General features: G+C 42.7%; 2 protein-coding genes, 1 long non-coding RNA gene and 1 pseudogene across 15 annotated transcripts in view; 1 reads left to right on the forward strand and 3 right to left on the reverse strand.

The window, feature by feature from the left end:
• Positions 1–53,787: 53,787 nt before the first annotated feature.
• Positions 53,788–59,293, reverse strand: LOC309863854. Its single transcript, XR_014311294.1, has 2 exons — positions 59,155–59,293; positions 53,788–54,150 (listed from the first exon to the last, which is right to left on the reverse strand). It is a non-coding gene; the product is annotated as an uncharacterized lncRNA (long non-coding RNA).
• A 457-nt stretch (positions 59,294–59,750) lies between these two features.
• Positions 59,751–230,708, forward strand: TSPAN5 (tetraspanin 5). Of its 3 annotated transcripts, none has more exons than XM_082729115.1 (8): positions 59,751–59,879; positions 197,770–197,820; positions 216,751–216,897; positions 220,473–220,643; positions 223,347–223,472; positions 225,814–225,861; positions 225,958–226,074; positions 228,512–230,708. In XM_082729115.1, exons 1-8 carry the CDS (start codon positions 59,799–59,801, stop codon positions 228,575–228,577), a joined length of 807 nt encoding a protein of 268 aa, XP_082585241.1. In that variant the 5' UTR covers positions 59,751–59,798; the 3' UTR covers positions 228,578–230,708. The 3 variants fall into 3 exon arrangements, with proteins under 3 accessions (XP_082585241.1, XP_082585239.1, XP_082585240.1); XM_082729114.1 differs by lacking the exon at positions 59,751–59,879 and adding an exon at positions 139,868–140,004; XM_082729113.1 differs by having other exon boundaries at positions 225,814–226,074.
• On the reverse strand, positions 100,630–100,898 carry LOC309863892 (large ribosomal subunit protein eL43 pseudogene; annotated as a pseudogene). Its single transcript has one exon. The product of its transcript is annotated as a large ribosomal subunit protein eL43 pseudogene (transcript).
• Positions 230,709–247,814: 17,106 nt separating the features above from the next.
• Positions 247,815–288,358, reverse strand: part of RAP1GDS1 (Rap1 GTPase-GDP dissociation stimulator 1) — a 149,871-nt gene continuing 109,327 nt past the window's right edge. For 6 of the 10 annotated variants that reach the window (XM_082729104.1, XM_082729108.1, XM_082729111.1 and 3 more), the window contains 10 exons: positions 287,184–287,312; positions 275,376–275,501; positions 267,977–268,120; positions 267,389–267,520; positions 265,994–266,128; positions 265,163–265,288; positions 263,979–264,118; positions 258,531–258,657; positions 254,433–254,561; positions 247,815–249,740 (listed from right to left, as the gene is read on the reverse strand). In XM_082729104.1, the coding sequence (XP_082585230.1) occupies positions 249,613–249,740; positions 254,433–254,561; positions 258,531–258,657; positions 263,979–264,118; positions 265,163–265,288; positions 265,994–266,128; positions 267,389–267,520; positions 267,977–268,120; positions 275,376–275,501; positions 287,184–287,312 (1,316 nt within the window). In that variant the 3' untranslated portion in view covers positions 247,815–249,612. The remainder of the gene's footprint in view (positions 249,741–254,432; positions 254,562–258,530; positions 258,658–263,978; positions 264,119–265,162; positions 265,289–265,993; positions 266,129–267,388; positions 267,521–267,976; positions 268,121–275,375; positions 275,502–287,183; positions 287,313–288,358) is intronic. The other 4 variants (XM_082729106.1, XM_082729110.1, XM_082729109.1 and 1 more) reach the window with 1 other exon arrangement.

The following is a 288,358-nucleotide window of genomic DNA, read 5'->3' on the forward strand; positions in this document are numbered from 1 at the left end:
ATGGTGATATAAATCAGTTCAGACTGTTCAGAGAGCAATATGACACTATCTCATAAAGTTTTAAGATATTCATACCTCAGGATCCAACAATTCCAATTTAAAGAATATTCCCAAGAGAAATTTGCATGGGTGCCCAAGGAGACACATGTAAGGATGGTGAGTGTAGCATTATTTATAACAGTGAAACACTGGAAACAACTCATATGTAACATTAATTGGGTATACTTTGCATATAGGGTTTTGGTTTTTTTTTCCAGAATAGAGTACTGAGTGGACTGTATCTATACTTAGATATTGATGACTACATCTCCAACACACAATAATGGATAATAATGTTGCAGAATAATTCCTACAGTTGATTCCAATCGATATCATGTATTGTTTATGAATACATATCTCTGTAGTAAAACTAGAAAGACACAGATGGAAATGATGCACAGCAACCCATGATGCTGGTTGACTCCAGTGAAATAAGGAGCCAGATGGAATCAGAATGAAAAAGAGACTTCAACGTTCTCTAAAGATTTATTTCTTTTATTATTATTTTTTTTAAAAAAGATTTTATTTGACAGAGAGAGACACAATGAGAGAGGGAACACAAGCGGGGGAAGTGGGAGAGCGAGAAGCAGACTTCCTGCTGAGCAGTGAGCCCGATGTGGGGCTCGATCCCAGGACCCTGAGATCATGCACTGAGTCAAAGGCAGATGCTTAACGACTGAGCCAGGCGCCCCTCAAAAGCTTTATTTCTTTAAAAAAAAAAAAATGGATTCAAACATGAAAATATAGAAACACTTGCTGAATATTGGTCGTGGAAGTAAGGATATTCATTATTATTTTCTGTAATTTTCCATATGTTAAAATAGCTTATATTTGAAAATTAAATGGAAATAACCTACTTCTCTAATAGAAAGCTAGCCAGCCCATCTCCATGGTGATGACACCTCCTGGACGTCCTTCGTCCTCCGTGACAGACGAAACATAGCCTTCCCGTTGCTACTCTACTCCAGGCATCCATATGTATGACAAGTTTATGACATACTTCTTTGCAAGTCTGTGATTTTGTAACTTCAGAAAATCCTCTCTACCAGTTCGGGGAATTACCAGGCTCTGAGGGACCACTCATACCAACACGTCACAAGCAATGACTGCAAAGCTTGATTTCTCATATCTAAAAACTAGACTCCATTAGAAACTATTTGCTAATTTTCTGTTAGACTCCAGGAAGAAAAGGAAGCCAGTCCTACCTTAAAAAAGTAATTGATTTCCTTTTATTGGGATTAAGAACTACGCAGTTCTCTTCCTAGACTCCTTTTATGCCTGAGCTTTTAGCAAACTAGAGCTAATGTAATGATCAGTTGAATTTACCATCTTATTCTAGATCCTTATTCTAGATAATTACCTTTCCACTTCCCCATATAGTTTTCTCATTTTACTTCTGATTTATGTAACTTCTGTATTTGCATGTGTTTGTAAATGTTCTTAGAGCCATCTAAAAGAAAATACCTCTTAAAGTAATAAGAAAGTCAATTGATGGATAGATGGATGGACTGATTACGAGCCATAGATTATATTAATTTACCCAGAGAAGCATGACTGCCAAATAGACCAGTATATTTTGTCAGCTGCTCCATATATTTGCTGGTCAGGATGAAAGTCTACTCTAAGAAGAGTTTCTAGCAAGGTTTCTCAGTTGAGTGCAAAGTCAGTCTTTCCCACGATAGTTCCCACTATGTGGCTGCCAGATCACTTTGCCCAAAACGCAACTCTGGCCTTACTACATACTGTTGGAAACCTTCAGAAGTTCTCGATGGTCCTTAAAATTAAGTAGACATTTCTCAGGTGGGCATCTTATACAATGCCTACCCAAAAACCTCACTGCTATGTCTTCTGTTCCTAACATGTTCCCTCGGTCTCAGCCAAAGTGGAAAATCAATAGTTTTCAGGGGCACCTGAGTGGCTCAGTGGGTTAAGCCTCTGCCTTCAGCTTAGGTCATAATCTCAGGGTCCTGGGATTGAGCCCCACATCAGGCTCTCTGCTTCCCCGTCTCTGTCTCTGCCTGCCTCTCTGCCTGCTTGTGATCTCTGTCTGTCAAATAAATAAATAAAATGTTAAAGAAAGAAAATCAGTAGTTTTCTGAACACCTTCCACCTACCCATGTTCATTCTTTTTGAATATCGCTCCCTCCACCAATATCCTCCCCCACCATCGAATCTTGTTATACTGAGGCTCCTGGGTGGCTCTGTTGGTTGAGCATCTGATTCCTGATTTCAGTTCAGGTCTTGATCTCACAATTATGAGTTTGAACCCCGTGAGGGGCTCTGCACTGGCATGGAGACTACTTTAAAAAAAAAAAAAAAAAAAGAAGAAGAAAGAAAGAAAGAAAGCAAAGGGAAAAGAAAAAAAAAGAATTTTACTTATAATTGGATGTTCATTTCTGAGTCCTCTGGCTATAGTAATAGCAGATATTCATATGTTAACTTATTTGATGCTCATACAACATATATGTATAATCATGTATAATTAGCTTATTTTCTAGACCAGAAAAACTGAAGCATGAAGAAGTAAGTCACTTTGGGGAGCACCTGGGTGGCTCAGTTGTTAAGCCTCTGCCTTCTGCTCAGGTCATGATCCCAGGGTTCTGGGAACAAGCCCCGCATAGAGCTCCCTGCTTGGCAGGAGGCCTGCTTCTCGCTTTCCCACTCCCCCTACTTGTGTTCCCTCTCTCACTGTGTCCCTCTCTGTCAAATAAATAAATAAAATACTAAAAAAAAAAAAAATTGAAGTAAGTCACCTCGCCAAAGGCACATAACTAACGAGAGATGGAGCTGGGATTCAAACCTGGAATGGAGCTGGGATTCAGTCTGGCTCTGGAATTCATGTTCCCATTGATGAAATTCAGGGCAGAATGCCCCCAAATATGGCGCCTGGGCACATTGAGTATTTTAACCTGAGGGAACTTGTGAAATGGCAGTATAGGGAGGACTTTATTACCTTCTCCCCAAGCAGATCATAAGACCGTCATGTACCCACCTTATACCTGGAGGAAAGGAACATCCTTATCTCCGAAGACAGATTTAGGACAGAGGAATCTGAAGGAACATCCCAAACCTGGCACTCTTCCAGTGTTCTCTGCCTCAGGGAGTGTTACCATGATCTACCTCTCTTCTTATCTCACCAGACCTGTCTCCGTCTCGCTCTCAGTGCTCCAGCTCCGTATCTTCTTTCTGTTCCTCAAAGTCCTTCTCCATTCTTGCCTCAGTACCTTTGCACACACTTCTTCCCTCTGCCTGGGGTTCACCCAGGTAACCATTGCTCAGCTGCTTGATCAGGCTCAACTCAATTTCCTCAGGAAAGCCTCTCTGACCCGGTAGGCCAGATCATGGCCTCTGCCTTTGCTCTCAGAGTTCACTGTGTTTATCCTTCATAGCACAGTGCACTTAGCAGTCCGACGCTCTATGTCCCACATCACTACTGGCCCACGCGGCCCAGTCCCAGCGCAGCAGGGTCACTCTCAGAGACATGAACTCCAGGTGAGTAACTGAAAGCAATTCAATGTGTTACTAAAATCAGCCAGAAAATAGCAAAGGGATCCAGTTAATGGATCCAGTTAACACTCTGCTTGAGAACATCCATCTTGCCCTTCCTCTTGCTTTCAGTCTCACTTTGTATTAGAGCCCCAAGAACCTTCTCTTCCACCGCTGGCATGCGCGATGGGGTCATACCACTAGTTTTGAACTCTGGCTGTGCCACCTATGAACTCTGTAACCTTGTGCAGGTTACATAACTCTTTAGGCCTCAGCTTTCACATTTGTAAAGTGGAAGTACAGTCAGTACTTCTCCCAGTGTTTGGCAAGGTACACTGAACTGCTCCTAAAATATAATTTGGTAGTCAATAAAAGTTATAAAAAGCAATAGTTTAAACATTTTAATTTATATTTTAATAAATTATTTCTATCTACCTCTTTTCTTTTTCTTTTCTTTTCCTTTTTTTCCCCCACAAATCTCTTGTCCTTAATTCTAAAGTCTAGTTGCTCTTTCCTCCATTAATTAGATTTGGCACCATGACAGCTCAGGAACTCAGCTGACAAAGAAAGAATTCTTGTTGGCATGGGGCAGAGGAGGGAGTGAGATGGGAGAAGCTTAGAAGACAAAAGCAGAATTCTCTTTGATGGTTGAAAGAGTGAAGGAAATTATAAATATTGTAATTAACAACTTTCCCTTGATTTTCCATCCATCACACCTCTCTGTTTGATTATTATATAGCATCCCACATTAGGCTAGGCTCTGGGAGAGCAGAATCTGTGTGTCTCCCACTTGCCATTGTGTGCACAGTTCCTGGAACACAGCAGGTGCTCAGATGTCTGCGAAAGAATGCATGAGGGAGGTCATGATGATTAAGTAGAATCACGCTGATCAAGCACTTGATTCGATGCCTGGCTCATACTGGTTCTTGATATTCTTCCTCTGTTATTATTATTCCTCCTTTAACATCCATTTTCTTCTCTATGAGAAATTCTCCCTGTACCAGTCTTATCCCTAATCTATTTCCAAAGCTCATCCTCAGAGCGCCTTCTCAGGAAGCCTTCCCACAGGGAGGAGAGGGTCCCTCAGGTGCTCCCTCAGCATGCTGTGCTGCTCCCTAATAGAGGATTAGCCAGTGACATAACTCTCTCCTTACTGGATTGTAAACTCCCAGGGGGCAGTGACCACATCGCCTTTGACTTTCAATCTCCAGGACCTGGCATGCTGCTGGAAACAGAGCAGGTGCTCCAAAGACGTGACATGAACATTATTAAATCGCAGTTTCTCTTAGAGCTGATTCAACAAGGTTTCCATGAGTCCTTAATGAAACCTGGGAAACGCTCACAACAAAATGCTCACAACAATATATTATTTCACAACAATATATTATTTCAGTGATATTCGCACATGATCTCTTGGGGTTGCATTACTTCAGCATATGGCTAATATCATTCATTCAATGTTGAGTCTTTCTAGTTTCAGAATGAAAGATGATATATTCTGGTGTTCCTGTTCCCAAGTGTGGAAAATCGGGTCTCCCCTCTGCTCTGATGAACCCTTTTAACCTGGGTTTTGGGAGTTCAAATACGTGGAAACACAGAGTTGAAAGGCTTTTTCCTCCTCCAGTGAGTGGCCTAAACTACCCATAGCTAATGGTTGTTGAACGTATTTTCGAAGTGCTCCAGTGGTAATGACAGAGCCTAATCACCTGTGCAGCTGAGTTCTGCCTTAGGTCAGAGAAACTCTCTTGCTGCATTCTAATCCAATTTTGTCTGGTTTTCATCTCTATAGAGATGGAGAAAAGCCAGTGAGCCTCCTCCTCCAAATAAACCATCCTGTTCTTGAAGAAAGTTGTTAAATCAGTCTTTGCCTGCAATTTTCAAGGCAAAACCAGTTCAGTGTTTTAAATTTTTTTTTCTTGTAGGTCTTCTTTTCCAATGTTTTAATGGTTTCTATTGCTTCTCTTTGGAACTTTGCCAACTCCTCTACAGTTCTCCAGAAATTTAGAAACCAAAACTTGATTCGACACTAATAAGGGTCTGACCACTGTTAAATATAGAAAACAATTGTAGGTTCTCAGCCTTTGTATGTCCTAGCCTGTCAGTAGCTGTCGGGGCAGGAGAACGCCATTAATCCAGACATCATTAAAGCATCATTTGTGATATTCTAGAATAAGGTTGAACAGGGATTTACCACTTAAAAAAATATCTTTTGCTTTACAAGTAGTTTAGAGGGAAGCACAGGAAGATATTAAAATGCTCACAATATATTATTTCAAGCATTCATTAAGTGAAAAATAATCAACATCACACATTATAAGCTCTTTTTAACTCTTTACCAGGCCAGTTTACCTAAGGAACTTTTTAAGACATTGGTTTGGTAAAGCACATTGTATTTCTGTGAGTAGTTGCAGAGGATGCTGCGTTTTGACACTCAAGTGTATTTCTGTACCATGAACTTGTATCAGTTCAATTGCCTTCCAATTTTTCTTATAATAATATGTAAATAAATATGTAATATATAAACAAACATAATATATAAACAAAACAATGTCATGTTTATGAAATTTTTTAATTACTTATTTTTCTGATTCCCCCCCCCCTTTGTTTCTTTTTGATTGTTATTTATGAAAGATTGGTCCCAGAATAGACTTTCACACTCTCAGTTGCCCTGTTTTACCTGGACATATGAATCTAGTGTAAAAGGGTAGCTAGCATGCGCTGGGATCCCTTGGAAGACAAGGCTGGGTGTGAGAGAGTCCCCAGTGTACATTTTCATTGATCCCAACTGCTGCCCATCCCCTTGTGGCCTCTTTCAGCTCCCATGTAGGTAAGAAATGGGTTCAGAGACAACCAGCCTCTGTCTGTAAGATCACTAAATCTTGCAACTGATTTCTAAGTTTCTAACTCAATTTCTTTTGTTCTTCCAAAGACTACTCCCAAGGACGGCTCCCAATTACTTAATCCCCTCCTATTCTTTTAAAAACATTTCTAAATATCATATTGTGAAGCCTCTGTTTGGGTTCCTGAAATAATTTCTTGAGCGGTGTTTTCCCTTAAGCCACTTCGATTCTTTTGAGTTGAGATTCGCTTTTAGTTTCCCTAAGAGCAGGGTCCCACCCAAGGATTTGGGTGTGGTGTCCTTGCGGGAGGTTATCCCAGAGAGCAGGAGGGACAGAAAGGGAGGCTGGACAGGAAGGAGGCAGAGTCAGTAGAAGTGTGATGGTCGAGGTCCCCCTGCGGGCAGTGTTCATTCAGTTTCTGAGATTTAAGGACCTCTAAGGAGCATACAGAATTCCTCCTGGGATTGTCTCTGGAAGGACAGGAGGCCAGTGCATCTGTCCGGCAGCACAGAGCACAGACCCCTCACCTTATCAAGCCTTCCGTATCATGAATCGGTGTGATTTATTAGAGCCCTTGGAATAAGTGGGTCATTTGATGGGAATACATGCTCCCTGGTGGGGCTCCTCGTGAACCTCCACTGGAACCTGACATTTGGGTAGTAACTTTTAATCTCTTTGGAGTTGAAAAAAATTCAGTTTTGATATGAATCTACACCGCTTTGAGGGTACTTTCACCAACAATGCTGTGGAAATTAATCTCTTTTGCCTCCTCCCCCAGTGTTGGCATAAGAAGCAAGAATCAGACAGAAACCAAAGATGGTATTCAGGCAGACACTGGGTAGAGATCACAGGAGCCAGCTCCACCGAGCAGGTCAGTCTGAGAGCCAGGGGACTCACAGGGACTCCACCAGGTGACCTGGATGCGCTCCTGCTTCTGTGCAACTGGGGCACCGTATTTATTTGAGAAGGAACATTTTATTCCGGTCACATGATGAGAATATTTTTCATTAGAAAAGATGTTAGGTGTATTTGTATAATTAGAGCAAATTGACCACTCAGTACTAGTGGTTTAGAGCGCTGTGTGTAAAGAGGGCGGTCCGTGTCTCAACATATTCTTAGATGGTAATTTCTCAAATCTTCTTGGCCATGATCCACAATAAGGCAAACATTTTACATGATGACTCAGTAGACACATAATATAAATACATAACTGACACAAAATTTCTACAAGATATTAATTTTCAGTATATACTCTGATATTTTTTGTTCTGGTCCATTCTATTCTATTCTACTCTTCTACCCGATTCTACTTGTTCTATTCCATTTTTTTAAAATGCTAGTCTAGACTCACTAAGTTGTTTTTGTGACCTACCAGCAGATCCCAAACTGCAGTTGGAAAAATGCCGCTCTAGGGCACCATACATAGCTTTGCGCTCCGATTCCTCAACTGATTTGTTTCCTTTCGTGTCATAAATCAATGTACATATGATTTGTTTCCTACTATAACAGTGGGGTTGGTTTCCCATCCAGCCTTTTTCCTCCCACCATGTCTTTTTCCATTAGCCAAGAGTGTTACAATGTAAGATACGTTGTTTTGGACACATTGGAGCCATTTCTAAATTCTTTGGTATTTCATTCTAAAAAGGATAAGCTGCAAAACCTACTCAAGAGGGTCTTGGCTCAGGATGCTTTAGGTTGTAAGCAAAAGAAATCCTGCCTCAAGCTGTCTTCAATAATACAGCAATGTAGCGTCTCATCTTAGGAAGTTCAGAGCAAGGCTTGGTTGACTCCCTGGCCCACTGATGTCATGGAGGATGCTGGCTTTTCCATCTCTCAGATCTGCCTGTCTCCAGGCTTCATCTGCAGGCTGGTATCAAGATGGCATAGCTGTTCCAGACATCACATAGAGGAGCAACTGTATCCACATCCAACGCAGGGTGACTCTCTTCCTGTTCTTCTTTTCTAGAGAAGCTCCCAGGAGCTGTCTTGTCATTCCCCATTGGCTGTAATGTGGCGCATGCCTATCCTGAAGTCAATGACTGGCAAGGAAGATGCGAGAGCCCTTGAAATCCCTGAAGTTATCTTTGATTTTTCCTTTTGTCCTGTCTCCATATCTAATTTCTCACCAAGTCATGATAAGTCTACTTCTACACACATCCAGAATCAGACCACTTTCCCCTATCACCATTGCTACTACCCTGGTCCAGGCTGCCATCTTTCCTGCCTGGATATTGCATAGCCTCCAAATTGCTTTCCCTTCTCCCTCTCTTCATGCTCCTCTTCGTTCACTTCTCAACACAGGGTAACCTTGTCAAAACAGCAGGTTCTGTCAGGTCACTCCTCTGGCTGGAACTCCTCAGCAATCTAAGAATGCCTGTGAGGCTTTGCGCTCAGGGCCAGACATGGAGCAATGAATGAGACAGACATTCAGAAGGGGCTTACCTTCTGTGGGGACTAGGGATACAGGCGAGCCAGTGAAATCACAACATAGGTGGTATGGTGGATGGTAACAAGAGCTCAGGGAAAAAATAAAGTAGGTCGGGGCACCTGGGTGGCTCAGTGGGTTAAGCCTCTGCCTTCAGCTCAGGTCATGATCTCAGGGTCCTGGGATTGAGCCCCGCATCAGTCTCTCTGCTCGGCAGGGAGCCTGCTTCCTCCTCTCTCTCTCTCTCTCTCTCTCTCTGCTTGCCTCTCTGCCTACTTGTGATTTCTCTCTTTCAAAAAAATAAATAAAATCTTAAAAAAAAAAAATGAAGTAGGTCACTGACATCCTGAGGTTTGTAATCTAATATACTTGAAAGTCATGGTACAGAGCAGGCCCCAGGTACGTGACAGCTACATTAGCTATTTTTGCATTTGAAGCTGACAAAAACCTAGTTCATAGCAAATTAAGCAAATCAAGACAAATGCAAAAGCAGGCCTAGCTTCAGGCATGGCTGGTATCCAGAAGCTCAAACAACATCCCCAGCGGCCAGTCCCTCTCTCCCTTTCCACCAAGATTTTCCCCATATTGGCTTCATTCTCTGGTACGTTGTCACCAAGTGAGAGCCATGATGGGCACCATGGCTCCAACTAACTTCCTACTATGGTAGTAACCTCGTGGAAAGAGTCTATCACAGAATTTCTAGCCATATTTCAAACTACATTTTGAGAAACATGGTAACGTGGACTTCAATAAATTATTAATCTGGGCCCCTGGGTGGCTCAGTGGGTTAAGCATCTTCCTTCAGCTCCAGGCGTGATCCCAGGGTCTTGGGATGGAGCTTTACATCGGGCTTCCTGCTCTGTGGGAAGCCGGCTTCTCCCTCTCCCATGCCCCCTGCTTATGTTCCCTCTCTTGCTGTGTCTCTCTTTGTCAAATAAATGAATAAAATCTTTTAAAAAAATTATCCTTCTCTGTCATTTCCCTCACATATGACACACAATTATCTTTTTTCTCAAGTAAGACTCTTTCTGAAGAGCCCTGGGGTTGAGAGGGGTAGGGGACTTGTGTATGTGTGTCCTGACTTCTTCTAAGCTTTTGGTTTAGGAGAAAACATGCAAGGGTAGGTCTCAAAAGGGGAAGAAACTGATAAGGTGACATTTAAGGCAACATGTAACATGTGTGGAAGGTGCTGGCATCACCAGGTAGATAAGCAGCACATTTGGGCACCAGCAGGGGATGTTGGTATCTTCCCCTCCATTTGCTAGGTTTCTCTTTTTCTTAATTTTGTTTTACTCAAAAAATATTTGTTGAGGGGCCCCTGGGTGGCTCAGTTGGTTGAGCATCTGCCTTTGGTTCAGGTCATGATCTCAGGGTCTGGGATTGAGCCCTGTGTCAGGATCAGTGAAGATTCTGTTTCTCCCTCTCCCTCTGCTCCTCCCCCAACTCATGCTCTCTGTCTCTCAAATAAATTTTTTTAAAAAGGTCTTAAAAAAATTTTTGTCGAGCTCATATTACATGCCAGGCAGTGTGCTAGATGTGGGGCAAGGCACAACCTCTGCCTCGAAGAAAAAAATAGTGTTCTTAGCTGACAAGCAGCTGCAGAAAGAGCATTCTAATGGGAGACACCTGGAGTAGAAATGCTGGGCATGGCTGGGGGTAGGCGAAGAGAGCCATAGACTGGCTGGAGCCCATGGACTGTAGAAAAGGGGCGTATGAGAGAATAGGTTGGACAGAAGGATGGGACCATATCACCTGTTTGGGAGTTGGGACTTATTTGGCACAGATCCTGCCAGAAACCATCCATTGCCCTACTGTGCCATCCTGGTCACTGCCAGGGTGAAGCTGAGCTAGGAGGCCGAGCAGACACTGCAGAGGCTCCTCAAGGACATCTTCAAGGGCAGCCAGTATACTGTCTGCAAGGCAGTGATTTCCTTGGAATTTAAGAGGAATGCATATCGTGAAATGCCTGAACCAACGTTTTGAGCCTACTTTGGAGATAAATGACTATCTGGTCATCTGGATTTGGAAGCAGTCAATGAACAGGAACAGCATGGAAGGTGTGTGCTCTGACCAGGATAAGAAAGCTCATCAATCAGACGTTCACGGCTTGGACGGCACAGGGATCTTTGCTGGCGTTATCTGTGCCCGAATGGAAAATCTACTAACTTATTTATGGTAGACTTTATCAAAACAAATGTTTTTCACAATGAAAAGACAAAATAAAAACAACTACCCAGCTTCCTTGTCTTTAAGATAATAAGGAATTGCATCCATTTTATTAATGAAGACACTAAGGTTCAGAGATGTTAAATGACTTTTCCAAGGTCACACAGCTTCCGTGGACATGAAGCAGCTCTCATAGCCACATCTCTAATACAGTTCTGTTCTAAAAGGAAGCATCAGTGTGAATTACAATGAGATTTTCAAAACCTAGTTGACTAACAAACTTCATAAATAATGGCAACTGTAAATATTTTAGTATTTCTTTTAATATATTTGCACTCAGCTCAGGGAATAATAATCTAAACAGAGTTGCTATTTAGATTTCATTCATTCATAACCACCCATTACACAGAGAGCACAGAGCTAGAATTCTTCAATGAAGAATAGACAGTAGATGCTTCCTCTTCAGGTTGTATGCACATTAATAATATAATCTTACAATGAGTTCTGTGGCCCATCAAGGTAATAAAAACCTATCCATTTTGACATTGAGCTGTCCATGATCCAATACAGAGCAATTTTCTTATTAAGACAATTTTTAAAGCAGTTTTAGGTTCATAGCAGAATTAAGGAGAAGGTACAGAAATCTCCCATATACCTTCCTGTCCCTACACATGCATAACTTCTGTTATCAACATTCCCCACCAGAACAGTACATTTGTTACAGCTGATGAACCTACATTGATACATCTCGTGATCATCCAAGGTCCGTGGTTTGTGTTAGGCTTCACTCTTGGTGTGGTACGTTCTATGGGTTTGGACAAATGTACAGTGATGTGTACCCAGCATTGTGGTATCGCTTTGAGTCATTTCACTGCCCTAAAAATCCTCTGTGCTCCACCGATTCGTCCCTCTCCACTCCCAGCTCCTGGCAACCAAAGATCTTTTTACTGTTTCCATAGTTCATCTCTTCCAGAAAGTCATATAGTAAGAATGATATAGTACGTAGCTGACTTAAAGTAAGTCAGTGACTTATAGTAAGAAACACATATTTGGTATTCCTCCAGTTTCTGGCACAGACATCTTAAAACCCTTGGAATTTTCTAAGTGAAGGAAAGCTACAAATGTGTTTTTTGTTATGTTAATGAGGTGGATTTTGGCCATCACCTAAGGATGGGGACTGTTTGCCAGGGGAGCCAACTCTGTGATTAGAGAGTTGGAACTTTAAGTCCCACTCCCCACAGGAGGGGAGATCGAGTTCAATCCCCAATGGCCAATGATTTAATCAATTATGCCTAGGAAGGAAACATCCGTAAAAGCCCAGAAAGCTGGGTTTCTGGTTGAGCTTCCAGGTTGGTGAACGTGTGGAGGTGCTGGTTGGGGAACGTGTGGAGGTGCTGGTTGGGGAACGTGTGGAGGTGCTGGTTGGGGAACGTGTGGAGGTGCTGGTTGGGGAACGTGTGGAGGTGCTGGTTGGGGAACGTGTGGAGGTGCTGGTTGGGGAACGTGTGGAGGTGCTGGGAGAGTGGCAAACTCTGAGGGCGTGAAAACTTCAAGCCCCCTTTCCCAGATCTTGCCCAATGCATCTTTTCTGTCTAGAAGTTCCCAACTTATATCCTTTTATAATAAACCAGTCATCTAGGAAGGAAAATGTTTATCTGAGTTCTGTGAGCTGCTCTTGCCAATTGAACAGATCCCAGGAAGGGAGTGTTGGAAGCTCTCATCCAGCCAGAGGCCAAAAGCACAGGGGACAAGCTAGACTTGCAGATGGCATCTGAAATGTGTGTGTGTGGCAAGGAGAGCAGCTTGCAGGACTGAGCCCTTACCCTGTGGGACCAGACGCCATCTTTAGAGAGATAGTGTCAGAACTGAGCTGAATCGTAAGACACCCAGCTGGTATTGGGGAATTGCTTGGTGGTGTGGAGAACGCCCCACACCCCCACATTGGAATTGGTACCAGAACCTGAAGTAGCCTTTTCAGATTGGCTTCTTTCACTTAGTAGCATGCACTTAAGTTTCCTTCCTGTCTTTTCATGGCTTGATAGTTTTCTTTCTTATTAGCATTGAATAATATTCCATTGTCTGAATGTACCACAATGTATTTATCCATTTGTCTACTGAAGGACATCTTTGTGGCTTTCAAGTTTGGGCAATTAGGAAGACGACTGCTCTAAGCATCTGGGTGCAGGACCGAGTTTTCAGTTCCTTTGAGTGATTACTAAGGAGCGCAGTTGCTGCATCACGTGGTGAGAACACGTGTGGTTGTGGAAGAAACTGCAGCTGTCTCCCAAGGTGACATTGAATATGAGGGAAACCAACTTACTTGATGTAGCTGTATCCCTGATGGATTAGTGGCTGAAAGATACACTTAGGAATCTGAGGGGTAAGGCTCCCAGCTTCATCACTTTCCAGCCATTGTAGCTGTGGGCAAATTACTGAACCTCCTCATTTCTTCTCGTATAAACAGGTCATGAGAATGGACGTCTTATAGCAGTTTGAGAGTATCACATAAAACAACACAGATAAAGCCCTCCCCAGTGTGTGGTCTCGTCGCTAGCCCTTAATGACTACATGGTTTCTTCTCCTCCCCCTGTAACCCATGAGGTTCAGGTCACCTCTCTCTGTTATGATAGTTCATCTCTATTATCTTCCCATTGCAGTCAATTACAATATGACTAGACTTGACCTTCTGATTCTTTAGGATACATTTTTAACTTATTTTATAGAATAATGGTGAACTTAATCTAAACCGCTTGCCTTTTACTTTATGAGTAGCTGCATGGCACATAAGCTATAACTTAAGGCAACATAGAACCTCATATTAGACACTCATTATATATAGTATTCTTTTAAGAGAATTAATGATCCAGTCCTCCAACTTGAAGAAATTTCTACATTATCAAAATAAAACCATCAAGTAAACACATACCATCCTGACAGTTTATAGATTCCTGCTTCGATCACCTATCCCAGAACGTACCAGAACTCAGATTTTTAGGTTTCTGTTTCTGAATACAATATTCTTCAAAGTGAGGTTACTCGATCGTTTCGCATGAGGAACATACTACATACACAAGTTAATCTCACATGCAGAATGGTTTCCCTGCAGGAACCACCAGAAATGTTCGAGAAAAGGTAACAAAACTTTCCTAATTGTAACAGACCCTCGGAACCAGCGACGCTGGTGGGACAGAAAGGGGAGGCGAAGAAAGAAACAGAACTTAAGAGAATTGGTCCAAACCTCGGCCAAAGGAATTAGGAAACTGGAGACTTGATGGTACGAGCAAGATTTGCCTTTGTTTATTTCTCAAATAAAATAAAGGAAACCCTGAACAGTGGGAAATTTCCTTCTACCTCCCCAAAGGGAAGCAGAAGGGGCTTAAGGAAGGCTCTCACCAGCTTTACAAATAAGAAACTGAAACACTTACAGCCAATTTTACTGCCAGCAAAATGCAGGCTCTTTCTAAATGTAGCTAATGATGGGCACATCAAACTAGGACAATTTAATTTTAATTCCGGGACACACACATCAAAGGCTTGGTTTTCCTCGCCCTGCTTTTCCGTTACTGCCATAAATGATGTAAATAGTACACTTTCTTCTTTGGAAAGAATAACGGGAGTGGTTTGTTTTTTCATCTTCTGTTTGTGTTGATACACTTGACCAGGGAGAAATCTGCCAAATGTATAATAATACGTAAACAATCCCACAAGCACCCAGAGGCTGCAAATTCCTTGAGGATCATGGCAGTTCTAGCACTATTTTCATCTCCTTCAGTCTCTGGCTTGGGCACAGGACAAGGTATCAGTGGAAGCTGGCATTCAGAGGAGAATTAGGTAGGGGTTTCCTAGAGGCCTGGGCCAGTCCTGGTCCTGATGGTCACAGACGGTTGTGTCCACCAGATGAAGCAGCCAAATTAAGAGGTAGAGTCAGAGGAAGACCCCTCCCACCTCCATACTTACACCTCACCTGCAAATTGCAGACAGAAGGTGGTAACTGATCCGTCAAGGAAATCCTTTGCTGACTGATGGCACCCTTGTTATGATAATATTCTCCATAGTATTAAGCATTTAAACTGGTTTCTGTTGACTTTTTTCGCCTTGGTCCAATAAGTGGTTAGCTGAGGCTCCTGGGGTCATCATGGTGGCAGATGGACGCATCCCGTATCCCTCACCCCTCAAAACATCCACCTCAGGGCTCTTTTCTCCCCTTCCACCCTTTCCTCTTCTTCTTTTTCCTTCTCCTTCCCCTCCTTGTCCTGCTCCTTTATCAAATTTAGCATTACCACTCACTGTTTTTCACCTAAGAAGCGACTTCATAGTTGTACATCGTCATAATACTCGGACTTCAGGGCGGTGTCGACAGACCAGTAGATGAATGTCAGAACAACTGGGAGAAATCAGTCATTTGATATGGCTTTATAACAACCTCTGGTGGCAAGAAGAATAAATTATGCCATAATATGACTAGCTAGAATTTTTGAGCACCTACTATATGCCAGAGAGGCAATGTGGTAAGTATTCTGTATATATTATCTTATATAGTTCTTGCAACAATCTGATGAAGTAGGTATTTTTATTATTTCCATGTCACAAACGGGGAAACTGTAACTTGGCAAGACAGGTGAGGTCAGTTGCCCAGTGTTGTGCAGCTAGTAAGTGATGAAGCCAGGTTTGAACCCAAGAATTTTGATTCTTGAACTTATACTCTTAGTTACTAGGCTATTCTGCATTATATCTTGGGGGGGGGGCACCATTCTTATTTTATTCCTCTGAAGTTTCAATATTTTGTGTTTAATTTTTTGAAGTACCCTCTTGTGGTTGTCTAGGAGTCTATAAAGTTGTCTCAAAGTCTCTTAATTATGAAAAATGTTTCTTTGAGGATGCAATTCTAAGGATCTTTTTAACAAATTTCTTTCACTTAACTATCTTATTTAACTAAATCTTTAGACTTTAATACTCTGCTTCAGCTTCTAAATGTCTGTAAACCGTGATGATCATTAGGACAAAAGCAGGAAGAAAACTCATGATCTTAAAATGGTTTTCTTTGTAACATGTGATGAATCAGACTTGCAAAGTTCATAGCACAAAAGCTCCTGATGAACGTTGATTCTGTGGAAGCTGGCCATACCACCCTCTTTTTAAAACAAAACTTTCTTTAGATGTTCTGTTTGTGGCAGATTTTTCTGGACTTAGACTAATTTTCTCCTTCCTTACTGATGTGTGGGTATGAGCTTTACTAGGTCATAAATTCCGTGACAGTTCCGCATCTATCACTGGGAGACCTTAAGCAAGTCATTTAATTCTTTGAGCCTGAGTGCTTTCACTTTTAGAATGAGGTGTGGTGTAATGAAGATTCCAGTGACTACTCCCTTCCCATGACCCTCAACCACCCCAGGGCAGTAATGGTGGCCTGTCTCTGTTAACCCTATCTTCACCCTGACCGACAAAGAAGATATGAATTATAATAAACTCTGAAGATTCTTGTAATTCTAAAGTAAGGGTTATACCTTTATGATATGTCTTAGAAAGATTTTTCTCATCTGGGGAGAGAGATTTTCTCTTCTGAAATGCATAGTTAATAGCATGTACTCTGACAAGAACTAGCATATGTAAGTAAGACCTCGAGTGAGAGGTTAGGAGTACTACTAAACAGCTCTACAACTTTCTCTCTCTTTTCTTTTTCTTTCATTCTTTTTTTTTATTTTTTCTTTCTTTCCTTTTTTCTTTCAATTATGATAATACACATAACACAAAGCGTACCGTGGTAACTATGTTTAAGTGTACTGCTCAGGGGCATTAAGTACTTTCACACTATTAGGCAGCTGTAACCACTGTCCATCCACAGAACTCTTTTTTTTTTTTTTTAAGATTTTATTTATTTATTTGACAGAGCGAGAGATGACAAGCAGGCAGAGAAGCAGGCAGAGAGAGAGGAGGAAGCAGGCTCCCTGCTGAGCAGAGAGCCCGAAGCGGGGCTCAATCCCAGGACCCTGAGATCATGACCCGAGCCGAAGGCAGTGGCTTAACCCACTGAGCCACCCAGGCGCCCCCATCCACAGAACTCTTTATCTTGCAAAACTGAAATCGTGTGGCCATTAAATAATAACTCCCTATTTATGCCCCAACTCCAGCTCCCCAGAACAACTGTCTAACTATTCTACCTACCTCACAGAAGTGGAAGCACATAGTATTTGTCTTTTTCTGACAGTGTTATTTCATGCAGCATAATTTTCTCAAAATGCATCTATGTTGTAGCATGTTTCCAAATTTCCTTCCTTCTTAAGGTTGAATAATATTACATTTAATTGTTTATCCACTCATCTGTCTATGGACACTTAGGTTTCTTCCCCCTTTTGGCTAGTCCAAATAATGATGCTATGAATATGGATGTCCAAATACCTCTTGAAGTCTGTGCTTTCAACTCTTTTGGATACATACCCAAAAGTGGAATTGTTGGATTATATCATAATTCTATTTATAGTATTTTAAGATACCATCATACTGTTTTCCAGACCAGCTGTACCATTTCACTTTCCCACCACCCAGCAGGGCACAAGGGTTCCAATTTCTCCACATCCTCACAAACATTTGTTATTTGCTCGGTGTTGTTGTTGTTGTTGTTTAAATAACTATTCTAGGGGCACTTGGGTAGCTCAGTTGTTAAGCATCTGCCTTCAGCTCAGGTCATGATCCCAGGGTCCTGGGATCAAGCCCCACATCAAGCTCCCTGCTCTGTGGGAAGCCTACTTCTCCCTCTTCCACCACCACCCCTGCATGTGTTTCCTCTCTTAGGGTGTCTTTCTCTGGCAAATAAATAAATAAAATCTTTAAATAAATAAATAATAATTATTCTATAGGTATATAACTGTGAACAAATATTTATTTAACACCTGTTTGACCATTCACTGTTTTAGGTGCCGGGATTACCACAAACAGACCCTCCTCTAATGGAGCTTCTAATTCTAGGGGAAAGAGCAGACAGAAATAAACAAATGAAATAAAATACTTGCACATCATGATAAAGGCTATGAAGGAAACAAGGAGATGAGGCAGATAATAACAGGACCTACTTTAAAAACTTTTTGTGAAGAAGTAACATTTAAATGAGATATGTAGGTGATAGCTTAGTGGGAGGGAAGAATATAGAAAAGAGCAAACGGACGGGGGCAAAGGATGTGTGAAGAACTTGAGTCTAGAAAGACCTTGGGGTGTTCAAGTTGTAGAGGGCATGACGGTGTGATTGGAGCAGTATAGCAAGAGGACAGGACTATGGTGAAAGGCAGGAACCTTGTCCAGGTCCTTAGGAGCCATTTTTCAGATCTGGGATTTTATTCACTGTTCAGTAGGAGACCCTTGAAGTTTTTGTTGTTGTTGTTTTGTTTTATTTTTTAAGATTTTATTTATTTATTTGACAGAGAGACACAGCAAGAGAAGGAACACAAGCAGGGGGAGTGGGAGAGGGAGAAGCAGGCTTCCTGCTGAGCAGGGCTGGATCCCAGGACCCTGGGATCATGACCTGAGCCAAACGCAGACGCTTAACGACTGAGCCACTCAGATGCCCCACCCTTGAGGTTTAATGCAGAAGTATGACATTCTCTGAACTTTGGAGTAAACACTGACTTCTAAGCCTCTGGTTACTGGATGTCTTCCCAAGAGCCTTTGTAGCCTCAGGGCTGTGAAGAAGATATTCTTGGGCTCCTGCCCAAGAAGATGCATGGTGGTTAAGAACTCATGTTCTGGGGCCAGGCATACTTGAATTCAAATCCCAGCTCTACCACCTACAAACAGTGTGACTTTGAGCAGGTTGCTTAAGCCCTCAGAGCCTTTGTTTTCTTCATCAAGAAAATGGGGATAATGGTACTTTTCTTATAAAACTGTTTGTTAGAATGAAAAAATGTATATGGATTCCTTACCGCAGTTCCTAGTACATATGAAATGCTAATAAACATTAGCTATTATAATTACTATAATCATATATTTATTCATTCAACAAGCTATATTTATTTATTTGTTTATTTATTATTTTTTTAAAAATAGCTAGTCCTCTGAAGGTCCTAGAAACCTTGCTTCTGAATCCCTTAGAGACTAATAGTATCTCTCTCCCTCTCTTTTTTAAAAAAAATTATTTAATTAATTTATTTGAGAGAGAGAGCACGAGCAGGGAAAGTGGTAGAGGGAGAAGGAGAAGCAGACTGCCCACTGAGCAGAGAGTCTGATGTGGGACTCCATCCCTGGGACATCATCCCAGGTCAGGATGATGACCTGAGAGGAAGGCAGATGCTTAACTGACTAAGCCACCCAGACACCCTCATTCAACAAACTTTAATGAGAGCCCAATATGCCCTTGGCTGTAAGATGAGACGACTGTTCTGGTTTTCAGAGAGCAGCAACAACTCAAATTTTCATGGTGCTAGCACTGTAGAGGATGCATTATAAAGGCACGAAGGAGGTGCACTCTACCAGGGCTGGAAATGGGAGGTTAGAGAAGGTTTCCAAAGCAAATGATAACTGAGTCAAGTATTAAAGGATGAGCTGAGGGGGATGGTGGTCGAGGCCATCTAGACAGAGAACACCACATGAGCAAAAGCATGGAGACAAGAAGCAGCAGGGAGGGCAAGAGGAAAATAAGTGGCAGTTCAGGGGATATTGCATGGTAAGTTTTGGGTTAGGGGCTGAGGGATCTTGTGTAACAGAAGAGGAACCTGGGGCATATTGTATAGGCGATGGTGAGCCAATGGAAGATTTCTAGAGTAGAAAGGTCTGTCCAGATTTGAGTTTTGTATAGTTCATTCTGTTGCATATACAGAAGATGAATGTAATTGGATGTAATTGGAAAAAGAACAAAGAAAGGAGAAGAGGTACCAGGCAACTGCAATAAACCAGGCAAGAAAGAGATCGTGCGCGTCTGAATTAGGACATTGAACATGAAGTGGAGAAGATGAGGCAGATTTAAAAAATAATATATTTAGGAGCCTAAACTGGCAGAATATGATGAGTTATTGGATGTGGAAATGGTAAGGGATGGAGATGAGTCCAGGATGACTGGAAGCTGTTAACTTGGGTGCTAAACAGATGTCAGACGCAGAAACTGGAGGAGAGCTTCCTGGGAATACCATGACGCACAGTTTTCAAGACAGAAGCCATCATCCCAGCAGCCTCCAGGAGGAATGCTCCAGCAGCTGAGTCCCCACAGCCAGGTCCTCTTCCGGCCAAAGGAACTGCTTCGGTTAAGGTCACAGCCCCTTGCCAGGGGCAACCCACATTCAAAGATTGGGGAGCACAAAAGCTCCCTTTTCTCAATTCACGAAAATTCTGAAGGGCCATTGCAGGCCCAGAGCTCCCTCAAGATTAGATGAACTTCTGTTGAATCCGTGTCACACTTGAGCTTCTCTCCGTGTCTAATCTTGTTCCCCCGCTGACTTCCAGGTTCCCTAGAGAACGCCCTAGGGAATTTCCTGCCCACAGACAGCTGTTTCAGTGTCTGTTTCTCAAAAGACCAGACCTTTGACAGAAGGACGATACTGTTTCAGATGAGTTGAGCTTGGTATGACTATAAAATCTCCAGATAGAGATATCTAGCAGGTTTTCAGTCAGCTAAGCCTGAAGATCCAGACAGAGCCATGGTGTAGTTATGGCAGCACATAGATGATACAACTCCTTGTGTACGATTTCCAAATTTAAAAAAAAAAAAAAAAAAAAAGATCCGAAACCCTAAAGTCTTTCAAAAATTAATTTAGTGCCAAAAGCTGACCTGATCTGTGCTCTTCTGACACCAAAACTCCCCTGAACATACATGAGAAGTGTTTATAACCCCTTTAAAAATCCTACTTTGTGTATTTCTGTGTCTTGCCACCGAGATATTCATGTGTTTGACTTCAAGGTGCAGTCCCAGACTCTACTGGGACCAGTATGTAATTTTCAGTATATGTTCCCTATTACCCGCCCCAAATCTGAAAAATTCTGGATTCTGAAGCCATTTGGCCTTCAGGGTTTCAGATTGAGGACTGCAAACTTCTAATCAGAAGCATGAAAGAGGGTAAGATCACCTAGGGAAAAAGTATACACCAAAAGCAAGCAACAGATGGGCCACTGTCGTCTTCGGTCTAGCCAAGGGAAGGGTGAGCAACAAAAGAGAGAGAAGAAACGCTCCTAAAATGTGGTTAATCAGGAGATGGCAGCGTGAGGGAGCGAGGAGGACAGAGGGCTTGAAGAAAGAGGAGAGCTTTCAGTGGACTCAAGTGCAACAGCCGTCTAAGGGCCAGGAACTAAACTCATCCCCCCGAGCTGGCAGTTGGTGACTGACCAAGGCAAGCACAATTTCAGGAGAGTGGCAGAGCAGGAGCTCAAACACAGTGGATTGTGGAATGAAAGGAAAGTGAGGAGAGAAAATTTACAGCTGCCACGTGGGAGAAAGCACTGGGTGTGTTTGTAGGAAGGCAGGGTGGAACAGAGAGGGAGGGAGAGGTTGAGAGATAATCAGATAAGATGGCGGAGGAGGCAGGAGCACCTCAGGTGGGGCCCGGGGCCCAGTGGAAAAGGGGAGGATGAAGGTTGATCTAGAACTGAAGGAGGGACTCCTTAACCTTCTAGGTTTCAGAAGAAAAAGAATGAGGAAGGGATTCGATGGGGACAAACCGTGGGTCCAAGCCCAAAGTTGAGGTTGGCCATCTCTGATGACTTCCATTTGTTATTGAAACAAACTAGATCATCTGCTGGAAGTAAAGGGATGCATATTGGGAGGGCTCTTGAGGAGAGAGGTGAAAGCTCAGTGTAGGGAGGGAATCCACCAGTAAGACCAGAAGAATGAGAAATTGGTGGTCTAGGGACGCCTGGGTGGCTCAGTTGGTTAAGCAGCTGCCTTCGGCTCAGGTCATGATCCCAGCGTCCTGGGATCGAGTCCCACATCGGGCTCCTTGCTCAGCAGGGAGCCTGCTTCTGCCTCTGCCTGCCATTCTGTCTGCCTGTGCTCACTCTCCCTCTCTCTCTCTCTGATAAATAAATAAAATCTTAAAAAAAAAAAAAAAGAAATTGGTGGTCTAAAGTTAGGGGACACATACTGGCATTCATTGACATTGACACAGTATGTGATTTTTCTCCCCCTAGCCTTCAGCTCTATGCTGAAGATGATGTGAATTAAACAACAAACTATCTATATAAATACTGGAAGTTGTCAAAGAATATTTAATTATAGTGATAAATGTGAAAGCTAGCTGTAGGAGATATGGTTGCTATCTTCCTCAGAGCCCTGTGCATTCATCTCCATACAGATCTCTGTTCCTGAAGGGCTGCTTCCTGTGGTCACATGAAACTTTCTGCCAGAGGCTTTCCTCTGACCAAGGAACATGCCAGAAGTCAGTGGTAGGGGAAAGATTGTCAATTCCTAGGGAAATTCTTACTCACTCCCAAAATTCCCAGCCCAGTTACTGACGGGAAGTGGATGGTTAAACACTTCAGCTTCCTCAGCCTTCCTTGGGGACAATTTTGAGATGTTTCTACAACTGTTTCCAAGAGTTCTCCAGCAAAACTCAGCTCCCTTGCTACTCAATGCCAGTTGGATTAATTATATACAATCTACTGACTTCCTTCCTGTGCTGACTTTTAAAAGGTCCCAGATTCTTTGGCATTCCTCCCATTAAGTGATAAGATCTATGTCATCTTCCCTTGAGGGCTTGTGACAGCCTTGACTAAAAGAATATGGCAGAATCGACACTATGGGATTTCCAAGGCTAGACCATAAAAGGCCTCAGCTTCTGTCTGGTTCTCTTGGACTCTCACTCTTGGGGAAGCCAGACACCAGGTAAGAAGTCTGACTACACTGAGGGAGCCATGCTGGAGAGTCTACGTGAGATGCTCCAGTCAACAGCCTTGACTGAGCTCCTCACAGACCCTCAGGATCAACTGCCAGCTCTGGGAATGGGCTATCCGGAACATCTAGACCATCACGTCCTTCAGATGCCTGCAGGCTCAGAGGGCATCTCAGAACTGAGCCCCGCCCCTGATGCACAAAATGGTGTGCAAAATAAAATGGTGGTTGTTCTATACCATTAAGGAGTAACTTGTTACACGGTAACTGGAACACTTCCCTTCCCTTTATCTCTTCCTCACTTCCTTACTGGTATTTCCTAGGGTCACTTTGTGCTCTTAAATCTGTATTTTAGAATGTATTCCTGAGGAACTCAGACCAAAAAAACCCATTTTACAAAAATTAACAATCATGACATAACCACAACCATGAAGAGAGCACTAGGGAGAAAAAGAAGAAATGTATAAAAATTTAACCAGGTTAAAAATCAATGAGGTTGATTTTTAATATTCTTTTGGTGTATTCTGTGGAGTTATAAAATATGTATGTATTTCGTTATCAGAAAAAAAACTTATATAAAACATGGGGAAATGAGTAATGTATTATTACTTTTTTCTTTTTTTTTTTTTAAGATTTCATTTATTTATTTGTCAGAGAGAGTTTGAAAGCACACATGCACGGGGAGTGGCAAGCACAGGGAGAGGGAGAAGCAGGCTCCCCACCAAGCAAGGAGCCCAATGCAGGACTCTACCCCAGAACCCTGGAATCATGACTTGAGATGAAGGCAGATGCTTAACCAATTGAGCCACCCAGACATTCCCTAAAGTTTTTTTTTCTATGAAAATTAAAATATAACAGTTTTCACAATTGAAGTAAAAGTATACTCTGAAGTGTTTATGGCTTAACCCATCCTTAGCTTGATGAGCCTACATACCTACCTTGGATGCAGTGAATCTTGAATCATGTGGCCCCCACTCATCAGGGGCACGCTATCTGGCCAACCCAAACCAATTCATAATCTAGCCAAAATTCAGCCATCTCCTCTCTAGAATCTGAGCAGGAAGTGAAGTGCCCATAGCAGTATGGTCAAAGGCCCAGCAGTGTCAAGAGCAGAGCTGGCCTGTGTCGGCCCAAGGCCACATTCAAGTTGAAGTTGTCTGGGAGAGCAGAAGCAGTGGGAAGGAGAGGGTTCTGTTGGGCTGTGCGGAGAACACGTCAGAGGCAAGGAGAAACAGTGAAGAAAACCTCTCTGTGTCTTTCTGTTCGTGCACACGTGCACACACACACATCGGGACAGAGACAGAAAGACGATTTTCCAGTTCCTATGAGGTTTGGCAATACTGCCTGTACTACCTTTCCCTAGGATTCTCTCCTATTGCTTCAAAATCCTCTTATATTTGACCCTGTTTGAGTGGTTTCTGTTCTCTGTAACCAGTAGACTCTGATCTGAGCAAGTTCATTTCCCAAGACCAAAAAGCTAAAGTAATACGAATGCAGATATTAACATTGTCTTAGTTTGGGTCACTTTAACACAAATACTACCAACAGGGTGGTTTCAACAACAAACTTGTGTTTCCAAAGTTCTCGAGGCTGTAAGGTCTAAGCTCAAGGTGCTAGTACATTTAGTGCTTGATGAAGGCCTTCTTCCTGGCTCACAGCTCTCTTCTCACAATGTGTTCCTATGGTGGAAGGAGCAAGAGCTGTCTGGGGTCTCCATAAGCTCGCTAGTCCCATTCATGAGGGCTCCACCTTTACAACCCAATCCTCCCCCAAAAGGCCCTACCTCCTAATACATCACATTGAGGGTTAGGATTTCCAGAAATGATTTTGGGGAGAGGACACAAACATTTACTCCCTAACAAATATTCACTCTAATTACCTAATAAGAAAGCATTATTCCTATTCCCACTTCATATTTGAGACGGCTGAGGCATAGGCGAAGTCCACAGTCCCATGGTGGGCAAATACAGGGCGGGGTTCCTGAATGGGCAGTCCAGAGCCCAGGCTCTTCACTTCTGTGCCATTCCATCCCGCATCCCTGAAACTCTGTGTTGGGGGCCTGGGGCTGTGGCTCTTTGCCGATGACTCATCATATGCTGACAAGGTCAAATATCAAGGTTCCCCGGGTGGTTCAGGGGTCGGAGACTGCCTTAGGATACTGACAAGTGTATGGTGCGCCGTGTGTGGAGATGGGCCCGTCACGCGTCCTCCCCACACCTCCAGCCCTCAGCTGCCCAGGATTTGATTGGCAAATGCAAAATTGTTCGAGAATATTGAGAAGAGGAAATACATACTGTAAAATGCCAAAGAGGAGAGAAAGGCAAGGAGAGCCAACGGTGGGGCACTATGGCAGTGTCACCAAGGGAAGCCTCGGGCGGGATCCGGTAAGTTAATGGCCCCGGTATAAGAGAGGTAGGAAGGAGGAACCAGTGCTTTTACTAATATGCTCTCATTTCATCCTGGCCACAACCTATGAAGTGAATACCCTTAAATTTATTATAGAGATGGGGAAAACGAGGCTCAGAAAGGATGAGTGATTCGGCGAAGGATATACAGTGAGTAACGGCAGAGCTAAGACTCTAAATCCTGTGCAGTTCCATGTCAGGATACGGTCTCTCCTGTCTGGTCTACTCTCAGTTTGATTTTACTTTACTTCTTAACTCTCAGATTAACAACGTATGAGCTAAGTAGCAAACCTGACCCTAACAGTAGTTTATTTTTACTATGAACCTCAAATTGTGCCGTAAAGTGACCAGGTGTCTTACTCCCTAATGTAAAAGTCTCACATGAGCTTCTTACATAGGCACACGTTTTCTGAACTGAGCTGCTACAAATTTTTCAGCTTGTAAATTGAGAGCCAAGGTTAACCGAATCAAATGTTAGCAGGTTTCCATACCCAACCAAGACTCACCTCACAGACAGACATAATAGGCAAGGAGGTCAATCAACTCGTATCTAATACTATCAATTCCATAAATCATTGGAATAGTTCATCTTTTTTTAGGGCATCCATAATACTTTCCCTGGTTGCTAATTTTTTTTTTTTTTTGCAAGTCACAGAAATAGAATCTCAAAAATATGTAACATGGAAGGGTGAGGATGGAAATTTCTCTGCAAGATTTATAATGAGGAGCTAGGTACTCCACATAAATAATGAGTCCAGAGTTTTTAGAGTGAAATGAGGTCAGTTATTTGTAAAAGATATGTCATTTCATACTTCAGCAGCTCTCTGAGACTTTAAAAATGCAGTGCACAGCCACGAGTTAATGCTTGTACAGGACCGTATATCTTTTAATCCAGCCTGAAAGTCAGCCCTGAAAGGCAGTGCATTTAACAGGGGACATCAGTGGCTCACGAACATTCAGGAAAAAAAGAGAACCTGCTGACATGAATGTTCAGGAAAAAGAGAGAATGCAAAAAGAGTCTTTATGACTTTTTTTTTTTTTGGCAAACAGTGACAATGAAAGGAAAAGACAGGCCTGAGGAACGTTAGGGGAGGGGAATCACCAGCTCCTCAGAATAGGGTTTCTCCACTTCTGTGACCCCAATCTGCTCAGATGGAAGAACTTCTGAGATTCTCCAGTATCCACAGCGGGCCCAAGTGACTTAAGTATGACTTTTAAGAGCTATGTTTTGGACCCTGTCCATCATGGTCCTCAGCTCTGAATCCCCAAGACCCTAAAGTTACCCAGCAGTTTTTTGGGAATGGGAATTACACGAAGTAAGTGTAGAATGTGAGAAAAGTATGTCTTAGCACCAGGGAGCCTTACACTGAAATCTCCACCACACCGCTGTCCAGCTCTGTGGTGATGGATGTGTCACCTGACCTTGCTTAGCCTCTGCGTCCTCATCCACAAAGCTCACCAGACAACGCTGCCCTCCTGCAGGGTTCCCTCCTCATCTCAAATCTTGACAGAATAGTTTCCCTGAAGAATTGTGAGGACTTGAACTCATGGCAAGGAGTTTTTGGAAGACCATAAGAGGGCTTGAGACATCAGCTCTTTTATTGTGAGAAGTCGATACATTCTTCAGGGTCATTGTTGGTTGCCACCCGATGGCCAGTGTCAGAGCCAAGACCAGAGCATTTGTACTGGATATGGAGCTTGGATGTCTCCTACTTCCCAAGGACGTTGCAATCTGCTGTTCACCACTAAGCTTTAGAAACCTTTTCACCACTGGGCTTTAGAACTTGGCCTTGCACCAAATGTGCCAAGCTCCATCCGGCTGCTCAAGGTGAGCTACTCAAGAGTTGCATCCTTTGACCCAGGGGATCAGGTACAGAGTCCAGCCCATCCAGGGGCCCAAGTATAAATTATCAGTTCCAAAATTTCCTCTGATGGAACTCAGAGTCCGTCCATCAATATAGCTGCTCTGTGTCAGGTGCTGGGCATGGGGTTGGGGAACAGCAAGGACAAAGTAGATGTGACCCTGTCCTCTTAAAGCCCATTATCTGATGGTTTGTGTTGGGGAGACTGGGGAGGAGGTTGGAGTTAGGGGCTACTGATAGATAGGCATTAAAGAGGCTGTTTAGGCACACAGACCTTGAGTCAGCCTGCTTGGGTTCAAAGGCCTCCATCTTCTGATCTGTAAACTGGAATGACCTGATTGAATTGTGGGAAGATTGAATGAGCTGATATATACACAACTCACTTAGAATAGGGCCTGGTATGTGGCAAATGTTGTGTAAATGATTGCAACAGTGTTGAGTCTTACCAAAGCCGATGACGGTGTGGTCTAAGGGATCAGGGAGCGGTCCAGGGAGTGTCGTTGCAGCTGTGATTTGAAGAATGAATAGAAGCAGGAGAAATGAATGGTTTCTGTCCAGGTAGCAGGACTGCCAAGGGGCGGCACTAAGGGGCAATAATGGAATCAGTTTGGTTGGTTGTTGTACCACAGTTTTCACATCCGAGAGACCACCAAGGAGCCAACACTGATGCAATCACATGAGGGTTTATTCAACAAGCTTAAGCTTGGGCCCAAGTATACCCAAAAGAGTGGAGTAGGGACTTGGACCCTTGAGCTTAGTTAAGGCAGGGGTATTTATGGGTTTCTGTTACTAAAGCGGGGTAGGGATTCCTATTACTAAAGCAGGGTGGGGGGGTCTCTGGAACTAAAGCAGTGTGGGACTTCTTAGAACTAAAGTAGAGGAAAGTTCAGCCCTTGGGCACAGGGGTCTGAGATGGCTGCCGGAGCTAAGATGGCTGTACTTATGCTAAGGCTAAACCTGAGGTGGGATGGCCTTGATTTTTCTCGGCATCCACATGGTGTTCTTGGGTAGGAACTGTGTTGCGAATTGAGTACTTTCTGTGTGCAGACACCATGCTAGACATTACACCTTCAGAGATGGCTGTGTGTTTATACCTCCCTCAAGGAGCTCAATGACTGGTAAGAAAGCAAGTGCGGTTGAGTACTTGCATGAACTGCATGACAGTAGCATGAGCTGCAGGCTGCAGGGGCACCAGGAAAGGAAGGATCACTCAGCGTGTGACTTAATAATGGTTTCACAGACGAGGGGATGTTGGTGGAGGAACTGGTTGTTACTACACAGGGAAGGCAGAGAAGGGCATTTATGCAGCCCAAGGGGTTGGGGAGGGCAAAGGCCCAGAGACAGGACATAGCAGATACACCTGAGCATTAGTGAGGAGTTGTGGGTGCCTGGGGCATGGGGTTCCAGGCGGTTGTGAGACAGGTACGGGGGTGTGGGAGAGATGAGGCCAGAGTGAAAAAAGGCTGGCTTGATCATGGAGGGCCTTGGAAGCCAGCCTGAGAGGTTTGGATTTTATCCTGGAAAGAGTTTAGAAAGAGCACTCTCTTAGCCATGTGGAGAGATGAATTGGAGGCTAGTGAGACAGGAAGCAGAGAAAGGAATCAGAAGGCTGTTGCCAAAGCTCAAGCAAGACAATGGAAGTTACTGAACCACGATAAGGGAATGCAGGGTGAAGAAGGGAATGAAAGTCAGAGCTATATGCTACAGGGTAGCATATAGGGTAACTGGGTAGATTAAGAGATTTCGCTACGTCCTGATGGGGTGACTGAGTGAATGGTAGATTACTCCACAGGGTAAAGCTGGTTCTCAGTGACCAGGGGTGGGCCAGACAGGTACAGACGAGAGAGAACATATACCTTCGAATGGGCACAGCTGTAGAGTGTGATAGTTGCTGATAGTTGCCGTATTGGCTATCTGTTGCTATGTAACACGTTACCCTAAAACTTGCTATCTCAAAGCAACAAATATATACATAACTTCTTTCCTTTCTCTCTATATATTCTGCAGGCCAGGAATCTAGGTATGGTTTAGCCGGGTCCTCTGGCTCAGGGTCCCTCACAAAACAAAAGTCAAGATGTCTGCTGTGTCTGTGATCTCATCTTAAGGCTCAGCGAGGGGAAGATCCCGATATGGCTGTTGGAAGGCCTTAGGTCCTTTTTGGCTGTTGGCTGGAGGCATCGATCCCTTGCCACAAGGGTCTCTCCTTGGGGCAGATCACAACATGGCAGCCAGCTTCCTTCCACAGCAAACAAAAAAGAAAGAGAACAAGATGCAAGTCAGTCTTTTTGTTCCCTAATCTCGGAGGTGCCGTCCTATCATTGTTGCTCTCTTGCCCGATTACACCTGAGCCACCAGGTCCAGCCCACACACAGGCAGGGGGTGTGGGGAGATTTTACAAGGGCTTGCCTACCGTGGCGGGGTGGGGGAAGGGCATTGGGTATCGTCTTAGAGACTGCACTATTATATTTGCCTTGTGCGAATAACCTCCCAGTATTGCCGGTGCCTGATTTATCAAGAAAAGTTGTAAAGCCCAACCTTGATGTGAAATCTTCCAATTTTTAAATACTAGCCATTTACTTACTTTTTAAAAAACTAGAATGCTATCAGTCAAGTAAAATGTCTCTCCCAAGCATGACCCATAGGACACCATTATGAAACCTCCTTTATTAGGAACCACAGAAGGAGCAGGATTGGAAAGGAAGGGAGCGTTTAGGATGTTTCCCATGTCCTTTTATTTGGGAAACCAACTCATTGATAAAAGGGTGGGTGCTCAAAAAAATACAAAATATTTTAAGAAATAAAATGGTGGAAGCTTGAGAAGTACAAATGCCAATCATTTGATCCAGATAACTATATTCATATAAATTCTACAGTCATACTGGTAAAAATGACTTGTTTTCACTAACAGTGAGCCTTTGATCTCTGATCTGACAGCTGCATGTCTATATAAAATGAGACACTTTGACATCCATGGCTCTGATCTCTATTGGACAGGTGGTTTCCCGCACACTAATGGAACAGAAAGACAATTGAGCATTATTAGATAGGAGAGAATGTCCTCACACACAGGAAAACAGCTTTTTCCTTTGAAAAAAACATGATAAAGAACAGAAAATGACTGACAGAATCAGAGCTTCCCAAATGTCAGAAGAGCTGTTTCAGCTACACTCTGGCCTCTGTGGGGGAAGATTAGGATAGTTTTTAGACAAATATTGAACCTACCTTAGATGTTGGCTGATTCAGGGAGGAATTTACTGGCAAGAGAAGGCTGCTCTTACAGCATGGCGAAAAGCTAAGTTGCAGCTGAGATGTTTTGTATTCAAACAAAGCAAATTCCATGGTTAAGCCTCATTTATATACACTCACTGATTAGTAAGTAAGCAGGGAAAAGTTCGTAAGTGCATTAGTAAGCAGGAAAATGTTAGTGTGAAACTTTCCTTGCTCCTTCATTTGGCAAATACTTAGGGAGAACACATAGGCTAGATGCTGAGGATACTGTGGGGAAGGTAGTGAAGGTCACTTTGCCCCAGTGTTTTATAGACTGGAGGACAAGACAGATGTTTATCTAATAATGAGAATAGACTCTGATGCATGTTGTGTCAGAGGAAGTTCAAGGGCTGTGGGATCCTCATCCCAAGGTGACCTAACTTGAGTCAGTGACATGGCGAAGACGAGTAACAATTTGCCAGTTGGTGGTTGGGGGGTGGGGGGTGAGACGTACCTTGGGCTGTTCATTATTTAAGTGGTAGTATAGGAATTATTTTTCACATATTTCATATGCAGCATTCAATTTTCCCTTCTATCCAAATTATTATAAAACATGGTGAGAAAAGTCAGCTCCCATTTGTAGTAGAAACATGAAGTAGAAAAGAAGAATTTCTTAGAATACTAATAATAGTGGGCTATTGAGCCCCAAATGCAAATCTGATGTTTTCATTTCACTTCTTCTGTCACAGAGAAGAAACTATCTAAAACCAGATGATGAGAGTAGACGGCTGGCGAGCCTGTGGAGGGCCCTCATACAAATTGCTGCTAGGGGGATGCAGAATGGCAGTTCTCTAGAAGGGGCAGTCACCATCTGACCTAGCAATTCCACCGTTAGGTATGTACACGAGGGAAACGAGAGAACACGGCCACACAAAACACTTGCACGTGAACGTTTACTCATAATATTCATAATGACTGAAAGCTCGAAATAACCCCAGTGTCTATTGATGGGTGAATGGACCAGCCCCTCTGGTCTATCTGTGCAATGGAATATTATTTGGCCATGAAAAAGAACGACATACAGACACAGGCTACAGTGTGCATGAACCTGGAAAACGCTACACTAGCGAAGTAAGCCAGACACAAAACATCATAGTATATTATTTCATTTATATGAAAAGTCTAGAATAGGTGAATCTACAGAGACTGAAAGTGGATAACGGTTGCTGAGGGCTGGAGGAGGAATAGGAAGAGAGGGGCTGGGGTCATAGGTCCCAGGGGCAAAGCTTCCTTCTGATGCATTGGACATGTTTTAAAATTGACTGTGGAGGGATGCTTGGGTGGCTCAGTGGGTTAAAGCCTCTGGCTTCAGCTCAGGTCATGATCCCACAGTCAAGCCCCACATCAGGCTCTCTGCTCAGCAGCGAGCCTGCTTCCCTTGCTCTCTCTGTGCCTGCCTCTCTGCCTGCTTGTGATCCCTGTCTGTCAAATAAATAAATAAAATCTTTAAAAATTAAAAAAAAAAACAACTAACTGTGGGGATGGTGGCCTATACCAGTTACTACACTAAAAACCACTGAATTATGGTCTTCAGATGGGTGACTTTTAATGTGTGTGAATTCCATCTCAATAAATTCATTACACAATAAAAGAAAAGCCAAAAGAGCACACGCCAGGCACCTTCCCCTTCGGGTTTTGGAGTCAGTCCACATGGGCACACACGGGGCTCACGGAGCTGATGCCCAGGACTGCTCTTCCCCTGTGAAGGTTCTTCTGTCGCTGCTTCTTTTCCTTCTATTCATTTTTCTTCTTCTTCCTCAATAAACACCAGGAAGACTCAAGTGTCATCCCCCCACTTCTTTTCAACTCTTTCTCCACTAGCCTCAGGTAACGTACGAAAAGTACAGTATCTTTAATTTGGTTTGGAATTGGATGCCTTACCCTTCTATACTATAACCCAATAACCTCATTTTCAATTTTTTACCACTGTTATTAACCATCGCCTCGTATTTACATTTCAGCCTTTTCCCCATGGCTTTAACCTTGCTATCTCTCCATTATTAATCTACAGGATTCAGCTCCATGGAATGGCTGGTAACTCATCAGCAAGCTATGATTACATTAGCTCTCCTCTCCAGAGGCCCGGAGAAAGGATTGAGGTCAGACATGACTGATCTGATGATCCCAACTGAGCCAGTGACAGCAAACATTTTAGATGTCAGAAAAGCTATCTGGTGAAAATTAATATTGGTGTTCATATGCAGACATGATCTAAGAGCGCTAAGTAAAAAAAAAAAGAAAAAGTAATTTACAAAACCGTAGAATTATTTAGACAGCTATCCTCTCGTCCTATTTAACACAATAGAATTAAAATTTTTACATCTGGCTTGTTCAACAGTCTTGGCAAGTAACAGCAAGTTAGAGAATCCAAATGTCATAAATGTTTGGTTTTTTAATGTATCCCATTTGTGGCCGCAGATTTACCTTTCGACTGATGTAATACGTAGCTTAATATTAAATTGTTTGCATTCTATAAACACACATGAGATTGGTGGTGGGCAGTCAGCCAAGAGTAAATGAGGAGTTCGTGGGAAAATCGACTTTCAAAATTTTGCTGGAGCTAATTTGCAAAGAGAATAACCCACATGTGGATTATTGAGGGTTAGCTGTGGAATCCCCAAAGAGCAAAACACTGGGTAACGATTCCTACGGAGAGAGATTTACTGCCGGTTTCTGGGTTTGGGGGATTTTACATATATTATCTCAAATTCCTACAATAAATTTATAGGGTAGATATTATTATCCACATTTTCTAGATGAGGAGACTGAGGCCAACAGAGCCAAGACTCCAAAGGCCTGGGCTCACTTACCTCACAACGTCGTCTCATTTCATGCATTCATTGATTCTGCCATCACGTTAGCACATAAAGAATGGCCTGGATTATGGCATTGGACCAGTGGAGGATAACTCACCAAATAATTCAAAGGAAGAATTTCAAAGATTTTTTTTTAATTTTAAAGATTTTATTTATTCATTTGACAGACAGAGATCACAAGTAGGCAGAGAGGCAGGCAGAGACAGAGGGGGAAGCAGGCTCCCTGCTGAGCAGAGAGCCTGATGCCAGGCTCAATCCCAGGACCCTGGGATCAGGATCTGAGCCAAAAGCAGAGGCTTAACCCACTGAGTCACACAGGTGCCCCAGTTGTGTATCTTGATTGTAAGTAGTCTTAATGGCAAAGCTCTAAAAGGAAGGATTACATAGCAGAGGCCACCATCTATATAAAAAACAACAATTTTCCCAAATCAAAGATCTCCAGTCAATAGGTGACAGCCTACCAGATGCTCTCGGTCAGACCTCTAAAACTTGCAGCTGTGACGGACGCCGTCTCGCTCTCTGCGCTCGCAGTGCTGCCTTAGATGTTCATCTAAAAAGAGTCAGTCTTCTTTGATTTGTAAAGTTCAAAGGAACTTTGTGAGACTGGAGTTTACTTACTTGCAAGTTGAATAATAGCATATAGGTAAAAGAATTTGGGGTTGACTCGTAAGCTGTGGTCCCCACCCAAATGGCAAATATTTGGGCCAAATCAGGAAAGCACAAGATGACAAAGTAGCAATGAAGGGAAGTGGACTGCGCAGGAATCTGGAAATGGACTTTGATGCCCTTTGGCTTTATTGTGTAATCAGCACTTTAAATCAAGCCAAGACAAATAGTAGCCAAAGAAGTAATATTTTATCTTTTGGTCTCAGGGGCCAGCTAGATAGCCACTCAACTCCTACAAAATACAACCTTCCAAGTGCATTTTTTTTTTTTTTTTAGTCTAGTTGACACACGATGTACATTGGTTTCAGGTGTACAACACAGTGATTCAGCTTCTCTGTGCTTTATGCTGTATTCATCACAAGTGTAGCTACCCTCTGCCACCACACAATGCTGTTACCGTGTTACTGACTGTATTTCCTATGAGGTGCCTTTTATTCCAGTGACGTATTCATTCCGCGAGAGGAAGCCTGTGTCTCCCACTCCCCTTCACCTATTTTCCCCAGCCCCTTAACCCCTCCCTTCTGGCAACTACCCATTTGTTCTCTGTATTGTGCTTTTCCTTGGTTGACTAGTTTGACTTGTTTTTTTTAGATCCTATGTAGGAGGGAAATCATTTGTCTTTCTCAGTCTGACTTACTTCACTTAGCATGATACTCTCCAGATCCACCCATGTGATCACAGATGGTTATCCAGGTGGACGCAGTCTAATCATGTGAGCCCAGAGAAGGAAAGGATCTTTGCCAGCCATGGTTGGAAAGCAATGTCCCCATGGGGCAACTGATGCAATGCTGGCCTTAACGATGGGGGATGGCCACAAGCCAGGGAATGTGAGCAGCCCCTACACTCTGGAAAAGGCAAGGAAACAAATTCTTCCCCAGAAGCTCCAGAAAGGAAAACAACTCTGCTGACACCTTGATTTTAGCCCAGTGGGACCCCTGTGGGTCTTCGGACCCACAGAACTGTGGAGATAACACATCTGTGCTGTTTAAAGCCACAAGTTAGTACTCATTTGTTGCAACAGTGGGAGAAAATGAATATGGGAAAGAACAAATCAAGGCAGTTAGGGAACCTGACTCCCTTGTCAGCAGATCCTTCCACCCTGTAGCTCCTTGGTTAAACCTGAAGCAGGACTTCGGGGTTAGGAAGAACATCTATGTAATCTCTAGCTTCTTAGACCAAAGTCAAAACCTCTTAAAGTCCTTGTTACCTCTCTTGGTTTATTGGATTGTTTCTTTGATTGTATACTCAGTGAAAAAATAGATTGCATGTTAATGTCTTTGAAATTTATTTCTTTGTCCCTTTCCTTTACCTGAGGATCTTTAGTGCAATTTAATTATTAATTAAAAGAGCACTCCTTTTATTATACAGAAATCTACCGACTAGCCAAGGGCTATTCTTACCTTAACACTGATGCATTTGGGACCAAAGAACACGAATCAAACAGAATTCAGTGGGCCCACAAACTAATATTATTATCATCATTAGGACAAATACTTAGCCACTTTCCAATTCATTACTGCTATTGCTAAAAACAAACTTTGTATACTTTCCATTATAAACTTGTTAAAATACTGTGGTCTGAGGGCCACATGAATATAAGATACAAAGTAATAGTTCAAATTATCTTTCAGTAGATAGATAGGACCTTATAGGACAGACCATTCTGGACTGAACAAAATCAAGTTCTCTGACTCCCTCAGTTAAATAAATCAGGTTGACATTATCTTGTCTTTGAAGAGCGTCACCTATCCTTTACAGTAGATATAAAAAAGAAAAGGCTTTCATAGCTTATTATTTCCGTGCACACTACCACGTGGAACTCTTCTAACGATTCTTCTCTCATTTGCCCACTCTCTCTCCATTTTATCACTGTCCACCATTGCCCTAGAAAGAGTGTCTAAACTTTATACACTGCTGCCAAAGTACAAATGGTCAAAAATTAAATATCTAAAGAACATACCTGTGCTGAAGCTTAGATCATTCATTTTGTACTGTGAACAGCAGGTTTACCATGAAGTAAATGAAACTTAAGCTCCAGGGCCTCTCTCATGGAGGGGCCCCTCCTGGACTGGCAGCTTCTAGGGCTCAGAAGAGGATTTGGACACCTTCACAAAGTTCTAGATGTTTGTGACCTTGGCCAAAGCAAAACACTTTCCTTGCAGTTGATTAAGCCATTCTCTTTCCACTTTGACTTTCCTTCTATCCCTCTGCTGTCGGGGGTGTTACTGTGGAAACCAGTTACGGGGATCTGGTTCAAGGAGGTTGAGTTGGGGCCACATTAGGTTCTGATTGAGTGGGACTTACTTGTGACCGCCGTTAGTCTCCTCCTTATGTAGTTAAGCTATTATTGACCGATCTAGTGTAGAAATGACTCCTGGGTGTTCGTCCTGCTCTTGAGCCAATTTATCAGCCTTCTTGACTTCAAAGACCAGGGTCAGAGCTCACTTCAGGATAAGACCATGTCCTGCAACACCTAGCCCTGGAAGTATGTGGGGAGTAGAAAGAAACAAGGTTTGCAGTGATCACAGTGAATTTTCTGTGGAAAATTCCTCTGGGCATCAGATGTGTAAAATCATAAGCAGAGGATTCAGCTACCGTCAATGCCTCATCAAGGCAGAAATTCTCTCGCGTCAGGGATATACTTGATGATACATCATATACAATTATAAACTCTGAATACATTTTTATGGAAATCATCTAAAATAGATTTTTGTAGAATTCCCATGTCTCTGGCTCACAGTCCTGTGACAGCAAATACATTTATGTGTGAAGTTACATGTTTTATGCATCCCATCTATCAATAATGAAACACAAATTTTGACCAACCATGCTAGAGGAAAACAACTAATTTTCTTTTCTCTCTGTAGAAAACCATGTTATAAAACTGGTGTGGTGTGAAGAGGTGATCAAAGAATACACAGCCAAAATGTGTAAGAAAATGAAGCATCATAAAGTGATGAGATAATTAAAAAAAATAAGAATGTTACATATTTCTGTATTTGGAGCATTTGCAGTTTTATCATCTAATATTTATCATTTGTTTTACTCTCTTTGTATTCTTTTTAAAATGCTAAATTTTATTCCTAATTTTGCACTTATAATTTTACTCTTAGAGAAGGTTAAGTAAACTTCAAGTCCCGCAAACCCTACATCCACTCCTGTACCCAGTTTTCATTGTTGATAACCCAAATTTGGCAATCTGTGGTGACCTTTCTTGTTCATTGAAAGGTCACCGGGAAAATAAGAGAAAGCAAGCTAACAAGACACTGTGATACCTCTGAGAGCGAGGTTTACATTCTGGGCACAAGCGTCAGGAAACATGAATGACCACCCAAGCCTTTTTCTCAAAGACTGTGTTAGTTCGGGTAGGCTGTCATAACAAAGTACCACAGGGTGGATGACTGAAACAGCAGAAATATACGGTTGCACGGTTCTGGAAGCTAGATGTCTGACATCGGTGTGTTGGCAAGGTAGCTCGTCCTGAGGGCTGTGAGGGGAAATCTGTCCCTTACCTCTCTCCTAGCTCCTGGTGGTCAGTTGCTTAACCCCAGTCTCTACCTCGTGTTCACATGGTATTCTTCCTGTGTGTGTGTCTTGATAACCCAATTTTCCCTTTTTATGAGGACACCAGTTATGCTGGATTAGGGCTGCCCTAATGACCTCATCTTAACTAATCACATCTATAAAACACACTCCTTCCAAATAAGATCACATTTTGAGGTAGCGGGGGTAAGGACTGTAACATGTTATTTTGGGGGGGACACAATTCGATCCATAACAGTGTCTTAATTTTTTTGGACTTTTCTTCATGATATAACAGTAACACTCAGCGCTGATGAGAATACAGTAAAGTGTTCATTCCTATTTGTTGCTATTGGGAATGTTAATTAGAACATTAGACACCTAAATCTAAGTTAATACCAGATTGTAAACTCTATAAGGTCAGGACCTTACCTGTCTTAGCCTTCACAGCAACTTCAGGTACAAAAATAGAGCTTAGCCCATAATGAGACTTCAACACATGTCTCCTTGTTTTATTATTATTTTTTAAGATTTTATTTATTTATTTGAGAGAGAGATAGTGAGAGAGAGCATGAAAGGGGAGAAGGTCGAGGGAAAAAGCAGACTCCCCATGGAGGTTGGGAGCCCGATGCAGGACTCCATCCTGGGCCTCTGGGATCATAACCTGAGCTGAAGGCATTTGCTTAACCAACTGAACCTTAAAACAAGGTACCCTGTCTCCTTGTTTTAAATGAACGCCTGATCTTGAAATGCCTACACTAAAGGGCGATAGTTTGGTGATGGTTCAAATTCCCAGACAGAAGTGTTGTAAATATCAGAATATTGACTAAATGGATGGAGAGAGGCTGCCCAGCCTGAAAATCTATCCAAAAGAAAAATTACGATCTTTCTTAAAATACTAAAATTTGTTGAATATGATGGAATTCAAACAACTGAGCAGAAACTATAATTATACTTAACTGCATAGAAAACATGTGTTTATTAGATACTCCATAAGCCCCAAACAAGGTTTGCGACTCCCTTCTCCAGCAGGGAATTGGTGAAAAACCTTACTCTAGCTAAATCTTTTTCACCTTTCAAATTTCATTTACAATTTCAAGTCTCATAGAAACCAAAGCAGGATTCTCTGTTGCACTGAGTTAGGTTTGGTCCTCCTGTCATTTACTCACAGATTTCAAAACTTTTTTTGGTTAGTGCTTATCACATTTGAACTTAAATAACGATTTGTGTTTCTGTTTCAGTCCTAGCTTCCCTACGCTTTTATGTGCTGTGAAAGCAGAGCTTTGTCTTTTGTACTAAGGTAACCTCTGATACTTGCTCACTACCGGGCATGTATTGCTGCCCAATAAATAAATAGCGAATCAACTAATTAATTAGTGAAAGAATGAGTGAGTGAATAAATGAATATTCATGAAATGTCACTAAGTGACCAGTCTCTAGTCTCGTCTGGATTCCTTTCCTTTAGGGGCGCCTGGGTGACTCAATGGGTTAAAGCCTCTGCCTTTGGCTCAGGTCATGGTCCCAGGATGGAATTGAGTCTTGCCTCAGACTCTCTGCTCAGTGGGGAGCCTGCTTCCTCCCCTCTCTGCCTCCTTGTGATCTCTGTCAAATAAATAAATAAAAAGATTTAGATTCCTTTACTTTAGGCATCCCCTGAATTTTGTTGATGCTCTTCAGCTTCTTCTTCTTCTTCTTTTTTTTTTTTTTAAGATTTTATTTATTTATTTGACAGAGAGAGATCACAAGTAGGCAGAGAGGCAGGCAGAGAGAGAGAGGAGGAAACAGGCTCCCCGCTGAGCAGAGAGCCCAACGCAGGACTCCATCCCAGGACCCTGAGACCATGACTCGAGCCGAAGGCAGCGGCTTAACCCACTGAGCCACCCAGGCGCCCTTCTTTTTCTTTTTTAAAATTTTTTAAGAAGGGGCGCCTGGGTGGCTCAGAGGGTTAAGCCTCTGCCTTCAGCTCAGGTCATGGTCCCAGGGTCCTGGGATCGAGCCCCGCATTGGGCTCTCTGCTCAGTAAGGCGCCTGCTTCTCCTTCTCTCTGCCTGCTACTCTGCCTATTTGTGATCTGTCAAATAAATAAATAAAATCTTCTTTAAAAAAAATGTTTTTAAAGAAGATTTTATTTATTTTTTTGACAGAGAGAGACAGAGACAGTGCAAGAGTGGCAGAGGGAGAAGCAGACTCTCCGCTGAGCAGGGAGCTCCATGCAGAACTTGACCAAAGGACCCCAGGATCATGACCTGAGCAGAAGACAGACACTTAACTGACTGAGCCACACAGGACCCCCCTTCAGCTACTTTTTCTATACCAGTATTTGTAGGAATGTCATTTTCTTTCATTGTGACCCTCATTTCTCAGCAGAAGCCTGTTTTTGCTTTGAGTTTGCCCAAAATAATAGTCTTTATCAATTTCATAACAAAGGAGACTTTGTTTTCCTCCGGTAAGCTCTGCAAAGACGCCTACTGCTGCTTATCTCTTATCAGAGGCACCTCCCTTTTATTTGCCTGACCCTGGAGTTTTCTGGTCCTTTACTCTGGGTTTTCTGGGTTCCTGAGTCAGCAGCCTCTCTGTCCTGACCACGTTGTAGGGATGGCAGTTAAATTCTTCTCCTTTTGTTGGACAGAGTAACTTACCGATTGGGGTCAGAGCTACAGAGAGATCCCCACTGGACAGAAATATGCATGTGGTGAAGCTTCCTTTGTAACATTAAGAATCATTTCTGGGGGTGTCCGGGTCACTTACTCAGTTAAGCGTCTGCCTTCGGCGCAGGTCATGATCCCAGGGCCCTGGGATTGAGCTACAAGTCAGGCTCAGCAGGGAGCCTGCTTCTCCCTCCCTCACTCGCCCTGCTCGTGTTCCCTCTCTCAGTCTCTTTCTGTGAAATAAATAAATAAAATCTTCCAAAAAAAAAAATTATTTCTGGCTGTCACAGGGAAGGCTGTTTTCTAATTTAACTATTTCAAGTCCACTATCTCTGCAAAGCATTTATATTATTTCTATTTAAAGACCATCATAAATAATCGTATCATTTATTTAAATAACAATTTTTTATCCATATTAGGATTATTATTATTTTTTAAGATTTTATTCATTTATTTGTCAGAGAGAGAGAGGAGCGAGAGCAAGCACAGGCAGACAGAGCGGCAGGCAAGAAGCAGAGGGAGGGACGCCTGGGTGGCTCAGTTGGTTAAGCAGCTGCCTTTGGCTCAGGTCATGATCCCAGCGTCCTGGGATCGAGTCCCACATCGGGCTCCTTGCTCTGCAGGGAGCCTGCTTCTCCCTCTGACTCTGCCTTCCACTCTGTCTGCCTGTGCTCGCTCCCGCTCACTCTCTCTCTGACAAATAAATAAAAAAAAAAAAAAAAAAAAAAAAAAAAGAAGCAGAGGGAGAAGCAGGCTCCCTGCCAAGCAAGGAGCCCGATGTGGAACTCGATCCCAGGACGCTGCGATCATGACCTGAGCCAAAGGCAGCCACTTAACCAACTGAGTCACCCAGGTGTCCCAGGATTATTTTTTAAGATAGTATGTAAGTGGAGGTGCTGGGTCACTCATTAAGTATGGACTTTTTGGGGGGGAATCGATACAAATTCAAAAAAATGTATAGCATCAGGATAAACAAAGACCCACCCTCCTTACTGAACTCTTCCTGACTGTATATTATGATTTTTATTTTTTTTAAAAGCTTTTATTTATCTATTTGAGAGCAAGCACAAGCAGGGGGACTTCAGCAGGGGAGGGAGAAGCAGACTTCCCTTGGAGCAGGGATTCCGCCACGGGACTTCATGCCAGGACTCTGGGCTCATGACCTGAGCTGAAGGCAAATGTTGAACCCACTGAGCCACCCAGGTACCCCTGTATATTATGATTCTTAAAGACAAATCTTTAATAATAGTATTGTTGAAAATTTGTAACAATTTATTGTGTTATTTCTTTGACTATTATCAAGAATCAACATGCTTGCATATGAGTTTACCAGCTGGATTTTCTCTTTTGGGTAATGATCTCTTTGATGAGTATTCTATTGACCCGTTATCACTGGGGCCCTATAGCTTTTCATATCAGTTTGTGTGAGCTCTGTTGCAGAAAATATGTTAACTTTGATATTTTATTGAAAACATTTTCCCATTTTAATATTTACCTCATGGCTTTTTATGCATAGAATTTTCATTTTTGTAGAATGAAATCTGCTAATCTCTTGCTTTATAATTTCTTCTGCTATTTCTAAGCTTAGGACATTTTCCCCCTTATAGTAATTTTATAAACAGATGTCTGTATTTTCTTTAAATGTTTCTATTATTGGAATTTTAAATATTTAATTTTTTAATCAAACTAGAGTTTATTTTGATGTGGAATGAAGTAAGAAATCAATTCAGTTTTTATTTTTCTAGACACTTGTCCCAATACCATTTATTAAATAATTCATCACTGCCCAGTAGTTTAATATTCTTTCTTATGGTGTAATGGTACTTATATGAAATAGGATCAATCTGTGAGTATTAAAACCAAAATTTCTGGGGTACCTTGGTGGCTCAGTCAGTTTAGTGCCCAACTCTTGATCTCAGCTTCGGTCTTGATCTCTGGGTCGTGAGTTCAAGCCCCATGTTAAGCCTACGTGAAAACAAAAACAAAAACAAAAACAAAAAAACCCTGAAAATTTTCTAGACAAAATATTCTCAAGCACGGGCTATATTTTGTTACCTTGCTATAAGGGCACCAGCATGGTGGCTGAAACAAGTATGCCAGTATGAAGATGGAGGGGTTCATTTTCATTAACAAGGTCATAAAAATATTATGTCTATATCAGTTGTTACAAAAGATGTATGTGGTGGAATGGTCCAATATCCTAGGTGTGCATTAAGCTTTTCTGGTATGTTTTAGGTGATTTTGTTTTAATAAAAACAAATCACTGATATTTTGATGGGAGTTATATTAAACTACTTATTTGGCTTCTGAAAATCTAAACTCTCCAAGTTTTTACCCAATTTTACCAGCTGCCTCCTCTCAGTGTTCTCTGCTGGATCTTCTTTTTTGTCCCAAACTCTAAATGTTGGTGACCCCTAGATGTATCTCTGTGTGCATCGTCTCCACAGATGTCCTCATCCTACCCGCCGGCTTTGCGGTCCACCTGTCTGCTGATGGCCCAAGACGTGTGCACGAGTCTCTGACTCATAACTACTGCCTGTTCAACATCTCCACATGGAGTGTGATAGACATGTCAAACTTAATATAGTCAAAACACAGCTCTTGATTTCAGTCCCCACCTCCTGCTTCTTGCCCTGTCTCCACCATCTCAGTAATTAACACTGTGATCCAACCAGTTGTTTTAGGGGCCAACCTTGAACCCTCTCTTTCTCTCACCCCCTTACCTCATTCATCAGCAAACCTTCTGTCATCTCCAAATAGATATGGAATCTACTTCTGATTCACCTGCCCCTACTGACCCCAGCAGAAGCCCATTTTTTTCCAGCCTGAATTATTGAAATAGTCATTAACTGCTCTTAGTATTTCCCCCTCATTTCTACCCTATGTATTCTCAGCACTGAGACCAGACAACACTTTCACAAGTAGGCAAAGAGGCAGACAGAGTGAGAGGAGGAAGCAGGCTCCCTGCAGAGCAGAGCAGGATTCCAGGACCCCAGGATCACAACCCGAGCCAAAGGCAGAGGCCTCAACCCACTGAACCACCCAGGCTCCCCCAGAAAACGCTTTTTTAAAAATGTAATTAAAGGGAGCCTGGGTGGCTCAGTGGGTTAAGTCTCTGCCTTTGGCTCAAGTCATGATCTTGGGGTCCTGGGATGAAGCCCGGAGTCCTGCTCTCTGCTCGGGGGGAACTTGCTCCCCCTCCCCTTTCTCTCTGCCTGCCTCTCTGCCTACCTGTGATCTTTGTCAAATAAATAAATAAAATCTTTTTAAAAAATCTAATTAAATCACATCCTCACCTGATAAAAATTTTCCAGTGGCTACCATCAGACTTAGGACAAAATCCAGAGCTTGTATGGCCCACAAGGCCCTAGATGATCTGTCCCATATTACGTCCGTCCTCATCCCCTACCAGTCTTCACTTTGCTTGCTCTGTTTCAACAACACCGACTTACTTACTGTTCCTGGTAGACATCACGCATGGCTTCATGTTTGGGTCCTTACATTTGCTATTTCCTCTACAGGAAACACTGTTCCTTCATGCCACCACATGGTTCTCCAACTACACTTCATTCAACTCTCTCCTTATATGTTACTTCCTCAAAGGTCTTTCCTGACCCCTCTATTCTAAACAACATTCTCCTCCTTTCATTCTGTCTCTTAGCCCTGTTTTATTTTTATTCAACACATATATTATTATCTGGCATTATGTTCTAGTAAGGCTTTATCTGCTGTGTCAGCTCCAGAAAAATCTAGACAGCATGTGGGCAGAGTCTTTGTTATTTACTCCCTGTACGGTTATTCCCAGGTCCTACAATTTTGCTAGGCAGATAGTAAATACTTGATAAATACTTGTTGAGGGTTTTGATTAAACCTATATTATTTGGAAAACATTTAGGAGTGCCTGGGTGGCTCAGTGGGTTTAGCATCTGCCTTTGGCTCAAGTCATGATCTCAGGGTTCTCAGATCCAAGCCCCATCTTAGGGTACCTGCTCAGCAGGGAGTCTGCTTCTCCCTCTGCCCCTCCCCCCTTGTGCTCTGCCCCCGTTCTCCGCTCCATAATCCCCTTGTACTCCCCCATCCCCATCCTGCTTGTGTTCCCCTTGCTTATGCTCTTGCTGTCTCTCAAATAAATACAATCTTTTACAAAAAGAACTACATGTAATTATGAATTTTAAAAGTTTCTGACTGGTTATTTCAATTATATTGGAGTGCTTTTGATTCCTGTTTATCTTACATTCCCTGTGTTTAATACATTTTTGGATTATTTCTTTGGGCTTACAGTTGTATAATGACTTCATCTCAAAATAAACAACATTTTATGTCTTCATTATTAATAATATAGTTTAATTTTGTATCATGTCTTATTGCATTGGTTATAACTTTCAGAAAAATATTAAATAATATTCCTTCTTTTGTACATATTAATGGAAATATCACTCATGTTTTAGTCTTAAATATGCTATTAGTTTTAATCTTATACTTGTTTTTATATTAAAAAAGTATTTTTCTTTTTTTTTTTTAAGATTTTATTTATTTATTTGACAGAGATCACAAGTAGGCAGAGAGGCAGGCAGAGAGAGGAGGAAGCAGGCTCCCCGCTGAGCAGAGAGCCCGATGCGGGTCTCGATTCCAGGACCTGAGCTGAAGGCAGAGGCTTTAACCCACTGAGCCACCCAGATGCCCCAAGAAAGTTTTTTTCTATCTCTAATTTTAAAATAATGCCATTAGGGATTGGTGTTGAATCTTATCAAATGCATTGTACATGGAAGCAATTAAACTTTTTGTGTATTTGATATAACGATTTCATTCATTATATTCATAGCTCTCCTATTATTTAATGTTTTCTACCCTCCGGACTTTGGCTTTTTCTATTACTGCAAAATGTAACTAAATATTTGTTTTGCAAAGTGGTAGGCATCTACATCTCTTGCTGTGTATGGCTGGATATTTTAACTCAGGGTTTTCTTGCTGCCCTTTCTTTTTTTTCCTATTTACCTGCCATTTCACTATTGCTGCCAACCCTTATTATTAAATGCTGTTACTTCTCTGCTTCAGAGTCTTGTCTCAAAAATATCTTGCCATCTTCTTAATGAGTAAAAAGGACCTGGTGGCAAATATCCAAAGAGGATATTTGGGTTAGCAGGACATTACCTTCCGTTACAGATAAAAGCCCGTGGAGCCTCCATTGGACATTGATTAATGGGAACCAACATGTGTTGAGAGCCTTTCTTGTGTTGGGCATCTCACTCACATGTCACATGAATCCTAGGAACTGGATATTAATATTCCCATTTTAGAGATTGGGAAACTAAAGCAGAGAAAGGTTAAATAATTTGAACCAGCTCAAACAGCTGTTGGGTAGCCGAGTTCAATTTAAATACAGGGCTTTCTCGTTCCAAAGACCACTCTGTCTATACAGCTACAAGGCACACAGGGCAGGGCTGGGAAGAGGCAACAGCTCGGTAAAGGGGATAAGATACAGCCATAGATAACCACAGCACAAGACAAGATTTAATGATTACGATGAAAGAAGGTCAGGCACAGGTTTTTCATTACGCCTCGGATTCAGTCGGAGAATTCTGGAGAGCCTCTAAGAAGGAGGTGGCATGGAGTGGGGACGGGTGTCTTGTAGAATGTGAGAGCCCTCGGGGCACAAAAGTAGCAAAGCCTAGGTCGCGTTTACAAAAGACAGAACAATGCTCTTTGCTGGGTGGATTGTGTTCATGTCGCTGTGTAATCCAAGATCAGGCTGGAAACTTCAGTTGGGTTTCTATTGTGGAACCTAAAAGATAGATGAAGTGTTTGGGTTTTTGTTGTTGTTGCTGTTTTTTTGAAAGGTAGGCCAAGGGGTTAGTTATTTAAACAAGGGGTTAGTGAAGTCAGATTAGTAGAGACCAAAGAGGGTCAAGTTGGGAGAATGAGACCCCTGTGGCTATAAACAACGTGGACAAGAAATAAAGGGATCCTGATTTGAAGCATGGCAGTAGGACTGGGGAGCTGGGACAGGGTTTAAGATCAGATACAGGGGTAGCTTTGTTAAGTTTGTGCAGATGGGTTGCTAGCTGGGCAGTGAGGGGCCGACTCAGATGCTTTTCAGTCACTGAGAGCCTGAGCCATTGGACAGACTTTGCCCCTTACAGATGGAGTGATAACTGGAGACAGGGTTGGCTGGTGGAAAAAGATGAGGAGACACCCAGATGGAAGGCGGTTGTTTCTACAGAGTTCGATTTGGAGTTATATGCCTAAAAATGATAACACGTTTTTCATGAGAACAGCCTTAGGAAAGGTTGGAGAGCTGAAGTGAAGCAGAGATTCCCAAACTACTTACACGTCAAAGTCACCTATGGATTGTCAAACACACACACAGGCATGCCCACACGCACGCACACACAAAACAAAGCTGGAATAGCTGAAAAAGCTCCATCCTCACGTCTGCTGACCCGGAATCCTCAGGCGTGAAGCCCAGTGGTTGCACAGGGCGATCCTGCTGGGCAGCCAGAGCGGAGAACCACTGGGGCAGGGGCAGAAGTTGGCCGCGAGAAGGGAGAAGGAAAATGCTGTCGCTCTCTTTCCTAATCTGGAAGAGAGATGCACTCTCAGGATTTCCCTTTAAATTTCCTCTTTCACATGGCTCAAGTGTGTCTTCATTTTGCAGAGTCTATCAATATCTAGTTAACATTTTGAGATCTTCTAAGATCACTTTAGCAGGCATTTATCCCTCTTCTTAAACGTGAAAGAATCCAAGGGTGTGAGGACTGAAGGGAAACTCTTGTTTTGTTTAGGGAGCTGCGGACTGTCTTCAGTAGGGGATATGCTGCAAAATGAAGTTCCGAATGAAATCCCAATGTGTAAACTGATAAAAGTAATAGCGTTTGGAGACAGCCGCAGCCTGGAACCCCCTTACTCTCCCACTTGCCCCCAGCAGGGACTTGGGAGAGTTCTTGCACATGGAGTAGCCACATAATTGAGCAAAGGTGGCAGTTGAGTTAGGGTAGAGCTCCTCTGTCATTATACAGTTTTCCCTCCTTTCCAGGGCCTCCCCGGCTAACACCTCCCTAAACCTCCCCCTCCCATTGCAACAGAGAAAAGCATGCAGGGAGTTAAAGTACTCGGAGCAGCTTTGGTACAAGGTTAAGTGAGGGAAGAATCGGCACCTCCCAGCTGCCCTGAATTATGTGGTTTATCTGGAGGGATCTCATTTATCCGAGCTGCTCTAGTTTCAGCAGTCTCTGGCGATTCAGAGTGGCCTGTGCAATCGTTATCTGGCTAACTCAGGGAGATAAAAAGCCTTGTTAGTTTTAAAGGGAAAGTTTCAGTGATTGAAATTTTATCAGCAGGGATAAGCGTGGACACACGTTTTTTTTCTTACACGTATCTGAGGAAAAGGACAGAGAACTAAGTAATTGTAATTGAAAAGGAGAATTGCCGAAGTGTCTTTTGTGTATTTTTGTGACTGGCAGAAGAGGCTGCCTTGGGGGCATTATTTGGCTTCTCATATACTTACTAATTATCCCAAAGCCATCTCCAGGCTGCCACCAGGCTCCTGGGGAAATGTTTGTCGCCAGGGAAGGAGCTACAACTTCTAAAGAGCTAAGATATAATTTTTTTAAAAAGATTTTATTTATTTATTTGACAGAGAGAGACACACAGAGAGAGGGAACACAAGCAGGAGGAGGGGGAGAGGGAGAAGCAGGCTTCCCGCTGAGCAGGGAGCTCAATGCAGGGCTTGATCCCAGGACCCTGGGATCATGACCTGAGCCAAAGGCAGCTGCTCAACGACCGAGTACCCAGGTGCTCTAAAGGGCAAAGATACATTTTTGACCAAAGGAGAGTTAACTCTGAATAGGAATTCCTGTATCTTTTAAAAAATATCCTCAGAAACTTGAAGCTTTCTTCCCAGACAATTGCGTCTAGGAGGTTTAACTGTCCTACTTGTATTCAGGCTATTTATTTGTACAAAGTGTCTTTGCTGAGTTGAGTTGCTAATATTTGGTTATATACTCATGCCTTTAGATGGGATCAGGAAAAGCCAGTCCATTTCTCCATTAGTATGCAGGAACATATTCAATCACAGATGATCGAATTTGTCTCTTGAAGGAAACTTGGAGCACGATTTTCCTTTTCGTAATGCTATGTGATTCTACAGGCTACGATGTAACTCATCACTTCTTGTTCAAGTCTCAGAAAAAGAGTGGTTGTTGTCTCTAAATCATCTCCCAGTTCCCTGCAAGAATATGCATATCTTTCATTTCTGGCATCATTGCAAAATTTTCTTTATCAATATTGTAAGGAAGGGCCTGGGCTTCGTGTCAGTGGGGGAGACTGTGCTCTAACTATATCCGTCTTTAATTTATGGTAAGTCAGCAGCAAAACTGACAGGATGGAATGTTGTCCCCAGCTGTGGGAACCTCACATAGATAACTACAGTTCACAGGCACCCTACTTTGTGTGGACCCCGGTCACAGGTGCTTATCTTAGTATCTAGCTGTAGCTCAGAGCCCACCTCACATGTATTCACATAGTAGTGCTAAAAAAATAAATTGGAAGTTCAATAAATGAATAATTCAGCTAACACATGCAGTTTTTAATATCTGAAAAATTCATGCTGTTTACATTCTTCTCCCTCAATCTCCCTCCTTCTTCCTTTGATTTATATCAGCAGCCAAAGCAGCTGTGGATGGAAATACATATGATTAATTTCCTGATCCCAGCCTTTGCTCCTCCTCCTCCCTCTCCCCTCTGCCTTTGGACACTCCTCATCCTCTCCAACTTCTGAGATCTCTGGGTTGGTGGCTGGTCATTCAGCCTTGTTGTGTTGAGAAGAAACGCCCTCAGCTTTGCATTTTGTCATGGAGGCTGTGGCTAAAGGTATATAATCATGAAGATGACAACATGCCTTGGATTTACAAAGACTTCTCTGTGTACAAAGGCCACTTACCTTCATTGTCCTTGAGGATGATGAGGCTTGAACCCATACATGGCAACACACGCCACCACTCTTCTCTCCCCAGGCCCCCACCTGGGAGACTCCAGGAACATTTTGAAGAAGGTACTGAACTCCGTATTTCCCAAAATGAAGGGCATCATCTGGGCACTTGTTAAAAATTCAGATTCCTGGACTCCAAATAGATCTCCTAAATACGATCATCTACGGAAATGGTCTGGACATCTGTGTCTAGATGAACAGCCCTAGATGATTCTTAACACCAGGCAAAGCTAGAGAACACTGCTGTAGAAAGACTTCTTTTGTTCTCAATGACTCCGTGCCAGCAGTCCCGAAAGTACCCAGTGACCAAGGTGCTGGGCGTTTCTATGGTGGCAGGTTTAAGGCTCCAGAGTTAGAGCAGTAGTGAGGTGCTGGAGTTTCCACTGGGCCTCCGTTCTTGGTCCTGGAATGGTGATCCAGATGGTGGTGAGTCCTGAGGGACTGATGAGTTAAGAAAAAGGGACAGGCGTCTCTTAGACCCTCTCTTGGGGTGTTCAGTCTGACCTCGGTTTGCAGTTTGGCTGTGTTCTTTCTCCCAGGGTGGTTGCTTGGTCCATTAGTGTAACAGTAAACACGGTTGTCCCTCTACTTCATGAAACATCTTCCCTGTTCCAGACAAGGTCCTGGAGAGAAGAAGGTGGAGATGGGCCAGCAGGAGCAGGTAGGAACTGAAGTTTGCAAGTGGTCTCTGGGGTTGTAAAGTCAGCAAGGTGCTAGAATTCAACATACAGTGCTCTGGCTAATCCTAATTAATCATACTGAGGGGCTGTAGTTCCTGTTCTGGACCTCAAACTTGAGTTTTCCATGGCGATATTAGGTGTTTGTAGGGCAAACTTGAACACAACATTTTAGATTTTCAAGAATCTTTTGCCTTTTGATTTTTAGAGGATAAACAATCATTGAATTGAAACAAAACAAAAGTTAGCTTTTAGTTATCTATCGTTGCTGTGTATTTTATGCCTAATAACTTAATTATGTCACTCCGAAATTGATGAGTTTGAAGAAACACAGAAAATTACATTGGCTATGGCTGTAAATCTAGGGATGTGAAGATGCTGGATTTATGTATGTTAATTTGATTCATATGCAAGTCAAAACATGCATATTTTTAATCAGCAGATGGTTTAATATGCTTTCCACACTTGCAAAAAATGAAAAGCACTGCAAGCTATTTTTTGCCTTGTCATTCATTCTGTCAACAGTATTTATTATGAACCTAGTGAATGTGGTACATTTGGGTACACAGCAGAGTTACAAACGCAGTATAAAATATGTCTCTTCTGTCGAAGAAGAGTGGATAAACTTGAACACAGATTTTTATTTTGTGCTTTGATGAGTACTTCTCTAAGATTGAATGTGTCATGTGAACTTTATGGCTCAAGTAAGATCTCCTACGTATTTGAATTTCAGAGCTGCTTTATAGCTATTTTTTGTTTGACCTTCCATGGCCATTTTTACTACAGTTATTAAGTCATTCATTTACTTATATAGGAAATAAGATTTCCTATATACACAGCCAGCATGTGTAGCCAGGCGACATACTGCAAAGGAGTCTATCTATTCCTGCCTTCAACAGGTCTATAGTCTAATAGAAAAGGTAGCTGATGGGAAGCCTGGTTGGCTCAGTTCTGACTCTGGATTTTGGCTCAGGTCAGGATCTCATGTTCGGGGGATGGAGCCCCGAATGGAGCGCTGAGCTCAGTGGGGAGTCTACTTGAGATTCTCTCTCTCTCCCTCTCCCTCTGCCCTTCCTCCCCACCCCATGTATGCATTCATGTGGCTGTCTTTCTCCCTTAAGAGAAAAAAAGGAAAAGAAAGGAAAGAGAAAAGAAAAATGTGAGAGAAGATAGTTGAACTATTGAAATGAAAATTCAGGTTGTCAGCTTAGAGGGTAGCTGTGCTCTCAACCACACATCCCCAACTCACCTCACGTGTGTTGGATTCTCACAGGAGGCTTGAGAAGGCCAGAGATCCCCTGGAAGGAAAAGATACAGGTGGCTTTGATTGTGCAGGAGAAAGGAACCCCAGCTTCCTGCGACTTCTTTCTGGAGAGTGCTGCTGCTCTCAAGTTTTCAAGTTTACTAGGGAAGCTCCTTGTTTAAAGGAATACTTCGGTAAATCGCTCGGTAAAATAGATACTTTTATATGCAATTGTCTCTTAATGTATTTTTCCACTTCTATTAGATTTCCTAAAATCACATATAACTCATGGACTTAGAATGCATATGCTGGACATTTAATTTTGATCATATTTAGACTGGTGAGAACAACTTATCCTTTCAATATTTTGAACTAGTCCTCAATTTATTTAAGTGTAGACTTTGTTGTTGTGGTAAAATATACACAACATAGAGTTTACCATTTTAACCATTTTTAAGTGTACAGTTTGGTGACATCAAGTATTCATACGTCTGTGCAACCATCTTCACTCTCCATTTCCAGAACTTTTCATCATCCCAAACAGAAGCTTTATCTGGTAAACAACAACTCCCTGCTTCCTTGTCCTGGTAACCTCTACTTCCTGTCTCCATGAGTTTGCCCAGTACTGAAATCATGAAATATATGCCCATTTGTGTCTGGCTTATTTCATGTAACATAATATTTTCGAGGTTCATCCATGTTGTAGCATGGACCAGAATGTTATTCCTTTTAAAGGCTGAATAATATTCCAATGAATACATAGGCCATATTGTTTATACTCTTATTTGCTGATGGACACATGGCTTATTTTTACCTTTTTCCTCTTGGGTTGCTATGAGCATTGGAATGCATGTATCTGTTTGGGTCCCTGCTTTCAATTCTTTTGGGTATATAGATAGCTAGCAGGAGAATTGCTGAATCATATGGTAATTCTGTCTTGAGGAACTGCCAAACTGTTTTCCACAGTGGCTGTTCCAAGTGGTCAAGTATGACTTTAAAAAGTTATTCATTCAGAGTCTTTACCTCATTCAAATAAATTATTCAGATATAGGACATTCAGTCTTGATTAACTTAACTAGTTTTTGTTCCTAGCAATTTTATCTTAGTGCTACTACTAAGTGCTACTACTACAGAAAAGAAAGAAAAAGAAAAGAAACAGTAGATCTGGAAGAGGCTTGTATTCATTGTCTGTACCATATGGAATTACGGCATTTAATCCACTCTGATCTGAGTTCTTTTTTTTTTTTTAAGATTTTATTTATTTATTTGATACAGAGGGAGAGAGGGGGAGAAAGAGAGGCAGAGGGGGAGAAGCAGACTCCCCACTGAGGAGGAAGCTCGATGTGGGGTTTGATCCCAGGACTCTGGGATCATGACCCAAGCTGAAGGCAGCCACTTACCTGACTGAGCCACCCAGGCGCCCTTTACCTGAGTTCTTACCTCTGTTTGTCTATTTCTTCCAGGTGTACTTTAGTCGCCATGTGCTTTAACAGGAGATGCACTCAATAAATATTTGTGGTTGAATCAATTGATCCTGCATAATAAAACCTAAATAGATATCTGATGAATATGCTAGTATCTGTTTCCTGTTTCTGAACATTACGTTCAATGTTCCACCCATTATAGATTCACTGTATAGGGAGGGGTGTCTCACAGAAGCAGAGTTTTTAGAAGTGAAGAAAAACCTGAATGGTGAAAGAGGCAATTACTGGATAGGCATGCCTCGCGTTAAATGGGGGCAGGTTTCATAAGGAGTTGAATTATGCTTAACTGCAAAGTAATTTGATCTGGTGATGGATGGAAGGGTGAGGTTGGTTTTGTGTGATGAGAATGGACTTTTGAGATCCTTTGGAGTTGGGAGTGACTTAGAAATGTAAGGGGACATGAAAACACGTTTGCCTTGTAAGAATGGAAACACAGACTGATGCCTGGTAGAAGAGGAAAACACTCAAGGGCTAGAGATATGGGGTGATGAGGTCAGAATCTTGACTGAAAAACCATAGCCTGGAAATTGAGACGGCCTCGCCTCTGTTCTGAGAGAGGATTTCTTGGCACTATTTTTGGGCACTGGAAATGGAAGATATAATAGGTTTCCGTTTTTTTCTCTGCAGAATGAGATTAATCATATAAAAATATTTGTTAATGAAGAAAATATATCAAAATATTGACAATAGTTTTCCTTGGAAATGTTGTCATGAGTGAGTCTTTAAAAATGTTTTCTAAATATTGTGTGATAAGAATGTTATTTTTGAAATCAGAAGTTGACGTTTTTCTCTGAAAAGTTCAGTTGTAAGAGGTCACAGAGTATTATTAAGACTTTTTTGGGGTCTAAGCCATAGATAGAAATGAGCACTGACTAATTTAATCAGAAAGAAAATTTCCTGGGAAGAAAGAAATTAGCTATGGGGGCAGAAGGAGGGTGGAAGAAGCAGGAAAATCCCAAGGGTCTGAAGGGCTTCCTGGGTTCATGTCCATGCATTCCAGGTGGTTTAGTGTCTCAAAATATAGCTTCCTCATACTTGCTCCCTCTGAAGGTGAAGGAAGGGCGTGGCACCTTGATTCACAGGCTTAAGCGACTCTTTCCAAAGCAGGAGGAAATTGAGGTGGTATTTGCAAAAGAAAGCAGAATCAAACTGATGCCTCTTCTGTCCTGTTTTACAAAAGAATCTAACTGTACAAGCAGTTATTAGTTGATTTTAAAAAGTGAAACAATTGTGTTCTACATATACTTATTTAATCACATTTTTGAGACAAATGTACTTTCTTTTCCCATCTTCCTGGGGCTCTGAAAGCTAATCTTCTTTAATGGTATGTGTGGGTATAGGGTGAGAGGGACGTGGGGCTGGTACTGTTCCTGGGGGTGCAATTGTTCACAGAAAAATATAACATCTTAATTTAATGTAACATTGTCAACCAAAGCAAGCACAACAGTTAATCCATTAAGTGTAATGACAATACGTTTTAATTTTCTATTACAGCTCATTAAAAAAAAAATTAAGTTGACCTCATTTCACAATGGATTTGAGGTGGGATGACCCATTGTCTAATCAAGGTTCTTTGATTTGCAACTGTGAGGAGCCCATTTCCACCAAGCTAAAGCCAAAATGGGATGAGATGGAAGGATTCTATCTAAAAAAAAATCTCATAAACCTCAAACACAATGTCCACTTGAAGAACTCCAGAAGTAGAAAAGCCTTTCGCAGGGTAGGAAGCCTTTCAGAGGACAAAATGCACAACCAATCACGTGGCCCACGCTATCCGAGACGGCTGTTTCTCTCAGCATTTAGGCTTCCTTCCTCTTTCTGCAGACACACAGAGAGAGAGAAGAGAAAGAGAGTTTGGCTTCCTCTCTCCAACTCTCCTAAAAACATCACCACCATTTCAGTCACATGAAGGGATCCTTTTGTTACTGAATCCCCTTGAAGGAGACAGACTCTCAGGCAAGCCAGGCTGGATCTACATGCTCCCAACCACTGTGAAGTCCAAACATGGCTGGAGGTGGGGATGTGCTTTGTGGTCGAGAAAGGCTGAGAGGAAGGTGTGCCCTGCGTTATTTAAGAGAGACGGGAACAGTTGGGGAAGAGAGGAGGGGGAGGGAAAAATAGAAAATGAGTGTTATGAGGGAAATATGGAAAGGCTGGAGATGATTTAGGAAGAGAAAATCCAAGGGCAGGAGAGCAGCTCAGAGGAGCGTGTTAAAGTCAGGGTACTCTCAGTTGCCTGAAACTGAAAACCCCTCTCACAGGGCCGTAACCAAGCAAGTCTCTCCTATGACAGGAAGTCCTGAGGTAGGCTTAAGTCAGCCATGCCACAATGTCATGAAGGCCTAGGTTCTCTTCAGTTTTTCTCACTCTGCTATCCTTGTACAGTCTTTACTGTTAGGCTATATGTGATCCCGGTGTTGTATCCAAACACAATTAAATCCAGGGCCAAAAAGACACCATCTCTTAGATGTGAGGGACCTCTCAGCAGATTCTCCTCCTGTCTCATTGGCCAGAATTGTGTCACAGCCCATTTCTGAACCAAACACTGGCAAGAGCCAAGTTTGGCTTAGAAGGTCAAGATACCCTTTGGAGCCTAGAGGGGTCCTGGTCTTTCTGGAGCATATGAATGTTGAAAGAGGGGGGACACTGGAACACTACTCAGGTTCTGAGAGGAAGGAGGCAATGGGTGAAGGGAGGTAACCCCTGCCCTCCCAGCAGCAGTGCTGGCTGCATAGAAGGGAAAGAAAGGACTAGAGGAGCAGAGAGACAGAGAGGAAAAAGAGAAAGAGGAGGGAGGCAGAAAGGTGGACAGAAGAGTAAAACAGACAAGCTCATTAAATCTGGTGTCTTAATCTGATAAAATGTTGTTGTCCTATCTTGCTGTTCAGCTATACAAGTATTAGAAGAACATGTTTTACTTGTTCTCACTGCCATTTGAAAGGCTGATGAACATTTTGGTAATTAAACTTATTATCCATTTTCAACTTCAACTTCAGAATTATAGAAGAGATGGCCATAGCAATCTCTGGGGAGAAAATTATTCTCTTTCTTTTCTTAAGATCAAAATTTATTGAGATGTGAAAAAGTTGTGATGAAACAAATACAATGATTACTTAGTTGTTTAGTCTTTATTTAGTTATTTATTTAAAGGTTTTATTTATTTATTTGTCAGATAGAGAGCAAGCGAGCGCACAAGCAGGGAGAATGGCAGGCAGAGGCAGAGAGAGAAGCAGGCTCCCCACTGAGCAAGGAGCCTGAAGTGGACTCCATCCCTGCACCCTTCCAAGAATCAGCCGATTCTGTGGGCTGAAGGCAGCGGCTTAAGCGACTGAACCACCCAGGCGTCCCTGTTTAGTCTTCATTTATAATCTTAACTTTGCAATTATAAAGGCAAAACATTAAGAAAAGTTAGAAACCAGAAACATGAAAGCAAAATCACACAACCACACAACACATGACAATCCCACAGCCACATCTGTTATTCGGTGAGAACTGACTCCCAATTTACTTCATCTAATTACATAAAATTTCATAAAGTCATTTATTTTTCAAAAACAGTTATACCATGTACATTGTACACATTTCAAAAACAAACAAAAGGGCTTATTAAAAAAATAAAGCAAGTCTCTTTCCCAATATATCTTTTGGTTTTCCAGTCTACTCTCCAATCCCATTCGTAACATCTATTAGCAGTTTCTGAGTTTCTTTTATTTTCTTCCATAGATAACCTACCCATTAACAAGGAAATATATGTATGTACAAATCTTCCAGTCTCCTTTTCCAACACGACTTTTTTTTTTTTAACAAAATGGTAGCCTACTGCGCATGCTGTTTTGCACCTTTCTTTCTTCATGTAACATTACTTTGAGATAATTCCATATACAGTGTCCTTGAAATCTAACATAATGTATTCACATTGCCACAAATTCTTTATAATCATCATCCCTAATGGTTGTAAAAGGTTTGAGTAAATGATTCATCCATTTGTTTAAAAAATATTTATCAAGCGCCTGCCACATTAGCAAGGCGCTAGTGATTCTAAGATTAAAAGGAGATGGGGCACACCCTTGAAGGAGTCACAGTGGAGTGGAGGAGACAGGCAAGGAAACAAGTAATTACAGGTAGTTTCCCAGTACAAAATGCAAGAATGTAGGAGGTGTTGAGGGAACAAAAGAAGGAACCTTGAAAATGCTGGATGGGTGAAACAGGTGAAGGGAATCAGAGCAACTTACCGGTGATGAGCACTGAATCATTCGTAGAGCTGTTGAATCACTTATTATACACCTGAAGCTAATATAACACTGTATGTTAACTATACTGGAGTTTTAAAAACATGTTGAGGATAAATAAGAGGAGTCAGCTCAGCTCGTAGACAAAGGGCATGGAGAGTGCTTCAGGCAGTGAAAGCAATGCCTCAGTGCACAGGCAGAGAAAAATGAGGCGGTATTGTGGTCCCCATCCAGGTGACTGCATGTATAGTTCCTGCTCCAGGATCTTTAAGCTGCAGCCAAATCTTCAATAAAAATAATGGTATGATGTACAAATTGCAGTATGTAACTTTTTCCACATTTTGGAGTATTTCTTTGGCTAGATTCCCAGAAGTGGGACTGCTGAGTCAAAATGTAGGCACACCCTGACCTGGGACACAGAGCCAAAATGCTTTCCCAATGGATGGTATCCTTTCAAAACGACACCTGCAATGACTGAGGAAGCCAGTGCCCCTTATCTTCATACCTTTATCATTAATTTGTTTTAATATCTATTTCTTTGGTTACTGGTCAGGTCAGTCGTATCCACATCACTTCCTTCTCTTGCTTTGTGTTGAGAAATACTTCTAGTTAGAGGTTTAACAAATACCGTTTTCTTCTGTTACCGTGTGTAATTCATCAATACCCCTAGAACTTACTTTTGACATAGGAAATTGGACTTCAACTAGACCCTCCCCAGCTCTCGCATAACTGATGAGTTATCTGAACTTTTCCTTCTCTGTTGATTTTTATTTTATTTTTTTTTTTTGACAGAGATCACCAGTAGATGGAGAGGCAGAGAGAGAGAGAGAAAAAAAAGCAGGCTCCCTGCTGAGCAGAGAGCCCCATGCAGGACTCGATCCCAGAACCCTGAGATCATGACCTGAGCCGAAGGCAGCGGCTTAACCCACTGAGCCACCCAGGCGCCCTGTTGATTTTTATTTCAAAGATAAATCCTGCTTAGAGATCAACTCAATCATTTGGATCTAACTGGATCTAATTTTCAGTCCTTTTCTGGATTGTGTCACCTTTGCTTAAGGCAGACCTTTCCTCTGACTTACCCAGGAATCTGTAGGGACTGTTCTTTTTATACATAGCAAGATTTGCAATATGGCAGGAATAGGTTTAGGTAAAGCTTGTATGTCCTTTCCTGATAGTAGGGAATGGCAGACCTTTTAAGCCTACTAGACTGGTGGTTAGTGTGCTGTGTGCTTTGGGCAGGTGGAGGCCACTTTTGGTGGTGGGGGGGAGTGGTTCTATCATCCGAAGGGCAGAAATCCTTGTTAGCCAGTATCATAGTTCTGTGGTACTGAATGGAGAGGATCTCCTGACGCTTCCGCCTCTGTGGGTCCCCAGGAACCAAATATATAGCTTCCATCCCTCTCAAGGCCAAGCGTATCTCAATGGGTGGTAGTTTATTGCAAGAAAAAGTAACTTCTCACCCCTCCAAAACTGGATTATAGGCTGTCAACTAGCTAGCTTATTTTTGAGAAAAGTGAGAGGTGGGTAACCAGAGAAACCCTATGCAAAAGGTTCTCAAACATAAGCATACGAAGTATCATCTGGGGAATTTAGGAAACACGCACATTTGTGTTGGGTTCCAGGTTACAGGGGTGGTGCTGGAAAGTTTTCCCGATCTCAACTCTTTCTGAAGCCTGGAAGCAAACAAACAAAAAAGCACCCCATAGACATTTACACAGAGTTCTGAGCTGTTCATTCTTCTACCATGAGATACTGGTACCCGCTCGCCAGCACCTCTGAAAATGCTTCGAGGAGGAGGTCGGATATGCAACCAATGGGCACACGTTCTCAGGTAGCGCTCTCAAAGAGTTTCCAGTCACTCGTTCTATCCTTACCCAGAGGTCACACCTTAATGGTTTATGATGTATAATACTAATTCCGATTTCCCAAAAGACCGCCTGGAACTTCTTCCGAATTGCTTCTTAGAGTTAGGAACCAGTCAAGGTCTTCGGCACTATTTCGTCTCGAGGGGCATTTGCTGTATGTTACTGCAACAGACCCTAGGGTGAGGATCGTATCGGGGCCGGGACTCCTTTGAGCCATCTCTCTTTCCTTGTCCGCATTTCTGGGATGCAGCTCATTTTTCCGGCAGATGGGGAGGTTGGGCTGGAGCCACACTTGGATTCCCGAGACGTTCCTTTGCAACCCTCCCAATGGTCTCCCCCCATTTCCCGTCTCTCTTTTCCTCCCTCTTCCCCAACACCCCACCTTCCCCCTTTGCTCCCAGCAAAGTCTACGACCCCTTTCCGCTCCAGCTCAGTGGCCGCGCGTCTTCTCCAGTAACTATCCCGTCGTGGAGGAGGGGGCGCGAGCGCGGTTACACCAGGAAGGGAGCTCGGCCGGGGCCGGGGGGCTCGCGGGATCCGCACTCACCCAGCCCTCTCTCCCCGGAGCGACCCTCTCCCCCGCGTCCCTCCCGATAGTGTCTGCCGCAGCGGGTGGTGGAGAGGGACCCACCGCTCCTCAATCCCGGTCACTCCGGCGGCGGCTCCCAATCCGCGTGCTCCCCGGGCGCCCTTCCTCTTCCCTTGCGACTGTCATCCTCCCCACCTACCCTGCTGCAGCGCTCGGGGGTCGGCGGCGCTCCGGGCGGGTCGGAGAAGGGGCGGGGAGAAAGGGAGCGGGAGGAGCGGAGAGCGGTGGCAGGAGGAGGCGGTGCGGCGACGTGGTACCGCGGCCGCCCGGGAGCGCCCGAGCTCGGGCGCGCGCGCGCGTCTCGCCGAGGCTCGGGCGGCGGGCGGAGCTGCGGGCGGAGCGAGCGGCGGGCGGAGCGAGGGGTGGGAGGGCGCGCGAGCCGGCGGGCGGGCGGGCGAGGGAGTAGCGTCTTCAGCAGCATCTGCGGCGGCCGCGTTTGCCCGAAGCTCAGAGGCCGACGGACGGACATATCGCCGGGCGGACGGACGCGGGCTCTCGCCTTGGGCTCGGGGCCAGCTTCGGCGAGGCTCGGGGCTTGCAGCGCGCGGCTTCTCCGCCGGCTCACGGCCACCCCGGCTCCGGCGGCCTCGACGCGCAGGGGGCTGAAGGTGCGGGAGCCGCTCTCCACCGGTCGGTCCCCGCGCGGCTCTCTGCCCCGGCCGCCGCGGCGCGGCCCGGAGCTGCGTCCCCGATCCCCTGCTTCCCTCCGGGCTACTCTGAGCAACGGTGCTCCCGGGCTCCAAACTCGGGCTGCCGGGGCAAGTGTCTTCATGAACCCAGAGGATGTCCGGGAAGCACTACAAGGGTCCTGAAGTCAGTTGTTGCATCAAATACTTCATATTTGGCTTCAATGTCATATTTTGGGTAAGTTGGAGCGCTTCTGGGGTTTCAACTATTGCGGCCGATCGATCCGCGACGATTTCCCCCCACGTTGCTTGCTGCTTTTACTTTTCGCAGCCCCTCGGGCGCTTGCCCGAGCTTGGAGAGGCATTTGCCTTCCGCCTTTCCAGCTTGCGCGTTGGAGAGAGAAACATTTAATCCTTTCTAGGAGTGGGAAGAGGTAAAAGAAAAACCGAGCCGGAAAGAGGGCACCCAGGCCTTGGGGTGGCTTTTTAAGGGGCGAATTGCAGGGATGCAGATGAAAGAAAGGGCTCGGCAGTTTGAGAAATGAGCAACCGCACGAATTAGATTTGCTCCCGGTGGGATATGGATGTTGGGCAGAGCGTGGTGTCATAATAGGGAAGGCTAATCGGGCAGAGCCGACCCTGAGGTCCACCTTCTAACAAGCATCTGATTGGACGAGGGCTTGGCTCCGTGTTGCCGCGGCTGGTCTGTGCCATGCTCAGCGTGTATCTTCTTGCACCATCTCGGGCTTTGTGTAGGATGCAGATGCGGTGGTATATGGTTCTGTAATGTACACGTAAATAACGCTTCCTGTGAGCTCTTTCCCTTCAGCTGGAAAGCGCTCCTTTTGCATAATGGACTGGTCAGTGGGCGTGTGGGGTGGAGGGTTTTATTTCCATGTATATATTATTGTCCGGATAATAACAAGTCACCATCAACATGTTTCAGTGTGTTCGTGCCTCACATCCTTTTTTTCTAAGGAGTGACACAGAGCCGGCCGTTTTGGGGGAAACCTTGGAGCAATGCAAGAGATTGTGTGAGACATGTTTTATTGGGGGTACGAGGGAGCGAATGCTTGAACGCAAGATTCAAACCACGCTCTGGCTTTGCTGGCACCACTGTGTGCTGGGCACCTATTGTAATTAGGCTGGGATGCCTACTCTTTTGTTTTGTTTGGATTTTTTCCCTTGATCTCACAAACGTGTTCAGCAACCAGACAAAGAGTTCACTAGGGCAAGGGGGGTTGACAGTGGGTCAAAGACTGTGTTATTCTTACCCACCCCTTCTCATCCCATCTCTTTCCTTAGTGGGCATTCCCCCCACCCCCGTACAAAGTAAAGATGGTGGCTGTCTGGGGGTGTTCTCCAAGTTGCTATTCAGTGTAGGTTCATGTATGAGATAAACAATCATCCAACCGTGGATCAGAAATAATGCACAGCAGCCGGAATACAGGGCGTGTTTATTTTGATTCTTCTTAATTTTAGTCATTTCCTGCAAATATATACATGTATGAGAATAGTTATCAACACAGCTCTTCATGTATTTTTTTTTCCTATGCACATTTACCAAGCTATTTAGAATTTTTTTTTCTATTTTCTGTACAAGTATCTTGCGTTGGTTTGCATGTTTTGCAAAAGGAAATGGAGAGGTTTGGAGACCACTTTCTGTGTCAGAATGTCATCTGTCCTCAAGACTCATAAAGAGAATGGGGGGGCAGAGAACACTAATAAATATTATATGTAGTAATTTACAGGCAGAGTTTTTGTTTGTTCATTTGCCTGTTTTTTTTTTTTTTTTTTTTGGTCAGAGATTGTACCTGATTCCTGTGAGCCGTCACCCCCTTCCTGCAATCAAACACTGCTACAGTGATAGGAAGAAGAAATTATTTTCTTTCTTTGCTTCTCTTTTTTTCCCCTTTGCTGGAAATGTTGAAAAGTCGTTGGTAGTCACATTTCTGAGGGAGGTATTTTGATTTTATTAGAACTTGAAACTTTGTGACTTCAAGAGTCAGGGACTGCTGAACTGGGACTGGACCTTGTTGAGGTGGTGAGTCTAGGCCTCTTGATTCTACTTGAACACTTGGAAAAGTTGCACATTTCAGCTACCAGGCAACAAAAAGCACCCAGGGGCTTTCTATGCAGTTTCATAGCAGGAGGTAGAAAAGAAATAAAGGGATTTGGGCCTGTTTCCCTGACAGTTTGGTATAATTTTGTATGGTGTACAGAGGAAAATTTAGTATTTTCTGTGGATTAGGTTGTGGCAAAACCATTAGAATTGCGGAGAGCATTAAAGAATTGTGGAATGCTTGCAGAGAGAGTTCTGGAATAGAGCTGCATCTTTTCTGAGTTTGAAGATCTTCATCTCTTGGGGGGGAGTTTTATGGGGAGCCTGGAAGGAGACCTAAGCTGTAGAACTACAAAAGCTGCCCCAGGCAGAATTGTTAAGTAGACGCCTTCGTTCCAAGGCTCTCTTCTTACTCTGCTTTCTACACACCTCCTTCCTTTCTATGCCTAATGCTTTCCTCCCTGATGCCCTCCACGCCGCCCCCCACCCCGCCCCAGCCAGTGCCTTTCCTATCCTGCTGTATGCTTCAAAATTAACCCATATTTGAATCTCCCAGTTTATCAGTACCATGGTTTTTAGTCAGAATCAGCAGGATGGTAACCCTGACATTCAATGAAAATAATTCAGACTAAGGTGTTAATGACTGAAGAGCTGGGGTCAGTAACTTGGCAAATGTTTCTGTACAGTTGCATGGCTTTGCCCAATAAAGAATCACATCCTGCCAGTTCCTGCCAGAAATAGATTTAATGCTACTCTTACACTGGTATGAAGAAGAGATTGATAACAGCATGGTTTCCTAATCTTTCATTGTCACATCGGTGAGATGCTAGAAGAAATTTGAAGTACATTGAGGACCCTTGGAGGTACACTTCTGGTAAAATAAAATTGAACATATGGTAGCACCAGCACTGCGAATTTGGTTCTCTTGCTGTTGAGTAATTTGACTCCTTACTAGTCAGTTAACCGCCCTTGGCCTCAGCTTCTCAGCATTTAAAATGAAGGAGTTGGATGAGTTGTAAGTTTCTTTCTAGTGCTGGCAGAGGAAGTGACTGTTGAGTTCCAATAGGCTAGGGAAGAATAATAACAAGAGATAGGCACTATATAAAATAAAAATAGCATATATTGGGACACTTGTTAAATTAGACTTTTTCTGTTACTGAGATTTGTCTGAAGATCAATTTTCTTCATATTTTTTTCCCCTCAAAGATCCTTTCATAGAACATGCACACGCGCGCGCGCGCGCACACACACACACACACACACACACACACACACACACATCTTTCCCTAATTTCTTCTTGGCTTATTCACTTGCTGGTATACTGTGCATTCTTCCCTGTCCCCACTGTGAATCTCAAATGTGGTCCTGTGAGTCATTAAATATATTTTTATTATTAGAGTACAGTTTTGTGTGTAAAATACGAATCCTTTTATATAACAGTTGTAACGATATTCTGAGTAACAAAGTCAACATCTTGTACAGATTCCTTTCTCATTAGTTATCACAGGGTGGTGGGGAAAATCTCATTTTCCCTATTTAATATTGGAAGAACTCAAGCCAGAAGGGAATTGATTTTATTGAGGGTGTTACCATATTTGGACATTTCTTGGAAAACCCTTAGGCTGCTTTGAGGTGGGCAAGGGGGGAGAAGGGGAGTTTTGTGTTCAGGTCACTTTTGGGTCCTGAATCCTCACATCCCATCACCCACCATTAGTAGATGTTTTGCTCTGGGCTCTTTGGGATTTTGGTACTAATTCTTGAGTGTTCAGAGGCCAGTAAGTTGATCTCATCCTGGTGTTGATCTGTTACTGTATAACAGTCAACCCCAACACTTAGTGGTTTAAAACAAAACCAGATTTGACCAGGCTTATCTGGGCAATTGCACTTGGGGTCTCTTGGGCATTTGTAGTGAGATGTGGCTAGAGCTGGAGCGATCAGGGGTAGGATGCCCAAGATGGCATCCTCACATGACTGGGAGTTGCTGCTTGCTTAGACCTCAGCCAGGCTTGTTGGTGGAGCCGCCTCCATGTGCCTTCTTCCTGTCTCTGAGACCGGTAGAAGCTTCCAGCCAGTTAAGGCTACACCCCAGAGCTGCCTCCGTGTCACTTTCCTCTGTTTTACTTATTAAAGCACACGTAGATCCTGCTCAGTTTTGAGCAGTGGTGAAGAAAGAAGTTCCACCTTTTGATGGACGGATGTCAAGGTCGTGTGAATGGCGGCCATTTCTACGTTCTGCTGCACTGAGCCATGATTTCTTGTTTATAAAGGAAGGATGACATCTAAAGGAATTGTAGTTTCAAGCATTCAGTGAGATAACATACTACCCAGTACAGTGTCTCAGTAATTAACCAATGGTGAATATCATTGTTGATACTGCCTCTAGGCTTTATACTTTCATCCTGTACTATAGAACTTCTAGAATACTTTAGCATCATTACTACCAGGTGGTGATAATATCCTTAAGATCTGCCAAGGAGATGAGGCAAGTGAATGCAGTAAATTTAATTTTTACTTATTAGAAAAAAGCCCCATGGATCACTGGAAACCTTGAATGACTTGGGAAAACCAAGAATGATTTGGGAAAACCCAACTTGTTTTTCTCTTCTCCTCCCAGAACAACAATTAGAACAACCTTGGATACTTGAGGCCAAATTTCTCTTTGATGTGCTTTCAAATATTACATTGTGTCTTTAAGTGGAGGTTTATCCTGGCTTCATAGCAGAATGTTGTATCTAATTTGTTTCCTCAGGGCTCAAATTCAGAGGGGAGAGAGATTTAGGGAACCTTGGGGGAGCATCAAGTAGGAAGTCTTATCTTATGATTCACTATAAATTCTAAGATGTTCTGGAATGACGATACATCAGCAGTTTATAAGTCATAATTTTTGTTTTAATTTGCTAGACATCTGTTAGCTTCGATGGCAACCATATGGGAGTCTAAATTGCCTTTTGAATTACAGGGAGATGGTAGGAAGAAAACTAAATATGGTTATGAAAGTGTCATATGGGAAAAGTATAAGAAAGGTGTAGAGACCTCAGTGGGGAAAATAATTGAATATTGGACTTGCTTAGTCTGGCTGCTCACACTTGGGTCAGTGAGAACAGACACTGAAGTATTTACATTTGATGATATGCTAGAGGACAGAAATGAAGCCCATGGGGGGGGGGGAGTTGGAAAACCAAATGATGTTCCATTCACCATCAAATTGCCAAGGTGAGCTCATTTAGATGGATCACTCTGTCTCAGTATGTCCACAATAATAGTTAGTCTCTGGCAAAAGGTGAAAGCAACCTGTATTTTAACAAAGCTTTCTAATTATGATTTTTTTCTTCTAAGCATGTCATAGCATCTTAAAGCATATTATGACATCTTCGTTACAGATGAAAAAATTGGAGCACAGAGATGTGGGGTGACTTTTGAGCTGTTGGAGAACATGTCAGGGTTCACTTTTGGAATATTTAATCTCCTCTAGTAACGATAGCCCTAGCTTCTCCTTTGAAACTTATTTTAGAAGATGCTTTTAATTTTAAAATAAAACATCAAGTAAGTCACTTACATCTGTTCATAATTGAAAAGTGATAAAGTTTTTGCATATGCCTCAATTAACACCACCCACTAGCACAAAGAGTTAGGATGAAAATGTTAAAGAATATGATTGTATAATAAACTATGTGTAGTCTATTGAAAATTCATAAATGAAAATTGGATTATTGAAGACAATTAAAGACAATGGAGTATTGAAGACACATGCTTTTTTCCATATGTAACACTGATGACTGTCTTCCATTTCTAACTTCTGAATCATTATACTTCACTTGATTATAAGAGCCTTGACTGCAGGGACTGTCTCTCCATCATTTTCATAAGCCCAGGGTCTAGCACACTGTCTGAAACACAGTAGGTGTTTAATAGATAGTGGTGGAATGAAGGAATTACGAAATCATTGGAAAGTATCTAGGCGTCATCTCCTCTAACTTCCTGTTCAGTTAAACATTTTCTCTGTGACGTTCTGCCAACCCGTTAAAGCCGGGATCTGTTTTTTGGACCACGTTTCATTTGTCCTTCAAGTAGATGTAATCTGTTTCCCTATAACTTCCATCCTCCTAATGTTGCCGATTTTTAATTTTTATTTTGAAACAGTCTCAAACACAGAAAAATTTCATGTGGTATAATTTGTTTTTATCCTGAATCACTTGAGACAAAATTGCCAGGATAATGGCTGTCACGCCAATACTTGAGTGTATATTTCCTGGAAACTAGGATATTGTCCTAGATGGCCACGGGTACAGCCTTCAAAGCCAGAAAATTACCACTGATCTGTTACCATCGTCTAACCCTTAGACCTCTTTCAAGTTTCCCAGTTGTTCCAATCATGTCTTGTAAAGCAAAGAACCCAGTAGAGAACACACATGAGGTACCTCCTTCAGTCCTTCCCTGTCAAGATCTGGATACATTTGAAGATTATAAACCAGTCGTTTTGTAAAACAGTCCTTGATTTTGGGTTTGTCTTCCGTTTTCTCCTCCTTAGATTCAGGCTGTGCATCTCTGGCAGGAAAACCACAGAAATGGAGCTACGTCTGTCGCATTGCATCCCATCAGATGGCACTGATTTCGGTTTGGCCTATGACTGACAATGGTCACTGGTTTAAAGTCTTGTTTGCCAAGCTGCTTCACCATAAAGTTAGTCTTTTTCCTTTTGTAATTTGTACATATTGGTGACAGGTTACTTTGAAACAATGTAAATATCAGTCCTCATCAAATTTTCAATCTGTTTATCAGTAAGAGCTTCCTGTTTCCTTGTTTTTTCTCAGTGTGTTTAAGTTAAGCTGTTGCTCTCCCTACTTGGATGTTGTAGTTGGTCCCAGGTTTGGCAGTCAGCGATGGTCTTTCTATGCTGCCTCCCATGCCCATTTACTCCCATCATTTTTTGAGTACTTCTTTACTTTCTGGAGGAACGAGATGTTCCAACCTCATCTTGTAAGGTACTGGTGTGATCTATTGTATCAGCCATTTCTCCAAGGAGCTCTGGTTCCTTTGAATGGCAAATGGTATTTAGAAGCCAAGATGTGGTTGCTAAGTGTGCTTGTAGCTGTGAGGGTATCACCAGCCCTGGGAATTCTCAGTGGACAGAACTGTGGAATATATATTTGTATATACATATATATGCATGTACATATATTACATATGCATTTCTATATTTATTTATATTTTGAAACCATGAGTTCAGTGATAACTCACATTCCTCTTTGATACCACAGGGTTTATTCTAAGTTTTTCTTTTTTTATATTTATAAATACCTTCTTCAACAGTGAATTCCTGGCTCCCATCTTTCTTCACAATTTACTTATTTGACAAATTCTTCTAATATGTAGCCAGTCTTCCACAGCTTCCCCTGTCCCTCATACGGTTTCCCTCCTTGTATGCTGATGTTGCAACATGGATACCATACCCTGCCCCCCAGTATGAGCACTCCTCACTCTGATCAGGCTCTGATACCCTGCTCTGGGCTTCCACATCCTTTGCCATACCCATCCTTGCACAAAGGCCAGTCTTGCTTGGTCTCCAGTAATGGCTTTAGGATAGAATTTTTCAGGAAGGAGAAGGGGAAGGCCCTAGGTGACAAAACAAGACTTACCTGCCTTCTCGGTAGCCCTTCATTATTTAAAAAAAGGGTATTTTGGGGGTGCCTGGGTGGCTCAGTCAGTTAAAGGCTGCCTTCAGCTCAGGTCATGATCCCAGGATCTTGGGATCGAGCCCCTCATTGGGCTCGGGGCTCACTGAGGAGCCTGCTTCTCCTCCTCCCCACTTGAGTGCTCTTGCTCACTATCTCTGTCTCTTCTCAAATTAAAAATAAAAATTTTTTTAAATTAACAAATATAAAAAAGGATATTATATCATTCCTAAAACTTCTGTTTTTCATCTTTGAAAGTTCTTAGTTCCTTCATGTATTCTTCCTGTATGATTTCCAGATTGTTCTTTGCCCTGGTCGTGATACTCTCTCTGCCTGTGGTCCCATTTAGACACACTTCCATTACTGTAGCAACCAGAACGGAACACATTCTTCACACACCCTTCCACCCATCCGAGAGCAGTGGGCTGTCACCCTTGAACTTCCTCTTCAGTCTCTAGACCATGCTGAACCTAGAGGTAGAAGACTCTGCTACTGCCTGGATTTGTGTTTGAGTAGGTTACTCTCGCAGATGATACTTCAGCTGCTTATCTAAAATATGGGGAAATAATTCCAACATCTCACAGAGTTGTTATCCAGTATTAATTGAGAGCATGCATGTGCTTCGGGAAAGGTAAATCTCTCAGTGCAAATAGGAGTTATTAACCTAAGCTAAAACCGCACAGGCTTTTCCTGGCAGCCAGAGAACATGGCTGGCTCAAAGTGAATTTCTAGTGAAATGAAACCTTCGCTTCTTTTTAGGTGAACTTCTCTTAAGCATGTCTCCCTAGGCTAAGTGCTCATCAGAAGCCCCAACCCTCCAGTTAATTATTTGAATTTAGATTTAGCACTATTTATTTATCCCATTTACATATCTTAGTCTGGCCCAGTGGTTTTTAAACTGTTGCTACCTGCAGCCCCAGGCTTCCTTGAGGTGTGACTGGGGCCTGATGAGAAGGATCCGTGACCTCTCTTCCCTCCTGAGGACTCAGCCATTAGGGTTGATATTTTGGGATATCAGGAAGGAATTGGCTTGAAAAAAGGGGTCTGCTGCTTAAGAAGAGGTCTGCTGCTCCAACAGACTATTGAAAACCACCGTTCTAGCCTTCAGGTATTTGTGTGTGTGTGTGTGTGTGTGTGTTTAAAAGATTTTATTTCTTTAATAGAGAGAGAGCATGCAAGTGGGATAAAGGCCAGAGGGAGAAGCAGACTTCGCACTGAGCAGGGAGTCTGACGCAGGGCTGGATCTGAGGACTCCAGGATCATGACCGGGAGCGGAAGGCAGACGTTCAACAGACTGAGCCACCCAGACGCCCTGACCTTCAGGTGTTTTTTGAATCTTGATGGTCAAGGCACGTTTTTACAAAATTATTCCTTGCATAGGTCCATCTCCTATGCGGGAATCTCTTCATGTCCAGAAGTCCCTCTCACTACTACCTAGAGACTTCTGTAAGATTTGTTGGTATTTCATCTCTTTATAGATGTTGTAGCATAATTTGTAAATTGTTAGGACTAAGTTTAGTCTACCCTCCAGGGGACCTGAGTCAGTAGGTCCTGGATGGGGCCCTGATATTGTGTGTATGTATGTGTGTGTGTGTGTGTTTTGTTGTTTGGGTTTTGTATTTTTAAATCTCTGCAGGTGATTCTGATGCCCCGCAGACTTTTGAGAAGCTCTGGTTTGTTGTTCTTGTCAGGAAGGGGCATCTCTTCTCATTGCTGTCTGGAGGGGACCCTTGGGGGAGCTGGGGGTGGGTAGTGTTGTGCTGTGACCGAAGAGTGAATGATTTCACCAACACATGAAGCTCGTGTTTGTTGCCGATGAGAAAAATATAATGTGGCCTATTTTATCCTTCATGGAATTTTTTATTAATCCAAAAATGCCAGTTTATTTTTAAATCTGAAAGTCCTGACAACAAAATGAGAAAATCTCTGCTAAATAGAACCTCTTGTGCTGCAATTAGTATGCTAAAAATTAGCATCGTATAGGGAGAGAAGCTAGTTATTTACTCGACAGGAACAATGAAGAAATAGACATTCTGTTCTTTTGCCCTTGCTGTCCCGCACCCTTCAGGGCAGGGGACTCAGTCTAACTGCAGGTGCCAGACAGTGATCTGTCCTTACCTGCAGAAATCAGCCTCCCTGCCCAAGGTGCTCTTCCTTCCAGCCTCCCTTTCCTGGGGCTTTCTCCTGTTTCCCCATCCTGAGTACCCTCATTTGGGGGTGGGGAATAGGGGAGTTGCTTTCTGTATCCCTATGGCATTTTCGCTGACTTCTCTGCAGTCACGCCGTGGCAGGGACATTTCTTCTCTCAGATCCAATGCGCAGCACTATCTGAGATTGCTGACAGTAAAGCAACACGGAATACCCAAACCTGATATTTGTCAGCCTACTCTAGAAAAAGAAAAGGTTGAATGTAGAATATTCAGTGTGCAATAATGAATTGTTCCATTATTTTCTTGATTTCTTCTGTTTCCATACCTTAAAAAAAAAAATGACATTATTGGATGGGACACCTGGGTGGCTCAGTTGGTTAGGCAACTGCCTTTGGCTCAGGTCATGATCCTGGAGTCCCAGGATTGAGTCCTTCATCGGGCTCCCTGCTCAGTGGAGTCTGCTTCTTCCGCTGACCTCTCCCCTCTCATGCTCTCTCTTTCTCTCATTCTCTCTCTCTTTCAGATAAATAAAGAAAATCTTAAAAATAACATTATTTGATGATGGCTGGGCTCCTCAAGTGGAAGTTTGGAAGAAATAGAATTTGGAAATAAAGTCTAAATAAAGTCTAAATTATTTCTCTGAAATGTTTTCCTGGGACATAGTTATCATGCCACTCCGGAAGGAAAGAAAGAAAGAAAGAAAGAAAGAGAGAGGAAGAAAGGAAGAAAGGAAGAAAGAAAGAGAAAGAAAGAAACAAAGGCAGGAAGGGGAAGGAGAGGAAAGGAAAGGAAAGGAAAAGAACCCAGAGTGGCATGCAAACTCTGTGATTATTAGCAAGGTATAATTTTTTAAAAAGATTTGTTTATTTATTTATTTTAGGGGGGGAGAGAGAAAGCGCGCAGCACGCGAGCACAAGTGGGAGGGGTGGGGCGGGGAGAGAGAGAATCTCAAGCAGACTCCTCGCCGAGTTGGGCTCTATCCCAGGACTCTGAGATCAGGACCTGGGCCAAAACTAAGGGTCGGACTCCTATCGAGCTACACCACCCAGGCGCCCTCCAAGGGATACTTTTTAAGTAATGTGATCAGCAACCTCAATAACAAGGTGGTATTTGGCAGTGGATGGCAAAACACTTCGGCTCCCCTCCCTGAAAAGACAAGATGATATTCTATACCTCTTCATCTACGATTTACTATTTAGAGAACAATTATAAGAGATAGGGCTCTTTTTACTTGTTGAAATTTTTTTTCTAAGTTATGCTTGGCACTAAGTCTTGAATTTCTAAAAATCTGGAGGGAACAGCTGGTGCTCTAATAAATATTCCGGCCAGCTATTTTAACGCTTTGTACTTCATTAAGTAGTCCTAATAAAAGGGGAATACTTGACTTAAGCATTTCTCAAAGTATAATGTTTTGCTTCCAACAGAAATTTCCCCCAGCTGTTAATATTTCCCCCCAAGTAGCCCTAAAACATAATTCTGCCAAGTAAGTAGTTCTAATCACTGTGGAAGCATCCAATGCCCCAAGTTTATTCTCCTGCTTTGAGGTGTAGTCAGTCCTGTGAAAAATGGCCCAGCCCTCTAACTGATGAAGACTCCACCAGTTAATTAAGAAATTTATGAAACGTCTTTATGTGTGTCCGTATCAGAGAGTGATGATGAAGAGGCATCCGGACGTGGGCGGTCCAGCGCTCGGGTGGGAAGTGGGCGGAAGAGTCTGGTGTTAAGGAGCTTGGACTTCAAGTGTGTCTGATTTCTAGCCAGCTGTCCTCCCAGGCTTGTGACCTCAGGTTATTTTAGAGACCTTGCAGGTCAAGGTCTTTCTCATCTGCGAAATGGCATTCTTTTCTTTTCTTTTCTTTTCTTTTCTTTTCTTTTCTTTTCTTTTCTTTTCTTTTCTTTTCTTTTCTTTCTTTCTTTCTTTCTTTCTTTCTTTCTTTCTTTCTTTCTTTCTTTCTTTTTCTTCCTTCCTTCCTTCCTTCCTTCCTTCCTTCCTTCCTTCCTTTCTATCTTAAGATTTTTTAATTTGTTAGAGAGAGAGAGAAAGCGAGGGAGCACAAGCAGGGAGAAGCCGGCTGCCTGATGAGCAGGGAGCCCAATACGGGGATCATGATCTGAGTCTAAGGCAGGCGCTTAGCTGACTGAGCCACCCGGGCAGCTAATGTTATTAATAGGAGTATAACATCTATCTTGGAGTCGTGAGGATTAGAAGAGTGAATGACTGCTTGGAATACTCATAGGTATTAGCAGTTATTCCTCTATTTTCCTCAATGCCCATATATATATATATATATATTTTTTTTTTTTGGTTGTTTTTTTTAACTTCTTTCAGAGCCATTAAAGTAATCTTACACGGTAATATACATTTTTTGTTCTCTGTAATGTTCTGCCTACATAAGTGCATTCTCAAAATAACTAAAGGGAAAAAAAGATCTAACAGTATTCGCAGTGTTCTTTTCATTGTAATGAATGGCATGTAATTCTTATCAGGGATGCAAGACCATGATTTTGCATCTATTGTTCGTTGTTAATTTCCCCCCTTTTCTTCATCCATTTAGATTCCCTTTTCATTTTCTTTGCAAAACCATACGGTCTCGTCTTCATGTTTTGTGCTGGGAAGGTGAGTTTCTGATGTTGAGCTCTGGTGTTAGGCCTACCACCTGCTGGAAATCAAAACATTTTATTAATGTCTGTTGAACCTGGATATTGTGGAAATACCTAGATGGCTGTAACTACATATTTTTCACATTTTTGGTATCAGAAGTCTGGCATATTTTGGTTATTATTTTACTCTGTATTTCAGACAAATTCTGTAGGTCATGAAGGTGTCCTTAGAATTAATGCAGAAGTAGAATTTTGGCCTGACCTACCTGATCATTGACTTAATAAATGGACCACCCATCCTGGTGAACGGGTGACCCTGTGGCTTCTCTGGAGCGGTGATGGGAGGTATTCTTTTGCTTCTTATGGTATCACCAGATAAGAAGACCCAGACTGTCTTAATTTCTAAGCATAATCTTCTTTTTAATTGGGCTCAACTCTGGGAGAAAAGGCCAGGGCATGCTAATTTAGTAGGTGCAAGGAGGCTTTTCACTCACTCTTATGTGGAAGGTGTACAGAAATCCCCCAGCCCGGGTGCCTGGGCTCAGTGGGTTAAGCCGCTGCCTTCGGCTCAGGTCATGATCTCAGGGTCCTGGGATCGAGTCCTGCATCGGGTTCTCTGCTCAGCAGGGAGCCTGCTTCCCTCTCTCTCTCTGCCTGCCTCTCAGTCTATGCCTGCCTCTCAGTCTACTTGTGATCTCTCTTTGTAAAATGAATAAATAAAATCTTAAAAAAAAAAAAAAAAAAAAAAGAAATCCCAAGCCCTTGAAGGGGGAGGAGGAAGGATGAAAGGGAGGGTGAGTAGAATTTTTACTGTAGTAAAAATTAGTAGTAAAAAAAAAAAAAAGGTAAAAAAGAATGATCTGTGCAGCATGACAGGATGGCACAGGAGCATGTTTAAGGTAACTTTAGCCTACCTACAACACGCTCAACACTACTGATTCAGATTCTTCGCACTGACCTCACAGTCCATGGATGGTTTGTGACTTCCCATTGGCAGTCACTGAAGTTATTTATCTCTTTTGTCATTCTGACCTGTGCTAGCTCATTTCTGGGAAGCCTGGAGGATGGCCACCTGGTAATCCAAACAGTGAACCCCAAAGTTCAGCCATTTGTAAGCTGCCCGCATGGTTTTGGACAAAGTCTTGTGTCACCTTAGAGCTTCTCAAGTTTTTGTGTTTTTTTCTTAAGATTTTTATTTATTTGGGAGAGAGAGCATGAGAGCGAGGGAGCATGAGAGGGGGACGGACAGAGGGAAGAGTAGACCTCCTGCTGAGCAGGAGGCCCAATGAGGGACTCAGTGTGGGACTCCAGGATCATGACTTGAGCTGAAGGCAGTCACTCAACCAACTGAGCCACCCAGGCGCCTGCAGTTTCTCAAATTTTAAGGTGTATTCAAGTCACATGGGAAATCTTGTTTCAAATGCAGATACTGGAGGCACCTAGGTGGTTCAGTCTGTTAAGCCTCTGGCTCTTGGTTTGGCTCAGGCCATGATCTCAGGGTTCTGAGATAGAGCCCCTGCACTCTGCATCTGGCTCTGTGCTCAGCCCTGAGTGTGCTTGTCTGCCTCCCTCCTCCGCCCCCTCTGCCTCTCCCATGCCACTCGCAGCAGGCAGGCCTAGACCTGCTTTCTCTCTCTCATGAATGAATGAATGAATGAATGCAGGGATGCATACGTGCATGTATGCAGATTCTGATTCAGTAGGCTTGAGAGAGGCCAAAGATCTGGCACTTGAACAAGCTCACAGGTGAGGTGGCTGTGGCTGGTCCACTGATCTCATTTTAAGCTGCAAGGATCTAGATAGACCATTGCAGACTGATTCTTTTCTTCTAAATTGGTTCCATTTTTAAACCTTAAATACATTTATTAAAAAAATGCTTGAAAAATATCACTATTCAAATGCACACAATGACAATAATATGGCTTATTAACTTCGGGGTAGCGATTGGTGCCTGCTGGCAGGCCTGAGTCAGAAGCTTATTTTCTTTTGTTACCGTGGAGGTTAACAAGTGTGCAAAGTGTTCGACATCCTGGCATCAAATGGAGACTTTCTCCTTGACTAGACCAGAGGATTAAAAGAGAGTTGAAAAGGAAATGACTTTCGTATTCAAGATGATTTAATGCAGTATTCTAAAATTGTCTCCTGTGGCACCCCGGGTCACCAGGGAATCTCACTTTGGGGAGCATTGCTTTTAAGTCATTCGAAGGAAGGCATGCATTTATAAGCTAAAACCGATTAGTGAGCTAGATGAATCTCTAGAAAACAGCTGGGGAGATGTGTGGAAAGTTTTGCCTACTCCAGGTTCTGTTTCCTGTCAGGGAATAAAGAGATGAACCCAGAAGCCCCTCTTCCCCCATCTCTGGAAAATTGCTACCTCTGGACCCAGTGAGTAGTTACATCTAAGGTAGAAAAAGGAAAATGCTTTGGGAAATTGGATCTCAGGCTAATAGGAAGTTAACCTTAAAAACTGAGGAGCTCTATCTCAGTGGGGACCTTCGGCAGCTCTGTCTCCTCTTCAAGTTACTATGGATTATGCTCAGTTTGGAATGAGTTCATTTACTTGATGCATTTTTAAGAAAAGGGCACTTTCTTTATACTTTTCCACTGTAAAAACAATACAGAAACCCTAATATACATTTTTTGAAGGAAAAGAAATTCACAGTCCCAGTAATACTTTCTTTTGATGCCATTATATTAAAAATGGAGAGACTCTTACTCAAATACTTTGAGAGCAATGAACAAACACCCCAAAACATACAAACAAACAAACAAAGCATTTTAGAGTTTCAGCTGTAGTTGGTTACAAGGATTTGAATTTAGCAAACCTCAGTTACTTTGTAAAGGAAAAAAAAAAGTGCTTTTCCATCAATAACTTTTAAGGATTTCTTCTGACTCTACCTGCATTTCCCCCCTCAGGATAACATTTAGAATAAGTGTTTCAACATACAGTACAAATATCTTGTGAATAAACATCAATTCCACAGAACTGAAAAGAAAAAAAAAATCAATAGATCTGCTTGAGGCATTAGAAAAACTCTCTACTTTTAAAGGAAAGAGTTATAGTGTTAAGTAATTGAAAAAACAAAACCCCCAAATCCTTAGCTCTTAGCTTTAACTGTTTTTGCAATGACCTTTATGTAGACAAATATATAGCTGCAAACTTTCTGGGCAGCAGTGTCATCGTTGGCACCCAGCTTATCCGAAGATGTACAGCAGCTGCCGGACAGCAGTCATGGGAGAAATGCTACCTGGTATTTTTTTTTTTTTTTTAATCTAGTAACTGGGGGCACCTGGGTGGCTCAGTCGTTAAGTGCCTGACTTCGGCTCAGGTCGTGATCCCAGGGTCCTGGGATCAAGCCCCGCATCGGGTTCCCTGCTTGGTGGGAAGCCTGCTTCTCCCTCTCCTACTCCCTCTGCTTGTGTTCCCTCTCTTGCTGTGTCTCTCTCTGTCAAATAAATAGATAAATAAAATCTTTAAAAAAAAAATCTAGTAACTGGAATCCTAGGGATAATTGTGTTTATTTGGTACCAGTTCTTTTAGCTTTCTCTATTGGTTTTGGAAAGAATAAATTGAATGAAGAGATGGCTAGATGATATAATTATGTGTGGCATTTTCATTTTTTTTCCTGAGTCTGCAAAATTTAATAATTCCTAATGTTCTTCCTGTATGCTTGGAGAGTTTTAAAGCTGCTCTCCAGTGAGAGTTTGAAACAGTTGCGTAAAAGTTTGAAAATCGTGTTTTATTCCTCTTTTTTTTAAGATACAGATCCGTGTTTCAAAAAGGAAAGGATGGTGTCCCCAAAAAGAGGATAGAAGCATTTTATTTTTGTAAAATACATGTATTCCATTTAATTGTTGATATATTTGGATTTTTAAAATATCAGTGTATAGCAATATACATCAGTATGTATCCTCGTGAATATAAATATTATCAATATATACCTTTCATGAATAATGAATATTGATCTATATCCTTGAATTTTCTTTTTGTAAATAAGTATATGCTTTCTTTGGAAAAGGAAAACTGATCTACAGGACCAAATGACCTCCAATTTTATTTATGATAAAAGACTAACGGTATAGTATAAATATGCAAACTAAGTGAAAAAAATTTTAAGGGAAAAATAAAAATCAGAGATCAGTTTTTGTCTTCTCTATGGGGTAAACAGAAAAAAAAGGTTGTGATTATATTTTTGGTTCTTAGATGAAGACTAGAAAATGAACTCTCTGAGCTATGAAATGACTCCATCTTCAGTGAAGGCACCAGCAGATCATTAATTATTGCTCAGAATCTTTCAAAATGCAGTTTTTTTAATAGTGAGCTTTCAGTTGAATATCCTCTTCTTTGCCCCCCTTCTCTCTGTGACTTTAATTTCAGAATTGAGGAGACAGGGTTTTTTGCATTCAGTGAAGGTGAGTGAAACTCTTTCTCACTCTTTAAAAAGGTTAACCTGCTGATGACAGCACAGAAGGTTGGGTTCTTTTCAGCGGGAATGGCTGCGGAAGTATTAAGTCGGTGTTCTTTGGTGGGTCTTTTCGCGCCCGGGTATCGGAACTATCCTTTTATTGGTCTTTTGCATCCTAATTATATCATCCGTGTTGAAAAGGACCTTAAAAATTATTGGGCCTCTAGTTTTTATCTTCCTTCCTCACCTTTTCCCTCCTCCTAATAGTAGAATCCTTTTTTTTAAATTCTTCTTCTCCAGCCAAGATATTCAGCCCCCAGGTTATAAAACAGGGAACCAGCTGTAGTCCCCAGAGCCTAGCGTCTCCGTCGGCTTGGCCAGCCTCCGCCAAGTTGCAGGAGGGGAGAGTGTGCAGAGGGGACAAGGAGAGTCCTTGAGGATTGTGCGTCTTGCTGAGGATGGTGGGGAAGGCATCTGTTAGAATTTATGAATTCACCTAGAATGAAGTCCGTGTTGGCTTGTGCTGTTCGTAGGCTATGCGCACACACAGTTGCCTGTTTCCAAGTGCTAGTGCTTTGACTCCATTTGGTTCCTCTAAACCATTTTGGTGTAGTCATTCTGATTAACATCAACCTTGTTTATGTTAAGTAAGTATTCAGGTTATTTATTATGTATTACTCTTGTGCTTTGGAATGAACAGACTCAAAAAGTTGGCTTCATATGGATTCCATATGTGGCTTTTAAGTAAGCAGAAACAAAGCCTTTCAATTAATTTGCACATAAAGTGGCATATTGAATAGATCAAGCTTGAGGGTATAGGTATTATTTGAAATTCTTTGTCATCTCTAATATTCTTCATTTTTCATTTAAATCGGCTCTTAGGTGTTTGAAGATTCTGTGGTGATAACCTTTATCTATGAATTCATAAAGGTCCTGTTTGGGTTTTCTTCGTACTGAATGCAGAGACCCATGGAATTTATTTTGTTTTGTACTCATAGCTCCAGATAGTCCCACATGATCTTTAGAAAATGGGACATTAGTGCTTTGTTTCTATAATTTAACTTTGTCCTCCCCCTCCCTATGCGAGTCAGAGAATACTGCTCTGTCTAGGGTAGTGGTGAGTGAGGCCGAGCTGGGTCATCCTAAACATGGACTCCACCACTCTGTACTGTTCCTTCTGGGCGAAAAGAGTGTCTACCTCTAGGATAAATGTAAAGGTGCACTGAGATGATGCACGCACCCAGGAGAGGGGCAAGCCCTCAGTGAAGGTTGGCTTTGTCATCGAGTGGGGAGTAGAGGACAACTCGGGACAGGTGCGGACTTTTGGTTCATTATCACCCGGGGTTGGTGGTACGCAGGAACTTCAACTGGCCCTGTTAGGGAAGTGCACTCTGGGCAATAGGACTTCTCACTCATGGCAAGGTTTTCTTTGCTTCTTGTTGTCCTTCAGCCCCTGGGGGAGATTGTACCTCCATGCTTTCCTTTGGCAACTGGCTCCTTCTGAGGGTTTCTAGCCAGGACAGCTGCTCCTTTCCTGTCTCTTCTGGACCCTAATTGCCTTTCCTGTTCAGCTGCAGCTGTCCAGCATGCCCACCTGGCATGACCTGCTCAGCCCTCTGTTTCTTAAATGCCAGCATTTCTCATGTCTTGCCTACAGAGTCATTTTGAGGCCACAGACCTACCTGTTTTTTTTTTTTTTTAATGGTAGTATGTGTAGAACATTACAGTTCAGTAAAATAACGTGTGTAGATGTTATAGGCATGTTAAAGGCATAAAATTTTTTATGCCTAGAAAAATGCCTAATGTATCGTAGCTATCCAATAATTATTAATTGAAATGAATTAAATCTAGGTTAATTTTCATTAGGAACAAAATAAGCCTCCATCAGGGCAGTCTGCAAAGATTTGTTATGTACAAGTAGGTGTGTTTATGAACCTGTTCATTAATGTATAACTTACTCTGATGGCAATTACAAGTTTTCTAATTGAATTTATATTTACATACTTATAAATTTTTGTTACAAATGGTGTTTATGGACTGTTGGACTTTAAGGAATCTGGCTTTTTATTTTATTTTATTTATTTATTTCAAATGATTTTATTTATTTGACAGAGAGAGATCACAAGTAGAGAGAGAGAGGAAGGAGCAGGCTCCCTGCCTAGCAGAGAGCCCGATGCGGGACTCGGTCCCAGGACCCTGAGATCATGACCCGAGCTGAAGGCAGAGGCTTAACCCACTGAGCCACTAGGCAGCCCCAAGGAATCTGGCTTTTTAAATTGTGTTTTTCACTGTATGGGATGTAAAAAGTCTAAGTCCGGCAAGAAGAAAGTTGCCTTTCTTCCCAAAGTTAGTGCCTTTCAGAGTGTGAACATTTGCCAAATGGGAGTTTAGTCTCTCTCTTTTTCACTTTCCGAACTATCTGTAAGTGACTTTTCTTCTTCCAGCTGTAGGGATGAAGATTCCTAGAATTGAAGTTTTGCCCAGATGAAGACCAGCTTCTGTTCTGTCCATTATTTATTTCTTGTGCATTTCTAAACATAGATTGGTTTCCAACGGTGGAAGAGGTGAAAGGAAGGAGGAAGAGAGGCGAAGGTGGTGTTGGGCCATGTCTGTGTGCTTGGGGGGGTTCCCAGACTGTGCTATTGGGCTAAGCCATTAAATTGTGTGTGTGTGTGTTTCAGAGTTTCTCTCCAGTGAGGAGTCTGCTGCTTTTGTAATCCATGCCATGAGTGTAGTGGGGGTTCCTGTGGAGATACTGGGGCCATGAAACCCATGAAGATCATCATCTACACTTAGGGACATGCCGAGGTTGTTGGGAGACACTCATCCACATGTTTCTTGTGCTTCTGCACATCTTGCTGGGGGTGGGGGTGTGTGTGTGTGCCAAGAATGCTCTTTATCCGGGGCATTTCTTCGAGTGCTGTTTGCAGCAAGCAGTCTTGAAGGATGAGGTAATGTCTCTCTCTGGGACAAAGAGCAGTCTCACTTACTGCTTGTGATAAAGCAGCGGGTTCCCGAAAGCACCGGTTCCTCAGCTGTGACGCAGAGCGACAACAGCACGTGCAGCTTCCATCTGGGCCCCTTGGTGCCACCCACTGTGGACTTTGGGATGAGGAGAACAGACACAGACCTCATGCTCATGATCTCTTCTGTGCGGTAACAGTCCTTTGTCTCTGACCCAGGTGTGTCGTGCTTCCAAGAGATAGTAGCTGGTTAATTGATTACCTTGTAAGTAGGGTAAAACCAAGTAAGGCCAGACACGGGTGTGTTGTGTAGTAGGTGAATAGTTACCAGTTAAATATATTCAGCTGTGTCCTGTTTAGAACCTAATTACGGGGGCCTCACCTACAAATAGTGTGGTTAGGAAGGTGGTGGTGATGTGCAGCTCCTCAGAACTTCTTCAAAGACCTGAGGAGGAGCTTCTTGCATACCTCATGTCTATGCCACTGGCCGGTGTGCCTCCAGGGAACCAAGGGGGACCAAGGCATCTTGGCCAAGAATTGTATCCTGAGTCAGGTAAGATGTAAAACTGACATAGGCAAGAGGTTGATCATGAGAGTACAGAGCAGCAGAAACCAGGAGTATGGGGTGGGGGAACACACAATGTTAGGATATTAGGAGGACATCTGTTCAGCAAGAAGGGAGACACGTGGGGAAGTCCAGGTCAAGGCCCCAGGCCAGAGCGAAGAAGGCTCAGGCAGAGCCCATTTCAGAAACATCCCGCCTCTGCTGAATTGGACTGGGGAAGAAAATTTCTGTTTGCTTGTGATATTTGCCGAATGAATTGTTTTTCAAGCAGTTAACCAACGTATTGGAAAGTAACCCCGAGATCAGCTCTACGCTGATTTAGACAGTTTAGAGTGTTTATAATTAGCAGTCATGCAGCTGATGAAAGGCAAGTAATGACTATTTGTTCAGAACAATGTTTTTTTTTTTCCCCTACGTAAAATATCTGTAAAAATGTATTTACTTGTTACCTGCAAAATAGATTTGCTGTTTACCGCATGGAAAGAATAGTATGTCTATTTGGTAATTAGGCCTGATATTAAGATTCTACATGGAGAAAGGACTCTCAAGGCTCAAAGAGGAGATAAGATATTGCAACCCCACTCCTGTTGTTTCCAGTGTGAATCTTACTGGCATTTAATCAACCAGATCCTAAGTATTTTCATTCTTATTTAATGATATGTGAAAAGTATTAACTGTCTGCAGCCATCAAAGTGAGATCCATGATGACTGCCAAAATCCAAGGATTCATGGATTAAGTAGAAAGTGCATGGATCAGGAAGTGGATTTAATGGGGAAGTATCTGTTGGAGTTCCCCCCTCACCCCCCACCTCCACCTTCCCTGAGGACTGCTGTGTATAGCTACACAGGTTGTGGACTGCACAACTCCTTGGGATGTGTGTGTTGTTCCCTGGAGCTGTGTGATGTAGAGTTTTGTTTGCATCGGGTAGTTGTCTAAAGGTTTAACTTGTGACATATAAAGTGGGTGATCCTTTTTTTTTTTTTTTTTTTAATTTTTTTTATTATTTATTTGACAGAGATCACAAGTAGGCAGAGAGGCAGGCAGAGAGAGAGAGAGAGAGAAGCAGGCTCCCAGCTGAGCAGAGAGCCCGATGCGGGACTCGATCCCAGGACCCTGAGATCATGACCTGAGCCGAAGGCAGCGGCTTAACCCACTGAGCCACCCAGGTGCCCCAAGTGGGTGATCCTTTTAAGTTGAACGGCTTCAGACATTTCTACTCGGTGTGATAAGTACCAACTGTGCCTTACAGACCTTGAAGAAGCTGGTGGTGATGATGTTGGTAGAGGGGGGGGATAGGGGTTTCTCATGGGGGATTGGGAGCTCCCTGCCAAGGAAGGGGTTCCTCAGTCTGACAAGGACTGCTCAGGTGCCTTGGGATCTTGCTGACAGGGCTAAAAAAAACCTCAGACCAGGGTCATCTCTTCAGCTAGGTTCACTGGCCCCAGGGAGACCAGAAGAGCTGCGGTTGCTGAACCTCTGTAACTGGACCCTTGAAACCAAGGAAACCATGTGTTTGCTTATGTTAATAAGTGAGTAAGCTTGATTACTCATGTTCAAAGTAATTAACCTTGTTTGTGAAGTGATAGTCTGCACTTACACTGGATTCAAGATTCAAAGGTATTTGTTATCACAGTGAAGAGGCCACCAACCAACTTTTTTTGGTTTGTTAATAGAGTTACTTTACTTTCTTTAAATGACATGTTTATAAACACACAGACACACACAGACACACACAGACACACTGTGTTTGCTAGTTTAAACACACAGATTAATAGAGATCCTTTTTTGTATGGAAGATTATTTTCTTGCACACTTCTGCAAGTAATTTTAGGGAATAAAAACCAAGTATTAACACAAACTTTTCACTGTTTAGATGCAGTTTCATAAGAAAGTCTTGGGAGTGGAACTCTCTCCACTGCATAAAGATACACGGCTGTTGCCTTCTTCAACAGCCTGGTTCTGTTCTGCCACTCGAGCTTGGGGACCTATGGCACAAGGAGAATGTCTCACATCCTTTTAGCTAGGTGGAGGTACCAACCCCAGATGTGCTCCTTAGTCCCAATGCAGGTGAGCTGGCAACCTCCAGGAAAGACTAGAGGATGTACCTGCCCCTCCCACAAGCCTTTCCCTAGGAGAGGTCACTATGTTTTCTATAAAGGGATTTTAAATCATGGAAGGTGGTGGGACCTGGCATCATCAGGTAAGGATTTGAATCCCGTGTGGATTATTCTCTAGGTTTGTTGTCCTGACTCCTTTAAAGCTTTTTGAGACCTTGTTTCCTCCTCAGTAAGGTGAGTATGTTGAGAAACAGCTCTCGGTAGAGGTCCCACATTTTTGTGCACATCTCGTAAGCTGAGACACTAACTGCCTTTGTTCTGGGTTATCTTTTTAAGGATGTTTGTGTAGTGAAAAGTGTTGGAAATTAAATGCACATGGGGGGGGAATAAATAATAATAATACCTGGCTTCCCTAAGTCCAGGGGCCCTCTCTTGTCCCGTTCACTGTGGGAGCCACCTTTATGTTGTCCTGTGGGAATTGCAGATGCTGTGGTCGTGGCTCCTGCTGTGAGTAATAAACCATCCTTTGTCTCTGACCCAGGAGTTTCAGGTCTCCTGCCAGCACCCAGGAAACTGTGGTAGGCTCCTTTCTTAGCTTTTAGGGAGGTAAAAATTGTGGACCCTGCCCTTTAGAGCAAGTCCTAACTTAATCGAGTATGCCTGTTTGCTCTGCCACTTCTTGTCACCAGCTGTCCTGCCTTGGTTCAGGTCCTTACTGTTTCCCATGCACAGTATTGCAGCCCCCTTTCCTTCCCCAACACTGTCCCCCACCCACATTCTACTGCAGGGAGATTTCTCAAGTGGTAGATCTGATTGTGTCACACTGCCCTGGTTTAAATACTTAATTGGCTCTTAATTAGGATCAAAGCCCAGCTCCATCGTAGGGACCTTGCATAGGTCTCCCCTCCCACATTCATATTTTGTTCTCCAGCCATACCTGCGTGGAGCAGAGGGGTAGATCTGCCTCACAATCATTAGGAACTATTTAGTGACGTGGTACGCTGGGTGGACAGGGGTCCCCCTGCTCCCATCCCCTGTGAGAATCAGGTCTTGGGGACGAGTGGATCCGGGGCTCCTTTCCTGATTGTAACTTTGCACTTACCGCTACTCTAAATGAGTAGCCATTTCTGTCCATCTTCCAAGGTGTGGCATCTAGCACAGGGAGTTTTAGAGAATAAAGAGGTTCTGAGTGTAAAGCACTTATCTCTGGGCCTGATTAGCTGCTTCTGGTGCTGCTGTAATTATTCCTTTTATAAGAGTTGGTACCAGAGGTACCTGGGTGGCTCAGTTGGTTAAGGTCCCACTCTTGATTTTGACTCAGGTCATGATCTCCGGGTGGTGGAATTGAGTCCCGTGAGGGCTCTGAGCTCAGTAGGGTGTCTCCTTGAGATTCTCTCTCTCTTTGCTCTTCTTGCTCAAGCTCAAATAATAAATCTTAAAAAAAAAAAAAAGTTGGTGCTAGAATTACAGGTTTTGGAAACTCAAACTTCCTCTGCCCCCACCCTAGTATCTGGGTGTACTCCATTTAGCTGTTTAATCCTTTAGCATATATTCTGCATAGATCTTTGGAAATATTTAAAACAATCATCAGAAATACACCAAAATCTATGATAATACTGAAAAGAAGGCGTTTAAATCTCTTTTTTTCAGGCCAGTTGGATAGTGTCTATAGAGGGGTGCTGTAGAGAGCTCTTAGCTAATGAGTATGGGCTTGGCTCTCAGGCTTTTTCAGTTTAAGTGGCTCTGGGCAATCTGTTTTTTTTTTTTTTTTTTTTTTTTTTTTTTTTTTTCTCTCTTTACCCCTGTTTAACACCCTGTTTTTTGGGACGCCTGGGTGGCTCAGTGGGTTGGGCTGCTGCCTTCGGCTCAGGTCATGATCTCAGGGTCCTGGGATCGAGTCCCGCATCTGCTGAGCAGAGAGCCTGCTTCCCTCTCTCTCTCTGCCTGCCTCTCCATCTACTTGTGATTTCTCTCTGTCAAATAAATAAATAAATAAAATCTTTAAAACAACAACAACAACAAAAAAACCACCCTGTTTTTCACCTGATGGTCTTTGATTCACAGCAAATTGTTTTCTAAAGGGTAAGTCAAAGGTGGGTTTAAATGGTTAAAATACAAGCTGGCTATTAAATTGTTGAGTTCTACCAGCTGTCAGATCCAATGGACTGTACTCTGTCTAGCTAGGTCTACCGTTGAACCATCTTAAGCAACAGAGAGAAGATGGGCAGTCGTCACGAACTCCCCTCACGCAGGGATGATGGTGTTGGCATCGCAGCTCCGTCGGGTGCTTGACCCTGTGGGCTTCTCTGGTGCTGATTCAATTGGGGGGCCATTTCCCGCTGGTTTGGGAGGGCCTTGTGAGGCGGGGCCTGAATAATGGGGTTTCATCCCAGGTCTTGACAGAGCCTGGCTCCCAGAAGGCATTCCATAAATTGTTTTGAATGCATGAATGACTAAATAAGAAAATGTGAGCGTACTTAGTTAACTGTAAACCACTAGCCAAATGGGAACCAATCCTCCCCGCCCTGTGCCTTCTCTGATGTGGAAAGATGTGGAAAGAAATGTGTGTGGGGGGTGTCTGGCAGCGGCAGTTTGGGGTGATGGAAAATGCTTACTTCTATACTTGGCTTTCTCTCTGCCTGTGCCCTATTATTCTCTTGCACCTCTCCTCTGAAGGGTTAGCAAGCCAGGCTGTGGAGGAAGTCCTAAGCCGCTTATCTCCGGACTTCTGGGCTCTGTTTTACTTCAGACCTAGAGGGCTTTCCAAAGAATGGGCACCTTTTTTTTGTCTTCTTTTGACTTTTCTCTCACCCCCTCCAGCTAGGGTTTATAATCTCTTTTATCATTTAATTCTCTCCACCTCTGTTTGGGGTCTTCCTTTGAAGAGCACGATCTTTGACATTCTTTGACGCCATTTTGCTCTCCAGGATCCTCTTTCCTCCCAGAGCCACACATTCCTCCTTTGTGTTTCCTGGATATTTTCTGGGACCACTTTCTGAGTGAGTTGGGGTATGGTCCATAAGGTCAGGGGATGGTAACTATATATTTTTGAAAATTGGGACCAGCATCTAATAAAGGATTTTTTCCCCCCACTTGTGGACTTCTTTATGTCAGACACTTTAACATATGCTTTATACCACATTTAGTGAATTGGTTTTATCTCAAAGAATTAAGTTATTCAAAGGAAAAAGTGCATATATATGCATGTCAGTTGATAGTATTTGAATATTTGAAATGGTAACTTCTAGAAAATCTGGGGTCATGGCATTCTTAGGTAGTGAAACTTGATAACACTATAATCCGACTGGATTGGCCCCAGTTTTCCTTTTTGCCTTATGTAGGACAGACAAAAGGTCCTTTGTACCTATCTCTTTATTTATATTTGTTTGTTTATTTTAAAGATTTATTTATTTGAGAGCAAGCAAGCAGCAGAGGGAGGGGGAGAAGCAGGCTCCCTGCTGAGCAGGGAGCCTGATGCAGGACTGCATCTTACCACTCCAGGATCATGACCTGAGCCAAAGGCAGAGGCTTAACTGGCTGAGCACCCAGGCGCCCCAGTACCTGTCTCTTTAGGGATAGCATAGTGGAGGGGATTTGTCACTCCCCACCTACACTTGAGCTTTTGTGACAAATCTTGATGCTTGAGTAGTGTTTGCCTGTGTGTGCTATCAGGGTCACTGAAAAAACTCAAAACCTTGTAAATGGGAGGGTTGGATAGAAACAGAAGTTGTTAGTAATTTTTACTGTGATGGAGCATTTTTACTTAAGTGGGCAGGAATTCTTGGCTTGACATGGAAAAGGCTGGACACTGATATATTTCATGAAAATGCAGTCCTTAGGAATAGTGGCATAGGGTGGCATAGCCATTGTAATCCAACTGATGCCTTTCAATTTATTGATCAGATTATCTCAAAGGGTGACTATTAATAATCTCTTTGTGTGTGTGTGTGTGTGTGTGTGTGTGAGAGAGAGAGAGAGAGAGAGAGAGAGACTGACTGAGAGAGTATATGAGGAGGTGGGAAGGGGCCAAGGGTCAGGAAGACTCCAGCAGACTCCAAGCTCAGCATGGAGCCTGAGGCAGGGCTCCATCTCAGGACTCTGAAATCATGACCTGAGCTGAAATCAAGAGTCCGACACCCAGCTAGCTGATCCACCCAGGCACCCCTACCAATAATATTTTTAAATTCTGTTCCTCAAAGTGAAGAAGTGGGATCTGATGTGATTTTCTAGATTTTTAATCCTAGAAAGGATTTGAGATTTGAATACCATCTCTATGGATGAAAGGCAAACTTGATTAATCACTCAGAACTCTAATGACTTCATCTTCAGTTGTATTATTGGGTGATACACCTGAATAGGTCATGACAAACATGGAGAGAATATTGAGTTGTTTAGGTGAGTCTGCCTTGTTTAGGTTGTTGAAGGATTCATTGATTTGTGGATGAGGGAAAACTGTGGCAAGGCAGTTTGAGCACTTGCATTGCATTTTAACATCACGTTGCGAGGGATTTTTGAGGCTGTCTGAATAGGATTACTAGGCAAGCTTAGGGCAACTTAGGGTTGTATAAGGAACTGGCTCTGCTGTCTTATGTTCAGCGAACATAACCAGAATTTTGGCAGCTTCTGACCCATCACCAGGGTCTTTGGATGTGAACCTCTCACTCTTTTGCATCTGCTCTCATTTGTCTGCACAACCGTTGCCCTGGTCGGAGCCTGCATCCTCCTGACTGCATTGGCTGCCTGCTGTCTCTGCCTCCTGCCTTCTTCCCTGTTGGTGCTCTACCCTGAGCCAGAGAGGTCTTGTCTCATGTCTGTCTGATCACGACACTCCATGCTGTGAGTGCCCTCCCTGGCTTCCTGCTGTCCTTGCTCTAGTCTAATACCCTCTGCATTGTCTCGTCTTCCTCCAGTGACCCCCCACCTTGCACCCGTATCCCCTACTTTTCCGCCTCTTCTTCCACTGCATCCCTCTGGCCTTTATTTTCTCCCTGGAACGCTTCCTGCTTCAGACCCTTTACATATGTTACTCCCAGAGCACATGGGGTTACCCGTACCCCACATCTGGTTAAGCATTGGAATTTTCTGTCCTACCACCCAGGACTACTTCTGACTACCTGTCATCATTACGTTAGGTCATTGTTGTTTATTTGGGTGATTATTTGATTGTCTGTATTGTGCACTCATCAGGCAGCTCTGGGGCTCTGCACTGACTGTGACCTTGATGATAGCGCCAGCCCCTGGGGGCAGGGCCTTTAGTGTGCTCCACAGGGCTTGGTTTTCCACAATAGTTTTGGTTTATGCTGGCAGTTTCTGTGTCGTGACTGACTAATAGGGTCCCCTTTCACTGGGAAAATTACTCATTTTGGATAATAGTGTACACCGTGATCCTTTTTAAAACCAGAGGATGGTGAATCACTCAGGTAGGTGGTTCAGTTTTCAGGCTTCTGGTGTAGGGTGGGAAGGGGTCATTGATTAAGTCTCATCCGGCTGAAGAGAATTGATACTCTTGAAACTCCGGCAGTGGTTTTTTTTTTTTTTTTTTTTTTTTTTTTAACATTTTGAAGAGTTTAAGAACACTCTCTTGGGCCCCTGGGATTTTAGAATATGCTGGTGGGAGGCTTTAAAGGTTGTTAAAGAAACCAAAAATAAACGCAGGTGGCCACGGGTAGGTACTTCTTCCAGTCAGAGGTTGACAGACTTTTAATTGGAAAGTGTTAGGGTATTTACACCCTGTTGGGCCAGCAGACACAGTCCTTGCTGTCCTCATTCTAGCACGAGCTGGTCTCCAATGGCAGTGTGTCTGTGAGGGAGCTGGTGGGAGCGCAGAGGTAATCTGGGCTGCGGTTTCCCTGCCCATCTATAGTCCCTCCAGGAAGTGACTTGGACAGTACCAAGTGATGTTTTGAGTTACAAAAAATCGAAAAGGCAGGCTGAGGCCCTGCTTTGGAAGGCCTGTTAGAGCTCAGGCCCCTGGAGACTCCGTTTGCTCTTCTCTGACTTGGCGCCTACATGCACCTGCCTCGGGGAAGCCTGTGAAGAACGGAACACAAATAACGCTTTGCAAGGCACTTTCAAACTGGTGGCCCCTGCAGGGGGAAAGCGCTTTTTGCGACACTAGGCTGAAGATGATTTTTATCAGATGGCATAGCCTGAGGTCTCAAAACCACACCCGGGAAAGCCCCTCCTAAGCCTGACTTCCACGCTGCGGTTGCACAGAGCCTTGAAGCAGTGGATTCCTTCACGCTGGCCCCGCGCGGTGGGGAAGCGGAGGGACACCGTGGAGGCCCTGGTGGTCCTGAGAGATGGCCCGAAAACAAAGCCAACAACAAACACCTAGACGTGAGTGACAGGTGTGCGTTTGCTGAGTGCGGGCGCTGTGGTTTCCCATAGCTGGACGCACGGGCCGAGTGTGGGGGGACCCATGCCCGGGGAAGCCGCACGAGTGTGGGATGTTCCGGAGGAGGCTGGTGACCGGCCCTGGGAGAGTCAGTGCTGCCTGCCTGGCTTTCCTGCCGGCTTTGGTTTGAAGGTTATGTGAAAGGGGTGCTCACGTTGCTTGCCAAGTCGGCTTAGGCCAGAGCAGTAGAATGTGGGAGCTGTGCGGGCCTCCTGCGGATTTTTGCCAGTCCGGGGATGCAGCAAGGCGTTTGTGAGGTTGCACTAATAGTCCGTGTCTATGAGAGGCGGTGTTCAGATTGGCTCATGAGAAAGGTGAAATGAGGTAATCACAGTTATGTGATTCCCCCCACCCCACCCCACGTTCTGGCATCTTGTGTTCTCTGCCTACCAGAAATATTCCAGCAGAACCGTGATAATGCCTTTCATCTGCTAAGCCGCCCAGATGGCGGTTTCTCAGCCAGCGAGCAAGAAGGGAGCGTTTGGGATTTTAGGAGTAAGTTCATTCTCTTCCTCTGGGTGACCCGGTGAACTCCGGTGCAGCTCATGTGCCGAGTGTCTAGTGTCAGTGGTACCCGGTCGGAAGTCCTTCGCTCTCCAGGGCCTTTAGAGAAAGCACCCCTCGTCCCTTATCTTAAAGGGAGGACGTCTTCCAGTTCGCAGTAATCAACGACTGCTTTGGTAGAACACTTAAAATGCTTCCTCAGGATACCTTCTGTGACATAAATGGACTCCAGGTTCCTTGAGGACAGAGGCTGTCCCTCCTGCCGGGCAGCACCCGAGCCAAGGGAAGCCTGGCCGTGCCTTTTCCCGCTGGCGCGTGGCCTTCCATCCTGGGCTGTGTTCATAGAGTTCTTCCCCTGGCTGCCAGGTCGTCCCTTTACTCATTCAGTCCAGGGATGTTGAGTGAGCACGCGGGCCTGGAACTGTAGTACAGGACCGCGTCAGATGATTCTTGGACTCCAGGAGTTCTCAGCCCAGGGGAGGAAAGACTTACAGAGAAATATGCTGAAGGGAAGTGGTGTGTAAGCCTGAGGCTGGAGTGGTCAGGGAATGTTCCCAGGAGGTGATGCTGCTGTGTATTTTGAAGGAGGTTCAGGGATTGGCTGAGCAGAAAACACTTGCTGTATTTTTTTTTATCCCAACAACAGGGGAAGAAAACCAACTTGCTAGGATGCAGAACTGAGCCTGTATTACACATTCCTCTCTCTAGCCCTGTGCATGCATAGCTACTGTGCTAGTTCTCCGGGGTCCCCCTCCTTTGTCTTCTGTTCCCCTTCACTCTGAGGGTGCTTACAGCCTACCCTGGGTGCAGCTCTCTTTGAACTCCCATGGTTGATATTCACAGATTACCATTTAGCCGAACTGTTTTGTTCTGGTCTAGATTTAAAACTCAGCAAGGGTGGGGACCACTCCTGCTCCATCCACATAAGCACAGTGATGATTGGTGCATACAGCAAGCATTTAGGGAGGGCTAGTGGAAGACTTGTATTTATTAATTTAATTGAATTGAAAAATATTTATTTATTTGACAGAGATAGAGACAGTGAGAGAGGGAACACAGGGAGAGGGAGAAGCAGGCTTCCTGCTGAGCAGGAGCCTGACATGGGGCTCTGTCCTAGGATACCAGGATCATGACCTGAGCGGAGGGCAGATGCTTAATGACAGAGCCACCCAGGCACCCCTTTAATTTTATTTTAAAGATTTTTATTGTTGAGAGAGAGCAAGCACGTGTGAGAGAGCACAGGTGTGTGAGCATGAGCAGAGGTAGAAGAAGCCCCCCACCCCTAAGCTGGGAACCCTGAGGCAGGCCTGGATCCCAGGACTGAGAGATCATGACCTGAGCCAAGGGTGGATACTTGACCAACTGAGCCACCACACACTGGAGGATTTTTATGTTATTACCTGCTCTGTAAGTGTGACAAGACAGTTCAGCTATGACTCAGGTGTAAACAGTGTTTTGTTTTACTTGTTTCGTGGTTTCCTTTTTAAGAAAGTGCAGATCTGGTCAGCAGCATATCCTCAACTTGGTGTTCATTCATTTATGTCATTCATTCACTCATTCATTCAGGCTCCACGAGTGGGAACAGTCCTCTTCCCCTGTACAGAGTTTATTTTTGAATACTGCATTTTTACTGCACTGGGGATTTATTCTTTTAAACTCTGTAATTGTTTTTGATAAATCTCTGTCTCTCGGATACTGGCTTAGAGCTAATTCTTTTCTATTAAGTACTTCTTAGAGTGGTTGACCATAAACCGTCAGAGAAATCACCACTTTTATGAATGACTTTTGAGATTTGGCAGCAACTTACATCGATAGTAATGGAATGTGCTTTGAGTGGAAAACTGTAAAGATAGACAGCATTTCACTTGAAACCAGGGGAGAGACGGGGATGTTTCTGACAGGGAAACATAACTTACCTGTGGTTTAGGTCGGTGTCTCAAGTAATGCACGGCTCAGCAGTACTGCCTGCCACGTAAAAATTAAAAAGAAACACTTACATGGGAGGCACTGTGTTAAGTGCTGTGTGCATGTATGAATTTCTTTAATCCTCCCAGTGACCACACGGGCTGTCTGCACTGCCCTTCTTCACCCGTTTGAGGAGGACAGTTTGAGGAGGACACTGAGGCACAGAGAAGCACGTGACTGCCCATGGGCGTGTCCCCCAAATAGTTCCTCCGGGACTGAAGATACTCTGATTACATATGGTATATACCTGGAAAATGGGGAAGTTCAGAAAGTAGTCACTCTTTTGACGGTTTAGGGTAATTACATTTATTGTTTCCGTTATAGATTGTGTATGTTTATGACTAACTTTTTCTGTTTTTTGAAATTGTGGAAAAAATATACATAACTACAGTTGGCTTGAACTCATTTATGGGGGCTTCCAAAACAGAATCACGTTTTTTTTTTTTTTTAAGATTTTTAAAAAGGTTTTGTCTATTTTTTTATCTTTTCTTTTTAATTTTAAATTTTTAAAAAAAAATTTTTAATTTTTAATTTTTTATAAACATATTTTTATCCTCAGGGGTACAGATCTGTGAATCGCCAGGTTTACACACTTCACAGCACTCACCAAAGCACATACCCTCCCCAATGTCCATAACCCCACCCCCTTGTCCCAACCCCCCTCCCCCCAGCAACCCTCAGTTTGTTTTGTGAGATTAAGAGTCACTTATGGTTTGTCTCCCTCCCAATCCCCAATAGCACGTTTTTAATAAACTAAGAGACTTCCAAAGCATTCCTGTTTCCAGAGGAAAGTGGTTTCAGTTAAAAATGATAAACTTTGGGGCACCGGGGTGGCTCAGCTGGTTAAGTGGCTGCCTTCAGCTCAGGTCATGATCCCAGGTTCTGGGATCGAGCCCCACATCAGGCTCCTTATTGAGCTGGGAGCCTGTTTCACCGCGGCTTGTCATCCCCCTTGCGTGTGCTTGCTTTCTCCCTCCCCCCAACCCTGTTAAATAAATAAATAAATAGTTAAAAAAAAAAGAGAGAGATAAACTTTGTCACTTCGCCAGTGATGCCAGTGAGAATGCCTTTGGAAAAATGTGAATGTGGTTTATACATAATAATGTGCTTTTTCTCTGAAGTCTTCTTAGAGCAGAACGTGTAACCTAGAGCTCCGTTTTGGTGTCCTAGCATGTTGGCTGTCCTGTTGTTGCTGTTGGTTTTTCAAAGCGGGGGCTTCAGATACTTGTGCTTTGAGGGCCCAGGCAGAAAGCAAGCCGTTGAGGGTTTAAGGTGGAATGTGGTAGGGAGTGGTAGGGAGTGAGGTAGGGGTCAGCCATGTGTCTGCCCTGTTTATGGGGAGCTGCTTTCCTCCAGCTGATGGCTGACCAGAGAATATGTGGCCTATGTGGCCAGATCTAGCCATTTTTCAGTTGGCACGGCACATTCTTCCAGTGAAAAATTTCCCAACTTCAGTACTTAAGAAGATTCATGTGGAACCCGTATTGGAGAGCATGGTCGGCCCCACATACAAAGGACAGTAGAGGCCTTGGAAGGAGCTCTGTATCCATCCTTGGACTCCCCTGCTGTGGCATTAAATAAATTCCTGCTTTCACGTGTCTGGTTGTACGGCACGCAGACGTATCCCTGAAAAAGTGGTCCATAAGCTCATTTTGTTTCTTTACTGTATTGTAAAACTAGCCTTGTACCTTACTATGGAATATCAAGGGCGTTCGGATGCAGCTCCTTTGTAGAGCCAGTAATCACTCAGTGTATTTGTTTTGTGTGTTTGTACTTCTGTGTTTAAAGTGGGGAATGCGGTTAGATACTGTATATTGGCGGAGTTAAAGGGTTCATGAGCTAGGCACGCTGCGGGTGACTCCGGTCCTTACGGTTGTGATGTTTGTTGTGATGAGATTTGACCCGTCAGGGGAGCTGTAGAAGCTTGGAAGAGTGTTTGGTCCCTAATACTGGTATTTGAATTCTAGGCATGTTGCCTGTATCTTCCAGTTTCCAAAAAATCTATGTCAATCTGTTTCTTTATAACCTAGTACTGCTGCTGGTTGGTTTTTCTTTTTTCTTTTTTTTCCTGGCCTTGTTTTATATTCAGTCCTTCTCTTTGGCTCACAACAGCAATCCGGTCCAAAGATTTACTTTTTCTATTTCCAACGCTATCATTATTTTTATGTAGAAAGTATGCTTTGAGTTACAGCAGTTCATGGGGCTCAAGCTTCTACTCTGTAGGGAGAGAAGAGATGTCATTTGCTACAGAGTTGATACAGACAAATGTCTTGCCACATGCTGTGTTTCCACTGTAATCCGGGGGTTTATTTGTGTGACACTTAAAGAAAAATGACCATATTTGGGCTGACTCTAAGCCAAGACGATATAGGCCCAAAGTTTTTCTTGGAGGAGTGGGGGAGCAATGGGGATAGAAATATTTGGGGAGAAATAGCCCTTATCTTCCTTACTGTATCCGTTGCATTTTCGTTTACAGATTATTTAATGCGTTACATTTACTCCTATAATTCCATTTCTTTTGGGTTTCCTGAGCCCTCTTTTTTCTTCTTCTTTTGAAACAATTTCAAACTTGCAGAAAGTTGTAAGAAGACCGGAAAAGAACGGTATCCCTTCACTGAGGACTCCCTGCGAGTTTCTCTAGTTATCCCAGTTACGTCCTTCTCATCTTTCTAGCCTCCTTCAATCTGGAAGAGCCGCTCATCCTTGACTTTCACGATGCTGGCGTTTCACAGGCCAGTTACAGAGAATATCCTTCCCTTTCTTAGAGGGTGTTGTGTCTGTCTCCTGCAGACCCCAGCTTGTGTTACTCTCTGTGAGGGGAGGTACGGTGTGCTTAGAGGACTTGGTGGCCCTCTCCTTTGGATTTTTACAACATTCCATTCATCCCTTCGTTTGAACATTTATGATCTTCAGTTAGTAAGTATGGTCTGGTTTCTGTATGTTAAGTGGGATACCTTTAAGAACAAAACATATTTTAAAAAATCCCTGCTTTCATACAGCTTATATTTTAGTGAGGGTAATAGACCACTAACAAGATAAATAAACAACCTAGCAAGTAGGTCAGGTTGTGATGGGTGCTAAAGACGACAGAATCAGGCAGGAGAGAGTGGGGCAGGTTTGGTGGTTCTGGGGGAGGGTGGCCAAGGAAGACTTCCCATGAGGGGGATTCTGGAACAAGACTCCCAAGAAAGGGAGGTAAAGGCCATGCTGCTATTCGTAGGAGGGCCATCCGAGTGGACGGAGCCTCGAGGGTGCAAAGGTCCTGCCTCAGACAGGCTGGGTGTGGGGGGAGGCAGCATGGTGGTTGGAGCCAAGGGAGAGTGGTAGGAAAGGTGAAGCAGGGGCTCCATCAGGGTTTGGGGCCACGAGGGTCATGAGAAGTCTTGAGAGACCTTTGAGCAGAGACTTGACATTTGCTGACTTAGGCTTGAGAAAGGAACCCCCTGTTATTTAGGGATGGGGATAGGAAGAATGCTAGAAGCAGGTAGACGGGTTCAGGGAATGGAATAAGCCCTCTGCATAGTCGTTTGTTCCGTACGGTGGTACGTGGAAGTAAGTTAGTGGTTCTCAAACTTCAGGATACATCAGACTTATGTGGGCCGTTGCCAAGTGATGCAGACTTTTTTACTTGGCAACTCGAATTCACTGGGTCTCACCTGTATTGTTCACAGGTACCTGCTGGGGAGCAGGGGGTGGTCAAGGGGCAGGTTGGGGGGGGTGGGTTTGTCCTTGAAGCACAGGTTGATACAATAACAAGTGAGTTTGGAATGAGTGAATAATTGGTTTATGGAAAGCCCTTTAGAAATACTTAGACATGAAGTGTTTTCTACTCTTCTTGCTTTATTTCTTATAAACATATTATTTCAACTTCCAAAAATTATGTGGTAGTATAAATTTTCTCTTATAACTAACTGATTTAATGCCTAGAGATCTCGCTAGGGAAGAACAGTTTTTTTAAAGAGAACTGTATTTTGTAAAATAAACATAATACTGACATGCTATTTTCCTGCCTCTAAACACGTGGTTTCAGAAGGAATGAATAAATGGTACTAATAGGATTCATTCTCAATGAAGCTATTAAGTGCATTCAAGAGGAAATTGGCTTCAAGGAGTAGGTTGGATGAAGCCATTAAAGATCTGAATGAGTATTTTAGATACAGATGGGTATTTTAGAGCTGGAATGGACTAGATCAAGCTTGACATTATATTGTACCAGAGGCGCATGGGACATATGTCAGAAGGAGTCCTGGAAACAGGGCTAAGTGTGAAGCATTAAGGGACTTGCCTCTTCTCCTTGGTGAATTAAGTTCAGTCTTGCATGGGTAATGTTGGGTTGAAGGTGACGATGAGTTGTGCCTTAAGTGTGATGTCGTGGACAAGAGCATGGACTTTGGAGCCTCACTAGTTTCAAATCCTGCTCTGAACTATCAGTGTAACTCATAGGGAAATCCTAGTACCCACTTCACGAGCCCATTGTGGGGGTTGAGGATTAATGATCACAAGGTATTTAGAATGGGGTCTGGCATATTGTAAGGATTCAGCAGTTACTGGCTTTTTCTCCCCTCCCTCTCCTATTTTTATTATTACTGTTACATTTCAGTGCTTTCAAACCATAATTTGCTTTCTGGATTACTATACATCTTCCATGGTTGTTGTTCTGGGATGAGTATAATTATTGGTCATGTCTAGAAATATGCCCATTTGTGCCTCTGTTTATACAAGGAGTTTAAAGTCTTAAGTATATGGTATTTGTCTTTTTTTATTTATGACCATTGCTTTTTGGAAGTCGGTTGCCATCTATGATATAACGTTAGGTTCCCCCAACTTCTCCTCCATAAAAGAGGGATGCTCATACTTGCTTCAGGAACATGTGGTGAGAATTAATGAATAAGCTAATGTTTGTGGCTCTACCCCATTAAGTACTAATTAGCATTAGTTACTGCTCTTAGAGTTTCTCCAAGTGCTGTGATCAGACTGATTCTTTGAACCAGGGGCTTCAAGAGAACTTTTTCTTATGTACTGTGGCAAGTAGCATCTGAGAACATTTGCTGTTTTATTACTCCCTATATCTAAAAATTTAATACCTCTGCAACAACAAAAAACTAAGGTAAATCAGATAATGTGTTACAGAACTTGGTAATAAAGTGTTACTTATTAAGTAAGTATTAAGGGAAGCTTTTTTTTTTCTGGGAGATCACTGTCTTTCATTTCTTACTTTCTCATCGTTACACAATGGTTACATCTGTACTTAGCAATAATGTTCTAAAAATTCCCACAGGTGTGTAAAGGCATAGTAGCCTTCAGGTACTATGAGGTAGATAGAGGCACTACTAGCATTGCAGTTTGAGGGGAAAAAGAAAAAGAATTGTATTTCAGTTCTGTCTCACTAGAGGTAAGATTTGGAGTTTCTGTACCTCAGGACCTTTGTCCTTAAAACTGGGATAACAATGCCTTTGGAATAACATTTGTTAAATACCAGGCACAAATACTAACATATGTGCCTGATTGTAGTGAGTACTCACAATGATTTTATTTTTTCAATAGCATTGAATTTGGTCATGTAACTGGAACCAATTTCATAGTTTTCATATAAAGCAAAAGAAGGTATCTTTTAGGGTCCTAGAGTCAATTGGATTTCTGCCTGACATACACTTACCTTAAAGATCTAATTTCCAAACTTACTCTGGGAGGACACTTCTTCCATCAATTGGCAAAATTAAATCATTCAGAGAATGGGAATATAGAACGAATATGGGACTGTGTGTGATATTCAAATAAAGTAATTCATTGTAATTCAATTTTGCTTTTCCTGATCTTGTATTAAAATTGTGGGTCCCCAAAGGAGTAGGCTGACCAAGAACGTGGGTCTGTACCCCAGGAGGGGGCTGGGCCTGGGTGAGCCTGGCCTTCTGTGCTCCACTAAAGGCAGTGTTGATTTAACCCCGAGTCTTTTGCTCACATAATTACAAAGTTAAAATTCAATTCCTTGCAGTGGAGGCCTGAAAGGATTAGCTACACTCTTGATTGATGTGTAAAGAGAGTTTTATAATCTCTGGAACTATGGCTTTTGAGGAACAAAATAATCTAAACTATAATTTTGAAATGGGGCAGAAGATATTATTATAGGTTTATTCTTAGGATTCTCCTCTTTTGATTTGCCTCTGTAATTAAATACCTACTTGTCGGCGGGGAGGGTGCATAGAGGAATGATTATTCCCTTGCTTTAATCGCTGTTGATTTCTTAGTGATACTTTGAAGTGGTGTCCAACTGTCTTCCTGGCTTTCAGACGCTTTGATGAAACAATAGGAACTTGTTAAGTACATAACCAGATTCTTTCCACACAGCTCCCTCCACGAGGTCTATTTTAAGTTAGTTAGGTTTGATGTCCAGACTGAAAAGCATTTATTCACCAAGGTCGAGGAGTTTAACTTCTTACAGATAAGACCGAGGAGCCTAAAAGTATTGCTCTGAACTACCTACCGTGTCTCCCTTCCAGAAAAGAAAAAAAGAAAACGTAGAAAGAAGTAAAGGGACGCTTATCTTCGTTAAGGTGTCAGAATTTAGACCCTTTCCAGATTTCTGTTTCTTATTATAATTTGCTAAGTCTCTTGTCTTGGCTCTCTCACCTTCCTCTTTCTTACCTTATCACTATCCCAAATAGTTGATTATTTTGGTACATTCTACGTATGGTGCTCCTTTTTGCAGACTCCATATCCTCTACTCTACTGTTCATATTTTGGGAGCTCCTGAAAGGTTCAGGCCAAGCTTCTCTTTCTCGGCACTTGGTACTCTCTCGAGTCGTGCCCGTGGCTGCTGAGTGTCAAGCCAGAGCCTCTGCCACCCGATGTTTCCACTCGAATGTTTTAAAGCACACGTCAAACCCACCAGTCCCATATGAGCTCTTGTTCTTTCACAGAAACTGGTTCCTACTATTTTAAAAGCACAATTCTTACATTTACCCCACCTGCTTAAAACTTTGCAGGGATCCCTCAAACCTTGCTGGTGGGAATGGAAATGGTACAGCCGCTGTGGAAGACACTTTGGAGGCCCCTCAAAAAATGATACCTAGAGTTACATACGACCCAGCAGTTCCACTCCTAGGTATATGCCCAAGAGAATCAAAAACAGATGTTCCTATAAAATGTGTCCAGGGATGTTCCATAGCAATGATATTCATGATAGAAATAAAATGTCCAAGTGATGACTGGGTAAATAAAATGATGTATAGATACAGTACAATGTATATACATGGCTGTTCTTCTATAGAGGAGTGAAGTACTGATACATTCTATAACAGGGATGAACCTTGAAAACATTATGTAAAGTAAAAGAAGCAAGGCACAAAGGGCCACATATTGTATATTCCATTTATATGATGTCCAACATAGGCTGATTCATAGCAGGTTAATGGTTGCCAGGGCTGGGGACAGAAGGGAGCAGGATTTCCATTTGATCTATGAGTCTTGTTTTAGAATTAGATCAGGGTGATCATTACACTCTGTTTTGAAGATACTAAAAAAAAAAAAAAAAAATCACTGAATTGTACAGTTTAACATGATGACTGTATTATTTCCTGAGGGCTGCTGTAACAAGGTCCTACAAAGTCTGTGAGGTAAAATGGGGAAACTCACTCATGGTTCTGGAGGCCACAAGTCTGAGATCAATGTGTGGGCAAAGTGGTTTCCCTCTGAGGACCTGGACGGAGAATCTGTTCCAGGCTTCTCCTAGCTTCTGGTGAATTGCTGGTGATCATAGACCGATCACTCCAGTTCTGCCGTCATCTTTACCGTGATGTTCTTCCTATGGACACGTGTCTCCAGAGTTCCCGTTTTTTATAAGGACATGGTCCTGTTGGATTAGGGCCCACCTTCATTATCATAACTAAGGACATCTGTTACAACCCTATTTACAAATGAGGTCACGTTTTGAGGTACTGTTTTTGACTTTAGATGAATTTTTCAGGGACAGAATTTGGTCCATAACAGTAACTTCTATGTTATGTGAATTTTACCTCAATTAGAAAAAACCCCAAACCAAAAAACCCTTAGGGAAATTTTGCTGTCAAGTAAGAGACTAAAGCCCTGAGAGTAATCTGGCCTTTGCCTCTCTCCTCAGCCTTTTCCTCTTCTCTTTCTCTGGGCCCTGGCCAGCTGCTGGCTTTCTTCTGTGCCAGCCATGCTCCCTCTGACCGCAGGGCCTGTGCCTGTGAGCTGCTTTTATTTTATTTTATTTTATTTTTCCTTTTTTGCCATCCCCTTCCTTCTGTTTCTTGGAAGCCTTTTCACCCTTCTGACCTCTGTTCCGATGTTACTTTCATGCGGGACTTGCAGTGTAAAGCCACCTCTTCTATACACTACCCTCCATTTGGTCATCTCTTGCTGTGTGACAGGGCACTCCGAAACTTGAAACTTCGTGGTGTTAAACGACAGCCATCTGTCACGCTCCTGGATTCTGTGGCTCAGGAATTCAGATACAGTGTAGACGATCTGTCTGTCCTCTGTGATGTCTGGAGCCTTGGCAGGGAAGATCTCCACTGCATCGGGCTGGAATCCCCTGGGAGTGTCGCCACTGCTGTGTCTGGTGCCTGGACTGGGATGATGCAAAGACCGGGATCCGCTGGCTCTGTTGACCAGAGCTCCTATCCGTGGTTCCTTGATGTGGCTGAGACGTCCTCACAGCAGGGCAGCCTCAGGATAGGCAGACTTGTTACAGGACAGTTTGGGGCTCCAAGAGTAGGTATTCTGGTGAATAAAAAGAAACAAGAAACTGAATGGCCTCTTACGACCTAGCTTTGACAGTCCACAGCATTGTTTCAACCCCACAGTCTAATGGTTGACGCTGCCACAGCCATCCAGATTCACACGGGGGTGGGGAGAACGTAGATCTCACCTCTCAGTGGGAGGAATACCAGAATTTGCGGCTGTGTTTAGAAACTACCACATACTTCTCAGTGGGTGCTTCTTCAGAGTGCTCCCCTGGAAATCGCTCCCTTGTGTTGTTACTGGATTCATTTCCACCTTTCCATCTAGATGATAAGCTTACTTTGCTTGCCGTGGTATTCCCAGCATCTGATACGGTGACTGGCACATACTAGGTGCTTGGTGAGATGAGGAGATGGAAGTTGACTGGGAAGAGTTAGAAAAGGCACAACAAAGAAAGGTATCCATTTATGTCCGAAACATCCTGAGCTTGTGCAGCTGATCCAAGCACGTGGCCACTACTACATAAGCTCAGGGGTCCGTAGCTGTATTATTGCATCCTCGTGATCTCCGTTGTTCGGCCATAAGTCTGGCTGCCTTGTGACTGTTGATGGCGGAGGAGACCTCTGAGAGCCGCTACCCATGAGAAAGCTCTCTTGACGCCCGCGGTAAAACATAGCAACATAAGTATAAGTGAAGCCAAATGTTTGCTGAGTCAATTCCCTGTGAGAGAATAAACGGAATTAAAAATTTAAGTCTTAAACAGACTAATACTAATAATGTGTGTGTGTGTGTGTGTTCGTGCCTCGTGGTGCCTGTTGGGTGAAGACAGGAAGGTAGTAAGGGATCTAGTTTGTTTGTTTATTTATTTATTTATTTATTTTTGTTGTTACATAAATTAACCCATTTATTATAGGCTAGCAATGTTTCAAATGGCGGCGCTTCTAGTGGTCTTTCAGCTCCTTCAGTCTTCTGATGGCAGACTTGACTGCGAAAGCAGAAGTGGTGTTGTAGGTCCAGGCGCCAGGGTTTTCATGCAGGAGCAACAATGCCAGATCCTCACAGCTCATCTTTTCATCTTGGTTTTGCCACAGAAGGAGCAAGTGTACTCGGCATGCTGGCTTATCTCCATCTTCTTCACCATCTTCGTGAGGGAGGCACGATAACGGGTCCTGTATTTGCCCACGATTTCGACCTTGGTGCGTTTAGCCATATTGCCTCAAACTAGGTCTGATCCCCGAGAGCGGGATCTGTTTATTTTTATCAGACTGACTTTATCTGAGCCGTGTGGGGCTGATCATATTTATTCAACATGCTTTGCAGAATTTAGAATGAGAGTCTCCTTCCCATCTCCTCGGCTCCTCATTTCTTTGAAAAATTTTGAGTAGGAGGCAGACACGCGTACAACCTTGCCGGGCACATGGTTCACTTGCTCCTTGGGCTCCGTGTAGCTACTTGACATTTGTGCTACAGACTTGACAGACGAGTGCCAATTTCCCCTCCTTGCCTGTACATTTGCAGGCCAGTCGTTTACACGGAACCTCTTAAAATGCAGAGGGATGAGAAGCAATATCCTCAAATGCTTTTTTTTTTTTTTAAGAATTTATTTATTTGTCAGAGAGAGAGAGAAAGAGAGAGACAGAGAGAGCGAGCACAAGCAGGCAGAGTGGCAGGCAGAGGCAGAAAGAGAGGCAGGCTCTCCACTGAGCAAGGAGCCAGATGTGGGACTCAGCCCCAGAACCCTGGGATGATGACCTGAGCCGGAGGTGGCGGCATAACTGACTGAGCCACCCAGGCACTCCTCAGATGCCATTTTATTTAGCTTTTGCTTCTACACACCCAAGACCCTGATGCAGTGTGGGAGCATGTTAAACACACTGGCCTTGGAGTCCCATGGACCCAGATTTTGAACTGCAACCCTGCCAGTTTTTATTGCTGTGATGGGAGGCAAGTTAGTTACCCTCCATGTGCCTCCTTTACTGAAGGTGGGGGAAGGGAGATGATAATTTAGGTGTTGGAGGAATTTAGTGAGATCAGATGTGTAAAGATCCTAGTGCAGTCTGGCACATAGTGAATGCTCAATCAGTGTTAGTTATTAGGACTATTATTATGCAAATGTCACTGCTTGGGGTTTACTTGGAATTTAAATATAGTAGTATCGGAATGGCTTTCACAGAGCGCTGGATCTTACTCTGATTTTGCTCTTAATTGGAAAGTAAGTTTATGCTGTTTCAAGTTCAGGATATTTGTAGGTTATTAGTGCAATTGTTCTTACCTTGTCTTTAATAGTGGTGACTTTGCTTTGAAAAGCGTCTATTAGGAAATAGACATTCAGAAGGAAAAATGGTTCAAAATCCTAGGACTTGAGAAAGTTCAATGTATTTCTCTGCCTTTTTCTGACCTCAACCATCGTTAAGGCTGTCAGAATAAGAGACGTGCTGATTTCAGGATGTCTGGTTTAACATTGTTGGCTTCCGCCCTTTCTGAACAAGGGTCAGCATGGCCGGGGCTTCTGTGAGGATGCCTCAGTTCAGAGGCTCTTGCTAGTTCCTGCTCCTGTGACCAGGGATGGTGGCAGATCCTGCCGTCTGTCGCAAAGCGGAGTTGGAGGAGGGAGGGTTTCGTAACAGATGGTTTCTTGGCTATCTGGGACCTGTCCAGCTCTAAGCTTGGAAAACGATGGGCCAGACCCTGGGCTGGCACGGATGTGGGCTCGATTGCCAGAACAGGAAGTGAGGTCCCAGGGTGATATCTTTGGGGCAGCTGCTGCTGCTTGGCTGGTGGGCTGGCCCTGGCAGCACTGGCTTCCCATGGTTTGGTGAGGCAAGTGTGTGTGGCACAGTAACAGCAATGAGGTAGGAAGTCTGGCCCGGAATCTGAGGTGGTAACCTGTTTGGAGCTGCCGGCCTGGTTTGGAAGGGGTGTGGGGCTTGTGCCACCTTTGCCAGGGATGGAAATGAGTGAATGTGAGAGCCAAAGACCGATGTGTCCTGCACTGGTCAGCCTGGCATTTCGGCTTGTGTGAGAGCAGTGAGCAGTGCTGTGTGGGAGGGCTTGGCTGTCCTCTTTGACATTAGCTTCCGAAGACTAGGAGCTTATCCCAGAATTTGCTAACCTCCTTGGATACCTTTTTGGAATAATTAAATCATTCTTGGCGGGTATGAGTATTTGGCCTACCTCTTACTAGCTGGGTGTCCTTGGGCAAATTATTACTCTCTCTGTGCTTAATTTTTCTTATCTGTAAAGGGGCCAGACTGGTTGATGTTACAGGTAGGAGATCTTTAAAGTCCAACTCTGATTAAATCATTTTATGTATCTTCATATGTATGCACAGTTTTTTGAGTCTTGTTGACGCACAATGTTACATTAGTTACGGGTGTACGACTTAGTGATTTGACAAGTTCATACATTATGCTAGATTCACCACAAGGGCCTCTGCCATCTGTCCCGCTACCTCGCTATTACAATATGTATCTTCATATATTTTGGTATTTGCTTCTTTGAGTAATGGGCCCCACAAATGTACTTCTTAAAGTGAGACATAAACCCTTTCTTTTGTGCTGCTTTTTTAAGATATGGTACTCTTCCATATCTAGTTTTTAAGAATTTGGAAATCAAAGTATGAATCATTTTATGGAGAGAGGGACCCAGATTTTGTTTTTTTTACAGCCTAGAAATGATCTCATCCCATTTATTGTTGGGACGGTGCTAGATGTAATTGCTGTTGGGGAGGTGATGTGTAGGACACATGGCATACAATTATAGAAGCATGTTTTTGCAATGGCAGTAGGGGCTATCTCGTCAACCCTTTAAGGCTGAGAGGAGCCTGAGACCCAGAAAGGTTTCACCACTTGCCTCAGACTGCAGCTAGACCACGTGAGGGCAGAAGCTGCTATCCATTGTGACCTCCCTCCTGCCTTTTGGGCATGGGGTCCAGCTGGTTTCTTTATTAGCATTTGTCAGAATGACCTGAGGTAAAGATCGCCTCACATTGCCTCTCCTCTGACCTTGGTAGGTTCTAAAATGCCAAGTCACCCATACTCAGAAGAATTCCTTCAAGGTAGAACAAACTCCCAGAGCTTGGGCTTCCTCTTCGGGATAGTCTGTGTAGACCTGCGTTGTTTCTCGGGAGCTGGCCTCAGGTCCTGGAAGTATTCTTCACGAAAGGCCTCTTCTCATCACCTCCCCACTGAGGGCTCTAATTTAAGAGAGAAGTGGAGGCACAGTTCCGAGGAGGGATGCAGATTCGATGGAATGCAAGAGAAGCATGAGCTGAGTGGGTTGGGTTAGTATGAACTAAGAAATCATTGTGAGGGAAAAGTACAACCAGAGAGCCTTACAAATCTACCTAGTGTTTGGATAAGGTTCTAATGCAGAGCTCTGGGAAATTGGTAACCTTCTCTAGACATTGTGTGTGTGTATTGTCTGAAGTGAGTTCCACATCTGTGTCTTACTTCCTTTTGGTTCTCATTCTACTTCTTACCGCACTGTAATTGTCAAAAATGCCCTATATGTTTCCTAGGACTCTTGCTGTCAGCCAAGTCTGGCCATTTCTGCCTTAATTCCATCACTTCTTCCTAATTGAAATAGATGCATTTGCCTTATTATCTTCACTCTAAGACATTAACTTTCCAAAACATGCTTAGAATTCTGGTGGATCAAAGGATCAATGTGTATATTTAATGTAGTGCTTTTCTTTTTCCTAAAAGCACTGTTAAGAAATCTCTGCATCTGGGGTGCCTAGGTGGCTCAGTGGGTTAAGCCTCTGCCTTGGGCTCAGGTCATGATCTCAGGGTCCTAGGATTGAGCCCTCCATCGGGCTCTCTGCTCAGTGGGGAGCCTGCTTCCCCCCCACCTCTCTCTCTGCCTGCCTCTCTGCCTGCTTGTGATCTCTGTCAAATAAATAAATAAAATCTTAAAAAAAAAAAAAATCTCTGCATCTGAGAATCTGGAAATAATGAATTAAATGCTGGACTTTCTTCTTCTTCTTTTTTTAAAAGATGATTATTTATTTACTTGACAGAGATCACAAGTAGGCAGAGAGGCAGGCAGAGAGAGAGAGGAAGAAGCAGGCTCCCTGCTGAGCAGAGAGCCTGATGGAGGGCTCCATCCCAGGACCCTGAGATCATGACCTGTGCCAGAGGCAGTGGCTTAACCCTCAGAGCCACCCAGGTGCCCCTAAATGCCGGATTTTCTTAGTGAAGAGAGAAGCTGAGGGGTTGTAAGCAAAGCTGTTAGAATGGAAGGGCCATGAAAACCAGAAAGGTGGGGGCATTTTGCTAAGCAAAGTGGAAAAGTACTGTATTCGGTTTAACCCCCTGGAGGTTTTCAGGCTTGGGTAAATTTTGCACAGGTGCAGGCTCTCAAGAATTTTCAGGAAAGCCTGACACTAGGCTCTCCTGGTCCCGAGGCATGAAAACATTGTAGCAGGGGTTATAGGTTCTGGTTTACAGGTGACAGGGGAGCTGAGACTTGGAGGGATATCTAAGGATGCAAATTGCATCCCATTTGCTGGGCCTCACAGGTCCTGTGTTGACAGGTTGTTCTGGGTCCAAGATCTAGATTGAGAGTGTCGCCAGCAGGAGTTTGTGACCACTGTCTCCCTCTTTAAAGCAGCTGGAATGACTTAGGGGTCTCACCAATTATCATCATCTTTGTTAAGCAGAACGTCTAATTAAATTTTCTTGTCCTCTGTTGTTGGCCAGCAGGGCATAGTGTGCGTGGTGTTGGGGATGCTGCTGGAGGAGTTGGCAGCAAGGCCATGGAGCGTGGGCCTTCCGTTAAGTCCCTTACTATCTGCACCCGCGCTTATATATTCCGTCCCAGAGACGAACTGGCAAGATTGAAAGAAGATGGCATTCATCATCCAAATTTAAATTTGTTTCTCATTAACAGATATTCTGCCTGTAGTGCACTGTGAATTAATATGTTTTATAAATCTTGTAACTGTCTCATGAAGAGCATAATTAGTCATAAGTGTTTGGGTGTTAGAAATGTTAATTTGTTCAATGTAGGTATTAAAATATCCTGTCAGTTCTTTATTAACGTAACTGGGAGTGTTAACATTGAGAGGGGCTCGAGCCTCTCTTGACCTCTGGAAGGCCCTGCTGAACTGTCTTTCCATGGGCTGTTCTGGGTCATGGGCTCACATCTAGGCCAATCCTCTGTGAGTGGGGCCATCAGTTGAGCTGGGAAACTCTGTCCCCTGGGTACTGAGAACAGCCTGAGGTCTTGTCCTTAGAAAGTGCTGTGGCTGTGATGGGCTTGTGATGGAATTGAAGACGGGACTGTCCGTCTGTTCTGTAAGACTGAAGAGTGCGGCCCACGGCAGAGCTCTGATTGAGTCCCGAGATCCGCAAGTCTTAGGCAGCTCAGCGCCTCGTTTCTCTGCCTCCACTCTTGTAAACCGCAGGCTACTTTTGAAAACCAAACACTCCTAGAACTCATTTGTGCTTTGAGATGTGCAGCCACTGCTAAAATGCTTTCTTAAAAATGAAATAATTGTGGGGTGCCTGGGTGGCTCAGTTAAGCGTCTGCCTTCAGCTCACATCATGATCCCAGTGTCCTGGGATCAAGCCCCATATCAGTCTCCCTGCTCCACAGGAACCCTGCTTCTCCCTTTCCAGCTCCTCCTGCTTGTGTTCCCTCTCTCACTATCTCTGTCATAAATAAATAAAATCTTAAAAAAAAAAGGAATAATTGTTGAGGCAGTTGGCAGTTGTTTTGGTAACATCTCAGAGCGAACAGGTCTATGAGAGGAACAGTTCCAGAAATACAGAGAGGAGGACGTGCTGCAAGGGGCCATTTAGTAGTGAGGTGAGGGCTGGACGTGATCATCGGTTGTGCTGAGGGAGGGGTAACATTGGAAAGTGCTATGAAGATGCAGCTTGAGTCATTGTTGGGGAATCTCTGTAATGAATAACTGGCCTTGAGTCCTGACCATGACAAGGCGTTTTGAATTCATAGACTTGCCTCTCCCACCTGACCCCTCCCCCGTTTCTCATTATCAGCCTGTCCTATTTATGCTGTAACTACCATCTAGAGAGATCGTACACAGGGCTGGGTTGCTTCTGTCTCTGGATTTGTTGCCTGGCCAGAGCTTTGATGTCTCTAGTAGGGACTAGAAAATTATATTGGAAAAGACTGGTGTGTTAACAGACTTGAGGTAAAGCAGTCTGGGACTCTGTCGCATTATGAAGGAAGGGAATTTGGACCTTGGTGTTTTGCAGAGACCACATTTGCATTATTAGAGAGCACAGGATTATGGGTAAGATGGTTGCAACCACTGAACTAACTTAGTGGGTTTGGATTCCTGTTCACTCAAAATCCCCTTCTGATGTGCTTGTTGAAACTAATATCCTGGATAGGTTTTATTATGATCATTTATGGTACAGTCAGAGTATCTGGAAATAAACAAGAGAGTAGAGCGTGGGCACCTTTTGTAAGCCTGTTGCTTTGTGGACAGATTGCTTATCAGAAACTGGGGCACTGCTGCACGTTTTTCTTCAGACTTCTTTCATATGTAGATTGACTTGGTATTTCAGTCTGCTATTTTGCCAGGATAAAGGCAGGTTAGTACTCCCTCCATAGGGCATCGGACATCTCACTCAGCTGTAGAATTTAGGAAAGTGCAGATGCTGGGCTTAGCCTGGAGCTGTTTGCCTTGGTCTCCAGCCCAGCGCCCATCACTGTCCTTTTGATGGTCACATTTCTTCCATCCTCCTGAGTTCCTTCAGTGAATGCACGCCGAGCTTGGTGATTGTCACCAAGCTGGGTATGAAATGGGAACAAAACAGCAATGATTCTTGACTCCTTGGTTTGGCCAGGAAATAAGTACATAAATAATGCAGGAAAAAGAAATGTCTGACTTGCGGTAGTGCTGCGGAGGCTGTGCGGGCAGGAGGGCAAGCCTCTCTGGAGAAGTGATGCTGCCACTCGAGCCGGAGGGATGGAGAAGGCTAGCTGAGTGAGGCGAGAGGGGCCGGACCGTTTCTGGCAGGGGGTTTGGGAGAGGTTGTGGGGGGGTCTTGGGGGGGAGGGACAGCCTGTTGGAAGGCCCTGAAGAGGGGTGGGGAGCGAGAGAGGAGTGTGCTCCTGGAGAGAGGGTGGAGGTCGTGTTGTCTCTTTCCCTCCGTGTTGTGCTTACCAGGTGACCTGCCTGTATTGCCCTTTGTGTATTAGTAGTGCTATTTTATTAAAAAGTTTTTAGAAAGATTTTATTTATTTAGAGCATGAGGGGGCAGAAGGACAGAGGGAGAGGGAGAGTCTCAAGCAGACTCTGTGCGGGTGACTCGAGTCAAAATTAAGAATTGGATGCTTAAGCGACTGTACCGTCCAGGTGACCCTGTGAACGCTATTTTAATTAAACTTCTGTTTTGAGGTAATTATAGATGCACTGTGGGTGTAAGAAATATACGGAGAGTTCCTGTGTACTGTTCATCCAGCTTCTTCCAATGGCAACATCTTGCAAAATTATAGCATGATCTCACAAGCAGGAAACTCATATTGATGCAGTCCACCAAGCTCATTCAGATTTCACCAGTATTGTGTGCATGTGTGTGTGTGTGTGTGTGTGGTATATTTCTCTGCAGTTTTATCATGTGCAGGTTCATGTATCTACCATAGTAGTCAAGGTAGAGGGCTGTTTCCTAACCACAAGGATCTCTTTCGCTGCCCTTAAAAAATTGAGATATTGACATATATTAGTCTCAGGTGTGCTATATGATTTGAGATATGTAGTGAAATGATCATCTCAGAAAACCTAGTTAACATCCGTCAGCACACATTTAAATGTCCCTTTAAAGGCAAAGGGGCCCTTGCCAGTTAACAACAGTGTCAGTGTTGAGGTCCTCTAAGCAAATTCTAGGGTGTCTGTTGGCTTTGTTTTCTGGGAGTTGTAATATGGATTTCACTCCAACATTACACAAACTGGAAGATTAGTTTAGCAAAAGAATGTAATTGAAGGATGCATCATTGTTCTTGTAAATCCCTTGATGCTTGGCCATTGTCTTCTAGTCTTTCATTTGGTGCTGTCAGTTGCTTGGAGTACTGGGCTGGAAGCCCTCACCTCCAGCCTGTCTCTGTAATGCTTGCTGCTTGCAGCTTTCTTGGTGTTTTTTGTTTTGTTTTGTTTTGTTTTGTTTTGTTTTTGTTACTGTTGTTGTCTTTCTTTCACTCATTTATTTAGTCCATGGAAGGGATATGGGATAGAGAATTCACTTAGCTTATTATTTGGAATAGAAAAATATCTCAGTTTGCAGAGAAGGAATTCTGGCTGATTTATTGACAGGTAGTGGTTTCTCTCCAGAATTAGGAAGCCCAGGAAGTATCAGATACAACTGCATTATTGATAATAGTGTCTTAGGTACTTTAAGTTTGGGACAGGGCCCTGTGTGAGGTTGTAAGGTAGTTTGAGCACAACAGCTGATGATTTAGGGATAAGAGAAGGCTGAGTTCACTGAAATGTAGCCACTCTCCAACCTCCAAGACCATGAAGATGGGTCAGCTTGGAAGAAGAACAAGTCTTTTTCTATTTATCATAAAGCAACTTAACAAGCCATAGCCATTTCTAGGATCTCCCTAAGGTGCCATAAGTGGCCATGCCTGAGAGAAGCCTCAGAGAGGTCTGGATCCTGCCTCCCTGCTCAGGAACACACTGCACTTACCTGGTGAGATGTGATCGGAAGCATGTTTGGCTGTCTTGACATCACACGGAGCCACCTCCCTTGTCTCTCCTGGTCACACGTTTTTATTTAAAAAAATTTTTTTTAAGATTTTATTTATTTATTTATTTGTCAGAGAGAGAGAGAAAGAGAGAGAGCGCGCGCGGGAGAACACAAGCAGGCAGAGCGGCAGGCAGAGAGAGAAGCAGGCTCCCCACTGAGCAAGGAACCCGATGCGGGACTCGATCCCAGGGACCCTGGGATCATGACTTGAGCCGAAGGCAGCGGCTTATTCAACTGAGCCACCCAGGCGTCCCTTATTTTAAATTTTTAATTCCAGTATAGTTAACATACAGTGTTACATTAGTTTCAGGTGTACAATGTAGCGATTCAACAATGGTATTCCTGAGTGCTTTTCATGGTAAGTGTACTCTTGCCCCCATCCCTCTGCCCACCTCCCCTCCGGTGACCATCAATTCCCTGTAGTTAAGAGTTTCTTTCTTGGTTTGTCTCCCCCACCACCCTCCCCAGATTTGTTCGTTTGTTTTGTTTCTTAAATTCCACATTTGAGTGAAATGATACCGGTATTTTCTTTCTCTGACTTACTTCACTTAGCATGATACCTTCTAGACCCACCCCTGTTGTTGCAGTGCCAAGAGCTCATTCTTTTTTTATGGCTAATATTCCTGTGTGTGTGTATGTATCGATCTATATAAAATCACCTTTTTTTTTTAATCTATTCATCTGTCAGTGGACACTTGGTTTGCTTCCATATCTTGGAATTAAATAATGCTGCAAGTAAACATAAGGCTGCATGTGTCTTTTCAAATTACTGTTTTTGTATTCTTTGGGTAAATACCCACTAGTGAAATTACTAGATCATATGCTAATTCTATTTAAAAAAATTTTTTTTTTAAAGAAACTCCATTCTGTTTGCCACAGTGGTTATTCCAGTTTGCATTCCCACCAATAGTGCATGAGGGTTCCTTTCTCCCCCAACATCTTTTCCAGCACTTGTTGTTTCTTGTGTGTTGATTTTAGCCACTCTGACAGGTATGACCTGTTACCATGTGGTTTTGATTTTGCATTTCTCTGATGAATGATATTGAGCATCTTTTCATGTGTCTGTTGTCCCTCTGTATGTTGTTTTTGGAGAAATGTCTGTTCATGTAGTCTGCCCATTTTTAATTGGATTCTTTGGATTTTTGGTGTTGAGTTGTCGATCTATATCTTGGATATTAACCCCTTATCGGATATGTCACTTGCAAGTATCATCTCCCATTGAGAAGATTGTCTTGTTCCCATTGAGTATGTTGTCTTTCTTTGTTGTTGATTATTTCCTTTCCTGGATGGAAGCTTTTTTTTTTTTTTTTTTTTTTTTTTGCATTTGTTACCCTTCAGAGACATTTCTAGAAAAATGTTGCTATGGCCAACGTGAGAGAAATTACTGCCTATGCTTTCTTTTAGGATTTTTATGGTTTTAGGTATTACATTTAGGTCCTAATCCATTTTGAATTTATCTTTGTGTTTGGTATAAGAAAGTGGTCCAGTTTCATTCTTTTTGACTATAGCTGTCTAGTTTTCCCAACACCATTTGTTGAAGACACTGTCTTTTTCTCATTGCCTACTCTTGCTTGCTTTGTTGAAGATTGACCATATATGGGTTTTTCTGGATTCTGTATTCTGTTCTGTTGGTTTGTGTCTATTGTGTGCTAGTATCCTACTCTTTTTGATCACTACAACTTTGTAGTGTATCTTGATATCTCAGATTGTGATATCTCCAGTTTTGTTCTTTTTCAGGATTGCTTTGACTATTCAAGGTCCTTTGTGGTTCCTCACAAATTTTAGGATTGTTGGTTTTTGTTCCGTGGAAAATGCTGTTGGTATTTTGATAGGGATTGCATTAAATTTGTGGATTGCTTTGGGTAATATGAACATTTTAACAATATTTGTTCTGCCAATCCATGAGCGTGGAATGTCCTTCCATTTTTTTGTGTCATCTTCACTTTCCTTTGTCTGTGTCTGATAGTTTTTAGAGTGCAGGTTTTTTACCTCCTTGGTTAAGTTTATTCCTAGGAATTTTACTTTTGGTACAATTGCATATGAGTTTGTTATTTTCTCTTTTTGCTGCTTCATTGTTAGTGTATGGAAATGTAGCAGATTTCTGTATACTGATTTTGTATCCTGTGACCTTCCTGAACTAATTTATGAGTTCTAGTGGTGTTTTGTAGGAGTCTTTAAGGGTTTTCTGTATATAGTATAATGCCCTCTGCAAATAGTGAAAATTTTACTTCTTTCCCAGTTTGGATGCCTTTTATTTCTTGTCTGATTACTGTGGCTTGGACTTCTACTACTATGTTGAATAAAAGTGGTGAGATTGGACAACCCTGGCTTATTCCCGATTTTAGAGGAAAAGCTCCCAATTTTTCCCTATTGAGTATGATGTTAGCTGTGGTTTTTCATATATGCCCTTTATTATGTTGATGTGTGTTCCCTCTAAACCTACTTTAAGGGTTTTTGTCATCAATGGATGTTGTATTTTGTCAAATGCCTTTTCTGCATCTGTTGAAATGATCATATGGTTTTAATCCTTTCTCTTGTTGATGTGATATGTCATGTTGATTTTGTGAATGTTGAACTGCTCTTGCATCCCAGGAATAAATCCCACTTAGTTGTGGTGGAAGATTTTTAAAAATGTATAGTTGGATCAAGTTTGCTATTTTTTTTTTAAGGATTTTTATTTATTTATGACAGAGCTATAGCGGGAGAGGGAACATAAGCACAGGGGAGCTGGAGAGGGAGAAGCAGGCTCCCTGCTGAGCAGGAAGCCCATATGGGGCTCCATCCCAGGACACTGGGATCATGACCTGAGCCGAAGCCAGACGCTTAACTGACTGGGCCACCCAGGTGCCCCAGGTTTGCTAATATTTTGTTGAGGATTTTTGTGTCTGGGTTCATCAGAAATATTAGCCCGTAGTTCTCTTTTTTTTGTAGCATGGCTGTCTGATATCAGGATAATCTGGCCTCACGGAATGAATTTGCAAGTTTTCCTTCTGTGTTTTGGAGTATTTTGAGAAGAATAGGTACTAACTATTCTTTAAATGTTTGGTACAACTCATCTGTGAAGCTGTTTGGCCCTGGACTTTGTTTGGAGTTTTTTCATTACTGATTCCATTTTATGGCTAATAATCAGTCTATTCCAATTTTCTATTTCCTCCTGATTCAGTTTTGGGAAATTGTTTCTAAGAACTCATCCATTTCTTCTAGGTTGTCCCGTTCTTTTGGCATATACTTTTTAAAATAACATTCCCCTACTGTCCTTTATATTTCTTTGGTGTCAGTTGTTATTTCTTCTCTCTCATTTCTGATTTTGTTTGAGTCCTTTTTTGGGTGAGTTGGCTTAAGGTTTATCATGGTTACCAGTTTTAATGGGCATGTTAATGTCTGTGCATATAAATCCTATTTGTAAGCCTTTGATATATTTAAAATATTTCTGCTTCATCCCCATGTGGAACTGGCATTTTAGCTTATCAGAAACAGTAGTATTCAGGTAGAACTCAAACCTAGTTTCATTCGGAGGCAGTATTTTTCACAAGTGTGTGCATTGCAGTTAAAATGTGAATCCTACTCATTCACAGAGGCTGTCTCAAATAACTTGCCACAGCATCTGTACTTTGATACTACATTTGCTCCTTGTTATTAGTAAGATTGAGCAGGTACGTTTGTCCCCAGTTTATAACAGAGGAAACTGTGGAAGGGGGAGGTTAAGTTGCTTGACCCAAACAAATTAAATATTTGAGTCAGGGCTAGAAAATGGGTTCTCTGTTTCTTGCTGGAATTAATCAGGCTAGATTGGTCTCCTGTGACAAGGACACCCGAGAACAGTGGTCCTAAGATCACAATTCAGAGGCCAGAGTAGTCCTGGCTAAGGGAGGTGTGGCCTTCTTCCTCCCCTGGCCAGGTGGGTCCCCTTGTCCCCATGTCTCAGCCAGTGCTGTAGGTGGCGGTCTCCTTAACAAGGTGGCCCTGAAGTTGACACATCCCTTCAAGTCCTATCAGTTCTAGTGCATGGAGCTCACCCAGCTTTGAGGGAGCCTGGGAATTATAGCCTCTACTTTGGCGGTGGGGGGGGGAATTATAGCCTCACTTGGCTGGTTACAAGTAGGGAGGCAAAGGAGCAATGGGAAGACGCCAGGGTATGGTCTACCACATTAGTCACTGTCCCTTCTTGGTGCAACATTAGGGGGTGTGGGAACACTGGATGAGTGGTTAGCTAATGAAGATGGATAGTGAAGGGCTACCACAGAACATTTTAGGATGTTTTTTTTACTGTGGCTCTAAATTAATCAGACCATGTTTATGTACGTATGCTTGAATGTGCTTCTTGGGTCCACTTCCTTTGCTCTCTGCTGGAGTGCTTTGCTGTCCATTTATGGATGGTCCCTGTAAGGCTATCTAGGTGAGTCCAGCTTGTGATGAAGGTCCATTTTCCAGCTAACTTTGAACTCCAAATGACAGGAAGTTGATTTACCTGTCATCAGGTTTTAGAAGAAAGATTTTTGCTACTAAAAGTGACTGAGTGGAGCTCAAGAAAGAGAGGACTGTGTAGGCCCTCTGTAGGGAGTTTCCTGTACAGTGGCTTGAAATTTCTATTGCTTTAAAATTCTGTTAGGTCATTTGTGTTGGATGTGGGGCCCTCCTGCTTGTTACTTGAGGGCAAGGTGCTCTTGAAGCCACAGAAATCAGTTAGCATCTGACTTACCCTTCTGCCCTGAACCCTTCAGCTCGGGATGGTTCTTCTGCTCACTCTCCCTTGGGCCCAGCTCTGTCTCCCCTTGCTTTTCCAGGGTGGGAACCTTCCTGCCCCATTAAGGTAGGGGACAAATTGGGCCTTGCCCATCCAGGAAGTTTGGAGCATTAGGAATCCTCTGAATGGAGAGGGGGTGATGATGAACAAGCTGCTAGAAGCTTGTCCTTTAAGGCGCCCATGAGTCCAGAGAAAATCTGAATAGAGTTGGTCTGTACCCAGATCCGGAGAGGATGGAGACTGGTTTGGGGGCCATGTTCATGAGGAGCTTCCTTCACTGCTTCATTCCTGTCCCTGAGCTGCATGGGCCGTTGGCTGTCACCAGTTTTGCTCAGAGAACAGGTTCCCTGCAAATACCTCCATGGACAAATACATCTCCTTGGAAAGACCAGCAAGAGGGACGCATCTAGTTTTTCCTCCATCCCAACCATCACCTCTGCTTTTGCTCTAACCCTCCCTGTTGTGCTCACTTGGCTTAGAATGCACTGGGTTGGGAGTTCCTCTACTCTGGTCCCACAGTGGACTGACACAGAGCTTTGAAATATCCAATGTTCAGATCCCACCCCAGAAATTTGAGTTAATTAGTCATGGGTAAGGCTTGGGCAGCAGTATCGTCTTTTTATTTCTTTCCCTCTCTTTTTGTATTATGTCTTAGTTGAATTTGTTGTTACAACTGGGTTGAAGATCCTGATTTTCAGTTGTTGTTGGTGATTATTTTGTTCTTTTGCGCTCCCCCCCCCACCACTTTTAACTTTTTCTCCAGGCCGTTGTCATTGTGATTTCCTAGTCTGATCCTAATTTGCTACCTAAAACCCTCTACATTGAGGTCTTAACACAAGGGAGAGATGTAAGCTTGGTCTATGATAAGAGATGCCTTGCTCAGTAAATAGAAATAAATAAAAATAAATAGAAGTAAATAGAAATAAATAGAATAGAAATGAACAGTAAATAAATAGAAATAAATACCATTTACTGATAACTGCAACTTTATCTGGGGGAGCAACAAAAGAATTTAAAGGGAGTGGTGGGAAAAGAAGAAACAGATATGTATTTTTGAGGGTGACTACTAAGGTTTTGGAGCTAGGGGGGAAAAGTCCTCAAAGGCAAATCACAGAGAAGTATCCGGGGGAGAGACTGATGAGGGAAGCACCGTGTGAATTTTTTTTTGTGTGTGTGGGTAAAAATAAGGCACTGCATTTATTTCCTCTAACAGTGGGAACTTATTTTATATACATACAGTTTTTATTCCCCCATCCCCACCCCCACGCCCCTCACCGCTCAGAGAGGAAGCATGCTGCCACTCAGTACTGGAGAGGGTGAAAATCCCAGCTTCTGGTTGGGGTCTGGAGCCTGGCTTCTTTTGTCACTCGCCAGTGTTGGGATCTGCACTGTCACAGGAGATTGGTCCTCTAGGTGGCAATTCCCTGGGGACAGGCACTGGGGGTAGGGGGAGCCTGTAGCTCTGTGTGGAGCTGCCCTGAGGGGCAGGTTGGGCACAGGAGGGACCCCATGTGGCTGCCTGCAGTGGAGACTACCTTTGTCCCCATCATCTCTGTAGGATCCCGGATGGGTCTGTGACAGCCTTAGAGTTCTGTGTCAGACATTGTATGTGTGTATGCGAGGGTGTCTGTTGCTTTTTAAAAATCAGAATCTTAAAAGGGGTTCAATGGACTCTAAAAGGCAGCAAAGGCTTCTTATCACAGGTAGGTTTGTGTACCAAGGTGGGGGGGGGGCGCTGCATAATGTAGCAGAGAATCCTTTGGGTTGAAATAGGGTTGTTTTTGGTCATTCATTCACTCTCCACCAGCTTATGTCTAGTATGTTATTCTATAATGAAGAAGGCTCCACAGTTATAACACAGTGTGTATAAACTTGAAGACATTACAATGTTTCTTAAACTATGCAATCTGATCACAGGCAAAAAGTATTTAAGGAGAATTGTAACAAAATGTATATGTAGACACCAGGACTAATAAAATACAAGTAAATGGTCAGAACCAAGAGAAAGGGGAAAGGATGATACCAAACCAGCTGGGCTATTGAAGTTGTTGCAAATGAACATCACAATTAAATCTGAGCTTCTTGGAAACCAAGATGAAAAGAGAAAAATGGCGAGTATTAGACTCCTTTCCTTTCCTTTCCTTTCCTTTCCTTTCCTTTCCTTTCCTTTCCTTTCCTTTCCTTTCTTAGAGTTCTTTAAAGAAAGCACATGACTTCAGTGGGTGAGGGGTTAATGTCTAAGATTTTATGGCCTGTCTCCATGTATGTGCCATCCTCTGCACTTTTTACCAAGCATATGGAAATGTTTTTCTTGCGACTGCTTTCTACTTCAACAGTTGTTTTTTAGGGAAAGTCTTTGTGTGGGATACTTAGCTAATGGAATCCCAGCATGTGGTTCTCTGAGCTTTCTCCCCCATCTTTCTGAGAACTTGGGTGTTTTAGTTGCCAGGAATTGTACTAGCCAGCAGTGCAGGATCACACCCAGAACGTGGGTAGTGAGGAAGGTGACAGTGTGCTTTCCTTGAGGACCTCCCTGCATCAGTGATGATCTTCTGCTATGGTAATTTGGGCTTCTGAGCGGAATTTCTGCTGGGATGGAGGGCTCTCTCACCTTGAAGAGCTGAGCCGAAGGAAGGTCCTTTGCTGTGGTCCGTCTGCACCTCGCCACTTTATGAAAATTTTTTTTCCTTAAACCTTGCGAAGCACATTCACTTCAGGACTATTCATAAATGCCTCATAAAGGTGAAAATCTATTTTTTAATTTGGATTGAGACTCCTAGTAAAGCCTCTTTAGACTCAAATTATATTTCCTTACCAAGCTTTCATTTTCTGTTCTTCTTCATTAAAAAATAGTCATAAAAATTGGGGAATAGAAAAGACTTTTTATTCAATTTCTCATTTCCTTTCATATGTGTTCAATGGTTGTATAAACTTTCCCACTTGAGCCATTGCTAATAATAGCCATTATGCTGTGTTTGAAAACTAAAAACAAGGATCCCAATACAGAAATACTTCAAAATAGATTTCCTGGATAATAGTGTTTGATCTGGAGGAAAAGATAGAGAGTGAGATGGGCAGTGGGAAATGTTTAAATGCTGGCATAGGTATATAGAGAATTCTTAAACACTGTATCTCCTTTACAGCATTATCCAGAAATCGTATGCTGTACAGATAGATGTTTCCTTATCTTCCCTGAGTAGCTTGTGAGGAGAGTCTAATGCTTTGGCAGGTTTTGTGGCCTAAGTGTTTGGTGTTCATCCTCTTTTCTTTACAAGTACAAATCTGAGCGTTGACCTTAGAGAATGGGGTATAGCTAGAATTGGACTTGATGTGTTGCTTTACATAATGAGGACTGTTTCAAGGGTGTGGGTAATCTGCACAAATCAAGCTTCTTTTGGCCCATTTGCGACTGCATCACATGAATATAGTTCAGTAGATTTTTCCTTTGATTCAGAGAGCCGATTTAGGACGTCCTGATGTAAAATATAGACTGTTGTGAGCATGATTTTCCATGCTCCTGATTGCCCAGAGCAGTTGAGATCGCTGTACCAAGAGATGCTGTTCAGTGAGCCCCGCGTCAGGTGACTGGAACACACTCTGCAGACTGCATTCCCCGGGGAGAGCTGCAGTTGCTTCTGATGAGGGCAGTTGCATGAAGTCCAGGCAGAAGAGGGGAACATACTCTACAGTGGCCCGTGGCTTTCCTGAGCAATCCTGGATAGACAGCCAAGCTCTAGTACCAAAAACCACACATAACTCAAAGTGGGTGAGCTTTAAATAGCCACGTGTATACCTCCAGTGTTAGACTGTTTGGAAGTTCTTACAAACTGACTCCTCCTACAGTTATGAAATATTCTGAGGGATGGACAGTTTGGGGCTGAACTAATTAAAGGCTGTGTAAATACAAGGCATTTTAAATTAGAATTATAAACGAACTGCAGTATCTGCATAATATTTTGCTTCAAAATTGTATGCTTGCTGTCCTGTGGGCATTCTTTGGGCTAAAGACTCAAGAGCTCTCCCGCCGGAGGGCACAGCAAGAGGCAGCTGCTGTGCATGGAAGGCGGTGGGGGACCAGAGGTCCGTTTTAGCTTTTCTCACCTGCTGTGGTTTAAGTTGGTGGCCTTGTCCACAGGTCAGTCCTGGCACCAACTGTGGAAGGGCGGTGCAGCATTCTTTTCATTGAATTAATTAGCATTCTCACAGTTGAACCTTAGCCAAGTGGTTCCTTCATAATTGGCATATTTCTTCCCTGACATGCTGATAACCCAGTTATTGCTTCAAGGTTATATTAAAATGGTTTATTTGACTCTTCCAAACCTTAGGATTTATGATGATGTCAGCAGACCACCAGACTTTCTGAAATAGTTCTTTGCTTTAACAACAACAACAACAACAACAACAAGAAAGAAAGAAAAGAAAAGAAAAAGAAAAAAAAAAGAAAAACAAAATAAAAAACCCAGAGAGAAGCACAAGTCATAACTAAGGGGGACAGAAAAGTTGAGAAATGCCAGCTCAATGTTTCTGCAATAAGCTGCCTAATATCTTTGAGCCTTGGTTTCCAAATTTGTACAAAAGGCATGAAACCTCGTTTTAAGGTTATATTAGAGATTAAGTGAAGAGTCCTGTGAAATGTACAGTTGATCCTTGAACGATATAGGGGTTGGGACACGAACCTCCCTCCCTCCACAGTCAGAAGTCTGCACATAATTTTGACTCCCCAAAAACTCAACTGCTAATAGCCTGCTGTTGACCAGAAGCCTTATTGATAACATAAATGGTTAATTAACAAATATATTGTATGTTATATGTGTTTTATATTGTATTATTATAATAAAGTAAGCTAAAGAAAATGTTATTTAGAAAAATCATAAGGAAAGTACTATACTGTACTTATCAGGGGGAAAATGCTTGTGTGAGTGGAGCCGTGCAGTTCAACCATATTGTTCAAGGGTCTGCTGTACCTAGAACAGAGTATGTGCTCAATAATTACTCTGCTTTCCGTTTCCTTTCTTCCGGATTTCAAGGATAGTTGCAAAACTTTTTTACACATTTGGGAACATCACTTTCTCTAGATATAAGTATCCTGGGCTGGTTCCAGTTTGTTCACATATCTTGAAAATTAGAACCTCAGACTGCATATGGCATTGTAGAACGAGTCCCATTCCTGCTTAGGTGATGGTAGGGAGATGACTTCATGGTTCCTATAGGCCTTATTCCTATTAATACATCCCATGTCGTGTTTGCTATTTTATGACAGTTCATTGCTAATTCATCTTAGTTCCTCAGTTCCAGAATGGCATGGTGTCAGAGATACGGTAACTCTGTCATTTTGATGAGGAGATGTTAAAACAGCTTTCAATGTAAGAAACTGCTTTGCACTGGGGTGCCTGGCTAGCTCAGTCATTAAGCGTCTGCCTTTGGCTCAGGTCATGATCCCAGCGTCCTGGGATCAAGCCCTGCATCGGGCTCCCTGCTCAGTGCGGAGTCTGCTTCTCCCTCTCCCACTCACCCTGCTTGTGTTCCCTTTCTTGCCATACCTCTTTCTGTCAAATAAGTTAAAAATCTGACTAGCATTACAAAGCAATCAATTTGTGGCAAAGAGTCTTCACAAAATTCAAGAATTGACTAAAATAATTACCTTTATTTGTTTGTTAGTTATCAAGACTAGAACATATATGAAGCTTGAGCAATTGGTGATGGAGAGAGTCCTTGTATGAACAGTGTTTTGACCTCTTTTCCTGGAATGATGCAGATGAGTTTCCCTGCGGCCGTGACACCCCTGACCTACAGAGCACCAGGACCTTACTGCAGGGCTGCATGATTAGAAGTACTAATACTCTCCTCTTTTCAACCCGCCTCACCCCGTTTTCATCCAGCTGCAAAAGTTAAGTTAGCCTCAGACTGGGTAAAGGAAATGGCAGGTGATGAGTGTCCTAGTTCACAATGACCAGATAATTCCAGAGATTTAAGAAAGGAGTTGTTTCTCAAGTGCCTATTAGGATTGGGCTGCCTTAGAGTCTGCGCGGGCACAGCAGTGATTAGAGGAGTTTTGTGGCTTCTCTAATTGCTCATGGCGGGTATGGGTCTCATGCTCTGGAGTAAGTCACAGGGAGGTAAGAAATCTTGAGGAGCTCATGTGGGTGGACACCAGTTCCCTTTTCCATGGCAAAGGAGAGTCGTGTCTGTCGCTTGGCACGGGGCCCATCCACCAAAGCAAGTTGGACTCCTTTGGTACATTAACTTTATGTTGTTTAATTGAAACATTTCTTATCCACTTGAAAGTGTGTGTTCCAGTAGAACTCTGAGATGGTTGCATAAGCCAGATGTGTTTGTCCGTTGCCTGGCTGAGACGGGAGCCCTCTGGAGAACTCTGATCATGAGAGAGGAGACAGAAAACAGAAAGCCCAGTGGTGCTGATGTCTCGAAGGCACTGATTTCGTCTGTCTGCCATGCCCTCTTGTGAGCTGGCTGATAGTGGTTTTAGGCACAAAATCTACTAACAGACTAATTTTGAGAGCAGCGTTGCCTTTATGTGTGAGTTTCTGAAATCTGGTCTTTGACAGAAGACTCGTGGCAAATGTCCTTTGTCAGCTTCTTGAAAGCATGTGATGTTAATGATAAGTCTGGGAGATTCTTCAGCTACGTCCCTGGTGGGGTGCCCAGTCTAAAGGAACCAGTCGTAAAACCACTAAAGATCTTCTTTGAGAGGAGATAGCCGCATGCCGCTTACCAGTGACCTACCTTGCCACCACCGAGTTGCCGTGACTCTGGGTTCTAGTGTAAAAAGAACATGAGAGTTTCTGAGAATTTGTGAGTTCAGACGTATAGAAGGAAACGAACTGAGAAACAACTTTGGGGGACAGAGAATATGACTCCAGGTCTAGCCTATGAACACAGTGAACTTCCTGTCCTAAAATGAAAAATAAATGTTCCCTGCATAACCTCCTATACCCACCTCTCATTCTGCACTTCATTGCCTTGCCATGTGTTGTACATGTTAGGGCCTTGTTTGGAGTAAGAGCAGTATTGCAGGATTGTCAAGACTGTGGGCTCTTTAACCTCTGTTTGAACATCTTCATGTACCGTTATGACGAGTCTTTGATGCAAAAGGTCCACTTAATCAGATTGCCTTCCTCATTCCTAAACGTGGAGCAACTAAACAGAGGGCTGGAAGTTTTGATTTGCAGGAGGTGACGAAGGAGAGGAGAGGACGGTGGTTCTGGAGACTGGCACGCTTTGGAAGAGAGATGGGCGGTTGTGTGGCTTCGCTTGAGCTTTGGAGCAGGCGGTGACAGGAAGGCTGTGAGCACCTAGGCGGCTGTGGTAATGGGGGTTGAGGGAGAGGTGTGTAAATGGAGCTTTGTCAGAAAGAAATTTTGAAATGGGCCAGGTGTTTCTGGTTTTCTCAATAGAAAAACAGGGAGGAAATTCTCAGATAACCACTTCTTAGACCACAGACCTTCTTTTTACCAGCTCAGTGGTGATAGTATCAGGCAAGCAGGAGATTGAAAAGACATCTGTAGGTCAGTTTCTAAACTCTACCATTAATTGCAGTGTCAAGTGGTACAGTCCTTTTGGAAAAACATTTAGTAGCTACCAAAGATAATGAAAACATACTCATAAAAACTTGCGTGTGTTTATAATAATAAACACAGTGTTACTCATAATAATTGAAGACTGGAAACAACCTTGGTGCCCATCACCCAGTGAATGGTGAAACCAGTTGTGGTATAATCTGTCCAGAGGAATACTGTAGGGAGTACTACTATAAGGGAACTTTTGCAGGGAGGGGGGATATTCTGTATCTTTATTGTGGGAGGATTCCATGTGTATATGGTTGTCAAAACACACTTAACTGTACAATCAAAGTGAGTATTTTAAGTAAATTGTATCTCAGAGTTCATTTTTTTAAAGTTCCCTTTAAAAAAAATAAAGACGTTGTGGCATTTCTTGGAAATATTACTACTAATTATGACCCTGTTTCTATAGGAAAGTGTAACTTTCCAAGTTTAAAAAACCAATTAAAAATAACTTTTCTACTGTAGTCTGTACAAAATTAGGGATTATCAGCACTTTAGTTTTGGTTCATTTTGATTCTTTTTAAACGGCACTTTGAATTGTGTGCTAATTTCAGAAGGCTTTGGGGGACTTTTTAAAGTATATGTTTTAACAGGATTTTCCTGTAGATCTTTGACAAAGTTAACTACTCTTAACTGTTTATGGACTAAACAGTGTAAATAACAGAACAGTGGTACTTTCTGGCACATTTTCCTCTTGTCTTGCCTTTTTTTGTTTGTTTGTTTTGTATCAACTCTTCAGGCCATTGCTCCCACCTTTGAATTTAGCAAAACAGATTACCATAGAGCTGAAATTAAGAAAAAACACCTATCACACAGGAGAAGCCTAGCAGAGTGAAGCTGCTGATTTCTAGTGAGCTGCTGTGAAGCAAAAAACCAGGGGCGCCGATTTTCCCCCTGGGGCTGACACAGATATTTGAGGTTTACCGAGTTACCAAAATGTGTGTTCCTTCCTGGCTTCCCAGGTTTCTGCACTGATGGGTGTTTACTTGGAGAGTCAGATATTTGAAGAACTCCTAGTTTAAGATCTCAGAATTTCATAGCTATTATCTTGTCAAGGTAAACCTAAATTTGATGAAACCCGAATTAAAGGGAATTAACTGAAGAAAATCAGTATCTTGTATATTTGTCGTGTCAAACCTGAATGGAAGGGGTCGTTCGCTTTCCAAGGGGGCTGGTCTCCTTTTCTTAGGTGGGGTGTTGGGGTCCAAGACCAAGTTCACCCGTGTTGTCAGAGTCTTTGTGACCTCTAGAGTTCCCCTCCTGTTCAGAGCCTTCGTCAGGGTCCCTCCTCTTCCTTCATGCTGGCAGCCTGGCTAACAGGAACCACTTCACCCTCGAGGGGCGTGGCTTAGGTCATGAGTAGAAATAGAACTAGACTTAGAGTTTGACTCCTGTTCAAGTCGTGCCGCTGGCCAGCACTGGGACCTCGGGCAGGCAGACTCCTCTCTTGGGCCTCTGTTTCCTCATCTGTAAAATAGGGTTATCCACAGTGTTCTACAGATAATTGGATGAGATGAAAGAAGTAGCGGCATCTGGCATTGTGCCTGGCACGTAGTCGGCACTTAGTAAACAGGAGTTTGTATCCTTGCTGGGCCGTTTCCTGGCGCTGGTCCATACCACATAGATTCTATGCCTGGCGGCACCTCGTACATTTTACGGAAAACTTTCGTGATGAGAATGAGGCCAGAGGAGTTTGTGACCATGTGCAAAGCTCCTTTTGAAATGGATGTGGTGCACCTTTCTTTCCTGGTCCGCTGTATGGGGTGTGGCTAGAGGTGCATGCAGCAGGCTGGGCTGCAGAGAATCCAGCTGCCGGCTGAGGCTCGTTACTTGGGATGGCCAGGCAGGGGAGAGGTGTGACCGAGAAAATGGGGCTCCATGTGCTATTGAAATTACTCAGGAGGTTCTTAAAGGAAAAAGAGGAGGAGGGGTGCCTGGGTGGCTCGGTGGGTTAAAGCCACTGCCTTCTGCTCAGGTCATCCCAAGTTCCTGGGATGGAGCCCCACATCGGACTCTCTGCTCAGCAGGGAGCCTGCTTCCCCCTCTATCTCTGCCTGCCTCTCTGCCTGCTTGTGATCTCTGTCTGTCAAATAAATAAATAAAATTAAAAAAAAAAAAAAGGAGTTGTGGGGGGAAAAAGCAACCGCTTTCTATGGCAACGTTTCCTTGATAGGCTTCTGGTGACACTGTAACACGAGATAGATACTTTGTTTCCAAGTTTTACACCTTGGTCAGAGAAAACACTCTTAACACAAGGTAATGAACGTTTTTGTGCCCTGGTAAAGTATTGGTTATTGGTAAAAACTTAATGACATCATCCGTCCTTCCGCTCTGAGCCTGATTCTGGTTGTCCGTATGTGGATGGCATTGCTAGTACCCAGTTGTGGGTCTAGGCAGTTGCAGAACGGAAGCAATTATCCAGCTGAGGTAAAGAAATCCTGCTAAGGAGGAAAGAAAGGCGCCCCTCACCCTCTTGTCAATTACTCCAAATTGGTGTTTATAGGGAATTAAATTCCCTGGTAATTGCCCTCTCTCGCTCGCCCTCCTTTGTCTGTTCAAGCCCTCATCAGACGGTTTCCCTGAAAGCCCTGGGAATATTTCCGGCTTCTTCTCCAAGTCCGGCTGTTAAACACCCACATTGCAGGGCTTCAGTGGTACTTCAGGCCAGGATTGGTTTTCGTTTGGCGGGAGGGGGCGATTAGTTAACCCATAAGAAATAGAAGACAAAAATACTCTTGCCTCCATTGGCTGACCAGGGTTTGCTGTGCAGGAATTCACAACACAATGGCCTACAGTTGTCTGGTATTAAAGATGATGTAGGTCTCGTTCATTTCCAGCATGGACCAGCCCAGGGTGGACATTCTTCCCCTGTGGAGAGCCTGGAGCGGGGAGGTGTTGCAGAGTGAGCCCAGCCTGAGGGGAGAGGGTGGGGGATGGAGTCTAGTCCAGAGCCACCACCCTTCAGCTGGATCATTTTCTAAACCTTGTACCTGTTGTGGGCCTCCCTGTTCTCATCTGTAGAATGTATTGGTAGCTCGTTTTCCAGCCAGTCTTATATGGGTTTTATCAAAAAACCGATGTGACATTTATAATGACACGTTGTCAGTGAAGCCACCTTAAAAAACAAAGCAGTCTACAAATACAAGATGTTGTTTTATTTTTAAAGATTTTATTTATTTATTTGAGAAAGAGGGCAGTGTCAGCGGGAGAAGCGAGCTCCCCGCTGAGCAGGGATCCTGGTGCGGGGCTCCATCCCAGGACTCTGGGTCATGACCTGAGCCAAAAACAGACTCTTAACTGACTGAGGCAGCCAGGCACCCCTTCAAGAGGTTATTAAATATAAACTTGGTGACCTTATTTCAGTGTTCACGTTAGAGAAACAACTTTGCAGTCTTCTGGGAGCACACAAATGATGGGAAAGCTTAAATTTCCCTTTTGTGGGGCTGTGTAAGGATAGATCCATATGTCACAGGGACAGCTTCTCTCTCTGAATATCCTTACGGAACTTTCTTTGGCTTTTTCTGTTGTGTCATCTTCATATTCTTGGCCCTTTGTTTTCAAGCATTGGGAATAATGGGAACAGGGAAGTTTTTATAAACCATGAGGGTAAGTGGAAGAACCTGTGGAAGAAGAGGTTCTTTAGCAACTAGGCAGCAGTAGTTTTAAAATCCCTTTTTTTCAGGGGCTCCTGGGTGGCTCAGTGGGTTAAAGCTGCTGCCTTCGGCTCAGGTCATGATCCCAGAGTCCTGGGATCGAGCCCCACATCGGGCTCTCTGCTCAGCAGGGAGCCTGCTTCTTCCTCTCTCTCTGCTTGCCTCTCTGCCTACTTGTGATCTCTGCCTGTCAAATAAATAAATAAAATCTTTAAAAAAAAATCCCTTTTTTTCAGAAGTGTGATGGACTTAGGAACAGAAAAGAGCTGTTAACTTAAAAAAAAAATGACGTTAACACCCAGTACTGCCCTTTCTTTGCTTAGTGAGACATATGGTAAAAACAGATTTCTGTGATCCTCTGTAGCCTCTGTTACTGGTCACCATATTCATGTGACATTGGCACAGTTGGCTCATTTAAAAGTCTGGGAGGCCTAATGCCTCTTTTATTTTGTCATCCTGCAGACCTTGATAAAATTAATTACTTTTTAACTTTCGGAGACACAACCACTTTTACGAAATGGGAAAATGAAAGGACTCTCAGAAGTGGGACACAGAGCATCCAGTCGGCAACATGGACCTCACGGGCCTGGGCTTGGTGGGAGGACAGGTGGCCTTGGGTCTCACTGAAGAACTCCACGGGACCAGGTGGGAAGCGTAGGGAATGCCTTCAGAGAAATGACCAAAGAGGCCAATTATTATTAGAAAACTTGGAAATGTCAGGCTTTGTGGACCTGGGTCCACCAGTCATGGTGTCTGTGGAGATGGCCAAAATGCCTTGCCCCTTACTGTGGTCTGAACGGGAGGAAATTGTTTCCAACTTGCTTGCCTCTCTGCAGCCCCTCCTAACCTCCTTTAGAATAGCGAAATACATGTTTATTCTTCATCCAGCCGAGCAAAAGGCAGACAGCGGAGGAAGAGACTCATAATTAGGCCTCTTTGGAAGGTGTGAGACAAATTGGCAGCATGGCTGCCTGGGAAAACACAATGGGTCTTTGTTTGCAACTGAGAACACTAGAAATCATGGTGTCCTGGTGCTCTAGGGTTCTGTAGCTCTGGGGAGCCTCGCCTGGCCTCTGCCAACCCAGCTTTCTAATTGGATTGCCGATACACACAAATGTTTCTTCATCTCTGTCTGTGACCTTCTAGAGCATCTCTTTGTTTTCGTTCCTGCGGTCCTTGGAATGGACTTTAACCACCCCTATGCCCCCACCCTCGGAGGCTTTCTTTCCTTTTCCTGAAGGGTGGCCGGGAAGCCGCCTTTGGCAGCGTGTGTGGTGGTGGCCCCATGTGGGGGCCATCCGAGGATATCTGCCAAAGGAGAAGGCCGCCCTCGCTCAGCCCCTCACCCTTGGCTTTTGGCCCCCTCTTCCTCCCAACTGCCAGGGCATTCAGTTCCCTGCTTTTGTCCAGGGGCTGGACAGCACCACCTCCTTGGCTCCCCTTTTCCATTTGGAAGCCAAAGTCCCTCCTCCAACTGGGGGACTGTGAGTTTCTTGTGCGTGCCGCTGGCTTGGTGGGAAGATCAGAATGGGGATTCTAACCGCTTGTGTGAGGAGTTGGCACCCGGGCATGTGCTGTGCCATTGTTGGTTCCCTGTCAGGGAACTCTGAAAACAAGTGTCTAGAATTCGACTCAGTGCTCCAGGACCCCCTTTCCATTCTCCATTGAGACTCTCTCAACAGAAGCTGCGTTTCGCTTGATTAACTGCAACCAACTCTCTTTGGACTTTTGTGTTTTGGAAACCACATTGCCAAAGGAGAATCATCAGGTCTGTTGTAAAAGCCCCCAATAAATTCCTCATAAGATAAAATGGAGAAGAAAGAATAGAAGGTTTTAATCTATCTCCTTGCCTATTAGTGAAATACTACTGGGTGACCTAGTTCATCTGCATATTAGATGTGTTAGACCTATCTGTGTGTCCCCTCCCTCCTCTTACTTTGTTACCTTGGCAACGATGCCCTGGCTCAGAAAATTGCAGGAGGCCTGTTGCAGCTCTGAGAAGGCAGTTAATGGGGAAATGTGGGATTTTTCCAGGGTCTTCGGTGATTAGTGGAAAAGAGGGAGCAAGGAGGAAAAATAAAAGAGATACACTCTTAAACATGGCGATTCACAGACCTGTACCCCTGGGGATAAAAATATATGTTTATAAAAAATAAAAAATTTAAAAAAAAATAGAGATACACTCTTCTCGTAATAGTTCAGAATAGTACCTTTTAAAATGAATCGGAAGTGGTTTTACCTCAATTTTAAAAGAAAATAGTGGTGGTACAGCCTCTTCTAACGTGAGACTGCCTTTAAAGAAGAACTTTCCTGGTCCATGTGGCTGCACTGGCATGGGCGGGGTCAGCTGCTGTTGGACTCTGGATTCCACACGTGCCGTCAGGGAGCCTTGATGCTCACTGCTTTAATATTAAGCACTGGCTCTTCCAGATTGTTTCGTGGTGTCTTATTTTGTCAGGCCAACATTTTCAGGAGACTGAGAAACAAGATTTAAAAATAGGATTTAGTCAGCGGCCAGAGAGCAAAACTGGCTCGTCTTCTAAACTGCATGTGTAGTCTGCATGTCGGGGAGCAGCACAGAGCCTTCCTTCTCGATCTTCTATAGTGTCTCCTCTCACATTTGAGATTGGTGTCCAGAGAAGTAAAATAAATCACCCGCGACACACACCTGGTTTGGGGCACTGTCTGGACTAAAGATAGATTTCTGGAGTCTAGATCTAGTGCTTTTTCAACATCTGTCCTGACCTAAAGAAATCACTTTTGCTCTGACCTCTCTCCAAGGAAGGGTCAGGTGAAGGAATTGTGAGAATGCTGTTCTCTTGAAGCTGGCCACCAGTCCATTTGCTTGGGAAATTGTGGGAGGAGGAGGCACTGTGACCTCAAATTTTAGATGTCTTCATGTCATTATTTGCTGTTACTCCAAGGAAGCAGACTGAATCTGGAACCTTGGGCGCTCTGAGAAGAAATTGTCCATGATGCTCCTTGACATGACTCTCTTGGTACCTCCATCTTTTCTGAAGTCAAGTTTATGATGCTTTGCAGTGGTGATATTCCTATGCCACAAGGAGGCAGATGTCCGTTAGGCTTTTCCTCTTGAAAACTTGGGACAGGTCCAAGTTAGCATGGGGCAACCATAGAATTTTTGAAAAGAGACTTTTACCAGGAGCCAGTTTTTTCAGTACGATACAGGATTCTTTCAGGCGGTGCCTTTGATCTGGAAAGCCCACAGGTAAAAGTAGAAATAGGGTCTGTCTTCTCGAGTACCTGTGTATTTGCTCCTCACTTGTAAATATGTTTTCTCACCTGTGGGTGATTTGTTCATTCAGTCATCTCAATGGTTCTTGAGCTTGTTTGGGTGCTTTTGCAGTACGACAGTGCTTGGGAAGCAAAGTTGAGTTTTACACATGATCTCTGGCTTCATTGATACTTGGGCCTATATACTTGTTCAGTAACTGGGAAATTTTAAATAAAGAGAGATGCACATTTTGACTGCTTATATTTAATGTTGAAGACTGAAGAACGTTTTCATAAGATGGCAGTAGTCCAGTGTCCTAATTAGTAAGGATAATTCAGGAGGTGCCCTGTGACAGGAGGTGCCCTGTGAGGTCTCACCACTCGTTTTCCTCAAGAAAAGCTCATGTGCCACAGGGTCTGCTGGGTCCCGTGGCCTTTGGCTCGGTGTGTGGGGGGGGTGCGTGTATTTTGGGATTGGAGGGTGGGGCTGGGGGCTGAGAGGGAGCTGGCTGACTGTGGCAGGTTCCAGAGTCTGTATGTGTGTATAAATACCACAAAGACCTATTGACTATTCAGTGGAAGTTGGTTGGGAATTGGGAAGTGGTGAAGCCATCGGTCCTGCAAGTACAGTTTACAGAACAACTGCCACGACCCAGGCTCCCTGTGGGGCGCCTTATACATGATCTCCCACTCACTCCCCTTAATGCCCGAGGGTGGGCTGCTGACGTATTTCCGTATCGCGGATGAGAACACTTCTGTTAGGAGGACCCGCACCACAGACAAGGTCATGTGGTTGTGTGAGGGAACGTAAACCCGGGACTCCCTGCTCTCTTCCTGCTCTTCCTACCAGCTCTTGCCTTCACACAGCGTGCTCTCCCTGAAAATTTGTCAGGACCGTGGGGCTAATTTTCTTCCTCCTTTTTAACCATACATGCCATCTCTGGAGACAAAATGAAGGAAGTTTTTATACTGGTGTATTAAGAATAAAAGTGGAAATCCTGGGACCAAATGGGTCAAATGAAGTTAGAAATGAAGGGAGTCACATACATACACTTGACTTCAAGGCACTTTGCCCACATTATTTCAGTTGACAAGTTGGATTTGGGTTAGGGCTGAGGGGATGATGGAGGAAGAGGGTGGGCAACTTCTGGATGAACACTGAGTTTTATGTTCTAGACATCAGCAGATCTGCTGCTCCTCTTTGTGGATACCAAAAACTGTGTTCACGCAGGGCATTCACAACTAATGGTGGTTATTTTCCATCTCTTGGGGGTACCATGCACACTTGCCTTCATTCCAGTTACTGGTGCTTTGATATATAGATCAAACCAACATAATCCCTGCCTTCTGGGAGCTTGCACTTCAATAAGGGGGTGCATTAATGACAATAAACAGTTGGCCCTTGAACAACATGGGAATTAGGGGCACTAGCCCCCATGCAGTGGAAAATTCATGTATAGCTGTTTACTCCCCCAAAGTTTAACTAATAGCCAAGAAGCCTGATAACATAAATAGCCAATTTACACGTATTTTGTAACACACATATATGTGTTATATACTATGTTATTACAATAAAGTTAGCTAGAGAAAAATGTTCAAATCATAAGGAAGAGAGACTGCATTTACAGTCCTGTGACTGTATTAGAAGAAAAAGAAATCTGCCACTAAGTGGACCCATGCAGTTCAAACCTGTGCTGTTCAAGGTTCAGCTGTAGTGGGATTAGTGCCGGCGAGGGATTGATAAAGAATATGGTGTGAATTCATCTTTGAATTTTAGTGATGTGGAAAATAAGCTAGTGGGAATATATTTTGGACTTGATTTTACAAGGAGCTTGAGGAACTTCTGAAGAAATTATTCTGCAGGATTGTCTGCCCCAAGACTTGTGATTTTAAGCTTAGTGTTGAGATCGCTGTGGGTTTCTTGTCGATGAGCCTTCTGGTCATGTGTGTGTGTGGCAAATCAATGTGTGGTGAATGCCGTCGTGCACTTATTATCTGAACTGAACGCAGATCTCTTCTGCGTGCTTTTCCGTTGCATTTTGTTACTGCATGTGTGGTGTGTGTCCACTTTTCCTTGCAGGTTTGCATGAATTCGGTCCCAGACGGCATCCCAGTCTGAATCAGATTACTAGTGGTAATCTCTCCTAAGTGACCTCAGTGTCTATTTGGTCTTGTGAAAAATAGTGTCATTTGGGGTGCCTGGGTGACCCAGTGGGTTAAAGCCTCTGCCTTAGGCTCAGGTCATGATCCCAGGGTCCTGGGTTCAAGCCCCGCATCGGGCTCTCTGCTCAGTGGGGAGCCTCCTTCTCCCTCTCTCTCTGCCTGCCTCTCTGCCTACTTGTGATCTTTGTCTGTCAAATAAATAAAATCTTAAAAAAAAAAAGAAAAGAAAAGAAAAATAGTGTCATTTGGTTTTATGCTGTGGGTCCCTTGGACAGAAATCACATTCATAGGCAAGACTATTGGCTGCACGTGTTCCTTGGAAATACTTCTAGTGCTCTTCTGAAAAAAAAAAAAAAAAAAAAAAAAATCAAAGTTGGTTGGAGCTGAAGGCAAAGGGAAAGAATTACCTTTTCCTTTTTAATGTGCTGTAAAGTATGTGCTAATGATGTAATTAATAGTATATTAGGATGTTAATGCAATAAATACAAAGTTAATCCATTTCGGATTTCATTGTAGCCTGTTGTCCTTGTTTGTGGAGTAATGTGATTGGGACTGAGTAATTAACACCCTACAGAGGGATTAGCCTCAAAGATTGAGATAAAGGCAAGAGGAGAGAAAAGGAGGAGCCTACAGGGCCGGAGTGCAGAAAGCTCTGAGCACGGATGTCCTCCGAGAAGGTGATGTTGCGCTTTCCCGACTGTGCTTACCGATGTCCCCATCTGCTAGTGATGATCACCTGGGTTATCTGGGTAAAACATGAGGAAGGACGGAGTTTTGAGGTGACCCCCCTTCTTCTCTGTACGTAGTTTGGGATGAGGAATGATGGTCCCGCCAAGCCAGCCGTGCTCTGTTGGGCTTTGCTGTGTCTTCAGAAAGGTTTTCCCATCTCTTTAATTACAAGTTTTTGTTATTTGGTTACTAAAATATCTTTTTCGTCCTCATTTGTTCTATACAAATCACAGAAAATGAGAGCCAAAGCAGGAGGAGTTCCTCAAAATGAGTGCTCATGTTTATAGGAGAGCATGGTGGGACTCTTCAGGGCCAACAGATTGTTCTAGTAAAAGTTTTCTTTCCCCTTTTTAATGGTTCTGGGGTTTCTAATGGTCAGCCTGTGTTGCCAGATTGAAGTCATTAACTTTGACCCCCACAGGAGGGATTTAAGAAGAGGCACAAGAAAGGAGAGAGTGGAGATGGAGGCGGAGTCCCTCGTTTTCCACAGAAATTACGGTTGGTGAAAACTCCAGGGACGAGGTGACATGCTTCCTCGCGGCCCCTGCTGGGGCAGCAGAGACGAAGGTCTTTCTGTACCTGTCTGCACGTGGCTGACGTCGTAAATCTTAAGTGACAGGGTTCTCATTTTCAGTGGAAAAGTAGGCTTCGTGTTATTAAAAATTCTGTGGTTTGGCTTTAAAAATCAAACAACTCCATTTGCTCAAAAGTGAATTAGACAGGATTTCTAGTTTTCTTTTAATTATTTGTGCCCTAGTGTTATTCATGGTTCACGCTGGCTTTCACGGTCATCATCTCCGTGATCCAGTGTCTGTCCTCCTCTCCTTGACTTTTCTCTGGGCAGCCTTCTCTAGGTTGCACTGCTCTGTCCAGCAAAGTTGAAGAAGCATGTATAGATGGGACTCCCAGTCTACCTGGAAGTCTGAGCAGGGGTAATTATACCCTCAAAAATCTTTCCAATTTGCCTCAGGGTAAAAGAGGTGAGGCAGACAGCTCAGCCTCACTAGAACTGAGCAGTTTGGGTCAGGAGATGTTCCCACAGACTGATGCATGGGGTCAGATGGGCTGGTCTCGGCAGCTGGCTTCATCAGCCCCTGGTCTGCACGAGCCGATCATAATGTGAGGTCACCACCTCCAATAGTTACTCAGACTTCTTGTGTAAAACCTTCATCTAAACATGTATGTTTACAGTTGTGATGGGCAAGAGCTTATTTTTCTTAGAGGAATAGGTTCTGTTTCACCTAGTATTTCTGTTTTCTCTAGGCAAATAGGTATGAGAGTTTTTTGTTTTTTGTTTTTTCCTAGATGAAACCAGGAGGGAATCACTAATGGGGGAAAAAAATGCTGTTGTGTAAAATGAAAATGTCACAGAGCAGATCTCTTAGCCAGTCATCATATATGCATATACATTCTCTTTTAGGATGATGTAAATATCCTTTTGGATCTAAAAGATTTTTTTAAAAACCCAATGTGGCATATAAATACAAGTGTGTGAAAAATTTCACATATACTCTCTCATAAAATTTCCCGTAATTGCAATGAAATAATTTTTTTAAAAAAATTTTTGTCTCTGTCCTTCAATTGTTTATGGAGATCTGACTTGAATAAACATAATCTGGGAGCTTTTGGTTTCCACAGATAAGCCCAGATGCCCTCTTGATGCTGCACGAGGTGGCTGGGGTTAGAGAAAGTCTTGAGAAGTGACATGGGTGATGGAGAGTGATAGCTGCATGAGGCAGCCTTGATGTCAGAGTGCATTCTCATAATGCAGTTTTCCTGTCTTTGTTGTTTTCTTACAGTTTTACTGGGAAAATGAATCACGATGTTCTTTCAAAGAAGCGTTAAAAAAAATAATCAAATTTCACAGAAAATGGAGCTCTGGCCTTTGGTTAAGCATTCATTGACTCTGCTTGTACTCTTGGGCTCCCTTGCTTTCTCTTAAAACAGAATCCTTTCTGCAGAGTTGCATGGGTCGTGCTGCTAAGTCTTTCTCTGGTGGTTCGCTGGTTTAGGGCTCCAGAGATTTCAGGGGGCTCCTGGCTCACGTGTGAAATGGGGCAAAGGTTTAGGGAGGTTGAGAGTTTTTTTCCTTCCTCCGACCAGCTGAGGTTGTGGTGGTTCTGCTCCGGGAAGAGCGACAAGCATGGGGGTGCCGGAGAATGCCAGGAGGAACTGGGGGCTTGGAAGGAGCAGGGCAGGTGGGGGCTCCCTCGGTACACAGGGTTTGTGGCAGCTGACCTTGCCCTCTCTGAGGACGCGGTGGTGGCGGCGGTTCCACGTGAGCAGCTCTGTGTGAAGGAAAGCTGCCCTCCGCCCCACTTCTTCACCCAGCACATCTCCCTCTGTCCTTGATGTTTGTAATCAGTGTGATGGGGTGTATGCAGGTGAAAGACAGACCCATCCTTCCTCTCTCTAGAAGCATTCAGCTGGCATGTCGTGGGGAAGTGTGCCTTGGGGCAGGGCCCTGCTCTGCTGAGAGGAAGAGACTCCTGGGATGGCCAGAGGAGGCCTCTGGAGGAGGAGCAGAAAGCTGTGCTGGCCCAGGAAGGAAGGAGGTGGCCCTGTCCCGGAGAGAGTGGGACCGGAGTGATTTGCTATTTCTTCCCTAGTCGAATGGGACAAAGGCAAGAACTGGAAGAATGTTCAGGTGTGGGCAGGTACGTTGTTTGTTCCCACTTTCAGATGCTGTGTGCTGGGAGGACCTTTCTCAATGCTCGTTTCTTCCTAGAGCTCAGAGGTCCTGTCTATTCTACGGAACTTCACATTCCTCTGTGGTGAATTTCCCAAGTCTCCAATTCAGAGGGCGTGATTTTTCTAAATAAAGGGCAGACTATTCTCAGCTTTCAGAAAGGGAAGGGACTGTGACTGTTTTGTTTGCATCCTGTCCCCCAAGCCCAGTACAGGGTTTGGCATATTATAAATGCTAATAAATACTGGTGGAAAGAAAGGAAAAATCTAGGGGTTATTGTGTGGGAAAGGGCTGGGAGGGAAATTCATCTCTTGAGTAGGTAAATCGAATTTATTTCTAGGATTATTTTCTTTTCAGGGGTAAGCGTTTAGAGGCATGGTGAGTGAACTTTTTCACAGTAGGTTGCCTCTTCAGCGATGATGGGGTTTTCAGCTCCTGTTTCAAGTTCATGCCCTAGCGGGGAAGGTCACTGATGCTTGGGACTGCCTCCTGACCACACAGCCTTGCATAATTGATTAATTCCGCATAGATGTTTGCATTTCTTTCCTAATATAAATTTCATTTTCTATTTAGCTCTCCAGAATTAGTAAGTGCCAGAAAACAGGATGTGTGTTGAATCTTACAACCTTGTGATCTGGGCAGCTCCTCTGGAAGGTGTAATTAATGATCTTGAATCTCTCTTGGCATTCTTAGTTCTCGAATTGGTAAACAGGTTTCTGAAAATAGCTAATATTTGTTGTTTACCATGCGCCAGGCACTGAACTGAGGACTTCATCTGGTTATTCCTTTGATTATCTTTTTATCCTAACAGACCCCCTAGGAATGAGCTCTGTGAGTATCTTCATTTCTAGCTGTGGGAACTGGTTCACAGAGAGGTGAAGTCACTCAGCATTGACACAGCCAGTAAATAGCACAGTTGGATGGGAGTCGGAACAGCTGGGCCCCGGAGCCAGTGCTCCCAAGGGCTGGGTGGCCTTGCTGCTTCCCTTTCTCTGGGGCCATCCTATTTTCCTTGGCGCCTCCTGACTTCTGTGCTCTGTTCTCCGGAGACTCTTGTCAGATGCAAACCGGTGTGAGTGGCCACAGGACCAGTCTGAAAGAAATGGACTCAAGTGCCATACCAACCTGGGTTAAAGACCCTGGCCAAGCCCATCATTTGCTTGATGATCAGTCCTGATCAACTCGGTGCGTTTGGAAGTCGATTCTGGAGTAATATGGTGAGGGAAAGGTGTGTATTTTACACCAGCAGACGTGCTTGGGTAGGAGAGGCCAGATGTTGAGACACGTGGAGTTTGAGTGGAAAATGAAGGATTCTGGTTGGCATGCCTGTTGGAAAATTTTAAGAGCAATAAACCTTTTAAATTCAGTACCTCATTGATTCTGGAGGAGAAGGGCCAGCCCTTCCGTACCGAGCGTGAGCATTGTGGCTGATGGGCAGGGCTGATGCTGCTGCCTTTCTGGTCATAGAAATAAGAGATAAATAAGGGGAATTGTTTTGTAATTCAGTTTTCAACTTTGGTTTTTATCTTAAAGTGGAGCATAACACCAGTTTTTAATCTCCATGAATATCAGGGTAGAGGACTAAATGAAAAGCAATAGCTAAGTTTATGCTGGAAGAAAATCTTTATCAGTCATGACTTCTTTTGAATCAAAAATGTCTAGGTAATCAAAGATAATCAAAATATTCAGATACTCTAATCTGGTGGGTGTGCAATTGTTTTTTCCTTTTCAAATTCTTAAAAATTATTTATTTATTTTTAAGATTTTATTTGTCTCAGAGAGAGAGAGAGCACACAAGCAGGAGGGAGCAGCAGGCCCCTCGCGGAGCAGGGAGCCCAATACGGGGCTCGATCCCAGGACCCTGGGATCATGACCTGAGCCGAAGGCAGAGGCTTAACCCACTGAGCCACCCAGGTATCCCCCCCCCCTTTTTTTTAAAGGCAAAAATATATGGATATTGTGGACTTGGCAGTATAACTTTAAGATTTGTGGTATTACAGAGAGATTTTGGAGTTAAGTAATTGGAAGCTATTAATTAATAAGATAGAAAAGTAAGTGTGTGCCCATAAACTGAGAGAGATTAAAAAAATACTGTTTAGCTTCTTACAAATCATGTGAAATCTAGAAGGTGAGAGACTACTCTAGGCCTCCAGAGAAAGGAAATCACTTTTTTTTCTTTTAAAGAAGTGGGGTGGGCATGACTTTGGATACACTACTCAGGATATTGTACTGTGGTTTCTAATGAAAGAGGGAAAAGTTCATAAAATATTGTGTGAGGTCCTGATTATTTAGAAAAGATTTTAGACCGTAGGGTCCCCCCTCCCCCCAGTAATTGAGATATGTAAAAGCTTGGGTAATATTTCCTGACCCTCCTTTTCATTCTGAAGAAAAGCAGCCCATGGCTGTGGCTGGTGGTCACCCAATCAGTAATCACAGATACCTGGCAGATAGAGGAGAGAATAAGTCCAAGGAGCTGGGGAACAGTGGTTGCTGGGAGGTTGCAGACTGTTGAGGTAATAAGGTATGTTGAAGAGCTTAGAGGGGAAAGATGAGCATTTCTGTTGTCTCATTGGAAAAGAAACTGACAGCATGGGCTTGCCCATCATAGATAAACTGTTCAAATCATCCCCCCAAATTCGGAGAACCTGTATATAACTGTGAGCACAAGAGAGAGGAGTATGTGTCTGTAGTGCTTGTCTGTGCTAATTTATATATCTTAAAGAAATTTTATGTTTTCCCCCAATTCTTGTGTGTGTGTGTATATATATATATATTATACTTCTATTTGTGCTGCTTTTTTTCCAATTTACCACTCCATAGTGAGCTTTCCTCTGTGTCACTAGATATTCTTTGAAAAGGAGACTTTTTTTTTTTTTTAAAGATTTTATTTGAAAAAGAGAGAGAGAGAGAGTGTGTGTGCATGGGGTGGGGGGTGCAGAGGGAGAAGTGGACTCCCTGCTGAGTGGGGAGCCCGATGCGGGACTCAATCTTGGGACTCCAAGATCATGTACTGAGCTGAAGGCAGTCGCTTAACTGTCTGAACTACCCAGATGCCCCGTGAAAAGGGGACTTGTAAGCTCTGCATCCTGTGGCTTTGGAGAGTGGATTTGTCCATTGCCACTTGGCGCTCAGTGTCCCAGTGTCTGCTGTTTGCCCCTCTCAGTTCCTCTCTGCCTCCAGCTCCCACTGGCTTCAGCCAGCTAACTCTTAGTCTTCTTTGTACTCTTGTTTTTTAGATGGATTTAAATAAAGCGGAAAGTGGGGGGGAATATGTTCCGTGGAGCGGTGGGTGTTATATGCAAACAATGAATCATGGAACACTCCATCAAAAACTAATGATGGACTGTATGGTGACTAACACAACAACAACAACAACAACATAATAATAAAAGATTGTTAATACTGGATTACAAGAAGTAGGCTTGGTCGGGCAGAACCATCTCTGACCTGTTTAGTATGGTTCTCATTTATTGTGTGTCTGTTGTGGGTCTGACCCCTTGTGAAGGACCCTTCATGCTCTTGCATAATACTCATACTTAACCCTGGCTTGGAGGTGGCTTTCTCATTTTAGGAAAGATGAAACCAAGGCTGTGAGAGTAAGGTACGAGGCAGAGCCAGGATGGGAAGCTGCGTCTATCTCTGCGTCCTTCGATCACACTACCGTTTCTTTTCATGGTGACTCACTAGGCCATTGCCACAGAAGTGGGGGGGAACTCTTGGTCAGGCACATGATGAACCAGCACAGCTTGTGCTAAGGACTACCGTATCCCTGTGAGACTGCAAATACAGATGGTCCCTGGATTCAGGATTGTTTATGATTTTCTGGCTTTACAATGGTACAAAAGCAGTACACATTCAGTTGAACCCATACTTCAGATTTTGAAGTTGGACCAGATACTGTCTCGTGAAGCTGGGCAGTGGCAGCTGCTATACCTCCCGGGCAGCCGTGCAATCCCAAGGATAAATAACATATAATTCCAGCCACTTTGTTTTTCACTTTCAGTACAGTATTCAGTAAATTACATGAGCTTGTCCACACTTTATAATGGAACAGGCTTTCTATTACATGATTTTGACAATGTATAGGCTGATGTAAGCAATCAGAGTATGTCTGATATAGCTAGGCTAAGCTACGATGTTTGGTAGGCTAAGTGTATTAAATACATTTTCAACGCAGGATATTTTCAACTTACAGTGGGTTTATTGAGATGTAACCCCATTGTAAGTTGAGGAAAACTCAGTCCACTCTAGGACCTAGTCTTAAAATCCATTAAGTCTCTGGCAGAATGCTCTCGAGATATCTGAGGAATAACTTCAAAATCTCAAGAGAATTCATCTTCTGTTCCATGGATGTATGTAAAGTAAATGCTCTGGATGGAGAACAGAAGATAGCTTTTAACAGAATTTCTGATCCGTAAAGGAGGAACCCTGCCAATCATTAATAGTTGGTAAGTTTACAACTCCAGTTCCATAGGTGCTAAACCTTTAGATATTTGAGAGCTTGGTGATTTTGGTGACAAGGGTTAATTTAAGGATTAATGAGTCAAGAGATCTAGAAAGTTAGAATTTCTCTTTGTACCAGTTTTTGTTCAACGAATACTTTCCCAGGCCACATGGAATTAATCGCTTTGTAGGAAATTCTTGGCCTTTCTTTAAATGATGAAATTGTGGCCAGTTTTGTAAATATAGTTTATTCTTGACTCTGTAAACCGTGGGTCAGATTAATTTTACAATGCCCTAAGGGAAGCGAGTTGATGAAGAGCTGGTTTCTCTGCTTTTTAGCAGTGTTAATGACCCACTTCCACCAGGAGATTCCAATGTTCTTGAGTTGTCTGAAGGCTTTAGTGTTCCTTGCCATGTAATTTTAAACTACACGTAGGCACATTTTTGGGATAATTTTTATTCCTATTTTGCTTAAAAGATAAATGAAATCAGACCTAAAATCTAGAACATCTTGTGCTGCTTATTCCAATTGTTTAGTCATTGGTGGGTGACAGGAGGAGAGGAACAGAACTCAACAGTTTGAGGATTCTTGCTTTCAAGTCAGAATAGTATTCGATGACTTTTTAAAAAAAGATTTTATTTATTAGAGCGCTCGAGCAAGCTGGGGGAGGAGCAGAGGCAGAGGGAGGGAATCTGAAACCAACTCCATGCCCCGAGTGGAGTCCAGCTCGGACGCTTGATCTCAGCCACCCTGAGATCATGACCTGAGCGGAAACCAAGAGTTGGGTGCTTAACCGACTGCGCCACCCAGGCGCCCCAGATGACTGTTTTTGTATGGTTTCAAAACATGATTCATTTATCTACTTTAAAGCAGAGTCAGTCTGACTGAAAAGTTGGTGTTTGATGACTTCGAGTTACAAAATGCCGTAGGCAATAGAGAGGAGGAATCGTTTAGAAGATATATTTGCTTGTGTGTGTGTGTTTGTATCACTAGGTCAAATGGTAGAAAAGAACTAAAATTCTGGGCCTCTGAGCCTGTTTACCCAATGTCTTCTGAAGAACCTCTTCAGACATTTCTAGAAATGATTTACTTGCTTTGGTAGACACGCACAAAGCATGAACAAAACCAAATAAAAATTGTTGAAATTAAGAAAAAAATGTGCTTTTCTGGTTGTGGTTCTGTGCAATAAGGAACTCTTGTCTACACCTGCAGCCATGGGTTCCATGGTCAGGTCTTCGGGTGCGAGAATGTGGCCACAGACAGGACGGCGGCCTCATGGAGGTGAACAGGCTGCCCCTGAGAATGTTGAGCCTTGTGCGCTGCGTGATGAACTCCTGGAACCTGTTCTGCTTTGGGTAAGGAGCGGTTTGCCAGGGTGGACATCTGAATCTTCATGGAGGGTGGTGGTCATATGGCCCAGATGTATGCAGTTAGGCTCTGAAGTCCAGGTGGCCTAGGACCAGAAATAACATGGATGAGGCTTCCAAGGAGAGCAACGATGTCCTCATCCAGTATGACTGGACCCTGCTCTGGTACCTGAGCCCCATCACTGCAAATCCCCAAAAGTTTGGAGGTCTTGGTGCCCATGCTTGCTACCAGAAATGCTACCCATCAGCCCATCGTGAGGATCAGGGTTTACCTTCATAATAAACCGTGGTCGTGGGGAAAAATTTTTTTTTTAAAAATGTGGTGATGGAGAAGGAAGTATGTGTTGCCAACAGCCCACAGCCCCTCCACCTTTGGAAAAATGGGTTTGTAGCATTTTTCTAGGGGCAGAGTGTATGTTACTTCAGTGCAGTCCTTGATGAAAACAACATATGGTTAGTTTTATGAGGACTTAGAGACAGATGGTGACCTATGGGCTAATTATGCAGTGGGCAAGATTCTTTAAACAAATCACTGTGATTGTGACATGGCTCTGTCTCAGGAGTTAGACAATCTGGACTGTTTATTGTCACATGAGGTAACATGTTCCAGGTGAATGGGGAAAAGGTCCTACACGAGGGAAGTATATGTACAGCTTCTTTTCCTCTCCGTATTCATTTTAGGAGCTACAGGCAAAAAAGGGAGGCAAGGGGCTCAAAGAGGCAGTACCACAAGCCGTGGCTTCTGTGACGGTGGCGTGACTTGGGGCGGCCAACCTTCTGGAGGGCTGTTTAGACATCACTATTTTTCTTTTCATTGCTTTGAGTAGACCTCTTTCTGAAGTCCTCCTTGCCCTCTGGAAATGTAACATCGAGAACATAAAGCTATTGAGATGAATGGGCCAGCCAGTTTCCACCTCAGAGCTTTCCCGCAAGGCTTTCAGTCCTCCTGGAACGCCCGGGATTCTGGTCACCCAGCTCATGAAGACTGCCTCCCTGCTCTTTCTCCCTGACTAGAGCTTCCTTCCCCACACTGACATAATTTTTACTCATCTGTTTTTTTTTATGATATTACATCTCCTTCCCCAGATGTAAACTTCACAAGGGCAGGGGCTTTGGTCGGTCCTCTGCTGTGACCTCAACCCCTGGAACAGTGTGGGCATGTGGCACTACTTAGATACTTGCCGAAGGAAATCACCTATGAGTTAAAACTCCTAGGCTTTGCTCTGTCTTGGTTGTATTCTGGTCAGCTGTCCAAATTGCTGCTGGGCTCCCAGTTCTCGTGTTTAGCCCACTGTGGTGTTGATGTCTTCTCTGTGTCCCCTGCTTCCCAGCAGACATCCGTAATGGCAGAAATCTTGGTGGTTCACCATTGTGCCCATAGTGCCTGGTGATGTTTGATGGTACTTGTTTATTAAATGTATAAACAAACTAATTCAACCAAGGGAAAGAGTCACTGCCCTGAGCTCTTTTCTTCATCTTTTCTTCAGACTGCTGTGCTTTGTAGTGGAGGGTTTCATACCCATTTTAGACACTCAACTGGGAGAGGCAGCCATGATTTAAATCCACATGTCTGACTTGTCTGACTTGAAGGCCTAGCTCTGATATATTGATAGTTCCTAACCTTTTTTTTCTTTTGAAAGACTTTTTGTTTATTTATTTGACAGAGAGAGAGAGAGTCAGAGAGGGAACACAAGCAGACAGAGGAAGAGGGAAAAGCAGGCTTCCCACCAAACAGGGAGCCCAATGCGGGGCTCCATCCCAGGTCTGGGATCATGACCTGAGCTGAAGGCAGATGTTGAATGACTGAGCCACCCGCGTGCCCTAGTTCCTAACCTTTTTAAGTACAAGGACCTCTTTTCTGTTGTCAAATTTCCCAAACCTCACACGATGTATTTTAATTTTTAAAAATTTCTTATCTTTAAAGATTTTATTTTACTTTATTTGGAGCCATGTTAGGTTTACGGTAAAATTGGGAGGCTGGAATGGAGATTTCGCACGTACCCCTGCTCTCACACACGCGTGACCTCCCCCATAGCAACATTACTCCCCAGAACGGCAGGGATGAACCTACACAGACACGTTATGATGCCCAGAATAGACAAGACACACTGGGTCTTGTCTATTCTGTGGGTTTGGACAAATGTAGAATGACACCTATCCATCATTATAGTGTCTATATTTTTGTTTATCTGATAGAATGGAATTTTATTATACAATATTTGGAAGTGTAATAGTACTTTTATTAATGTTTTAATCATACTGACATTATAAACTTGAAAAATAGTTGCTCCACTCTATAGGAAGCCTTGTGTGTGGCCGTTCTTGGTGCTCCTGGGAGCTTACTGGCCCTTTGGAGATACTGTCATTCCCCCCACCCCCACCCCCGGCAGCCCTGTGCCCACCTGTCACCACATCGACCCACCCGCTGCCTCCCCTCTGTCATAGCCACAGACTTCTGGGTGGGTCCATTTTTCCCATGCCCTTCAGGAATGTGATGTGTCCTCAGCTGTTGGCTCTCACTTTGTCCCTGTAGCCTGGGGCCAGCCCCTCTCTTCACTTCTAATTTGTTGCTTTCTCCTACATCTGTGGTTTGAAAGTCAGGTGATGTAGCCTGCTGGAATTCTCTGGACTGGGGAAAGTGGGCAGGTGGGCTCCGAGTGAGCTGCAGGAACTCCTACTACTGGGGTTCGGTCCATTGTGGTTGGCTGTAGGCCCCGGGAGGCCTGATTCTTGGTTCTTCTGAGGTACTGACAGCCGTCACCCAGGTACTTGCATGTACTAGCCAGTTTTGCTTGGATCTGTGGGAAGATGGTTATGGACTTAGAGGGGTAGAGAGGAGGAAATGCAGAGGCAGATGAAAATGCTTTGACCTGGGGAAGGGTGAACAGAGGGAAAGTCAGCATCATGTCCATGCTTCCTCAAGACCCTCTCCCTCTGTCCGTGTTCCTTCCTCCCTGGCTGTGTCCCGCCTTCCCTGGCTGTATTTTTCTTACTGTGTCCCTTTTCCCTCTGTGTCCCTTCCTCTGCTAAGCTACCCTGGCTCTCAGCTGGTTCAGACACTGTATTGTGTTTCTTCATCCATGTGTTTTTTCCTTCTGACCCTGGAAAGGGCGAGTTTTACATTTGGGATTTCTGTGTGCTTCTCCACAGGCAGATTAGGGGTACAAACAAGTTGCTCCAGCAGATTCTTGCCTGTCTTCAGTGGGGGAATTTTAGTTTTTGTTGTGCTGCTTTATCGCAGACCATAGCTAAAATTGCTTTCATGTGGGGGGGTCTCTGGACGGCAGCCCAGAGTAACCAAGTCCCACCTAGTGTATTTCCAGCCATTTGCCATTGTCTGTACCCCTTCTCCAGGATAAGGTTGAAAAGCCTCCACAGAAATGAGATGTTGCTTTTTTTTCTCCGCCTATCTATCAGTTTCCTCATCCATCTGCCCATATCTTTGTACCCTAATTTTTCCCAAACCAAAATTTAATGTATTTAAATATATACAATTTAATATATATTTAAAAACACATGGTTTAAGGAGTCATAATGCAAGGTAGAGGATATATAGATAGGCAGTGGCATTGGAATATCTAATAAACACTTAATATTTGTTATTAACATTATACTTTTTTGCCTTTTTTATTTCTAACAAGGAGAATGTGTGAAGGGAAAATAAGGGATAAAAGTAATGCTTTTATGAGGGAAAAATGAAATAAGATGAAGCCAGAGAGGGAGACAAACAATAAGAGACTCTTAATCTCAGAAAACAAACTGAGGGTTGTTGGGGGGTGAGGGTGGGAGGGATGGGGTGGCTGGGTGATGGACATTGGGGAGGGTGTGTGCTATGGGGAGTGCTCTGAATAGTGTAAGAGTGATGAATCACAGACCTGTATCCCTGAAACAAATAATACATTATATGTTTAAAAAAAAAAAAAAAGGTAATGCTTTTAAAACAGTGGTAGGCAGTTGAACTTCTAAAAGTGAGCTGCAGATGTTTTCTGAGCCTCCTATCAGCCAGTGCAAAAAGGGAAACACAGTCAGCTTTATGTTACCAAATACATACTATCGCTTAGAGAAGTCCTAGAACCTAGTGAAGTCCTTAAAGTAAATAAGAATTTTTAGGGCAGCTTTCTATAATGTTCCTCAGTGCTGGCTAGTGGAACAACCAAAAACCTCTCTGTAAGACCAGGGGCAGACATAGTTTTAAAGACCTATTCTATGCAAGGAGTAATGGAAGTGTTTGTTCCCAGTTTTTCAGTCTTACTCTTCTGCAGACACAGCTGTAATACTCAGGCAAGGGTGGAAGGTGGGGATGAGGGAGAAAAAATGTAGGTAGGAGGTGTGAGCTCTACCCAAGGCTGTCTCTGTCTCTGCTTTTGATACCTCTGTATTTCTTTTAGATCAGTCATTCATGCTCTTGTCTCTGTGTTTTCCAGTGCACCTTTGTTAACCCTGTCGTGGTAATTGAGGAAGATCTTCTGTCTTTCCAAGATATCTAATTTTGAGTGGCCCTAAAATATTTTCTTTGGTTTATACACTTGAGATTATTACTCCTCTGGAAAGTCTTTTGGGTTGCAAGTTAACAGTATCCTGGAATTGTATTGCTTCCTAATTTTGCCTTATCAGCTCTGAGATTTTGTAATCTTTTAAATTTTCAGTGAGTGGAAAATTAAATTAATATGAGTTACAGTTTGGGAATTCTGTACCAGATGATGAAACTAGATGAGTGTGTGGTCTTTACGTAGGCAGGCATTGTGTTACGTAAGGGTTTGGTATTTGGCCTGAAAAGTAGATGTTTGCCTTTTCATGGGCTGTCATAGATCTGGCATCTGCCTTTATTTTATTATTGGGAGTTTTCTACACATGTTGCTGCAATCTCTCAGCAAAGAGCACATTTTCTAGTCCTCTTGCTATTTATTTTCACCACTTAGAGAATGATACAAAGTGGGACACCTGGGCGGCTCAGTTAAGCATCCGCTTTCGGCTTCGGTCATGACCTCAGGGTGCTGGGATGGAGCCCCCATCAGGCTCCCTGCTCAGTGGGGAGTCTGCTTCTTCCTCTGCCTGCCGCTCCTACTGCTCTTGTTTGCTCTGACAAATAAATAAAATCTTAAAAAAAAAATATGAGTTGATAGTTGATTTAAAATCAACGAGATAAAAAAAATTGTTGCTTCTTGTTAAAAATGATTTAGCTCTTTTGACTGAAAAAGTTTGGTTCTCTGCCCCATGGTGTTCATTAATTTAGATGTCCCCATTGTCCTCTGTGCACGTCCCCATTGTACCACCTCTGTTTACTAAAAGAGCCAATTAACCTGCCCCACTAGACTGAGCGCTCTGAAGACAGGGCTCCCCGTGATTGGTGGAGTACCTGGCGTACTGTCCATACTCGAGTAAACTCCTGTGAGGAGAACAAGGTGCCCAGCAGTATAATGAATACCTTGCTGGTCCCAGTCAGTGGCCTGCCCGTAGTTACTCTGTCCTCTCAGATGAACATCTTAAGCCAAAATCAGGTTCTGCAAACCTCTTCCCTGTGTTGTTGAGATGGGGAGTTCCCCAAATCGAAAATCTCAGTCCTCTTTACGTCTTTTTGTCCCCTTTATGTTTCTCTTGTCATTCCCTCCACCCCCCCCCCGCCCCCCGCTTTTTTAAAATTCCCCCTCATCCGCATTCGTCTTGCCTCTTGGCTGGTTTCTCTTTTTTGGTTCCCTAACCTCTGTGGCATTTAAGCGAGCTTTGCTTTTGCTGACAGGAGTCCCCCTTGCGTTCTCAGCCCCTTTGCAGATGGTAGAGCGGGTGTTCCTGGAGGTTTGAGAGAGCAGCTGATTGGATTCCAGGGGACATCCTTGGTTCCTGGAGGACCTCAGCCGTGTAGGTTCAGCCGCGGATTGCGGGGAGCACAGTGCGTGCATGTCTGTGTCACGTTGGCCGGGTTCAGGAAGTGCAGATAGAAAGCCGGATTGCCGGGCTCCTGCCTTACACTGAGAATGGGACTGTTTCTATTTCAATTTCATGGCCTGGGATTCTGGTGTGGGAACAACCAGCGCACATCTCTTCCTGTAGCCAGGCAGGCCTGGAGAGCCAAATCATTGTCAGATGCTTAGTGGGCCCGTGTGGAATAAAAACAAAGAGAAGTTCAGTGTCAAATGGCACCAGGTTAAGTCCAAGGCGTCCATTTTTGCCATCAGGATGCTTGCCAGCGGGAACACCCGAAGGGCGCCGACGTAGGCTGCCTCCCTCCTGCCCCGCAGCAGGGCTGACCTTGCCAGGAGAGCCGGGGATGTTTGTTGCCTGCAGCTCCCTTCTCCCTGCTGCATTCCATGGCCAGCCCACCATGGCTTTCTTAAAATTGCAGCTTTTTTCTATTCTCAGGTCTCCCTAAGCCCCGTCTGACAGACATCCTTGCCCCTAGATGCAACCCTTTCAATTTTGTAAGTCTTAGAGCACTTTCTCTGGGATGCCTCTGCACATCTTGACTTGAAAAATTTATTGCTGATCACAGTATGATTTTCCCAATTTCAGAGCCCTACTGTTCGTTCACCCCACCCCACTGCCTCCCCACCCCAGAGCTCTTTTCTTCAGAAACCTTTTATGCTGCCTGACTCTTACTGATGGAAGTCTAAATTGCTCTGCCTAGTCTCCAAGGTCCTCTTCAAGGTCCTCTTTCTTCTGCCTAGTCTTCAAGGTCAGCCTGCCTGGGCTGTCCAGCCTCGCTTTCTACCTGTGTCGTCGAGTAAGCAGCCCAGAGCCGAAGCCCCAGTGTTAAGTCCTCTTTGGTCTCTGCTGGGTTTTACTGAGCCCTGAAATGGTGTGGTCTATCTTAAGGATGGTCGTCAGGGCCCCCAATAAGAGATGGGTTTTCATGTATTTATTGGGGCAGGATTGTGCGTGAGTGAGGTGACTTCTTGTAAGCTATCCCATGTGGAGCACAAGCACTTGCTTTACTTGAATTATTTCACTTGGTCTGCTTTGAAGTAGATACTGTTACTATTCCCATCTTAGAGATGAGGAGAGTAAAGTTCCAAGAGGTGAGTGTTTGTGCCCAAAGTCTCCGGTCTGTTGAAGGCTGCCTCCGGGTCTGCCCACCCCTAATTGGCTCTCAGCTTCCAGTGTTCTCTGCTACATTACACTGGATTCTCCACTCACCGCCAGAGTAGCCCAGCTCATTTCTGCATGTCTGTCCTTTCATCCCAGCCACGAGTGGCCTCCCTTTCCAGGCCCCTTTCAGATTATACCCCTTCTCCTCTCCTCTCTCCTTTTCCCCAGCAGCCCTCTCTGCTCATCAGTGTCCCTGAACTACCATGGTACTCAAGGATGTACCACAGTCAGACCCATCTGAAGTTATATTCAGGCTGTGCTGTGTGGCTTTGAACAAGTCAGTTAACCTCTCTGCTGGAAAAAATGGGCCTAATGATGATTACTGTCTCATGGTGTTTCTTGATGATTCCATAAAATAGCATGTGTGAAAGTTCTTTGTAGATGGTAGCATGTTCCTGTTTTCCTCAATAAACCAGCAACTTTCAGACTTATTTTTACTTGGACCCACAATAAGGAATGTACATGTTTGATCAGAAGTTCCAGAAGAACTTTCTCTTCTATTCTCCTGTCTCTCTGTGTGTTAAAAACAATGCTGATTTGGGGTGCCTGGGTGGCTGGGTGGGTTAAGCCTCTGCCTTTGGCTCAGGTCATTGTCTCAGGGTCCTGGGATTGAGGCCTGCATCGGGCTCTCTGCTCGGCAGGGAGCCTGGTTCCCCCCTTCTCTCTGTCTGCTTGTGATCTCTCTCTCTCTCTCTGTCAAATAAAAAAATCTTTAAAAACAAAACAAAACAACAATGCTGATTTGGAACGCCTGGATGGCTCAGTCAGTTAAGTGACTGCCTTCAGCTCAGGTCATGATCCCAGGATCCTGAGATCGAGTCCCACATTGGGCTCCCTGCTCCTTGGGGAGCCTGCCTCTTCCTCTCCTTCTGCCCCTCTGTTCCCCCCTTCTCCCCACTTGTGCTCTCTGCTTTCTCTTGTGCTCTCCCAAATGATAAATACATTTAAAATGTGCTGATTTTGACCCATTTAATTGATTTTGACTATCCACTATGAAAGGCTATACACAGTTTGGAAAAAAACCATTCAGCTCGGATAACAGTAAGCCCCGTGAGGGCAGAGAGGGTATTTCATCCTTCTACATCCTGCCTGGCCTAACAGGTTGCAAGAAATTCAAGTCAGTTCTGGTTGATGGATTTTCACATGGGGGCAGGAGGGGACGAGTGAAGCCAGCTCTATACTCATTTATCTAGTGCTCCTTTGCAAGCATTGGCCAGAGAGACCACCCCCTCCCCGCACCCCCAGCTTTGTCTCTGCCATGCTCAGGAGCCTGCACCCTCTTGAGGACCTCGTGCCGGGCTCCCCACACTTGGCCGCTTCGGCTGCCACACAGCTGTTTTCTGCGACAATCGGCCACAGTGTTTGATTCCTTCTCTCCCAGCCAAGGCACGTTTGCACGTTTGCACGTTTGTTGGCCTGGGGGCCGTGCTGTGTTGGATTTTGAATCTCCTGTCCCATGGGCTCTGCCTCTGCCCTGGGCCACGCACTCACCTGTTCCAAAGGCCAGCCTCTCTTTTGGGGTCGTGTTTTCCCTGCCGTGTTGGCCGTGACCGGTGTCCCAGCAGGGCTGGGTCTCTGCTGCCCGCCTGGCTCCCCGGCATCCAGGCTAACAGGGTAAAAGCCTCTTACAGCTCACATCCGGGTGCGGGAGGAAACAAGCCTGCCGCTTGTGGTGCCATAGCACCAATCTGTCACCCACTTCACTTGGCGCTGGCCCTCAGCTTCTCCACTGTATGGTATCTTTCTTTCCCATGGCTGCTCCAGCTGGGCACTGGCCTTGACGTTGGAATCACATGTTTTGGCTCTGGCCTTTGGCATTATTCTCAAGATTGTCAGCATACATCCCTACTGCCATCTTTTTTCTGATGCAGAGGTCTTTTCATTAATAGATTTTTTTTTCCCCTATGAGACTTGTTTAGGCAGATGCTTTTCCCCCTCAAGGTTTTATGTGCCAAGTCAAAGACTGATTTCCAGCGCCTTCCAGAAAAATGCTGGGCTTCACTTTGTTTTCAGCACAATCGGCACACACAATAACTCTTGTTCTGCTTCAGTTCTGCCCAGTGTCACTTGCTTCTCCCGATTCTCGAAAGGGTTTAGAATTATTAGGCTGGATTGGGAGCACTCATAATCGGGAGCCAGAGGAAGGGAGACTTTGCCCCACTGTGTCCCTAAAACAGACCTCGCAGCCAGCTGTTGCCCCACCTCTCCTCTCATTCCCATCCGAACACGTCCGCGATGCTCTACGCCTCTTTCTCTTCTCGCTACAGCCAGAGGACTTTCCCGTGTGTCTCCCATCGGCTTCTAAATTGCTCACTTGGCTTTTTGTCCACGTTTGTGTTACATGACCTCATGAGTTCACTTCTAGAGAGTCTCTGGCATGACCTGGCTCACAGAAGTGTTGGTTTTTTTGTGATGGGACCACTAAACTATAGCATCTGTTCCTGTCTGAGTTGGGCGCGCAGGTGAGGCGTGTCTTCTGGGCGGGTAGAAAAGGAGAAAACACAAGCAGCCAGGCTGACCGTTTGCTGCTGTGATTTACTCAGCAGAGATGGTGCTCGTGTGACTTTTCAAAAAGCCCCTGGGCTCTCCTCAGCTGCTTACCGTAAGGGCTGCAAAAAAGCAGGCCTCTTCAACTCCTGTCAGAAGTGTGTAACTTTCCTACCTTAAAGCACCTGAATGTAGCACAGAGCAGTGGGGTTCGAGGTATATTTGAATGTTGTCCCCTCAACAACAGTATGTAACTATTGTTCTTTTCAATAGCTCTGTTCCGAGAGGATCAGGGGAGTTTAGGAAAGGCACACATGGGGAAAAGTCCTCAACCAGTATTTGAAGTGTATACTGTGTATCTTTCTCCTCCTCCATCCTCGAAAGACCCCCAAAATGGGACAAAAAGTTGCCGACAAGTTCTCATGCAAAAGTATAAGAGCAAGAGAACTGATCTACATGGAGATTATATCAGGAAATGATCAGATAACTGTTTCTAAAATCCTATTAAAATGCTCGACAGTCATTAGAAACATGCAAATATGGAAGTATTTTTAAAATTTAATTGGCATGTGGGAATTGGTTGTTCCTGTGATTTTAATTTAAAAAAAAAAAAATCATTGCCCAAGGGGAGGAAAAACCCAAGAGTCCAAGGGAAAAATGCCCTTTATCTACTTATGCAAACAGTCCCTTGTTCCTAGCTGTCACGGAGGACATGACGAGCCATATTGTGCAGGGTCCAAGGTTCATGAGAAGCAGGTTTGCAAGTGGCAGGTAGTGGGAAAGTGATTTATGTTCCATGAAAATGCTTTCAGCGGTTGTGGCAGTCCCAGAGCATCTGACGCTTAAGGGAGCCATTGTCTTACCGTTGGGGGACACAAAGGCTTCAGTTACTGAAGGGTGTTGGTTGGGGATAGCCATACCCTGTCTCCCTTTCCAGGAAGGGCAGGAACATGTTTGTCTAGGGTTTTTAAAAGAAAACACTTCTGTGCTTTCTCATCTGGTTAGAGTGGAAATCAAAAATTAGGAACACAGTCAGTTTTAGTGTCCAGATCTCAGCAAAACGGTGGAAGTTCAGTCAGATGCCCCTTTGCAAAACATGTGAATGTTTTTTACTCTCCTTTAGTTGAGAAAAGAAATGAATGGCTGGCTTTTGAGGTTAGGTGTGAGAAGTAGTAATTAGTAATGGATAAAAGGACTCAGAGTGAGATTAACTGAGATGACCTATATTTAGCTTCTGCTTTTGTTTCATTCTGTTTGAATTTTTTCATTAATCTAAACTGCCAGCATTGCATTTCTCAGTATGGAGAACAGTGGTCAAGAGGCATTTGTGTGTTTCATAGGAAACCATTATTATTCTTATATGTGTGACTCTTAGAAAATAATAATGAAATTTTACATAGGAGGGGATAATTCTTTTCAAAGATTTTATTTTGGGGGGCAGAAATGAAGGATTTGATAGAAATGCTAGCATTTGCTTTCTCAAAAAGCAGTTAAGCCACTTTTTTTTTTTTTTTTTAAGATTTTATTCATTTACTTGACAGAGATAGCAAGTAGGCAGAGAGGCAGGCAGAGAGAGAGGCGGAAGCAGGCTCCTCCCTGCTGAGCTGAAAGCCTGATGCGGGGCTTGATCCCAGGACCCTGAGATCATGACCTGAGCCAAAGGCAGAGGCTTTCCACCCAGGCGCCCAAGACACTTTTTAAAAAGATTCTGTTTATTTGAGAGAACACATGGGGTGTAGGAGGGGTGTGGAGCAGACCCTGCACTGAGCAGAAGGCCAATGCTACCCGATCCCCAAACCATGAGATCATATAACTGAGCTGAAATCAAGAGTCGGTCCCTCAACCCACTGAGCCACCTAGGCACCTCCAGCTTCTAACACTTCTTGACTTTTTGGCTGTTTGAGAAGCCTGTTAGAAGGGAGGCAGTGATCGCAGAAGGAAACAAAAACAAGTGAAATTGTTGCCTGTTGCTTCAGTGTGGCGTGATAAGGGTCTTCCTTTTAATTTTGTCATAAACATTTTTGAGCATCTGCTTGGGGGCAAGAAGTACTTATTGGTCCTAAGCCTCAAAAAGCTGCTAGTTTGATACTAGTTTCCTCAGCCTCGACACCAGCAGAATCTTCTGAACGCCACCTCATTCTCTGTAACGGGGCTGTCCTGTGTCCTGGAAAGTGTTCGGCAGCTTCCCCGGCCTCTACCCCCTGGATGCCGGTGGAACTCTCCGTCCCCCTGTTGTGACCACCAGAAATGTCCCCTCACACCATCAGACGTCCTCTGGGGGAGAAGTGCAGTGAGCCCTGTTCAGAACCACTGGATTGACGTGCTGCAGCTTGAGGCAGAAGCTCAGCATCCTGTGCCATTATGGGGTCTAGTTTTTAAGTGTGTTTCTGGGTTTGGAGAAGCCATTTGAAAATGTCCTGAAGTGATGTTTCTCCTAGTCTTCTAAGGCTTGGAGGCCTGGGGAGGACTGTTGGCTGTGTCCAGGGGAATGTGCAGGTGTTGGGGTGTTTCTGTCCTCCCCGGCAGCATTTTACAGAGAAGACGGGGCCCTGGAACGTGAGGCTGATGAAGGGCAGGCCCCTTCCATCAGGGGGAGGACTGTTTGCTGGACGGTCCTGGTATTCCCTGTAGCAGTGGAATTGTTGAGACCTGGAAAGATGGAGGGGTTGATAAAACTGTTGTGACCTTTACTCTAGGCGGTACAGAGATCTCTGTAGATGAGCTTTGAAATGATGCCTAAACAGAAAGAGCTTTGTTTTGTCCCTTTTCTCCCTCATGCGTCTCCTCTTTTGTCTTCTCTTTCCTTCCTCTCGCCTCCGCTTGTTTTGAAGGAGCATTTGGGGCAAACCTGTTGCCCATCTGTACCATGACTTTGAGGAGTCAGAAAAAGATGCCTTTGGGTGTCTGGGTGGCTCAGTTGGTTGAGCATCTGCCTTCAGCTGGGTCCTGGGATCGAGCCCCGCATGGGGCTCCTAATTCAGCTTAGAGACTGCTTCTCCCTCTCCCTCTGCTGGCTATACTGTCTGCTTGTGCTCTCTCTCTGTCAAGAAGAAGCATATAAAATCTTTAAGAAAAAAGAAAAAGATTCCCTCCCCTATGGATTCATTGCAGTTATTTGCCAGAGAAATGCTGTAGTGTTTGTATCTAAAACTGCTGTGATCCTGAGCCCTGGAGCTCTGGGACGTGTGCAGTGCACAACATGGTGGCCCTGTTGGGGCAACTTCCTCTATTCCTGTGACATTGGCTGTCTCCTGAATGCTGCTCGTTCTTCCATTTTTGACTCTAGACCAGAACATTTTCTGGAGCATCATACCTGCATGTCCAACTGCCTTTTGGACATCTCTTCCTGGGAAACCCTCACGCATCCCAGTGTAACATGTGCATAATTGGATTACTGTTGTTTTCTCCAAACCTGCTTTTCATTGTATTTAGGAATCTTCTTAGACTCTGCTTTCTAGATACGGAAAGTCACAAGCCTCTGAGTCCTCCCCATGTAGTTCCTGAGTCCCGTGATTTACCCCCACTCCCCTCTTACTTCGGTGTTGGTCTTCTGTCATCTGGGGCCTGGGCCCCTTGCACGCATCTCTTAAGATGCCCCTTCTCTGCGCGCACGCTCCTGCACGCACCTTTTAACTAGAGCGCTCTTGTACAGTGGAAATCTGATGTTGTGCCCATCAGGGCTCTCGGATTCCTTCTTCTTTCTCTTTCCTGCCTCCACTGTGGCCTTTTTCCTAACCTTATCCTCTTCCCCCACTCCAAATCTCCCGGCATTGCCCTGTTCCAGACCCTGGAGATTCAGCAATGAATGAAACCAAGTCCTTGCCCTCCTGGAGCTTCCTCTCCAGAACATTCAGCTGTTTAAGCCTTTGCTCACTCCCTTCCTCTGGGATCCCCACCCATGGCTAATCTGCCTGGACCATGTCTGCTGGAATTTCAGTACTCAGGAACAGGGTCACGATCCCCAGTGGAGTTACCACTCTCCTTTTGATGTCCTCTTTGCATCCTGAACTTCAGTTCGAGCAGGGCCTGGACTTTCTAGGCTTTGTGCCTCGATACCATCAGTGGAGCCCAGCACATAGTAGTTACTTAATAAACATTTACTGAATGAAAGGTATGCAAGTGTGGACACTTTTTTGGATCATGTCTCTCGACTCTAGCTAATATTCCTCTCTTTCCTCATGTTCTTTCCTCTGCCAGTAATATCAACCCCTCCCCCACCATCCCTTTGAGCCACTCTGTTCTTATAAATGCTTGCTAATTCATTTCCTTGATTACCTTTTAACAGATCTAATAGCTTTCTTCACTATTTTGGTAGCATCTACTCAATTAATATTCGATTAATACTGAGTACCTCCTGTTAGCCAGGAGTTGTGCCAGGCTCTAGGGATGTGAAAATGGGGAGCGTTTTGTTCCTGCCTTGCTGGATACTTGGTCAGTGGACAGCTGCCCTCCCCGCTCCCCTGCAGGGTAAGGGGGCCCAGGCCCCACCTGTGTGGCTCTGCTGACTTCATGGTGCTTTACTTTATGTGGAAGGGAGAAAAAAAAGAGCCCGGGGTAGACACGCCTGCTTCTGAAAGCCGTGCATCAGGAGTGACATATACCATGCCTTTGACTTTCCGCTGATAAAGATAAGTCACAAGGCCACCCCAGATTGCAGGGGCAGTGACCCATGTGGTCTTGCTGGGTGCCCAGGAAGAAGCGTACTTCTGGGACATGGCTGGCAAGCCTAGCTGATATTCCTCACGATCATGGTTGCAAATTGTTTTATTTTTGGTCGCCTTACATATTAGTTCTCTTTGTTAAGAGTACCTTTCACCTAAAATGCTTATACCACGACTTATTCCCTCTTTTCATTTAAATCAGTCTCCTCTGAAAGTCTTCCAAGTCCTAAGGCTGCCCCATCTAGAAGAGCTCCCCTTCTCCATATTACACTGCTTTCCCCCCTTAAGCACCCCTGTGACTCCCACGTGGCTTCCATTTGTCCCCAGAGCTCGCCTTTGCATCTCTCTCTCCCCACTCCCAGCATGAGTGCCATGAGGACACGAGGTTGGTTTTGCTTACTGCTCTGTCTGCAGAGCCTAGAATAGTGCCTGGCACTTCAAGGATTATGAACTCCTTGAAGGCGAGGGTCTGTCTTTCATGTTTCAGTGAATATTTGGTGAGCAGGGCCTTTTGCTGCACAGGCCGGGGAGACATGGGCTCCTGCCTTCCTGGAGCAGACATTGACTCAGTACCTCTTTCAACGTCATTTATTCATTTAAATACATGTCTGTGGAGGGAAAAGTTCATTAACAACATACTTAGAAAATCTTCCTGTAGAATATACATTATTCAGTTTTAGGAGATCATGATAATTAATGTGAAAGATTTTGTAGACGATGAGAGAAACTCGGACAAAAATTTACCCTGCTTTGCTTCAGCCTTTGACAAAGTCTGCCTCTAAGTTACACTCTTCATTGCTAATAATACTGCCAGTTGGGGGGACACTGGAATAAAGAGGCATTTGTCACTAAATGGTAAGTTAGCAGCATGTCTTCTTATCTGGGTTGGAATATGTAGTCATTAAGTGCCATTTGGACTAAATCTGATTAGAATTTAGATTCTACTTGGAGACAAATGAAGTATGTTTCTGTTTAGAAAAATTGCTTTTTTTTCTACCTTAAGATGTTTTGGAGTAGGAAAAGATTAAAATTAATTTTAAGGGACTGCTTGTCTTTGAAGGACTTGGTTGCGTGCTGGTGGAAATTCTTCAGGGAGAGGACATCTCAGGGCGGGGGTGGGGAGTGGGGGGGACAAAAACAGCTCAGTATAGTACGCCAGCTCATTCTACATTGAGAAAAGAATAACCCCGACTGCTTGTTGGATTTTCATAGCCTCTAGCAGTTGGTTGGCTCAAGTTTCTACTTTCTACCAATTGTGAAAATTTAACCTTAATTTGAAGAGCAGCTGAATGTTCAGGTTCTGTCTGAAGATTCGGGGGTTAAAGAAGGTAGCTAAGGCTCGTCTGTAGGTACAGTTTTTGCAAATACAGAAAAGCATTTGGAAGCTTTTGGTACCAAACATGGTCCTTCTTATGTTTAAAGTATTTCTCACCAGTGATTATTAAAGTAATTCAAGTAAAATCAGTCTAATGATGGTAAAAAAAAAAAAAAGCTTAAAGTGTTCAAGAAAGTGGTGTGTATGTAATAATTTAGCATATATAAATGTCTGAACTCTCTTGCGAACTGCTACTCATCTATTCTTTATCATCCTGTTTTTACTCCCATTTATAAATTATTCTTCCTTTCTGGTTAAGGACAGGGATAAATAAGGACAGATATTACACCCCTCCCCACATTATAATGTCACACTTAGGCTGTTAATTATAGCAACATTCATCTTGACTATCTGGTCCTGTTTTGCCATTTGTGTATAATTCTGTTTAAGGTTATTCTTTTTTTTTTTTTTTAAGATTTTATTTTTATTTATATGACAGAGAGAGAGATCACAAGTAGGCAGAGAGGCAGGGAGAGAGAGAGAGAGAGGAGGAAGCAGGCTCCCCGCTGAGCAGAGAGCCCGATACGGGACTTGATCCCAGGACCCTGAGATCATGACCTGAGCCGAAGGCAGCGGCTTAACCCACTGAGCCACCCAGGCGCCCTGTTTAAGGTTATTCTTTATGATTTCCAGATTTGACCTACTGAGAAAGGAGATCCTAGCCTGGTAGAAATTGTACCAAAACAGTGAGGCCTTTTTGCTGTAGCCAGTGTAGGAGGGACATTGTCTTACTGTCTGCTGATGCTGTTGGAATTCTCGAAGGGCTTGCTTCCATCTGTGTGTTGCTGTATATTGTGTTCAGGAAAGGGAACATGAAAGCCAGAAAGAGACCAGGTTTAGAACGAAAAGGCTTGGGTTAGAATTCTGCTCTGCTGCTCTTGGAAGGAGTTGTTTCTCATTGTGGATTCTGTGTCATCTGTATCCAAGTGAGGACGTGTACAGGACCTGCCCCACAGGGTGCTGGGAGATTAAAGGAGAAAGCATAGGGAGGCCCAGCACAGGGTAGGTGGGGACTCTTGTCACTGCTTATGCCCTGCTGCTGAGGACAAGGATTGAAAGTTTTCATTTGTGTTTGAATGACAGCCTGAAAGCCCTAGCTCTTTCTCAGAGGCTGGCCTGTTTACAGCCCAATCCGTATGCCCACATTGGGTTTCCTGTTGACTCTGAGGCTCTGTATGTGTGTGAACAGGGATCAGCAACAGGGAAGGCTAAAGTGAAGCTAGGAAAAGCTAACACTAAATATCAGAATTCAGAAACTGCCTTCTGGAGTGTTTGGATGATGAAAACAAAAACAACAGAAAACCCCACCAAACCTTTAAAGACACTTTGAATCACTCCACATATGTTAATCAGGAGCCTGGGCAGAGGGAATGGTTGGGAACCCTCCCCCACCCTCCCCGCCCCACCAGTGCACAGGCCACTTACCCTCACTTCTCCGTGGCTTTTAAAGCTTTCCATTTAATCTCAGTTCGGCATTCAGTCTGGACTGACTTTGCCAGCAAGGAGATTGAGATCCAGGGGCAATGTAAAATAGGTTTTAATTGCTAATTTCATTGAAGATTACTTTTAAGCCTTTTTTTTTTTTTTAAAGCTTTTTAGTTTTCTATTCTTATGTTCCAGTCGAGTTTGAAATGCTTTCAATTTTTTCCATGTATAATATTCTACCAGCATGAAAGTTTAGAGAAAAAAATCTATTTTATTTTATTTTTTAGAGAAGGAGGGAGAGAAAACCTTAAGCAGGCTCCACACCCAGGGTAGAGCCCAACTTGGGGCTCAGTCTCACAACCCTAAGATCATGACCTGAGGTAAAATCAAAGTAGGGTACTGAACTGAATGAGCCACCTAGGTGCCCCCCCCATCCTTTTTTTTTTTTTTTTTTTTTTTTAAGATTTCTTATGCTCAGTTTTTTGAGACAAACACGCCTTTTATTTTTTGTTAGCCTTCTTTCAAACTGCTGTGTTTTAAAGCTGGTATTTGAGTTTTCAATAAAAGAGCCCCCAACCCGAAAGAAGATTTTCAGGTGGGTTCCTGTGTCCGGCTCAAGGGCCATAGCTGACTGAAAAGTTTGGTAAATAAAACTCTTACTTCTTCAGCCATGTGGGATGACTTCTACATTACAGTATAGCCTTCGACTTACATGACTATGGTGGGTCTCCTGGGAAGGGAAGTGACTCCTTTCAGCATTTATTAAATTAAATCTAATATTTTGGAGTGCCATGCAAACCTCATGTGAATATACTTCATTTTTTAAAAAACAAAATCATTCTGTTTAGGGGCACCTGGGTGGCTCAGCCAGTTGAGTGTCTGCCTTCCACTCAGGAGCCCATGGCGTCTGGCTCCCTGCTCAGTGGGGGGAGTCTGCTTCTCTCTTTCCCGCTACAGCTCCCCCCTGCTTATGTGCTCTCTCTCTTTTTTTGTCTCTCTCTCTCTCTCCAATAAAATCTTGAAAAACATAAAATCATTTTTTTTTTAGTAAAGAAATAAAGACAAGAATAAGCTTAAATAGAAAAATTTTAGTTTTCTCCATATATCACTGTTCACACCTCTTCATCTGTTTTTATGAAGTCATCAGAGGATCAGCTTAGACGGGAACTATGGGTCCTGATTGCCTGCTGAGAAAGATTCTGTTCTTATCTGCTGCGACTGACTCATAATTTCTGAAGAAATATCTCTAAAGTACTATAACTCTTCCTTTCCAATTAAAGTCTGTAATGGTATCTTCAGGGGCTGCATAGCAATGAGAAAATGTACTGTGGAAACTTCTCTTCCTCCCAGGTGAAAGCACATGTTCTAACACCCCCCCCCACCCCTTTTAATTGTAAGCTTAGATAGAAAAACGTAAAGATAGAAATCTGCTTCTGTAACTAACATAACATGTAATGGTGAACACTCTGGGATGAAATAGACTCACAGTGTCACAGAAGCTAGGAGTCCTGACTGCTGCAGGGAAGAGGGCAGGGGTTGCCAAAGAAGGCTTTTGTGGGAATGGGCACATTCCCGACTTATGGAAGCGTGACCAATGCCTTTAGAGCTGGGTTTTCCAAAATCGTGCCATGAAACCTATCCCTGGAGATATACCCCCTAAACACACACACACACACACACACACACACAGAACACACACACACACACTCCCACCCACCCACCCACCACCCGTAAGAGACTTCTGGTCAGAGAAATTTGGAAAATGATGTAAAATATTTTCTGCACTATGCACATTTGAGGACCATAGGAATTTCAGCCATATAGCAGCCTGTTTGACATTGGCCTTCCTAAATTGACCAGGAGATTGTGGCACAGAGCTAGCTCAACAGCCACCCCCACACTCCTGACTGACTGTTTTTTGTAAAAACTCCATGGAACCCGGCAGTCAACAGAAAACACTTTGGGGAGTTCTCCTAGGGGTTCTGAATTTACCCTGTACAAGAAGTAAGGTGATGCTGGCCAAATTTATTAGCATAAGAGGTACTTTTGCTACCCAAGAGGGGTGTAAACAAGAATGAGTTCATCTTAGACTTCTTTTTTTGAATATTAGTAGAATCTCTTGTATTAATTCAACTGAGAACATCAACCATCTGAGCATCGATGAAAACAAATTTTATTATTTGTTTAATGAAAACTCATTTTAACAATGGACAGAACTTTTGTCAACACATTTTTACCTCCTCTGTGGGTATATAAAAACATATCAACCTCAATGACAGTTATTAAAATATCTTTTTCTTTAGAGTTTTAGATTTGCAAAAAAAGTTGCAAAGATAGTACAGAGTTCCTTTTTATCACACACCCAGTTTCCCGTTCTTAACATCTTCTGTGTTGATACGGTACTTTTGTGCCAATTAATGAATTGATATCAATACATTGTTAACTCCAGTCCATACTTTATTCAGATATCTTTATTTTTCCCCAATGTTCTTTCCCTAATATCCTAATGTCTATTCCATGTTCTCATCCAGGATACTGCCTTATATTTAATCACAAAGATTTCTAGGTTTCTCTTGTCTGTGACATTTCTTAGACTTTATTTTTGATGACCGTGGTAGTTTGGAGGAGTAATATTCAAGTATTTAATACAAAGCTTCTCAGTTAGGATTTGCCTGATATTTTTCTCATGATATTAGGGTTACTGTTTTTTTGGGGAAGACCATGGAAGTAAAGTGCCATTTTCGTTATATCAAGGGTACCTACTCTTATTGATGTGACTTACACTGTTGATGTTGGGTGTGTCTGTCCACCCAGCTGGTGGAGGGTCTGTCTGGTTTCTCCACTGCAAAGTCACTGCCCGTCCTGCTTTTCCACACTGTGGTCTTTGGAAGGTGGTCACCATGCACAGCCCAAAGTTAAGGAACAGGGAGTTATGCCCCTTCTCCCATCAAGGGGAGAGTATATTATTTGGAATGCTCAGACATATTGCTAAGTGTGTAACTTTAAAAACTACTTGGATGGTAGACCAGTTATCGTCATATTCATTGTAGTTACCTACAGACTAGATCTGATGAACATTTTATTCTAAGTGAGAAAGAAAAGTAAGCTTCCCAAATTAAAGCCACCCGGCCTTGATCAGACTGTAGAATTTGTACCCCTGCCAGTGTTTGTTCTTAGTAGCATGCCAGGAGTTCCAGATGCTGCCCTCTCTTTTTTCTGTGTCAAGATTTAATCCTGTTTGTGCCCCCTGCCTTTTTTTTCCCCTGCTTCAGATGCAGTCATGTCCTTTCTGAGACCGCAGACATGTTTCTAACTGTTTAGGTTACTATTGGGTGTGTACCCTCTTTGGAAAAGTGCTATTATGATAAAACTGTTTTTAACATCTTTGTGTATTTTAAGGGCATTACTGTCAAAGACATTCTTTCCATGTCTGTTGATTGCTTTTGACTTTGTCACCCCCAACAAGAGTATATAATTAAAGATTTTCCATGTAGTCAGCTTTCAGGTTACTTAATAATTAATATTTGTGCACATTATAATACATTGTATGGTTGTAGGGATTGTCCTACTTTTTGGTTCTTTCAGAATATTGGTATAATTTTAAACAAATTTATTATCTAAATAGCCATTTGAGTTATTTTTTGTTTTCATTTTAAAAATTTTAATTCAGTTAAGTAACATAATGTATTACTGGCTTCAGAGGTATAGGTTGGTGATTTGTGTCTTATGTAACACCAAGTGCTCATTACATCAGTGGGCTTTTTTTTTTTTTTAAAGACTTTATTTATTTATTTATTTATTTATTCATTTATTTGAGAGAGAGAGCATGAGAGGGGAGGTCAGAGGGAGAAGGAGACTCCCCATGGAGCTGGGAGCCTGATGTGGGACTTGATCCTAGGATTCCGGGATCATGGCCTGAGCCGAAGGCAGTTGCTTAACCAGCTGAGCCACCCAGGTGCCCACATCACTGGCCTTCTTAATGCCCGTCACCCACTTAGCTCATCTCCCCACATTCCTCCCATCCAGCGATCCTCAGTTTGTTTGCCATGACTATGAGTCTGTGGTTTATATCAACTTGGTAAGAATTAGAAATTTCTTGCATGTATGTGTGTGTGTGTGTGTGTGTGTGTGTGTATTTGTATACATATAGATTTTAAAGGGTTAGAAATATTTTTAAAGATTTTATATATACATAAAAAGATGAAAAGATATATTTTCTTTATCTTTGGCGGAGAGAGATAATAATTGGACTTTAGGAGAAGATGTCCCTTAAGGCAGTGATTCACACTCCTTCAGCCCAGCAGTTTTATTGCTAAACATGAATAATGGCTTGTCCCTAGCCACAGAAGAAAAAAATGGGTTAATGGAAATAATTTTTCAGTTTCAAGTTTTTCTCCTGTCAACTTTTCAGAAGCTCTCGGTACCAGCTCCCACATGCCTGCTGGTGAGGATTAGCAGACATGAGTGAATGAGTGAGTAGCCCAAGACTGTTAACAGAAGAACTCCTACAACCGATTAGGTCAAAAACTATCTTGATATGATTGTGCTGGACACATACGTTTAGCCCGTGGTTTTACATGACATTCATATACTGCCCTTTCTGTCAGGAAAGTTGTCCCTGGCTCCTAGGAAGCATTTCCGAATTTCGTGTTATTCCTCAATGGACAGCATGGCTTCCAGGTGCTTCATCATCTGAGCAAGTCCAAAACCCACTGCACTGATGAATAAGAGGCAATTAGGGAGCCACTAGGAGCTTCCTGAGACAGGAAGGCATGGGTCATCCTAAAGTTGTGTAATAATTGCCTGTATATCCTTCTGCAGGAAGGATAGAATTGACTTTCCCACCCACAAATTTGGCAGGAAGTTTCTCTGCGTCTCAGGCCAAGGCTGTGTGTGAGGGTCATGAAGTCCCCAGTGGGCTGGGTTGTCGGTGGAGATACCCGTCCAGCGCTGGAGAGCTATTGCTGCTCGAGAGGGAGAGCAGAAGAGAGGGCTCAAGGAGGGAGGAGGGAGGGGAGGGTTTGTGCGCAGGTGCGGACTCGGGCACAAATGCCTGAAGTGATTCTCCAATGTTTTCACAGGAAGAAAAAAAAAATTAATAAGATTGCTTTTATCCTTAATAACATCCAACAGTGTGGTAGCTCTTTTTCCTTCAGAAGAGTAGGTGAGATTACTGAGAAGCTGTTGGTTTATTGTTTTGTCATCAAAATTGTGATGTTGCTGGTGGTGGCAGCAAGTCAAGCAAGGTACATGAAAGCAGTCTGACAATGGCATTTTAATTCTGTCTCTGTTCAAACAACTTCCCAAGTTTTAACTACTTGTTTTAAACCCATGTAGCGTAGTACTTGGGAAAAAATTTTTGAGGCGAGGTGTTATATGTTCATTCAGCCGGTTTGCTTCTGAACACCTACTAAGTGCCAGGTGCTGCCCTGGGGGAACATCGGTGGATAAGATGTACATGGTCTCCCCTCTCATGAAGCCTACATTCTAGTAAGGGAAACAGTTGAGAAACAACTACGGGTAGAATTAGAGAGAATTTCAGGATGTGGTGAGGTGAAGAGGGAGATGTTCAGGTGATGCAGTAAAGGCTAGCCAGGAGGGCAGAAAAGACTTCTGTGAGGGTGGGTCATCTGAAGTGAGCCCTGGGTGATGAGAACAGCCCACCTCTCACAGAGGAGAAGGAAGAAATTCAGTGAGCATGAAAGTTGAGGTGGGAAATGGCTTGGTGTGGTCAGAGGAGAAAGTAGGCTTGGATGACTGAAGGGAATGATTGGAAGTGAAATTGAAGAGGTGGTAGGAAGGAGAACGTGGAGACTCCTATGGGTCATGGAGCACGAGGTTTCTACAGGAAAGTTGCTCATGTGGTTGTATTTTCGCAAATTGAACATACCTGGTAACCAGTGTCCCGATTAAAGACAAAACAAAAACCTGAACCTCTCTAGTACCTTTGGGAAGCAGTGCTTTGGAGCTGCTGGAAGCTAGAGGTAACCCCCATTGTTAGTCCCTTGTGTATATGGCATAATCGCATTTTAGGGTCTTGCTTTGGGGAAGCTTGTGGTTTTTAGAGGCTGTGTCTTTTACAACCACCCAGCAACACACATGGTATTTTTCTCTGAGATTTCAAAATTTGTGTCTTCCCCCACCTCCAGTTCTCACCATGAACGTATATATGGGATTATTTAGTAAATAGGACACATATCTGTTTTCCAAAAATCTTTTCTTTAGGAAGCAATAGTTGTCCTTTTGGAGAATTCTTTGTCATAATATATATGGATCTGTCCTTTAGGTCCAAGCTGAAACTTCTGTTTTCATTTAGAATTTATGCCTGTTAATAGAGTTTGTATATTCTGTGGTAATGGAATATTTTAGGGTTTGTTGCCTCATTATAAGTCAGCTTCTCTTACAAAAAGCCTGCAGGGCCATTTAACCAAATTTAAGCTAGAAATAAATTTAAGCTAGAAATTAAAGATAATATAGTAATTTCAAATAGCTTTGTGTTCAAGATGAGATTTTAGAGTTATTATTCCACAGTGAATTTTAATGATTATTGTGTACAATGGCATTTATGAATGTGCAGTAACTGAACAAATATAATTAGTACATTAGATTATGGATTTGTAATGTGAAATGAGAACTTTTTAATAAGCTTTCTCCATAGTGGTTCATGCTGTGAACACACAAAGTATGACACTGAACTTCACTAAATCATAGCAGGGCTTTTGGAATCAGGCTCATGTTTCAAATTAAGATGAGTTTCAGATTTTCTAAAAACACAGCTAAAAAGTTGAGAGGCCATTACATAACCAGATATTTTATATCCTTTTGGGGTGTTGGGATGAGATGTTTCTTTTTATAATGTGTAGAAAACTTTACTTTTGAAGGGATCACGTATAAAATAGGACTGAACTTACACTTTGAGAAAAACTTGTTGATTGTAAGACCTTGTTACTTGTTAGCATTTAACACCTCACCAGAAATGCTTTTGACATTTTCTTGGGAGACTTTTGGAGAAGAACTAGCTGAAATCTGAAATTTGGTTTGGTGTGGTCTTCCCAAAACTGGTGGTTAGTCGTTTTGACCCTCTGATCTGCTGATCTCAAGAAACTTTCTGGAAACATACCCAAAATTATATAAATGGCGATTTCACCATTTAAAATTTCTTTCACTGACAGCACATGAATAACTTCCTAATGAAATGAATCCCCTCTTACAACATTTTGAAAGAGAAGCATATTATTTTCAATCTGTATCCGGTTATCTTTTTAAAAACTCGTTCTTTTCCCCATTACCAAGATAATACAATCTGGATGGACAATTTGGGAATGGTTAATGATTCTTTTCCTTCTAATTTTCTGTAATACCGCCACCTAGGGATAATAATTTTTAAACTGTCTAGTACTTAATGTATTGTTTTCACTTTCTGTAAGATGCATCTTAGTGTTTTAGCCTGGACTTTAATTCCCCCCCACTCTTGGAGATTTAGGTTGGTTCTAAAAGGCTATCCTACTGGTTTAGCTTTAATTTATTCCAATACATTTGGACAACAAATCAAATAATTTTGCATTAGTGATGTTATCTAGCAGTGTTTTGCTTACTGTTCCATTTTAAGATATTAGCTGACAAGAAAATTTTAAATATAAATACACATTAAATAAAATGTTGAAAATCTATGCCTTTTAAATAATGGCCAGTGTTTTGCTAACTGTGACACTGTTATAGTGGCATCGAGTAAAGTAACAGTAAGTGGGTCATTCATCATTTTCAGTCTTTCACCTTGTATGACAACCTAGTAAATTCCAGGTACTCCTTGGGAGGTGAATGTATTACTAGGAAAGGATGGAAAAGTAAGGAACCCAGACTTACTGTGGTAATCAATGCAGTCTGTGAAGCTGGGGTTTATTAACTCAGATACTTGAAAAGAGCTTCAACCACAGCTATATGCAGTGATCAGATCATATCATAAGGGATCTGTCCATTTCTTGACTTTTCTTTTTCTTGGGTTGACTTCATTCTCAGGGGATCCCCATATGGTTTTAAGATGTCCCCAAGCAGGACACCTGGGTGGCTCAGTTGGTTGAGCGACTGTCTTTGGCTTGAGTTACAATCCTGGAATCTGGGGATCGAGTCCCGCATCGGGCCCCCTGCTCGGCGGGAAGTCTGCTTCTCCGACTCACCTCTCTCCTCTCATGCTCTCTCTCTTTCATTCTCTCTCTCTCTCTCTCAAATAAATAAATAAAATATTTTTTTAAAAAAACAAAAAACCGATGACCCTCAGCAGTTCCTGCCCTCTTTTTAATTACTAGCAAATGAGAATTTCTCTTTTCAATTACCCAAGTAGCAGTCACGCTATTGGGTCTCGGATTTGCTTTGACCATCTGTTATTTCTACGGCAGTCATTGTGGTAGGTGGAAAGCCATGCTTACTGGGTTGGGTCACATCCCATCTACCTCACCATCCTGTCGCCCCAATGAAGATCAAGATGATGTAACTAGAAGAAGGGAAACAGACGCTGAACATGCAGAAAAACCCATGGATATCCACTATGAAGATCAATGAAGATTCAAGTCTAATTCTCATTATGCCTTTAGCTGGGCCATAGGATTTAGCATGTAACTGTGTATGGACTTCAGTTCCTACCATGGCTTCAATATATTAGTTTTGTTAACATGAGGGACCTGAGCCTAACACTTTTTTTCTTTAATATCCCTTTTAGCACTAGGTATGATCCTAAATCACTGACCCCTAAATACTTAACTGATTGGCCCTTTGTGAAGTGTCATAGAATTAAGTAGGAAATGTTGACCTCATAATTTTATTTTGTTTTTTTGGTATGTACTTATGAGAAAACACTTAACTACATAAGCAGGCTTTTATTTTAATTAATTAATTAATTAATTTTTTGCTATAAATATGTTGAATATTATAAAAGGTGATAGTTTAGGGCTGAGAATATTAACCTGGGTTTCATACACTAAGAGACCATGGAGGACTTTCTTGATGCCTGTGAACCCACTAGAATTCTAGCAGAATTGTGTGTGTGAGCCTATGTGCTCACATATTTATAAGTCTGTACACATGTTTCGTGAGAGGGGGCCCATCTTCCATGCTCAAAGGGAGATCCTGAACCCTTTCAGTTCCGAAGCACTGATGAGAATACCTTCTACTGACAAGAAACGGTTGCTGCCTTTATGAGGTGAAGCAACATCTTGTGTTCCAGAGAAGCAAAAGGAGGAGTGATGCCCCTTTGGAGAGACACAAAAGCATTTAGGCTTTACGATGAATTGGTAACTCAGGCTAACGAATTCAGTCTGGACAAGCATCAAACAAAATCTATTATGGATGAGTCGATAATAAAATGGGCTTCCACCGCGTTGCCCGTCGGTGGTTAATGACTGGAAATGTGCTGCCAGCTGATTTTGGCTCCGTGCTTTGAAGCAGGCACAGGCTCACCTCTTGCCATTTGGAAATAAAGGGCAAGTAATAAAATATGTTACTGGGCTCTCAGAAGCAATTTATGACAACAGTTTAATAAAAGTTTGGAAAGTATTCTTTCCCGAGCCGAGGGAGGGGAAGCCAGCAAGCCTTTAGGGAGGTTTAGTACGCAGCGAAGCCCCTTGGCATCTCTGTGCTACTTTACACCGGGAGCTCCCAGAGAAGAGCGGAGATGGAGAGTGAGCCTGAGGTTTCTTTCAGTCCCATCAGGGCTGCTGTTACACTTGCCCGTTCTGACCCTCCATCTCCCCGCCCCGCTTGTTCCAGTGAGTTCCAGCTTCAGCCCTTCAGCCTTCGCCTTGGGTGCTGCCTGGAGCTCTGGCTGCGTGAGCCTCAGATGCCCACGTTCTATGGCCACGTCACTGGCTTTCCTGTTTCGTTTTGGATTACCACATAAACCTCAGATATTGTGGGTTTGGTGAAAAGGATTTGTAGTCCCAGTCCCTGGTATTTAATTTAGGAAAAAAAGGGTTCTCTTAGGGAGTCAAATAGATGGGTTTAAAGGATCACCTCATGGAAATGGGTTGGATGGGTCAGTTTTCATGTCCCCCAACCCTTGAGGCCATTTGGTGGTAACACGGCTGCCTCTCTCCACCCCTGCCCTTGTGATTCCTGGTTTCGGGGCTTTCGTAGCCAGCATGCGCAGAGTTCTTGGCTCTTATTAGTGGCCTTAAAAGTGAGGTGTTTTTGACATCATGACCCAGTATATATACGTGTCCCAGTGCGTTTGTAGACGTAACTAGAAAGGTTTCACAAAGCAATATTTACCTTTACAACCTACACTGCAGAATTTGATCCTATATTTTCTGTTCCTTGGGGGGAAATGCTGCTGGTCTGCGCTCATTAAGTCAGTTTTCATGACCTGCTAATGGTTGGCTGCTTGCAGTGGGAAAGTCACCTCTCCCGGAAATACTGTGTCCTGGAAATAGTGTCTTTTGTACCAATGTGGCGAGGGATGGCTCAGGGTGCCCCAGAACGGCTGAGCCTTGTTATGTGACACAATGGAATGAAGCTGTGTTGGGTTAGTAGTACTGTGGTCTTTCAGAGGCAGAAGGACATGGCCATTACGAGCCAATGTTCCAGTTAGGGTGTCTGGTTCCTTCCTGACTCTGTGTTACCACGATTTGTCTCTGGTGCTGGGTGAGTTTCTTAACCTCTCTGAGTTAGTTTCTCCCCATTTTAAAATAGAGATCGTAAGACTACTTAGAATGTTGTGAGGGTTGAGTCCTATAAAGTATTTAGCATTAAGCACATAGTAACGTTTTAAGGAACATCATTGGCTGTTAATGTTACTATTGTAGCTTAATATTTCCATGTATCTCCAGTTGGATTGCATTTTCCTTCTGCCCTTGGAATAATTTATATTGAACCCATTAAGAGTATTGGCTTAAGTGTGGGGATGAACTCTATGTTCCAGACGTGGATTGTAAGTAATGTGGTTAAATGGACACATTATGTTGGCAGCCTTTTACACTTTGAATTAGTCAGGACTGATTTCAGTTACAAGTGACAGAAACCCCAATCAGGCTGGCTTAAGCAAAAACAGGAAATTATTGATTCACAAAATGGAAAAAGTCTACGGGTGTTGCGTGAGGCATTGGCCATATCCAGCTGCTCTGATGATATCAACAGTTGTCTGTCTCTTCATTTCTTGCTCTGCCTTTCCCTGTTGGCTTATTTTCAGGCAAGCTTGCTCCAAGCAGTGGCAGAAACAGCCACCAGCTGCTCTAGTTTCATGTCCCAGTAGCAGAAAGAGAAAAAGCCTCTTTGGTAGTTCGAACTTGGTCCTGCATCTGAGGAACATTGACTCTGATGGGTTCCTGACCCTCTGCCACCTCAGTTGCTGAGCCAAAGGAGGCAGGAGTCCCCTAGCCTGTGGGTTGAGCCCCACTCAGACCCCCCGAGGGGAGTAGGGGAAGTCCCTCCTTGGGGACATTGGTCGTAGCCAGTATCCACCATGCTGCTCCACCATTCCCTCTCAGAACGTAGGGCTTGCTACACAAGATACGGTCTTTGAATAATCCAACGTAAGGGTGTTAACACTTAGATACTTTAAATTCCAAACTGCATCTCACTTTCACTCTTACGGTATGGCTATGTTCAAAGATCTACCATACATTCTTTTCTGATCACTGCTAAGAAAAAGATTTTCAGTCACCCCATCTTTTTGTTGCCATTGAAAAGTACTTCTCTTGGGACATCTGAATAGCTCAGTCAATTAAGCATCCAGCTCTTGATTTCAGCTCAGGTCATGATCTCAGGGTTGTGAGGTCCAGTGCTGTGTCAGTCTCTGCACTCAGTGGGGAGTCTGCTTGTCCCTGTCCCTCTGCTCCCCACCCCTCATGTGCTGTGTCTTTCTCTCAATAAAACTTAAAAAAAAAAAAAAAAGTATTTCTTATTTTATGCCACCTTCTCTGATCTGCTTTCCCAAGCTTTTAGCACCTGTTGGTTTCATTCTAAACAATAAGATACAAAGATGGGACACCCCATCTCCCTTTCATTTTGCAATCTGGCCAGTCTGGAGGTCATAACTGCATTAGGCAGCAGTCTTCTTATCCTCTGCCTGTAAATGAGGGTCAGACTCCAGGAGCCTGGGTATCTTTATAGGACAGCCTAGGACTTTCTCTGTACATGTGCTTTTGCACGCACACACAGATGGGGAAAGAGACAGTGGGCACTCGGGGTTCAGTAGGGGCACCACATGTTGAATTGTGTCTGTCAGGGTGTTTAAGAGAATTGTGGGTCTGGAGCCAGCAGAGTTGAGGGCATACTCTGGAGCCTTTTGTCTGCAGTGTGTAAGATATTTTCAACCCACTAATTAGTAACAAGGTAAGCACTCCTTTTTTTTTTTTTTGTATTGAAATACACATAGGGTTTATCATCTTAACTAATTTTTAAGTACACAGTTCAGGGGTATTAAAGATATTTACATTCATGTGTAGTCATCAGTACCATCCACTCCCATGATTCATTTCATCTTGTAAAAGTGACACCCTGTCGTCATTAGACAACAACTTCCCCTTCTCCCCTCCCCGCAGCCCCCGGCCACCACCATTATACTTTCTGTCTTTATGATCCTGAGTATTTCAGGTACCTCATCTAAGTGGAGTCATACCATGTTTTTCTTTTTGTGACTAACTTCCTTTAGCACAGTGTTGTCAGGGTTCATCCATGTTGCAGCATGTGACAGAACTTTCCTTCCTTTTAAAGCTGCGTGATATTCCACGGTGTGAAATATACTGTATTTTGCTTATCCATTCAACATCATTGGACCCTTAGCTTGCATCCATGTTTTAGCTATTGTAAATAGTGCTTCGTTAAACACGAGTGGATAAATATCTCTTTGAGACTCAACTTTCAGTTCTTTTGAGTATATACCCAGAAGTGAAATTGCTGGGTCATATGGTGATCTTATTTTTAACTTTTTGAGGAACCTCCACACTGTTTTCACAGCAGCTGCACCATTTCACATTCCTAACAGCAGCACAGAAGCATTCCAATTTCTCCACATCCTGGCCAGTGCTTTCTTTCTGATTTTTCGATAGTAGACCTCCTAGTGGGTATGAGGTGCTATCTTATTGTAGTTTGATTTGCATTTCCCTAATGATTATTGATGCTGAGCATCTTTTATTGACCATTCATAGATCTTCTTTGGAGAAACCTGTATTTAAGCCCTTTGCCCATTTTTTGTACTCCTTTATTTTGAAGCCCAGTATTGTGCTCTTATATTTTACAGCTGTATAGGATGGATACGGCAAATGTGAGTTCTAGACAAAGGTATGGATTTAGTTCTTCCCAAAGTATGTATTATTTTGGGGGCAAATTGGGAAATTCCCTGAAGACAATTTAAAAACTCTTTAAAGTCTGTTCTTATCTGCAAATTCTTATCTGTATGTATACATTTGTTACATAAGTACATAAAATACCAGGCTAAGAACAGATGTGATTCACGTACATTATCTAACGGGAGCTTTGCATCCCCAGCAAGCACATCTACAAAGTGAGAATACTTGAGCACACAGAGCTGAAGCCCTATTGTCACACTCAGTTGGGACCGATAACCAGTTAACTTGATGAGTCAGCTAACATGAGGATACCTGAAAACTCACACATGCTTTAGACATTTAATTTCAAATGAAAACTTAATTTTTAAATAACATACCGATTAGCATTTTTTTTTCCTGGCTGTACATATGGAGACCCTGATAGTCTTTTTTTTTTTTTTATTATTATTTTTTTATTTTATAAGAGACGGGGTCTTGCTATGTTGCCCAGGCTGGAGTGCAGTGGCTATTCACAGGCGCGATCCCACTACTGATCAGCACGGGAGTTTTGACCTGCTCTGTTTCCGACCTGGGCCGGTTCACCCTTCCTTAGGCAACCTGGTGGTCCCCCGCTCCCGGGAGGTCACCATATTGATGCCGAACTTAGTGCGGACACCCAATCCGCATAGCGCACTACTCAAGCGATCCTCCTGCCTCAGCCTCCCGAGTAGCTGGGACTACAGGCACGCGCCACCGCGCCCGGCGACCCTGATAGTCTTCTGCCAGAGTTCTGTCACTTGTAAAATTTTGCGTACCGAAAATGTTTTGATGTTGGCCCAGGCCCTTTTCTTTGAGGAAGGAGCCTCTGACTGAAGTATCTTATTTAAACATCAGCCACAATTTATTGGCTGCAACCGACATTTACTTTTCTTTAAGGTGGATCTAGATGTGGAGTAATTTACTTGTGGAGTAATCTGTGTTCAGGATCTCTCCCACACCTAATTCAACAACAGGCTTTTTTCACTATTAGCCTTCACTGAGGCTTTACAAGGCTTTCAACTTTGTGTTTACAGAAATGGCCTCTTTTTTTGACATTCATATCTGATTGCTTTTACATGGTGCATAGATAGTATAAATGCAAAGTAAATGCAATTGGCACAAAAATGTTTGAAAGGAAATACGGCTCACCTGGCGCAAGCACACAGCTCCGTTGGTGGAAACAAATGTGAGCAGGTGTGTTGGCACAGTGACCGCCACAGGCTGACACTTAGGTGGGACTTGCTTCTAAGCTCTTTACATGCATCGACTCACGTAATCTCCATGGTACCCGATCAGGTAAGGTACTTTTATTTCTTTTTCCCAGACAAGGAGAATGATGCTCAGAGAGATTTGCCTAAGAGTAGCCTGCCAGCTGCCAGCATTCAGCCTTCTTAGGCTTCACTCATTGTATTTTGCAAAGGGAATGAGAGCATTTTACATGGAAGTAAATCACAAGCAGGGAGAGAGTGCAGCTGTGTAGAGCTGTCTAGTCCTTAAATGGAAACCCCATCTAACACATAAAAGACTTCTGAAAGCTTCTCCATAGGGCCCTGGAATTAGAATCTAGGTTTTTAGAGGTAGAAATGATCTCCATAACCTATCCTGACAGGATAACCAAGGCCCAGAAGGCTGAGGTGATTTGCTTTACAATAAGCACCCAACTAGTTAATGGCATATTCTTTATAAGATTTAGTTTCCTTGCTTATACCATTTCCTTCCAGGAGAAAATAATGCACCACCAGGATATAATGTTCCTGAACAGTATCCAGGAAATGAGATTCTCTTAGAGATTGCCAAGAGAGAGGGATGGTTGGTAGATGTGAACACCTCAGTGTTCTTGAATCCACATCTTTCTCAAGCCAGTACAAGACCTGGTCCAGAGATTCTTAGGGCTGGAAAGGGTCTAGTGATATGGCTTGATCCATCCAGAGAAGGAAGGAATGAGACCAGCTGAGCACATACAAGGTAGGTGATGATAGCCATACTATTTTACAGAGGAGGAAGCTGAGCTTCAGCGAGGTCAAGTAATTTATCCAAAATCACATACTCAGAAAGAAATAAAACCTGGGTGTGAACTTAGTCTTGCTGAAGCCCATAGTCTTTGTGCTACCTCATGCCACCACCCCACAGGATAGGCTGATTGTTCACTCTGCACAACTGGTTAATAAGAGGTGTTTTTTTGTTGTTGTTGTTGTTTTTTGTTTTTGTTTTTAAGATTTTATTTATCTGACAGAGAGAGATCACAAGTAGGCAGAGAGGCAGGCAGAGAGAGAGAGGGGGGAGAAGCAGGCTCCCTGCTGAGCAGAGAGCCCGATGTGAGGCTCGATCCCAGGACCCTGAGATCATGACCTGCCAAAGGCAGAGGCTTAACCCACTGAGCCACCCAGGTGCCCCTTTCCCCCTTTTCTAGGGGCTTAACAACCGTTTTTTTTGGTTTATTTGGCTAATTCCATCCTACAGCTAATCCTAAATGTCTCTTTAGTTTCAGTCTATATCCTTCTGCAGTCCTCAGCAACAGAAACTATTGATCATAGCATTTTGGATAATCTTGACATTTTGTGAATGAAACTGTATCTTGGATATTTTTAAGCCTACCCGAGGGGAGACAAGACAGACTGGGGGTGTTTCGAGCATCGGTAGAGTCTCAGGGTAGGAGGAATCTCTTTCAGCTTGCCATTATTTATGTTCAGACCAGCCGTGTGGCATCTTCAGCCTGTGCCGGATGCTTCTCAGCCCAGGGATAAGGGCTGCAAGACCTCGGGGACTCTCCATGTTTGTCAGCCCATTTCATCTTTGGCTGGGAGGTCACACTTACATATCATCTTTTTTTTTTTTTTAAAGATTTTTATTTAGTTATTTGACAGACAGAGATCATAAGTAGGCAGAGAGGCAGGCAGAGAGAGAGAGGAGGAAGCAGGCTCCCTGCTTGAGCAGAGAGCCCAATGCGGGGCTCGATCCCAGAGCCCTGGAGATCATGACCTGAGCCGAAGGCAGAGGCTTTAACCCACTGAGCCACCCAGACACCCCCTTATATATCATCTTTAACAAGATGAAGACTCTTAAAACATTACTTTTTAAGATTTTTCTTCCATTTCTGAAAACTAATTCATGTATATAATAGAAACTTGAATAACTGTAAAAAGCTCATGTAAGAATGTGAAAGTCTGTGTGTATTAGTTACCTATAGCTGTGTAACAAATTACCCCCCAAAGCTTAGCAGCTTAAAGCAACAAAGTTTTATTATCTCATGTGCTTTGAGAGTCTGGAATCTGAGAGTGGCCTAGCTTGGGTAGTCCTCTCATGACTCGTGAGGTCAGACTGTGAGTTGAGGCTGTAGTCATTTGGAAATACGGGGCCAGAGGGTCTGCTTTTAAACTTGATCATGTGGATGTTGGTAGGAGGTTTCAGTTCTTGCCATAGGAGCCTCTCCATAGGGCCCCTTACAAAATGCCATATTGGTCTGAGAACACTCACACTAGAGAGCTGTCAGGATAGAAGCTGGAAACTTTTTTAAGCTAGTCTGAGAAGTGGCATTCTGTCACTCCTGTTGAGTCCTTCTGGTCACATAGCCAGCCCCAGTATAATACTGTGGGAGGGGGCTGCACAAGCATGTGAATGCTGGGACGTGGGGGTCACTGAACTGTACGTTAGAATTTTGTTAGGATGAATTACATGAGTTTTTACCCAATATTCCTCCCCGCCACCCACTGAAGTTTATAAATACAAATACTGATACAAATACAAATACAAGATACAAAAGATCACCAGGAAAAAAAAAATTGAAGGGAACATAATATTCAGGGATGAATGCCCAGTAAACTGTTATCCCTTCTCCGACCCCAGAAGAACTTTGTGATCTTACTCCAAGTCTGTCATATCAACATGTTGCACGGTTTGGGGAAGAGGGGGGTGATGGCAAAAGAGTGGATGGAAATTGGATGTTCCTTGGTCTTGTTATTTGCAATGATGGGAACATGAGATGGGTTGAGGAGTTTAGGATTCAGTCCAGGCTGTAATTTAGGAGAAGGCCCATGGTTCCTGGACCCATTGACTCTGCTATTTCCAAGGCAGCATAAAGCAGAGGTTTAGAAGAGAGATTACAATTTTTACAAGTAGTTATTTGATGAGGAAGATATAAATACTTCAGTCATAAATGTATCAAAAGGGATTTAAAGTTTTTTTGGGGGGGGTAGAGAATTTTATTAATGCAAAAACAGTACACTGAAAATACAGGTACAGGAATGTACAGGAAATCCTGACATGCGGATTAAGCAATAATCTTCTACAGCTGCTTCTCAGCTATTAAGTCATACAGATAATATAAAAAACTCATGGGTGGGGCGCCTGGGTGGCTCAGTGGGTTAAGCCGCTGCCTTCGGCTCAGGTCATGATCTCAGGGTCCTGGGATCGAGTCCTGCATCGGGCTCTCTGCTCAGCAGGGAGCCTGCTTCCTTCTCTCTCTCTGCCTGCCTTTCAGTGTACTTGTAATTTCTCTCTGTCAAATAAATAAATAAAATCTTAAAAAAAAAAAAACTCATGGGTACATGGGAATACATTTATGAACAAGTAAGAGTTCTATATCACATGTGCAAAGCTTAAGGAAAAAAAAAAGCACATACCTGTATAGTATTTTGGTGAATAATGGTAATGGAAATGCAAAGTGTAATAATCAAATTTGAATGAATTCTTTTATCATACATACAGCCAAAAGAAATTTATCAGTAAAAACTGGCACAAAACAAACAACAAAATGGAATAAATTTGAATAAATTCCTGCAAAGGCAGTCATAAGACATGTTGATAAATGTTTCAACATGAACCGATACAAAGTATAACATAAAATACTATTTTTGAAGGAGTTCCTATGTCATGCGTTCAGTAAAAGCGAATATTTCATTGAATGGTAATTTGTGCATGCTGAGCAACAGGGGAGAAAAAACTGATTGTGATCCCGCAGTGGCTCGAAGCTGGTGTTTTCATGCTGGTTTGGAGCTCTAGGTTGCAGCGATCACAGGGAGGTGAACCTTAGATGTCAGGAATAGCCCACATTTGGCTTCTGGTCAGCTGAGTGGTCCTCGGTCCCCTCCCCATCTTGTGGGGGAGGGCTCTGGCAGACGAAAGCATGAATGCAGTGAGCTGGTGTGGCCTCTCAACCAGATGAGGTGCACGAATTTCTTCATCCCAAGCCAGATGGATTGGTGGTTACGTGTGGAGAGCAGTCAGTCCTCCTCCTTGGTTGGACTCAGAGAAGCGAAGTGTCCCAAGTCTTTGTTTTGAATAGGGAGCAACTACATAACCAACAGTTGACTCCAGAGCCCTTTCTGTGTCTTTCCTTTACGGCCTTGAGGTCTGTGATCTTGGGGAACAGTCGGTTTCCTCTGCTGGGTCCAGATGTGAAGAAACTGAGCCTTCCCATAAGCATGTTTCCCTCATTGCTGCTGCTGCTTTAGAAAAGATTGTGCCAAACAGAGACACGATTTCAGGGCATTGAGCTGAACCCCTTATCAGTGGCTACACAGTCCCCTTAGTCTTGCTGTCTGCTGGAATCCAGCCGACACAAGCTCAGTGCACAGGAGAAGGTAAGCCTAGACCTCTCTCCATGGCCAGCGGGGCCTCCAAGAAAATGGAGCGAAACCAGGACAGCAGACTGCAGAAGCCACAGCTAGGCTTGTTGCAGTCCTCCATGTGGGGTTCTTGCCACCTCCTAGGAGGGAGAGATAGAACTGGAGACCTGAACATTGACTTGTTGAGGAGCTCACTGGACAGGGGAGGGGGACAGCAAGGAGTTTGCGGGGAGCACAGAGTTTGGCTGCCAAAAGACTTTTGGTCAGCTGCATATCTCTTTATGCCTTGGCTTCCTCACCTGTGAAATGGGGGACCTGCCTAATGGGATTGTGGTGAGGGTTAAATTAGATAATATGTTTTTAGGTACTAGGACCATTTCTGGTACACAGTAAGGGTTTAGTAATTCTAGGTAAAATCTGAATGCTGCGTAGTCCCGTGTAAATCTAATCTCTCTAGTTTAATCTGTAAATGAAAAGACCCAATGGTCTCTAAAATCTTTGTTGATTCTAAGTACCCCCTCTCCAAGGAGCGCCCATCCCTTTCTTCCCAAGTCCAGGGCCCATCCTGTCTCCCTGTTCCCCGCTTCTATAGCCTGAGCACTGATGGAGTAGAGTCCCTCTGGCAGGGTGGAAACTGCTGCGGGTCCAGGAGGCTCTGGCCTCAGCCTGCTTCCAGGAGCTGTGTTGCCCCTGAGCCTGTTTCCACATTTGTTTGAAGGGAATGGCATTGTCTGCTGCACAGGGTGATGAGAATTCCTCCTAGACGGAAGGCACCTGTAGTTCCTGGCCCCAGCAGGTGACCAGAATGGAGTATCTCTGGTCACTGTCTCTCAGCATGTCGGGCGGGGTGGGAGTGGGGGGCTTTCATTCTCCAGCTCTTGAGCCCTGTCTGCCTGGGAACTGTCTTCTGCCTTGGTCCCAGTGGCCTTGTCGCCTCCGGGCAGCACTCATCCATCATGTTGCCTAATGAGTGAGGAGTTGGCTGGGTGAAGAGCCCTGGAGGGGGCCGTGCCTGAGGCCCGCGTAGCCTTTCAGCAATTCTGCCAGTCAGCCTCTGCACGTGAGGTATGACTCTCGCCTTGAGAAACTCATGATGTAGGGTAGAGGCTGAACAGACATTGGTCTGGCCTTCTGACCAAAGCTGGGTTTTGTGTTCCGAGAGTAGTAGGGTGGCTCTCTTCGCTGGAACATACTGAAAATCACAATAATCGTTCACTGTGATTCTTCTGAAGGTCACAGTAGTTCTTGTTCTCAAAGCCAGAGTGTTCTGAGTTATTACAGATCTAGGTTTTTCTGAAAGAGTGAGATCTCTCAACCAACCAAACAGGACACGTAGGTTTTGGATTGAACTGGTTGCTGAAGTCCTAAGTTCTGAGGAGGCGTGAAGTGGCAAGGATATTGCTGGCAGATGCGGCTTGGGGTTCTGGAGTTGGATGCCTGGGTGCCCACTCCGGGCCAGGTCACTTACGGCTTTTAAGCTCAGTTTCTATACTTGCAAAGGGATGGAGTAGTGGCGTTTACCTCTGAGGCTTGTTGCGAGACCTCCATGAAGTTCACTACAAGTAAAGTGCCTGACTGCACCGTGTCTGTTTTAAAGACTCAAATAAATGTCAGCCCTTGTTTTTTACTTAAAACAGGCATATCTATTCACTTTTTAAACTCACTGCTCATATCTGGCAATTCTTTACTCTTTAGAAGTAATCGTAATCGTTTTTTAAAAAAGATTTATTTATGAGAGAGAGAGAGTGTGAGTACGTGCGAGCGTGGTGGGCAGGGACAGAAGGAGAGAGTCTCAGGCAGCCCCTGCAGTTGGTGGGGAGGCCAATGCTGGGCTCAATCTCATGACCCTGAGATCTCGACCTGAGCGGTCACTTAAGTGACGGAGCCACCCAGGCGCCCTGTAATTGTAATCTTTTCCAAATTCTAAAGTAGGTTTGCAGGAGAAGTCTTTGATGTCTTTGGTCTCTGATTGCACCTGTCTTAGTTGAATGCAGAATAACTAAGTGGAGGTGGGCAGTTAAAAATATGAGCATCTTCCGGATCATGTCATCAGCCGCATTATGAGTGAGTGCTGGGATGTAAGGGCAGCACCTGCCTCCGTGTGTGTGTTCTCAGGGCACGGATGTGGACCTCATGGCGGCTACAGTGGTCAGGAGGCATCTGTGGTTTAGACCTTGAGGTCTGGAGGATGGTTTCCTGGTTTTGCATCCTGGGGCTTCACCACTATCAATTTGTATGACCTTGGGTGAGTCCCTTAACCCAGCTGTTTTCTCATCTGCCAAATGTGGGTAAACTGCATTTTCCTCTAGGGTCACTGAAGGCTGAATGAGATCAGTGAGAAGCAATTTGCAGTGTGGTCATACTCAGCTGGGAGCAGTCGCTACCGTGCTCCCATTCCCAGCAGGATGGTGGGACGTCTGGCGCTTGTCTGTGTACTTTGCCTGGTAGCTCACTGGGAGTAGGCATGGCTGGTAAAAATGCACAATGAGGAAAAGTCTGTTTCTCATTGAGCAGTGATTGGATTAGTCACCGATTTAATGCATGATCTCATTTATACACAGAACCTAAGAAAAGTTGAACTCCTAAAAGCAGAGAGTAGAATGGTGGTTGCCAGGGGCTAGGGGTATGAAGGCAATGAGGAGAAGGGGGAGATGTTGTTCAACGGGTACAAAGGTTCAGTTATGCAGGACGAATGAGTCCTGGGCATCAAATATACAACATGGTGACTTAATAATACCTTATGGCGTACTTGAAATTTGCTAAGAGTGGACCCAAAATCATCTCAATGCACCCACAACGCTAAGCCTGCAGCGTGATGGATATGTTAATTAGCTTGATTGTGGTAGTCATTTCAATGTATGGTATATTGACAACGTCATGCTGTACACATTAAGTATGTACAGTTTTTATCTGTTAATGATACCTCCATGAAGCTGGGAAAAATGCAGATTTCAGGGCTGCTGCACTATGACCTCTGAAGCGATTCAGAGAGCTTTGTAGAGTTCTCATGTGACAGCTCATCATGATGGGCTGACTTTGGGTTAAGTATGAAGTCTGATCATCCCAATCTGGCCTCTAGGTTTTTTTGCTGTTTGGTAGCACATACTTACGTAAACAAATGTTCTCTGTGTAAACATTTATGAAAGTCAAAATACCAAAACAGATTAAATATAGAACCAGGCTGGATGCCACATCAGTGTTTGCGTGGCAGCAAAAAACATCATCTGTTACATTTAATTATTGTGGTTAGTCTGAGTTTTGTTGGTTTGATCGTGTTGGTAGTTGATTTGTAAATGTCTTTGGGATCTCATACCGGTTTTCTGTTTGCGCATGATTAAAGACTATTTTAATAACTATATGTCAACATTCAGAGTCTGCAAGTATTTTATTTTAAAGAGGCTTCATGGATCCGTTGAGGAGCCCAGACTAGGTCGTTCTGTGTGTACAGAGAGGAATCCTGTGCTCAGCACACGTTTCTCCATCTAAAGTTGCACTTTTACCCTCCTGGTTCCTATGAGTGTTTGGTGGTTGGATCATTCTGGCTACACGGAGGAGCTTCTTTTGATTTTCGTGTGCTTTTAGCAGAAAGGGAGAGAATTTCTCTTTTTCATTACTCGCTAGTTTCTGTCTTCCACCTTCTGTTCATCAGATGTAGCCACTCGCAAGTTCTTATTTTTTTTTTTTCCTTTAAATTAGGCACACCATTGTTCTATCTTCCCGTTGTTTCTTTTTCATTTTTATATTACGAAGTGTACTTTTGGCATGTTCTCAGCCCCTCAGGGATAATATCTGAGCTATCTGAGCTTTCTCCAGGCTTGCTTTCTCTGGGAGCTCTGGGCTCTTCACAGATCACACCATTAGTCCTCACAGTGGCTCCTGGAGGTAAGTAGGATCAGACAGAGCATCTGGGTGTGGGAATGGGAGGGCTGGAGGGGGAGTGTCTGAGGAAAGCAGTGGGTTATTCCTTTTATGTTAGCATTTCTGCTTTAGGCAGACTTCAGCAAGTGCACCTATTTTCATTTTTTTCTTCAAAGCATTTTGCAAGTGATAACAGTCATTAACTTCATTGCCACAGAATGAAGTAAAAGGGATACTAATGTAGCTGTTGAGAAATAAGAACCTTCACTCAAATCTTTTTGGGATCATTAAGAAAGCAGTTTTAACTGTTGGTTCTGGTGTGATTTTTGCCTAGGACTTGGAGTGCCTTTAAATTGCTCTAATTTCTGAAACTTAGTGATCAAAAGAAACCCCTTGAATAACGAAGTTGTCTAGAGTCTCTTCAGTTTAGCTGTCTGAAGGTGCAAGATTAATATTCCTAAAGCTCAGCTCTGATCATTTCAGAATTTTGTTTTGTTTCTTTTTAAACATGAGCTTTGAAGTCAAAAGACCTGGCTTCATTTTATGGGCCAGTTATATAATCTGTCTGATTCTTACTTCCTCCTCTCTAGTGGAAATAATAATCCCCACTTCAAAGGGTGGTTGTTACAATTAAGTGAGATCATGTGTGGGATGCTAAGCACAGTAGGTGTCAATAAAACTAAAAATAAAAAAGTCAGAAGCTGAAAACTTGCAAGGACCTCTGTCTCTACCATATAAAATCCAGAATTTTAATTTTTTGTAAAATTGTGAGTAGACTGCACACCCAGCATGGCGCTTGAACTCACGATCCTGAGATCAAGAGTTGCAGGCTTTTACTGACTGAGCCAGCCAGATACTCCCATATCCAGATTCTTGGATACCTCCTTCTAGACGCTCCATGGCCTGGGTTAAAATAACCTAGTAACTGAGGTGTTCCTTTCCAGACAAATAGACAACTTAACTCTGTCTTTTCCATAAAATCAGTGGTTTTCAAGTGTTTTGACCAAGACCCTCAGTATGACATATGTTTTACTTTATTTTTTAAAGATTTTAATTATTTATCAGAGAGAGAGCATAAGCAGGGGGAGAAGCAGGCTCTCCGCTGAGCAGGAAGGCTGACGCAGGGCTGGGTCCCAGGACTCTTGATACCGTGATCTGAGAGGAAGGCTGACACTTAACCAACTGAGCCACCTCGGCACTGGGACATATATTTTACATACGAGATGAGTTTCATGAAGCAGTCCTTCATCATACCTCATCAAATACATTCTCTTATGTTTCACTGAAGAAGGAAATTCTGGTTTTGATCCATTAAACTGCTATCAGCAGGTTTTCAGATCTGGTTGAAAGACACGAATCTAGAAAGGCTCTTCCCCTCAATTTCTTGAAATTCTACACTTCCCTCGAGACCCATACCCTCCTGTGAAATCTTCCCTCATCTTGGCATCCTGTGACCTTCTCTGAACTAAGCATTTTTCTCAGTCTCATTGATGGCATTTACTGCAAATTGGCTTTTATGTTAACTATTGATTTATAACTTATTTCTGTGACTAGATGGCAAGTGCCATTGGGCTTGGTCCCTGTGGTCATTTATCAGCCTGTGCAGGTGGGGGAGGGGGTCGTTCCCCCCTTCCCCCTACTGAAGCCCTCTGAGGGGTTTGTTAAGAAATCATGTAGTGTCTTGGCTGCTTCACTACCCCTTACACTGACCTTTGAACGTCATAAAATCAGCACGTGTGGAGGGCTGATGTGGGGGGTGGGGAGCTTCTTGCCATGACTGCTGCCTAGATTGGCCATTTCATCCGTTGGGCTGTCTCAGATTCCTTGTGTATGTGGGAAAGAGTGCTATCAGGTTGGGGTTGTGATTCCAGCTTCTAAATAGAGAGTCCCCATTTCCCTTTTCCTGACATGACTGGATCTCAGAGCCTTCTTTCAGCTCCAGTGGTATGTGAGCCAAGACGAGCAACCGCCGCCTTCCTACCGAAGCGCAGCCTGGATCCGGAACCCTTGAGCCTTTGTGCCGTGGAACCCAGGATGATTTTAGCCCAGGAGACCTCGATTTTATCCTACCAGACAGTTGGAGATGGGCTTTCGTGTGTGTTTGCTGCTCTGTAGACCCTGTGTGTGAGGGGAATCGTATACGGTATTGCTCATGCAGAGCCTTTCTTCTGCAAGGAAAAAAAAATACTACATAGGCCAAGAGAGAATGTTGGTATCTTAACTAAACCTTCTCTCTCACACCTGGAGCCCAGTTTGGAGATCCTGACTAATGATGGGATTTAGAGACATGCAGGACCCATTGTATGTTTACACAAATTATTTACCCAAAAGTCGATCTCTTTAAAGGAACAGATTCAATTTAAGAAAGTTATTTCTTTCTCTTTTTTAAATCTTATTTTGGAAGCTTGACTGAAATAGTAAAGATACCAAAGAACTATCTTTGCAGTAATGTAAATGAACAAATCTAGACACAGCAACGTCAGTCTTGGGACAATACATGGATAAAATACATTCCAGACTTAAAAACAAATTACTCATCACTGCTTGCTTCATTAGACGTTAAGGAAACACACTGATGACGGCATAATAAAATCCAGTTAAAGTTACTGATGCACGGTCTTTATAATGACTTTCTTTTTAAAGAGACTGATGGACCTTTGGGTTTCTATAGAAAATCTGTTCATGCATAGGCAATTTTTTTCTCTTTTGAGTATCAAACACTTCTGGGGACTTATGAAGTGAGTTCAGCTTAATTCGGTGCTCAGAGAATTTGCAGACATGCTTCCTTATTTAGGCTCTCTCCCATCCAGTCTGCTATTTCGCAGAGCTCAAATGTGTGTCCAAGGAAGCAGGATTTGTCTTAAAGGAGATTCGGAGAAAAACTTCCTTCAGTATTTAAAGTGCTTCACAGAGTCATGTTCACGTGGAAGTCCGTTCTGAGAGGAGGAAGTTAAAATCAGGTGGCTGATTTTGCGTCGCTGGCTGAACGCCCATCTGATAGGATTGGCTTGGAGCACTAATTAATCACCCAGGGTCTCCTCATTCACTAATCACATGGCTTGAAACTTCCCTGCTGGCTGAGGCTCAAGGGCAAACTGTGGGCTTCCAGCCAGCTGATTTTCCATAAGCATTATGGTACCGCTAAGTTAATATATATGCTGTCAGTGGTTTACTTTCCTGTGGTAACCCTCTCCAGTGAAATATATGGAGAATGAAAAGAAGTTCCTTGCAAAGTTGGGTTTGGGGGAGGATGATTTAGAATCCTCTTCATAATCTTTCTTCCCATACTTTTTGGTTCTGATAAAAATCTGTGGGATGAATTGAATAATGCACAGATGATGTGGTAATTACCTTTTGTTGTCTGAAGAGCAAGCCTATAGGATGCATAAAGACTTTTTCCTGACATTTGTAATTGCAGTAATAGTGCGTTTATTGAGCGCATGCTGTGTACAAAACACAGGACTTAATGCGTTAGTTCTCACGTCCCTCCTGTGCGGATGCTGTTACTGCCTCCATTTACAGGTAAGAAAATTGAGAGCCTGTTAGCCTGTCTCGGGTCACATCTGATAATTGCTGCAGCCCAGAGTAGAACTGTGGTTTGTGGTCACAGGCCGTGTTCCTTTGACTGTATTTCAGTGCCTTTATACTCTCCTTTTAGTTTGATATCAGTGGCCCTGGTCTTTAAATAAAGATACCATTCCTGTTCCTGTACTGGATTTTTCACACTCATCTGAATTAACATTTTAGAAGCACGTTGATCTTTAGGATGTTGTTTTATGCCTTCAGATAATTTTAATATGCACCTTTGTTCGGAGAACAGAAAGTGGTGGGGATCTTCAAACCGGAGGAGATAGGCGCAGCTTATTCATAAATCACTCACGCTGTTGTTCATCCTGAGACACTTCCAGACAATTGTAATAGAAGAGGAAAATTCCAGAGAGCACATACATGGGTCACTTCCAAGGCAGTGCCTGTCGAGAACCTGCCTTCCATCCTGAAGCTGTGAATGGTTTGGCTGCTGCCTGTCTTCTATGTAAATTAATTTCCAAGAGTTTGTGTAATAAACTCTTACAAAAAAGAGTGATTTGTCAAAACCCATTTCCCTTGTTAAAAATACCTAACTAGGGAGAACAGGTTGATATTTAGGGGTTTATATGGGTCCTGTGTTAAGCCAATACTTTTCTTCTTAGTATGCCGTGCTGATGTTCTCGGTTGAAAAGAACCCATTCCGTTTCTTTTTATAGTGTCATGAAAAGTTGGAAAGAGGAAAAACTGAGCTGAACATACAGAATAAATAACTAAATGGTGCCTTCAGTCTGCCCTTTTGTTTTCAGGCATTCCTCCTCCCCATCCTTTGTGAGCCATTGAGCCAGTAAGACTGATCAAAGATGCCTCTGGGTATAGAACATTTATATGTGGAGGTTTATTTGTCATCCGCAACAAAGGACTAATTGCCTCTAGGCCTTCTTTCACATGATAATCAATGGATTTGGATCTCCTGTGTGTGCTCCCTGTATCCCGCATCCGTCTCTCAAGATGTTTTAGGTTTTGATTGAATATAGAGCATCAAAAAGATGACACCAACCCAGTAAAAATATTAAGGGGATTTTAAGCACGAGTGTGGAGATGTAAAAATGTTCTTGCTCGATTTGGTCAGAATTGCGACTTCTCTGATAGCTATTCAGAAGGCCACATGACATTTCTAGGATGAAGCATGTTTCTCAAATTTTAGCATTTCAAAAGGCCCACTGGGAGAAAATTCAGTTTTCATTTTAACATGAACTTGAGGTCCTCAAAGATTATTTCTTAGATGCCTATGTTACAAATGTTATCAATAAGATTTTAAGGAAACATTCTGAATTCTAACGAGGAGTCTCTGAATATAGTACAGTACTCTGAATATAGTCTCTTCTAGTGACTTTGCCTAAATGGGGGGAGAGAGAGAGAGAGAGTGTGTGTGTGTGTGTGTGTGCACGCGCGTGCATGCGCTCGTGCTTCCGCACACCCTGGGGACAGACAGGTTAGGCATTATTATTCTGCTCATTCTATATAATGTCATAAGAACTGCAGTCACGTTCTCCTGGTGTACTTTAACAAGTATTTCCAACTAAGATTCAGTATTAACCAAAATTTACCTGAAATATGCAGTTATTTCTTAGGAGTGCAATAATTATAGTCAAATTGGAATACTTAAATAAAAGAATTCTGCATTGACTAAAGACATCTGTTTAGTAACAGTCACTTTTCCTCCAGAAAATGAATAGACGTCATTATATTTCTTAGAAAAGAATGTGGATTATATTGGCAAGACAGAAGAAAATACAAAATTTTAAAAACCTATAGATAACGTGGACACAGAGTATTTTGCATTAAGTAAGTAGGAGGAGTATCCCCACCTCTGCCTTCTCGGAGCTGATTTCCAGTAAGGCAGAGCAGAGTGAGACGTGGGTGCTAGAGACCAGTCTGTTGGGTGAGAGGGAAACACCAGCTCCTCTTCTGTAAAACAAGAACACCGAATGTCAAGAACTGTGAGAGGTCTGAGATTTTGCCCTACCTGCCAGCTAACAGGTTACCTTGCCCCACTGTCATGGCTGCTGACAGAGGCACCAGACTCCAGAGTCCGAGACCTAGGACTTTATCAATCACACCTTACTCGTAGCCAGAGTAGCAGTATTTTTCATACTCTTTTCCTGAGCTCCAGTTTCCAGAGGGTGATGCGGAGAAGGCCAGTTGATCACTCTGTATAAAAAAAGCCGTGTTACAGGTCCCTGAATTTAGGGAACCCAAAACTTTTATACTTGGCAGTAAGCCTGCCTGATCCTTTGCAGGATCTCTGTAAGGAAACATGGTCTGTCTTCCCAGGCTGTCTGCTATACACATTTCCTCGAAGGCAGTCTGAAACCAACGACTCACTTGTAATTCCAATCAATTCCTCCCCCATAAGAAGAGCAAAAACTTGAGGAAATGAGCTCCTAACACAAAATACTCTGGTATTTTCCATGAACGATTAGTGTGCATGGATTCTTAAGGGCTGTGTGTGGGCCACATGACATGGCCAGAGGCTACAGTGTGCGACTCACCCCGTTGTTTTAACAGATGGATAAGATGTGATACTTTAATCACATCAACTATGTACATAGCCTAGCCTTTTCAAAATGTCTTCCTTTGTATTGGATCACCACAGTCCTGGGGAGCTGGGACAGGGAGTAGTCTTCTCCCTTTATGCTCCAGGAAACTGTTGTTCCGTTACTTGGCCAGATTCACCCAGCTAGTTATCATCCTGGTTGGCACTCCCCACACCCAGTCTGTTGGTCTTGAAGCACATTGCATAACTGTTTCCCTTTGGACTCCTATGCAAGGTGAAGGATGTTACCGGCCATTATAGAGGTGACCCCAGACCAGTCCCAGTTTCCTTTTTTGGTCGGTGCCGTACCTCCCAGCCAATCTTGGGGTCTTGCCCAGCCACAGCAGGCGCTGGGATTGACTGGTGATGGTGCCAGTGGTGTTCAGAATCAGGAAACTAGTTTGAAAGAAGGGAAGTTACTTTCTGTAATGTTTTCTTGTTGTTCTAAGTTTCATTTTCCATTTGAATGAACATGAGCAGTCTCTGCTGTTTCGGCCCCTTTCTCTGCCAGACTTCACATATAAGTAGAGGTGATGGATTTTCCTTCTTTGGGCTTTGGTGACACCTCTGTTTTGTAATTCTCACCACCCCTCTGTCTCCTCCTTTGCAGTCTCTCCTTCAAGTTCCCTTCTGTGTACTGCCCCACAAATCTCAGTGTTCTCTAGGACAATGGTTGGCTGTCTTCCGCACAAAGTCTTTATGTGGCCTCAGCAATAACCACAAGAACATTTAGCGAGCATGTTTTGTGTGCTAGGCACTTTGCACAGCTCCTTGGGTGCGTATCTCATTCTGTCCTACAGATGGATACTGTGATTCTCTGGATTTCATTGAGGAAGAAACAGAGAACCGAGAGGTTCGTTGTCCAAATCTAACCTAAGTTTGCCTCGGGAGCAACCTTGCTGACCAGCCTCTTGGTCCTCACGTGTCTGTGCCTGGACATTTTCACTTGAGTGCTTGAAAGTGAGCTCTGACATTGGTCTTGCTCCCTTACCAGTATTCCTGACTCCAGGCTTGATGCTGCAGCCTACCCAGTTGCTTAAAGTTAAGAACCTGGACGTTTTCTTAGATTCTTTTCTCTTCCCTGCCTCCCGCAAACAGTTCCCTAATGCATTTGACAGACATTTAAGATTTGCTGTGAAGCACACATTGTGCTAAGTTTGGGGGAGTTGTAGAATGAACTAAACAGATTAAACTCCTTGCTCCCATGGGGCTTGTTTTCATGGAAATGAGTATCTCCCTTTTCTAGATCTGGACATTGAACACTAGGGAGGGTAAGTGACTTGCCCAGGGTCACATGTTTAGGTTTCAAACCCAGGCATTCTGATTCAAGGAACCACATGGTCTTAGCCTTAGCTTGCTGTCACACGATGTCCCATAGGGTCTTCCCCTTAATCTCTTCTGTCTTCATCTTCTTGCCACTGCCACTGCCTTTGGGGCTGGTGTCCTCATTACTAAGATTACTGCAGTAACCTCCCAACTTGAGTCACTCACTGCCTGCAGTCTTACCTCCCTTTGGTTCATTCTCCATGCTGTACTGGAATGATTTTTCTCAAAAGAAGTCTGATCCTGTCACCGTTTTCGCTAAAACACTTGGTTGGCTTCACCTAGCTTGGTGGTGCCTTGGTTTCCCCAAGACACAAATACCTGCAGGGACTAGGCCCCTGCTTAGCAACCTCCAGCCCAGAGGTTCTCAGACTTCACCAGGTATCACCGTTACCTGGAGGTCTTGTTAGAACGGGCTTGCTGGGCTGTACCGCCAGAGTTCCTGGTGCAGTAGGTCTGGGGCCACCCGAGAATTGCATTTCTAGCACGTTCCTGGGTGATGCCGCACGTGGAGGAGCCCTGCTTGCCAGGGCTCGGGCTGATGATCTCTGCTTCAGCTCCAGAAGCACTTGCCCACTCTGAGGGACATGCTCTTTCAGGCCTCCGACCGTCTGCTGGATGGAGGTGCTCTTCCTGTCTCCTTTCCTCTAGAACACGGTTCAGATGTCCCTTCCTAGGAAGCTTCCTCTGACCCCCGGGGATCCCCTGGCTGCCCCTGTGTTTCTGTGGCAACTCGTGTCTGGGAAGGCTCCACTCCCTGAGCCTACTGTGGTTTCCCTTGTTTGTTTCCTACCCACTCCGCCTCCCCCGCCAGGTACCTCCTTGGGAAAGGAGATCGTCAGTTATATTTTTCACCTTTCTATCCCCCGCCCCTAGCAGAGTGCCCAGTGCCTATTGGAGAGACTTAGCAAATGAACTGAATCATGTAATCCTACTTGTGCTTTAAAAAAGAGTAATCCTGTTTCAAGTTTCATTTGCCTTAACCTTTAAATCTTGCCCGAGATGTTTTCTAAAACCTGAAGATGTCTCAGCACTACACGGTGCACATCTGAGCATCTTAGACGTTGGAGGCTCCCATTAGCTGGAGCCGCCCTGGAGCAGAAGCTCATTCCCACCAAGGCTGATGTTTGCCTATAGATAACGTAACTTCTCATGCCTGTCGTTTGAAATACTTGAGATATCACTCCATCCTCCTCAACCCTTAGAACCTGTGTCTGGTCTGTTCTTAGCCTTGGCTTGATCTAATCAGGGGGTTACAGATGGAAGAGCCCAGGCAGTGTAAGCCTGGCTTTTCCCGAGACGAAGATTAGTGGGCTGTAATTTGCAGCCTCCCTCTTTGCATCCAGACTTGCATCGCTTAATCCCTCACGTTCCTTTCTCTGTGCCTGCATTGCCTGCGGAATTTCCAAGAAGAGTATAGGTTTTATTGCCCGCAGAGCCCTCCTCTTTTCTCTCCCTTTCCAGCTCACGTTACTAGTTCTTGCCAGGAAGTGAAGTTCCAATCTTGGACAAAGGAGTTTCCAAGCAAGACTGCACCTGGGCTGTAGACATGTCTTCAAGGGGGCGCTTTGGCCTTCTCTTGGTGTGGTACAAGGTCAGAAACAGAGAGCCCTTGTGCCCTTTTTGGGAAAACGGGAGGTGAGAACACAGGAACCATGCAAAAGGCTCCTCCCTGCTTCCTCTTCCCCTTCCTCCAGGCTCTTGCTTTGGGAACCATTTCTTGGGCTCTGACTGTCCTGCTTCCAGAACTCAACAACAAGCAGAGGGCAGCTCACTCTTTTCTTTCATGAAGTCATGCGGCTGAATGATGTGTTCCTTCTTCTACCAGGTGACCACAGCTTTACTGAGTGGTTCAGAACCACTAGAGATCCTAGTCGATTATTTGGAAAGGAGCACCTGCCACCCTCTGCCACGTCTTCGTCAGTCCCCAGAGCACCATCGCGCTTGCGTCTGTTCTACGCGCTTTACTGTTAACAGGAACTAAGCCCGAAGGAAATTATTACGGTCTCTTATTTATTATCTTAGGACTCTCTTGGTTGTCAGTAACAGAAAGCCCCGAAAATAGCTTCAGCTAAGATGGGAGGGGGGAGGCGTCTCCCAAGCACCCAGGGCACTGCTTGGAACCCAGGATCGGGAAGTGCAGCCTTGGATCCTGGGGATAAGGAGCAGAGAGTGGTCAGGATTGGAAGTTGCTCTTGGCATGCCTCCTACTTTCTCCATCTGGTGCTTTCTCCACTGCACATTGGTCTGTTCTAGCATCAGGGAGACCGGCGGGGCTGGCAAAAATCACTGTGTCCAGTACCTGATTCATGGGGTAGAGAGACTCTTGTCTCAGCCTAGTATTTGCTGGAACAACTCTTCCTGAGACACATGTCCCACCTTGTCAACTCATCAGTCTAGAGAGGGGGGTGGGGAGTGGCTCTCCTTCACAAGCAGGGATGCAGGGGCCCATCCTTGTGGGTGGGTGGGGGGGCGGTTTTCAAAAAGGAAGGGTGTAGATTGAGAAGCTACCCCAACCTCAGTTTGGTTATAATTTATATCCCACGTTCTTGTAGAAGAATTCTCTTTTTATAAGAGGGCACCATGAAACCGAAACGCATTTACAAAGGAGATAACACAAAAACAAGGAGGGCTGAAGTTAGGGAGAGGGACGATGTATCAGGAAGCCCCAGTGGGAAGAAACTTACTTTAACGTGGGATTTCAAAATTAGTGGGTATTTAAAATCTGGGTCTGTGCATACCCCAAATTCCTGAGTCAGATTGCTAAGATAAATAGAAAAGATCTTAAATTAAACATGATCTCAGTATTCTGACTAGAGTTTATTAGTTTCTTTTAAACGCACAGGCATGCCTGTATACACTGTTCTGGGAGGGATGCCCCAGCCGAGATCAGGGGAAGGAGATGATTCATCGGAGGGCAGTGCTTCCGCCCCCTTGACTAGCCCAGGTGCTCTGGGTCACACAGCCCGAGTCACTTCTGCAGTCTGAGCCCAGATTGCGTCACCCCTTCACGATCCCCCCAGGTGGGTGAATGTCAGCAAGGGTCCAAGTGGCAGGGGGTACAGAAGTGCAGAAGAGAGAGGCTTCGGATCACTGTGAATGAGGAGGTTTTCTCCTACTTAGAGGAGGCAGGCAGAGAACCGCGTGAGGAAGGGGAGGGCGCTAATACGCACAGAGTCCTGACTCATCAGGGGCGTCACAGGCTCCTGGCTTGCCACCCAGTCCCACACGATCACATGGACCCCGGCGGTCATTTGGTGCGTTTCCTTAGGTGGCCTTGTTGTCTCTAGGGGGCTCTAGGAAGTCAGGAACCCTTCCAGTGCTGCTTTACCTCCCAGAAGAGATCCCAGTCATCACTGGGGCTTCAGAGCCCCACCCCATCTGACTCCTGTTGTGTCTGCCATGGGGCCCTGCCGGGCTGCTTCTTTGCAACATCCCCCACCCCCCGCCCCGTATCTACCAGGCCACTGTCCATCTTCGTGTTTTTTCCTTATGCCTAGCTTGCTTCATGGAGGTTTGCCTTGGCTGCTGCATTTTAATATGCAGCCGCTCCATCCACCTTGAGGCACATTCAGTCCCTTTGTACTGCTCTCCCTTCCCCACCGTGGGTCTTACCTTTTCAAATTCTGTATAATCTACTCATTTCTGTTTGTAATCGCCTTTCCCTCCCAGTCCAGCCCAGCTAGAAGGTCAGCCCCATAAGAGCAGGCACTTTGGTCTGTTTTATTTCCTGATTTATCCCAACTCCCCCGAGCGCTGCCTGGCTCATAGGAGAGGCTCAGATACGTGTTAATGAACGAGGAGCCTTTCCCGAGATCACACAGGCTCCGAGCCCTGGCAGCGGGGCTCCGTGGGCGGTGTGTGTTCAGGTGTTCAGACTACATGGAGACTGTGGGAGCCGAGTGACGTGGGAGAGGGTGACCCCGCCTCAGATGGGGAATGTCCTGTTTACAGGTTTGAGCTTTATCGGTCATGCCATCTTGTCATGAGGATTCCGGACAGTTTGAGTGCACCAGCTGGGACCCAGGGACCCAGTGGCAAAATGGGGATTGACTTTCTGGGTATTGAATTTTCTGCCAGCGCAGGCTGACTCCTCTGACAAAGCAGGAATTATGCCCAGAGGCTTTTTATTCCTAATATCAGCCCTTGCCCTAGAAAGACACCATGTCTTTCTAGGGCATAAATATTTGGCACACTTGTGTGGACTATTCGTAACCCCCACCCACCACCCACCCCGCCTGACCCCACCTCATCCCTCTGAGAACTGAAGTGTTGGTCACAAAAGTGTCAGCAAATATCTAGTGAAAAAAAAATACCTGTGTTGTAGTTTAAGGAAAATACTTTTTTTTTTTTTTTCTCTAAAGATACTCTTTCCTTTCTTCTGTGCCAAATGTTTTCAATGAATCTCTCCTGTTTATTCAGGCAGAGCTTAGAGGTTTTTTTTTTAAAAAAACTTGATCAGAATGTCAAAGTAAGAAGAGTTCCTTCCATTGTTATTTTGGATAATATTTCTGAGGCTCTAATTTAGCTGAACAGATTGACCTGATCTTGATTTTCCTCTGTCATGTTTACCTTGCTGCATTGTTATTTTGAGTCTGTTCACGGGATGCTGGGCAGATGCCATTGACGTAATTGTTGTTTTTTTTTAAGCAAAGAGGATTGAAAATGTCTATTTCAGAGTTGCCTGTGACCTTTAATGTACACCTGTACATAACTGCTTCCTTTTACGAATAAAAGTGGGGAGAGGTAGATGTGCGTATAGACTTTAAATAACTTATTTTTTAAAGTATACAAGCTGAAATATGCTCCTTTAAAAGAGAATTCAGATAGCAGGCAAAACACTGTAAAAGAAAGCTGTCCTCCAGAAATGCCACTAGATCTTAGGCTAGTTAAGAAATTGGCACCTGAGATTTATTTCTGTCAGGACATAAGATGGATATTGAAGGGCTGCTGTCTCCGTGTGGAAGACACCAGTAATAGGAATTAACCCTAACACCTCCCTCTCTCTCCTTCACCCTTGCCCCCCCTTCACCATATCAAGCCATTACTGGAAATGTCAGTTTTACTTCCAAATAGGCTCAATTCCATCTTTTTCTTTACATTTCCATCCTGGATACAGTCAGGTATTGTCTGGGTGATTAAAGCTGCCTCCCTCCAGTCCCTGTGTGTTCATTTTGGACTCTCTCTCATCTTTTCTGCAGCCCAAATCTGATAAAGGCCTGTGTCCTTGCCTGATCACAGTCCACTACACACAGATGGCATTTAGAAGGCTTCCTGTCACTCTTAGCATAATGACTGAACTCCTTAATGTGCCTTATGGGGCCCTGCGTGACATGGTCCGCCGTACTCATGTCACTAATGACAGACCTTCCACTTTCCCCCCATTCTTCACACACCAGTCACACCAATCACCTTTTAGACCTTTTTACTTGCTATGTTCCTCTCACCACGGGGCCTTTGCATATTCTCTTCTGACTTTCTGAAATACTCTTCATGTATTCATGCCAAGTCACATTCTCATCTTTCAGACCCCAATTCCTACCTCCCTGACATAGGGAAACCCTCCCGGACTGCGCTCTGGGTCAGGTCTTCCTCTTTTGTCTGTATTGACCTTAGTTTCTTCTCTGTAATAGCTCCATCCAGAGCAGTTTTGTCTTTTATGCTTTATTTGCTTAAAATCTCTCTCTCACTGGACTGTATGCTCACTGGAGACAAGGATTGTACCTGTATTTATCACAAGAGAAAAGTAGTACCTAGCACGAAGAAAGAAGTCAAAATATGCACAGTGGTATGTGGATGGATGAGCGGCTTCTTAAGTCATCAATTGTACTCGTTCGAATGGACACTGTTCTACTTCCAAGGTGTTGGAGGCCCCGCTTGGACTGAAGCAACAGATAGAGAAAGAGATCTTCTGTTCACAGACCCCAAAATGGGGCAGATGTATCCCTCTTGGCAGAGATGCCCAGTTGCCCTGCTCACATCCTGGGGCCATTTTCCTCTCTAGCTTTTCCTGAGTGTCCGCTCTGCTGGCTTTTGTTCTGTTGCACCGAGCAGGCTTCCGGCAGCGTGCCCCTCTGTGTCCGCTTAGGGCTATTCTCCATTCCAGTCCATTCTCCATTCCAGTTAGGAATACAGCCCTTTGCCTTGAGTGCCTGGAAACTAAAGGGGTGATTTTGAGGCTTAAGACAAGAGTCTCAGGAAAGTACTAAAACAGTTTCGAGCTTGACTGAGGACTCCGATCTCCTGAGCAACACAACTTCAAGTTTCTGAGATAAAGTTTCCTTACCTATAAAATGGGGATAATAATTAACTTTAGTAATATATTCTATTTTATTTGAAATAGCCAAAGTTTGCAGTTTCAACATATGATCAGTAATAAAATAACTACTGAGGATTTTCCATTCTTTTAGTTTAAATTAAGTCTTTAAAATCCAATGTAGGACACCTGCGTGGCTCAGATGGTTAAGCATCAGCCTTCGGCTCAGGTCATGATTCCAGGGTCCTGGGATCAAGTCCCGCATCAGGCTCCCTGCTCAGCGGGGAGCCTGCTTCTCCCTCTGCCTCTCTCTGTCTCTCTGTCTCTCATGAATAAATAAATAAAATCTTTTAAAAATATAAAATAAAATCCAGTGTGTGTCTTACACTTATTAGCACATTTCAGTGTGCACTGGCCATGCTTGGAATGCTCAGTAGCTAGCAGCTCCTGTATTAGGCAGGAATTAGTGAATTTGTATAAAACTCAGTGCCTAGTTCCTACTTAGCACTGAACAGATGTTGGCAAAATTATTGTTACTCATTTAAAACATCAAAAATTGGGTGGTCAGATTTTAGTATTGCATGTTTGCATATACTGCCACATGGGGAGAGGCCTCAGATCTGCTGTGGTTTTTTACATACACACACACACACACACACACACACACACACCCCTTTTCAAAGGAATGAAGAGTTGACTTTAAGTGTTCTTCCCCGTTGCCTGGAAGTTGGCCTCAAGGTATCAGAATGAGGTCAGTTTGGTGGTTTACGGTCAACTTTTCTTCTAGAGGTGGGAAAGGGAAAACTCAGTGAGCCTCCAGTGCTGCGTGCCTGTCTCTGTTTTTTGGCTCTTTTCTGTTTAATTACTTGAAGCTGGAACAACTCAATTTTAAAACAAAACATATGGGCTGAGAGTAATTGGGAGGACATTTCCTAGTGATGTAGCAGCAAAGGTATGCAGTTGAGGCCCCAGCCCCGGGCCGCTTGGGCCGCTTGCTTAGGTATCGAGTGCTTTCCTTCACTTCACTGTGTTTCGTCTTCAAATTCTTAAACCGTGTTTGGAGAGTCACAGTTAAAGCAGGAAGTCTTAGAGCAAGATGGTAGAGGAAATTGTTCGAATCAGAATTCTTGAAATTCTGATTCTTTCTCCCTCTCCTCTTGGTGGAAAATCACTGGTTTCCAGTCTGTTTATATGATTTGTGAAGGAAAAGGGGTTTTCCAAGTGCCCAGAAGAGAGGAGAGCTTCATACAAAGAGGACAGAGTTGGCTCACCATTGAATTTCTCTGTTCTTCTGGGTTACTCTGTGTCTGACCTGCACAGGGGATTTCTGTTCTACAGCCAGTCCTTGTGTGAAGGCAAGGTTCTCATTGTCTTACCTCTTCAAGTCCACTTTGCCTTCTGGGGGGAGGAATATATGATGTTCTCATCCTATCATGTATAATTCTAATCTAAATGCCTCTACTTTCTACTCCATGGGGGCAAATGGGAAATTTTTGGGACTGGTAAGAATGCGTAGTTTGATGTCCGTCTCCTCTTGGTTCCCATCTCTGCTGCATCATTCAGTAGTGGTTGAAACCCTGTATGCTTTATTCTTCCCTTTCTTAAAATGGGGTTAATGACAGTGTCTGTTCCACAATAAAATTGTGGTAAAGCTTAAAAGAGTGCAGACAAAGCACTAATGGGCACAGTGCCTGTCCAGTAATAAGAAATAAATGTTAGTGATTAGACAGGAGCCTTCTGTGGGAACCTGTCCCCCCGGGAGGAACTGAGCTGACTGAGGTTGACGGTGTTGGAGGACTGCATCAGGGAAGGTGGTTGACTGGTGTCTGTGAAGAGCTTCTGTTTAAAGAAGGCGAGGCTTTTCACTGGGATGAGTTTCACATCAGTAGGTGTGAAGTCAAGCACTCTGTGATTTCGAGGTCTGATGGGTTGCTGTGTCTGCCCTTCTGGCTTGTTACCGTATTGAGCCTAGGACCTCTACATATGAAAGTAACACGCTGAATTGCTCTGCTTTTGTACTAGAGTCCCAAGTATCTTGGAGTCATTTGGGGGACTGGTGTATTTGTTGTTTTCCATCAGAAACATAAAGGGACACTTTGACCGGGGCTGTAGAGGGGCCAGCCATAGTTTTCTGTCAGGACATTCACAACGACTCTTTCTAAACCCTTTCCAAACCTCTCAGAGCAAGAGCAGGAAGAAAGGGGTCTTCTGTTTTTGTCAAATCAAGGGTGTGCTGTAGCTTCTGCATCTAGGGGTTCCGAAGGTGTTGGATGTCGTTCATTACAGAGTCTGATAATTGGCAGGAGATTTGGGAAATTGTGCCTCTAAAAACACAACCAGATTTTCAGGGCAGTCAGCCTTCTTCTTTTTGTTTTGTTTTGTTTTCCCCAGTCCCTTCTTTCCCCTCTGCTCTTGGTGTTTCCCCCACCAGCCTCCCTCGGATTGATGAGCTGATGCCCACGTGTCAGCTCCCCCTGCTGCGAATGAAGACCTCGCCAGGTGGACAGCTCTCAGATTTCCCCAGAACGGCAAAGAAGAACCACTCGCACGCCCGTCTTCTCTGTGCGGCCCTCTCAGTGCACAGCTTCCCTGACATTTAACTTAATCAAGATGTTAGTAAAATAAACAGGGTGCGTTGCTGCCGTCAGATTGAAACTGCTCGTTAACCTGCGCCTCTCCTTTCACTTTAGTGTTTGGGAAGGAAATTCTGAGTTGCTCTTGGTAATGAGGATGAGGAATAAGATGTGTCTTTGCTCATGGCCAATTACACCCGGTCCTGACCGCTGGGCTCTCAGGGGGTGGACAGCCCTGTGCAATGTGTCATCAAAGATGGGACACCCTGATTACAAGACCTGCTATTATTTTAGGTAAAGTCAAGGGGAAAAGACTGAGATACCATCGATTGTAAGACCTGTCCTGATTTCAGACGTGTTAAAACGTGTACAGAAATGTGTATCCCTGAGCAGATAGAATACAGTGACAACTAAGTACAGTAGGGAGTCCCCCCCCACCCCCCGCTGGGTACTGCTTGCTTGCTCCCCCGCCCCCAAGCACAGCTCAGGGGCAGCACTGTGGGGTTGTGGTTGGGGAGAGGAGACAGCTCTGTGCTGGGTGCCCCTTTATCTCACTGCAGTGTTCGTGTGCTCCCGGGTATACACGAAGTTACGGCATGGAGGTGAGACCAGGCGGAGCTGTAGAAGCCCTTCTCAAGGATGATAGAAGTCTAAATTTAAGTTTCTGAAAAATGGAAGAATGCAGGACTTTTCTTTGGGTCACGTTGGACTTTGTAAGATTCATGTTACCTTTAGAAGAAGTTGTGTAAAGAGTGTGGTGCTCTGCCTGCCTTCTTCCTGGCCCGTTCCCAGCGGCATGATGGTGTAGAGAGGATCACCGGCTTTTTTCTGTTCGTGTCCCTCATACTCCATTTCTAGTGAACTCCGGGCTTGGATTTATAGGGGCAGAACTATGCCCTCTCCTACACTGAAAGGCAGTCTTAGACATTATTAATAACTTCGGTTTTACTCAAGGTTCTACCTAATTATTATTCTTCATAATATCAGTGACTTCGAAGCACCTGCGTATTCCAACCCTTCTTTTTAAATAACTTAAATTTTTTGTTTTTCTAGCTTTATTGAGATAGAATTCACAGATAAGATTGTAAGATATTTAAAGAGTACATCGTGGTGATTAGATATGTATATATGTTGTGAAGGGGTTCCCCACCCTTGAGGTAACACATCCATGACCTTACGGTTACCTTTCGGTGTGTGACATCATTTCCGTTCCTTTAGAGGAAGTTAGTTTTACAAGACAGTGTTACCAACTGTAGTCATGGTGTTTACATTACATCCTCCGACCTTACTCATCTTAGAACTTGTACCCTTTTGCTAACCTTTCAGTATTTACCCCCGCCCCTGGCAACCACGTTTTTACTCTGTTTCTGTGAGTTCGATTTATTTATTTGGATTCCGCATGTTTGTATCTCCTCTGTCTGGCTTATTTTACTTTGCATAAAGCCCTCCGGGTTCATCCGTGTTGTTGCAAATGACAGGATTTCTTTCTTTTCTAAGGTTGATTCCTATACCACCTTTTCTTTACTCAGTTCTTCTTCATGCTTAATTTTAATCAAGGTGATTATGGTATTTCTTTTTCTGTCAAAGGCTGTCACTCACATTTTAGATAAGAGTATTTCTCAGCCTGGTAAAGTGACAAGAGTTGGTTGAGAACTTTATTTGTATTTGTATTAGTAAAAACAGAGCATTTACCCTTACACTTAACACCTTTTTTTTTTCTTTCTTTCAGTTTTTGGGAATAGCATTTCTTGGAATTGGACTGTGGGCGTGGAATGAAAAAGTAAGTTGATGCATCCATTTTGGTTGCTAGAGGTTGCACATTATACTATACTTTGTTTCCTTTTCCTCTGACATCTGCAGACTAGAAAGAAACATGGTTCTTTCATGAAAGAAAGTGTTCTTGGAAGATAATGTCATAGTTCTAAGGCTCCTTAGGAATAAAGACTAAATCAGTCATTATATCAAAATAATTACAAAAGTAACAATACATGTGCATAACAGAGATCGTGTGTTAAAATTGTGTCAGTTAGCTGGAAGTAACCTATTATTGTGGAACATTTCCTCACTCTGGCACAAGAATTTCAGTAATGCTTATAAATATCACCAAACCACCTGCAGCCTTCTCTCTCTCTTTCTCTCTCTCTTTAACCCTTTAAAAGATTACTCAGGCCTTAAAGATTATTTTTCTTTTCTGTGCGAGCATTATATAATGAGCTATTAGCATGTCGTATGAAAGAGTAGATATAATTCCTGTTTGAAAATCAGATAAACTTCACGTTAATACTAAAGAATGTGACTACTTGTTTACTGATTGAAAGTATTCAGGAATGTTCAGAATTTATGAGCAAATCCAACATACAGTATTTATGATTGTAATATTTATGTCTTTATGAGCAAATACAGTATTTCCTAGGAATTATTTCCTCAATATTTCCTAGGAAATAGTCTGGAAATAAGGAGGAGCATATTCTAGGCTATGGTGAAGACAGTGTTCTGGACAGTTGATGCTCCACACAACACGCTCATGACCCCTCTACCTCCCCGCCCCGCTGTGTCCACTTCTCTGCCTTACTTCCCCTCTGTACCTTTTAATTGTTTTTTGACAAGTTCTACTGAGACCGGGCGCTGGACTTCAAAAATTAACATGAACTCCTTTTTTCTTCCTTCTTTGGGGGTGGAATCCTTGACAGCATTTTATCTCCCACCTTGAAGGAATGAGGGAGCAGGTGGATGGGTGAAAACTCACAGACACAGAGCTTAGCTTCAGTTTTCCAGAAGATCTGTCTATTATCCCTTCGGTATTTCTTCCTTTGACCTTGACCGTGGCCTGAAGCCAAGAGTTTCTGTGAGATGTTCTGTGTACCAGGAGAGCAAAAGTAAGAATGTTTAACAAACAAAAACCCCCTCAGATACGAGTAGGAATTTCTACAAGAAAAAAATGTTCAGATTGCATCAGATAAAACTCAGAGTAAATCCCAAGTTTTGAAAGTGAACCACCCTCTGTTTATTTACAAAATACCTACATACAGAACGTAAAGTGTTTTACAAAAAACCAACCACTTGTCCGCAACATTCTGAAGCAGGGCAGTGATGAAGGGAAATAAGTTTCCCAAACAGACATAATTTGATCTCTAGAAACTTTTATGTTGAAGACTCCTCATCTTTTGGAAAAGTGAATCAGTCCCCTTTTTGGCTCATAGATTTGTATTGGTGGAATCTCAGAAATGTTACTTTTAGAAGCCTTCTGATTGGTTACTGATGGATAACGCAGCTTTTTATAATCCTCCTTTAATAAGAGTCCATTTCTATCTGATTTGAAAAGATGTTGGAAGGCATTAAATGAACTAATTGTCTATAGTAGCAATAAACAGACCATTGGTAATTTTGAAGGTTTTTTTTTTTCTCTTTGTGAAATATAATTACCTTCTTGTTTCATCAGTTGCCCCAAAGGTCTCTTCTGTGATTAAAATCACAAAATTCTAAAGCTGGAAGGGTCACCAAATATCAGAGCAAGGGGTTACTGTGGTCCCTGTGTTGGGGGCGGAAACAGCAGACCCCTCTTTGTCAAGGCCACTGCCAATAAATGGAAAGTTTCACTGGAGAGCTGAAGTTACTTGGCCAGTTACCCAGCTACTGTGGAGCAGAACTCTGAGCCAGGACCAAGTGGAAGTAGCAGAGGGTAAAAGGATATGGAGGAACCTAATCTGGTGCACATTGGCCACATCTCCACACCCTCTAACCTCCCCGTCCCCCCGCATGGGACACAGCAGTGAATCATGCAGAGTTCCTGCGCCTCTGGGGCCCTGACAGTAGGCAGTTCACTAGCTGAGGACTTCTTCCTGCAACCTTGGATGCTGCCACTTAGATACTGGCTGCTAGTCTAACTGCGATGGACTCACACTGGGGGACATCTTTAGGATGTCTGTTTGATGACTTCACTCCTCTACTCCAGTCAGCTGATTTTCACAGTTCCCTGTGAAGCATAAAGTTGATAACAGCCCCCTTTGGGCCCTTGCCTCAACACCTTTTTTTTTTTTTTTCTCCTGCCTCAGTGGTATCTGTGCCTCTGCCCTCACTGGCCCTGCTCTAACCACGGTCCCCTCAGGAGTCTCAAGGGACATTTGTCTCCCTTCTGCTCTGAGCGCTCTTTGCCTGGCTGTCACCAGGCTTTGCTCCTTCTCCTCTAAGTCTGGTTCAAATGACCTTCCCGTGGAACCTACATGACTACCCTCCTCTCCACTTTGGATCTGCTTCCTCACACACAGGTCCCTGTGACATGCTGCCTGTTTCCCATCATCATACCTTTCATGGCATGTCCTCAGCATCTTGAACCCTGCCTGACACAGACAGACTCTGGAGAAATGTATTTTCCAAGAAGTGAATTCAAGAAGAGGGGTGAACAGTAAATCAGGGTCCCAGAGAAGGGGCAGTGAGGTTGGATGGCGCACAGTGAAGAAACGCACTGGGCGGGGGGCGGGGGGGCGGGCGCAGCAGGCCAGCAGGAAGGAGAGACAGGGAAAGGCAGCAGGGAAAGGCTCTCTCCTTCCCCTTGGCCTTCACACCCCCATTTCTGGGGTACCTCAGGACACTGGGCAGAGAGTAGGCCCTGAGTAGGCCCCTGCACTACTCCCATCCCTGCAGGACTGGCACCCATAATGTGGGGCCATGGAACCCGATCTGCAGCGATCCCCTTGGTGACTGACTGCAAAGGCAACTCTGTCGAAACCCTATGGGTTAACTACTTCTCAGCTGGAACTGGCCTCAGAGGGGGTGAAATTCTGAGTGAACCGGAATTTGGCCAAGGGTAGTAGGCACCATGGTCCTCCTGGGCTGCTAACACCAGCCTGTGAATCAGTAAATCAGTAACCACCCTGTAGGGATATGGTGACATTTACTTGAAGGAACACCTAGAGGTGGATTATCTCCAAACTGGGTCACAGCTGGAAGGATCAGATTTCCTTAGTGGACAAAGCTTTACACGTTTTGATGTGGAATACAGAAACATTCAAGACAAAAATTATTAGCCCCCCCCATCATGTGCATACTTAATAGCAGACTGAGCCTTAAACCTAGGGCTAATATTATCATTGGCTTATTTTTTTTTTTTAAGGACTTTATTAATTTGACAGAGAGAGCAATGGGAGCATCAAGTACAGAGAGAGGGAGATGCAGACTCCCCACCGAGCAGGGAGCCCGATGCTGGGCTCCATCCCAGGACCCTGGGATCATGATGTGAGCCGAAGGCAGACGCTTAACCCATGGAGTGACCCAGGAGCCTCTATCTACTATTGACTTTTAGACATAACAATTAAACAACCCATTTCATCTAAATTCTGAATGGACTGTGCAGATGCAAAGGATGACTGGTTTATGTGTGGTTTTTCAGAGATCATAGGACCTGCTGTTCTAGAAGGAACATTAACGATTTGTAGCATGAATCACCTCTATAACAGGCTTGGCAGCATCCAGCCATAATAGCATTTATTGAGCACATAGCACAGGACAGGGCTTGTGCTGGACTCTGGGGATGTAATTCTTCAGGGAATTTACAGTGTAGGAAGGGTGTACATATGTATGTGTGTGTGTATATATATACACACATAAACTAGTACATCATAATAAATGCTAATTTGGGGGTATATGTAAGTTTAGCAATTTCTTTTTTTTTTTTTTTTTAGATTTTATTTATTTACTTGAGAGAGAGACAGTGAGAGAGAGCATGAGCGAGGAGAAGGTCAGAGGGAGAAGCAGACTCCCCGTGGAGCTGGGAGCCCGATGCGGGACTCGATCCCGGGACTCCAGGATCATGACCTGAGCCGAAGGCAGTCAGTCGTCCAACCAACTGAGCCACCCAGGCGTCCAAAGTTTAGCAATTTCTGTGGCAAAATACTCACCACTTTTTCTCTTTGGGTTCCTCTTAGTGTTTAAAAGACCTTCCTTCTACCAAAGTAGAATCCTGTCCTACTAGTTTTTATTTATGGATTTTAGATCAACCCTATCAAATCCTACAGAGCAAGTCCTTCTGCATGTTGGCCCTCAAGGTGTTCGGGGTTGAGGCCTGGTTTCTTGAGTTTCCTGGCTAAACATCTGCTTCTCTTTAGGGATTGGGGGGTGGGGGAGTTGTCCCTTTATCATATTGGTCTCGCTCCTCTCACCTTTATCTAGTGTGTCCCCCCCTACCGTTGAGAGGGTGCTTTGGGGCCAGGGTGGGTATGGCTGGGTTATGTCCTTTCTCCTCTGGCCTATTGTCCATGTAGCTTAAGATCCCTTTGTTGATCACGGACACTCACAAATTGGTCTCAGAACCAGCTAAGTGTACCCTTTCCACCTTGCGTCTGGCTGCTTTTTCAGAATCAGACTTAAGGTTCCACGTACCCAGCTGTTACCCAGCACATTTCCCATTCTGCTGAGCTTGGTTTTAGCCGTACATTTGGATCAAGCTTCTCCCTCAATTCTTTCTTCTAACTCATGCCTTCCTTTAGCTCCTTGCCCCCCACCCCGCCCCCACCCATGCTGTCTGGGGATTTTCTGATTCAGTAGGTCTGGGGTGGACACTGGGATGCTTTATTTTCAAAAGCCTTCTGGATTGTTCTGATTGCAGTCTGTTTTAGTTATCACTGATAAAAGCCATTGGTATGTTGAGTAGGCTAAGAACGGAGCCCAGTGACATGTCCCTGGAAATTTCCTTGGAGACTGACACTCATTCACTTATATGTGCCCTTGGGTGTCATCAGTCAAGCAGTTTCTAATCCATCTATTTGTCATTATATCAGACTGTTTATCTGCTTCTTATTCTTGTAGACAGACTATATCCTTCACTTTTCCTCTAATTACCAGCCTAGGAACTTGATAAACCTGGTCCTTTCTTACTGAACCTGTCCTAGGTCCTGGAGCACATCACTTTTTCATCTGAGAACTCAGAAACCCTGTCAGTAAAGCAAGGACTAAGGTACAGTTTATCATCTCCCCCTTCTAGAAATGCTTTCTTCACTTGGCTTCCGAGATAGCCCACATTCCCAGTTTCCCTGCCTCTCAGGCAGTGCCTTCTCATACTCCTTTGCCTGAGGCTTGGCTCTGAGACCTCTTCTCTGTCTTCACTCAGGCCCTAGGCAATCTCATCCCAGCTTGGGGCTTCAAACGCCATCTGTCACGGATGACTTCCCAATTCAGATCTTCAATTGAGACCTTACTATCTCCAGACTCGGGTAGCCGGTACCTTCCCTGGCATCTCCGCTTAAATGTCCAGTGGCTTCTGAAAATCCAAAACAGCACTCCTGATTCCCTCCTCAAAGCTGTTCTTCCCAAATGGTAGTAAATGACAACTCCCTTCTCGTACTTGCTCGGGTTTTCTTGACACTTTCCCTTCTTTCCTTCTCAGACCACATTCAGTCCACTCTGCCTTGAGAAAAGGTGGGGAATCTCATTTCTTCTCATCACCTCCACTGTTACACCCTGATCGTAGCTGCTTCCACATCTTGCCTACATGCGTTCAGGAGCCTTCAGTTGTTTCCCGGCCTCGACGCTTGTTCCCCTGCTCCTAACCCAGGCACGTCTCCATAAAGCGGCCAGAGTGATCCTCTCAAAATATAAGATAGCGTGGCTAGTATCAAAGAAACAAGAAGTAACAAATATTGGTGAGGATGTGGAGAAAATGGAACCTTTGTGCCTTATTGGTGGGAATGTAGATTGGTGCGGCCACTGTGGAGACAGTGTGGAGCGTCCACAAAAAATTAAAAATGAAAATACTAGATGACGTAGCAATTCCACTGCTGGGTATTGATCTAAGAAAACAGAAAAGATACATGCAGCATGTTCATTGCAGCATTATTTACAGTATCAAGATTCTGGAAGCAACCCCAGTGCCCACTGACAGGTGAAGGGATAAAGATTTGGTGTATGTGTTATATAGTGGAACATTACTCAACTGTAAATAAGGATGAAATCTTAACCATTTGTGACATGGATGAACTAGAGAGTATTCTGCTAAGTCAAGTAAGTCAGACACAGAGAGAGAGAGAGATGCCTGGGTGGTTCAGTTGGTTAAGTATCTGCCTTTGGCTCAGGTCTTGATCCCAGGGTCTTGGGCTCAAGCCCTGCATCAGGCTCCCTGCTCAGGAGGGAGCTTGCTTCTTCCTTTCCCTCTCCAGCTCCCCTTGCTTGTGCGCTCTCTCTCTTTTTCTCTCTCTGTCAAATAAATAAATAAAATATTTTAAAAATAACAGAAAAGCCAGAGAGAGAAAGACAAATAGTGTATGATTTATATGTGGAATCTAAGAAAATAAAACAGATCCTAGATAGAACAAATCAGTGGTTAGAAGGGTAGGAGTGGGGGAATGAGTGAGATAGGAGACGGGCAGTAGAGACACCAACTTGGAGTTATAAGTCACAGGGATGAAAAGTACAGCCTGAGGAATATTGTCAATAATATTGTAATCACTTTGTGTGATAACAGATGGTAACTAGACTTTTTTTGGTGATCATTTTATAATGTGTATAAATGATGAATCCCTGTGTTGTATACCTGAAACTAATACCAAATTTAATGTAATCTATACCTTTAAAAAAAAAAAAAGTCTTATCGCTTCTCTGCTCCAAACCTTCCAGTGAGCTCAGTGAGCTTACTGTCTCACTCCATCCCATAGATGTCATCCCGTTACTGACCTCACTTTCCACCTTGCCCTTTCCTGTTGCTGTAGCCCCCACGGACCACAGTACTGTTTGTCCAAAATCTCAGCTCCCCCCACCGCTGTCCCCCGCCTGAGCCCTTTGTCCTTGCTCCTCCCCTACCAGGGATGCTGTCCCCCAGAGATCCACTTTGGCATTTTTCTTCACTTTCTGATCTCTGATCAAATGTCACCTCCTTCCACAGGTCTTCCTGGCCTATTTCAAGTCACTGCTGTCACCCCATGCCCCTTCCCTCTTTCCCTGCTTCCCTGTGTTTTTCTCCTACGTGTTTTCATAGAATCGAGCACTTCCACACCAGCCAGGGCATTGCTCTCGCACGCCACTAAAAAAAGCAGCTCTGTGAGGGCAAAGACTTTTGTTTACTGCTCCCCTCCAGTACCTACAGCCTCAGCACAGAGTCGCTGTTCAAAAAACACTGCTTCTGAAACAGTGAATGACCAAACGAATGATGAAAGCATTCTCTTAAACTGGGGCGATTTTGTGGCCTGTGGCGTTCAGTTCGAGAGGCGTGAAGTTGCCTCAGATCTCCTGTTGGCGGGTGGTGGAGACAGATCTGCCTGCCTGAGAGTGAGCAGAGTTAGTTACATGTGGCTGTGATGTCTGATCGATAGCGGGACAGTGTTACAAACAGTAACACGGCCCCTAATTTGGGATGTTGGGGAAGAAAATACTCCTTTATTTCTGGCATAAAAATGGGAATCAATATGTGATTGTCCTGTTTGGTGGGAAAATGAGGTGGGGGGGCTTTCCTTCTCCATTTTGCCCAGCACGTGTGCTGGTTCCTTAGCATTTGAGTGAGGGTGAGAGGCAGAGGGCTCCTACACCAGCAGTCGCAGGTTGGGGTGCTGCCTGCCGCGTCAGCGAGGGCCAGGAGGAGCCTCCACTTTTCCGAGTAGGAAGAGCGTCCGTCACTGGCCGGGACCCATGTTCCCTCCTGCCCTCCCAATCCAGCCCCTAGCTGTCTGTGCCAAGGATGCATTCAGCTGGCTTTAGGGGGCCTGAAAACACCTTGCAGGCAGGGGTCCTGCGCCCTTTTCCACTCAGTTCTGTCTGCGTGTTGCCTGCACTGCTGGGGCTGAGAAGATGTCAGAGCCAATGAGGGAGACCATGCAGAGGAGCTTTATATGCCCTAAAGACGGCACAGGAAAAGGTGGCTCTTCCTGAAGGGGTTTCGTTTTCACTTCTGTCGCTGTGGATCTTTAGGGTTAAACTTTAGGAGAATGATGACCTATTCTGTTGGAGGTGGGGAAACTGAGGCCCAGAAGGGTTACACTGGAAGTCTGGCCCCTCCCCATAGGCTGGGCCCCAGCCCTCCCCTGCCCGCCTTTTTGCTCACCCTGCTCTGGCTCCCGTGGGGAGCGGGCTAGAGGGAAAGTCTGGCTGTTCTGAGCCCAAAGGGGAGTGGGAATTAGAAGAGCTCTGGCCTGTACTGCTTTTCTCTGGGGCTTTCCTGGGGATGGATAAGGAAGATCTTTCTCCTGGAGGCTTTGCCCTGACCACTGCCTTGCTGTGAGTCTCATTTCAGAACCTTCCAGTTGCTTTTTGTCACAGTCATTGACAAGATTGTTTTCCAAGACTCACCTTGGAAAAACTGCCCCAATTTTCCCAGGAAGGAAAATCGGAGACCATGAGATCCAGTGCTTCGGGCCATTCATGGTGGTGGCTGTCGAGTTTCCATAGCCAGAGAGAGGCTGTAGGGGTAGGGGGTTCCCCCGATATCTGGAACAGAGCACTACATGTTTGGCTTGGAAACTACTCTTAAGGAGCCGCTTCTGAGATGCCGAAAATCCTTCTTTGAAGATAGCATCCCATTGGCAGAAATACAGTGAGTTAGTCCACATCTCTCTCTGTTACCCAAGTCACTCTCTCGAGTTTCCTGTTTTAGTCCAAAATCTGAAAACAGAGCAGCTCTTGCTCAGTACCTGCAAAGTTAGCACGAAAGTTAATCCGTTGTAACCAGTACTTTTTCTTTTGGTGTGTCTGCATAAACCTTTTTCAGAGGGGTTTCTCAGGAATGAAATTGAGGTGGGTCGAAAGTTCTATGACTTTGTTGTTCCCTCTCAGATATCATAGTCCTACTTTCATTCTGAGGCACAAGTTCAGGCCCGGATGAGTTGGATGGTGATCAAAACTCCAACCCTGATGATGTTGGGTTCCAATGTTCTCCCTCACCCAGCTCCATCTGCTTGGGTCCCTGAAGAGGGAAGCAGGGTGAGGCCTTTGCCCCCTGCTTCCTCCTGTCACCCCTCCCCACTCACCAGATGTTCCTCTGCCCACTTCCTGCTGGAGCTGAAGTGTGGGTGGGGCTGGGCTCCTGGGACCAGGCAGAGGGTGGAGGGGATGATGTCTTGGTCTTTTTGAAGCTTCCCTGCTGGGTCCCTCTGTCTGGTGGTTCCCTTGAGTTTGGTGGCTGTGTCTGCTCCAAGTGGCTGCCTAGTTCCCCAGCTCAGACCCGGCCGTCTTCCTCAGCCTGCACTCGTCTGCACTCTGCCTTCTGAGGTTTCCTGTTCTTACCCCAGCTGCCTCTTCCTGGGTACACTCATGTGGGGGTGAGGCCCATGCCACCAAGAATAGCCCTCGCCTGCCCTGGAGCCCTCCTCTTTCCTTCTTGGGCAGGCTGACCTAAGTCACTGTTGTCTCAGAGCTCCCCCAGTAGGCCCCTTGAAAGTCCTCACCAGGTTTAAGGTGAAAAGCAAGCTGCCAGGGAGTGGTGGTGCACAGCACGGCAGCCACTTTCTCTAGAGAAAGGAAATTCTCTCTATTTTCTCTCATGTCACTTTCTGTCCGCTTGATTTTGCTGAGGTGTGCGGGGAGAGAGAAGTGCCTCTTGGCCTGTGGGGGGTGGCAGGTGGCAGCGGTGGGGAGAGGCCTTTGTCTCTCCTACTTACTTGGGTTTTCAGAGGTTGATCAGGGAAGTCCAGGGCCAAAAATATCATTTTAACATGTTACATACTTAAAATTTTAGACACAGATACACAATGTTCTTTTGAAAATGAGAACCTTCATACCCACTGCTGCTTGCTTTTTTCAGACAGGAGAGCATCATGGAGGTGGGGCAGGTCATCAGTAGACCACTCTGGGATCCGCTGGCCTGGGCTGGAAACTCTGCTATGTCACTTTCTCACCCTGGCGAGCCGGCAGCTGCCCATCTCTGAGTCTGTTTCCTGCCGTGGACAGCTGTCCTGCCTGGTAGGCTTGTGGTGAGGGTGACTTAAGCTAGGTAGCCCAGTGCCAGCCATATCGTGTGCTCAGTAGCGTAGCCCTTTTCTAGCCCACCTGGATCACCCCAGAGCCGGCCAGCTGCGTCCATGACGTCCACCTGCTGCCCAGGTTGTGAGCTAAGTACAGAAATGACCGGGCTTTCCACTGCTCAGAACGCCCTCATTCAAACCCAGTGCCAGCCCGTCTACCCATTAGCCTGCCCTCACCCCCCATCAAGCTCACACATAGACCCTTCAGAACCAGAGCCTGTCACTTTGTCTCTGCACTTGCTGACCTCACCTTCTCCCCTTCCCCTCTGTGTTCCCACAGCACTCACCCTGCTGCTGCTTCTGCCCAGCACCCTGCTCACCTGTCTCCCGCCAGATGACCACCTGAGGGTGTCACTGTGCCTTCACTCTGAATACCCATGACACATACAGTTGCCCGTCAGCTCTTGGGTGATCCTGACTTTGCTTAGTAACTGGGTGACTTCTGTCTCGGGCCCTAGAGCACAGTGATCACCTACTACTAGGCTGTTTGCTTTTTCTTTTCGTTTCTTTTCTTTTTCCGCTTTATTTTTTTTTTTTAAGATTTTATTTATTTATTTGACAGAGAGAAATCACAAGTAGGTAGAGAGGCAGGCAGAGAGAGAGAGAGGAGGAAGCAGGCTCCCTGCTGAGCAGAGAGCCCGACGCGGGACTCGATCCCAGGACCCTGAGATCATGACCTGAGCCGAAGGCAGCGGCTTAACCACTGAGCCACCCAGGCGCCCTCTTTTTCCGCTTTAGTTTGGGCAGGGAGCACACCGTGATCAGAGCCTCTATTACATATTTGGGTTTAAACATTATACTTAGGACCATTCCTGGGTCTGTATTCCATCATGAGGACACCCATGTAAAGGCATCTGGCGAGTGGCCTGGGAACAGGCTGGATTTCTGAAAAGTGACACTTTTGCCTGTGGATTTGTTTCCATGTTCAGAGAGGCAGTCCCTCCCTCTGGGGTGGCGTTTGTGGCCCAGGAGCAGCACCAGTGGGTAGGACTTGGCACAGCTGGCCGCGGCACCAACGGCTTGATTGCAGAATTTCATGGAGGCCTGGAGGACGGTGTCTCTCCTCTTCCTCTCCCCACACCAGGTCATGGCCATTTTTAAAAAAGATTTTCTTTATTTATTTTGAGAGAGAGCAAGAGAGCGAGTGGGGTGGGGGAGAGGCGCAGGGAGAGAGACTCCATGCTGAGCGCAGAGCCCGGTCAGTCTCAGCCTCATGATGCTGAGAGCATGACCTGAGCTGAAATCAAGAATTGGACAGTCGGGCGCCTGGGTGGCTCAGTGGGTTAAGCTGCTGCCTTCGGCTCAGGTCATGATCTCGGGGTCCTGGGATCGAGTCCCGCATCGGGCTCTCTGCTCGGCGGGGAGCCTGCTTCCCTCTCTCTCTCTGCCTGCCCCTCTGTCTACTTGTGATCTCTCTCTGTCAAATAAATAAATAAAATCTTAAAAAAAAAAAAAAAAGAATTGGACAGTCAACTGACCGAGCCGTCCAGGTGCCCCGTGGTCATGGCCATTTTTAAGCTGTAAGAAGGGATCACCGATGATTTTTTTTTTTTAACAGAAAAAAACTAGACGACCACATGCCTTTAAGGCAGCTGGCCTTCCTTTAACCTTGCGTCACTTCTCCAGGCCCTGAGTCCTGCTGTCCCCACAACTGTACACCCCCTGGACTATGGGTCCCAGTGAGCTCCTGGTTCTTCACCTTTCAAGTCCTCCCTCTGGACTCTGCCACGATTCCTCAGGCAACTGGATGTCTTGGGGTTTGCAGAGTGGCCTTGCTTTGTAATGTTCTTTGGGGAATCTCTGATGAGTGTTGAGGGAGCAGGTCTGTTGTCGTGTGGTCTTCCTGTGGACAGGTCTTCCTGTTGAAAGCTGCATCTCCGACTCTCCAGAACCACCCCCACCCCCACTCCTGGAGCTCATTTTCTTTAGAATGTTCTGTCTTGTCATCTTCTCCCAAGTCAGGAACTCTCTTCCCTTCTTTGTACTCTAGGAAAGCTGCTGCCAGTTCCACCCCAGTAGGGTCTGGTTTATGGGGGATGGGTGAATCAGGACCCAGTCCCATAAATCTCAGAGGGGTCCATCTGGCCTGGCTCTGGGTGCACGTTCCATATGCCTGTCTCTTTGTTTCTCATCCAGCAGTTGGAAGGAATGTGTTTGTATATGCCAAAGCAGAAGAGCCCCAGACCTTAGGGGCGTATTAATGCTATTTTTGCATTTCTTTTCTGTGTGGGTTGAGAGAGAAGAAACTGAAGCTTGCCAGGTGGCACACAGAAGACTCTCTGAGCTGGTGGTGGAAAAAACCACAGACACTCCTGAGGTTTATTGGTTTGAAACCCTTCCGCAGCTCTGTTTGCCTTTTCATTTCTACACGTGCGTAAAAGCCTTTTCCAAGAAAAAACAGTTCTGCTCAGAGCATAGTCCTTTATTGCAGAAGCATGGGTGAGAAGCTGCTTCAGTTTCAGGGATAGTTGAATGAATGAGGTGCTGAGGAGGAGGAGGTTGGTGGGAAGGTGGGCCAGTTTTCCACATTCTTGCCAAGGTGTATAGTGTTCATCAAACCACAGAACGATGAGATTCCACAGGGAGGAGGACATTGTTAAGTATCTGGAAGGTCCCTCCAGAGCAGCACATCTTCGATGACCAGTGCACCAGTTGGCTCCTTGGCAGCAGAGGCCTGTTTTCCCTGTTCAGGGTGCCGCCATCTTGGCAACATGGCTGCTGACTGCCCAGTGTGCTCACCACTGTTGACTCACTTCTCATTGCTCTTTTCTCCACGGCACCACTTCTGTGCACTCTTAGCTTCTACCCACTCATGGCGTCTTCCTACTCATGGCTTTTGCTTACTTATGGCTTCTCTCTTCTGCCTCTACTTGGAGTGTCTTTAGGTGATTTTGCATTCCCAAACAAAGACAATCTGGCTGGCAGGTCAGTTACTGCCACCTTCATTAGGTGTGATCGTCAGATACAGTCATGGCTTTCCTTAAAAGGTCAGGCAGAACAAGTACCAGAGCAAGATGGATTCCCCTCTAGTGCGGTTGAGTTAGAGGCTCCTCCTCTGTGCTTCAGTGTACCTTTGTGTTTCTTTTGGTCTAATAGGGTAGTGACGGTAGTGAGGATGAGGATAAATTTTCACTGAATTCTTACTTTGCGCCATGCACTTTGCATAGTGTTTGGATGTACTTGAATTATTTCCTTCATCCTTATGATGTGGGGTACCATTTTGCTGATGTGGAAATTGAGTCTTAGGCGGGTCTGATAACTTGCCCAGAATCACACGGGTAGTAGGTCATGGAACTGGGATTCAGGACGAGTTATCTGTATGATCACGTCCTGTGTCTTTGCCCCACAGCTAGCACTGTCCAGGCGACCCTCTTTCTGTGTTTCAGGATTCCAGGGGAAACTGTAGGTGAGCCCGGTGGGCTTGCGTACAGTGCAGGATGTATGCTCCCTGCCGCATTCGAGGGCAGCCTTGTCCAAGTGACTGGAATATCAGTCTCCCTTTTACTACAGTGGATGCACACTGATACCTTTTGTTTGTTGGCTCTCTAAGCTTCTGTCTGCTATTGCTTCAGACACGTTCCATGAGCATGTCTGATTTCTTTTTAGACACACATGGGTCTCCTTGCTAAGTTCTGAGAGATACTGTCTAGTCCCTAGTAGATAACGGAAATGTCCTATTTCACTGGAGGATCATCTCTTAAAGGCTCTGGATTGATATGCCAAGAGCTAGCTGTCCAAAAGCCAATTTCTGGAATGGCTAATTCGCTGAATATATTTGTTGTTTTTTAACTTTTTAATTGGCTGGTCTTCATCTTGTCTTCGAAGCCGCCCTTTATGGTGCAGTAAGTGTGTGTTTGTGCATCTCCTGCAGCACTAGCCATAGACCCCGGGGAGCTGGCTGAGGGGCCTCAGACTGTAGATACAGGCGTATATAGAGTGTGACTGCAAAGAACGCTTACACAATAACAAGGACCATCTGTGTAGTGAATCTCCCCGCCCCCCACCATATTCTCAGGTCTTGTAGTACTGGAATCTATTTTTTTGTAACCCGCGATCTCGGTCTCTGGCTCTCTTCTGCTGACTGTTCTCTGCTGCTGCTGTTCAGAAGACCATTTTCGTGTCAGCCCAAACAAACGGATAAAGGAAGAAGTGCACGTGGCTGATTGCTCTGCTTCTCCTGCGTTTATCTTCATTCTAGTTAGGCGCTGCTTCGCAGGATGGTATTTTCTGACTTTATGCACGACGTCCAAGCCCCTTAACCCTTTCAGCTCCCTGGGCTCTGCCTGCAGGATCCTTAGAGGAGGAGCACAAGCCCGTACCCCCGGGATGCAGATACTGGGCTGCGTGTCTGTGTGCTTCTCACTTGAGCAGCAGTTCTGGGTACAGAGGAGAGTAGCCAATTGCCTTTTTGTACTTTTTTTTTTTTTTCCGACAAGTTTGAGTTTCTAAGAAGTTGATATTGAAGCCAAAGGGCTGAAGAATCACGTTTACATCAAGAATTGGAGCTTACATCATGTACTTTTTGTCAGTGATGGAGACAAAACACCTAAGAGTTCCATCCAGAACTCATTTCATTAACGGTGCTGAGTTGATAGCTAGTCAACAAGGAAGACTATACCTGGGCTTAAGGGCTCGGTTGACTGGAAGTAGCAGCCAGCTGAGTAAAGGGGTAGTATTAAGTCCAACACTTAGCTCTGCCCCTTTCCTGCTCCCTGTTGGACCCCCAGAACTTTCTTCTCAGCATAAGGTGTGAACTTCCAGTGTTGGCTGAGTGTGTGTGTGCATATAGTTATGCACCTGTGTATATGCCCACGTGCAGCACTGAAAGCCTAGTTGATTGACAGCTGTTATCAGGTTGTGCAGGACTCCTCAGATGCAGACAGACCCAGACAGAACTGCCTTGTGCCATCAAGGGCATGTATTACAAGGATTTTGGAGTGATTTGCAGAACTCCTCATCAGGTCAGGGATTATCACACCGACGGGATTTTCCGTCCCAGCCCTTATTCTTTGTTTCTTCCTGTGCCTGGCTTTCTAGTTCTCACTGTGGAGACTTGATCCACATGGTGAAAAACAAAATGTGGCTGCTGATTTGGGCCTTTTATAACTTCAGCCACAAGAGGGAGATGCTTATTCCAAACCTTGGTGTTCCAGGAAAGGGATTCACACTTCTCAGTGGTCATGAGGGAAGGGGGAGTCATGAGAGAATTTGGCTGCTCTGAGGGGCACAGGGAGTGTATTTGAGGGGGTGGGCAGGAAGCCTTACAAGATGGGGAAGTGCTCTTGCCCAAAGATGAGGGTGGTGCCCACAGGTTCCCAGAAGACTAGGTGTCTGCTGCTGTTGTTCTAGTGCATTCCTGAGGATTTACCGCGGATGGGAGCGTCTATTTTAAATCACTTGGCAGACTTAACTGTAATCTTAGAGTTTGTATTTTTTTTCTTCCTGCTTCTTGTCAGCTACAAGCCTTAATGATAATTATTCTTCAGCAGGCGTGTTCTAGCAGTTCTTACTGATTTGTCTCATTGAGCTTAACACAATTAAAAAGTCCATTGAGAAGACCCCATCTCTGAGACAGCAGAAGGCCGAGCTGTCAGCTCCCCATCATTTCTGTAATCTGGAATCTCGGCTGCCAGGATTGGGTTCAGCACGGCTGTAATCTCTCTGTGTAGTCTGAATCAGTAAGACTGCTTTTCAGGGGCTCTTGGGAAACATGGCGCAGGTGAAGGAGTGCTGTCTTTTGTTGTTCATCTCCATCTGGGTAAGTAATCCTAATCCCGAGGAAAAGGCAGAAACTTGAGGTTTGACCAGTTGAGTTAGTTTCCAATTGATAATAACCTGGGTATATTCTGCATCCATTATAAATTAAGTTCTTGGTTGTCTTTTTCAGGCTTTGCAGAATATTATTTCCCCAAAGCACTCAGTATCTGTCTCCAGTCCTGCCTTTTGCCAGAGTTTAGGATTAAAAGTAGAATCTGCAGGCCAGCTAGACCCCCAAATGATTGTTGTTTCCATGGTAACAGTAGGAAGCCCCTCAATTAAAGCTGCCCCTGTAGGCTGGACAGAGTAAAAGTATGAAAATAAGTTTGTCTGCAAAGCCAAATACTCACCCTCCAAATTAAACCCAGAGAGGACAGATGCTCCAGGAAACTACTGACAGTTGAGATCATGGTTTTGTTTTGGTTTTGTTTTTGTTGTTGTTTTAATGATTTTATTTATTTGTTGGAAAAAGAGAGAGTGAGAGAGCACAAGCAGGGTGAAGGCACAGGCAGAAGAAGAAGCAGGCTTCCTGCCAAGCAAGGAGCCCGATACAGGACTCGATCCCAGGACCTGGGATCCTGACCTAAGCCAAAGGCAAATGCTCAACCAACTGAGCCACCCAGGCATCCCAGAGATCATATATTTTGTAGCCTTTTGAGGGTGTAGCTCAGTGTTTGAAACACAGGTGTGCACATGGGTTGGCTGACTTGCTTTGCCAGAGTTGCCCCGATAATTGTCTCTTTTATCCATGACCTCTTTGTGTCCAGCTGTAGCTCACGGAAGACTGGGAACAATCTGATCTTTGCTCAGACTTGAGTGTGAGTCACAAAAGCCCATTAAAAGTGGGTGGGATCATCCAATGGTCTTAAAGTTGGAAGGAACCTAAAGGTCATTAAGTCCCAATGTCACATCCAATTTGGGAATCCCTCCTACTGCAGAACTGACAGAGGCTCACCGCTTTGGTTCTTGCATGAGCCAAAGCCTTCTCTCATCCTTTGAGGGAGACCTACTGTTATCAGAAAGGCCTCTTTGTGATGGAGCTGACATCTCTTCCTGTCACTTCCCCCTCTGCTGCCTTGTTTGGGTGCCAAGGAAATGCAGTCTCCTTCTCTCAGAATTAAATTAACTTTTAAGAATGTTATCATGCACCCTCCAATGTTGTCTTTCTTTCCCCCTGGCTGAGCATGTACAGAACATTAAGGCCTTAAGCATGAACACCTGTGTTCCCAGGCATTCTAGGGGGAGAGGTTGATTTCCTTCTAACACGGGACCCTCAGTACTGTTGTCTGGATTTTGTGTGACTTCTCTGGCAGAGTTTTTTTCTTCCTATCATCTGTGTAGGTGGAGAATTGGTAACAGTATTCCTGTGTTTCCCCTCCCCACCCACACACACCCCTCCCTGGAGTACTCCTCATTCAGAGCTTGGAAATCTAAGAAACACAAGACTGGATCAAACCATTGGACCAAGCTGTCTCATGAAGGGTGTGGTTGCATGTGACGTCCCCTCAGAAGTTTTGTGAATACACCCTACATTCCTAACTGCTTTCCTCATCTCTCAACCCTTCATCTGTGACTTGACTTAAACCTTTGACCTTTCCTGTAAGGTTTAAATTGTGCATTTTAAGAGTTCTTCATTTCTCATATGTGTTCTATTATTAATATCCTACTATTGTTTTTTAAGTCCATGCCTCCACCCCCCCCAAAAGAAACAAAAACCCAACAAACAAAAGATGTTTTTGTCCAAGTGATCCTGCAACCTTAAAATGGACTAAAACTTAAAACCCTTAAACTCGGGCTTTCTGATAGCCCCAGGTCTCTGGCGATGGATGAGAGAAGGCTTCTGCTGACTGGAAGTGCTGGGAAGCAAATACATGGCTTCCACTGGTTGAGGAAAGAACATGAAGTAGATCTTTTGTTCTTGTTCAAAAAAAAAAAAAAAAAAAATCAGCTTTGGCCAGTGGCAGTATCGTAGCCAATGAGGTTTATCCGAGGTGCGATTATTGCTAATTGAAAAAAAAAAAAATCAATAAACAGCTGTGTGACCTCTGGCAAGTCACGAAGCCTCTCTGGGCTCCATTTTTCTTGAAGTATAAAATCAGATAAATACTTTGCATTCTTTCAGGTTGTTAGGAGTGTTTTAAAACAAATGATTTAAGCCTTCACAGCAAGCTATACAATGATACTCTGGAATATTTTGAGAGTTCAAAACTAGTAAGATAAGAAAATAAAATATTGATGATATTGGCTATTTAAGACTCCTGTACATTCATGGTTTCAAAGTAACAGTGGTCTGTAGGAATGTAGAGCAAATATGTACCTTGCATTTTAGAGAGAAAAAAAAATCTTGTAATTTCTAACATAGGTTCTGGGTGGTATTTGATATGGTATCATGGTTGAGGGAGAAATTTTTGTTAAAAAAAAAAAAGTTCATAGAGAAATGAAAGAACTCTGGGTTCCTTTGGCAGGAGAATAAAAAGGGTGGAAAGCCAAGGAGTAACTCTGGATTTGCGAATCATTTAAATATCAGTTCTTAAAAAAAATCGTGGTGAGGAAATACCCCCAGTAAGTCAGTGTGAGACAGTCACCAGCACAAACCCAAGTGGGCTTTGGGGATCTGAACCTGATGGGATCTCCTGTGAAGCTCAAGGGCAGATCCCGAGGCTCGGTTTTTCCCTGGAAAAATTCCAGGGGCTTGTGCCTGGGACTGGCCCTGTCTCAGCCTTCGGCACCTGGCTCATTCCTTGTTCCCTTGGCTTCGGGCAGACACTTGTCTGACACCTGCTTGTCCTGGCTGCGGAAGAGTGACCCCTCTTCCTGGGTGTTGGGAAGTGTGTTTTTCTCGCACACTGTTTTTAATTAATTTGCAGTGTTTCTTGAGTATCAGTTACACCTCATCATCAGATCACCTCTCAAGTGTTTCTTTGCAAGGGGGACAAGGCAACTGTAATAATCTTTTCATGTTGAAAAACTGCCCCCACATCCTGGTGACGCGTTGTTGTTTGCTTCTCTGCCCCCAGGGAGTTCTGTCCAATATCTCTTCCATCACCGATCTCGGCGGCTTTGACCCGGTCTGGCTCTTCCTCGTGGTGGGAGGAGTGATGTTCATTTTGGGATTCGCAGGGTGCATTGGAGCGCTACGGGAAAACACGTTCCTTCTGAAGTTTGTGAGTATCCCGTTCTGTGCACTGGCGGAGGCCCGATCTCCCGTCCTCCTGCAGGAGGACGCCCTATCTCTAGGCAAGGTGGCTCTTGCAAAGACCCAGTGAAAATACGGCCCAGTTGACGCTTTCCTTTCAGAACTCTCTAGATCACCCTCCGTGCTTCCTTAGTGAAAGCCTTTCTTTTGGAGATTCCTTCCAAAGGAGGACGGAAGGACCTGTGCTTCCACGTATGTATCCAAAACAGGCTTGTTAAGTGCAGCTGACAGTTTGCTGAACATGCCGGTCAGTCTGGAGCGTGGCGTGGTGGAGGGCATCTGTGTCGATGTTCTCTGTGCAGCAGTGTCCACTCCCCTTTCCAAAAACAGGGAAAGGATGGAAAACAAAAAAATCCACCTTCCTGTCATGAGGAAAGATGGTGAGATTTCTAGGCAACAGTGTTAGTATCATACCACATGTTCCTAGAATCCTGCTCAACGTCGTCCAGAGACATTTTCATTTAAGACCAGAGCACTTGCTAGCCCCGGTCCCCACAGCCATGTGGGACATGCTGCTCTTCCCCAGGATTTCTGCCATGTCATCCTCTGGCATTTTTCTTGAATGCCCTTAAAGAAGAGTGCAATGCCCTCAACCGTACCCCAGCCAGGGTAGCCTGCTTTGGAATTTGGGCAGCCCTGGTACATATGAGGTTTTGGCAAATCAGACCTGAAAGGTCGTATGTTTAAGCTGAAGTTTACATGACTCTGCTGGGAAACGAGGGACACTGGTGCTCGCTACGATTGAATGAGCAGCTGGTTCTCTGTTCTGTATACACTTGTCTGTGGTGGGAGCACATGGTTTCCCAACACTCCACTGGCCTTATGCCTTATCTCCCAGTTCCCTTTTTTAAACACACACACACACACAGAATTCTGTCAGTGCCCACCTAATCAAAGACCGGGAGACCAGGAGAGATTTGCCCCTGACCCTCACCTGCCAACCTGCCAGTCGTCTTGGCAAGAGATCCTTCTAAATGTGTGGGCTCACCTCACTCCACTTTCTAGAGCCTCATCAGACCCCAGATAATATTTAACCATTTGCCACTGTTTTATCAGTTTTAGCCTCCATGCCCCCAAATATGGGATCCCCTTTAATGTGATTTATTTGAATATAGTTCAGTTTATAAGAGGAGTCCCTTTGATAATAACTTATTGTATTTGTGTTTGAAGGTACGAGGGTTAATAGCAGAAACTGATCGGCTTCTCCAAAATCAACACAATTTATCAAGCCCCATGTTGGAAATGAAGAAAGTTGTATCATTTCTTGGCTTTTGGAAATCACAGATAATATTTAAAATGGCTTTCTGTTTAGGACAAACAGTCAAAACAGGCCCAGAATAGTCTTTGAGCAGGAGCTATGAAATAAGTAGGAAGCGAATGCAAACATGCCTTTAACAGCCCCAGGGATCTGATGCTACAGGGCTAGGAGAATTGCTGAGGGAAAATCTGGGAGGTAAGATCATGGGAAATGGAAATGGAGCTTCCTGGTCAACTGAGGCCCTAAGACGAAGCCTGTGAGTCAGTTTCTGCACTTTTGGAATTAGGGGAAATGAGGTCACAGGGCCAGGGCGGAGAGGTTTCTGCCAAATACTTGATAAGAATTTAATTCAAACTCAGTTTTTGATCTCTATATCATGTAGCAGTAAGAGAAACTTTACCAGGGTAACTGGAAAATGAACTTGCCTAACCTCTGTGGTGGTGAGAACAAAAATCAAATTAACTTCGTGCATGGCTTCTGTGGTGGTATTTTGTGTGCACATGCGTGTGGGCCAGCTCTGATTTTTCTCAATTGCATAGCATGATAACTTTTGTATTTCTGTATCTATGAAAGGGAGGGGACTTGTTTTACACTAGGGGTAGGCCCTGAGTAAGAGTGATCATTTTTTTCACTGTCCTTTTTACTAGATGGAGGAAATCTTACTTTGAATTTATTGGTACCACTGATGACAGTGAATGGATTCTCATGAATTCATCAAGAGCAGATAACCAGGAGGAGGTCTGTGGAACCTGAAGGGTTGAGCTCTAGAGCGTCTAGAATTAAGGGCTCAAACCTTGGAGGCCTACACTTTGCCAGGCACTTACTTCTTTCTTCCACCCTCCCCTCCTGCCCACCCTCCCAGAATGGCACTCTGCATCCTGGCTCCACACTGTCCGATGTGTGGACCTCTGATGTGAAATGCAACCCCCCCTTCCCATCCCCACCCCCACAGCCCCTAAGACTGGGGGTCTATGGAGGCAGGATTAGGTCTTACCCATGCTTGCTTCTGCAAAGCCCACCAAATCCAGGACCTGATCTATTATGGGTCCTTCAGATGTTTGCTGGAGGAATTAACATCTTCTGTCTTTTTCTTATCTTAGTATCTCTGCAACTTCCTTTGCATCACTTCTCCAGCACAATTTTTTCTCTCGGTTGGTTGCTGGATGTCTGCTTGCTGAGCAGAGAAACAGCAGACAGCTTTAGCCCCCTCACCTCTCTGCCCCCTCAGCCACTCGTGTCCTGGAGGCTCTGTGGCGTCTGCTGAGCAGCTCTGGCCCCAGTGTCCCTCTTTCTGTCCTTGTCACCAGAAGCTTGCCTGGTCCTTCACAGCCTCATTTCTCATAATCTGTTTCAGCAAAAAAGTTGGGAAAGAGTAAGAGTGTGGGGGTGATAGGAAGTGGAAAGAACCGTGGGCATGAACAGGACGTTGCTATGACTGAGGTGGGGCTCTTCAGAGTCTTGGAGATGAAGGGGAAATTTCTCCAGGTGCATGGGCAGTCACCGCCTTACCTGTGGCCCCAGCCTTCTTGAGTAAATTCTTATTGGCCACATCAGCCAGAAGTCTGCCTTTGGCTGCGGGTTGATGTTACTTAAAATCTTCTGAGACTGGTATTTACAAAGAAGGGTGAGCACAGATAGTGTTCCCTAGAAAACTTTCAATCCAGTTTTCTTAATGGGAAATGATTTTCATGTCCTAGTCACCACCTCCAGGCCCCCCTCCCCAGCTTCCTCTTTGACCTCGTCATCAAAGACGGACACATCTGCTATTTTACCCCATAAAGTAGGTGCAAAGAGGATTTAAAGCAGTGTCTAAATTTGTCTAAATCCAAAAGAAAGGAATGTATTGCGTACAGCATGACGGCCATAGTGACAGATGACAGTCAATCTTCAGATACTGGGATAGTTTATCTTTCATGGTGACGAGGCTTACTGGAGGTGAGGGCAGGTCATTGTTCAGGAGTGGGGCGGTTCATGAAGCCGGAGAAGCTCATGAGGTCGCAATGTGGGTCTAATGAGAGATGCCTCTTATCCATGTTTGCTTATTGGCTTTGTTGTTTAATTACCAAATGGACCAACAGAACCTCTAAAACGTGATTATGAACAATTCTTAAAAATCCTTTCTTGGAGTGTAATAGGCTATTTGCCAATCTTAAGAAACTGAAGAGTATCTGCTTTAGACACGTGTAACAGCCCAGTGTAATTACACACCTTTTTGGAAGGGACCATTTAATGACATATGACTAAAATAGCCCTTTAAACTGTTCTCTGTGTGTCTTTTGTCTTAGTTTTCTGTGTTCCTGGGAATTATTTTCTTCCTGGAGCTCACTGCTGGGGTTCTGGCGTTTGTTTTCAAAGACTGGATCAAAGACCAGCTGTATTTCTTTATAAACAACAACATCAGAGCGTACAGAGATGACATTGATTTGCAGAACCTCATAGACTTCACGCAGGAATATGTAAGTTTAAATTTGGTCTATTTTTAAGTTGAAAGCCTTGTCGGGGAATGAACGTTGCTCCTGGCTTCTGGCCATGCCGGCTGGAACCTACCTCTGATTTTGCCACATGGGTTTTTTTTTATTGTTGTTGCTTTACTTGTATATTCATTATTTTCTAACCTCCTTTCTGACTTCCGTGATTTATACCCTAGTGAAAATGTCCTATTTTTCTTTAATCTCCATTTCTACCAAGTACGAGCGACAAAGAGAGCCTCTTGAACGAGATTATAAGCACACGTGCTGTTTCCACGCCCTCTGTGGAGTATTGTTTTGCTCTCTGTGTAACATGTTATGTGGTGTCTCAGGGGGATTCTTTCTTGCTCCTTGCTTCCTTTTTGGCCATCCTCTACACTTCATGGCTCCTAATAATACACTCAGCAATAGAATATTTGTCCCTAGAGCTCCTAAAACATGCCTATCCAAACCTTAGAGCATACCCAGTTCTGCACAACCAAAAGTTGAGCAACTTCTAAGCCCCCGTGACCTCTAGAAAGTGAAGAACCTGCCCCCCCAACCCCGCCTTCTGAACGTTACTAGGTGACTTCCCCTGGCATGCAAATGACGTTGCAGATGCCTCCTTTGACTCAGAATGGAAAACAGTATAAACAGGAGGTCAGAAATACAGATCTAGTGCCAAACTCTAATTAGCTAAGTGACCTCAGGCTAACGGAACCTTGACCTACTTCCCTGGTTGTACAGTAGAAATAGTAACAGCTACTGTTTAACTCAGGCGAGTATTAGGACACTCTAATAAGACATGTGTGGTTTTCTAAGAGGCTGAAGGTGTTAACTGTCCACAGGTGTTGAGGTCTTTATTTGTGTGCCCTGAGAAATTGGACAGGGGTGTCTGTGACCTTAATGTTTGTGGCAGGACTTGGGGGGCAAACAGAAGCCCAGGGGACGAGTGGCTGTCTTTCTGTTGGACAGCTTTGCAGGGGGAGCTGGGCAGGTGTTCCCTTTGATAAAGAGAGGAGATGGTTGCATCTTGCATTGGCACTTGCCCTGTGGGAGCCGTGCTCCTTCGTTAGGTACTCAGCAGTGACTGGGGCTGTGTTGCTGACCTGGAGTGAGCTGCAGCTCGGGTGTGAAGTTAAGCCCTGGTTCATGTCCTTGGCGGACCTCCCTGACTTGTTATGTCATAATAGATGCAGGCGCACACCTTGCCAAGTATTGTTGCTGAGTAGTTTGCATGAAAAATCTGATGAAGCTTTGCAGGTGGACCTGGAGATGTGCAAGCCCAGCCCTCGGAGGGCCAGATGAGCTGGAAGAACATGCGTATACACATTCTCTTGCCCTGCTGTCTGCTTTATATGGAAATACTGTTATTTCATGTGATTTTATTTTTCTATCGTGGAGTGTAATGTGTTGAAGTAGCTCTTGGGCCTGAAAGCGAGAAAATGGTCAAGGCTTGATGTTTACTTAACTCAGAGAGGGTAGAGCTAATCCAGAAGGGGAGTGACACAGGGCCCTCTGGAGCAACCAGTCCCTGTACCAAGCCCTTTTGAGACACACTGACTTCAGCAACTCATTTTATACATATTTTAATTAGAGGATGGAATACTGTTTTTTATTTTTTATTTTTTTAAAAGATTTTATTTATTTATTTGACAGAGAGAGAGAGAGAGAGAGAGAGACATCACAAATAGGCAGAGAGGCAGGCAGAGAGAAGGGGGGAAAGCAGGCTCCTCTCCAAGCAGAGAGCCCAATGGTGGCGCTTGATCCAAGACCCTGAGATCATGACCTGGGCTGAAGGCAGAGGCTTAACCCAGTGAGCCACCCAGGTGCCCCTGGAATACTGTTTTTTAAAGATTTTATTTATTTATTTGACAGAGATCACAAGTAGGCAGAGAGGCAGGCAGAGCGAGAGGAGGAAGCAGTTTCCCTGCTAAGCAGAGGGCCCAGTGTGGGACTGGGTCCCAGGACCCTGGGATCATGACTTGAGCCAAAGGCAGAGGCTTTAACCCACTGAGCCACCCAGGCGTCCTGGATGATGGAATTTTTTAAGTTAAAATGTAAATTCATGTTCTTAAAAAAACGTTCAGAATAGTAACAGTAAGCCTTGAAAACTTGGGGCAGTAATGAGTATGTTCTCTGTTTCGATTGTGGTGATGGTTTTACAGTGATACATATGTCAGATCTGACAAGATTGTGCCTTTTAAATATGTGCGGTTTATTGTATGTCAATTATACCTCAATAAAAAGGATTTTTACAAAACCATTAAGGCTGCAGAGACCACGTTTTTAAAAGGTCAGCCTCTAACTCTTCCCCCACCAGGCCCACTTGCCTCCTTCAGACACTGCCATAGTTCAGTGTGTTGTTTATCCTAGAATGTTCCTCCATGCACCCTCGCCAGGCAGATCTTGTTCGGACCGAATCTGCTCTGCAACTCTGGCCTTGTCTACCCTTCCAACACATAACCCTGTGGGTCTCACCGGCCATTTAAATCACATGCTAGCTAGCACATCCTTACAGATCTTGAGACTGAGTCATTTTGGAAGCTTTTATAGGGCCCCTTTCGGTTTAGTTTGGTTGAAAAGTAAATTCTAGGCAGAAGAGAAGGTTAGCGCTGGCGGAAGCTGGGTGGTGGTCGTCTGGCGGTCTTGAGCATGGGCACCTGGTCGTCTCCAAGTCGAGATGTTCTAATTCTCTCCTGTTTGCTCTAGTGGCAGTGCTGTGGGGCTTTTGGAGCTGATGATTGGAACCTAAATATTTACTTCAATTGCACAGATTCCAACGCAAGTCGAGAACGATGCGGCGTGCCATTCTCCTGCTGCACTAAAGATCCCGCGGTGAGTGAAGGCCCGCGGACTGCCGGCCAGCTCTGCGCCTCCCACCAAGAAATGGGGCCGGGGGAGGGGCAGCAGGGATGAGCAGAGTGACTGTTTTCTAGAAACCTGTTCTTACCTGCTCATTCCTCATTTTAGCCCCTAAAGGGGGCGTAGCGCTCGCATCTTCCCGATAGGAGTAATTGTATCTGACATTATTAATTCAGCAGCATGCGCGGGTTCTTTTTTGTTTGTTTGTTTGTTTGTTTTTTAAAGATTTTATTTATTTATTTGACACAGAAAGAGAGAGAGAGAGATCACAAGTAGGCAGAGAAGCAGACAGGGTGTGGGGGGGAAACAGGCTTCCTCCTGAGCAAAAATCCCAATGCGCGGCTCAATCCCAGGACCCTGAGACCATGACCTGAGCTGAAAGCAGAGGCTTTAACCCACTGAGCCACCAGGCGCCCCCACACACGGGTTCTTATTCTCAGCCTTCTTGGGAGTTGGCTCAATAAAAATTAGAATGTTCCTGCTGGCCGTGTCATCATCATCATCTGATGATGATGATCTGAAACAAAGGCCCTTGGAGCTTAAGCAGCTTTCCCAAGCTCACACTGCTAGCAAGTGATGGAGCTGAGCTTTAGGCCCAGGAAGCCTGCCTAGAGTGCCTCTCATTCCTTCCTGAGGAGAGGGACCCGCTTAGGTGCGAGCTCTCTGCATTGGCTGGGGGGCAGTGACCCTCTGCTTCCTGACTTGGTTCTGAGGGACAGTGTCAGAAATCGGGGAAAAGTCTGAGGTGAGATAGGGCTAGTCTTATAGGGAGGAAGACCACAGCTGCCTGGGCTCTCATTTTTAATGATGAGACCTACAGTTAGTGTTTTACTTAAGAAAAGAAAAAATGTTGAACCTGTTCTTAACCTTTTCACCGTGGGTTTGGCTGGGTATTGGGTCATACTGGCATGTGAGATGACTTAAAATGCCAAGTGCCTTGTTGGAAGGTCAGTGCTCAGGAGTGAGCACTGAAACAAGGGGGAGAATTTGCTTCTGCATGTGTCTGTTCCACATTCTTCGGTCTCCCGGGCCATCGGTAGTCTCCCCCAGACCGCCCTTCTTGAAATCAAGCAGAGCACTGTGGGTGCTAGTGGATCAGTGGCCATTTCCCCACGCGAGGTGGAGCGTGTGGGGCTCCTCAAAAGGCGGCATGGTCTTGGTGTGGAACAGCGGTTCTCGGAGAGCTTCAGGGCAGTCTCTGGGCTGTTGGTCTGAAAGAGACTGAGAATCCAAAAGGACTGTGCTTGCTCCCCTGCTCTGAGACCTTACCGGGAAGCCCACCTCTCCCACTGGCTCATGTCTTGATTTCCTGTGAGGAGGGCTGGCAGACAGGAGAGTGCCCAGGACAGAGCCCTGGGTGTCCACTCAGGTGGCCTTGTGCCAACCAGCAGGTACAGACTGTTCTGTCTCCGGCTCCTGGGTTAACATTCCATCAGAAGAATTATGAAGAGTGTCAGAAGGCATTATGCCTCCCCTTTCAACTACAGATACTCTGGGTAGAGATTTCTCATTCCACAAATGCCTAGCTAATCAAATCCACCCATACCCTGCAGAGGGGAAAAATAAACAAACCTAAAACAGGAGAACCCATGTTTCCGATTGGACCTGTGAGAAGTCAGGTATCTGTCAGTGTGATACGTTGTTGGGACATTGTTTTGTTTTTTAATTATTAAAGTAATGCATTCTCATTGAAAAACCATTTAAGTGATGCAGAAGTTTATAGATTAAAATGTAGAAGTTCCCCCAGAAGAACATAAATGAAGGTAGTCATTGTGTTCTTTTCCCATGGTTTTAACTATGTATCCATTTTCTAACCCTTGTATAAGCTTCCTAAGGTTGTCAGTAACGCACTTGCTACCCTTGTATTTCCTGAGCCTCAGTTTTATTCTTCTGGAATAGAGGACATATTTTAACACCTACTTTTTTGGGGGGGGGGGGTAAAGATTTTATTTATTTACTTGACAGGGAGAGCAAGAGAGGGAACACAAGCAGGGGTGGGAGAGGGAGAAGCAGGGTTTGCCAAGCAAGCAGGGAGCCTGATGCAGGACTCGATCCCAGGACCCTGGGATCATGACCCAAGCCGAGGCAGTTGTTTAGCAACTGAGCCACCCAGGCACCCCTCCTACTTCTGAGGATTGTTCTAATAATTACTTGGGATAATGTATCAAAATGTTTATTTAACCTGGTGCCTATGACATCTTCATGCCCAAGTATGCATTCAATTAACTACACTTAACAGGGATCTTCTGCTAAGTCGTAGGGGGGTTTGCATCTGTTGAGTGAATTTCACCTTTCTGTTTTCTTTCTCTACCAGGAAGATGTCATCAACACTCAGTGTGGCTATGATGCCAGGCAAAAACCAGTAAGTGGAATCTCATCTTGTCACTTAGCACAGAGGGTGTTGGAGGAGCTTTTGAACTTGCATGGTGACGCTGTGCTCTCCTCTTCCCTTGTGAAGGAAGTTGACCAGCAGATTGTAATCTACACGAAAGGCTGTGTGCCCCAGTTTGAGAAGTGGTTGCAGGACAATTTAACCATCGTGGCTGGTATTTTCATAGGGATTGCATTGCTACAGGTAAGACAAATCTCCGTGGTGGATGTCACAGGGAAATGATGCCCTGGGAGAGCCCTCGCCGTGACTGGAGCTCTGCTGAATCACCTTCGTGTCACAGTTTTTAAGACACATCGGAGGGCTGGGGAACAGACCTGAACTATCTGGTTTGTATTTTATTTAAAGCTCTGATTTTAGATGCTATCATCCTGAAATACCTTAGGAAATCTTTTTTTCCTTTTCAAGATGAATTGATTGGGTCGGCAGTTGCCTACTGGCATTCTAGTGTTTCCATGGGCAAAGTAGCCACTGCCTTGTGACAGGTCAGGCAGGCAGGGATGGTTGGAAGTAGATCCCAGTGGCAAGATTAAGACTTTTTAAAGAGTTTTACAGACATCCTTTGTCCCTTTCTCTCTCTGGACCATCTTGTCAAAGTGTTAGTGAGGGAAAGAAGCATGCACTTTTCCTCCTAAGCAGCCCCAAGAGCGGGGGTTTTTAATCTTGTGGAGATAGAATATTTTTCTTAAAGGGTCACAAATGGGGCACAGTGGTTGGAAGAAATTAAAGAGGACCTAAATGAATGGAAAGCCATTCCGTATTCATGTTGGAAGACAATATTGTTAAGGTGGCAGTACTCCTCAAATTGATCTACAGGTTCAGTGCAATTCCTATCAAAATTACAGCTGCCTTTTTTGCAGAAGTGGACAAGGTCCATCCTAAAATTCAGGTGGAAGTGCAACAGACCCAGAGTAGCAAAACAAACTTGAAAAAGAGCAAAGTTGGGAGAACTCACTTTCTAATCACAGGCTTACTACAAAGCTACAGTGATCAAGGTGGTACATAAGGTTGAACATACAGATCAGTGGAATAGAATTGAAAGTCAGAAATAAGCTCTGCCCCTATGGTCAGTTGATTTTTGACAAGGGAACTAAGACCAGTCAAGGGAGAAAGAATAGTCTTTTCACCAAACAGTGTTGGACCAACTGGATGTCTGTAGGCTAAAGAATGAATTTGGACCCCTACCTCACACCATATATGAAAACTAACTCCAAATAGATCAAAGACCTAAACTTAAGAGCTAAAGCTATTAAAAAAAAAAAAAAAAAAAAAAAAACCTCTTAGAAGATAGTGTAAGTGTAAATCTTTGTGACCTTAGATTAGGCAGCATTATCTTACATAGGATACCAAAAGCACAAGCAACCAAAGTGAGTAGGTAAGTTGGACTTCATCAAAATTTAAACTTATGTGCTAAAAGGATACTACTAAGAGAAAAGACAGTCCACAAAATGAGAGAAAATATTTGCAAATCATTATGTCTCATTGGGTTCTAGTGTCTAGAATATATAAAAAACAACTAAAGAATAAAAAGACAAGCCCAATTTAAAGATGACCAAAGGAACTTTTTTAAAGATTTTTTTTTTTTTTTTTATTAGAGAGAGAGCATGAGAAGGGAGAAGGTCAGAGGGAGAAGCAGGCTCCCTGTGGAACTGGGAGCCCCATGGGGGACTCGATTTCTGGACTCCAGGATCATGACCTAAGCCAAAAGGAGTCACTTAACCAACTGAGCCACCCAGGGGCTCCAACCAAAGGATTCAAACCATATATATCTCCAGAGAAAGTACAAATAGCCAATAAACACATGAAAAGATGCTAATAATTAGATGTTAGAGAATTTCAAATTGAAACCACAGTGACATAAAGCTTCACACATACTAGGATGGATGTAATTAAAAAGGAAGATAACAAATGTTGGCAAGAATGTGGAGATATGGAAACCCTTGTACATTGCTAAAGGGAATGAGAATTGTAGTCACTGTGGAAAAGAATTTGGCACTCAGACTTAAGTGGAGTTCGCATAAGACCCAGCAGTTCTACTCCCAAAAGAATTGCAAACCTGCTTACCAGAAAGCTGGACAGGGACATTCACATGAGCACCATTCACAACAGCCAAAAAGTAGAAATAGTGTAAATGTCCATCAGCTGATGAAGGATATACAAAATGTGGTTTATCCATCTTGTGAATATTAGTCAAGCCATCAGAAGGATTGAACTACTGGTACATGCTACTGTATGACTAAACCTTGAAAACATTCCACTGTGTGAACCCAAAAGACTACATACTCTCTGATTCTATTTATATGAAATGTCCAAAGTAGGCAAATCCAGGGACTGAAAGTAGATGCGTGGTTTCCAAGGATGGGGGAGTGGGGATGCCTGCTACTGGGTATAGTGTCTCTTCAGTGTCACGAAATGTCGTGGAATTAGACGGCAGTGACAGCTGCACCCCATTGCAAGCATACTAGACTTCACTGAAGTAAAGACTCTAAAAGGATATATTTTATAGTATATGAATTATTTGTCAATTTAAAAAAGCAAAGATAAGGAAAAGGAGAGTCATTGGCCAGGGAGAAACCTGCTGAAGTGGAGTTTCACTGTTTGACTCTTTTCCTTCCTTTGTCAGATTTTTGGGATCTGCCTGGCTCAGAATTTGGTTAGCGATATCGAAGCTGTCAGGGCCAGCTGGTAGAGCCCTGCCTCACTGCTGTATGACACTGGACGGACCCAGCCTTCCTGACCCTCCAGCGTGCCCAGCCACATCCACTTTGCAATCCTGCGGGATGGAACTGCCGAGAACTTGGTTTGGGGCGGGTACAACTGGGAAATGCTGCTCACTGACCGAATTAAAAAGATAACCAGTATGAAAGTCGTTGCGCCGTGCATCTCTGCTGTATCCATGAATTTATGGATGGTTGGATGCTTACCAAAAAAGAAAAAAAGGGAGGGTGAGGGACCCAGCTGTACTTGAATTTGTGGAACACACAGTCTTGTTCTCTCCTTCAGTGGTTGGAGGGCTGGGACAGGCGGTTTTTGCTCTTCGTCAGACCTTGAAGGAACTTTCTGGTCATGGCCTAAAGAAGTGCATCTTTTCTAAAACTCAACCCCTAACCTGGGAGGGCGGTGGGGTTTTTTGTTTTGTTTTTTGTTTTTGTTTTTGCATCCCTTCACCGTACATTTCAGGGACCTGTTAAAACTATCACCCCAAGAAGAAAACAGCTTGTCTTTGGTTCAGATGTTGTGATCACATTGAACAAGTCATGTGGGTGGGCACGCCTGGTCCCTCCCAGTCCCTCCCGGAGTGTCTCTTTCAAGGGGACTTGTGTGTTTCATGTGTATGGAGTAAGGGCTTTGGAACACTTAATGATGCTGAATTTTAACAGGACAGATTGTTGTTCTCAGTAGGCCTGAGCTGTATTTTCTATGAACTTCAAGGAGAAAATGAGGTTAATGGAGAGGCATTAACTAATACCCCTCAGTCCAGCCCACCAAATTAGTTGTTGAATTCTTTGGAAACTGGAATATTCTACATTTTGTTCTGCTTTTTTGTGTGTGTTTTTGTTTTTGTCTCCCAAAAGTGAGAGAGCTAGGATACAGTTTCTCTTAAAGCATTTTCTTACTCCGCTTGAATATTAATTTTTTTGGTGTACTCTCCCTGCATGATCTGTGAATCTGACTCTACCAGCTCCTCTTCCTGCCATCTTTCCTACAAACATTTATAAATGTTATTTGGTCAGCATTTATTTCATAAGTTCACCACCCTGAGCAGTGTGGTGTGTCCTCCGTGGCCAGGGAGGGTCCCGCCGGCTGGGCTATTGCAAATGCTTCTGTGGACTCCACGATCCCTTTACCCTATCAGTCTTCACGGCCCTGTCTGCAGCCCCCCCCCCCCCTTTGGATGGAATTGAACCTAATTCTGAAACAGTATTGACACAATCAGAAATATCCTAATATTTTTTTCTTTTTATTCTGGTTTCAGTTTGCTTTTATTAAAAGAAACAGTGCATGGCCAGAGCTCCTTCTGTTCTCATAGTGCAGACTAACTGTCAGGATGGTAACAAAGCACAAATACTTAGGAAGGCAGTGCATTGATGGGGCAAGTGTTCTGTGACCCAAGGTGGGAAGCCACTTCCAGGTGCTGCCACTCACCTGTCCCCACCGGCCTGGGGAGGGATGAATTTTGCCCTCCGATTTGAACCCAGCTGGTTTCTGCCAGAGGTCCCTCTCCCGGGGAGCAGATCATATCCTGTGGAATGCTGGGAAAACCACAGGTGTCTTTTGCAGTGATGACCCACTTGCCAACATAAAACTGGGCGTCCAGCGAGTAGGCTTTATGGAAACTTAGCAAGGTTTTCTGTTTTAGCCCCATGTTGCATCACGGTGGCTGATGAACATGTTAAATCTCCTCAGAGGAAGGACAAAGATTCTTTGAAAATTGTGTCCGGAGTGTGGGTGTGTGTACGACTGCATGTGTGTTTTTGTGTCTCTGTACAGTTAGAGATGTTCATTCCATATCTTGGCTGGAAGATGATTCTGTGTCATCTCGGCCTCCACGCAGTTGTCATTCTGTAGTGTCATTGCAACCTGGAGAAGACTTGAGCCCCGCGGTTGGCACTCCTGTCTCTTTTTATTACCTCATTCTCCAGTGAACTCCATCTGACCAGTTGATTCAGAATCGGGCAAGATGCCCTCCCTTTGGCACATCCAGTGAAAGGCCAATCGGCAAGTCCAAGTGAGTTTTAAATTTTAATTAATCACCTTTATTTTTTACACTTGAGAGTGGTTGTAATTAAGGCTGTCATTAATAAACTGGTTCTTCCTTACACGGAGTTATGTCTTTCTTCGTTACCTGTCTTGGAATCGCAAGAGTCTCTAATCCAGTGCTTCTCAGACTTTAGCGTGCTCGGAATCAGCTGGAGGGCTTTTGAAACCAATGACTGGGTGTTTGCCTCATCCCCAGATTTCTGGATTTAGTAGTTCTGGGGTGGGACGCGAGACTTTGCATTGCTGAACAAGGTCCCAGGTGCTGCTTTTGCTGTGGGTCTTGGAGGCAGCTGTTGGAGAAGCATCACTTTGATCTGTTCTCTGAGGGGGGAAGTAACCTTTGGGGGTTTAAGAGGGAAAGGTCGCTTTGTGCTGGTGGGTCCAGATGGAGAGCTGGGGACATAGGACATCTCTCCCTGAGGTCACCGCCTGCTGGTCACAGTCACCTGGAGGCCATGTAAGACACAGGAGATCAGCCCTTGCCCATCAGGGTTTTGGAGTTGGGGAGCCAGAGCCTATGATTTTAAGGAGCTCCCATTAAAAATTGAATACACGGTGAGATTCAGGACCCATTATTTTGGTAACATTCACAAGTCTTTTCTAAGAAAATAATTTCTAGTAGTCCCTGAGAACAGTCTTAAAAACGCATTTGAGAAGAGCCAACAAAAATGTCCTTTTTTGGTGAATTATCACTGTAGAACGTCTTTAAAACTATTCGAGACTTTTTTTCAAAGATCAAATGAAAACAGAATTTTAAGGCTCATACAGAATTCTCAGACCCAAGTATGTCCCAAGACTTGCTTGAGAAACGTTTTACTTCGTTTCCCTGGGTATTTGAGACCAAATGTAATCCTGACTTTAAAGAAATTTGTCAGTGCCGAAGGGAGATAAACAATACCCCGTTGAGTTTTCCTAGCTGTGCTGTAGAGCTCGATTATCTACCTCTGTGAGGTAATTGGCCCTCCTTGTTCACAACAAACAAAGCCAACAAAGAAAAACTACAGTTCTTAAGTAAAAGGATGCTTTGTTGACAAAACTCCAAACTTACAGGAAGTTTCCTCCCTGTTTAGAGGGTAGTCTTGGGAGGATGGTTATTAAGTTTCTCTTTATCTCTTTTGTTTGGCTGCTACAAACATCACTGCTTCCACGACTTAAAAATACCTAATAAACTTTTAAAAAATGAACACAGGAATTAAAGTAGAATTTTGCATCATGAAGCGCTTAAAAGAGAAGTCTCTTACTGTTTTCTTCCTCCTTTCTTCTCCCAAGGAACAAACCATTTTGTTTCCCGTCAGCCTCCTTCCTGCTACAGGTCCTGGTCATACTTCTCTTGAGGGGATTCTGAAGAGTGTCTCTTGGCCTTTCCTGACTGTGCAGAATGTTTTCTCATTCATGCCCTGTGTGTGGGTGGGCAGGAGGGGAGCCGCTCTGGCCTTCTGTGGAGTCCGTCTCTGTCGGGTTCCGACTTGCTTGGACAGGAGCCCTGGGAAGCCGGTGGGCTGAACAATGAGGAGCCGGAGCCCAGTGACCTGGCTGGCCCACCGCGGCTCTCTTGTCATTTATTCAGGGAAGCCCTCTTTCCCTAGGGAAATCTTGTTTAGACCTCCAAGGAAGAACCGGAAACCTCTCCATGAACACTGGCCGCTGGGGGTTCCTGGCCAATTCTCTCCGGGGAGGTCATGGGGCGGCTTCCAGGTGCTGCCCTCTCTGCAGTGAGAAGCCTAGTCTTTGGGAAGGAAAATGCACAGTTGGCCTGGTAATGCACTATTTCTGACTTTCTGGTGACATGATAAAATCTCTGAATGACGATACGTAAGGCACATGTATCTGGGTAGGGGTAGAGGGCAGACGAGAGAGGCCAAACTCTGCACAAGGACCAAAGCCATCTTTAGTCTTACTTTTGCCTTCTCTCGTTTTTTGGAGGAGTTTGTGACAAAGGTGGAGTTCATAAAATGAGAGAAGTCTTCATTTTTAGGACTCGTTTAATTTGGGGAATTAAATACAGCTTCCTTTGGCATGTTCATGCGGCCAGAGAAAACCTAAACAAAGAGCAGGTTAGTGTATGGGTTTCACACTGTGTAAATATACTCCGAAAAGAGGGCAGCATGCGAGCAAGATAGTGCGTCCCATGTTGTTGTTTTTCATCGAGTGTGTAATTGCGTTGTAGGCGGGAGAAGGCCACCCGTTCAGTCTGGAGCTCATCTTCATGAATTAACTTCTGCAGAGCCGATGGTTTGACAGGAACGTTTTAGTGGCCTGCCCCCTAGTGGTGGCCATGTGAAATGACTGACTGAAGCTGGAATAGTTACTGCGGGAATGAAATCACTCTTCAGAGGTACTTGCACTTTGGAGAAACTTGAGGGTTTCGTAACATGGCTGTGTTTTGTGTGCTTTGGGTTGGTAAGTCTTTCTATCCCTTTACACGCTCCTGGAAGTGACATAGCTTGTTTTGGAAAGGGAGAGTGCACGGTGCTTAGCTCCCTTCCCCATCTGTGTCCTGACCTTGCTGCTGGGACTTCACAGGCCCCTGAGGCAGGGTGCGTGGATGTCAGAGCTGGGCCCTGCCTTCCTGCAGAGACTCAGACGCAGCTTATGGAGGAGGCAGGGGCTGGCTACAGCTGCTCCTCTGCAGGGCAGGCAATTCTCCTGAATCCGTGCCAAGGACATCTCTTGTATTTTCCACTAAGAGCGCCCACATGGATCGCCTGGGGTCTGCTTTGATCTGCAAATCTGCAGCTTTCGATTTTAAAGAAGATTGGTAGGGTGTTGGGGTGGTCTGGATCACCAGTTGTACCTTGTGTTTGAGGCGTTTGTTATGGGTTGAACTGTCTTCCAAAAATTCATGTATTGAAGTCATTACCCAATACAGCAGAATGTGACCTTATCTGGAAACAAGAGTTGTGACAGACGTCATTAGTTAAGATGAGGGTCCTACTACAGTGGGATGGGTCTTCTGAAAAGAGGAAATTTGGACACGGATACACACAGAGGAAGAAGGCCCTGTGAACTTGGAATGCCAAAGCCTGCCTGGAAGTCTGCAGAAGCTAGGAGCGAGGCAAGGAATGGATTCTCCCTCAGAGCCTCCAGAAGGAACCGGTGTTGCCAACACCTTTGGACTTTTGACACTCCGGAACTGTGAGACGCTTTCTGTGGCTTACACTGACTTTGTGCTACTTTGTTACTGTAGCCCTAGACACAAATACAGAGTTTGACTGTTTCATGCTCCTTTTCAGGATAGACGGGGTAGGACTGCTCTGAGGTCCGTGTGCTGCTTTTCAGCAGGAGGACGGTCAGTGTGTCTGGGCCCCGGGCAGAAGGCCTCCCTGTTATTGTTTAAACGGATGCACCTGAACACGGGTGTGTTCACGGTGTGGGGTGTGCTTTATCTGCTTTAAGCTCTTAAAAAGAGTCTCAAGATGTTTTGTGGGACATCGTTAGCATGAGGAATGCTTTTTATTACATTACAATTGAAAATGGTGGTCCTGAGCTGTACTTAAATCAAAGATCTTCAATGTAACTTGGTAGGATGATTATTTTACAAATAAAACTGCTCTATTTCCATGATGTGTGCTTTCTTGAACTCTGGTTACTTCTTCCCTGGTTCATGGACAGCCTGCTCTAAGACAGTGCCTGGGGGACTGTGTCATCTATCCCTTGAAGTGACAGGTGGCCTTTACTCCAAGTTACTATGTTCCAGGTACTGCTATGAGCACTCTGCATACGTTTTTGAGGAAATGGAAACTGGAGGAGACCCACATGGAAAATTCAGACTTTGGCCCGAATTAAATTGCTCTCTTCCAAGGTGGTGCTGGCCCAGATGGGAAGATCAAGCTCAGGGCAGCAGAAGAAGGCATCAAGGAGGAAGACAGACTTGAGCAGGGGCCCCCTGGCCAGCGCAGAAGAAACCATCCAGGGCAGGAGGAGGAAGGTGAGTGCTGCTGGGGAGGTGGGGAGGCCCCAGGAGTGGGGAAAAGTGCTGATGAGCAGTGAGAAAGTCAAGCACACGGAGTCCTGGAAGTGTGGTCCAGAGCCTGGCATGTACCAGGACCTCAGAAACCCACCAAATGAGGGGCCTTTGTAACAGAGGTGGATGGTCACCACCTCCTTCTGGGAGGAAGAGGCGTCTGACAGAAGAGGAGGATTTTGGTAAACCATGTCTTCAGGTACAGAACCCCCAGCTTTGGATGAGAATGCTTAAAAAATCATTTAAAAAATGTGTCAGGATTGTCTAAGTGTTTGTGGAAAGCAAATAAAATGACAGGCACCACATCCATACCCTCCCATGGAGTCACTGAAACTTGACAAATGGCCTCCGAGCTGAGCAGGGCAGAGCAAATATCTTATTTCCTCCTTGTTTGGGAACCCAGCTGTTCCCTCTATCCAGTTCCACTGTCCCTGTGAGAGGTCTATGGCCCGGGAGCTGGCAGGGTGAGCACCAACGTGTTTCAGGGTTATGGGGCATTGGATTGAAACAGGTGGAGGTTGGAGGTGACAGTCTTGTTCTTTTTTCAGGTTGAAGCCAGAGAATAGCGGTTCTCAGCAACAGATACACACTAGGATCACCGGGGAATGTCAGACAACATCAAACCCAAACAAAAAACCAACCCAAAATGCTACTATGCAGCCCTTCCCCACACTCCATTTTTAAGCTCCCAGGTCATTCCTACTGCGCTATCAGCATTTCTCAAACTTATATGTTAAGTGAATCACCGGGGTCACCTGAAGTCCCCTGGGACTGATTGAGCAGGGCTCTTGGGTGGGGATGGAGTTCCTGGTTCTAGCAGGCCCCAGAGGACACTGCTGTCATCCGAATACCACATTTTGAGGGGCAAAGACAAGAAAGAGGTAGGGCCTATTTACAAGAGTGCAGAATTCATGCCTTAGCATTGACATTTCTAGAGGACATCTTTCCTAAATCTGCTAAGTTGAAATTTTCAGGTCTCGGATGGAAAATGCAGGGTGACAGTAAATAGGCAATATGTGTACATTTGTTAAATATATCTTACTTTGATTACAGAGGAAAAATATGTTCATTGTAGGTAACATGAGAAAATGAAATACATACTTTTTATATTTTTAACATCTAGAGGTCTGTACTCATACAGACCCACAAATTAGTGTGTCTTCTCATGACTCCTTTGTTTTAAATTGTTTAATACTATTTATGCTGCTTTAGAGTCTGCTTTCTTCAAAATAGAATATTTTCATGATCAGTGACTATTTCATGCCATAAATATTTTTTTTCTAAGGTTTTATTTATTTGACAGATCACAAGTAGGCAGAGAGGCAGGCAGAGAGAGTGGGGGAAGCAGGTTCCTGTCTGAGCAGAGAGCCTGATGTGGGGCTCGATCCCAGGACCCTGAGATCATGACCTGAGCTGAAGGCAGAGGCTTTTACCCACTGAGCTACTCAGGCACCTGCATACCATAAATATTTTTATGGTCACATAGTATTCTATTGTATAGATCGGGGTTCTCAAAATAGGCAATATGAAGATAAATGCCCAGGCACTTTTGGAGGGTTCCCAAGACCCTCAAGAAGAGTCCATCATGTCAGCTTCATAATAATACTGAGACATTTCCTCCTCATTATCCTTCCTAAGTGCACAGTGGAGATTTTCAGAGGCGTGTGCTGTGATCATGCCCTCACTCTGCTAGCTAATGGAGTGTGTACTTGGTATTTTTGTGCTTTAGACCTTTCTCCATTTTAATTTTTAATATGGTAAGTATTCATAGAATATCCCATACAAACAGGAGTTATATGGGGCCTCTACCATTTTTAAGTGTTAAAGGATCCTGAGGTCAAAAAAGTTTGAGCAATGCTGGTGTAGATAAACTATAACCAACCAATCATCACTGTTGGAAAGTTAGGTTCTTCCCAGCTGAATAAAGTGGCAGTCAACTCTCTTCCACCTTTCTTCTGTTTTGTGCATCCATAGCCTCCTTACAGTGGAAAAATTGAATCAAAGGATAAACCCAGCTAATTTGTGGCAGCTGTAGTGAAGCCTTATTTCAAGCTCTGTACAGTCAATACCTTACTAATTGGAGGGCAAGAGGGGGAAGAGAGAGTATTAAAGCAGATAGGAAGAGTTGGGGCTTATCATTCCCTTCCAGGGCAAAGGACAACCTCTATGAGATGTCACTTTCTTTCTGGACTCTGATGGAAAGAACTGGAGTCAAACTGGGCATTGGAACACATGCTTTAATGACTCAGTCACTGCGAATAGGAGGCTGGTCACTCGCTAAGCTCGCAAAAACAAGTCACCAAATAAATGTTAAAGATCTTATTGACTCTATTCAATCATTTAGGTTGAAGAATCGGGCAGCATCTTTCCAGCACATAGAAATATGGAGCTCTGAGTAGCTGTACAAAATGAGAGCATTCTATCAGCAGAAGAGAGTGGGAACAAGAAGGTTATACTAGCGAAAAGTGGATTGGTTGTGTGCAGGTCAGTTTCCTTCAGGGGATGGCAGGTGTCTGTCAGGTGCGTGAACATACTCTTGTGATTAGATAATTCTTGGTTGATTGGTTTACGATTTCATTTCTAGGAGACACCAAGGCTGTAATTAAGTCTTGGTTTGGTGTCTCCATTTTGGGCCCATTACCTGTTTAATATTGTACAATCTTACACAGTGAGAACTCTTCAGGTTGCTTTTAGAGAAAAGGAAACCCATTTGTGGTAAAGTAAGGTCACAGACTGTATATGTGCCGCTTAGATTTCGGCCACTGCCCATGGTGGGGCCTTAGCCGTACTACCTTTTCTCCCACCTTCCGTGCCTTCCCTTGTAAGATAGAGATAGTGGTAACTACACCATGGGATGAAAGGGGTCCAACTGCTCTTCTTTCACAAACGCTGTGCATGCCCTAGACTTCACCTAAAAAAAAAAAAAAAAAGTGGCTTTCTCAGGGAGGTTCTGTCAGAACTTGGGGACCCTCTCTCTGCTCCACCAAGACCTGCTCTATAAAACTCTCTTTCGAAGAACTCTTAACCCTTGAATGCCTTTGAACATTGTCTTTTTTTTCCCATAGAATTGGCCTGTGTTGTTAACTTCTAGGTCTCAAGCACCTAGATATTCAGGAGGCTGCGTTCTTGAGCATGACAATAGAAGCTGGAAATAACTCTGCTTCTGTGTAGAGAGTATGGGCTCACCTCAAGAATGGAGTTGTAGTCAGTAAAATAGATCTCTATTTCCCTGTACGATGGTTTCTTCAAAGGTGAACTGACCCCGACAAGCTCCAGACAGCTCTGGATGAGCTCAGGCCTGTGTTTAACCCTCCCAGGGGCGCTCCTTTCCCCCAGCTCTCCAGTCCTATTTAAGTACCCAATAGGGAAGGCAAATATGGGGGAGGATCAAGCCTTGGGAGAAATTATTTTGCTCACAAATTCGGAGTTTCTCTCAGGCTTGAAAGATTTTGGAACCAACCATTTTTTCAAGTAGCTGTGTTGCTGGGGAGGAGGGAATCAGCATTAAACCGAGGAAAGCTCTTGTGGGATTGCCAGATGAAATTGAGGTTCTCACGAGTTGGTTCCGGTTCAAACAGTAAGACTATTCCTGCCGGACTAGATGGCAATCCTTTAGGCGTCCTCAGGGTGGGAGAGAAACCGCCTTTTCCCAGACAACAGGAAGTTCTGAGTCCTCACATGGAAAGACTGCAAGGCGCACGTGGACGCGTGGAAAGCTGAAGGGAAAGGCTGTGCGCTGATCATGGATACAGTCACCCCCTGTGCCTTCTCTAGGAGCTAAAGGCTCCAGATGATCAGCAAGAGGCTCCTGATGTCTGGGCTTCCCATCAGGGTGATGATGCAACAAATGGCTACCTGCCTACCTGTTTGTTGGCCAGGTCAAGTCTCTGAGGACTTGAGAGAAAGCTTGATTGCCCTGGGTTCTAAAAGGCCAATGCTGTTCTACTCTAGCTGCAGATAAGAATCACTTCTGTCATGGTTGGAGCTTTAAAAATTCAGATGCCCAGGCTCCAGGTCCAGACATTTAATTCCCTAAGTTTTGGGTAAGACACATTTTTAAAAAAAAGATGGGGGTATTTTTGGTGTCTCCTGGGGACCCTGATGTAGTACAACAATCGTGCATTTAGGAGGTGCTAAAGGGCACACTGCAGGTCAAGGGGACTGAGCTGTTTGTTGAACAGCCCGTTGTCAGGGCTGAGCTGGGACTTGATGTCTGCCACTGGATGTCTCCTCGAGGTGCTTTAAATACCTCCCACCCAGGGCTTCAGAGGCAGCTCATGGTTGTCTTCCAGGAACCTGCTTCTCCTCCTTTGTTCTTCTTCTCCATTAACAAACATCACCACCGTCTTCTGCACTGTCACCCAAGTCAGACACTTCAGAATCATCTTTGCTTCCAAACTCCACCCTTTTCTGTCCATCTAGTTGCATGAAGAACTATGGAGACTCTGATGCTTTCCCCTCCCGTGAGTTAACAAGTTAGCCTGCCTGGGTTTCACCACCACAGAGAGGAGGCACGTGCCTTTTGTTACCCACTGCCCTGTAGGCTCTAAGTGTTTCATGCCTCCAGTCCCACAGGGGATAGTGACTACGCTAAAAGTAGGTTTGTGCTTCAACCAAGGAAAGCCCCAGTCTTATAAAGGGGTCTGCAAGCAATCTTGGCCAACATTTGACCACCCCTCCCCTCAGCCTGGGGAGGCATTGTCTCTGTTTATTATATCCACATCCTTGGCGGGATAGTTTGAGACAAAAGCTGTCTCTTCACAGGTGTATGAAGATATAAGCTGCCCATGGGAATTGTCTCCCAACATTAGGAACTTACAGTTACCCACTAGTCTTTCTGTTGGGTGTGTGTGTGTGTCCTGTTTACAGTAGTTCTGTTTCTAGAGCAAAACATAAAGCAAATATTCCAATCTTCTAATTAAAAACTTTTGTTTTGGGGGGCGCCTGGTTGGCACACTAGGTTAAGTGTCCAACTCTTGGTTTTGGCTCAGGTAGTGATCAGGGTCCTGAGATCGAGGCCTGTGATTGGCTCTACACTCAGCACTGAGTCTGCTTAAGATTCTTTTCTCCCTTGGGACGCCTGGGTGGCTCAGATAAGCATTTACCTTCAGCTCAGGTCATGATTCCAGGGTCCTGGGATCAAGCCCCGCATCAGGCTTCCTGCTCAGCAGGGAGTGTGCTTTTCCCTCTGCCTGTTGCTTCCCCTGCTGTGCTCTCTCTCTGACAAACAGATAAAATCTTAAAAAAAAAAAAAAAAAATTGTCTCCCTTGCCACCTCCCTCCCCCCAAAAATCCTAAAAAAAAAAGAAAAAAACTTTTGGTTTTCTATAACGACATAAAAAATTTAAATGTTTAATTAAGCACCCCCCCCATTCTGGTCTTCTCTATTTTTCCCACCATATCTCTTGCCTCCAAGAGACACGTATGTATGTATGTATCCTCTGTCGCAGGATGTTTAGTGTCCTCTCCCTACAGACCCCTGTAACTGTTTATGCGGTTAACACTCTTACTTGTTAGCTTCGTGTCATAGAGTGTTTTCATCTTCTCCCCCAGTGGACCATATCTGTCTTCTCGTTCTGTCCCAATGTGGTGCCGCATGTGCACAGTAAAAGCTCAGTCAATTTTTGTGTCATGAGGAAAGCTGCTACATCAGGAAGCCTGGCTGTTTGGGGTTTTTCTGAACTTGGAGAGTTAAAGCCCGTAGCCTCAGATGTTTTAATCCTTTGTCCTTTGTTTTAATGAGTTCTGTGACTGGCTTGTGAGCAGAACAAGCTGTCCTCAGAGGTTTTGATGCTTTAATGATTAGCCTTGCTAATCAAAATTTCACTCTGCTCCAAGTAACAGAAAACCTTGCTCGAGGGGTTTAACCAGCAGGAGTGTGTCTCACATAGGACTGAGAGGCCTCACAACAGGGCCGCTCCTCCAGTTCTCCGATGCTACTGAGGATCGAGGCTCTTTTCCGTGTTCTGTTCCACTGCCCTTGGTGGACCGGCCTTTGTACCTCATGGCTGCAAGAGGGCTCCTGGACTTGGGGAGCCCATATCAACATTGGAGGCAAGGAAAAGGAAGAAAAGGGGAAAGTGTAGTTTAGGAAGCTGGGAAATTGGAGTATCTTAAACTTGGCACAATGTCCCCCTGAACAAAAAGGGAGTTCTGTTAAAAAAGGAAGGAGGAGCTGGATATTGGGTAAATAACTCACAGTATCTATTTAAAAGATAAAATGTCTTCTAATTTTTTTTTTTTAATCTTTTTTTTCTCCCCCTAACTGGTCCTACCAGTCTGACCCTTGCTCAGGCCTACTGTTCCTATGTGTCCTGGCTTTGTAGATGTTTGAACCATGTCTGTGTCTCAAGTGGCGACTGATTTCTTCTTCCTCTTTTCCGCGCTCTGCCTCAGTTTCTGAGAAACTGAAGACATTTTGTTTGGTTGGGTCTCTTACTGGTATCCTGGCAGTATTGCAGAGATGTGAGGAGCTCTGGCAGATTTTTGGTGCTGGGTTGACCAACCCTCTAGAGAACACAAGGTTTGACAACTGTTCCTGTCTATGCCATACCTTAGCTCAGGGTCTGTGTGATGCCTGATGGTTTGAATCACAGAGAATGTCCTGGCCCTTGGGGCTTACTCACTCGGGAGCATATGGGGGACATACTCCACTTAGGTGTGTGATGTCAATGAAACATGTAGGAGCAAGGGGTTTCTTTTAGGGTTAGCAGGGTCCCCCTATTGCATAAAAGCCTCTGACTCATGGGATAAAGGCGATGTATGGATAATTTTGTCCTCAGGAGAAGGGGTGCATTTCTGACCCAGCTAAGAAGGGACTTTGTCAATTTCTGCAGTCACCACAGTGTGCTGCCAGCCCTGTGAGGGGACAAGAAGGTCAGCACGGGCCTCCTCCTGTTAGCAGGATGGATGGAGTGGGTACAGGCTTGGGCATGGCCTGTAGCTGTAGTGAACACTCGTCAGTCAGACTGCAGCTGTCACTGGTGCTCAAAATGTAAAGTCTTTGAGGAGATAAAAATAATTCAAGTTTGCATCGGTCATAAAAATGCCTTTGGGTCAAATATTGGTACCTCCAATAGACATGGCTTTTCCTGTTGTCCTGCTTCTTTCCCCCTAAAATCCATTCCCTGTTCTGCTCCAGGAGACTGCAGAGGAGGGCTCCACAGGGTCACGGACACATGGACATCCAGGGGCAAGGGAGTTATGGGGAAATGGCAGGGGAGCCGGGTGGGGACTCCAACAGGCTTGAGAAGCACGCCCTGTCCAAAGGGGGCCACAGCCACATGCTGTTTGCCTGGAATAGAGAGTCCCTGGTTACCAGATCTCCCCATTAAAAAAAAAAAAACAAACAAAACCAAAACCAACTAGATTTTGTTGTAAAATTATCCAAAATTTTAAATGTTTACAGCTGCTCACCCCCTCCCCCTTTTTCTTCAAAATACCATGTGAAACAAAGATGCATGAGGGCCCCCAGTTTGCCCTCTCTGGTCTACAGGAAGAAATGACTAGCCAGGTTGTAGAATCCCAAGGAGTGTTCAATGGGGATTCTTGTGGGAGAAGAGGCTCTCCACCCCTCTCTTCCCTCTCCACCCAAGTGGTGCCTGGAGAGTGTTTATTGGCTTGGAACAAATCAGAGGGTGGTTCACAGGCTTCATCAGCCGAGGTTCACCAGCAAAGCAAAAGTGCTGGTAGCCGTTGATGACACTCCTAAGAGGCAATTACTCCAATTAGCTAAACACCAGCTCCAGTGGATGCTTGAAGGTGTGTCTGGGCCTCCTCTTTGTGGGCGGCCCAATCTGATGCGTTTGGTAAGAGGGTGGTGGTCAATGGCAAGTGGGTGCAACTGACCCAATGCCTGGATGCCTGGGAGGGAGGTGCTGCCGCGCCACTCTTGTGCCCCCCCCCCCCGATGGTGGGTCTCCTCAGGAGACTCGGGAGGGCTTGACAGGAGCAAAGAGTGTCCAGGCGGTGATGAAAGGACAAGTGGAATCGGGAGGGGGCAAAGAGGCTCACTGAACAGTTGACAAGGACCTCTGAAGAAGAAAGCGAGAGGAATTAGAGGCAGAAAGTCAACTGACAGGGACTGACTGGTCAGATAATTTTTAGAAACTACTTTGGCATCTGCAGACGCTCATGACTTAGCATTTGGTTTGTTTTTCAAAAATCAAAATATGTCTTAAGTGCCCGAATGTGGGAAAATAGTTAATTTTGGTACTTCTAATACAATGGAAGAATAGGCAGCCATTAAAAGTGAGGTTTGTGAAATAGATTCTCGGTAATGTGAACAAACACTTATCATGTAAGTGGGAAGGCGTGGAGGTAGCCACACGTGGAGGAACACTTGAACTGTGCACAGTATGTACACACACAGGGCAGTGCTCTGGGGGAGCATGCTAGAGCCTCATTCAGAAACTAAGCATCAGACGTCAGTCCCAGGTTTAAGAAAGCCTACATCTTAGAGAGGAAGGGACTGTCCAATCCAGTTTTAGACACTCCTGTGCGGGTAACATCTTTTCCTCAGATGCTTTTCTTCAGCCAGTGCACACCTTGCTCCCACTTCTCATGGTTCAGGGAAGGCACTGCATCTCACAGTTTCCCTGATAGGGGAACAAGAGGGCAAGAGGCAGGAGCAGGGGAAGCAGATGATTTAACAGGTATTAGTAGGTGGTATGATGAAGCTTAGTGGTCACTGTGCTGTGTCACTTCCTCTAACTTCTGGGCACTGGGATTGAGTGGTGTGGGTTAAGAGTGGAACAGGAGTCATTAATATTATCAAAGAAAGTTATTGTAGGAAAGGCATGGTGGGGGAATGGGTTGAATTCCTGAACCTTAAAAAAGGGAAGGTGTTGTAAAGGAATTCTACACTGATAGTGCCCCAATTGAAATTAGGGATTGTTTTGGATTCCTTCACTGGTGGCCCTGGAATCAAAGCTTCTCTGGTTAATATTTCCTCTCTGTTGTTCACCCTGATTAGGGCAGCTCTTTATCCTTCTGTGTTGGGTTGCAACCTACATCTGTGCCTTTATATTGTTTTAAGAGTATAATTCAACCTTTCCATCCTTCGTAAATTCTGTGTAATTATAGGTATTGAACTGATGTGCCTGTGCTAGACATGGGGATGGGACTGAGGACCAAAAAGCTGAGCAGAATATCCCTGAAAAGAAGACAAGGTCAAAAGCTTTCTCTGGTCCTGCTAGAGGTGATGCTAACCTTGGAAGAGTTCTGTGAAATGTCCTAAAAGGAGAAGGGGTTTTTCATCTGAGTGCATAGACTCTGTGAGGACAGGGATGAAGCCAGCTCCCCAACAGACTTGGCTCTATTTATATGGCAGTCCCTTAAAAACCAACTGACAAAAACACTATTTTGGTAGAAGGGAGGCCTATTTTAAAGTAGATATGGTTATAAAATTCCAAGTGAGCATTCACAGAGGAATTTATTTTTGACAGTAATCTGAAGGTACAGCCAGAGTTTCCTTCAAGATTCTTCATGATTCCTGGGAATCAATAAATAACAAAGTAACTACTGCAATAGTAAGTAACATCTACCAATTTGATGTGAAAATAGATTACATATATTTTTAAAAGACCTATTGTTACCCTTAAAATTCGTATACTGGAAGTCTCCATTAAGGCTTTAAATTTTTATTTTAACAGAGATCTAACAAAGATCTTTAAAAATTATTTCCTTTAAAAGAAGAAAATCCAGGGTACCTGGGTGGCTCAGTGGGTTAAAGACTCTGCCTTTGGCTCAGGTCATGATCCCAGAGTCCTGGGATCAAGCCCCATATCCAGCTCTCTGCTCAGCAGGGAGCCGGCTTCCTTTCCTCTCTCTCTGCCTACTTGTGATCTCTGTCAAATAAAAATAAAATCTTTAAAAAAAATCCCAGGGTGCCTGGGTGGATCAGTCGTTAAGCATCTGCTTTCAGCTCAGGTCATGATCCCAGGGTCCTGGGATCGAGCCCTACATGAGGCAGCTTGCTTGGCTGGAAGCCTGCTTCTCCCTCTCGCACTCCCCCTGCTTGTGTTCCCTCTCTTGCAGTCTGTCAAATAAATAAAATCTTTAAAAGAAAAATTTAAAAATTGCAAATCTGAAACTAATAAGTCTCAAAGCATGGCAGGATTAGGCTTTACCCTTCCTTGATGAAGATAAATTTAGCTAAGTTTCTGAAAACATAATCCTGAAATAGAAAATACTCTATATATGTGACCAACACCAACTAAAAAAAAAAGAACTAAGTTTCACTACCACCTGAATGTGGTTTTAACTCTGTTGGGCTAAACAGAGTAAAATAAAAGTGCACATATGTCTATGAGTGAAACCATGGATCTCTGAGCCATGGACAAGTTACAATAATGTGTTTTGAGGTCAGGGATGAAGGTCAAAGCCAAGTTTGTTTTTTTGATTCAAGGCTCACTTGAGCCCCCATCTCCATGGTTTAACCACCTTGCTTGCTCCAGGTTTTACTCCTTGAAAGCTGCACTGATAATGCTGGGGACCAGAGAAGGCTACAGAGAAGTTGCTTGTGAGAACAGGACATTGCTTGTGACATCACCCTGATCCTCCATTTGCTCAGTAAATGGCAGGCTCTACCCGTCCCTTTGGATGAATGTGACATTAGGGACTGAGAGAACCAATGTCAGGAGAAAACACAGGCATCAGTATATAAACGAATTGTCAGCATACTAAGTTTCTATTTATCTAGTATTACAAATAGGTATATGTACTGTCCATTTTTGAAATGTTAGAATGTGTTTATAGCTACAAAATTTTGGTAAAGTTTGGTTTGTTTGTTTTCCAGGAAGAAACAAAGTGAGAACAAGGAAATAATGAATTTTTAAAGGCCACTAAGAAGGAAAGAGTAAGAAATTATTTAAATTTAAAAAGGAGCATAAATTTCACGTAAGGCTCACTTTTTTTCCTTTAAAAACTGTAGCCAACCACTCATGACACAGAAGCAACACAGCTTACCCTTGGGAGCCTCCAACATAAAGGGGCTCCACCTATCTAGTCAAGAAGCATAATGATGAACAGGCCATCACAAGTGGATTGTACCAGGATTCTGAGCACAGCTACTTTCATGAAGCAAAACACACAGCATTTATACTTAAGAAAAAGACATACCCAAATAGGTATGTATATAAAAATACATATATAGACACTGGTAAGTTGGGCAGTATTGAAAGTGGAAAGAGGAATCGTTTTGTTTCTATATGGAGGAAAACATAGTATTACAGCTTTATTTATATTGACTTTATTATTGCGTACTATAGTTACTCCCACTTTAGAGGTCTGAACAGGAAGAGGAAGTCCTGTGGGGGCCTATGTCCAAGGCCTTTGCAGACTTGGCCATCAGTTTCGGGGGAGGAAGCAGGGGCTGTGCATTCTGCATTGAGAATAACTGGGTGCTCCTCAAACTATTAATAGACAATATCTCCCATTTGGCTGTTCTTTGAGTTTCATTAGCTGGGAACCCTTCAGGTGGTAGCGGGATAGGCCATAACATGTCACCAGTATCTCAGTTCCATCCAATCTTACCTTCAACCCTTAGACGTTTCAGTTACCACAAAAAATCCGGGAAGTAGGGATTATTACACTCATCATATTGATGAGAAAGCAGGCCCAGTTAGTTTAAGTAACTCTGTGATGGTTGTAGCTGGTACGTTAACAGAACCAGGATGTGACCTCAGATCAGATAGTATTTAAAGACTTTAGACTCTTTTCACTAATCACACTTAAAAAGTTTTCACTTTTGTCAGACACATCTATAAAACATCTACCTGTGAAGCTACATGGCATATGTTATGTATTATATGTATGTAAATTAAGAAGACACATCTGTGAAAAAACCCTCAATTTTCCTGGTTACACCTCTGCGGATTCATCTGAAATATCCTTAAGTGTTCTTTAAGCTGTTGTCTAGCAACAGCTGAATACAAGGGGGAATACTTACCTAAGTAATTAAGTTTCTTCATCCCTTATATTCAGCAGAATTAGATAAGCTTTCTAATGATATCAAAGAGCATTTCTTTTTGCAATCTTCACATGCAGGGTTCTCAGAACACTTTACACAAGTGGTTATATCTAAGAGCTGCATTTTGGAACTACATAATTTTGGAACTAAAAAATTTTGTCTATATCTCTGGTTATTAGATAATATATACAAACCATGTTTTATCAAGTTGAAAACACTGGATTATGGGTCAGCATGTTTTAAAATAATTTTTTATTATGTTAGTTACCATACAGTACTTGGTTAGTTTGTTCCATGATTCACTGCTTCCATCTAACCCCCAGTGCTGCATGCAATCCGTGCCCTCCTTAATACCCATCACTGGGCTAACCCATTCCCCCACTCCCTGTCCTCTGGATCCCTCAGTTTGATTCCAGAGTCCATAGTCTCTCATGGTTCGTCTCCCTGATTCCCACCCCCTTCATTTTCCGATGGGCCAGCATTCAATTGATTTTGTTTTGAGCACAAGGAGGTTTGTCTGCAGGGTGGTTAGCAAAATCCCAAGGAGTGAATGAGATTCCTTCCCAGAAGGGAGGGAAGACATTTTAGTGCATTTCACTGAGACATCTTCTTGTTCTTGGTCTGTTTTTCAGCTATGTTCTAATCCTGACATATAGTGATAATTAAAGCTATGCTGTACAGTTCCTCTCATTCCCTCAGAAAGCATTCATAGTGGGTAGCAAACTAAAGGTGGCCTCTAGAACTCAGATCAAGTAGTGGGATATTCAGTATTGTCTGTAGACTCCCACCTTCTGCCATGGCAGAGCAGGACATCACCTAGTTTGGCAGACCTCTGTCATCATGAGGGCATAGCTTTCTCTGGTTTCTATAGAAAAAGTGATTAGAAATGTACTTTGTTTCTGTTGGAGAGGGGAATTCCTAGTACCTCGATTGCTGGTAGCTGGCCCAGATGATGGCTTCTCTGAAATCTGTAATTTTTGGATACCTCATTCTGAGGTTTTCTGTATGATGATTTTCAATAGGGACCAATCCTATTAAAAAAAAAATTCTCCAAAATCAGATAAATATCTAAATTATTTCTCTAACAATCTATCCAGAATGAGTTTAGGGAGTCTGGAAGTTTATAAAAGTGGGAATTCATCAACAAATCCGGAGTACCAGCAATGAGCAACCACTGTTGTAGGAGCTGGAAGTAGAAGTAGGATACACAAACCAACCAAATGATGCCACTACAGTTTGATATACTATTTATTTATTTAGTTATTAATATGGACAGCCTATTCAACATTACAGATGTTTTTCAAAACCTATAATAAAATATAGTCCACTATCCAGCCCAGAAGAAGACAATGAACAAGATCATTCTTACAGTAAGTGGAGCATAAGCACTCACAGTAACAGTCCCTTTCCTGGACATCAAAGGGAACAATCAATCGAAGTTTCTTTACCTCCACTGAGGTTTTAATTTTCTTGAGTTATAGCTGTTTCAATCAAAAGTCCGACTTCAGTCACCCCACAGCTTTGTGCAGCATCTCCCACTGGAGAGGAAAGAACTCCTGTTACCCAGGGCAACCCATTCCACTGTCCTGCAGTCCTTCCATATTGGAGCCCATCAGACCTCTCAGCCAGGATTTGTCAAACTTGTGCATGGGGACAAGATATGCAGGTCACAGGGAGCTCTTGATTAATTTACAAAGATTGTGTTTCAAAGTTCTAAAAACCCATTTGGTGATGGTAGTGGCAGTGAAAGGTACACTGTATTTCGCCAAGAGGGTCTTCTCATCTCTGGAGTCTTGGCGTTGTCGCCTTTTCTGGTAGCTTTAAGATCTATTACAGTTTTCTGTGGCAAGTGGAGGTGGGAAACTAACAGCTACTGGGTATGAGGCCATCTGCAGAGTGAACTGGACTGGCTGCTATGGCTTTTATAACCTGCTTCCTTTCTTCAGTATAGATAAACTTCTTTCTTAATCTTTTTTCTATGTCCTGCTAGTTCTATTTTCTTCATCTTTTTTTCCTATGTCCTGCTAGTTCTAGTGTAAGATTTAAAAGGACTATGACAGAACCTTCTTGCTTTCATTTCAAGCTGAATGATGAAAAACAGCAAAAAAACCCCAAAACCAAAACAAAACACCCAACAACCCCACCCTCCAATGAGCTATACTCAATTTCCTCAGTTGAAAACAAATGCCAAGTGAACTTTTTTAAAAAGAGAAGTGTTGGATAATGCTGATGTCAGAATGTACATAGATCAGATTCTAAAATGTAAGCCCCCAAACCCAAAAAGAATGTTACTTAGTGTAACACAGATTCTTCAACTCCTTAGTTCCATGCTGAAAAACACAAATGATTTCAATGTTAGGCTTCAATGATGACAGCCAATTAAAAATGAAATTAAAAAACCTCAGGGAAGCCCTGCCAAGTTTATGGCAGTTTCAGGAGTCTACATAGTTATGAAGAAGGAGAAACCATTGGGTAAAGAGTGAGAGCACTGGATTTTATTAACTCTAGGTACCATGGGTTTGACATTAGTAGGTAAGACTAATGAATGAGCAGCTATACAGTTTTTTGGTCACTGTGCTTCCCAAGCACCAAAAAAATGGAGCTATTTTTACTATTCAGTTCCATCCTTAGTAAGCTAGACAGATCCTGCTGCATTCTTGTTTGTTTCTAATTTACCAGTACATTATTATGTAGTTTACCAAGTGTGAGGAGCAAGTCATTATGTAGTACCAGGTTTACATCATCATAGGACTACAACATGCACATTCTACTTAATGTAGCTCAAGCAACAGGAATACAAGAGAACAGTTATGGGTGGAGACTTGTTTTTGACAAATTCATGTTCACACTAACTATGGGTTTAGAAATCTTATTGGGCAGGTACCTATAGCAGTTCTTCGATTGGTACTGGAACATTACACGCATGCACAAGTGATATGGAAAAAAATGAAGCAGAAGAGGCAGCTGGATGGAGGACAAAGGGGAAATCAGAGGTGGGATAATGCCATGTATCAGGGAGGGGCTGTTTTCAGCTGTCCACAGTAAGTCTCTGCTCTGTGAGAGAGGCCTGTTGGGCAACACTTTTGTTCTCATGACTGCGAAGTTTGGATACAACATCTAGAAAGGCCAAATCCTGTACTTCCTTGTATAAAGATTCTGGAAGACAAAAAAACCCCAAGGTAATAGATATGCTTCTGTTAAACTGTTCTAATCTTAATATACAATCTATCTAGTATGTATACCCAAAATGTTTATTTGGATGATACCAAGTTATAAAACTAGGGGCAATTCTGGAAAAACTGTAGCAGTCCAGAAATGCTAAAACACTTTTAAAGACAAGTGTTGGACATAGCAGTAGCCTAAAATGTCTTCATTAGAGATGTGTTATAATAAATCAGAGGAACTTTGCTTGCCATATTTATAGATAAATTGTCAAGTTCATAAGTCTAAGTTTGATTAATGAGCTATAATGAAACACTGCTCACTGTATAATCTCAAGTTTCAGTTATATACCCCTTGACCCCATCATCAGTTCAAATATGAAGTCCAATGACTTAAAAAAAATCTTAGATTTGTTTGAAAATAATTTTGTGGCAAATGAAGAAGGTTATACTTCATATCCCTTCAACAAATTTCTGTGACAATAGGCTTCCCTTTTTATATCTAAGCTTCCTCTTTCTTGCTTTCTACCTTTCTTTAACCTCAATTATAGGAAAATACAAGGCTCTTAAGACTTGGAGACTGCTATATGAGAAAACATGTCTAGTAAGTTTAATGCAATCAACCTTCGTCAAACTGATACATTTACTTTAATAAGACTATGAGGTCTAAAACTAGAAATGTTGTTAGTAAAAACAGAAAAATGCATCCTAAAATTCAGATCAAATCTCAAGTGACTCTGAATAGTCAAAACAATCTCAAAAAAGAACAAAGTTGGAGGTCTCATACTTTCTAATTTCAAAACCTACTCTACAGCTAATAAAACAGTGTGGTGCTGAAATGAAGACAGACCTGCAGATCAACAGAATAAAACAGAGAGCCCAGAAATAAACCCTCATATATATAGTCAAAACATTTTTGACAAAGATTTGACATTCAATAAGGAAAGGACAGTTTTTCAACAAATGGTGCTGGTAAAACTGGAGAACCATAAGCCCTTCTATATAAAAATTAAATTAAAAGCTAAAACAGTAAGACTCAAAAACTAAAGGAAAAACTTCATGACATTGAATTTAGCAATTGTATCTTGGATATGCATCAAAAACACAGGTAACAAAAGGAAAAACAAATACATTAGACTTCATCAAAATTAGAAGCTTCTGTGTACCAAAGGTTACTATCCAGAGATTGAAAAAGCAACCCCCACAATGGGAGAAAATAAATGAAAATCATATATCCAATAAGGGATTAATATCTCCAAAATATAAGGAACCCTTTCAACTCAACAACAAACTAACCCAATTAAAAAATGGGCAAAGGACTTGAAAAGGCATTCTCCAAAGAAGATATACAAGTGGGCTACGAACACATTAAAAGATCCCCTAAATCACTAGTCATGAGGGAAATGCAAATCAAAAGAACAGTAAGACACACTTGATTATGATGGCTACTATAGAAGAAAAAAGTAACAAACTTTAGAATGTAAGAAACTGCAACCCATAAGCATTGCTGGTGGTAGGAATGAGTATGGTGTACCCACTGTGGAAAATAGTATGGTGATTCCTCAAAATATTAAAGGTAGCCATTACTGTATGATCCAGCAATTCCACTTCTATATATACCCAAAATGATTCAAAGCAGGAACTGAAAAAATACTTGTGCACCCGCATTTTCATAGTGGCATTATTTATAATAACCCAAAGGTCCATTGATGGATGAATAGATAAACAAAATGTGATATATACATACAATGGGGCATTATTCAGCCTTAAGAAGGAATGAAATTCTTACATAGGCTAGTATATGGATGAACCCTGGAGACCTTATAGTAAGTGAAATAAGCCACATAAAAAAGAGTATTATATGATTCCACTTACATGAAGTACCTAAAGTAATCAAATTAATAGAATGGTGGTTGCCAAAAGCTGGGGAAATAGGTAATTGGGGAGTTATTTTTTAAAGAATACTGAGTTTCAGTTTGAGGGGGAAAAAAAGGTGGTCATGGTTGTACAGCAGTTTGAATGTACTACTCTGCCACTGAACTACATTTAAAAAATGCCTCAGTAATAGTCTCAGCTAGGAAGCAGAAGACACAAAGAAGGGGCAAATGGGAATTTTAGACCTCAAAACTATGGTTAGTGGAGAGGCTCAATAGCAGAATGGAGGGGACAGGAAAATCAGTGAACTTTAAAACAGGACAACAGAAATTACCCAATTTGAACAAGAGAGGAGATAAACTGGGAAAAAAAAAAAGAACAAAAACCTCAGGAGCCTTTGGGATATAACTAAAGATCTCACATTCGTACCAATAGAAGACCTGAAAGGAAGGGAGAAATAGGGTGGGGCTGAAAAAGTACCTGAAGAAGAAATATGGTTAAAAAACTTTTCAAATTTAGCAGAAGACATAAGCCTGCCTACTCAAACTTGAAAAAGGATAAACCCAAAGAAATCCATGCCAAGACACATCACAGTCAAGCTTGAAAATTAAAGACCAAAAAAATCTTGAAATGACACCTTACCAAGAGGGGGGAAAAAGAATTGGAAGACTGTGGATTTCTTTGAAGAAACCATAGAGGCCAGAATAAAATGGCACATTTTTTAAGTGTTGGAAAAAAAGAACTGTCAAACCCAGAATTCTCTACCCAAAGAAAACATTTTTCACAAATGACGGGGAGAGAAGTCAAGATATTCTAAAATTACAGAAAAAAATTTGTCACTAGCAGACCTAACCCAAAAGAGTGGCTAAAGTAAGTTCTCTGAACAGAAAGGGAATGTTTAAAAAGAGTAGTTTTGGAACATCAGAAAGGAAGAACAACACATATAACAAAGGTGTAGATAAATACGACTTTTGTTCTCTCGAGTGTTCTGAATTATGTTTGATGGTTGAAAACAAAAATTGTAACAATGTTTAATGTGGTTCTAAATGTATATATCTGAGAAAATTATAAATGGGGGGAGGGTAATGGGAATAAATGCTCAATCAATGAGAAAAAGAAAATAAAAAATGAAATGCAGACTTAGCCATAACATCAGTCATTACATTAAATGTAAATGGTCTAAACACACCAGTTAAAAGAGACTACCAGTGGATTAAACACATGAACCTAACAAAGTTCTCTCTAAACTTCCAAGTATAATGATAAAGCAGACAAACTCAAAGGGTGGGAAAAGATCCCATGAATGTTATTCAAAAGAAAGTAGAAGCAGCTATATTCATATCAGATAAGGAAGACTTCAGAGGAAAAACATTAACCAGAACAGAGAGGAACATAATGATACAAGAGTCAATCCACCAGGAAGATAATAGCAATCCAAAAGGTATATATATTTGCCAAAAGAGCTGTAAAACATATGAAACAATGGGCGCCTGGGTGGCTAAGTTGTTAAGTGTCTGCGTTCAGCTCAGATCATGATCCCGGGGTCCTAAGATCGAGCCTTGCATTGGGCTCCCTGCTCTGCAGGAAGCCTGCTTCTCCCTCTCTCACCCCCTCGCCCCCGCTTTTGTTCCCTCTTTAGCTGTGTCTCTCTCTGTCAAATAGATAAATAAAATCTTTTAAAAAATAAAAATAAAATTTTAAAAAGGTGAGCAAAACTTACAGAACTAAAAGGAGAAACAGACAAATCCACCATTATTGTTGGAGATGTCAATACACTGTTCTCAACAACTGACAAAACAATTAGAGTATCAAATATTCTCTTTGTTAAGAATATAGCAAACTGGGGCACCTGGGTGGCTCAGTGGGTTAAGGCCTCTGCCTTCGGCTCAGGTCATGATCCCACAATCCTGGGATTGAGCCCCGCGTCAGGCTCTCTGCTCAGCGAGGAGCCTGCTTCTTCCCCTCTCTCTGCCTGCCTCTCTAAAATCTTAAAAAAAAAAAAAAGAATACAGCAAACTCAATTCTACTACCAACAACCAAAAGGATCTAAGTGACATTTTAAGAACACTTCACTCAGTAATAGTAGAATATACCGTCTTTTCAGTATTCATGGAACATATACCAAAATACGCCAATGACTTCTTGAACAAATTCCTTAGCTAATATCGCAATATACAAAACCAAAACTTGTTTTTTATTTTTTTTTCTATTGTTTTAAAAAAGATTTTATTTATTCATTTGAGAGAGCAAGAGAGAGCACAAGCAGGGTGAAGGGCCAGAGGGAGACACAGACTCCCTGAGCAGGGAGCTTGATGGGGGACTCAATCCTGGGACTCCAGGATTATGACTTGAGCTGAAGGCAGATGCTTAACTGACTGAGTCACCCAGCGCCTAGACCTTGTACTTTATATAAAATATCTTAGGGCTGATGGAACTTACAGGTATTAATTTTTTAACATTGATTTTTGCCTATTTCCCATATGATATTTTTAAGGTTTTTTTGAAGAGAGAGATTCTCAAAAGCAGACTCTGAGTGTGGAGCCCCATGCAAGGCTCGATCTCATGACCTGGAGATCACGACCCAAGAGGAAATCAAGAGTTGGACGTTCAACTGACTGAACCCTCCTGTGCCCCATGATACATTTATTATTCTAGTGAGAATCTTCTGGAAATATTTTCAAGTAAAGTAATCTTGTATCCTTCATAAACTAATTTCTAATGCTTTTAAAACCCAAAGTCACCATTTATTACTATTATATATTTAATGTCAACCATATGTTGATAAATCTCATATAATAGAAGAAATGCTTACCAGACCCCATGAGAGCACAAATCAGGACCATGGAATTATATTTGATTTCAGGAGCACTTCTCTCATCTGCTAGCAATCTGTGTAAAATCTGTACAAGTTTAGCATTTTCTAGATCTTTCTCAGCAGTGCCTAGAATATGAAACAAAGTATCCGTTATATCCACTGTTTATGAACCTGGTGCAATGTGGCTAAACACTCACTCCTTTTCTAGAACTGACCATATAAAACAAAAGGAACTGATAAATAATGATGACCTAGAGATAGAATATTAAATTCATACCTTGCTAAAATAGAGTTAAATTTCAGCAGATATTATAGTTCAAGCTTAAAATTTAGTATTAAAATATTCCTTTTAATATGAGGAAATTAAAAAATCTTTATTATGGAAAAGGTTAAACATATACAACAGCAGACAATATTATATAATCATATGCTATTTACTATTATCTTAAAAAGTTATGGCCAATCTTGTTTCATCCATCTCTAGTTTCATTCACCTACTCTTACCTGTCCCAAATTATTTTGGAGCAAATCCTAAAAAATGACAGTTTCTTCCTTACGTATTTCAGTATGTATTTTTAAGAGACAAAGACTCTTAATGCAATTCCTATCGAAATCCCAGAGGATTTTCTGTAGAAAATCTGTAAGTTTATACTAACATTTATATGGAAAGCCACCTGTTCTATTTCCTAGAACAAGTAAATAATCTTGATAAAAAAATAAAATGGGAGGAATTCTACCTGATATTAAGGCTCTCCATATAGTAGTTATCAAGACTGTGATATTGGTAGACAGAGATTTGAACAGAGAACCCCAGAAATAGACCTATACATATATGTTCAAATGATTTTTGACAAAGGTACAAAATCAATTCAGTAGGGGAAAGACAGACTCTTCAACAAACAACATTGGCAATTAGACCTTCACGGCCCTCCCCAGAAAATTGCTGACATAAACCACACACTTTATACAGATATTAACTCAAAGCAGATTACAGACTTAAGTGTAAAATGTAAAACTATAAACCTTCTAAAATATATAAAGAATTTTCAACTCAATAGTTAAAAAAATTAGAAAATGAGCAAACATTATCCATAGGTATTTCACCAAAGAATATATACAGATGGTAAAAAGTCAGGAATATCTTTTCATATGCTTACCATTAGAAAAATAGAAAAAACATAATGAGATATCCCTACACAGCTATCAGTGGCTACAATAAAAAATAGAGTCAATACCAAATATTTGTTGAGAATGTGGAGAAAACTAGAGCCCTCATACAGTGCTGTTGGGAATGTAAAATGGTACAGCCATTCTGGAAAACAGTTTGACAGTTTCTTTAAAAATTAAACATATAGTTACCATACAACCCAGCAACTGCACTCCTAGGCATTTATCCAGAAAAATGAAAATTTATGCTCACATAAAAACCTACACATGAATATTTATAGCATTTATTTATTTTTAAAAGCCCCAAAGTGGAATCAGCCCAGATGTTTTTTGACAGGAATGGTCAAACAAACTCTGGTATGTACAAACCATGGAACACTTCAGCAATTAAAAAAAAAATTGATACACAAAGCCAATCAGATGACTGTTAAGGAAATTAAGGAAGACAATCCCAAAAGGTCACATACCATATGATTCCATATGGTATGTGACCTTTGGGATTATATATTTATATATATATATATTTGGGATATACACACACATACACACATATGTATATACATATATATACATACATATTTTATATATATGTATGTATGGAATCATATGGTATGTGACCTTTTGGGATTATATATAATATATATATATATATATATAATATATATACACACATACACATATGTGTGTGTATATATTTTTTATATATATATATGGAATCATATGGTATGTGACCTTTTGGGATTATATATTTATATATATATATATTTGGGATATATATATATATATAACATTTTAGAAAAGAAGGGCAGATTAGTGGTTTCCAGGGATGAGAATAGGAAAGGGGCAGGAGAAGGAGGGAGGTGACCAGTATGGTTATAAATGGAGGGATCCTTATGGTGCTAAACTACTCAGTATCTTGACTATGGTGGCTGATACACAAACCTACATATCCCAAAAATGAAAACAAGTAAAACTAGGAAATCTGAATAACACTGGTAAATTTTATATCAATAGCTGAAATATTACTTATAGTTTTGCAAAATGTTACCAGGGAGAAACTAGGTAAAGTATAAAAGGGATCTCTATTTTTTAAAATGGCATGTGAATCTACAATTATCCAAAAAAAAAAAAAAAAAAAAAAAAAGTCTTAAAAATGGTGCTTTAATACTATTATCGAGGCACTTGGGTTGGCTCAGTGGGTTAAAGCCTCTGTCTTTGGCTCTGGTCATGATTCCGGAGTCCTAGGATTGAGCCCAGCATTGGGCTCTCTGCTCAGCAGGGAGCCTGCTTCCCTGCCTCTCTCTCTCTGCCTACTTGTGATCTCTGTCAAATAAATAAATAAAATCTTTTAAAAAAATACTATTATAATACAAAAAATTTATAATTCCTTAATATCAAATATTCTATAACAAAACAAGACTGGAAAAATATGGTTTTCAAGTTGTGTTGTGTATTAAAAAGATAGTATGGGCTTATTTTTATATCTTAAGCCCAAGGAGCCTAGGGTTTGAAACCATAGCTAACAATAAAAAAAAAAAAAATATGTTTCAAATTTTATATAGTTGTATGGTAAGAGGACCAGGTTGAGGCAAATGTTTAGCTATCAGGAAGCTGATGAAATTACACCTTGTTTGGAAGATACTGGCACAAAACCAGATTCACCCCAGGCTGGGTCATCAAGCATATTCTGAAACTGCCCCATTACTTTAAACCACTTAAAACCAGCCCGTGAACCCAGTTTGGTACAGAATGTCCTCACAGACTCCCACCCTCTTATCATAGCTCTCCCCATGATGTCTGGACTTCTAGGCTGACTCTACTCAAACCACGTGTGACGTCATGGCTAATCCAGGCCCCAAAGTGACCTCCAAAGTATTTCTAACTATAGGCCAAAGTCACTGTGAATCAGCATATATTTTCTTAGAGTCTTTCATCTTTAAAATTCAGAAAAATTTTATATCCTACTAATACCTATGATTTTTAAAAAATTGTTTTAAAATTCAAAACCCTTTAAGACAAAAATGCAACTCTCTCATACCTAAAATCTGAGTAAATGTGAAACTAGAGAAAGATCTACCATGTTTATCTTTTGGCTTCCTGGTACAGAGGTTGGAGGGTCCACTTGCTGCTGTATGAGAATTAAGGACTAAATCATCAGTGGGAATTAAGAAGTCATCAGTTAACAGTGTTTACCTAAATGGCTTTTAACTAGACAGGACAGACCTACTAAGTCTATAGTCCTCCTTTGTGGGGCAGTCTCAGGCCTTAACCACAGGATGTGTGATTGACTGTCCCCAGCTGACTGGATCAGAGGTTGGTTCCTAGGACAAAGGTTACTATCCGTAAGAGCTAATGCCTATGAACTCCCTTCTCAAGAAGAATTCTGACCAACAGGTATACTATATGCTAGAAAGATACCAAATGAATTCTTAAACTCTGCTTCTGAGGAGTTTTGAATATAAAACACAGATGAATGACACAGATGGTGAGAATTTAGAATGAGGGCAATGCTATAGAGCAACATGGTGACAGAAAAAGATAAGCAAGAGAGAGATTCAGTAGTAGAGATGGAAGAGGTGGTCTGGGTCACTGGAAGGGTAGCATACTCTAAATCTGCTGTTGTATTCTAAATACAGTTTCATTTCTCCCTGACAATATTTTCTTTGTTTATTAAGTGGCTATAACTTGAAATAACATTTAAGACTCAAACTCTAAAAAGAGTCAAGCACTGACCTAAAAATGTTACCAAAAGCAAAGGCTGAGGTGGCAATCTATAGTATGTGATCTCCTATATACTTAGCTATAGGTGCAGACACATGCTGGTAAAATGCTTCTAGTTAAGGTTTTGTCGACTTCTGTTCCACTCCTGTGCTTCATTTCATCCAAGATAAAAATAGGAGAAAATAAGTTTGACACTGGGGTACTTACCCAACTCTAAAGCTGCTATTAGTGCCAAAGCAACAAGGGCTTCATTCTGCATTATTACATGTTCACTAGTTGCCATGGTAACTAGATGCTTGATGCCACCACTCTGTACAATGGTTTTAATTACATCCTGCAATAAATATCACAGTTATAAACTTTAATTTTAAACATAAAGAAAATGCATTATAGTCAGTCAATTCATTGTTAAATTGAATGGTTTTCTGACAGTGTCCTGTATGAATCATTACATTTAACCATAATTTTTTTCATCACAGAAGAAAAGGAAAAAGCTTTTAGCTTTAAATAAATTCATCAAAAGATGACAACTTAAATTACCTAAGTGAAAAAGACCACTGCAGTTCATAGCAAGGAATAGAGAGTCCCAGAAGCAACCAGTCAAAAAAAATAAGTGTGACTGCCTCAAATGTCGACTTACCACAGGATCAAAAAAAAAAGAGTAAGATTTAGAATAACAACAACAATAACAAAGTTCTTCTTTTCAAATTATTATTACAGCACCAGGCAGTTGTTTTCCAGATGATCAAGGTAAAGTTTCATTTATGTTTTTTAGCTTGTACCCCTTTGTTGGATCTGACAAAACTGGATTACATGTCAAGGGACTTGAGAGGAACTTCAGATTGTCCTTCTCATTTCTCATGGCATCTACAGCTGTCTTCTTCAATGGCGGAGTAGACCATGGGTTCCAGATTGAAAAACACCAGTGCCAACATTGACTAAGCAAATTACTGAACCTCTCTGCATTTCGTGACTTTATCTATAATACTGGAATAGTGTTATCATTGGTTTTTGTGATAATTACAAAGTTATTACATGAAAAACCAATGTAAGAATATATGGCAAGGCAAAAGTTAGATTTTTTTAAAATGGCACATTTATTTCTAGTATTCATTTTTGTTTTTATCTCAGTTTTGTTTCCTAAATACTCTTGGATTAAATGTGATTTAGTAGAAAGTCTCAATTACAGAATTTTTAGAGTAATTTTCTTTGTTCTCACTACTTTTAGTAATTTAAGTGGATATTAAGTAGCCTGCATTAGCTTCAACAGTATAAAACTAACTAATTAGAAATATTTTTCAAATTAATTTGCTAAAATGTTTGAAGAGGGGTTTCTGTTATGCTTCTACCTTATATAAATTCTCAAGAAGACAAATTATAGACAGGATCTTTGCTTTGAGCCCAAACACATTTAGAGATCAAATATTCTAAATCATCTAAACTCAGTCCTATTACTGAGTTTTTATGGTGGCTATATTCTGGCATTTAAGTAGCCTTTTACCATTACCTCTTTTATTAAGTGAGAGACTGTCTTTTAAAGCCCTTTCTAACAAAAAGAAAGCCTCCCAATGTACTTGGTGGCCACTTTATTTGAAACTTAAAATTTGTAAAGAATTTTATAAAAATCACAAAGGAGCTTCTTGAGTAAAGAAGACAAGAGGGAGGTTCATAGATACATATGCAGTCACTTAATGAAGGTTCTTGGACTGGCATTTCATCCTTTATTTTGTGGTTCACCCCGGAGAGTCCACTGTAGTAGAAGGAGAGGCAGATAATAAATGAAGAAGGAAACTGTGTATCAGAAGTGAGTAGCTCCCTATAAGTTCAAGCATAGCTCATTTACCATCTCATTTCATTTATTTTTATTTTTATTTTAGAGAGAGAGAATGCACAAGCAGAGGGAGAAGTACAGAGAGAATCTCAAGCAGGCTCCATGCAGAGTGTAGATCTCACAACTCTGAGATCACGGCCTGAGCCAAAATCAAGAGTCACATGCTTAACTGAGTTATCCAGGAGCCCCTCCATCTCACTTTTTTGAACAGAAAACAGAGTATTGCTTTTTAAAGTGCCTGCTCGCTCTCTCCTCCTACTTCAGTAAATGTTTATTGAATAGCTCCTCTAGGAAGTTGCTCTGCCTGACAAAATGGAAGGTAAAAGACAAATGAAGCCTTGTTCTTGTGCTGTATGACAAAAGAGATTAATACCGACAGCTACCCTCTATGGAGCAACAAGTACACACTGGACATTATACTGGGTAGTTTACAGACCTTAGATATTCTTATCCTCCCAGAAAATCCCCTCATTTAGTTATTAACAGATGAAAAAACTGAAGCTCAGATTAAGTTATGAAATCTGTCCAAAGTTGGTGACGAAGTGGTAAAAAAGTCAAGACTCAAACTAGGCAGTTTGCTTATCACTTTCTAGTTCCTAATCACTGTGGTCTACGCAAAAGTATATGTACTAAATTCATCACTAGTATCATACATAGCTAGTCACAATGTGCTCTGCAGAGGCTCTATGAATGTATTTTAAAGTTATATTTTAAACTTCAAGAAATTAGGGGGAAAAAAGGATATTAGCACCACTCCACAGAGCAAAGTTCATCTAGAGAATTATAAATAATTTTAACCAATACACATCTAAAATTAACCTAGAGAGTTTAACTTTTCTGAAACCATTTCATTTATTAGACTGGAGAAATATACAGGAAGACATTTTTCTGGGTAATCCTTCTAAGCCCTAAGTGCATCTGCAAAATCTCCAAGAATTTTGGACATACTTTATAATGCTTTACAAAGGTTTAAATGATGTATTTTTTTGCAATCCTATTTCGTAAAGAGTATTCTTATAGAAAGTTAAATGTTGGTACATACACAACTAAGGCAAATTATGTATGTAAGAGTTTCACATATTTAGCTTTTATGGCCAATTTTCCCTTAATAATTGAGATAATCCAGCTACAAACTTTGCTGAAAACTGTACAATATTGATTACAATGTAATGTTCTGAAGTAGGCTTAAATTCAAGATAATCAGTTGATAACATAGCCACTGAATCACCTAACAAAAACCTTCTCGACTTTGTATCATCAAAGACTACTTCCCAGCACAGGAAATCAGATGTTAGATGTATGAGCGAATGCCGAAATAAATTGTTTCATTAAGTTTTTAGCTTGATAACTGAAGAATGTTTTACCCTTAAAGGAGGAAGGAGAGAGTGCCTTGACAGGAAGCAATTTTTATATTCCTACTGTAGAAGCAAACCATACTTTTCTGTTTTTGTTGTCTACAATCAGAAGGTCCAGCTAGTTGCTCAAGAGTCCTAGCCTAGGGCACTCTTTCGAGGGAAGATGTGAATTTACCTCTTGGCACAAGCACAAGAATACACTGTATATGGATGGCTGGGATGACTAAGTGAGTGTGAAACCTTGTGAGTCAGTGCAAATTTTTAGACGGCTGGACTCTAAGTCCGAATTCAGTGTGACTTTAAAAGGAGTAGGATCTTCAAAGTTTAAAAATAACACAAGGAGAGAACTGTAATTCCCAACAGTTGGTTAAGGATCTACAAGAATGTGACTCACTTGTGCCTAGTGTTTAAAAGCTTCTTCCAGAGCAGGATTCTCTGAAGTATGTCCAGTGGAATGTATTTGATAGATGCAACTTGCAGAAACCCATTGTCTGATAGTTTGGGGATCAGTAGAGTAAACAGAGTTAAGGTTTTTTTTAGAGTAGTACTAATGTGTGCTGTGAGTTCCAAAGGCAAGGAAAGGGAATGAACTACTTCCTAACTAATCTGATCATGCAACCTTCTCTCTTTGTGCAGTGTTTTTTAGGGTTATTATTCAATGGAATATATTCTGAGCACTGCTTTGATTCTCAAAAGGTATCACTGATTCTACTTTAATGTTTGTGAAATTTAAAAATAAGAGTTCTGATCTGGAGCTCACACAAGGAACACGCCTTATGTTCTGATCATTAAAGTATGCAAATCAAGGCTCCTAATGCTGCTTAGGAGCGGTATACACTTAACTGTAGGGAACATATGCAACAAAAAAACAAAAAGCCTGGCCTGCAGGACTGAACTGTAAATATACAGTTACAATGTGACCATGAAGTTAAAATTATCATCGAACTGTATCATTTCAAATTGCTTTTTTGTTACACACACACACACACACACACACACACCCCTAGAAAAGTGCAATGCCCCGTTTCCCTGGTCTTTTCAAAACACCTACATGATGACGATGCTTAATGGGTACTTGAAAGCTTTTATTTTCTGGTGGGGGGAATGGGGGTATAGATGAGGGACAGGGAAATCTGTGATAAATATTAACAGAAAAGCCTCAAAACCCTCAAATCTCAATTAATATAGCAAATGAACAGTTTTGGCTCCAAAATTTGGTTAAGAAGTTGTGATGCATTTTCCCAAGGGCATAAGTGAAATGCCCGAAGTTTCACTTTAGAAAACAGGTTACAGAAAAATAAAAGGCATATAATATAGATAATAAATCAGCTGCTAACCTGCTGGCCTGGGTTCCCAACACTGTAATCCTTATAATAGTTTATTTGCTCATTCATGTATTCATTCACTCAACAAACAGGTTAGCAACCACATGTCAGACACATCCTAGGCTGGACACCGCTCTGAGAATGGATTTCCTCCAGCTTTGTGAGTTTAGAGCATCACATACTATCTTGATATCATTTAATTTCTTAATATCACTAGCTAGCTTGGTCAGTGCCTGGTCCACAGAAGATGTCTGACACTGAGTATAGTGGTAACACCAGCAACATTTACAACGACTCCACTTACTGAGTGCTTTCCAAGTCCCAGGTACCAGTTGAGCACTTTGAGTATGTGATCTCATTGAATCATTCTCACAAAACTTTCAGGTAGATATTAGTCCAGGTTTAATATACTGAGATACTGGGATGTGAAAGACCTGACCAAGTAAATGGTGGAGATAAAATATGAACTCAACTGTTTCATTCTAAAGCCTTATGGAATTAACTATTATGGAATAGAACTAAATAAAAGCTCAATCTTCAACTTTTTCAGGGTTGTGGATCACAGGCATCCCTCATTTTACTGTTTCACTTCACTGTGTTTCACAGATATTGCGTTTTATACAAATTGAAGGTCTGTGCAACCCTGTGTCAAGTAAGTCTATCAGCGCCATTTTCCCAGAAACATTTGCTCACTTTATGTCTGTATCACATGTTGGTAATTCTCACAAAGTTTCAAACTTTTCTCCATTACTCTGTTTGTTATGGTGATCTGTGATCAGTGATGATGACTCTGAAAGCTCACTGAAAATGGTTAGCATTTTTTAGCAATCAAGTATTTTTTAATTAAGGTATCAAATTATTATATTAAATATAATGCTACTGCACACTTATCAGACTACAATATAATGTAAACACAACTTTTATATGCATTAGGAAACCAAAAAATTCATTTGACTCACTTTTTTGCAATTTTCGCTTTATCACAGTGGTCTGGAACAGAAACTATGATACCTCTGAGGTCTATCTGTAATATATTTATATATAAATATGTAAAATGCAAGCTTATGATATAGGATCTATGATATGGAATTTCCAAAAAGGCCACTTATATGTTTTTTAATGAACAGTTTTCTCTGGAACTTACTTTTGATTTACTGTGTCGTATGAGGGCAGACAGCAGTCTGTTGGACTCCCCCATCACACCAGCATGATCTTTGGCTTCACACCATTCTACCAAACGCTCCACTAATTTAACATTCTTTCCCAGTTGTTCAGCAGCTTCTGCTATAGGGAAGAAGTCAAACCACAAAGGAAACAATCACTGATAGGCAACCAACTGAAATAACTGGTGAAGATTTAAGACTGTGAAAGAAATTTATATATATATATATATATAAATACACACACACACACATATATATGTAATTGTACAACACATATATGTATACACACACACACACACACACACACACACACACACATGTAATTGTACAACACAATGATCTTATTAAGCAAGAACTGCAAATATCCATATCTGATGGACTATTTAGCGTTTTCTACAAAGTTGTGGACTTTTATACAAAACACAAAAATACAAAACAATGTTATACTCTAATGATTCAGCCTGGTAGTATGTTAGTAGTCTGGCAAACTGTAACAAAGGGTATTAGAAGGACTCTGAGAAATCAATTTAGAGAAAGGTTTAGAATTTAGAAATAAGTAAATAAACACAATTCATTCCAAGGAGTAGTTTTTGTCATTTTCCCCCCTGTAAACAGAAAATGATCTCCCTATTTGCAAAATAAATTTTTAAAAATTTTGACTGTCAGTGTACTGAAATGTGATTTTCAAGACAAGGTAAAAATGGGTACAAAATGGGGTGCCTCAGTGGCTAAGTCGGTTAAGCATCTGCCTTTGGTCCTGGGATAGAGCCCCACGTTAAGCTCCCTGCTCAGCAGGCAGCCTGCTTCTCCCTACCCCTCTGTTGCTCCCCCTGCTTGTGCTCTCTCATTCTCTGTCAAATAAATAAGTATAATCTTTAAAAAAAAAAAGGGGGGGGGTATGAAATGCTGAAACATAAAAACCCCTCAGAACTGCTAATACATCAATGTAAAATCAAGATTATATGTACACTAGAGATGCAATACAATTTCCATTTAAAGTCAATTATAACAAGCATGGAAATTAATGAATGGAGCTCTAAAACCAATCTCTCTTTGCCTTTTACTTGCCATTTATCTTTATGGTTCTGAAAGCTAAAAACAAGTCCTTTTCAACTAAGGCACACTATCATACCAAAAATGTACCTTGCAAAAACATTTCTTTTACCTTGTGCATCTATTAACATTCTTAATGTTCCCAGAAGTTTGAATTGAACTGGAGGCATTTCAGACTTAAGGAATTTCAAAACTGCCTCTGTGACTCCAGCCGATAACATCTTAGCTTTATTTACAACTAGAGAAAGAGAGAAAAAGAGAGACTATGGTTAGAAAGGTGCTAACATTCTTGACTGTAGTCATTCAATTCAATACATATTTATTGTCTTACTATTTTTAAGGCCCCATATTACATTTTTCTATTTAAAAGCAGTCTCTTTACTTTAAGAATAGGACCAGGGGGTGGGACAAAATTATTCTATTTGTCTATAGGAGCACAACATATGAAATAGTATGTACTGGCTTTTAAAACCTACCCTCAAAACACTTAAAAATTTATAAAGGAAATCTGAGACCGTGGTCTTATTTACAAAACAGCGTAATTCCTCAACTTTAATAAATGTTTCTTTTTACCTCTGTCCTTGACCCAACTGTGTTAATATAGATGTTCTAGACAATATTAATAAATAAATTGATCTGTTATATGAAACAAGTTGATTTCTTATGGATTGTATCTTCATATAGTCATACTATTTTACCTAATCAGAAATTTATTTTTAGGAAGCAGAATAATAGCTTTAATTATCTCCTGTATTATTTCCCATGATAATGGGATCTCATCACTCAGAGTGTCTTTAATCCAAAGACACATTAAGGCTATTTTTAAGGATTATGTCTGCTTATAGACAGGTCACGATAGGTACACAAATCACATAAAATAAATATCTCCTTAAACAATAGGATCTTACCTCATACACAGTTGCCTACCATTCTTAAGACCTACCTGGAATGGCAAGATTCCTGAGGGCACTTAATGCTGCATGCTGTACAGTTACATTTCCATCTTCTACATGTCTGTCCAGTAAATCCATAAGTTTTTCTACAATTCCATTGTCTACCATGTGGATACAGTTTCCATCTGAATGAAACAAAAAGATTTATTTCTTTCTTCTTTATAATTAATTTAATTAATTTAATTAAATATTTTATAGTAGTGATGCCTATCCATTATCTACAATAGGGAAAATGGAGCTACAAGAAAATAAAATGAATTCCAATTGCTTCTCCTATCAAATTCATAGAGTTTTTTTCTTTTCTGAGTAAGAAGTCATGACAAGAAAAATCTCTAGCATACAGCCTGATAATATATTAGAAGATGAATAAGTAGAAATCATATTCTTAAAATGTCTACCAGTAGTTTTCACTTATAGTCAACTGGACATGAGTTCTGCCAATGTTACTGTACAACAATATACAGAATGCAGTCACAGCTGATGTTAAAATTATTTTTCAATGTCCGAATTTTTGAAACATGTACAAAGCAGAGAGAATATTATAATGAACCACTGTTTATTCCACGTTTAGCTGCAAGTTACCCATATTTTACTATTATTAATTATTAATTACATCATAAGGACTGAATGATCATCCTCAAAAATAAAATGGAATATGACATTCATTATACAGTTACACAGCTAAAAGTGAATAAAATCAAACTAAAAATAAAAAGTAAGCCCATATTTCCTAGTCACAGTCTAAGAATGAGTTTCTAGACTAAAGAGCAGGAGTTCCAGACTTTAGAAATGAAAATGAAGATCTAGTTCCTTGGAGATATTATTAAACCAGATTCTACCCTAAACCAGAGGATTACTGACACTTAAGTTTTAGAGGCACAAAAGTATAAATTAAGGCACAATAACCCTACAAAGAATACTCAGATTATTAAATCAACCACCAGGCAAGAGAGCATATCCTTTCAGATAAGATGCATATTAGAATGAAACCCAAATTTAATGATCTTTGAAGTGCAGAGAACCCAAAGAAGGATTTCATGATCACTGTTCATGACCTTGAAACTACCAGAACTTAGTTAAATTGCACAAAAAATATAATTTGTTAGAAAAATCGCTAAGTAGGGGAGGCCTAGCTGGTTCAGTCAGTAGAGCATGAGAATCTTGATCTCAGGGTAGGGAGTTCAAGCCCCATGCTGGGAAGCAAAAGTTACTTGAAAAAAGAAAAGAAAAGAAAAGTATTTCATCTCTATAAAAATTAAGGTAGTGGTACACCACATATACTTCTGAACTGTTCCAGTTTTACTACATGTAATGGCAAAGAAAAATTAAAAAAAATATATATATATAGAACATCCAGTTTATAAAGGACAAAATAACATGCTTACCATTTCTGGCAAAATTTGCAATTGCCAATGCTCCAGCAAGCTGTAGCTGGTGGTTATTTGATGGAATCCAGGACAATACCCTTTGAAACACATTACCTTTTCCTCCTTCAAATAATTTCTGCATGGATTCATCTAGAGGTAAAAGAAACAAACAGATAAGAGGAAAAGAATTAAGAATAACAAATCCATATTCCTATATGACCATCCTACTGGATAACTACAGACTTCACAAATGATAATTCACAGAAGGAAAAGTAATGCTCTTTTTTTAATAAGCTTTTAGTAGAGATTGGAAAAAGAGCTGAGGATTTTTCTAGTTTAAGTTCCAAATAAACTCCTAACTTTCAGCCTTTTTGGTGCCACAGCTCTCCTATGACAGCTCTCTAAGATAATCAAGATAACAAAGACTCCTTTTTCCCAGGTTCATTATCTCTAGTTCTCTCCATGATGCATTTAAGGTTCATCAACAGGATTGTATGAGGCAGGAAAATGAGAAAATGCCTAAGGTATATAGTGTTCATGAAAGAGACAATACATTTTTATAAATATGACAATCATGTTCTTCGACTGTCTTAAATTATAACTCACCTCCAAGAAGTAGTAAAACCATTAGATCTGAAGCAGTTTTGAGCTCAGCAATATCATCCTCTTTGTCACTGTCCACTTTCTGCTGAACAATCTCTAGTAGACATTCTACCAGGCCTGCTTCAACCAGCTGTAACTTAATAGCATCTAAAGAATATGTGAGCAAAATAACCAAAATTTGAGATGAAATAAAAGTTGTTATAAGCAATACATTATAAAGAATTATAATAAAGAAAATGCATGATTTAGATAATACACTTTCAAAGATTTAAGTTTCAAAACAAAGTACACCTTATATACTTCTATTTCATTTTTTTTTACAATGTCTGGCAGCACCTAAACAACTGATTCTCAACTTTGAAGCAAAGTAATAGCACTCCACTGTTAAATAGATATCTATTTTAGATATCATGCATCTACTTAGATATCATGCTCATGTTTAAAATACTATACAACACCCACACCATTTAAAATAAAACACATACACCTATTATACAGAGTTAAAGTATTATCCACTAATGGCATTTGAATAGAAAGTTACTGAAAGGTAAAGAGCTATTAGTAAATTTCAAACTATACCTAAGTATATTTGGATTTATATTTGTATAAATGTGATTTTTTCCAAGGCAGTTAATAAATCTACAAATTTCTGAATTTCAAAACCCATGTTTTTTAAAAGGGCTTCAGATTTTCATTAATTTAAAGTTTTCCCGAGTAATGGATACATGGTGGTTCATTATACATTTTCTTTACATCAGCATGGGTTTTAAATTTTCCATATTAAAAGATGAAAGAAAAAAATAACTTTTGAACTTTCTGATGGATAACCAGCAATGTGAAGGTATTTAACAGCAAAATTTACATCCCAATTATATTGTTAGAAATTCTCTTCAGAGCAAGCCCTACTCATATCAGATCGTTTGCACCCCTCATAACTTACATATTTTTTATTACAGAGCTTATTTCATCGCAGATTTTATATTCTATCCATATCTGTCTCCCCCATTACAGTATGTACTATACCTCTTTCATTTTGTATTTTAACCTAAACTCGTTTACCTAAATGCTTTGGGTCTTTTATATAGCACTTAAGATAAATGTAGACAATTACTGAAAGACCTTAGAAACATTTGCTCTATAGAATAATTAAAGTCTTGTTTTTCAGTTGGATTTTATTTTAGTCATTGGTTTCCCTAAGCTGTATATGTACACATCTATAGCAATGGCAGCTTTAGGTTGTTATTTGGGAGAATCAAAGACCTTTTTATAAATGACGTTTTCTTTTAGTCAATATGAAGATATAAAAATTTAGGTTCCCCCCCCACTCCCAACACTAGGACCACTGATACTCTTTAGAATATTATCTAAGAATACACAGAATATTCAACCCGGATTTTTTTTTTTTTAAGGTACACTTGCACTGTGCCATGCTGAAAGTAGGGCGTTTCCTTGGTTACAGAATGCTAGGGCTAGAAATGTGTGGTGACTAGAATTGAAAGTCATGAGAAAAAGCCTTAAAATTCTAAAAACCCTGAATTATACAAATCCCAATTTTAATTCTTTGCATACAAGGAAAACTAAAGATGAACCAAAGATGAATACTAAGGATAGTCCAGAAATAAGCTTTCAAAGGTATCATTCAATTCACTGCACAATTATAAAACAGAAGTGAAGGTGGTAAAGGAGGAAACAGATATAAGAAAAACCCTGTTATTTTGACATATTGCAAGAAAGGTTACAGGTAATTCTCTGGTATAAAACTGACTGAAGGTCACAATAAAAATTTCATTTGGCCAAACCACCAAATGAGATGAGAAACAAGTTTTATTCTTTGTTCTTTAATAAGATCTAAAGCATTTAGAAAATTTAAAATGTGTCAAGATTAAAGTTTACAGCTCTCTCACAGTTTGACTGTAATCACGTATATATGTGGGAGGCTTTAAGTAGCCTTACTAAGGAGGATCAGCAAAGCAGTCTGCCAAAGCAGATAGCTCAGCACACATTTATCAACACAATTCTGCCCAAGGACATCTATTTTTATAGCCACAATTTGCATATATAGGTAAGTATACATACATACAGGTGTATCATATATATAAATACATAAACACCTATGTACTTACATATACTTTAAAATCTTTTCTAAATGGTAAAAAAAAAATGCCACAAAAGGAATAAAGTACATAATATACGTATTAGTTTAATCAATTACTATGAAGCAAATAACCATGTAACTTCCACCAAGATCAAGAAATTCATTGCCAGCATCCCTGGGAGTCCCTCTGTTCATTCCCATTTCCCATCATGTATTACTTACTCTCTCCACTCCTCTCAAATCACTACCTTGATTTTTATGGTAAACACACTCATAATTTTCCTTATTATTTCACTAAATAAATAAGCATTCCTGAAAACTACAGTTTAATTTTACCTTTACCTTTTTTGAATTATTATATAAATGGAACCTTACAATACATGTTTTTAGTGTTGGCTTTTCTTTTTTTTTTTTTTAAGATTTTATTTATTTATTTGAAAGACATAGAGAACACAAGTAGGCAGAGCAGTAGGCAGAGGGAGAGGGAGAAGCAGGCTCTCCAATGAGCAGGGATCCCAATGCGGGGCTCAATCCCAGGACCCTGGGATCATGATCAGAGCTGAAGGCCCCTGTCAACTGACTGAGCCACCCAGGTGTCCTGTAGTGTTGGCTTTTTTCTATCAATTTTTTTTTTTTAAGATTTTTTATTTTTATTTATTTGACAGAGAGAGATCACAAGTAGCCAGAGAGGCAGGCAGAGAGAGAGAGAGGAGGAAGCAGGCTCCCCGCTGAGCAGAGAGCCCGATGCGGGACTCTATCTCAGGACCCTGAGATCATGACCTGAGCCGAAGGCAGCGGCCCAACCCACTGAGCCACCCAGGCGCCCTCTATCAATGTTTTTAAGATTCATCTAACTACTGTTAAAGTTGTCTTCATTTCTTTTCCTAAGTATAATTTTTTCCATTATATGAGTCTACCATTCATTATTCTGTTGTTAATGGATAGGAGTTGTTTCTAATTTTACTAAAGCTAAGAACATTTCTGTAGTGGTTCCTGGTGGACATGTACATGTTTCTGGCTATATTCTAAGAGCAAAATTGCTCAATCACACAGAATACAATCTTGAACTTGTTTTCCAAATTGTACCAATTTACACACCCACCAGCACTTACTGAGTTCCCACCACTCCACACCCTCATCAACATTATTAGACTTTCCAATGGGTATGTAGTGTTCCATTCTGCATCCCCATTACTAATGAGTTAAGCATATTTTCATGGGTTTATTAGCCATTTTGACTTTATCTTTTGTCAAGTGCCTATTTAAATCTTTTATGTTTTCCCTCTGGCTTTCTACATTTTTCTTAATGATCTGTGGGAGTTTTTATAAGTTGTACACATTCTATTGATTATGTGTGTTGTAGATATCTTCTCACACACTGTGGTGCTTTTCACTCTTAATGGTGCTTTTGGTGTTTTTGATTTTCATTAGAAGTTTTAGCCAAATTTATCTATCTTTTCCTTTATAGCCAGAGATTTCTGTGGCCTAAGAAAATTCTTTATAACTCCAAGGCCATAACAATATTCTTCTATCTTACATTTTAAAGGTATGTTTTCTGGTTTTTACTTTCCCATTCAGGTAATTATCTACCTAAACTTTTTAAATACAGTATGAAATATGGGTGTACATAGTGTCTTCATTTGTATTTTTTTCCCATATTCCCAGCACTGTTCATTGAAAAGACTGTTCTTTCTGTACTGTTTTGCACTGACAACTTGTTCTTTTCTCCTAATAAAATAAGTACTTATTAATGCATCCATCTGTTTTTAGGTATCCTGGTCTTCTCATCCATCATTGTACCAATACCACATTGTCTTTTAATTACTACAGTTTCATCAGAATAAAGTTTTCTTTTCTTGACAAATCTTATTAGTGATTTACCAGTTTTTATTTAGTCTCTCAGACTCAACCTTGGTGATTATATGCTTATGTTGCATTATGTATTTTCTATTTTATTAATCTCAGCTCTTTAGATTTTCTTGCCTCTAAGTATGGCTTTATCACCTATATCACATAAGATTTAAGATACAGTACTGTTTTCATTATTAGAAAATTTTCTAATTTCCAGTGTGCCTTGGTGGCTTATTTGGTTGAGCATGTGACTCTTGGTTTCAGCGCAGGTCATGATTTTTGGGTCGTGAGATCATGCCCTGAGATCAAACTTGAGATTCTTTCTTCCTTCCACTTGTGCATGCACTTGTGCATATACTCCCTCTCTCAAATGAAAATCTTCAAAAAAGAAATATTTCCAATTTCCGTCATAATTCTCCTTTGACCTTCGAGGTACTAGAAATATATTTTTTAATATCTAAATATAAAGGGATTTCCTAGTTATCTTTTTATTAGACAATTCACTTAAGTAAGAACACATACTCCATAAGGTTGCAACCCTTTGAAATAGGTTAAAACTTTTTTCTTTTTTTATTAGCTTTTAAAAATTCAATTAAACATATAGCATATCATTAGTTTCAGAGGTAAAGTTCAATAATTCACCAGTTGCATATGACACCCAGTGCTCATTACGTCACATTAGCATCCTCAATGTCCATCACCCAGTTACTCCATCCCCCCACCAGCAACCCTGTTTGTTTCCTATAGTTAAGTCTCTTATGGTTTGTCTCCCTCTCTGATTTCAACTTATTTTATTTTTCCTTCCTTTCCCCTAAGTTTATCTCTTGTTTCTTAAATTCCATATATGAGTGAAACCATATAAGTGAACCATATATAAGTGAAACCATATTTATCTTTCTCTGATTGATTTATTTCACTCAGCCCAATACTACATCAATGTAAAACTTTTTCAAGACTATACGTGTATTATATATTTCATGTGTACTTGAAAAGAAAGGGCCCTGTAGCTGAGTGCAGTATTCCACAATATGTCTGTTAAATCAATTTTCTTAATCATGTTATCTTTTCTATAATCTTTTTGTTGTTTTTTTATCTGCTTGTTGTATCAGTTACTAAAAAAGAGGTATTAAAAACTCCCATGATATTTATGGACTTGTCTATTTCTCTCCATAATTCTGAGTATTTCTGCTTCCTATGTTTTGAGGTAACGTATACTTACAGCTCCCAGGTGAATCAGAACTGTTATCACCCTACCTCTATTAAGTCTTTTAATTTTAAGATTTTTTAAATCTGATATTAAATATAACTATCTCCGCCTTCTTAAAGTTTGAATGGTTTATTTACTTATGAAGATATATTTATTTTAGAGAGAGAGTACGTGCCCATGGAAGTAGAAGCGGGGAAAGGAAGGGAGTAAAGGAGATCAGAGGGAGAGCAGCAGACTCCCCACTGAGCATGGAGCCTGATGTGGGGCTCATCCCAGAACACAAGATCATGACCTGACCCAAAATCAAGAACCAGATGCTCAACTGACAGCCACCCACGCTCTCTTGAGTGATTTTTATTTTTTTGATTTATTTTTTTTAATTTTTTTAAATACTTTTATTCTCAAATACTTTTAAATACTCCTTAAGAGTATTTCTCTTAAATACTTTTAAATCTCCTTATATTTAACAAGTTTTAAAAAACATACTTGATTTTTAAAAATTCACTTGACAATTGGTCTCTTAATTGAAGGATTTAGGTCAAATGCATTTAATATAATTACTGAAAAATTAGGACTTAAACCTAGTATATTTTGTATGCCCTATTTGTACCCCCTGTTCCATGTTCCTTTTTCTCTCCTCTCTTCTGTTATTTTGAAGGTGTGCTTAAAAAAAACTTTCCATAAATCTTTCCATTAGTTTGGCAGTTACACATTGTTTTCAAAAATTATTTTAGTAATCACCTTAAAAGTTGGTGAAACTTCTCAGTTTTTACTCTGAAAATATCTTTAAATTTTGCCTTTAGTGTTTTTTTTAAAAATTTTAATTTATTTATTTGACAGAGAGAGAAACAGAGAGAGCACAAATGAGGGGCAGGGGCGGGCAGTAGGCAAAGGGAGAGGGAGAAGCAGGCTCCCTGCAGGGAGCCTCAACTAGGGGCTCGATTCTAGGACCCTGGGATCATGATCTGAGCTGAAGGCAGACGCTTAAGTAACTGAGCCACCCAGGCACCCTTGCCTTTAGTTTTGAAGGATGTTTTCATGGGGTTTAGAATTCTAGGTTGGCACTTTTTTTCCCCCAGCATGTGGAAGATGTTTCATCGTCATCTGGATTTCATTATTGCGCTGAAAGATAAGCAATCAGCCAAACTGTCATCCTTTTTAAGATGATCAGTTTTTTTCCTGGCTGTTTTTAAGATTTTTGTCATTAGTTTCCAGATACTGTATTGATATATAGATTTCTTTTTATCAGGTTTTGATTCCTTTGGGTTTTTGAATATTTGTTATCTTACATTAATAATTTCTGTCAAAATTTTTAAAAATATTGCCTCTGCTTCCCTCACCACTTTTTGGAACCCCCAAAAATATATGTGAGAGCTGAGAGCCTCTCACTGTACTCTTTGTATTTCTTATTCTCTTTTTGTGTATATTGATTATTTTTTCTCTCTTTATACTTCATTCTGGATTTTCTTCCCATCTGTCTTCCAGTTCACTGGTTCTCTAAGATGACTATATTTAATCTAAATCCATCTATTAGGTTCTTATTTTGGATTATATTTTTTTCAATTCAGGAATTTCCAATTGTTTTTCAAATCTGCTATGTCACTTTTTATAGTTTCTAGTTTCCTTCTAAACTTTTCGAGGTTCCTTTGAGCTCTCTGAATATAGTAAGCACACCTATGTTGAGTCAATGTCTAATAATTCCAGTAATTGGAGATTTGCTGTTGTTGCCTGTTCTTTGTGCTGGTTCTTGCTTACACTATCTTACACCACCTCATTCCATTATCATCCTTACTGATTATGTGCTAGACATTGTTATTTGAAAAATTATTTATATGGGATGCTATGTTTACTCTGGTTCACTCTTATTCCTATGGTGTATCCCTTTAGATTTTTTACCAAAAATGGGAATAGTTTACCAGTGTCCACCCTGTCCTTTTGCCTTACAAAGCTTCATAAGTGAAGTTCAGCCCTTAGGTGCCTTTTCCAGATAGGCATAAAAATGTGTAAGCCACAGAATCATGTTTTTGCCAAGATTTTATAATCAAAGAAACTTGGAAAGTAGTTTTGGCAAATGGAGATATAGTTACAGAGTAGATAAGTAGCTGAAGTTATAGATACCCAAATAAAACATCACGTCATTAATAAAGAAGACTTTTGAGTTAAATAGCTGGCAACTAAGTAATATTAGGAAAAATGGAAAAAGCATATATGATTAAAAAAAAAATCCAGAGATGCGTTTATTTTCTCACCATTTTCTGCCAATGGAGCAAGAACTTCAAAAATCATTTCCCTTTTATCATGTTCTATTTGTTTCTTGAAGAGTTTTACCAGCTCTTCAGCAATGTTCGTACTGGCAAACTGTTCTTTACTTGACTCTGCAAAACAGGAGAGGTAATCTTAGAGTAAACACACAAAATTAAATGCAGAAGTTGTTTTTTATTACTTTCAATTCATGCTCATTTTGTACCATTACTGATAAATACAAATACTCCTCAAGTACAGGAACTATCAGATACATCAGATACATCTTACATTTTTCTGAAAAGAAAAATGGCTTTAAAGAAAGCATTTCAACCCAGTTTTATTCAAGTCTATAAAAAATGTTCACTAGCATAATGTATAGGTAGCCATAGCAACAATTAAATTACTAAGTTATAAATTCATAATTTCAAGGCTTTTAGTCAAAGAAGAAAAACTGCTCATAACAGACTGCATTTTACATGGCTGAAGTAAAGATGACTTATCATTACATTTAGATCATTAAAACGGTATGTTCTTGTGCTGGTCCTGACATGCCTACTATTAAAGGTCAATTCTTCACATGTACTTAGGGTCTCATTCTCTCCTACCTCTTTAGCATTTCTGATCTCTCCTCACTCCAGAGACCCACCATCAGCATTTAAATATGCTCTAATATTTCTCACAGAAAAAAAGCAATCTTAAAAATAGCTTTCTCGGGGCACCTGGGTGGTTCTGTTGGTTGAGACTCCAAATCTTGGTTTTGGCTCCAGTCATGATCTCATGGTTGTGGCACTGAGCGCCCTCCCCACTGCCCCCGCCCTGAAACGAGATCCATGCTCAGCAGGGTGACTGCCTTTAGATTCTCTCCTTCTTCCCCTCCTCCCACTCACACATGTATGTTCTCTCAAATAACCTTTAAAAAAAAGAAAAACAACCATCTTCTACTTTACTCTTCTTCAACTACCATCCAATCTCTGTTCAGTTTCACAAACTAGTTTCTTGATAGCATCTACATATACTGTCTCTACTTTCTGAACTCGCATTTGCTTTTAAACCCACTTCAAACTAATTTTGGCCCACCTGCTCCTTCTCTTCTGTCAAACTTCTATAAATTCCAGTTCCTTGGGACTTGATCCTTTTTTTTTCTTATCTTTTTGGTCCTCTCATCCCAGACAATCTAATTCTCTTCCACAGCAACAAAACAGTACCTGTATATTGATACTTATACAATCCTATCTCTAACCCTCTTTTATACTTCAGGCTACTCATTTAACTGGCCACCTGACATCTCCATGTGAATATCCCCCTCTAGTATCCAGACTCAATGTCTAAAATTAGGACTTTTGGTACTACCTGAAATCTGTATTTCTTCCAGAGTTCCTTTACTTCCTTTAGTTGTTAAATGAACAGTTCATCTATCCATCTACACAGGTAGAAACCTAGCAGTCATTGCTCACTTGTTCTCATTCAACTTTACCTCCAGTGAATTACCAAACTCTACGAATCTGCCTCCAAAAACACAAATGGAATCCATTCCATTTCTCTCTATTATCTTCTTAATTTCTTTTGCTGCCTCAGAAGTCCTAAAAATTTATCCAGAATTTTCAGAGAATTCTGACCAAATCCAATCTAGATTTATTACTCTCTGTTTGGGGGCACAGGTGATATCCTAGAATTTTTTTATCATTATCTTAATAGATACTTTCTTTTCCTTCCAGTATTAGGTACTCTATTATCTATATCCTTTTGCCTTCACTTGTTTCAATTTGGTATAAGCATCCTCCAGCAGCTTCCAAATACACTTCTTATAATACTATATACAGGAGACAAATATTTTAAAATCCTGACTGTCTGAAAATGCTTTATCCCACCTAGAGTTTGTGCCTCTAATTTAAATTAGTCTCTCACCTCATTCCATTATTTTCTCATACTAGCAATTATCACAATTTATAATTATATGATTGTTTATAAATTTAAAATTTTTCCATCTCACCCACTAAGCCATAAGCTCCTTGAGAGCAAGGACGATGTGTATTAGCTACGAATTATTTTTTGTTTCTTTGGAATTATTTTTTTTTTCATTTGCTTAGTTTTCTATGTACTTGGTTATTTTTTTTTTCATTTCCTTAGTTTTCTATGTACTTATCATTAATTCAGCTCCAAACTCCCAAACTGTTGATCGACTGATCTTCTCTTAAGAAGCTCACTTTAGGTAATCATTCAATTTCATCTCCTCCAAGAATTACCCCAACCCCAACTCTAGCAGCCTCTGATTTGTTCCAATCTGGACTAGGTGCTCTTTGAAAATAGGCCATTTGGGGCCCTTGAGTCACTATCCTAATAGGAATTCCTCTTTTCCTGTTGGATCTCTTGTCTCCTGATTGCTATGTAGTCTTCTTTCTTAATTTAAACTCCTTGCTTTGGTGGAACACATCTCACAGTGGCTTCCAGAGGAAAGGTATGTAGGATGGTAATTTTCTGAAATGCTCATGTTTGCTAATGTCTTTATTATAACTTCACACTTGTTTGACAGTTTGGGTATAGAATTCTACATTGGAAATCATTTTCTCTCCAATTTTTGAAGGCAGTACTTTATCTTCTTCTGGTTGCCAGTGTTTTGAGACATCTGATGTCTACATATTCATAGTATTTTGTATGTAACTTTTTGTCCTCTTAAATTTCTAAGATATTCTTTGTCCCATTTTAAAATTTCCAACAGGGGGCGCCTGGGTGGCTCAGTGGGTTAAAGCCTCTGCCTTCAGCTCAGGTCATGAACCCAGGGTCCTGGGATAGAGCATGGGGCTCTCTACTCACTGGGAAGCCAGCTTCCTCCTCTCTCTCTGCCTGCTTCTCTGCCTACTGTGATCTTTGTCAAATAAATAAATAAAAATCTTAAAAAAAAAAAAAAAATTCAAATAGAGATGCCACGATCTGGGTCTATTTTCATCCATTAAACTAGGCATTTGACAGACCAAATCATGGAAAATTATGTACTTTAGTTCTGTGATACTTAAGTTATTTAGCAATGGTCTGTTTATCTATTTCTAAAACTTTTGGCCTAATTCTCTTATCGGTATTTTCTATCCTTTTGTTTTTCTGCTTTACTTCTGCAATTATTTCTCCAAAACAACTGTCTTTCACTTTAGCTATTCTGCTTTTAATGGTCAAAGTTTTTTCTTCTGCTCCTCTTTCTTTAAAAATAGCATCCTATTAGCATTCTCTTACAGTTTCACATTCCTAGTATTTTTTTTTTTCTCACTTACCAGAGTATATCTGCCCTTTTTTCCTTACCCAGCATGGTTTCTATTTCCTCCAAATTATTTCTTCTACTTATTTCATTACCTTTCATGTTAGAAGCTATCTTTACCTCTCTAATTGTCTATATGTTGATTAAAAATTAGGATTTAAGTTGACTGAAAAGATGGTAGAGTAAGAAGGCCCTAACCTTGCCCTGTCCAATGGATACAACCAGATAATATCCACATCAGCATAAATAACCCAGGAAATGACCTGAAGACTGGCAGAACAAACTCTACAACTAAAGGCAGGGAAGAACTCACATCAAAGAAGGTAGGAAGGTGGTATGGGAGTGAAACAAACTGTGGCTGTCTACAGGGGGGAGGAGTCAATGGTGCAGTGAAGGGGAGAAAACAGACTTTCACACCAAGGAGCCCATAAACAGGGAGGAAGAATCTTTACAATATTTACCTCTGAGAGTGAGAGGGGCCTAATTTTTAAATTCTTAAAACCAGTGGGACTTAAAACCTGGAGTCTTAAAAATCAAGGGCTCAACTCTGGGAAAGCCCAGAAGGCATCAGGAAGTGGACTTCCTGCCTTTAAAGAGATGGCATGGCAAACAGACTATGTAGTTACAGTATAAAACCAGCAGTTTGAAAAATGCTAGGGGACAGACAGGAGGAGGAATACTTTGCTCATCTCACAGCACAGCTAGGAGAGACAAGGATCACAGGAAGACTCCTCCAAGAACAAAGGATCTGGCAGGTACCATTTCCCTCTTCCCCTGACAGTATAAAGAATGGCCACCTGTGGAATCAGGCTGGTATCCACACTCCTTATCTAACTTGGTTGCATTAAGCACTCCCTTCTCCCCACACTTTGGCAATCTACCTTTCCCAGTCACGCTCACCTCAGTCCCAGTGCTGTCCACCCCCCATCCTTCTCCCCAAAAGACCAGTGCAAACCCTGCCAATACCGTATCTCCTGACCTGCCCATTTTGTGGGGCCTTGGTCTTGGCAGGGGCAGTTCTAGTTCTACAAGAAGACCACCATACACCTAGGTGCAGAGAGTAGAGCAAGAGCCCCTGCAGATAAACACTGAAGGAAAAAGAGGCCAAGACTCAACAGCATAGCACATGCAACACATATAAGAGACTGTTCCTCAAATGCCAGGCCCTGGGGAACAGGGGACACTGCAGGGCACTACAGGACCTCTTCTTCATAAGACTATTATTGTTAAGAACAAGAGAAGTAGCTGACTTTCCTAACACACAGAAAAAGACACAGAAAGTTAGATAAAATGAGATGGAGAAACATCTCTGAAACAAAGGAACATTATTAAGCCACAGTAGGAGAACAAAGCAAAAACAGATATAAGTACTACACCTGGTAGAGAATTTAAAGTAATGATCATAAAGATATTCCATGGACTGGAGAAAAGAGTGGAGGACATCAGTAAGACCTTTAACCTATATAGAGATGAAAAAGAACCAATCAGAGATCAAGAACACAATAAATGAAATTAAAAATACACTTGATGGAATAAATAGCAGGTTAGATGAAGCAGAGAAATGAACAGCCTAGAAGACAGAGTAATGGACAGTAACCAAACTGAACAAAGGAAAGAAAATTATGCAAACTGAGAATAGTCTGAGGGAACTTAGTGACTCCATCAAGCACAACAACATCCACATGATAGGGAACTCAGAAAAAGAAGAGAGATAAGGGCGCAGAAAATGTTTCTGAAGAAATAATAGCTGAAAACTTCCCTCATTTGGGGAAGGAAATGAGATATCCAGATCAAAGAGGCACAGAGATCAGCTGAAAAATTCAACCCAAAGAAGTTCACACCAAGACATTAATAATAAAAATGGCAAAAGGCAGTATAAGGAAAAAAATTTTAAAGCAGCAAGTGAAAAGAAGATAGTTACATACAAGTGGATTTTTCAGCAGAAACTTCATATGCCAGAAGGGAGTGACATAATACATACAAAGTACTGTAAGGGGAAAATCTGTAGCCAGGATACTCTTAACAAGGGTATCATTCAGAATAGAGAGATAAAAATTTTCTCAAAGAGTACATGACCACTAATCCAGCCTTACAAACAATATTAAGAGAGACTCGTTGGGTGAAAAACAAAAGACCACAAGTGAGAATATGGGAAGTAAAAAGCACAAAATCAATAAAAATATTTCTATAAAAATCAGTCGAGGGATTCATAAAACAAAAGGATTCAAGTATGATACCATATACTAAAATTGTGTGTGGGGGGGGGAGAAGTAAAAGAATGGACTCAAACTTACATAACCATCAACTTATATAGACTGCTATACACAGAAGACATTATACACAAACCTAATGGTAACCACAAATCAAAAACCAATAATACATACGAAAAAAAAAAAAAAAAAACAAAACAAAAACAAAGGAATCCAAGTATAGCACTAAAAAAAAGCCAACAAACTATGAAAGAGAAAAAAAGAAAGGACTGGAGAGAATCTAAAGCAACAACCACAAAAGGGTAACAAAATGGCAATAAATACGTATCTATCAATAATTACTTTGAATGCAAATGGACTTAATGCTCCAATGAAAGGACATAGGGTAAAGGAATGGATAAAAAAACAAGACCCATCCATGTGCTGCTTACAAGAGACTCATTTCAGACCAAAACACACCTGCAGATTGAAAGTGAGGGGATGGTGAAACATTTTTCATGCAATGGATTCCAAAAGAAAGCTGGAATAGCAGTACTTATATTGGACAAAATAGACTTTACAACAAAGACTGTGACAAAAGACAAGGATACTATATAATAAAGGGGGCAATCTAATAAGAGGAAATAACAACTATAAATATTTATGCACCCAACATGGAAGTACTCAAATACATAAAACAGTTCATAACAAATCAACGGTAATAAAATAACAGCAAGGGACTTTAATATCTCACTTACATCAATGGACAGACCATCCAAACACAAAATCAACAAGGAGGGAATGGCTTTGAATAACACACTGGATTTAATAGGCAAATTCAGAACACTTCGGCATCTACATTCAAGTGCACATGGAACATTTTCCAGAACAGATCACATATTAGGCCACAAAACAAGTCCCAGTAAATTAAAAAAAAAAAAAAAAAAAAAAATGAGGTCATACGATGCATGTCTCTCTCTCTCTTTTTTTAAAAAGGATTTTATTTATTTATTTGAGAGAAAGAGAGAGGGAGAGTGAGCATGAGCGGGGGGGGGGGGTGAAGGCAGGGGGCAGAAGGAGAGGGAGCAGCAGACTCCCTGCTGAGTAGGGAGCTCAACATGGATCCCAGGACTCTGAGATCATGACCTGAGCTGAAGGCAGATCCTTAACCTGATGCCCCACCATGCATCTTTTCTGACCACAATCTTATGAAATTAGAATTCAATCATAAGAAGAAATCTGGAAAGAGCACAAATACATAGAGGTTAAATAACATCCTAGTAAATAATGAATGGGTCTACCAAAAATCAAAGAAGAAATTAAAAATTACATGAAAAAAAATGAGAATGAAAACACAATGGTCCCAAGTCGTTGGGATACAGCAAAAGTGATTCTAAGAAGGAAGTTTACAGCAATACAGCCTACCTCAAGAAGAAAAAAAAAAAATCTCAAACAAAAACCCTAACCTTACACCTAAAGGGGCTAGAAAAAGAAGAACAAACAAAAGCCAAACTCAACAAAAGGAAGGAAGTAATAAAGACTAGAGCAGAAGGAAATGATATAGAAACCAAAAAACAATAAACTGATAGATGAAACCAGGAGGTGGTTCTTTGAAAAGATCAATCGAATTGACAAACCTCTAGCAAGACTCATTTAAAAAAAAAAAGAGGGCCCAAATACTAACAAATTGCACAACATAGGACAAATGGGTAAATTCCTAGAAATAACCTACAAAACTAAGGAGGAAGAAAGAGATGATTTGGACAGACCAAGTACCAGCAATGAAATTAAATCAGCAATCAAAAAACTTCCAAGAAACAAAAGTCCAGGATCAGAGGGTTCCACAGTTGATTTCCACCAAACATTTAAAGAAGAGTTAATATCCACTCTTCTCAAACTATTCAAAAAAATACAAGAGGAAGCAAATCTTCCAAATTCAATCACCCTGATACCAAAACTAGATAAAGACACTACAAGAAAAGAAAACTACAGGTTAATATTTCTCATGAATATAGATGCAAAATCATCAACAAAATATTAACAAACTGAATTCAACAATACATTAAAAAACTCATACACCAGAATCAAATGAGTTTTTCCTGGGATGCAACTGTGATTCAATATTTTCAAAACAATCAATGTGATACATCACATTAATAAAAGGATAAAAACCATATCACTTTAATAGAAGCAGAAAAAGCATTTGATAAAGAAAGACATCCAATCATTTTAAAAACCCTCAACAAAGTAGCTCTAGAAGGAATCTATCTCAACATAATAAAGGCCTTATATGAAACACCCACAGCCAACACTATACTCAATGGTTGCAAAACTGAAAGCTTTTCTCCTAAGGTCAGGAAAAAGTCAAGGATACCACTCTTGAGACTTCTTTCTACTCAACACAGTACTGGAAGTCCTAGCCACAGCGATTAGACAGCATAAAACAATAAAAGGCAACCAAATTGGTAAGGAAGACATAAAACTCTTAGTATTTGCAGATGACATTATATTATACACAGAAATCCCTAAAGACTCCACCAAAAAACTACTAGAACTGATAAATGAATTCAGTAAAGTAGGAGAATACAAGATCAATGTACAGAAATCTGTTGTATTACTATACGCTAATAATGAAGCAGGAGAAAGTAAAATCAAGAAAATAATCCCATTTATGATTATCAAAAATAGAATATCTAGGCATAAACTTAATTAAAGACGTGAAGGACCCGTATTCTGAAAACTATAAAACACTGATGAAAGAAATTCCAGACAATTCAAGAAATGGAAAAACATTCCATGCTCATGGGTTAGAAAAACAAATACTGTTAAAATGTCTATATTACCCAAAGCAACCTACAGGTTTAATGCAATCCCTATCAAAACATCAAAAGTATTTTTTCATGGAACTAGAACAATCTTAAAATTTTTATGGAATCACAGAAGACCTTGAATAGCCAAAGCAATCTTGAAAAATAAAAACTAGAGGTATCAAAATCTCAGACTTCAAGTTATATTGCAAAGCGGTAATATTTAAAACAGAATGGTACTAGCATAAAAACAGACACACAGATCAATGGAATAGAACAGAAAACCCAGAAATAAACCCACAATTATATGGTCAATTGATCTTTGACAAAGGAGGAAATAATATCCAATGAAGGGTTAGTATCTATAATATAAAAAGAACGATACAACGTAATACTCAAGACAAATAATCCAATTAAAAATTGGAAGAAGACCCAAACACGTATTTCTCCAAAAAAGACATACAGATGGCTAACAGACACATGATAAGATGCTCAAGAAATGCAAATCAAAACTATAATAAGATACTGCCTTACACCTATCAGAAAGGCTAAAATTGAAAACACAAGAAAGAAGTATTGGTGAGGATACAGAGAAAGGGGAACACTCTTGCATTATTTGTGGGAATGCAAATTGGTGCAGCCATTGTGAAAACCAGTATGGAGCTTCCTCAAAAAAATTAAACACAGAACTACCCTACAGTTCAGGAATCACACTACTGGGTATTTACCCCCAAAACACAGAAACACTAACTCAGAAGGATACATTCACCCCTATGTTTACTGCAGCCTTATTTATAATAGCCAAACTAGGGAAAGTTTCTATCAATAGATGAATGGATAAAGAGCAAATGGTATATATTTACAACAGAATATTATTCAGTCATAAAAGGGAATGAAATCTTGCCTTGTTGTCTTTGCAATGACATGGATGGAATTAGAGAGTATTATGCTAAATGCAGTCAGTCAGTCAGAGAAAGTCAAATGCCACACAATCTCACTCATATGTGGAATTTAAGAAACAAAACCAAGGAACAGGGAAAAAAAGAAAAAAGAGAGACAAACCAAGAAACAGACTCTTAACTATAGAGAACAAGCTAATGGTTACCAGAGGGGAGGTGGGTTGGGGGATGTGGGAAATAGGGGAAGGAGGATTAGAGTATATTCATCATGATTAAAAAAAAAAGAAGAAGAAATTGGGATTTAAAAACCAATTAGGAGCTATGAGCATAAGCAGTCTTCTGAACTACAAGATTATCTGTAAGGGCAGTCCAATGGCCTTTTTGTATAAATATCTTGACGTTCTACAGAACAAATGGGATAATAACATTGGGGTTCTCAGTATTTTCACTTAAACTATTTTTGGAATGGTACTCTGGTACCTGTTACTTCAAGTTAGTCTGATGTCCCCAGACTATAAGTTTTCTGTTTGCAGCCTTTCTAAAGAATATATACAACCTTTGTTTACATGGGAAGGGGTAGTTACTATGAAGTGTGGAAAGGGGCTTTCTGGTAGTAGTGAACTCCCCATGAGAACACGCCCCTTATGAAGGACCTCTTCCACTTGTCCTGGAAGAGGAGAAGGGGAAGCACAAGAAATGTTTTATGCAGAGCCTCAACCCCTACTTCATGGATGCCAAGGGCCCAGGATGCTATAAAATCACGTCTTTGGCCATGTGCAAGGGGTAGTTTTGTGGGTTGGGGCCTCCACTGTCCTCTGCCAGCCTATAGCAGGAAAAGTAAGTTTTAAAGAAAGATGCGAGGGGCACCTGCATAGCTCAGTGGGTGAAAGCCTCTGCCTTTGGCTCAGATCATGACCCCAGGGTCCTGGGATCGAGCCCTGCATTGGGCTCTCTGCTCGAGAGCCTGCTTGCTCCTCTCTCTCTGCCTACCTCTCCACCTACCTGAGATCTTTGTCTGTCAAATAAATAAATAAAATATTTTTTTAAAAAAAAGAAAGATGCAAAGGAGCATTAAAGCACCCTGAATCAGATGAGTGGGAAACTATCTCAATAAACACATTTTGGGTAAAATAAAATAAAAAAGAAGTAAAGTAAGGAAAGGGAATGATATTTTAATAACACCAAATTCTGATCCTTCTGAAGATTCCAAAGAACAAATTGGTTACTTCTTGGCTTTCTAATCTAGGAACTATACATCAAAAGTTTTGCTAAATTATTTATTGTTTGTCTTTCTTCCCAGGTCCTAAAATACTTTTGTGTCATCTCCTCTCCCTTTTTTCTCTTCACCTCTCCTTGTGGATTTAAGTCTTTATAAAAGTATCCCTTTACTGTAGTTTTAGTTTCCAGAAAGAAGTGAAATTAAATACAAGTTTTTATTCTAACACTTCTATACACTAAATCCTAATATATTAAGCAGGAATTTTCATTATAAAAGATTTTGGAGCCAAATAAAAAGGAAGTCCTATAAACTAGGACTCAAAGAAAACAAAAAAAAGAAAACTAGGACTCAAAGAAAACAAAAAGACAGAAGTACACTTCCTTTTTTTGTCCCCAATTCTGTAATAGATTATACTTATTCTATATTTTGCCTTTGAATCTTTTGTGAGCAAAACCACAAAAATTTGTTTAACATTTTTATTAATAAATTTGACTAAAAATAACTTTAGCATATACTAATATGTCATATTCAGAAGCGTGTAATACAAATGTATGGAACTTGATATTTAGGTCAGAACTTGATATACCAGGTCAGAGTCCTGGTGCTTTTATTTATTTATTTATAAAGTGGGTATAATTAACAGAATTAATTTGTTTGTTTTAGCTATTATATTTAGTTATGACAAAACATCATTTGGTTTCACTGTCTCCATTATACAAAATTTATTATGAACATGGTTGTGGGGTAGATTCAGACCAGGCATTCTAACTTTATAAGAATCACAGGAAGGAAGGTCAGAAAGAAGAGAGTACTATTAATGATACAGAGAAAAACAAAACAGAGAAAAAAGAGACAAGGATGCTGGTGGCATCAGTCCTCTTCTCTGTTGTGACCGGGCTGTGTTTCCAGTATTGGTCTGTTTCTGTCTGCCTTCTGATTTTCAAGGATTTCTAATATTTTTTTCTAATGCTGCTACAAATATATTATGAAAAAGTCCTCTATCATTTTTAGGGATTTTCTAAAAGTGGGAGAACCCTTAGTCTGTTAGGTTCCTTTTTACCTTATAAACAATTTATATAAAATGCAATAAATTAACAATACTTATTTTTGTCCTGGAAAAACAATACTTGATTTCAAGACCATCTCTCATGTAAAAATACTAAAGTCAAGTGGAAATCATTTTAAATATTCAACTCTATTAAATAATATACAAATGGAAACTTCAAACCTTGATAAATAAAACAATGAGGGAAGCAAAGGACCTCCAATTATAAACAATATAATCTAAGATATAATTGGACCTACTTTTTTTTTAAACAATGAAGCAAGTACTGGCATTGCTTCAAAAAATAATATAATCTAAATGGATCTCCAGGTTGTTAACATCTAGAGGAAAACTTATTATAAGTACATTAATAAAGTTAATTACATTTGTGGTTCATGACTAGGACTTACCAAGTTCCGCTAAGTTGCCAAATGCAACAAGACACATTTCTGTAAGAGCTGCATTTTGGCAATGGATGCCCAATAATTTCACTAAGGTAGGTATAACACCCATATTGATAAGCTGAGCTTGAAGGGAATCTGTAAAAAACAAACAAACAAAAGTGTTTATGTATCAAATGGACATTAGTAAGAAGAAAGCACCTCTTATTCTCCCTATTGCAAGATCAATACCATTTTCAATTATAGTAAAACATGATTAAGTCCATCCATACAACTGTCTGAAAAATCTTAAAACATTAGTTCACAAGAGTTGAGTTTTGAATCTTTTCAATGATTAAAAGAAATTTAGAAAAGAACAGAACTCAAATAATATGGCAAAACATAAATTAAAAAAAAAAAACAACAGGGTCTTATACCTTTTTTGAGTAAGCTTTAAAAATATATAAATAATTAAACATTACCACTGATCATTATGTGAAAAGGTTAGACAAAATAATATTTGTATTATACTGTATTGTAGGAAAGCAGAGTATACGAAAAGCAGAGAAAAAACAGTTAACAAAGGCCAAGAGAAGACAGAATCTTAGAATCCCTTAAAAGTTGCTTTATAATAAAGAATGAAAAATATATATAATATACAAAAATCATTTTATTTGTAGCAGAATGTTCTTCGATGACTGCTAGGAAGGAAAGTAGTTTTATAAGGAAAAAATGTGTTATTTAAAATATTTTTCTTTTTGAAGTTTTAATAATAGTGACAAGCATCATAGTAAAGAAAGGAAAATTTGGCTTGAGGTGAAGAGAATGAGATCAATACACTTTATCATCACTGCTTGTCTTCATTTTCTAAGAAAACTAATTAGTTTTAAAGTACTTAACAGGCCTGGGATTTCCACAATAGCTCTTCATGAACAAATTATGGCAGAATACCTGTAGCAAAGCTGAAGGTAAATAAGCCAAATGAAAATCAAAAGTTCTACCTCTTACAACAAGCTAAGAAAGATATAAACATTCATATGCCTATGCAAAACACTATAACTATTAATAATTTTCATCCAAAGATACAGAATGCTTTCAAAATTCTGTTTCTTTTAAAAATTATATGCCATTTTCAAGCTAACAATTTTTTCCAAATTCTTTTTTAGTTACCTATTGGGAATCTAAAGATAAAAATCCTGTTTATT

The sequence above is a fragment of the Mustela nivalis genome (assembly GCF_964662115.1).
Source record: "Mustela nivalis genome assembly, chromosome: 4".
In the NCBI taxonomy this organism is placed as follows: Eukaryota; Metazoa; Chordata; class Mammalia; order Carnivora; family Mustelidae; genus Mustela; species Mustela nivalis.

Bases quoted from the DNA above. Each gene is read 5' to 3' on its own strand.
- TSPAN5 (XM_082729113.1), top strand. From the start codon at position 59,799: ATGTCCGGGAAGCACTACAAGGGTCCTGAAGTCAGTTGTTGCATCAAA. The intron at 197,821-216,750 runs GTAAGTTGATGC...CTCTGCCCCCAG, and splicing joins TGTGGGCGTGGAATGAAAAA to GGAGTTCTGTCCAATATCTC. The intron at 223,473-225,813 runs GTGAGTGAAGGC...TTTCTCTACCAG, and splicing joins GCTGCACTAAAGATCCCGCG to GAAGATGTCATCAACACTCA.